At 47.8% G+C, this 284,464-nt stretch overlaps 9 protein-coding genes across 19 annotated transcripts; 2 read left to right on the top strand and 7 right to left on the bottom strand.

Moving 5' to 3' along the window:
- Positions 1 to 29,259: 29,259 nt before the first annotated feature.
- On the top strand, positions 29,260 to 31,555 carry CDK5R2 (cyclin dependent kinase 5 regulatory subunit 2). Its single transcript, XM_005889705.3, has one exon. The coding sequence runs from the start codon at positions 29,445 to 29,447 to the stop codon at positions 30,564 to 30,566; it is 1,122 nt and encodes a 373-aa protein (XP_005889767.2). The 5' UTR covers positions 29,260 to 29,444; the 3' UTR covers positions 30,567 to 31,555.
- Positions 31,556 to 55,437: 23,882 nt separating this feature from the next.
- On the bottom strand, positions 55,438 to 59,304 carry FEV (FEV transcription factor, ETS family member). Its single transcript, XM_070380108.1, has 3 exons — positions 59,086 to 59,304; positions 58,268 to 58,342; positions 55,438 to 56,024 (listed from the first exon to the last, which is right to left on the bottom strand). Exons 1-3 carry the CDS (start codon positions 59,135 to 59,137, stop codon positions 55,438 to 55,440), a joined length of 714 nt encoding a protein of 237 aa, XP_070236209.1. The 5' UTR covers positions 59,138 to 59,304.
- Positions 59,305 to 64,096: 4,792 nt separating this feature from the next.
- CRYBA2 (crystallin beta A2) lies at positions 64,097 to 67,065 on the bottom strand. Its single transcript, XM_005889669.2, has 4 exons — positions 66,905 to 67,065; positions 65,951 to 66,092; positions 64,721 to 64,863; positions 64,097 to 64,244 (listed from the first exon to the last, which is right to left on the bottom strand). The coding sequence occupies exons 1-4, from the start codon at positions 67,063 to 67,065 to the stop codon at positions 64,097 to 64,099; spliced, it is 594 nt and encodes a 197-aa protein (XP_005889731.2).
- A 10,430-nt stretch (positions 67,066 to 77,495) lies between these two features.
- Positions 77,496 to 119,133, bottom strand: CFAP65 (cilia and flagella associated protein 65). 7 transcript variants are annotated; one of them, XM_070386589.1, is made up of 36 exons: positions 119,041 to 119,133; positions 118,224 to 118,390; positions 115,454 to 115,500; positions 114,903 to 115,134; positions 112,474 to 112,658; positions 105,781 to 105,883; positions 105,113 to 105,279; positions 104,721 to 104,920; positions 104,288 to 104,433; positions 103,609 to 103,831; positions 102,947 to 103,212; positions 102,340 to 102,540; positions 101,749 to 102,108; positions 99,015 to 99,152; positions 97,111 to 97,356; positions 96,303 to 96,527; positions 95,273 to 95,431; positions 94,880 to 95,030; positions 94,293 to 94,421; positions 92,681 to 92,894; positions 92,238 to 92,366; positions 87,764 to 87,940; positions 87,407 to 87,473; positions 87,149 to 87,259; positions 85,051 to 85,212; positions 84,827 to 84,949; positions 84,564 to 84,722; positions 83,150 to 83,293; positions 82,594 to 82,707; positions 82,308 to 82,415; positions 80,675 to 80,719; positions 80,236 to 80,438; positions 79,637 to 79,762; positions 78,614 to 79,111; positions 77,796 to 77,933; positions 77,496 to 77,682 (listed from the first exon to the last, which is right to left on the bottom strand). In XM_070386589.1, the coding sequence occupies exons 4-36, from the start codon at positions 115,035 to 115,037 to the stop codon at positions 77,550 to 77,552; spliced, it is 5,685 nt and encodes a 1,894-aa protein (XP_070242690.1). In that variant the 5' UTR covers positions 115,038 to 115,134; positions 115,454 to 115,500; positions 118,224 to 118,390; positions 119,041 to 119,133; the 3' UTR covers positions 77,496 to 77,549. The 7 variants fall into 7 exon arrangements, 6 of the variants coding, with proteins under 6 accessions (XP_070242690.1, XP_070242682.1, XP_070242699.1 ...); XM_070386581.1 differs by having other exon boundaries at positions 118,966 to 119,115; XM_070386598.1 differs by lacking the exon at positions 85,051 to 85,212 and having other exon boundaries at positions 84,827 to 85,018; positions 118,966 to 119,115.
- A 12,337-nt stretch (positions 119,134 to 131,470) lies between these two features.
- Positions 131,471 to 137,884, bottom strand: IHH (Indian hedgehog signaling molecule). Its single transcript, XM_005889670.3, has 3 exons — positions 137,209 to 137,884; positions 134,627 to 134,888; positions 131,471 to 132,901 (listed from the first exon to the last, which is right to left on the bottom strand). The coding sequence occupies exons 1-3, from the start codon at positions 137,524 to 137,526 to the stop codon at positions 132,243 to 132,245; spliced, it is 1,239 nt and encodes a 412-aa protein (XP_005889732.2). The 5' UTR covers positions 137,527 to 137,884; the 3' UTR covers positions 131,471 to 132,242.
- Positions 137,885 to 142,585: 4,701 nt separating this feature from the next.
- Positions 142,586 to 243,073, bottom strand: NHEJ1 (non-homologous end joining factor 1). 2 transcript variants are annotated; one of them, XM_005889671.3, is made up of 8 exons: positions 242,970 to 243,073; positions 239,552 to 239,728; positions 238,413 to 238,625; positions 230,845 to 230,983; positions 229,858 to 229,916; positions 153,117 to 153,234; positions 152,202 to 152,320; positions 142,586 to 151,460 (listed from the first exon to the last, which is right to left on the bottom strand). In XM_005889671.3, the coding sequence occupies exons 2-8, from the start codon at positions 239,726 to 239,728 to the stop codon at positions 151,386 to 151,388; spliced, it is 900 nt and encodes a 299-aa protein (XP_005889733.2). In that variant the 5' UTR covers positions 242,970 to 243,073; the 3' UTR covers positions 142,586 to 151,385. The 2 variants fall into 2 exon arrangements, with proteins under 2 accessions (XP_005889733.2, XP_070242661.1); XM_070386560.1 differs by having other exon boundaries at positions 238,482 to 238,625.
- Positions 243,074 to 244,026: 953 nt separating this feature from the next.
- Positions 244,027 to 250,461, bottom strand: SLC23A3 (solute carrier family 23 member 3). Of its 3 annotated transcripts, none has more exons than XM_005889672.2 (12): positions 250,297 to 250,461; positions 250,025 to 250,182; positions 249,799 to 249,920; positions 249,565 to 249,638; positions 249,029 to 249,210; positions 248,587 to 248,710; positions 248,326 to 248,440; positions 247,298 to 247,551; positions 246,693 to 246,798; positions 246,225 to 246,392; positions 244,861 to 244,956; positions 244,027 to 244,766 (listed from the first exon to the last, which is right to left on the bottom strand). In XM_005889672.2, exons 1-12 carry the CDS (start codon positions 250,459 to 250,461, stop codon positions 244,480 to 244,482), a joined length of 1,851 nt encoding a protein of 616 aa, XP_005889734.1. In that variant the 3' UTR covers positions 244,027 to 244,479. The 3 variants fall into 3 exon arrangements, with proteins under 3 accessions (XP_005889734.1, XP_070236191.1, XP_070236201.1); XM_070380090.1 differs by having other exon boundaries at positions 249,823 to 249,920; XM_070380100.1 differs by lacking the exon at positions 247,298 to 247,551 and having other exon boundaries at positions 248,326 to 248,371; positions 248,587 to 248,679; positions 249,823 to 249,920.
- A 1,958-nt stretch (positions 250,462 to 252,419) lies between these two features.
- CNPPD1 (cyclin Pas1/PHO80 domain containing 1) lies at positions 252,420 to 256,928 on the bottom strand. Its single transcript, XM_005889673.3, has 8 exons — positions 256,642 to 256,928; positions 256,079 to 256,187; positions 255,450 to 255,531; positions 255,167 to 255,287; positions 254,953 to 255,081; positions 254,319 to 254,380; positions 253,837 to 253,954; positions 252,420 to 253,620 (listed from the first exon to the last, which is right to left on the bottom strand). The coding sequence occupies exons 1-8, from the start codon at positions 256,708 to 256,710 to the stop codon at positions 253,075 to 253,077; spliced, it is 1,236 nt and encodes a 411-aa protein (XP_005889735.1). The 5' UTR covers positions 256,711 to 256,928; the 3' UTR covers positions 252,420 to 253,074.
- Positions 256,929 to 257,879: 951 nt separating this feature from the next.
- Positions 257,880 to 263,405, top strand: RETREG2 (reticulophagy regulator family member 2). Of its 2 annotated transcripts, XM_070386531.1 has the most exons (9): positions 257,880 to 258,467; positions 258,748 to 258,854; positions 259,632 to 259,662; positions 260,024 to 260,159; positions 260,569 to 260,653; positions 260,942 to 261,085; positions 261,241 to 261,335; positions 261,508 to 261,643; positions 261,898 to 263,405. In XM_070386531.1, exons 1-9 carry the CDS (start codon positions 258,199 to 258,201, stop codon positions 262,518 to 262,520), a joined length of 1,626 nt encoding a protein of 541 aa, XP_070242632.1. In that variant the 5' UTR covers positions 257,880 to 258,198; the 3' UTR covers positions 262,521 to 263,405. The 2 variants fall into 2 exon arrangements, with proteins under 2 accessions (XP_070242632.1, XP_070242639.1); XM_070386538.1 differs by lacking the exons at positions 257,880 to 258,467; positions 258,748 to 258,854 and having other exon boundaries at positions 259,645 to 259,662; positions 260,112 to 260,159.
- Positions 263,406 to 284,464: the final 21,059 nt, after the last annotated feature.

The raw sequence follows: 284,464 nt of genomic DNA, 5'->3' as shown, positions 1-284,464 counted from the left end.
GTTCAATGTCACACAACAAGAAAGTGTCTAGATTTTCATGAGTCAGCGTGAACCCAAAACTTTTCACTGAGCTACACTCTCCTATAGGAGTCTAGGGATAGGAGGACTGTTCACAAATTGTTTCATCGCAGTAACGGTTAAGAGGCTTTAGAGCTGGAGTCAGGCTTGTCTGGGTTCGAATTTTGGTCTCACCCTTTTTCTGTGACCTTCCGCAGGTTCCTTCATTTTTGAGCCTGTTTCCCTATTTGTGTAATGAGCTTAAAAAAACACGTTCCAGTGAACGCCTAGAACAGGCAGTCATTAATATTTTTGCAAAACTCGACCAGGGCCACAATCAGGCATGGGTACGGAGTGGGAAGGCGAGTCCCTGCCGCTCAGCTCCTAATCTAAACCATTTGGACCTGGTGGACTTAAGCCGGTGAGCATTTATAGCCCCATCGGCGGTCGTAGAAAACGGGTCGGGTAAAGAGCCTACGTGCCAAAAGACACCCTAAAGGGTTAGCTCCTGCAGATTCCAGAGCGCGACTCTCCCGCTCCGCTCCGCAGGCCAGAAGATGCAATATCGCGAGACCTGACGGGATCCAACGGGTTTCCAGGCCGGAAGTGGGGGGCGGGCCAGAGGGGGCGCGCTCCTTTTGAAACATGCGGAAGGGGCGTGTGGGCTGGAGGTCGCTGTCCCTTCTGCGAATCGGTCGAGCAACGGTGGAGTGGGCAGCTGGGTCAACGGAGACCTAAATATGGGGTTAGGTCGGGAGCGGTCACAGCTTCATTCATTGGGCAGCTACCAGGGCTTGCCACGCGCTGTGAGGCACTGTGTCGAAGCCCCTCCTTGCCTCCCCAGAGCTTTGCTCTGTCCGCTCCACACCAACCTCCAAGCGTAAATAAAGTTCCCTCCCTTTGGCTCAGCCTTTTAAGGAGCCTTTGTGACCGCGGAGGGTGGTTTGCTCTGACACTAACCAAACTTCACCTTCTGGAGGGCCACTTGCCCAGGTCCCGTTTGTGGCCATGGTATGGATCTTAGCAACGTGTTCACACGATCATGTTTTTATAAACTTAGCAAAACTGGCGGTATCAGTATTTTAATCCACATCTGTTAAGACAACTGCCTCTTTCCACTGGGACTTTCCGGTCTGGGAGCATTGAAGTAGCCAGGGGCATCTTGGGGAGTTTTTACGTAGGTCTTCTCTTGACTAGGGCTTGATTGTGTCTACTTGGGCTGCCTTTGGGTTCTGGGTTGTACAGAGTCCCGATGAGAGGCTCAGTAAAGATAAAAGGGAAACAGTTGCCTTTCTAAAGTGCCTCCAAATGTCGGATGGTGGCAGCCTCCTCCCTCCACCCCTCCCATCAACGAAAGAAGGACAGCGTGTGGTGAAAGAGAACCATCAGAAGAACTGCAGCCATGGGTCCTCTCTCTGTGTCAGGGTAAGTGTGGTATCCTTGAACAGAAACAGAAGCTGGTGAACCGGCTGTGAGTGAATATGCATGCAAACATGTCTTTTATTGTTTCTCAAGCCAAGTATATTTTTGATCTGTTTCCCTGGAGACCGGAATAGGAAGAAGCTTTACTAAGTGGAGTATAATTTTGCCGACTCCACTTCCTTTCCAGTTCTCCAAGTTAGTCATCCTGTCTATTCACCTGAACTCGTTTTATCCAAGGTTACTTAACTTCTTTGTTGCTAAATTTAACTTTTCTCTCCTAATCCTAACTGACTCTCCTTTGCTACCAATGCTCTTTTCAAATGTAAGTCCTATCCACCTCTACTTAAAATCTTTCAGTGGCTCCCCTTTGCTTTTAGAATTAATACTCAAATCTCCAGCCAGCATGGTCAGACCCAGATCTCTCCAGATTCATTCCATTGATCTTTTACTTCTCCAATGGGCCATGCGTGTTTCCATGGTACAAAGGTTTTGCACGTTTTCCTTCACCCATTTTTATATATGCCTCAGTTTATCTGTTAACACCACAAAAACTTGGGACAATAAATTTTTGCTACTAACGCACTCAGTTTATGATAATTTGTTACAGCAGCTCTAGAAAACTAATATACTCACCAACACTTGTTATTTTCCATTTTTAAAAAATTTCTTAAATATAATTGGAGGCTAATTACAATATTGTATTGGTTTTGCCATACATTGACATGAATCTGCCACGGGTGTACATGTGTTCCCCATCCTGAACCCGCCTCCCACCTCCTTCCCCATCCCATCTTTCTGGGTCATCCCAGTTATTTTCCACTTTTAAAATGATCATTATAGCCATCCTTTTGGGTGTGAAGTGGTATCTCATAGTTTTGGATTGCATTTCTTTAATGCAGGTGATTTTGAACTTTCACATGCTTATTAGCCATTTTTATATCTTCCTTGGATCCTCTGTTCATTTTTCAATTGGTCTTTTATTATCAAGTTTTAGAAGTTTTTTTTATAAATCTAGAAAGAAGTCCTTTATCCTTTATGTGTGTGTGTTAGTCGCTCAGTTGTGTCCAACTCTTTGCAACCCCATGGACTGTAACTCGACAGTCTCTTCTATCTATGAGATTTTCCAGGCAAGAATACTGGAGTGGGTTGCCATTCCCTTCTCCAGGGAATCTTCCTGACCCAAGGATCGAACCTGGGTCTCCTGCATTACAGGCATATTCTTTCCTGTCTGAGCCACTGGGGAAGCCCTTTTATCCTTCATACATTTTGCAAACATTTTCTCCTCTGCTCAGGTGGTCTTTTCCCTTTCTTGATAGTATTCTTTGAAGCATGAAAGTTTTACTTATCCAATTTACCTATTTTTTCTTTTGTTGCAGTGTTTTTGGTGTTTTATCTAGTGCCCTTCTATCTTGACCTGGTTCAAATGTTCCTCGCACAAGGAAGACAGCATTCCTCTGATGCATGCTCTCACAAAACCATTTTTGTAATTACAGATTTATTAGAGAGATTTATTCAATTGTCTTTCCCTCTAGATGATAAACTCCAGAAGAGTTTATCCATTGTGTCCCCAGCAGAGTGCCTGCTATATAGCAGGTGCTCAGAGTTGTTGAATGAATAAATGTGGACTTGACTCAATGGACCATTCCCTGTGTGAAACACTCTTCGTGTGGTCTTGATAACGTTCACTCTTCTGCTTCTCCTACTTCCCGGCTGCTCCTCGGGCTGTTCCACTGGTTCCTCTTCCTTTACTTTTCCTGTGGTCATAGGCCCTTTTCTCTTCTCACTCTCTGTACTCTCTTTGCCTCTTGCCAGGACTTTAATTGCATACTTAAAGCTGCTGCTAAGTCGCCTCAGTCGTGTCCGACTCTGTGCGACCCCAGAGATGGCAGCCCACCAGGCTCCCCCGTCCCTGGGATTCTCCAGGCACGAACACTGGAATGGGTTGCCATTTCCTTCTCCAGTGCATGAAAGTGGAAAGTGAAAGTGAAGTTGCTCAGTTGTGTCTGACTCCTAGTGACCCCCCCAGGACTGCAGCTACCAGCCTACCAGGCTCCTCCATCCATGGGATTTTCCAGGCAAGAGTACTGGAGTGGGGTGCCATTGCCTTCTCCGATACTTAAAGCTAATGACACTCAACTGTTTCCTACCTAGATGGTTCTCCTCAACTGCAGACCACTGAAAAAACTGTATGTTTTTTGTTAAGTGGAACGTTCTATAAATGGCAATTAGGTCAAGTTGGTTGATAATGTTGTTCTTGCCTTCTGTGTTCTTATGATTTTCTGTCAGCACATTCTATAAATTATTGACAAAGGAATATTGAAATCTGAATATAATTGTTGATTACTCCTTGCAGTTCTATCAGTTTTTGCACTGTGAATCTTGGAGCTCTGTTTTTAGGAGCATAAACACTTCAGATTGTTATGCTCCTTTGATGAATTGACCTTTTTATCATTATAAATTATCCTCTTTATTGTTGGTTATATTTTTTCTCTGAAATCTACTTTGATATTATTATAGTCACTCTGGCTTTCTTTTAGTACCAGCATGGTATGTCTTTTTCTATCCTTTTGCTTTTACCTAGTTATGTCTTTATATTTAAAGTATATTTAAAAGAAATCATTTGTCTGACTGAGCCATATCTTAGTTGTGGTACGCAGCATCTTCAATCTTCATTGCGGCATGTGGGATCTTTTAGTTTTGACAGGCAAGTTCTTAGTTGCAGATGGCATGCGAGATCTGGTTCCCTGATCAAGCCTGGGCCCCCTGCTTTGGGAGCACAGAGTCTTAGCTGCTGGACCACCAGGGAAGTTCCTAAAGTGTATTTATTTCACTTATCCTTATTCCTTCTCCAGTGTTCTTCCTTTCTTTATGTAGATCCATTTCCTTTTCTCTAAAGAACTTCTAACATTTCTTGCAAGGCAGATCTATTGGCAACAAATTCCTTCAGTTTTTTGTTTGTCTGAGAGAGTCTGTTTCTCCTCCACTTTTGGAGAATAATTTTGCAGGCTACAGAATTCTAGGTTGGTAGTTTTTTCTCTCAACACTTTAAATATTTCAGTCCACTTTGCTCTTGCTTGCATGGTTTCTGAGAAGTTGGATGTAATTCTTGTCTTTGCTCCTCTATAAGTAAGGTGTTTTCCCGTCTGGTTTCTTTCAGTATTTTTTCTTTATCTTTGACTTCTATAGCTGTAAAATATTAGTAGTGTAGTGAATCTAGTCCCAGACCTTCCACCTTCACAATAATTAATTCAAAATGAATCACAGACTGTTTTTTGTTTCTTTTTATCTTTTTCTTGCCTTCTTTTAAGATGTATACTACAAACTGTAATATCACCATCTACATGTGGCAAGAAGGTCAGTATTTTATAAGAAACCAAGAGTTATAGCTAATTCTTAGGTAACCTGGGACATAACTTAAGAACTAGGTGATTTAGGACCTTAAGTAAAATTGTGACTGGGTCATGTTATCATGCCCACAACATCAGAAGTGCTTCAGTTCCCTGCCATCATGGGGACTCAGCTTCTCTCTTTCCTTGATTTTCCTACTCTTCCTGCTAGCAGTCAACCCCTTCAGTCTCTTCTCTGAATATCATTTGTTTGTTCATTGATTTTGCTTACTCATGGCTTCTGCTTCTTTGTGGCCTCAAAACCTCTGCAACCTGCCCCCTCTTTTTTGTGTTCACTCAATTTCACAACCTATTATCACCTTCTTCATCTCAGTTTCAGCTGTACAAGAGAGTGAATCTGATTGATTCATTTAGGCATGGTCAATTCTCTTGGCAACGCTCTTGTGCCAGGTCACATCATGGTCATCATTCATTTATTTGCCTATTTAACAAATATGCAAAGGGCATTGGCTCACATTCAGGTAATCTATCATAAGGTAGGCGCCCAATCCTGGGCTAATAGCTGTGGTTGGAGTAGAGTGGAGGATGAGGTCATAAAGCGGTAACAGCATGGATATCTACCAATATATTTAAGAAACTGTCTTAGGAAGGGGTTGTGGTCACACCAAGCATTCTGAGCATTCTAACTGGTCTAAGCCTTGACCAGTTCAGGAAACAAATTCCAGCAAGACTTTTGGCAGAAATCATTGAAAGTAATTCCAAATTAAGACCCCTGGTTCCAGGTGTGGTGGCATTTGCCTATAGTCCCAGCTACTCTGGAGGCTGAGGCTGGAGGATCGTTTAAGCCCAGGAGTTCTGGGCTGTAGTGCGCTATGCTGATCAGGTGTCTGCACTAAGTTTGGCATCAATATGGTGACCTCCCGGGAGTGCAGGATCAACAGGTTGCCTAAGGAGGGGTGACCAGCCCAAGTTCAGCACCCTCATGCTGAGAGAGTGGTATTTTACATAACGGTGAATAAAAGTGTCTTTTGAGATATAAGTACTGAAGGTGACAGAGTTAATTTGGGGGATGGGAAGCAGAGGTCATTTAATGTGAAACTGAAGAGTTGATTCATATTCTGGCCTGATGAATAGTTGTCCCATCTTTGCTGCAGGAGTGCTTTTAAGGTTAAGATTCCCTAAGAAATTCTGTGCCCTAAAACCATTAGAGACATCTTGATCTGGAAGACCATCTGAGGAAAGAAGCTTAGAATGTTTGATTTTGAACATGGATTAACTACATAGTTCAAAAATTTTAATAAACTGATCCACATAGTAACTGTTGAATTGATCCTCCTGGAATAATATCAGCCAAAAATGGGAATTTGACATTGGCATCTTCTTTCCTATTAACAGATTCAGCTTGCTGCCTTACTCCCCACTCTGTTCCTCCCTTCCTCCCTCCCTTCCTCTTTCAAAATGTTTTTTGTTTTTCAAGGAATTAAAAAGTACATCATATTATTAAGAAATTAAGAAATATATCAATCACTTAAATATATTACATGAATATGTATAGTTTAAAGATTAATCATCCAATGAATTTTCATAAGCACACTATTTAGGTTAAGAAACAATATTTTATGAGGATTCCATAATGCTCCCTGGAGGCCCTTCCACAATTATATCCCCCACCCTCCTCCACAGAGATAACCTCTGCCTGACTTCTATGTGAGTTATCTTCAAGTCTCTAGGATTATCCTTACAATTCCTAATACCTAATATTCCTCTACCATACATTGTTTTGCTTCATAAAACAGTAACATGCACAAAACTAGTTTAGTAGGTCAGTGTACAGTTCCTCTTTAGATGCAGGCCCCCAGGAGAAGGTGAAATGATGGTCTCTGGATCAGAGGTAACCTCACGTTCCCTGAAAATTTACAAGGCAAAAGCACAAGTGAGTCTATGGGAAATAGGACTCATCAAAACTGGCCTCCATGGCAGAGTGAAGTGTCAGCCAAATACAGGACATCAGGCAGGGATGTGATCAGGAAGAGTGGGTGGCTGAGTATTTTGTGATGTGAAGTTCCCGTGGCCTACTTCCAACTCCTGGGAATGGTTCAGAGCAAAACATTTCTGTGAGAGTGAAATAAATATCTTCACATAATGCAGACAGGAGGGCATCAAGGGAAGAGCAGGAACTTCATTCACCATGGTCAAGACAAGCTTTCTGGTGATGCTTCAAACACCAGAACCAGCTAAAGATTTATGGTCAACCAGAAGGGCTGTGGGAATGAGCCCCTCAAAAAGAAGAGATGATGTTGATGGTAATGATGGTAACTGAATGCTTACTGTGAGACCCACATGGAGCTAAGCAGTGTCCACAATTGTCTCATTTAATCTTCATAACAATCCAGAGAGGTAGATATTAATATAATTCTTGTTGTCCAAATGAAGAGATTGAGCCTCTGAGAGTTTTTTAATTAAAAAACTGGCCCAGCATCACACAGCTGGTAAATTGCTTCACAGGTTTTCCAGGGATCAGGGCCACATTATCTGCTGGGAGAGGGATGAAGAGACTAGCACAGGTGGTGAGCTGATGGGAGCATGCTTGGGCTTGTGGCAATAATAATAAAATTAAGGGAATTTCCTGGTAGCCCAGAATTTAGACTCTGTGCTTTCACTGCGAAGGGCCTGGGTTCAATCCCTGGTCAGGGAACTAAGATCCTACAAACCACACTGCCAAAGGAAAAAAAGGCAGCATTTACTGCATGTGCACTAAGTACCTGACCCAGTGCTAAGCGCTTTGCTGCTGCTGCTGTTGCTGCTGCTAAGTCGCTTCAGTCGTGTCCGACTCTGGGCGACCCCATAGACGGCAGCCCACTAGGCTCCTCTGTCCCTGGGATTCTCCAGGCAACAACACTGGAGTGGGTTGCCATTTCCTCCTCCAATGCATGAAAGTGAAAAGTGAAAGGGAAGTCGCTCAGTCGTGCCCAACTCTTAGCAACCCCTTAGACTGCAGCCCACCAGGCTCCTCTGCCCATGGGATTTTCCAGGCAAGAGTACTGGAGTGGGATGCCATTGCCTTCTCTGGCTAAGCACTTTACATGCATTAATTTGAGGTGAAATAAAACCCAAATACACAGAACTGGCACATGAGGGACCAAGCTTGAGGCTTTTGAAAGAGTTAGAAGTACCCCTCTAGCCACATCAAACGGGCAAAAAAATAAATAAATAAAATTCTAGTTATACTGTAGATGTTTCTTCTGATCAGAGATATCTATTTATTCAAAATTTATTTATGAAGTGCCTCTTGTCTCCCAGGTATTGTTTTAGGCACTGAGAACATAGCAGAGAACAGAACAGGCTCAAGGAGAAAAGGGAAGTTCAGAAACATATAAAGAAATATTCAGAAGCGTCTGTATTTTTGACCCTCTGATCAATGCCACCAGAAAAGGAAAAAAGAAAAAGACTGTTACATTTGCTACTGGTGCTACTAAATTGTGTCTTTGCCTAATTTGATTTCAGCAAGGCTTTACTGTGAACCACTAATGTGCCAGGTACCATGTGTGGAGGCACTGGCCCAAAGATGAAGATGAGGTTTCTTTCCTTGAGAAGTGGAGTGTGGGAGACAGACAGGTAATTGGATAATTATATTATTGATGATTTGTGCTATGATTGGGGTATGAACAGAATTCCGTAGGAGTAGATAAGAGTGACTGATCCTGCCTGAGGGTGTCAGCTAATGTTTAACCGAAGAGAGGACATGTTAACTGGGTCTAAGGGAGGATAGGAGATGGCCAGATGGAGATGGAGAGAAAAGACATCTAGGGAGGAGTTGTTTGTGGATAGAGTGACAGAGGGACTGGTGCTGAGTTCTGAAACATGGCCTGCACATGGACAGTCTGGATCCCTTAGACAATGGTGGGATGGGTTAGTCCACAGGGTTAATGATTTATTGAAAAGAGGATTGAGGCTTGTTAAATGACTGAGTTGATAAACAACCCACTGACTGTTTCTCTATGCAGAAACCATTCAGGCATCCATCATAGTTTCTCCACTTTGTGTTTAAGCTGAAGTATCAAAAACACTTAAAGCACTGCCGTTCATATTTGGGGAGGGCAGTGTAAATTGGTATGGCCCACATGAAAAGCAGATTTGCACTATCTGTAAAATTACAAATGGTATATATGTCTTATGACCAAGCAGTTTCCTTTCTAGGACTATATCTTCAGATGCACTCACTCACACATGGAATAACTTATGCATCACATTACTGTTTCAGTTCAGTTCAATTCATTCACTCAGTCGTGTCCAACTCTTTGCAACCCCATGAACTGCAGCACGCCAGGCTTCCTTGTCCATCACCAACTCCTGGAGCTTACTCAAACTCATGTCCATTGAGTCAGTGATGCCATCCAACCATCTCATCCTTTGTTGTCCCCTTCTCCTCCTGCCTTCAATCTTTCCCAGCATCAGGGTCTTTTAAATGAGTCAGTTCCTCTCAGCAAGTGGCCAAAGTATTGGGAGTTTCAGCTTCAGCATCAGTCCTTCCAATGAATATTCAGGACTGATTTCCTTTAGGATCCAAGGTTGGATCTCCTTGCTGTCCAAGGGACTCTCAAGAGTCTTCTCCAACACCACAGTTCAAAAGCATCAATTCTTCTGCACTCAGCTTTCTTTATAGTCCAACTCTCACATCCATACATGATGACTGGAAAAACCATAGCTTTGACTAGATGGACCTTTGTTAACAAAGTAATGTCTCTGCTTTTTAATATGCTGTCTAGGTTGGTCATAACTTTTCTTCCAAGGAGCAAGTGTCTTTTAATTTCATGACTTCAGTCACCATCTGCAGTGATTTTGGAGCCCCCCAAAAAAGTCTATCACTGTTTCCATTGTTTCTCCATCTATTTGCCATGAAGTGATGGGACCAGATGCCACGGCCTCAGTTTTCTGAATGTTGAGTTTTAAGCCCACTTTTTCACTCTCCTCTTTCACTTTCATCAAGAGGCTCTTTAGTTCTTCTTCACTTTTGGCATAAGGGTAGTGTCATCTGCATATCTAAGGTTATTGATATTTCTCCCAGCAATCTTGATTCCAGCTTGTGCTTCATCCAGCCCAACGTTTCTGATGATGTACTCTGCATATAAGTTAAATAAGTATTACTGTTAACATTCAGAAAATGAAGATCATGGCATCCGGTCCCATCACTTCATGGGAAATAGATGGGGAAACAGTGGAAACAGTGTCAGACTTTATTTTTCTGGGCTCCAAAATCACTGCAGATGGTGATTGCAGCCATGAAATTAAAAGACGCTTACTCCTTGGAAGGAAAGTTATGACCAACCTAGATAGCATATTGAAAAGCAGAGACATTACTTTGCCAACAAAGGTTCGTCTAGTCAAGGCTATGGTTTTTCCTGTGGTCATGTATGGATGTGAGAGTTGGACTGGGAAGAAGGCTGAGCGCTGGAAAATTGATGCTTTTGAACTGTGGTGTTGGAGAAGACTCTTGAGAGCCCCTTGGACTGCAAGGAGATCCAACCAGTCCATTCAGAAGGAGATCAGCCCTGGGATTTCTTTGGAAGGAATGATGCTAAAGCTTAAACTCCAGTACTTTGGCCACCTCATGCGAAGTGCTGACTCATTGGAAAAGACTCTGATGCTGGGAGGGACTGGGGACAAGAGGAGAAGGGGACGACAGAGGATGAGATGGCTGGATGGCATCACTGACTCGATGGATATGAGTTTGAGTGAACTCTGGGAGTTGGTGATGGACAGGGAGGCCTGGCGTGCTGCGATTCATGGGGTCGCAAAGTCGGAGACGACTGAGCTACTGATCTGATCTGAAAGCAAAAGACTGGATACAAATTAAATGTTCATCAATAGGGGATTGGTTAAATAAAGTATGGTATCTCTTTAAGATGGGTTACTAGTCAGTTTAAAAAGAAAACAAAGCATAAGGTAGTTCTTTATAGTATTGTTTGGAATGATACACTGTTGAAGGAAAAAGCAAAAAGCAGGCCATTTGTATAAATTGGGGATGGAGAGAATTCAAGTCTTCCGTGGAATGTTCCAACAAAGAACCCTGGGCTGCCCTGTCTCCAGGCTCCTTGTGATATGTAATAAGAAAGGTCAGCTGAGAAGGAGTCTTCTGTGACTTGTAGCCAAAAGCATCCAGTTACAACTCTGAGGTCTGTAGAGATCTTTATGTTTGGACCAGGAATAATGCAGAAGAGTGAAATCTTTGATTTGCAGAAACTCTCCAGTTGACTCAATTTTAACTCCAATGGGCGTCCCCAAGTGCTTTCTCCCTCTGGGTATGCTGAGCTCTGGATCTCTGGGCAGCCAGTCCCTCACATGATGCAGATGTGGGGCTTCTGTGTAGAGATGCAATCTGGCAGAATTCAACCTGCCTTCTTTTAAAAGACAACCTCATCAAAACAAAAATGCTGAATGCCTGAAAGAATGTGTGTGCAGTCAGGGGCAAGAGGGTAGTGCACTGGATGCTAAAATCAAACCTTATAATGTGGAATTTAGACAAGCCAGTCTCTGCCTGCAGAGTTCAGTTCAGTTCAGTTGCTCAGTCATGTTCGGCTCTTTGCAACCCCATGGACTACAGCACGCCAGGCCTCGCTGTCCATCACCAACTCCTGGAGTTTACCCAAACTCATGCCCATTGAGTCGGTGGTGCCATCCAACCATTTTGCCTGCCAAAGGATCCAGATAATCCTGCCTTGCCACAGTGACTGTAGAGCTGAGAAGTCTCTGGACCAAGCCATGTGATCTGAGAACTTGTCCACATAGCTGAAAGTGTCCTGTCAGTGTCATTCAGACAGTTTCAAGGACTCACTGTCACTCACTCATCTATTCTTTCAAGAAAATTATTTGTCCCCTGCACTCTATTAGGTGCTAGAGATACAACAGTGAGCAGAACTGAACTGGCCTTGCCTTTATTGACTTCCTGTCTGGAGGAGGAGATGGCCATTAGTTGAATATTATCCAATAGGTATACAATGGTAACTGAGCAAAGTATGGTAAAGGAAGTGTTCATGGTGGATAAGAGTGGTTAAGAAAGATACTTGTATTGAATAGGATCAGGGAAGGCCTACCTGAGGAAATGATACTTGAGCTGATATCTGAAGAATGAGTGAGAAAATTAGGTGATGTGGGAGAAAAGTGTTCCAGCAGAACAAATAGTTCCTGCAAAGTCCCTGGGATTGGGGGTAGAATAGAACACTCAAAGAATTGGAAGAAGGCTAGTGTGGTTAGAGGGCAGAGGTGGGGTGGGGGTTGCTGGGAGGCGAGACTAAAGACTGGAAAGGCAAAACCAAGAGACATATTTTTGTAAGAGCCAAGAGCTTTTGTAAGAGCCATTTGTGGTATAGAGTATTGGTTGTTCTTCAATATCCTTTTCCCCCTCTATTCTTTCAGTGTTTAAATCCTAGAGTTTTGGCTACCCATTTAAAAGATAACTTTCCATACTCACTTGCATATGGATTTGTCCATGTGACCAAGTTCTGATCAGCAGGTTGTGAGCAAAGGACAGGCTTCCATTTCCTCCTATTTCTTTCTCATCGGCTGAAATCTTCTCGCTGGGCTGGAGGAGTCATTCTAGACCTTGAGATGGAAGCCATATGCTGAGGATGGCAAAGCAGGAAAACAGAGAGAAACTAGATCCCCATCATCATGAAGCATCCATTGCAGCCCCAGGCTGTTAAACTCAGACTATATGTGACATGTTGATAAATTTCTGGTGCTTCCCTCGTGGCTCAGATGGTCAAGCATCTGTCTGCAATGCTGGAGACCCAGGTTCCATCCCTGGGTCAGGAAGATCCCCTGGAGAAGGAAATGGCAACCCACTCCAGTACTCTTGCATGGAAACTCCCATGGACAGAGGAGCCTGGTAGGCTACAGTCCATGGGGCACAAAGAGACACGACTGGGTGACTTTACTTACTTACTGATAAATTTCTAACCTGTTTAAACTATATATATATATAGTCTTTATCATGAAAGTTACACCTGTATTCTTAGTTACTGTTACAGACTGAATATTTGTGTCCCCTCAAAGTTCATATGGTGAAATCCTAACCCCAATGGTATTAGAAGGCAGGGCCTTTGAGAGGTGATTAGGTCATGAGGGTGGAGCTCCCATGAATGGGATTAGTGTCTTTATGAAAGAGGCTCCAGAGAGCTCTCTTGCCCCTCCTGCCATGTGAGGACACAGTGAGAACACATCTGTGAGCCAGGAGGGGAGCTCTCACCAGACACTGAACCTGCTAGCACTTTGGTCTTGGACTGCCCAACCTCCAGAACTGTGAGAAATAAATTTTTGTTATTCAAGCCACCAGCCTATGGGACTTTTGTTATGGGAGCCTGGAAGGACTAAGACAGTGACACACCACTGAAGTGTTCTTTGTGACAGAATCAGATTTCTGTCTTGAAGTGATCACTCTGGCTGCTGAGTGGAAGGCAAAAGCAGAACTACTGGAGCCCCTGTCAAGGAGGATGGTGTCTTGGACCTGCAGAATAGCTATGACGATTGTACTGGAGTCTATTAGAACACCTTTCACCTGGTGTAGTGGAAAGAGCATAGACCCTGCTCTCAGGGAGCAGGGTTCTGCTCCTGGATCCACTCCTTTGTCGCTATGACGTTGGGCAAGTTACTTAGCATCTCTGAGTCTCATCTATAAATACAAATTGAGGTTCTCTGTAGGGTAGGGGCTATACGGTTAATTTTAAGGTGGCTTTCAGGTTAATTTTAAGGTTGCTTGAATTGCAACATCAGCTCTTCCCTGGGTCAGCAGCCTGCTGTCTTACCCCCCAGAGACTTTGGACTTGCCAGCCTCCATAATAAATCTTTCCTTAAGATGAATGTGCCAATCCTTTAAGATAAATCCCCCCTCTAAACTGTCTATCTACACACCATATTAGTTTTGTTTCTCTGAAGAACTCTGACTAATAAAGGGTAAAGTTTCTATCAATTTATAATATACATAACAGTGAGTGCACAATTATGAAGGGCACAGATCGCTGATTTTGTACAGAGTGAACACACTCAACCACTATCCACAAGAAGATATAAAACATTGGAATTCCATGAAGGTAGCTGTGTCAAAGGCATAGTGTTTCACTCTAAATCCCTACATAAAAACAGATATAACAATCAGCAAAACTACAATCCCATGGATAACATTTACAACAAAATTAGATGGCAAGATATCCCCCACGAAACCCAAAATATAAGTGGGTGAGGACAAGGCACCAAGACCCAGAATTGGCACGTGTGCAGAAGCAAGCAGAGGAAGCAGTGAGCTTCTGATGAACCTAAGAATAGGAGGGACATAAAGATAACTGATAGGTGCTGGTGGGTCAGTTTATAGCAGAAACTGGAAGGGGTTTTACCTAATCCAGCAGTGAGTGCTGCAGCAGCAGCAAGCAGTCTCCAGGAAGGTTTGATATAAATGAGCACTCTAGCCCTAGTGAACTCTCAAGATGGGCCGGCCATCAGGGCTCTCTGCCAGGACAGGAGCCCACGCTAAGAAGAAAGTACTTGGAGAAGAATCAAAACTGGGCAGGATAGGTACAACAAAGATAAAGACAAGACAAGGCTCAGACAAGAATGGGGAGGGGAGCAGAGCCAAGAAACCTTAGAAAGCATGCTGCCACATTTTTTATTACTACATGAGAATAGCAGAAAAGGGAACTCTGAACTTAGGAGATGCACTCTGACTGGAGTCGGATACAGCTGAGCTCACACACACACACACATACACACACACACTGAGCACATCCTAGTATAGGCCTTATGGTGAATATATATATATTGTACTGTAAAGTGTTTTCGACAGTGCTTCTATCAATCTGGGGGCTTCCCTGGTGGTTCAGTGATAACCAATTCACCTGCTAAGCAGGAGACATGGATTCAATCCTTGGGTTGGGAATATCCCCTGGAGAAGGAAATGGCAACTACTCCAGTATTCTTGCCTGGGAATTCCCGTGGACAGAGGAACCTGGTGGGCTACAATCCATGGAGTCGTAGAGTCAGACATGACTTAGCAACTAAGCAACAACAGCCTATCAATGTATACTCGTTACCAGTGTGCAAGAGTTCTTGTTGCTCATATTCTTACCCACACTTGCTCTTTTCTGTCTGTTTTCATTTTAGCCATTTTGATGGACTATAGTGAAATCTCACTGTGGTTTTAATTTACATTTTTCCTGGTGTCTAATGAGGTTTGGCACTTTTTCAAAAGCTTAATGGCCATTTAGAGTTCCCATTTATAAAACACCTGTTCAAGTCTTTTACCCATTTAAAAAATTGAGTTGTCTCTCTTTTCCTTATTGATTTATTCATTTTTATGATTCTGAGATTCATCTTATATTCTATAACCAGTCCTTTGGCAGATATATATTGGTTTAGCCAAAAAGTTTGTTTGGGTTTCCGATAGATATTATGGACATTATGGAAAACCCAAACAAACTTTTTGGCTAACTCAGTATTTCTTCTTCCATTTTCTGGGTTTCCTTTTTTATTCTCTCAATGATGACTTTTGATAAATATAAGTTCTCAATTTTAGTGTAGTCCAGTTTATCAATTTTTTTCATTTGGTTAGTTATTTTAAATTTTATGTCCTGTTTACAAAATCTTTGTGTACTCCAAGTCATGGAAATATTTTGTTACGTTATCATCAAGAAGCTGTATTCAGTCTATGGTCCATTTAGAATTGATTTTTGTGTATAGAATTTATTTTTGTGTATAAAATTTATTTTTGTTTATAGAATTGATTTTTGTGTATAGTGTGAGGTAGAGATTAATTGTCTGGCACCTTTTATTGGGAAAAAAAATTATCCTTTCCCCTGGGTATTAGAACTTTATCATAAATCAAGTAACCATAAATTTAGGGGTCTGTTCATGGAGTTTGCTCCGTTTGTCTATCCAATATCATGCTGTTTTAGATATTATAGATTTATAATAAGTTTGGATATCTGGTTATTGGGTAAATAAACCTTCCAACTTCTTTTTCTTCAATACTGTCTTTACTCTTTTGGCTCTTTGATTTCCATATAAATTTTAGAGTCAGCCTATCAATTTCCATTGAAACATCTACTGGGGATTTGATTGGGATTGCATTTAATCTTTTGACAAATCTGGGAGAAGTAGACACACTATTGAGTTTTACGATCCATTAGTATATATTTTTCTCTTTATTTAGGTTTTCTTTTTTTTACTATTGTTTCCTAGTTTTGCATGTAGAATCTTGAATATTTTTCATTAGATTTATTTCTTGATATTTGATGCTTTTTTGATGTATGATAAATGACATCACTTTAAAAATTTCAATTCTAATTGAAATTATATATAGAAATACAATTGATTTTAAAATATTGACCCTTATATCTGGTGACCTTGATGAACTCTTTTGTTAGTTTCATACATTCTTTTTTCTTCATGTACAGTCTTGTAATCTCTAAATAAAGTTTTCTTTCCATCTTTATACCTTTTATTCCTTTTCAGCTCAGATCTCCAGTATAATGTTGAATAGAAGTAATAATAGAGACATTCTTGTCTTGGTTTTAGTATCAGGAGGAAATCTTTTAGTATTTCACTAGTAATTATAATATCTGATGTGGTGGGGGTCCTGCACAGGTGTGTGATTCTTTGAGGAGAACATCTTGATAAAGAGAATGACCTAGCCTGGGGCATTGGAGCCTGAATGGGGTAAGGATCTTGCAGTAGAAGGGTGGTACAGTACGGGGCTTCAGAGCCCAGGAAGACTAAGGAGGGCATGTTAGGCAGCCTGGTGTGGTGTGTTGGTGCCCCAATAAGGGGAGGCAAAGGTCTACATGTGGTGAGAGGTATTAGACACCGAAGGATAAGGAGAACTTTTACGTAAGGGATGGCCTGGCACAGGGTATCAGAACCCTAGTTCAGATAGAAAGACATTTATGGAAGATTTGCAGAGGAAGGGAAGTGGAGGTTATAGGAGATTGATAATATACAAAGGGTTGAATACAATCAGGACATATGTTGAGGAAAGTGGGATACAGATTTCTTACTGTTAGAGAAGTTATAAATATGAAAAGAGGTACAACTAGAATGAATGCTACAGCTATACATGAAAATGCCTGCAGATTACAAAACTATAGCCCACTGTATGGGTTGAATGGCTCCCCACCTCTGCCTCCCCCTCCCCAAAGTTATATCCATATTCTAACCTATAGAACCTACAAATACGACCTTATTTGATAAAAGGGCCTTTGTTTATATAATTAAGTTATGGATCTCAAGATGAAATCATCCTGTGTTTTGAATGGGCCCTAAATCTAATGGCAGGTGTCCTTCTAAGAGAAAGGCAGTGGCTCCTGCATTATAGGCAGACTTGAGAGACACAGAGGAGAAGGTGATATGAAGATAGAGGCAGAGACTGGAGTGATATGTCTACTAGCAATGGAGCTCCAAGGATTGACACAGTCATCAGAAGCTTAGGAGAAAGGCATGGGATGGATTCTGCCTCAGAGCCTTCAAAAGGAACAAAACCTGCCAACACCTGGATTCTGGACTATGAGAGAAATTCTTAATTATTTCAGGCCACCACGTTTGTGGTAATTTGTTACAGTGACCCCAGAAAACTAATACAGCCACTAAGTCCAAATGAAATATTATCCCAATTTTATCTTGACCCCAGGAACTGTCATAGCATTTCAACACCCTCTGCATAAGGAAACAGGTAACAAAGGGGGAGTTGGAATGGAAACAGCATCTTAACCAATTTTGGTTAAAATACCAGTTCTTCAAATTTTGGAAAAATCATAAAACTCTGAATACATGAATAGGGCCCCTCCCAGGACATTGGAAGGGGTCTGGCCAAGTGAGAGTCCCTGAAGCTTACAAATGATAAGTTTTACAGGTGGGAGGCACAGTGCAGTGTTATAAAGCCAAGCACTAAGTCAGATGGCCTGGGTTCAAATTCTAGTTCAGAACTACCTGGCTTTTGACTTCAAACAAGTTACTTAAGCTTTCTGTGTCCCAATTTCTTCCTCTGTAAAATATAAATGATAAAAACACTATTTACCTCATGGGGTTATTAACATGGTTAAGTGACATGATACATATAAGTTGCATAATACATGTAACACACATAGAACATGACATACCCCATGGTAAGTACTCAATACACATTAGCCATTTTATGATTTACTGGGCCAGCCAGTGTTCTAGGCATTGGGGTATAAAGACAAATGAGAAATGGTCCTTGCCTTCAAGAAGCTCATTTTAGAGGGGAAATAGAATATAAAATGATCATAATACATTTGCTCAATTGGGATCTATATATGTAGTAGGAGACTAAGGAAATATATGAAAAGATAAACACCAAATCTAGAACACTGGTTATTTCATTGGGCAGTTAGTGATAGAGAAAAGAAGGCTATTGGGTAGAAGATGAGGAAATGGAACTATAGGCAATATTTTATTATTTAAACCAGGTTTGTTGTTTTGGCTTCTCTGGTGGCTCAGCAGTAAAGAATCCGCCTGCAGTGCAGGAGCTGCTGGAGACACGAGTTTGATCCATGGATCAAGAAGATCCCCTGGTTGGTTGCATGGCATCCCAACTCCAGTATTCTTGCCTGGAAAATCCCATGGACAGAGGAGCCTGGCAGGCTATTGTCATAGGGTTGCAAAGAGTCAGACAAGACTGAAGCAACATAGCACACATGCACACACTTATTGTTTTACTTTTTATAACTTTTTGTATTTTTCACTTATTGCATAGCAATTTTAAAGATTCCCAACCCTCAATCATAGCCTAGAAACAGTAGAGGTGCTAGACACTGAGGGGCTCTTTGGGCTTGGACAATGAGTTCTCCCACAGGTCTGTGCTGGAGACCTTCTTCTGTTTTCTGGACATATTGTGCAACCTTTGGGAGGAGGATGGAGTCCCCATAACAACTGAGATTGAATTTCCCTCCACCCCAACAGAATCAGACTAGGAGTCGGATTTAATTTAACATCCTGGAATGTGAAGTCAAGTGGGCCTTAGAAAGCATCACTATGAACAAAGCTAGTGGAGGTGATGGAATTCCAGTTGAGCTATTCCAAATCCTGAAAGATGATGCTGTGAAAGTGCTGCACTCAATATGCTAGCAAATTTGGAAAACTCAGCAGTGGCCATAGGACTGGAAAAGATCAGTTTTCATTCCAATCCCAAAGAAAGGCAATGCCAAAGAATGCTCAAACTACCGCACAATTGGACTCATCCCCCACACTAGTAAAATAATGCTTAAAATTCTCCAAGCCAGGCTTCAGCAATATGTGAACCGTGAACTTCCTGATGTTCAAGCTGGTTTTAGAAAAGGCAGAGGAACCAGAGATCAAATTGCCAACATCCGCTGGATCATGGAAAAATCAAGAGAGTTCCAGAAAAACTTCTATTTCTGCTTTATTGACTATGCCAAAGCCTTTGACTGTGTGGATCACAATAAACTGTGGAAAATTCTTCAAGAGATGGGAATACCAGACCACCTGATCTGCCTCTTGAGAAATTTGTATGCAGGTCAGGAAGCAACAGTTAGAACTGGACATGTAATAACAAACTGGTTCCAAATAGGAAAAGGAGTACGTCAAGGCTGTATATTGTCACCCTGTTTATTTAACTTATATGCTGGACTGGAAGAAACACAAGCTGGAATCAAGATTGCTGGGAGAGATCTCAATAACCTCAGATATGCAGATGACACCACCCTTATGGCAGAAAGTGAAGAGGAACTAAAAAGCCTCGATGAAAGTGAAAGTGGAGAGTGAAAAAGTTGGCTTAAAGCTCAACATTCAGAAAACGAAGATCATGGCATCTGGTCCCATCACTTCATGGGAAATAGATGGGGAAACAGTGGAAACAGTGTCAGACTTTATTTTGGGGGGCTCCAAAATCACTGCAGATGGTGACTGCAGCCATGAAATTAAAAGACGCTTACTCCTTGGAAGGAAAGTTATGACTAACCTAGATAGCATATTCAAAAGCAGAGACAATACTTTCCAACAAAGATCCATCTAGTCAAGGCTATGGTTTTTCCTGTGGTCACGTATGGATGTGAGAGTTGGACTGGGAAGAAGGCTGAGCGCCGAAGAATTGATGCTTTTGAGCTGTGGTGTTGGAGAAGACTCTTGAGAGTCCCTTGGACTGCAAGGAGATCCAACCAGTCCATTCTGAAGGAGATCAGCCCTGGGATTTCTTTGGAAGGGATGATGCTAAAGCTGAAACTCCAGTACTTTGGCCACCTCATGGGAAGAGTTGACTCATTGGAAAAGACTCTGATGCTGGGAGGGATTGGGGGCAAGAGGAGAAGGGGACGACAGAGGATGAGATGGCTGGATGGCATCACTGACTCGATGGACATGAGTTTGAGTGAACTCTGGGAGTTGATGATGGACAGGGAGGCCTGGCGTGCTGCGATTCATGGGGTTGCAAAGAGTCGGACACGACTCAGCGACTGATCTGATCTGACAAAGGAAAAAAAAAAAAAGAAACAAAATGTCTTGTTCATCAATTTGTGTTGAGTGAATGAATGGAAAGATGAATTCTGAATGGACGCTGAGGTAGTCACACAATCACTATCAAGACTGTGTATTTGGATCATAGTGTAGGATAGGAAAATATTGTCCTATTGCAGAATAATCCAGAAGCTACTTGAAAGTAAGCAGCCTCAGAGTTAAGAGAGAGAGATGAACCATGTTGTAACCCCAAATTGTGGTTTTGTTGGGGCCCCGGCCATTCTCCTGAGAGAGCTCCCCAAGGGCAGGCCTGACAGAAGTCCTGGAAGAGAACCCTGGGGCAGCTTTAAAGCTCAAACCTACCCCTACCCTGCTCCTCAGAGACATTGTGCTAATGGCCCTGGTGATAACAAATGGTTCTGTGTGGCCACAGCTGCCTCTTACACTGGTTGGGGGCAAACTTGATTCAGAAGCATGATGGAGGGTAAAGCATCAAGTTTCCTATTTAGCAGGAAGCTGATATCCAAGGAATGCAACCTGGCAGCTGCCCAGAAAGAAGACTTGACAATTGTGCAGGCTGTGGGGAAATGGCTTTCTTGTCCCAAGGCTTTTACTTTGAGGGTTACTGGGATTCAATGAACACCAATCACGAGCTACAGTTTGCACAAGGAGGTTTGAGAAATTCAGCAGGAAATAAGCCTTGGGGTCAGGAGCCAGGTTGTGGTCTACAGTGTTTCATCCAGATTCAGTCCTTCGCTGACAACCAGATGCGAGAGACCATCCCCTTCAGTCATCAAGACCCAACACGTACTTCTCTGAAGTTAGCAACAAATGTCCAGAAGGAAAATTTCTAGGCAGGAAATTCTATTTATTGGAACTTTTTTCCTTTGCAAATATTAAATTTGCTACTCAAATTACTTTAAGATTAGAAGTGGGAAGGAGGGGTATTTATTGGGTCATAGACTTGCATTAGGTCCAGCTGGATCCAGGGGCTAAAATTACATGAGGAATCTGTCCCTCCATATGTTGCCTCTGTTTTCATGGGTATTAGTTCAGATGACCTCTCTCCATGTAAGGGCAAGAGATTCACCAACATCTCAATGCTTAGCAGCCTCAGAGGAAGAAAAACATCTGATTCTCAGTAGTTCTAGTAAAACTCCAAGAACTGAATCATCTCATTCTTAATAGTTCTAGTAAAACTCCAAGAACTGCATCTTGTTAAGATTGGCTTTGGTTGTCAGCCCATCTCTGATCCATTGTGACTGGGGAGGTAGATGGTCAGATACATAACTATTAACGCGGCTGTTGGAAGTATCAGGTGAGATCTTGCCTAAGGATGTGCTTTGTAAGCTGTAAAGCACAGTATTCAGCACAGGTCTGGCCATTAGGTATATGGAAAAGACATGCCCATTGCCCCATGCAAACCACATGAATTGAGAGTGGGGGAGAATTAATTTCCCAAAAGCAAGTTAGGGTATTCTTACTGCAGGGAGGCTGGATGCTCTTCTGGCAGCAAGAGCAGTGGTGCTTAACAGAAGAAACAGGTGAGACCCAGCCATCTCCCCAAGTTTTCCTCTTTCTCTTAAGACCACCCAAAGAAATTATGATTCCATGGGTCTGAGATAGGTCCCAGAAATTATATTTTTACAAAGTTCCTTCAGATGACTCTGCTAGGCAGAGTAGTTTAGAAGCTACCAGTTAACCTAGCAGACAACCTCCTTACACTTCTCCGCTGCCTTTTTGTTCATTTGCTCAGTCATGTCTGACTCTGTGACCCCATAGACTGTAGCCCACCAGGCTTCTCTGTCCATGGGATTCTCTAGGCAAGAATTCTGGAGTGGATTGCCATTTTCCACTCCCTACTCCAAATCAGAAGTGAGTATGGGACTTCCCTGGTGGTACAGTGGATAAGAGTCCACTGCCAATGCAGGGGACACAGATCTGATCCCTGGTCCAGGGAGATTCCACATTCCATGAATCATCTATACCCCTGCGCCACAACTACTGAGCCCGCTGTCTGGAGTCCTCAAGCCACAACTACTGAAGCCCATGAGCCTAGAGCCTGTGCTTTACAATAAGAGAAGCCACCACAATGAAAAGCCTGCGCACTGCAACTAGAGAACCACCCCCACTCCCTGCAACTAGAGAAAGCCCATGCGCAGCAACAAAACCCCAGTGCAACCAAAAATAAAAAAGTATTTTTAAAAAAGTGAGTGTGTGTGCAGCTCTAGGTGATAAAATCAGGATTGATTTTTTACTTAAAGGAAATAAAAATAAAGGGTTGATCTTATATTTTGAGACCACAGAGATGAAAGCGTAAATTAACGAATCTGTTACAAACCCCATCCCCCCTCAGCCCCTAATTCTGGACAAATAGGAGGTAAACCAAAGTGGCTCCTCTCCAGTGCTGAGTCTTAAGCAGGTCCACCAGGGCTCCTCCCACAAGCATTTACTCACTAACCCTCATTGCTCAGAGGGTAGTGAGCAGGCAGTGGCTGAGGCCTGGCTCTGCCTTGGGAAAGGTGCTTAGCATTTATCACAGCTTGAGGGCAGAGAGGAAAGGCCGTGGACTGGAGGGGACACAATACCAGATGGAGGAACAGGACCTCAGTTAAAAATTGATTTTATCCCCCTGCCAGTGGTTGCTTAGCTGCGAGACTTCAGGATAAACTGGAGTTAGTTTAGCTGCAAAGGTAGAAGGGGGATGGGCAGGGTTGGTCAAGTGGTCCAGTCTCATTCTCTGTAACTCACCAGAGGACATGGATCAACTTACTACTATTTATTATTATTTTCATCTCTCTGTAATTTCTGTTGTATATTCTTTGAAGGCCAGAGGTCACCCCCACCCCAATTCTGTTTCCTATTCCCAGCCCCTAACCCAGTACTTTCTAGCAGACAGTTTCTCAAATAGTATTTGCTATCATGGATTTTATAATTTTGCAGAACATTTTCTAAAAACTCTTGAAAAGAAGATCTGACCCTCCATGGAGTCTCTGGAGCTTTGTAGAAACAGCAGGGTGTGAGATGAGTAGCCAGAGAATGCCCTCTGAAAAGTGCAGTCAGAATGCAGGACCAGCATGGTGCTGGGCACATGGCAGGCACACACAGCTTCACAAAATTAATGAGGCCCACAGTGGACCGGAGAAGGGGCCAGTGCGTGATATGCTGGCAGGTCTTTGTGACCTCAGGAATCAAATCAAATAACCCCCCACCCAGGAACAGTCTGAGTTGCAATAGCTGCCAGCATAATGGCCCAGAAGAAAGGATAGCTCTAAATTCAGGTCTCAAAAGCCAAACAAAAAGAAATGATAGTACAGCCCCTGCCCTTTAATGAAAGATGTTCTAATGAGAGAAGAAAAAGTGCTAGTGGTACAGGTCAGACAAACTGTTCCTGCCCTGTAAAAACAATGACAGGATAATTCTGTAATAACTTACATTTTGTAACACCAAGCACCATGCACATATAATATACAAGCATTGTGGAGCATTGTGAGATTAAATAAAATCTTACAGCAACGCTATGATGGTCCACCATTACAGGCCTCAGAAGAATTAAGAAACTTGCCCAAGGGCCCTCAGCTCATAAGTGGAGGGGCTAGGCTTGAATCCAGACCTGCATGACTCTAAAACTCATGTATGAACACCCACACTGTCTTTTTTTTTTTTTAAGGTGACAAATATTTTCAGTGCTATTTGTGAATGAATCAGATCTCTTCCTGGCCCCTCCCTCTGCTAACAAAGGAGTCTGGGACAGTGAGCTCCTTGTTCAGTCCTAAAGAAGGACTGTAACCCAGGGCTCAGCCTCTCTCAGGAGGCAGCCCCTGAACTCCAGGTTGAATTTAAGTCAAGATTAGAAAGGCTCTTGTGATCATGAGTTTAGGGATTTGAACATCCCTAGAGTTTAGGGATCAAGTTCCATGCAGGGGATGACAGAGGATGAGATGGTCAGATGGCATCATAGACTCAGTGGACATGAGTTTGAGCAGACTCTGAGAGATAGTGAAGGACAGGGAAGCCTGGCAGTCTATGTGGCTACAAAAGGTCAGATACGACTGAGCAACTGAACAACAGGGGTTGTTGGGGCAGATGAAAGTGGGGCAGAGGCAAAGATTGTGTGGGAACCCAGGGAATATCTGAGCTAGAGTTCTCAAAGCCTCTTTTCTTTCCCTGAGAGTCTCCAAGACAGAGTTTTCAAACCTCCCTGGGCTCAAGCCAGGGCAGAGAGAACCCCTCTCCCATCCCAGGGCACCAAGATGGGAAGGTAGGACTCCCAGAGTGGAATCAAGATAGAGGACAGAGACAGGGAAGGAGACAGACAGCTACATGAAGACCCAGTCACAGCAGCAGCTTTCCTGCAGCCACCTGCCTGGTTGAGATGGAAACGCTGATTCCAGCTCCAGCCCCCAGACAGGCTAAGAATATCCCAGAAAAGCAACAGCCACCACCCCCACCCTTCTTGATCTGCTCCTGCATCTGGAGTGCTATGCTGGGCTCCAGCAGGGCAGGGAAGAGACAGAGATGCTTGTGACTGGGGTTGGGGGGTGAAAGAGAGGAAGCAAAAAATGGGCTTGGTGGAGGCAGGAGAAGATGAACTGAGAAATAAAGCTATTGAGAGATGCATATATATATATATATAAAATATATATACACACACACACACACACACACACACACATATATACATATATTGCTGGGAGGATTGGGTAGAGAGAACTGTTTTTAGGGGGCAACAAAGGGAGATGAAAGCAGGAGCCAGAGAGCCGGGGAGAGAAGGTCCAAGTATGAAGAAGTATGAGGATGTGAGAGGGCTGGCATCAGTAACCTAAAGGGTAGACCAAGGCTTTATTAAGGGAGCAGAGCTTAGAGCAAGGAAAAAGAGCCCCAGCCTCACCCTTGTCCTCCCCTGACCCTTAATCCTGGGCCTTCCAGCCTCTCAGCCTTGGTCTCTTCTCTTCCTATCCTGGAGCACCACTTCCGCAACTGTGCTATCAACCCTATTTTCTTTTCTATAAGTTTTATTTGGGCTCCTCAATTAAGTCCTCCTAGCAAGGGATCTGCTGAAAAGTGAAAGGCATGAGAACATGGGGTTTCCCTCTTGGCAGCTAGCAGCACCTCCTTTGTTAAGTCCATCTCTTCTCTCTGCTCCATCTCTTTCTACACTCCCCATTGTTGCCTGGGAGGAGGCAGGGTTTCTACTCCCTCCACAGCCTCCCCACTCCAGCTCCCCTGGGGTAAGGTCCTCTGGGGAGGGAGGGAGGGCTGGTGCATATGCTCTCCCTTTGCACACCTCAGGAGCCGAGGCCTTCGGGTGGGAGGACTGAATCAGGGTAGGGGGGCAGCCGGATCCAGGCATTCAGATGTCCAGGCTGAGTCTCTTCTCTGGCTGTTTTAAGAACCTACATTGTCATCAGCCCCTTTGTAGGGGCCTCTTGGAGACATGGAATGCAATGACCTTGAGTTCCAGGACCTCCTGCCTTGATGTTTACTAGGGAGACCCTGGAAGTTGGCCATCTTGGCATCCTGTCCTTTGTTGCACCATCTTTCGGGCTCCCCTCCCCTAAAGCTTGGAGGGACCTAGGAACGTTTACATTGCTGAGAGCCTGCGCACCCCTCCCCTTCATCTCCTGGGTAGAACTGCAGAAGGGCAGGCCTCACATAGATGCTGTGCACACAAGCCTGAGCCCATCAGGCAGAAACATAGAGAACCAGACAGGACTGGAGCTAGAAAGTGAAACAGATTCACAGGGCAGGTTTTATTTAGAAACAGATTCGTAGAGCTAGAAGAGGCTTTAAGAACCATTTTTAAGTTCAATCACAAGATATTATCTTCCTCCTTCAGTGTTTTTTTTTTCACCTGATAATAAAAACATGTAGAATTCCTGCATTGTAGTATGAAGGGAGAGCTGAAATGACTTCCCGAACTCATACAATTAATAAGCTGTGGAATAAAACTCCTGACAGAGGCTGAGATGGTTGGATGGCATCACCAACCTGATGGACATGAGTTTGAGCAAGCTCCGGAAATTGGTGATTGACAGGGAAGCCTGGTGTGCAGTCCATGGAGTCACAGAGTCGGACACTACTGAGCAACTGAGCTGAATTGAACTGAAAACCCCTGCATCCTAGACTATGACTTATCAGATAAAAAGATAAAAAGCAGCCAAAGGGCAGAAGAGTTTGAACAGCATTGCCTTTGGATGTTCCCTTAAAGATGGGGCTCATTTAGGGAATTCCCTGGTGGTCCACTGTCTTTCCATAAAGCACACCTTCTCAGAATGTCTTTCCAGTTTCACTGTGGTTATCCTCCTTGGCCTCCACCCTGTAGAGACATAAACTCCCTCTTTCCTCCCTTAATAGTGCAAGCTTTTTTGGTAACAGAAATGCCGTCACTCTTTATAGATTTGCTTTTATTATTTTGTCTTCTTGTCCTTTAAAATTCCATCCATATTCTTCTTGCACATCTTGGACTGAGAACTCAGAGCCCAGCCCTTAACCGAGTTGTTATGTAGCAGCTGCTGCTGGCAGGGGAAGAGGTTAGAAAGATTGATGTTAGGAAGGGCGTCAGGTCCCTCCCAGTCAGTCCGTAAAAGCTTCTTGGAGGAGATGGAATTTCAAGAGCTTGACAAAGGCAGATTGGTGGTCTGAGGGAGGGTCCTGGCCCAGTGATAGGAACTCAGAGATTCAAGAGGGATGACCAGACTAGGAGGGTGGTGATCATGTGAGCCCAAGAGAGGGGGTTTGAGGCAGGGCAAGATGAAGATGAGAAGGGGAAATAAGATGTTTTAAGGCACCTGAAGCAGAGGAGGGAACTCTCAATTCTAAAAGGACAGCAGGTCACTTCTGGGCTTGGAATGGGGATCCCGTAGTGGTGACATCTGTAGGGGCTGCATAGACTCTTGTCCTGAATGACACCAGCAGCAGGCCTTACCTCAGTGAGGGACTCCTGGGAGCAGAGGATCCACGTGCCATTCAGATCCACGTGCCTGGTGTTTCTGCTGGTGCAACTCAGTCTCTATGGGGCCTGTCCTTAACTACTGGTGAACTGACTGTTCCTTGGGTGTCAGATAAAGGCTGACTCAGAAAGCCTTGTAGGAGGAAGTAGGACCAATTACAGAAACTGAAAAGAGGGAACATTTTTCAGTAACTATGGGGAGAATGAGACGTTGTGCAGGTCAGCTTGAGCTGTGAGAGAACAAAGATCAGATCTAAGGGAACAGGAGAGACCCCACTGAGAAAGTACAATTGAGTGCTGAGTCAGGGAAGGGTACAAGTTGGCCTGTGTAAGGTGGTGTATGGTAGGGAGTCAACACAGCTAGACCACAGGCCCCCACAGGGGTGGGGTGGGGGCGGGCCTGTGGGATAGCTGAGAAAAGCTGGTGCCTCTGTTGGCAGCCCAAGGGGATTCTAAAATAGCCTCTATGCAATGAACTAGGTATACACGTGCATACACACAAGCCCTGACAGCAGTGGATCCTTGGAGCTGGGTTGGTGGTCTCTGAGGAGCATAGAGGTGACTCTGGGGCCAAGTCTGAGAATTCTGCTGAATCCATGTGTGTGTTCTCTTTGCACGCCCCATCAACTGTAGCCCACCAGGCTCCTCTGTCCATGGGATTTTCCAGGCAAGAATACTGGAGTGGGTAGACATTTCCTTCTCCAGGGGATCTTACTGACCCGGGATTAAACCCAGGTCTCCTGCATTGCAGGCATATTCTTTACTATCTGACCCACCAGGGATAGGCGAAGGCTTCTCTCCTCCATGAAACCCATACCTACCTCCAAAGTCCACTTAAGAAGCCAGAAGACTCCTGTGCTGGGGAGCCAGAGAGCAGGCCAGGAGAAGGGTGGACACAGTCCTTCAAGGCAGATGGAACAGCCCCAAACCAGCTGGGCTCCAGACCTGCAGGTAAGGCCTAGAGAATACCAAATCCAGGACAAAGGCCTTATGGGTGCCGAGGAGAGGACAGACAGACCCAGAGAGAAATGGGCAGGACCTAGCCTAATAGCCTGGAGCTGGGAATGGGGTCAGCTAGGACCTGAATGGCAGGGAGTATGTGACAATAAAAACCCATCTCAGCCTGGACCCAGGACTGGCCATGGTGGGACCAACCCTCTGCACAGAAGGCCGGTCTGCTATCTGAGTCTGGACAGACCAATTTCCAAACTTTCCCCAGGGACCAATCACCCATCATCCACCCAAGTGTGAAATCAGGGGATTGGAGGGGAGAGGGGCAAAGAGCACAAGAGCAGTCGCTCAGGGACCAGAGCTCAGGGCCTCTTATCACAGACTCAGCAGCAGAGAATCAGGTCGGCAAACCGTGGCTTCGGCGACAAATCTCAGCGTCTTACCACCCCTAGAGTAAAGGCCTCTAAGGAAGCGGGTCGCGACCTTCAGGCAGACGGGGCCCAGCCAACACCTCATCACAGGCAGAGCAAGAATATACCTGCTGCAGTCTTCCCTGGTGGCCACATGGGGAAAGGGAGGGGAGGAGAGTTAAGAGGGAATCCACCGACTGCTAGATTGGAGGAGCTGGTGCAGTGCGACCCAGCTGGGGCCTGGGCGCCTTGATGAAGACACTTGCCTTGCCTTGATGAAGCAGCTGCCCACACTGCCTACCGCCCCCTCCTCCCCCCCAGCACATAATCAAAAGGGGAGGGAGGGTGTTCCATGGCATCTCTGCTATCGCGAACCAGTGCATCAAAACAAGTTGATTCAGGGCCCTAGGACCTGCAGGGGTAGGTGGGAGCAGCCTCCCACACCCACCCACCCACCGGTTCTGACCCTGAGGAGGTCCTCGAACCAGCCACCTCCTCCTCCTCTCGCCTTTCTTGTGAAGGGACTGGACCAGAGACCGAGGCATGGGGATGGGCGGGACTTGAGATTGGTATGAGAGATTCTATTGGTCAGCGCAGCTGCCGGTTAGGAGGGCAGCTTGGGCAAGGATTGGCTGCGTGAGACGGGGCGTGGCGCGGCGAAGACTGGGCCCAAGGGGTGGGGCTGACGCTGCAGCTGGCGCAGCTCAGACCCGGAGCAGCCGGCGCAGAAAAGCCAAAGCAGCCGCGTTCTACTGCCCGTTCCCGCGCCCGGGCCGGGGCTGGGCCCCCACCGCCGGGTCCCCGGGGGCTGCAGCAGAGGCGGCGGCGGCGCGGCGGGCAGGGGCACCGCCCGCAGTTCCCGCCGGGGCCCGGGCGCCGGCCCCGCTCTGCAGGATGGGCACGGTGCTGTCTCTTTCACCCGCCTCCTCGGCCAAGGGCCGGAGGCCCGGCGGGCTGCCCGAGGAGAAGAAGAAGGCGCCGCCCGCGGGAGACGAGGCGCTGGGGGGCTACGGGGCGCCGCCAGCGGGCAAGGGCGGCAAAGGCGAGAGCCGGCTCAAACGGCCGTCCGTGCTCATCTCCGCGCTCACCTGGAAGCGCCTTGTGGCCGCGTCCGCCAAAAAGAAGAAAGGCAGCAAGAAGGTGACGCCCAAGCCAGCGTCCACCGGCCCCGACCCCCTGGTCCAGCAACGCAACCGCGAGAACCTTCTCCGCAAAGGTCGGGATCCCCCCGACGGCGGCGGCGCCGCCAAGCCCCTGGCGGTGCCCGTGCCCACTGTGCCCGCGGCCGCCGCCACCTGCGAGCCGCCGTCGGGGAGCAGCGCCGGCGTTCCGCCGCCAGGCTCGGGCGGAGGGAAGCCGCCGCCGCCGCCGCCCCCAGCCCCGCAGGCGGCGGCGCCGGTCCCTGGTGGCTCGCCGCGGCGGGTCATCGTGCAGGCTTCAACCGGCGAGCTGCTGCGCTGCCTGGGCGACTTCGTGTGCCGGCGCTGCTACCGTCTCAAGGAGCTGAGCCCAGGCGAGCTGGTGGGCTGGTTCCGCGGAGTGGACCGCTCGCTGCTGCTGCAGGGCTGGCAAGATCAGGCCTTCATTACGCCCGCCAACCTGGTGTTCGTGTACCTGCTGTGCCGCGAGTCGCTGCGCGGGGACGAGCTGGCGTCGGCCGCCGAGCTGCAGGCCGCCTTCCTCACCTGCCTCTACCTCGCCTACTCCTACATGGGCAACGAGATCTCCTACCCGCTCAAGCCCTTCCTCGTGGAGCCCGACAAGGAGCGCTTCTGGCAACGCTGCCTGCGCCTCATCCAGCGGCTCAGCCCGCAGATGCTGCGGCTCAACGCCGACCCCCACTTCTTCACGCAGGTCTTCCAAGACCTCAAGAACGAGGGCGAGGCCTCCGCCAGCGCCGGGGGTCCACCCAACGGGGGCGCGCCCGCGGCCCCCTCCACCTCCTCCTCCTCCTCGGCCGCCAGGGACAGCTGCGCGACTGGAGCCAAGCACTGGACTATGAACTTGGACCGCTAGGGATAACCCAGGGCCGCGCCCGCCCCCCGCCCCAGCCCCTTACACACACTCGGAGCCCCCGGGACCATCAAGCCGCCGCCGCTGCTACCGCCGCTCCGCGCCGTGGCCGGAGGAGGAGCCGCCCCTGCCCCGCAGGGGAAGGTGGAGGCCAGGATGCCAGAGGCCTCGGCGTTTGGATTTGCTGGGCGCAGGGTGGGGGTGGGGGATGAGCGCGGGAGAGGAACCCCCAACCTCACCCTTTCTATCTGTCTGCGCCCTCATATCTCCAATTCTGCCCGGGTCACCCCCTTCCCTTCTCTGTGTAAGTCCGTCTCCCTTGGACTTGTCCATTTCTTCATCTCCTTCCTGTATCTTCACCTTCCCTCCTTACTTCATCTTTTGCCTTCCCACCTTCCTCCTTGCAGTTCCACTTTCCATTCCTTGGGTGTGTGTTTCCGTCTCCATCTTACCCACTACCTGACTCTCTCTCATTGCCCCGTTTCTCTTTCTGCACCTCTGTCCCCATTTCCCCTTCTTCTCTTTTCCTCGCTCCTGGCATGTGTCACCATCTTCCCCCTCCCATCTGCCTTCCCCCCTCTCCGCCTGTGTTAGCTTGCATTTCTCTCTTCGACTGCGACCCCGTATTCTCCTCCCCAGACCTAAGGAAACATGGATTCTTGATTGGGATCGGCTGAGGTACAGCAAAAATTGCAGCCCCGGGAGCCCAGATAACCACCAGGGTCCTTCGCCCCATCCCCACCACCTCTCCCCACCTTTTCTAACGTGTTGCATGCCGGGAGTTGGGGGCAGGGGGATGCCAGCTTCAGGAGGCTGAGGTTTGGGAGCAAAAATCAACCTAGGAGGTCACCCCGGCGGTGGCGGCGGCGCCTCAGCAGAAGGGTGAGAGGAGACAGAATACTCTTCTTACTCTGAGGGAGGAGCACCCCTCTTCCTTGCCCTTAGGTGTTTTTGTCCCCCCCACTCCCCAGGTTTAATTTATTTGGTTGTTTCCGGAGGGAGGGGGGAGGGGCGGGGTGGGCCCGGAACTGTCTGAGGTGCTGATCTGAGGCCGGACCAGAATTCTCCTGGGAGGGTACCAGGGACTGGGTTGGGCCTGGTGCCGTGTCCAAGGTGCCAATGATGCGGGCCGACGGTGCGGGCCGCATTGTCTGTCTGTCCGTCTGTCCGGGAGAGAACTATAAAGCGCTGGAAGCGCCTGCAGATGTTTTTGCGCCAGCTTTTTTTGGGGCCTTGGGAGGGAGGGAGCAGGAGTGGAACTATCACAGGCAGGGCACTCGGGCCCCCATGGGCCTAGTGGGGAGGGTCGAGTCCCTGAGAACGGCTACTGTTTCTGTCACCCCTCCCCCCACTGACTTCCATCTTACAGAGAGCAAAGTGAGGGAGCCAAAGGATGAGGCCTGGTGGTAAGGCTGAATTTCTGCCCCACCCCGTCCCCCCACCCCACCCCCCCGCCACCTCTGCCTTCATTTTTTCTGACCACCTGCGCATTAACGCCCAGGCCATTTAGGGGATAAGTGATGAGGACAGCGGAAGTTGCTCTCCTTTTACAGAGTGGCTCATTGAGGCAGCATCAGTTAGTTATTGTTGTTGTTTTCTCTCTTTCCTCTGCCTCTCCCTGCCATTCATTCTGTCAAGAGTTCAGTCAGGCCTGACTAAGTCTGTCTTCACCACTCTCAGGTGGGGCCCGAATGCCACACTTAGCCCCGTACTCTTTCCCCTACCCATGGGTCTGCTTCAAGACTGTTTCAGCCACATGCCTACCCAGGGCAGCTTTGGGAGGTCCATCCCTGCTTGAGATTCAGACCTAGCCCTTAATCGCCAGGGAGGCTAGTACCCAGGCAGCCTGGAAGACAGGAGCCATTCTTTGGGGTTGAAGGAGGAAAAGTAAGCTATTTAGCCTGAGATTCCTCTTTGGTCCCCATTGCCTTCTTAACCACTTAGCTAAGCGCCCCATTCAGTTTTTCATCGGCCCGAGGAGGCCCTGGCTGCAGTGGAGCGCAGGCGTCTGTGACCCTGATCTCCACGGAGACCTCCGAAGCATTCGGAGAGAGAAGAGGGAGAAGCCCACCTAGAAAGGCCCTGGTTCGCTGTCCGTGGTACTGACGGGGCGCACTCGACAAGGGTGAGGGAGGGCACGCAGGAGTAGGAGGAGCTGCAGACGGCCTCAGTTAGGTTTTCCGGATAATTTGGGAGTAGATGTGATCCTTTCTGGTGGTAAGTCACAGGAGTCTGGCCCAAGAACTCAGGAAGACTGTCCTCATAGGAAGACAGATCTCAACTCTTCCCCGGACTCTGCCCAGCTCCCTCTCAACCGGCCAGTAGCCGGAAATCCCCAGTCTAGATTTGTGAATCGAGTTCCCGGAGGGAGGTGGGGAGAGCTGGTGGAAGGAAAGGCGGGAGCAGTTGCCCATTGGCTGGAATTTGGCGCAGTCAGCGCGGTGCCGTCATCTCTCTAGGTATGGAAGGAGAGAGGGAGGAGCACTTGGGTCACCCCGCGGCTGTCGCCATAGTAACCAGACTGAACAGGCGGGGCAGGGGAGGAGGGTGCCCTTTCCACTCTCTCCTCTCTGGCGGGGAGGTTGTAGAGAACAATCCTGGTCCCTCTTATTTGGAACTAGTTATCGAGACTATTTGAGTGGGATTTCTGTGTTAGAAGAGCCCAATGGGGATGGAAAAGAGGCTCCTACAGAGACCCTCAAACATCCTTGGGGAGGGGGCTCTAGATTCTGCCCCTGAACGCATAGACACAGCACCCTTCTATTACTACACTCCTATGAGCACTGGAACACACACACATACAGGTGGGCGACAGCGCGCTTGCCTCCAAGTACCTGTGGTCTGGCATTTGGAGACCTAGAATGAGAAAAAAGCCTTAGGGCCTGGTGACAAATTAAATCTCACTTTCCTTGCCACGCCCCAGGCATGAGACATTGCCATAATCCGATTAAGTAGTGAGGGACTGGAGGAGGATCAGCATGAATACAGGGAAGAATTAGCCTCCTGGGTCAAACTTGGTCAGATTCCTGTTTTCTCAGGGAGAAGGTGGTCATTAAGAGAAGGACTCGGAGCAGTCTTTTGAGAAGGCAAAGTGAGAAGGGAGTAAATGCAGAAACAGAGTGACGTGCCTTCTCTTGATTGCCCAGAAGTGAACCTCTGGGAAAATAAGTCCAGGCTTAGGACAGAGGTGGTGAAGAGGGCCCAGAGGTCTAGAGAGTCCTGCAGGAATGAGGGAGGGGTGGGCTGAGGAAAGAATGGAGATGGAGGATAGGAGACAGAAACCCAGATGGAGCCATGACTCAGCACTTATGCTCAGCAAAGGTTGGAGGGCGGGGTGATTTTTACAGGACAGGGGCAACAGAGAGGGGAGGGGAGGGGAGTAGGAAGAAAATGGGTAGATAAACTGTGATCTCACCATTTGCATGATACATGCTGATACATACATTGTTATACAACACATTTGAACACAGAAGCAGGTACATAGGCATTTAAACTGATAAAGTCTCATTCAATCATAACATAAACACATCTCCACTTTCCTTCCCTGCTTCCTGGAGCAGAGGACGTTCTGTTCTGAGAGCTATGCTTGCCTCTCCCTGGAATACCGTGGTACTTAATGGAAAAGGAGAAACACAAAAAAAAATCACAGGTGTGTGTGTGTGTGTGTGTGTGTGTGTGTGTGTGGTGGTTGTCATGGTAACTGCTTTGCCTGCCAGGCAGGGTGCCCAGCAACCAGAGCATCTGGCAGTATCCAAAGGGACATCCTGTGGCCTCTACCCTCTGGGACTCTGCCACAGGCACCAGATGGGCATCTCCAGAAGATTTCTACTACAGAGGCTGCCAAAGCAGCCCCTTTGACCATGCCACCATGACCAGGGACATCTGGTAGCCAGGCCTGGGGGCCTGGCCTTCTTCATATGTCCCACTTTAAGTGCAACTCCTGACCCCTTTATACAACATAAACAGCACTTGCCATGAGTGGCCTCAAGACAACAGAGGTTAAACTTTAAAGACCTTTTTAAGACTATTACCAGGACTTTCCTGGTGGTCCGGTGGCTAAGACTCCAAGCTCCCAGGGCAGCTGGCCCAGGGTTTGATCGCTGGTCAGGGAACTAGATCCCACATGCCACAACTAAGGCCTGGCACAGTCAAACAAATAAATTATACACACACACACACACACACACACCATTACCTTCCCTTTCAGCATCTTGTCAGACATCCAAGAAGATCATCTATACTCACACAGGTTAGGTGTGTAACTAAGGCATACCAAAAATGTTTTAGTTCAGTGTGATTAAAGATTGGGTATAAGACAGGTAAACTGCAGAGCACAGTCTCAGGATTCAAGTTCCTTTGACCTGAGTTTAATATTTTGATAAGGTTTTTAGAAGCAATCTCTCTTTTACACTTGCAGACTGGCTGTCTGACTTTGTACTCTAGCACCCCACTTTCCTTTTTTTCCTAGGCATTCAGGTTTAACCTCTTAGTTTCTGGCTTAAAATTCTCCCAACTGATTTTGGGCTTCCAGGGGATTTCTTTTCCCCTGGATTCTAATTCTTTAGCAGACAGCTGCTCTCTAGATCTCTCTCTACTTGGTGACATTGCCCACCATAGTTACTCCCCTTTTACAAGTTTCCCCTGCCCCATTTCTTCACCTCCTTTGATCATAATCTCCTGTGACTGATATTTGGCTTCAAGACCATACATCATAAAATTAGTCTCTCTGCATGCATTTTTATATATGACAATCTAAAAGGAAGGAGGGATGATGATAAACAATATAAATATGAAAGGGGATATTTATAACCTTTCTACATTTTACACCTTTTTAAAAAATTTACATATTATCCCAGAAAACCACAGGACATCAAGAAAAGCATAAGAAATAAGACTAATGATGGAAGGCTTGCCCTACTATATATTAAAATTTACTAAAGAGCTAAGGTTGCTAAAGCATAAGGCACTGATGTAGGAACAGATGTATCATTAGAACAGAATAGATAATCCCAAACTAAACTCCAGCAGAGGTGGGAATTTAATAGATGATAAAGGCACCATTTCAGATCCATTGGGAAAAAAGATAGATTAGTCAATAAATGCTTTCAGGACAACTGGATAGTCATTTATAAGAAGAAAAAAGATCAATCCTTTCTCATTCTTAGCCCCCAAATAAGTTCCAAATTGATGAAAACATTTTTAAAAAATTATAAAAGCCTTAGAAGAGAGAACAATTTGAAGGTATCTATTAGAAATTCAGATGCATATATTTTCTACTCTGGAATTCCAGTTTCTAATATTGACCCTAGAGAAGTACTTAAATGTACAAAGAGACATGATAAAGATTTGTTTATTGTATTACTGTTTAGAGAGAGAAACTGAACTCAACCTAAATATCCACCAGTAGGTTAGAAATTTAAAATGCTTTGATATAATATTCAGTTTAAAAGGATGGACTGGACTGTACATACCAATGTGAAAGATCTCCAAAACATGTAGTGTCATTAAAAGTTGCATAGCAATATACATAGTACCATATAATTTATGCAAAAGCAAAACAAACTAATTTCTGTGTGTATGTGTGTGTATAATAGAAGCTTAAGAAAGATACAGATCACTCTTATTAAGTGACTTCTGGGAAGGAACTGGGATTGATGTTGTCTAAGGGACTTTTGCCTTATCTATGGAGTTTAATTTTTGCAACAACAATGTATTAGTATATTGTTTGCATAATAAGAAAATAGTAATATGTGATAGTAATCTAATATTAAATAAAATACTTGAATAAAATATGTGCTTATAATTATTGCATCTTGGGTTGGGTCAGTTCAATTCAGTTCAGTCGCTCAGTCGTGTCCGACTCTTTGCGACCCCATGAACCGCAGCATGCCAGGCCTCCCTGTCCACCACCAACTCCCGTAGTTTAACCAAACGCATGGCCATTGAGTCGGTGATGCCATCCTACCATCTCATCCTCTGTCGTCCCCTTCTCCTCCTGCCCACAATCTTTCCCAGCATTAGTGTCTTTTCAAACGAGTCAACTCTTTGGATCAGGTGGCCAAAGTATTGGAGTTTCAGCTTCAACATCAGTCCTTCCAGCGAACACCCAGGACTGATCTCCTTTAGAATGGACTGGTTGGGCGCTCTAGGGCTGCGCCGCCGTCTGCTTGCCCGCAGCTGCGCGGGCCCAGGCGCCCAGACGGCTGCCTGTGGGGCCCAGCGCGCCGGGGCCTTCATTAGTTCGCCCCGCGTGCGGAGAAGCTAAAATCTTAAAAAAAAAAAAAAAAAAAAGAATGGACTGGTTGGATTTCCTTGCAGTCCAGGGGACTCTCAAGAGTCTTCTCCAACACCACAGTTCAAAAGCATCAATTCTTTGGCACTCAGCTTTCTTTATCGTCCAACTCTCACACCCATACATGACTACTGGAAAAATCATAGCCTTGACTAGACAGGCCTTTATCGACAAAGTAATGTCTCTGCTTTTTAATATGCTGTCTAGGTTAGTCATAGCTTTCCTTCCAAGGAGTAAGCGTCTTTTAATTTCATGGCTGCAATCACCATCTGCAGTGATTTTGGAGCCCCCCAAAATAAAGTCAGCCACTATTTCCACTGTTTTCCCATCTATTTGCCATGAAGTGATGGGACCAGATGCCATGATCTTAGTGTTCTGAATGTTGAGCTTTAAGCCAACTTTTTCACTCTCCTCTTTCACTTTCATCAAAAGGCTCTTTAGTTCTTCTTCACTTTCTGCCATGAGGGTGATGTCATCTGTGTATCTGAGGTTATTGATATTTCTCCCAGCAATCTTGATTCCAGCTTGTGCTTCTTCCAGCCCCACGTTTCTCATGATTGGGTTGGGTAGAGAACATCTTTTTATACATGGAGAAATCTTAAAGAAAAAGATTGATTCCACTTAAGTTGAATGTTAGAGATACAGAGAAAAAGAACAGCCATAAACAAGATTGAAAAACAAGTGACAATCTGAGAGAACATAATTGCAACACAATATATTTTTAATAGAAAGATAGTTAAAACTGTGAAGAGGTAATTCACACAAAATATAGATAATCAATAAGCACACACAAAAAAGATACTTGAATTCACTATTAACTAAAGAAACTCAAGTCAAAACAGTAGTGGGATATTGCATCACTGACAAAGATCATAAAAGTAGAAAATCCCACCATGACAAAAAAAATGGGGAAATGTGCACTTCCTTGCACTATTGTCACCATATACATTAGTCCAGTATTTTTGGAGAGCTACTTGGCTGTGGATCAAAATGTGGAAGGCAGTATACTTATTGTCCCAACTACTGCATTTCCAGAAATTTGCCCTAAGGTGATAAGTGGAAAAAGACATGATACAAAGATACTTATCATAACATTGTTTATAAAAATAAAAAATTGGATGCATCAGTAGGAGACGAAGTAAACTGTGACAAATCAATATTCATTGGGATATTATAAACCATTAAAAATGGTACATTAATCTGTATTAGAAATGACCATGACAAAGTGAAAATAGCAGGTTGAAAACAGTATAATGTGGTCCCATTTGTGTAAGAGAGAGAGACAGATCTTTAAACAGCTGTTCTTTTCCTATCATTCAGATCCTCCACTTAACAGCTACCTCTTCCTGCATGAATTCATCTCAATCTGCCCCATAGTCACCCCTCATCACATACCTCAGATTGATTTCTTCATGACATTTTTTCCTGCCTGGTAATTTTTTGTTACTTGTTTTGTATCCTGTCAATAAATGGCCTTTTTCGCTGCTAGATTCCTGGCACCTGGCAGTAGGCAATCAATTGTTATTGTTCAGTCTCTCAGTCGTGTCTGACTTTGCGACCCCATGGACTGCAGCATGCTAGGCTTCCCTGTCTTTCACCATCTCCCGGAGTTTGCTCAAACTCATGTCCATTGAGTCGGTGATGCCACCCAACCATCTCATCCTCTGTTGCCCCCTTCTCTTCCTGCCCTCAATCAACAGATATATACTGAATCTGTGCGTATGTGTATGTGCAGCAATGCCAAGTTTTAGAATGTTTTTGTCTGTTTAGTCACTCAGTTGTGTCTGACTCTTTTTGACCCTGTCCATGGGATTCTCCAGGCAGGAATATTAAAGTGGGTTGCCATTTCCTCCTCCAGGGGATCTTCCCGACCCAGGGATTAAACCTGTGTCTCCTACATTACAGGCAGATTTTTTTACTCACTGAGCCATTGGGGAAGCCTAAAATTTTAATAGTTGTTCTCAATAAGTGGGAGGATTTTAAAAGACCAGTTTTACTTTCTTCTTTATACTTTTCTGAGCTTTTTAGTTAATTACAACAAACTAAACTATTGTTATTACCTAAAAATGAAGAAAAATTATAAAGAAAAAGAGATAGAAGATAAATGAAAGGAAGGAAGGAAATGGGAAAAAAAAGTGACACTCCTTTTCCAGTGTCTGGAAAAGGAGAAGCGCATATCTACAGCCCTGCCCACCTCCTCTTCCACATGTCTCCAAAGTCACTTCACTCCCTTCCTCCTCTTCAAGCTATTTCCAGATCCCTAGGATTTAAGAATGTCCCTTGCTGGACAAGAGAAGTAAGACCCCCATCTATCCCAGCAGGCATGGGTGTGTGTACATGCACAACACATGTGTGGTACAAGCACACACAGCATGGGCATGCACACGTGCACACTCTTACAAGGATCCATCCAAGGCCATTTAAAGAACATTTCTCTATCTTTCACGTAAGTGCTGAGGAACACCCATTGTTACTTATACGAACATTAAAGCTAGGGAAAATATTCCTCTTCACGTTAGCTTCTTCCTATGTTTTCTTTAAACAGTGAGAATTAGTGCAGCACCTGACAGTGGATCATCTCACACGCTAGCAAAGTCATGCTCAAAATTCTCCAGGCTTCAACAGTACATGAACCGAGAACTCCCAGATGTTCAAGCTGGATTCAGCAAAGGCAGAGGAACCAGAGATCAAAGTGCCAGCATCCGTTGAATCATAGAAAAAGCAAGAGAATTCCAGAAAAACATCTAATTCTGCTTCATTGACTACGCTAAAGCCTTTGACTGTGTGGATCACAACAAACTGTGGAAAATTCTTCAAGAGATGGGAATAGCTGACCGCCTGACCTGCCTCCTGAGTAATCTGTATGCAGGTCAAGAAGCAACAGTTAGAACCAGACATGGCAAATCAAAACCACAATGAGGTACCATTTCACGCCAGTCAGAATGGCTGCGATCCAAAAGTTTACAAGCAATAAATGCTGGAGAGGGTGTGGAGAAAAGGGAACCCTCTTACACTGTTGGTGGGAATGCAAACTAGTACAGCCACTATGGAGAACAGTGTGGAGACTCCTTAAAAAACTGGAAAAAGAACTGCCATATGACCCAGCAATCCCACTGCTGGGCATACACATGGAGGAAACCAGAATGGAAAGAGACACGTGTACCCCAATGTTCATCGCAGCACTGTTTATAATAGTCAGGACATGGAAGCAACCTAGATGTCCATCAGCAGATGAATGGATAAGAAAGCTGTGGTACATATACATAATGGAGTATTACTCAGCCATTAAAAAGAATACATTTGAATCAGTTCTAATGAGATGGATGAAACTGGAGCCTATTATACAGAGTGAAGTAAGCCAGAAAGAAAAACACCAATACAGTATGCTAACGCATATATATGGAATTTAGAAAGATGGTAACGACAACCCTGTATGCAAGACAGCAAAAGAGACACAGATGTATAGAACAGTCTTTTGGACTTTGTGGGAGAAGGAGAGGGTGGGATGATTTGGGAGAATGGCATTAAAACATGTATAATATCATATAAGAAACGAATCGCCAGTCCAGGTTCGAAGCAGGATACAGGAAGCCTGGGGCTGGTGCACTGGGATGACCCAGAGGGATGGTATGGGGAGGGAGGTGGGAGGGGTGTTCAGGATGGGGAACACGTGTACACCCGTGGCAGATATATGTTGATGTATGGCAAAGCCAATACAATATTGTAAAGTAAAAAAAATAATAATAAAGTTTAAAAAATAAATAAATAAAAAAAGAACCAGACATGGAAAAATGAACTGGTTCCAAAATGGGAAAGGAATACCTCAAAGCTGTATACTGTCACCCTGCTTATTTAACTTATATGCAGAGTACATCATGAGAAATATTGACTGGATGAAGCACAACCTGGAATCAACATTGCCGGGAGAAATATCAATAACCTCAGATACGCAGATGACACCACCTTTATGGTAGAAAGTGAAGAGAAACTAAAGAGCCTCCTGATGAAAGCAAAGGAGGAGAGTGGAAAAGTTGGCTTAAAACTCAACATTCAGAAAACTAAGATCATGGCATCTGGTCCCATCATTCGGCAAATAGATGGGGAAACAATGGAAACAATGACAGACTTAATTTACTTGGGCTCCCAAATCACTGCAGATGGTGACTGAAACCGTGAAATTAAAAGACACTCACTCCTTGGAAGAAAAGCTATGACCAACCTAAACAGCATATTAAAAAGCAGAGACATTACTTTGCCAACAAAGGTCCATCTAGTCCAAGCTATGATTTTTCCAGTAGTCATGTATGGGTGTGAGAGTTGGACCATAAAGAAAGCTGAGCACTGAAGAATTGATGCTTTTGAACTGTAAAGTTGAAGAAGACTCTTGAGGGTCCCTTGGACTGCAAGGAGATCAAACCAGTCCATCCTAAAGGAAATCAGTCCTGAATATTCATTGGAAGGACTGATGCTGAAGCTGAAGCTCCAGTGCCTTGGCCACTTGATGTGAAGACCTGACTCATTGGAAAAGACCCTAATGCTGGGAAAGATTGAAGGCAGGAGGAGAAGGGGACGACAGAGGATGCAATGGTTGGATGGCATCACCAACTCGGTGGATATGAGTCTGAGAAGCTGCGGGAGTTGGTGATAGAGAAGCCTGGCATGCTGCAGTCCATGGGGTTGCAGAGTCAGACACAACTGAGCGACTGAACTGAAATGAACTGACAGTAGATCTCAATAAATAGTAAATGGCTAAATGAACAAAAATAGTGACAGTTTCCATGTTTTGCTTTGGTTGTCAACAAGTATGCAATTAAATATATATCTTTAGAACACAACTGTGGTAACTAACTCCTCCCAGATGTTTAATATTCCTCTTCTCTTTTTGAATGTTCTTGTTTTATGCTGGATTTGGAGATTAGGATTTGTTCTGTTTTTGAATTTTATTCTGGTATTTTTATAGTATGTTTTATAGTGTCTTTATTTCATTAATTTATTTTGGAATTTATTTTTGTATGTAGTGAGAAGGAGAAAGTGAAAGTGAAGTCGCTCAGTTGTGTCCGACTCTTTGCAACCCCGTAGACTGTAGCCCACCGGACTTCTCTGTCCATGGGATTCTCCAGGCAAGAATACTGGAGTGGATTGCCATCTCCTTCTCCAGGGGATCTTCCCAACCCAGGGATCGAACCTAGGTCTCCTGCATTGCAGGCAGATGCTTTAACCTCTGAGCCACCAGGAGAGAGAACTATTTTCCCCAAACGAATAACAGGTTGCACCAACTTTTGAACAGTCTTCCTTTTCTTCCAGTGTATTCCATCTCTATCTTTTATGAAATTTTCACAAGTCCATGGGTCTGTTTTCAAGACTCTCCTGGGTTCCACTGGTCTATGTGACTTCTACTGTGCCAAACCACACCTCTAATAAAATAACGGTAGTTTTGTGGTATGCTCCTTGTTCTTTTGCCAAAACTGTCTTGGCTATTCTTTTTAAAAAATATTTATTTATTTTTGGCTGTGTCAGGTCTTCATTGCATCATGCAGGCTTCTTTCTAACTGTGTCTTGTGGGCTTTCTAGTTGAGGCACTGGGCTCAGTAGCTACAGCGTGCAGGCCTACTTAACCCAAAGAATGTGGGATCATAGTTCCCCAGCCAGGGGTTGAACCCACATTCCCTGCATTGGAAGGCAGATTCTTAACCACTGGACCAGCAGGGAAGTCCCCCAAACACATCATCCAGAAGAACTTTAGAGCCAAACCTGTCAGTTTCCATAAAATCCCTTTGGAAAAAAAATCCTGGGACTTCGATTGAGACTTAACAGTTTATAGATGAATTTGGACAGATCTGACATATTGTAATAATGAGTCATTCCACCCAGGAACATGCTAAGTATTCTATGTATTCAGGTCTTCTTTTATATTCCTTAGTGAAGATTTATAGTTTTATTTTTCCATTTGGATATTTCTCATGTATTTCACTAGGTTTACCTGGGAATGTATTTTTATTGCTCTTGTCAATCTGTCATTCCCAATTCTTTTCCTTATTTCTACACAGTATGGAAAAGCAGAAGTTTTTGTGTATTAACCTTGTATCTTACTGGATATACTATTTTCATTAGTTCAAATTGATTTCCAGTTGAGTCTCTTAGATTTTCTAGGGAAGCAATCATATTGTCTGCAAACTAGGACATTTTGAAATCTTCCTATCTAATATTTGCATATAGCAGATAACTTTTCTTGTCTTATTGTGTTGCCTAGGACTTCCAGTAGAATGTTCAGTAGTAGCAATGATGACAAGGTTAGAAGGGGTAAAAAAGACACCACTGCCTTGTCCCAGACTTATGGGAATGCTTCTCATATTTCACCAATTGTTTTTTTGTCTTTTAGAACTGAATATTCTGTCTGTTAGAACTGAATATTCTGCTATATAGTAAGTCTTCTCAAATCATTTTTTTGGAAGTTGATAAATAGCTGGGAAAAGAAGAGAAGTGAAAAGCAAAGGAGAAAAGGAAAGATATAAGCATCTGAATGCAGAGTTCCAAAGAAGAGCAAGAAGAGATAAGAAAGCCTTCCTCAGCGATCAATGCAAAGAAATAGAGGAAAAACAACAGAATGGGAAAGACTAGAGATCTCTTCAAGAAAATTAGAGATACCAGGGGAACATTTCATGCAAAGATGGGCTCGATAAAGGACAGAAATGGTATGGACCTAACAGAAGCAGAAGATACTAAGAAGAGGTGGCAAGAATACACCAAAGAACTGTACAAAAAAATCTTCACGACCAAGATAATCACGATGGTATGATTACTCACCTAGAGCCAGACATCCTGGAATGTGAAGTCAAGTGGGCCTTAGAAAGCATCACTATGAGCAAAGCTAGTGGAGGTGATGGAATTCCAGTCGAGCTATTTCAAATCCTGAAAGATGATGCTGTGAAAGTGCTGCACTCAATATGCCAGCAAATTTGGAAAACTCAGCAGTGGCCACAGGACTGGAAAAGGTCAGTTTTCATTCCAATCCCAAAGAAAGGCAATGCCAAAGAATGCTCAAACTACACAATTGCACTCATCTCACACGTTAGTAAAGTAACGCTCAAAATTCTCCAAGCCAGGCTCCAGCAATATGTGAACTGTGAACTTCCAGATGTTCAAGCTGGTTTTAGAAAAGGCAGAGGAACCAGAGATCAAATTGCCAACATCTGCTGGATCATGGAAAAAGCAAGAGAGTTCCAGAAAAACATCTATTTCTGCTTTATTGACTATGCCAAAGCCTTTGACTATGTGGATCATAATAAACTGCGGAAAATTCTTCAAGAAATGGGAATACCAGACCACTTGACCTGCCTCTTGAGAAACCTATATGCAGGTCAGGAAGTAACAGTTAGAACTGGACATGGAACAACAGACTGGTTCCAAATAGGAAAAGGAGTACATCAAGGCTATATATTGTCACCCTGTTTATTTAACTTATATGCAGAGTACATCATGAGAAACGCTGGGCTGGATGAAGCACAAGCTGGAATCAAGATTGCTGGGAGAAATATCAATAACTTCAGATATGCAGATGACACCACCCTTATGGCAGAAAGTGAAGAGGAACTAAAAAGCCTCTTGATGAAAGTGAAAGAGGAGAGTGAAAAAGTTGGCTTAAAGCTCAACATTCAGAAAATGAAGATCATGGCATCTGGTCCCATCACTTCATGGGAAATAGATGGGGAAACAGTGGAAACAGTGTCAGACTTTATTTTTGGGGGCTCCAAAATCACTGCAGATGGTGATTGCAGCCATGAAATTAAAAGAAGAAAAGTTATAACCAACCTAGATAGCATATTGAAAAACAGAGACATTACTTTGCCAACAAAGGTCCGTCTAGTCAAGGCTATGGTTTTTCCAATGGTCATGTATGGATGTGAGAGTTGGACTGTGAAGAAAGCTGAGCACCGAGGAATTGATGCTTTTGAACTGTGGTGTTGGAGAAGACTCTTGAGAGTCCGTTGGACTGCAAGGAGTCTGTTGGACTCCAACCAGTCCATTTTAAAGGAGATCAACCCTGGGTGTTCTTTGGAAGGAATGATGCTAAAGCTGAAACTCCAATACTTTGGCCACCTCATGGGAAGAGTTGACTCATTGGAAAAGACTCTGATGCTGGGAGGGATTGGGGGCAGGAGGAGAAGGGGATGACAGAGGATGAGATGGCTGGATGGCATCACCGACTTGATGGACGTGAGTTTGAGTGAACTCCGGAAGTTGGTGATGGACAGGGAGGCCTGACGTGCTACAATTCGTGGGGTTGCTAAGAGTCAGACATGACTGAGCAACTGAACTGAACTGAAAGCTTTAATCAAAATAATTTTTCAAATTGCCTGTTCCTTGTGGAACACCAACTGAGCCGTGATCCTGGGCAGGTACAAGTTGGGGACGGAGGATAAAGTGGCTGAATGCTCCTCTGGAACTGCTTTTTCCCTCCTGACATTTGAAAGCAGTGTTATATGATGTACAGAACAAAAGACTAGGAGCCAGAGGTTTGAGTGCCTACTCTACATTTACTAAAAGTTGATCTAAGGCAGTTATTCAACCTCTCTGAATGTCAGTATTCTCATCTATCAGATGGAAACAAGAAACTCAGATTTGTGATATCTTATCAAATTGCTATAAGAATGAAAATATTACTGTTTTTGGAGTAACAACCATTGCTATGGTAGTCAGCACTATTAATACATTTTGACAGAGGGATCAAGGGACCAACAGGGTCCAGAAGGGGACCCTGAGCTGCTCTGACCAGCTCTGCTAGCCCCCGAGGCATCAGGGAGCCCCAGAGGCCTGGGCCTCCCATGAGCAATCTGTGACCTGGGTGATATGTGTTTACTCCTTGCTGCCAGGCCCCGGCCCCAGTGGGACCCATATGTCTCTCTCCAGAATGCAAGCCAGGGGACTTGCTACAGCTGCTGGTGTGTAGATGCCTGTGCCAGCCTGGCCCAGCCCAGCAGCATTCCTGAGTCTAGGCATTTGGTCCAGGAGACCAGGCCTCTCGTGGGACCCTGCACTCCAAGGATGCCCCCTGCCGCAGCAGAGAACAGCTGGGCCTGCCTCCTCTACTCACCTGCTTTCTGATGAAGGGTGGGGAAAGATGCTCATTGGGGGCACCTCAGGACACTTGGCATGAAGAATCCTCAAACTGTGAGGACACAGAATAGCAGGCATAACAGTGGTGCCAATGCTTGTACTAACATCCATGCTGCGATATGTAGTAGAAATGTGCTGAGATTTGCAGCAAATCTGGGCCCTGCTGTTTCCTCATGGGGGGACCTTCAGACTTTCCCCCCACATCTGTCATATGGGAATTGAAGAGACTGTTGTATCTGGTGAAATCATATATATGGATGTCCTTTGTTAACTGTAAGGCACAGTACACATATAAAATGGTCCTGAATCTAGCCCTTTTGGCACATGGTTACAGACATGGCCAGTGGACCGACATGTGTACAGGATGGATCCTAGAACTCGTCTCTCTGTCTCTCCTTGTCAACGGTAGAAAACACGGGGAATGAACTGAAGAACTGGAAAGGTGATCATAGAAACAGAGAATGAAGCCCAGAGGTTATCAGAGCCTGGGACCCTTCCCCGGTTTCCCCATTCATCTCCCCAGCTAATGTCACCCCAGATTCTCTATGTTGCAGAATGGAAGAAGATAGCCCTGCCTGGAGCTTCCCTGACAACTTCCTGCTGTGTTGCTAAGCAACCTGGCCTCCTCTCCCAGAAAAAGGAACCCAGGATCTGGCCTTCCTGCCTCCCTCAGCTACTTCCTCCTCCCCCAACCTCACAGAAGAAGCTTCTCTGACTCATGGAAGAAATTGGGTGCAGTGTTGTGGGGACTAGACTGGGGGAGGTGGTTTGAGACCCCAGTGCAGGGGGCTCTTCTGGGCTGGTCAGTGCTGGGGTATGGTAGTTATGGAATGGTCCTCAGTGCTGGGATCTTTAGGCAAATGCTCTGCCCATGGCAGCAAACCAACAAGGTGGATATAACCAGTGTTTCCATTTTACAGATGAGTCCACTGAGGCTCAGAGAGAGCAAGTAGCCCTCTCTTTCCCACAGGGGATAGGCAGAAGTTGCGTCTGAATCCATGTCCTCCTGGACTCCCTCTACTCCATCATGCCATGCGAGATAAATGCAAGGGTCACATTGGCCACAGATTTCCAAAATGTATTTCTCAGAGACTCACAGACTTAGAAAATGAACTCATGGTTTCTGGGGGAAAGGGATATTTAAGGACTTTGGCAAGGTCATGTACATATACGACTATTTTTAAAATGGATAACCAGCAAAAAGTTACTGTATAGCACATTGAACCCTGCTCAATGTTACGTGCCAGCCTGAATGGGAGGGGGGTTTAGGGGAGAATGGATACATGTATATGTATCCCTTCACTGTTCACCTGAAATTATCACAACATTGTTAATCGACTATACCCCAATACAAAATGTTTTTGGTGTTAAAAAATAAAACAAAAATAAAATGTATTTCCCACTCTGTAATCTGTCTGGGACCAAGGTGAGTACTGAAATTCGGAACCTAGCCTAGGATTGGGCTGAGATTTGGGGAAATTGTCCTGCCACTTCCTGGGCTTCTCAGAATCTGCTCATTTTTCCATGAGAAAGGATCAGGGGAATAAGAGATGGGGAAGGAAGTGAAAACTGGGCTGCTTGGGCTTGAATCATCTTGCTACCATTTAGCAGCATGGTGACTGCAAGCAATTTATCTAATATTTTGTGTCTCGAATTTTCCTCATCTATAGAATGGGAATAATACTAAACCCAACTCCAAAGGGTTGTGAGGACCGAATGAATGTAAAGCTCTTTAAATAATGCCTGACACAGAGATGTTCAATAAGTATTAGCCTTTATTATTATTACTTCTAGGACACCTTAGCATATAAAGCTCTTTCACATCCCTAGTGGTTAAGAGAACTCACAGCCTCTGAAATCAGACTGGGTTCAGATTTTGTTCTGCCCTTTCTCACCATGTGACTTCAGATTTAACCCCTCAGTGGGCTTCCCTGGCAGCTCAGACAGCAAAGAATCTGCCTGCAATGCAAGAGACTCGAGTTCAGTCCCTGGGTCAGGAAGATCCCCTGGAGAAGGGGTTGGCTACCCACTCCAGTATTCTTGCCTGGAGAATTCCATGGACAGAGGAGCCTGGGGGGCCACAGTCCATGCAGTGGCAAAGAGTTGGACACGACTAAGTGACTAACACACACATACTCTGTGCCTCAGTTTTCATATCATAAAATGGGGGAAATCATAATCTCTCTTTCAGAGGATTGTTGTAAGGATTAAATGTGATTTAAATATTAGTTGTGGTAATGTTAGTTGCTGTAACAAGAAAACCTCCAAATTAAAAGTAACAGACCAATATATGAGTGATTTCTCTCCATGTGATGTTTAAGGGGCTGGGATCCCTTCATAACGGAGTTCTGCTGACTCCTAGGAACTAGCGGTCCCCTAGTGCACCACAGGAGGTACAAAGGGAGTAAGAGAAGACGGAGAGGGCACACCCACCTCTAAATGCCTTGGCCTGGGCACAAGATACACTGCCATTGTTGTTCATATTCTGTTGGCTAAAACAAGGCATGTCACTCTCACCAAGATGCAAGGAGGGCTGGAAAGTTAGTCGCTGGTTGGGTGAGGACACTGAGTCGACCCGACCTTTCAGCTCCACTGCCTGAAGTGAGGAGCACGCAGCTTAGGCTGCAGGGAGGGGTAGAGCTGCCTGTGTCTGCCACACTGAGAGAACTATTAGGATATTATCAAATGTGTCATTAAGTGCAAGAAATATGTTAAGTGCTATTATTAATATTATTTTTATTTAATCCACATACTAACCATGGGAAATAAACATTACTATCGCCCATATTTTAAAGGAGAAAGCTAAGTCTCTGAATGGTGTGGATCTGTGGTCTTACCTGTGGTCTTTCCTTTGCCCTGGCCACACTTTGCCAGGTGGGGATGGTTATCTCCACTTTCAGGTGAGGAAAATGAGGCTTTGAGAAGTTGAGTGACTGGCTCAACACATGACCCCATAGCTCAAGTCCTCACCCATCACACCAGCTCTTCTCTCACCGGGCCTTCCTGGAAAGCCTCTTCCTCGTGTGGAGGTGACCTGCAGCCTGCCCAGATCAGGTGTACTCCATCCACTTATCTAGTCATAGCAGGTGAATTCCCAGGAGGCTTCCCAGTGGGAAGTCACACAGCCGGGAACTAGCTGAGACCCTGTCATCTTAAGTTCAGTACGTTGTCCAGTTGCCCCATAAAGAAACGGAGGATGCACTGAGTATAGAAGGCTGACCCGTGTGATGGTTATGGCCATATAACCATTCAAGAGATGGGTTCTTGGTGAAGCTCACCGGGTGGGTGACTGGCCTCAAAAAGTAGGTGTAGCCACTCAAGTTCCTTCCCAGGGTATATGGAAGGCATCTGATTGGGACTGGAGAGGAAGAGCCAGTGCTTTCTTTGTTTGGAGTTGTTTGTTTTTTTTTTAAACACTGATATGTGTACAAAGTTTCTTACATGATCATTTATTCTTTCAACCCTATGAGGGAGGGTCTGTTATTTTCATATCCATTTTGCGGATAGAGTAATTGAGGCACAAAGAAGTAAGTAACAAAGCTAGTAAGTGACACAGCCAGCACTTGAAGCTAGGAAGCCCAGCCTCAGAGCCCTTGCCACTTAACTACTATGCTATGTCACCTTTTGTTTACAAAGAAAGGAAAAGAGGAGATAGCAAAGAAAATGCAGTGGGAGAGAAGTCTTAGAAACAGAACAAATCTCAGTCAGTGGGACATTGGGCCATTGGACTCCCAATCTGCCATCCCAGGACGGAGGAGTGTCAGGGGAAATTTAACTGACAAACGGATATAGGAATTGCCACCAAAGTCAAGTTGTAGTCAGACCCTAGCCCCACCCCACAATACAGTGATCCACTCAAAGGTTGTAGAAACACAAGGAAGTGAAGGCTTACAAAAGACAATGGGGCAACCAAGCAGTCTGATGTGTTTTTTTAATCAGACCAAGGCCCTCACTAACCAAAGACATTCATAAGACAAGTCATCAACTTGTCCATTATAACTGATCATCTTCTGATTGTTTCAGTCATGTCCAACTCTTTGTGATCCTATGGACTGTAGCCTTCCAGGTTCCTCTGTCCATGAGGTTTTTCCAGGCAAGAATACTGGAGTGGGTTGCCATGCCCTTCTCCAGGGGATCTTCCTGACTCAGGGATCAAACCCACATCTCTTGTGTCTCCTGCATTGGCAGGCGGGTTTTTTACCATTAGTGCCCACTGGGAAGCCTCCTGGGAATTCACCTGCTATGACTAGATAAGTGGATGGAGTACACCTGATCTCGGCAGGCTGCAGGTCACCTCCACACGAGGAAGAGGCTTTCCAGGAAGGCCCAGTGAGAGAAGAGCTGGTGTGATGGGTGAGGACTTGAGCTATGGGGTCACGTGTTGAGCCAGTCACTCAACTTCTCAAAGCCTCATTTTCCTCACCTGAAAGTGGAGATAACCATCCCCACCTGGCAAGGTGTGGCCAGGGCAAAGGAAAGACCACAGGTAAAGTATTAGCATAGGGCAGAGCATGGCACAGAGTCAGGTTCAGTGAATGGCAGACACATATTTTATTATCAGCAGTTCTACTTGCTGTGAATTATAGGAAAGATTAAGGAACAGGTTGAAGTGAAGAGCATTTGAAAGATACTTTAAAGGGAATATGAAGGAATGAAAGCCAGAAAAGTACATCACAGCAACCCATTTTGGTGTCTGCCTGTGATCACATGGGCTGATGTACGAGAAGGTGCTCTGTAAGCCTCAGCGCCCTGGGTGGCATCTCTGTGGCTGTGCAGATCTAGAGCACGTGGCTATGGATGTCCTCACACGGCATGCTATTTGGATTTCTGATTCTATCTGCAAGTGAAGGCAAGTGGAGCTTGGTCACAAGGAACACACGTCAGTGGAGAAGACACGGGTCTGTGTAATCCTGAGAGGATGGGGGAGTGATCCCACAACACGGTGACCAAGGCCACCTGGAACTGTGGAGAAGCCACTCAGAGCACTGGGAGAAGGCCTGGTGAGGAACCTGGCCTGGGACAAGCCCTGAGACTTTGGCCAAGTTTCTCAACATCTTAGGCTTTGGTTAACTTATCCTCCGAGTGGATAAAGCCATCCCTGCCCCGCTGTCTTCCTCCCTGACCCTGGACAGAATCAATAAATCAATGGATGTGAAAGTGCTTTGTAAACTCTGTCATGCAAGTGCATGGCAGGGGCTGGGGTGGTGAGTGAGTCATATTTTGACCAGTTACATGAGTGAAGAGAGAGAGAAAAGGCAGACCTTCAGGGAATGAAAGAGGGGCTGCACCCTGGACTGGGAGAGAGAAGCAATGGTGGGATCAATACCTTGGAGAGCCAAAGGCCAAGGGGTTAAGGGTCAGTAAGGACAGGCCTGGGTCGTCAGGAAGCTGAGTATGGTAAGAGTGTGGCTCCATCAGGGCTTGGGTGGAACGGAATCAATCCAAGACCACAGTAAATGGAATCCCAGAAGAATTATCTGAGGGTTAAATAGTAAGTCAGTTGCCAATCTAGGACCAGAACTCGGGTTTTCTAATGCCCAATCCCAAGCTTCCCAAACTGGCTTGTGTGAAGGAAAGAATAGAGGGGCAGGGTGAGCTCTAAGGATGTGATGTCATAGGCAAGAAAAAGTGAAAGTGAAAGTCACTCAGTTGTGTCCAACTCTTTGCGACCCCATGGACTGTAGCCCGCCCAGGCTCCTCTGTCCATGGGATTCTCCAGGCCAGAATACTGGGTGGGTAACCATTCTTTCTCCAGGGGATCTTCCCACCCAGGGATCAAACCCAGGTCTCTCACACTGCAGGCAGATTCTTTACCATCGGAGCCACAGAGAAGGCCATAGGTAAGAAAACCGTCTAACACTTCCCCTGGCTTCCCAATGATGCCCAAATCCCTCTTTTACCAACTCACTCACAGGACTTTGAATCTCAAAGTCAGCTAACCCACCTCCCCTCTCAACCTTCTAAGGAAGGTTAGTAGTCCAGTGACAAAGCACTCCTCATCAAGGTCCATGGCAGAAGGTTCTTCATGAGATCAAGTTGACATATCTGCCTCACTGTAGCTTTCCACCACATGTCCCAGTACATGCATCTGGGTGCTCTGCCACAAGAAAGCTCTCTGAATAATTGAGGACAGCTTCTGTGCCTCATTCCTTACTGTGATTTCCCAGACCATGTTTCCCACGGTTGGTTTTCCAGCATTCTTCCTTCTTCACTTGGTGGGTCCACTATTCTATCTGTCCTCCATTTGATCTTCTCCTGAAAGTGTTATCTATTAATAACACCGTGTACAACATGCTGGGGGCACAATCATTTTTTTTAATTTATTTTTTGACTGTGCTGAATCTTAGTTGCTGCATGTGGGCTTTCTCTAGTTGCAGCGTGCAGAGGCTACTCTCTGGTTGTGGTGTATGAGCTGCTCGTTGCCGTGGTTTCTCTTGTTGTGGAGCACAGGCTCTGTGGCACATGGGCTTCAGCAATTGTGGCCTGTGGGCTCGAGAGCACAGGTTCAGTAGTCGTGACGCAGGATCTTAGTTGCTCCTAGGCACGTGGAATCTTCCTGGACCAGGGATGGAACCCATGTCCCTTGCATTGGCAGGTGGATTCTTAACCACTGGAACATCAGGGAAGTCCTGGTGGCACAATCATTACAGCAAGTGGATCATTTCCTTCATTCTAGGGTGTCCATAGCTGCATCAATGCATCCTCAGATCACAGTGGTTCTTCTTCATTTAGCTTACAGTCTTCCATGTAACATTGTAATAAGACACTGCTCATTTACACATAGGCTCTACTGAGCCCCACCCTTTCATATCTCACACTCTGGCCTTTAGAGATCTAAGAAGAGGATCTCACACTCCTTGCCAGGAAATTTCACTTTTTTACCTTCAACCCACAATTCTTAGCAGCCCAGATCTTTCTGGAACCTGGTTCTGTCTCCCCTGTGTATTCTTTTCCCCCCAGCTTCTACTCTCTGCAGAGAGGCCCTCTGCCTCTCCCCCAAAGTCACTGAGCTCCTCACCAGGCTAGACTCCTCCCCTGGCCATCTGCTGCCTGAAATACATGATCCCACCCATCCACCTCATGAGGTCTGCAGAGCATAGCAACATGGAACGTGCTGATGCCAGAATGTTAAGGGACTAAGTGTGTGTTAGTTGCTCAATCGTGTCCGACTCTTTGCAACCCCATGGATCATAGCCTGCCAGGCTCCTCTGTCCATGGAGCTTTCCAGGCAAGAATACTGGAGCCAGTTGCCATTTCCTTCTCCAGAAAGGGACTAAAGCAGGCACCATTCAATTCCAAAGGGCGTAGAGAAAAAGGAAGGTGATTATGACAAAGGGTTATAAACAGTGACCTCTGTGTAATGAGACTGTAGGTGACTTTTCCCCGTGCTTCATTACATATTTCATTCAACTAGTATTTAATGGAGGCCTTGTTGTCTATTTTTCAAATTTTCTATGCTGAGTGTGTTATTTAGAAAACCAGAAAAAAATAAAGTGAAGATGAAAAGAAATACTCTTTCCCTAGATGGACCTCGATTTCATTCCCTTTGGGAAGGGGCATTCAGGCTCTCCCTGCACTTATTAATAATTGACCTGCATTTCCTGCCCACAGGGCACAGGGAACTCTCCTCAGCTGCCTTGTGGGAGCCCAGGCAGTCTCCAGGCAACAAGTGAGGAACCTTTGGTCCAGGAGGGATATGGCCCCTGGGAAAGAAACACCAGGACCGCGGAGAAGGGCTTGTCCTTTGTGTTGCTTCCGTCTAAGGGAACGCATTTAAGGCAGCTGTCCTGCCTACACGTTTTGTAAAAGGCCTGAAGAAAGCCTAAGAGCTGTGGACTCCGGTGGGCACAGTACTCAGAAAAGCCTCAGGTGGTGAATAAAATGGCCCAGCCAGGAGGACCATCCACTTGATCCACTTCTCAGGTTTCTCGAGGTGAGACCTGGGATGCAGGGCTCCTTTGCCCTCCTCTCTGAAAGCCAAATTTGGCTTCCCAGGTGGCACTAGTGGTAAAGAACCCGCCTGCCAATGCAGGAGTCATAAAGGACGAGGGTTCGATCCCTGGGTCGGGAAGATCCCCTGGAGGAGGACATGGAAACCCACTCCAGTGTTGTTGCCTGGAGAATCCCCTGGACAGAGGAGCCTGGCGGGCTACAGCCCATAGGGTCGCAAAGAGTCGACGCGACTGAAGCGGCTGAGCACGCACGCACGCATGTCGGATCCTCAGCTTAGCTGCAAAACCCGGCTCTGGCTTGTCTTCCTCAGACCAGCAGAGGGCGCGCGCCACCCGCGAGAAGGAGGTTTGCAGCCGCAAGCCCAGAGGGGAGAGGCCGGCGCAGAGAGGGAGGTTCCCCTCTGAAAAAGAATGCAGATCCAGAGAAAAAGAGAACGTTGGAGATGCTGCCGGCGGGCTGGGGAGGGGGGTGGTGAGTGGGAGTGAGAAAACAAGTCTAAGTGAGGGTAGGAGAGGGAGGAGAGGGGAGGTGGGGAAGGGGATGAAATGGTGACTGAGGGATGGTTGAGATGATGTGAAGACGACAAGATAAGTTGGGGTGGAGGTTGGGATGAGGGAAGGAACTTGTGGAAGGACGGGTGCGATGAGGGTAGGTGGGATGCCAGGGCGCGTTGGGAGAAGTCAGGATGGGGTAAGGTGAGAAGGGGCAAGCGGAAGGCCTGGCAAGGCAGGCGGAGGAGGGGTCGGGCAAGGGAGGAGGGGGGCTGCTGCTGGAACCCACTCACTAGGAGCTCTGCACTTCCCTCCAGTAGCACCCAAGCCTGCCGGCCCTCATTCTCTGGAGCTTTTCCTTGCCAGGCCTTTCTGCGCACGCCTGAGCTGGGCGTCTGGTTACCTTTCTGCCCCTACCCCTGCCCCTATCCGCCCCCCCCCCCAAGTTTCTGGGGCAGCTACGAACAGAGAGAGGAGGCAGCGGGGAGCTTCGGAGCTTTAATAGGTCTGGAAGGGAATAGAAACACACCGCAGTACTGCGGGAGGGTTGGGGGTGGGGAGGAAGGGGGCCTGGAAGCTACCTAGAAGTGTGTGAGGTGCCGGGAGAGGAGAAGGTGGACTGAGCTGGGCATCGAGGGGCCGGGGGTGGTGGTGGGGGGGTTGGGCATGAGAAAAGATTTGGAATTCGAGAGAGGGGTCATATCGAAGGGGCTTCCAGGAGCCAGAGGGAAGCACAGACGGAGGGGAGGGAAAATCCGGAGAGACGCAGGGACCTGGAGTCTAGAAGGTTAGAAGTGGGGGCACAGTCACCCTCCCTCGGGGGCTGAGGGACGAGGCGGGGGCAAATCCCGTGGTAAAGGAAGACTGAGGCGACGTCAGTCCCTTCCCCCCGGGGCTGGGTGCAGCGGGTGGAATTAAATCTGAGCTGGAAAGAACGGAGGGGAGGCCCCGGCCCCCTCTCCCGTATGTGGGTGGAATTGAGCGAGGCTCCCGGAGGCTGGGAGAGGCCCCCGGGGCGCCCGGTCTAGTGGTAATGGCCCCCCAGATGCGAGGCCGCGGCCACCGCGCCGAAAGGCCCGGGCGGGGGCTGCAAGCCCGGGCTAGGGTAGAGCGCAGCGGTGGCGGCGGCCGTGGCGGCGGGGCCCGGGCCCGGCCAGTAGGAGAAGCCGGCGGGCGCGACGCCGGCCGAAGCGGCCATGAGGTTGAGTTTGGAGAGGCCAGGGAAGGGCAGCGGGGCCAGGCCGGCCGGCAGCTTGTAGAGCGCGCCGTCCTGGGCGGCCGCGGCCGCGGCGGCGGCGGCGGCGGCGGCGTGGGCGTGAGCGGGGGGCGGCTGGCAGGCCTGCGCCAGGCCCTGGAAGTCGAAGCGGTAGGCGTAGCGCTTGCCGTGCACCTTGCTCATGATGTTCTTGTCGTAGTAATAGCGCAGCGCGCGGCTCAGCTTGTCGTAGTTCATGTTGGGCTTGCTCTTGCGCTCGCCCCAGCGCCGCGCCACCTCGTCCGGGTCGGTGAGTTTGAACTCGCCGTGGCCGCCCTCCCAGGCGATGCAGCCGGCGTTGGCGCGGTCAGCCAGCAGCTCCAGCAGAAACTGCCATAACTGGATCTGGCCGCTGCCTGTGGGGAAGGGGGCGGTCAACCACAGGCGGAATGAGGGAGGCGAGCGGCGGGGAAGAGGTGGGGTGTGAGAACCCACCACTCACCCCCCTCCCCCGCAAGTCGGATGTGGGGATCGGTGTCAGGGAGGAAAAGGGCACGTCCAGCTGAGTGGCTGACCAGGGAGGAGATGGTCAGTAAAGCCGTCCCTAGGCAGTACCGCGCTTTCGCACAATGGAAACACAACCCCAGGGCGCACAGCTTTGTAAGAATTAGGGAGTGAAGGGAGAGCATCACTTGTTCCATGTGGGGGCAGCGGTACTCCAAGGCACAGGGCTTTTGGAGGTAAGTGAAGGCGGAATGTCAGACCCTCGGCCTGAGAGCCCTTACTCGGTGCAGAGCCTGCACAACCGCTCGGGGTAGCCTACATAGGCGGTTAGCTGGCCACATCCTGCTGGACCACGTCCAGAGATCCAAAGGGAAGAAGTCGGCCTGCAGCAGGATCACTCGGCCCAAGAGACAAGGCATACACTTGGACCCTCTGCCTGAAGTGAAGAAGAGGTGATGTCTGGCTTCCTTGCCATACCATGTCAGACTGGGATGGGGACAGTGGCTCCCTAAGTGTGAGAGGAACGGCAGCCTCTAAAGTCTCCCACCCTTGCCAGCATCTGGTGCTGGGGCTACTCCAGTTCAGCCTTTTTTTTTTTCTGAAACAGGCAGGATTCCCAGCGTACCAAGGTGTCACAGTTCCCTGGGGACATGATACACAGCTCTCAAGAGAGGAGACCCAGACGCTTCTGTGCTTGGCTCCCTGCCTCTGCCCCATCTTTGGCCAATCTCCAGGCCCTTCTGCCCTGTCCAGATTTTCAGGGTTGCTAGAAAGGGCCAGGAGGTTTTCCCAGATAAGTGGGTAGTGAGAACTCCTGTTTCTCTGTCTTGGAGCCTCAGTCAGACAAGCAGAGAAAAATCTTGATAGAATTAACCACCCCTCCCCACCAGCCCACCCCCACCCACCCCAGTCCTTGCACCTACCGGCACATATACATACACACAGTTTTAGAATAAAATGGATTTTCCTTGAAGTTGTCTGGTTATTGTTTTAAATTGAGCCTGGTGAAGCTCTCTTCTTTTTTCAGTGACTTCCTCAGAACCCAGATGCTGCCCTCCACATAATTTCGACCCCAATCCTTCCACACCAGCTCTGGGAGGGGCTCCCTGGCTCCAGGTCAGGAGGACTGAATTTTAAGGTCAGAAGCATGGCAAGGGGTGGGGGAAATGTGCATCTGGTACTGAGAGGTGTAGAGGCTTGGAAACTCATTCCGGCTGGGTGTTGTGTTCCCTTTTAGATAAAGCAGTCGCTGGCCTTGTTTTTCTGGTCATGGTAATTATTGGTCACTTGATAAGATCTAGGGTACCAACTGTGGGGCTTCCCCTGGTAAAGAATCTGCCTGCAATGCAGGAGACACAGGAGATTCACCTTCAGTCTCTGGTTCGGGAAGATCCCCTGGAGAAGAAAATGGCAACCCACTCCACTAATTCATGCCTGGAAAATCCCATGGACAGACGAGCCTGGCGGGCTATAGTCCAAAGGGTCACAAAGAGTCGGACATGACTGAGTGACTACGCACAGGGTACCAACTGGGCAGGGACCAGTGGGGAGGCTTTACCTGGTAGGTCAGCCAGGTCCTGCTGCCAACATGGCAAAGCCAAGGGTAATTTAGCGACCAGCCAAGGGCGGATGGCGGAAGCTGGAAATCAACTGAAATGGCCTAGAGGACTTGGCTCACAGAGCCCGGCTGGCCAGGCCAGTGAGGCAGGTGGGCGCTGGCCCTGGTGCTAATGGTGACTCAGCCTGGAGTGGCCTGAGAGTACTTCTCCGGGGTCACCTTGCTGGGTGGTGTCAAGCCTTGTGCTCCTGCTGCCAGTAGGGAAAGGACACCAAGCACCAGAGCAGGAGAGAAATATTCCCAGCTGAAAAGGGGTGGGGCGGGGTGGGGTGGGGGCGGCAGGATCTTCTCAGCCTGCCCTGGCCTGCAGAGTCAACACTGGGTCTCAGAAGGTACCAGAGCCAAAGGCCAAATGAATGTTCACCACCATCCCCGCCAGTCTCCCCACAACCAGGCCCGGAGCCGCCGTTTCCCAAAGCCCAGCGTTCCACATCGCTCCCAACCGCCGTTGGGGTGACAGTGGCGCCTGTCGGTATGCGGTGCGTGCCCCGGGACCCCATCCTCGACTCTGCCCGTACACTCCGGCGGCCAGCTCACCTTTCTGTACCGCTGGGCTCAGCGGTCCCCAACCCGGGCTCTTTCCTTCCTTGAAGAGACCGTCTCCGACGGGATCTGTGGCAGCAAGAGAGAAGAGTCAAGCGGATCCAGGCGGAGGTTGCCGACTTGACCGAAAGACCCCGAGGCCAAGGCTCAAGGAGGAAGAGGGGCGTGCCATGGTTCCCGGGCGAGAGGCTGGGGGCCCTATCCGTCCGGCTCCTCCTCCCGGAGCCTGGCCCCGGCGCGCGCCGCGCGGAGCCCCTCCATAACGCCCAAGTCAGGAAACGCGTCCAGGAAAAAGGAAATCCGCTTTCCGAACGGGCCGGCGGGAGCCTTATAAAGCCGAGCGGGGTTTGCGCCAGCCGATCTGGAGCGCGCAGAGCCCACCGGAGAGGAGAGGACGCCTGGAAGGCTGGGCTGGTGGGAACGCTCGGAGCTCGGAGGTGAGGAGCCACGAGGGCGCTAGGGCCACGCCCGGCTGACCACAGCCTCCCAACACTGCACTCACACTCAGTCCCTTGCTACACTGAAGACCCCTGCTCCCCTACCAGGCTCTTTCAGCCCCCGGAGCCGGAGCTCCTGGCTTTCCAGGCTCTCAGTGTGCTCACTTCAAGTCCTCTAGACCTCACACTTAAACCTCAAAGCGCTCCACCTGCTTTTAAGGTTTCCTGATGCCCTAGCTGGCTCAGTTCTGCCAGCGATCCGAGTCTCTGGACCGCGCCCCCTTCCCTTGGACCCCAGCATCCCCGTCCCAAGCCCTAACCCAGATTTCCCGCCCCGGGTCCCGGTGCCTCCAGCCCCCAGCTGGTCCCTGGTACCTGGCAGGTACATGTTGATCAGCAGGGGCTGGGAGGCGCCGCTCTGTCTCATCGCCGCCAGGAACTGGGTGGTGGGAGGTGGGGGGGGGGAATGGGAGAGGGGGGGATCGCGTCAGGCTTTGAGCTCTGGGGCACAGATCCCCGCCCGAGGCGACCGAGGTGACAAGGAGAAGAAGGCGGCGCTGGGTCCAGCAGGACCGGGCGGGAGGGGGCTGCCCGAGTGTGGCGGGGGATGTGGGGTGCGGGGGAGGGGGGGTCCTGGAGCGACGCTCCCAGCTACCAGGCTGTTCGGAACCCTCCGGCCCCCAGCGCGGGCAGGGGCCGCAATTTCCGTTTTAATTAAAGAGCTGCCGCCTCGGCCCCCCCGGACCCCGCCCCCGCCCCTCTTATCGCCCCATCGCAATAAAGTCTCCGACGTGCAGCGCGGCAGCCAAGCGCACCAGGCAGCCCCCCGCACCCCGCAACCCGGGAGACGCGCGGGGGATGGGCCTGGGCCTGGCGCTCTGATAGGGGTCAGGAGCCCATTTCTTTTCCGCCTCCCTGACTCTGAGCAAACAGCAACGGGGTGGACTACCCCGGCCCCACCTCGGACCCCCGGGGCCACAACGCGGGGAGGAGGAGGCTCACTCCTCTTCATCCATTCCCCCCACCTCACTGCTCCACTCTCCTCCCCTTCCTCCCCCCACCCCTACCCGGGTTCCCGTCTCCAGGCTGCGTTATCTGCATCTTCACTTTTAAATTTCCGCTTCCCTCCCTCTCGCCTGTCTCTGCGCTCCGGGTCGGCAGCCGTTGCTCTCTTTATCTGCCCCCCTCCATCCTCGCTTCTTCTGCCTCCTCCTCCTCCACTCTCTGCTCTTCCCTAAAGACCCGATCTCCTTCACTGATTCCCTCTTGTTTCCCCAGGTTTCCTGTCTTTCCAGGGCTCCCAGGCCCCTGGGCCATCACTGGGGTGTCTCCCTTACAACTTTTAGTGGGTTGCCTTCCTCTCCTTTTCTAAGTCTTTCCTTCTTTCACTTAGTCTCTCCTCCTCCTCCTCTCCCCATCTCCCCTTCTGTCTCCTCTCTACCTCTTTCCCTTCCTTTTCTCATTGATTTGTTCCCACTAATTTATGGCATATGGTAGACTCGTGATCTTCCTTCCATTCCCACCCACCATAACCACTTCTCTCCTATCTCTGCCCATCTCTTGTCATCCCAGCTTAACCATCTACCCTAACAACTACTCTTGATTATCCCTGAACTAGGCTACAATTGACACCTTGCTCTAGCAGAAGAGGAGTGAAAACAGGTGTACTGTACAAGGCCCCCAACCGGGGGAAAGTGGAAGTAAATCCACTCTGGGAAAGGGACAAAGGCGGGTATGTGGTTCCAGGTGGTGGCCTGGAGTCTCTGGGTACAGGTGAGGCTTCCTGGCTCTGGAGAAGTGCATCTGGAGGGATGCTGGCTGAAAATGAGGCTCTGGGTCCGGAGCACCACCTGCAGCCATACAGCACCTGGTGACTCCAGGCAGAACTGGTAAACGCAAAGCCTTTCTTTCCCACTGCTTGACTTGAGGAGACAGGAGGCCTGGACTTCAGGGCACTTGGATTGGAGCGAGCAGGTTACCAGTAAGATCCCTGGTCCTGGGGTGCCTGACTGAGAATGGCTGGGAAGTCCAGCTTGAGGTGGGGACCTGCGCATTCTTTACTTGCTGTGACTGCTGGGTTGTTCCTCCTTCCTGGTGGAGGGTACAAAAATCAGAAGGAGCCAAGGAGGAGTGTGGGAGGAAATGGGGGAATCCCAGGACCCTAGAGGATCCTCAAGGGATATGGATGGAGGCTTCAGGATGTGGAGGTGGAATCCTGTGGGGAAAAGATGAGCAGTTGGGATGCTGGCTGGGGACAAAATTCAGGGCTTCGAAGGAGCAGAGCGTCTTGAGGGTGGGGCCAAAGTCTTACTCCCTCTCCTTCAAGCCTTCTGTGACTTCCCCAGATAGAATATGAGAAGCAGGAGACGAGCGTTGCAAGAGTGGGGAGGCAGAAAGTTTCACTCATTTAATGGTCTCAGCAGAAAGCTGAGGGCGAAAGGAGAGGCACTTAGAGTGGGGGTCTGTCCAGACATCCCAGGTCCGAGCTGGTGAAGAACCAACACCTCAGGCTCTGCTTCACCTCCCTGAGGACTGAGGGGCTGAAGGCATGGGTGGGCTCTCGGAAGACTTTGTGAGGGAGTGATGGGTGAGCCCCGACCTCATGTGGATCTTGGCTGCATCCCTAGAAATGAGATGACTTTTTCCATCCCCTTTGACCTTTAGCTGAGTGCAACCAATGAGCAGGTCTAGGCAGCTTCCACCATCACCTCCCACCTGACAGGGTGTGGGTTCCACCGGGTTCTGCACATCCCATCAGCCTGCCCAGAACAGGAGGATGGGAAGGTGGTTCCCTGGTGGCTTTGTGGGTAAAGAATCTGCCTGCAATGCAAGAGACTCGGCAGACATGGATCCCTGCGAGATGCAAGTTCAATCCTTGGATCAGGAAGATCCCTAAAGAATGAAATGGCAATCCACTCCACTCTTTTTGCCTGGAAAATTTCATGGACAGAGGAGCCTGGCAGGCTGCAGTCCAAAGGGTCTCAAAGAGTTGGACATGACTGAACGACTAAGCACGCAAGATGAAAACACCCAGGCCCAGCCTGGCATCTGTGCCTCCTTCTCTTTAGTTGCTGGTGTGGAGAGCAGAGTTGGACCCCAGGGTCTAAGAAAACCTAGAAGGTCCATCCATGCTGGCAACGGCTGCAACAAATATTAGCTCCCCCGACTCCTTCATTGTACAGGTGGGGACACTGAGACCTAGAGACAGGGTGCACCCTGATCAGCGTCACACTGCGTTCCCGAAGGCATCTTGCTGGGTGTTTTTGGTAACCATGGACCTTCCTGGAGGGAGGGCAGTTCAGCTGATGGAGGACCCCAGATCTCCCTTTGCCCATTGCCTGCCCCAAAGCAGGTGGTGGGGGAGATGACTTGCTGGGCCCTGAGGCCAGTTTGCCTGGGTCTGGGCTCAACTCTTCCATTTTCTAGTTTGTGTGGTTTTGGAGAAAATTACATCACCTCTGTACCTTAGTCTCTTCATCTGTTAGATAGGGATTAGAATACAAACTATACAGAATTATTAGGCTTATATAACATGCTGAGTGCTCAGATAAAGCTGCATATATGTAGCTGTTACTGTTACCAACCCTCGAGGTAATAGGTCACAGGTAGGAGCCTGTGACCATGCAGGAACCCCAGACTCCTCTGGAGGCCACAGAGGTTTGGGGCTCTGCTGAGGCCTGAGGCTTTTGACCACAGCTCAGATCAGCCTCCACTTAACAGCCTGGATTTGGGGTCAGAAGCCCTGTGTTCAGGTCCTGGCTTTGTCACCAATTAAATAGATAACCTCATCCATTTAAGGCTTCTCCTTCTCTGAGGAGTTCCAGTTTCTGCATTGGTGAAATTGGTGAAGAATGGAAACTGTTAGGAGGATTAAATGCAAGAAGGGCCATGGACTCTCAAACCCATCCAGGTATAAAGCAGAATTCATACTCTATCTAGAACTCTGTCCTTGGTCCTCTGACCCAACCTTGAGATCCATGGGGGAAGGCAGGGCCTATGGTAACTGTCCTAGTGCTTTTCTGAATCACAAGCATTTTCAGGGGGTTCTCCTTGAATCCTCACAATCCTTGTCCTGTGAGAGAGACAAGGCAGGAATCTGCAGCTCCAGTTTCCAAGTGAGGGAATTGAGGCTCGGGTATGTTATGTGGCTGGGTCCCAGGTGTTCTGACTTCTGGTCCGGGGAGTCTTCCCAAGGGAGCTGATGCCTAACTTTGCCCAGCTGGGCCCCTGAAACTGCCCAGGTCCAAGTCTGAGTTTTCTTCAACATTGCCTTGACTCTCCCAGACAGAGGCAATGATCTGGGCCAACCCTCCCTGTGGCTATATCCACTAGGGGCTTGAAAACTCAAGCATCCCTGAGGGACAGGATGAAGGGCATCCCAAGGGTCTTGAATATCCTGCCTATATGGGGCTGAGATGATCATAAACTGGGTCAAAGAGGGAACTAGGAAGAAGCTATACTAGTGCCATGGACTCTAATGGCTGCTACCACACTCAGCCCCCAAAACATGGCTATGAGCTTCTACCACCTACCCCAGAACGCAGGCCCGCTGTGGTCAGTGACTTGGGGGTGGTCTCTCCAGCTCACGGGTCTTCTGAAGAGTGGGAAGGAAGAATGAGGAGGGAGTTGTTTGAGACAGCCGAGAGGCAAGGTATGAAGATGTTTTGTAAAATGCTTGAGTTCACTACCACATGAAGGATTGCTATTCAAAGGGTCTGAGGCTCAGCTTAGAGATAGGATGTCTCCCCTAGAAGGCAGTGGGACCTCCCACCAATTACCCCTCTCACACCCTTGCTCTGTCTGGCGGAGATTCTACATAACTGGGAAATGGGTGCAAGTTTCCCTCAGGCTGGATAGGGAGCCAGGATGAAGAGAAAGGCTGGAAATGCCTGTGAGGTGTGGGGGTTAGAGAGGAGCCCAAAGGGGCTCCTGCACAGAGTTAAGGACGCCCTGCCCTGTATGATGGTGCCTGGCCCAGGGGGGCTGTGTGAAGGTTGAAATTCAGCTACGAGCCCTGCCATGGCATCGTGTGCACTCAAACCAGGGGATGGCAAAGGTGCTATCTGGGCTAGCAGGACCCCCTGGTCCAAGCTGATAGGTCTCTATCATGGAGAGGTGTGGGGCTGGCTGTATTTAACAAGTTCCTCAGGATGGTTAACAGCAGTTTCATCTCAGCCCCATCTCAGCCACTTAGATCCTAAGCCAGTGTAGGCTCCATAGTCAAGGATCCTGGAGCCCAAAGGAAAGGTTAGGCTGGCAGAGAAAGACTCTTAGAAAGATGAGGGTGAAGATCACAAAGCAAGGCACCGAGAAGGAGGCAAGAGGGGCAGGCAGGTTCAGGAGCCTTTATTGAGGGTCCTCAGGGGAGGCGCTGGGGCTGTGAAACTTAGTGCTGGACTCTCCGGATGGACTGCAGCTGCCCGGTGTGGGCCTGCGTGCCGAATTCGCTGTAGTTATGGAACTCCCCACTGTGGTGGTCCCGCTCCAACACATACTGGTAGCCCCGGTAGCCCGGATACTGGTAGGCCACCCACCTAGATGAGTGAAGGCACAGGGGTGATAAGTAGGCTCTGCCCCCACCCCCAGTGATGTCTCCATTGCCGGTCCTCCTTTCTCAGCTCCCAATTCCCACCTCCAAAATCATGGCTTCAGTTTTCCCTACATGGTCTCTCCCTGCCCTGTCTACTGCTCCAGGTCTTCCTAACATCTTCCTCCTCTCATCGCCTATTCCCACCCTCCATTGCCTCCTCACTCAGGTTTTCAATTCCTTCCTCTACCCCACACTGCTCCCCTGACTCCTATTCCCCTATTACCTGCCCCCGCCTTCCCCATCTTCTCCATCATCTCACTTCCCCTTGCCTCTAAGTCTCCCACGACCTCACTCCTCCAATCCCCCATCCCCCAACATGTATGTTCATTGTGTCTCTTAGCACTGTCACCTTTCCTCACCCTCCTCCCTGGTCCCCATTGCCTCCCTGCTTTACTCCCCTGTTGCAGGCCCAGGACTCACGCTCCAGAGCTGACTTTGAGGGAACCCACATCCTTGCTGGCCCAGCCCATGGAAGGCAGGGATGGGTAGTCATCATTGAGTTCAAACTTGCAGCCCTGGAAGTTTTCCCCCTCAAACAGTGTCACACGACTGTCACTGTGGTTCTGAGGAACGAGAAGGGGAAGTGGACAGGTCAGACCCTCCAAAGAGGTGCTAATGGATACATTCTCAGCCCCACTCCTCCAGTCCTCCTGCCCAACACAAGCAGTGAAGACAGTGTCTACAAGCACACCCAGAGTTCACTCCATCAGCTCCATATCAGTCTGAGAAGCTGGGGTGCTCAGAAGTCCCAAGCCTGGTCCCTTCTATGGCTTTGGATTGGGGTGGTGAGACTAGAAGGGGGATTTCCAGAGACCCTTCCAGGTCAAAAATAAAGAATCTTGTGACATGGACCTGTTTTGCCGGAGGAAAATTAGAGGTCCTAAGAGAAATCTGGCCCACTATGCAAGACAGTTTCCCAAAGGTCTCATTGACTATCCACTCCCCTGCCCAGGACCCTGGGCATAGCCACTCATAGGGTAGGACCCAGCAAAGAGTGATGGCAGAATCATCAGTGTTTGTTGAGTCTGGGCTCCCCTTGTCCCAGGACCTTCTCCCTGCAGGACTCCTTGGCTTCCTGGAATGGAGAACCTGGCCTGAGTCAGTACCTGCTCTCTGTCCTCCACCCCACAGCCCCAGATCCTCCCCTCCAGTATATTTGATTCACTAACAACCCTTTCCCCCCCTCCCCGAAACATACACACCCAGACCATCCCTTTTCCAACCTTGATCCCTGATTGAGTTCTAGTCTTGTCTGCATGTTAAGTTTTGTGAGCAGAGGTAAACCACTTTGCCCTTCGAGCCCCATTTCCACACCAATGTATAAGGTTAACAACAGTTACCCCGACCTCACAGGGCTGTGTGAAAACAAAAGCGCTCGCTGATGAGTATGGAGGACTGGAAGTGAGAAATGGAGCTCAAGACCTTCACGGTTGTGGCGCTGTCCATGGTGCTGATTTCTGACGCCTGGTTTAGCCCACATTTTAAACTTTTGGAGAACTCTCTGGTTCTGAGAAGTAATGCCGCTACTACCCGTCTAGGAGTTGTGTTTACACACCCCTGTACACTGAGTGGATGGTCTTTCCCAGGTGCTGTGGTGGAGCCAGGACCTGGAGCTAGGCTGCAGGGGAGGAGGGGGAGGGCTGTGCTTACCGCGCAGAGCACTGGCCGGAAGGAGAGCAGCTGGTCGCTGTGGTGGCCGGCACTGCCGCTCCAGGCACTCCAGCGAGGATAGTCACCCTTCTCTAGAATGAACTGCTGTCCTTGGAAGTCAGGGTACTCAAAGGCCACCCAACTGGGGGAAGATAAGGGAAGCTGGGAGGCCTCTGCTCCAGCCTCATTCATTCCTCTCTCCCCAACCCCCACCCTCCAGCCTCACACCCCCTTGCTTGCTAGGAAAACCAATCTTTTCCTCCACCCCAGGCCCTTCCCTTGACACTCTCATCCCAAGGCAACCCAGTCCCTCTAGAGGCTAGAAACCCAAAGCCGGCTGCTATCTGGGGCTGGAGGGGTCCAGGATTCCAGCTCAGGGCTCCCAGGCTGGAAAGAATTTTCCAGTCTATGAGAATCACTCGAACAAACATGTCTACCTCAAGGATAGGTCCCCGCAAATGTAGGTGTAGGGAGCCCCTAACCTGTGGTAGCAACCTGTGATAGCAACAAACTGTAATAGCTCTGGGACCTCAGCTTTCCCGAGGGCCGTCTCTAGGAAGCCAGGGTGGGGGGAGTGGAAGGGACTTGGCTTTTTGTTGTTGTTGTTGTTAAAAGAAGCTTAGAGACATCTAACTTTGGAGAGGACAAAACTATGCTGTGAACTAACCCCTTCAGGGCTCAAGCTGGCCTCACGGAGTCCTGCCAAGGGTTGCTTCTTGCCTTTATCCCTTTGGCTCGCACGAGGATACAGTCTGTCTCGTGATTTGTCTTGGGGCTGGTGGGGAGTTTTGAGGACACCTAGGGTTTTTCCATCTTGGTGGGTCTCTCTCAGGCAGGGTTTCTCTACAGTCTGGGGAATGGAGGGCTGGGAGTCAAGGTCCCAGTTTCGGAGCTTGGGCCAGGGGAGCCTGGCGCCTCTCAACCCAGCCCAACCATGCCGGGGGCATCACTCACGCGCCATTTTCCACCTTGACCGAGCGCACCCGGCGCAGGCCTCCGCGCTCGCCGATGTTGGCGCAGTCACTCAGCAGCCTGCAGCGGCGGCCCTGGAAGTCCTCCTCATCCCAGAGCGTGAGGCTGGCGGGCGCGGGACCCTGCGCCGGGGCGCTGCTCATGGCGCTGTGGACAAGGACGGGACAAGGCGCTCAGCGTCCCCAGGGCCCCCTCCCGGCCCAGACCCGCCCGATCCCGGTGGGAGGTGAAGGACCCGCGGTTTGGACCCGAGCTGCTAGCAGCTCTTTCCCATCTCGCCCTCCCCGCCCAAATAGACCCCGCCCCAGCTCCGAATATTCACCAGGTAGGTGGGCGAGCGCGGTACCGACGGAAATGGAGAGGCTGCGCGAGGGCTGGGCGTGCGGGGCTTTATACCAGGCCTCGCCCCCTCCCCGCACCCTCTCCCGCCCGGGTAGGGGGAGCTGAGTCAGCGGGCAGGCTGAGGTCAGCTCTGGTGTCCCCGGGCGTGGGGGTGGGGCCGAGGCCTTTCCCGCAGCCGCTGACCTGGCCCCAGCCCTCGGGGATGACAATAGAAAGTGCTGAGACACACGTCCGGGGCCCGCCACAGCCGAGGCTGACTCCGCTTTTTCTTTCTGGGGGGCCTGAGCCAGGCAAGGCGCACCCTCACTGGCCCAGATCCTCAGGGATAGAGGTGCCAGGCCACCCTGTGACCATCCCGCTAAAACCGCGCTATCCCGACTCGAGATGCTGAAGCTCTTCCCAGCGTCTAAACTCCACCTTTTCTTCAGCCCTAGGTCGAGGCTTCTCTTTGGGGCGACGCTAGGGAGGAAGTAGACAAGTCTCTTCACAAGCGACCTTCCTACGAAGCTCAGTCCTCTTTTCCCTGGAAGGTGGGCCATCGCGGCCCTGCTCCTCTCAAGCTCGAGTTCCCAGACTCCGCGCCAGAGCTCCCAGAGTTTTCTTGAAGAATGGTGCTGACAAGAGACGATGACCAAGACTCGCCGCAAGACGGCGGACAAGAGACGATGACCAAGACTCGCCGCAAGACGGCGCTGAGCGAAGGGAATGAAGCACCCGGGGGAAGGCACGGATTTACAAAGCGTTGAGGGAGTGGCGGTCGTTTGAACGCTGTTTGGCATTACCTTTCTTTGGGATTGGAATGCAAACTGACTTTTTGCACTCCTGTGACCACTGATGAGTTTTCCAAATTTGCTGGCATATTGAGTACAGCACTTTAACAGCATCATCTTTTAGGATTTGAAATAGCTCAGCTGGAATTCCATCACGATCTCCACGAGCTTTGTTCCTAGTGATGCTGCCTGCTTAGTGATGCGCTGTAGTAGGTAGGTAAAAACGCTTTCGACTGATGCGCGGCTGTAACTGCGACGCGGCCTGCCACCAGGCAGAGCTCCTGGGTCTGGGACCCCCGGCCTCAACTTCAGCCTGAGAGCTAGCAGCTGATTATTGAGCGCCTAGGTCACACCCTCCGCTCAGAGCTTTTACGTGAGTGATCTCAACTAATTATCGCACCTATCTGTTGAGGCAGACGCTGCTGTTGGCTGACGTTTCACAGAAGATCCTGCGGTCCAGAGGGTAACACCTGGACGCAGTCCGGGAGGTGTCACAACTGAGAAGTGGCCCAGCTGAAGTGTGACCCTGGGGTTTCCGTTTTGACTACAGATCTTAGGCTCTTGATTTCCCACGTGGCGCAGTGGTAAAGAATCCACCGGCCAATGCAGGAGACACAAGAGATGGGGTAGGATCCCTATGATGGGAAGATCGCCTGGAGTAGGAAATAGCAACTCACTCCAGTATTCTTGTCTGGAGAATCCCATGGAGAGAGGAACCTGGCGGGCTACAGTCTGAGGGGTCACAAAGAGTCCGACTCCAGGGAGTAGGCACGACTCGGCCTCCTAGGCTCTTAACCCCAAACCCACTGCATTGTGGGAGGGGGGGCAGGGGAAAGGTAGGGTCTGGGGAGGGAGAAATTTAAGGGGAAAGGCTTGGAACCCCCAAGGCAAGTTCCAGGAAAGAAATTTCCTTACAACTTGCAGCAGAATTTCCTAACCATCATGGCTGTCGAGCCACAAACGTTTCTGGCAAAATTGTATTTTCCTTAATGAAGGGGGTATGCCAGAAGAAGTGTAGGGATGAGAAAGAAGGGAACTAATACTTCGTTTTGCTCATGAACCAAGTGCTTCCCTTATAGGCTCAAAAGTCCAACATGGTAAGTTTGGATGAACTTACTATGTGGAAATGTGGAAGAGGCTCCCAGAGGCACAGGGCCTTTTCCAAATCCACACAGCTAGCCAGTGTTAGAGCATGATAAGACTGGAGTGCTTTGCCACCCAACTTCTGGTGACTAAAGGGGCTCACAGGCCAGATGCAGATGCTACAGATTCAGAAGTCAAACCACACTGTCTTCCACGCTTTCTCAAAACTGCCATCCTCACTCCAGCCTCAGAGCCTCTGCATTGGCGGTTCCTGTTACCTGGAGTGTCTTAGTCACAAGGTCTTGGCATGGTGCTGGCTCCTTTTTCATCACCTGGGTCATGCTGTGCCTGACATTTACTGTCCTTCACATCACCCTATTTTCTTTATAGCATTTATTATTCTGTAAAGTTGTCTTTTTCATCTTCTGTGGATGACTGTACGGAGTGTTTCCTTTTGTACTAGAGTGTAAGCTCCATTTAAAGGGGCAGGGGCAGGGTCTGTGTAACTCTTGTTTTCAGTTGTTTCTCTCCATCCTAGCACAGTCCAGGACACATAGAAGTTGCTCAATAAAATGTCTCAAATGAGTGAGTGGACAGGGTGCTCAGGTTGGGCCAAAGGTCCCCGGGGAAAGTTGTGTAGAGGAAATGCTGCCGTGAATTGGGGGTGATCTTTCACCCATCCTGCCAACCTCCTCAGTCTTGAAATTCTGGCATGCTGAGAACAGGCATGGGGGTATTGGGGTCCCCCTTGAGTCTCTCTTTTCACTGTTGAGAAATTGCTGTCCAGGATCCCGATGTGTGTGAAGGTGAAGGCCAAAAGCACAAGGCCCTAAAACACAGGGGGTAAAGTCCAGCTTGGAAGTTTTGGAATCAGAGCAGGGACAACCCCAATTTGATTGCAGGTGAGGTCAGAACCACGCCCAGTCCCCTGACTCCCTGTGCTAGAGGGGGTGTGGTCAAATAGGGTATACTTTTCCCAAGCCAAGAAAAGGGGAAACGCACAATATCTAAAGAGGCAAGAAACAGTCCTAGACTCTTCGTCTCCAAGCACTCCAAGCACTCCAAGCACTTGGTCTCGGTTTCACAAGTGGGGCTGTCGCAATGGTGACACGCGAGGGATCGAAAGAATCTCTCTTCTACATTCTCTGTTCCTCCCCGGTCTCTATCCAGCAAGTCTGGACTCGGCCACCAGGGGGGGCGCGCGGGCCGCGCTGGGTGGAACGCCCGCGCAAAGGCCAGAGCCGCGCGGGCAATGGAAGTGGGAGTTGATGGGAGGCTGAGGTCTGGAGGCGCGGGAGGCGAGTGCGTCAGGCTGTGCGTCTGCGCTGGTCAGTGACGCGGACGGTGAGTGCTAGTCCCGAGGGTGCGGGGGTGTTTGTCAGAGGCCAGTCACTGTGTGTTCAGGAGCTGGGGCTGGGAGGGCAATTTCCAGTCCAGGTGTTGGTGGGATCACCATATTCCACAGGAGATGTGTGGTGTGTGTGTGTGTATCTGTGTGTGTCCAAAGGCTTGAGGGGAGATAACACAGTTGAGATCCAAGTTAGAATTCCAGCTGGAATTTGCGATGGAGACCTGTGTGTGAGAATAGTCATGGCTTATCTCCTAGTCCTAAAATCTAGTCTTGGCTCTGCACTAAGTGGCTGTGAGGCACTAGCTGGCCTCTTCCCTCCTCTGCCTCAGTTCTCTCATCAGGAAAATGGTGTATAGGTCCCACCACCGATACACTATAGTCAATGGCTTTCAGTTCTACCTGTCCTCACCGGTTTTCTCAGAAATGGGCATAGCTACCAACACTGCCCATAGCCATTTGCCTGGATTTCTAGACCTCTCTCAGGCTCCTCACGTCCCTCCAGACCCCTCTCTGGTTCTGGTGGTCCTCATAGTCATCAAGAAAGGGAAGAATGAACCCCTGAGGGAAAAGCGTTGTCGGGCAGCCCTGCCCGGAGTGCTAGAATGGGGCTCTGGGATCCTTGTCCCTTTCTGGTACTGGGGACCCCCTTCCTGCTTCCTTCCTCCACCAGCTGATCCATCTCCAGCCTCCCAAGCCTCCCCCACCCACTCCTCTCTAGCCCCTTCCGCACCCCGCCCCCCAGCAGCTGGTCCTGTTTGTTTTCCCAGATCAGTTGTGCTCAGGGCTTCCTGAAGGATGGATGCACAGGTGGCTTTGTTTGCCAGCTCAGCACCGTCACCCCTACCTCCTCCACATCCACAGCCTCTCATGGGGAAGGGGTGGAGGAGGGAGTTAGGTAGACAAAAAAAAAAAAAAAAGAAAGTGTCCTCAGGTCTACACATCCAAGAGACCTCAAGATCTCATCAGGATCTCATTACCTAAAGAGAACTTGCCACCCTATCCAGTCCTTCGTCTCATATAGGGACCTTTGGTCCCACAAAGAAATCCTCCGGATTCCTCCTCTCCGTGATTCTACTAAAGCACTCATCTCAGAAGCACCCTAAGATCCCACAGAGCAGCCCTAAGACTCAGTCCTGTATCTTCAGTGAGGTCCTGGATCCCACTCAGATGCCCATCCCATACAGGGAAATGTAGATCTGACGAAGAAACCCTCAAATGCAACCCTGGACTCTCACTGAGGTCTCCATCCCAGGTAAAGGTGCTGAGAATCCCTGGAGAAGTGACACCCTCCTCACATAGGGCCCCATCCCTTGAACAGCCCCACTTCACAGTACTGCTGGGCAGCTGAGAGGGCCCCTGCCCGGTGGCCAATGTCCTCGAGTCTGCCTGCTCCCACCCCTTTCCTTCATTTCACTGGCAAATCAGCCAGGGCTTTGGTGACTGCAGATGCAAATTCTGTGAATGGTGCCTTCCCCCACCCTGTCCTGTCACCAGCCCCTCCTTTGCAGCCCTGCTCCTCCACTCCCCACCCCCACCCAAGATCGGGAGGGAGCAGGGAACAGGCAATGAGCACCTTCCCCGGGGCTGTGAGGGCTAGTCTCCTGGGAGACAGAGATAACACGGGTGAGAGACCAGCGCAGCTCAGGCTGGGTCTGACAGCTGGGCCTGAAAGAGGTGGGTCCGGAAGGGGTGAGAGCCCCTCCCACACAGACTCCTCATCCCGTCCCTCAGTCAGCAGAGCGCCTCTTCTCTAGCCCTCAGAGGGATGGGAGAACTGGCCCCATCCAGGGAGGTGGGGGCAGCTTTCACCACCACCCACTCACCCAGAAGCAGAACCGCGGGGCTTGCAGGGAGAGGGCACACACGTGCACACATTCACACAGACGGATCCCACATGCGTCCCATGTGGACGGTCTCTCCTAGGCTCAACAGTCATGCTCATTTACAGGCAGACAGCAGACTTTTGTTCGCTCCTTTATTCCTTAAATATTTAGTCAAATGTACGGTGTTTCAGCCACCGTGCTGGGTGCCTCCTAGACCTTCATTGTGCATACCACCCACTCCACGGTCATCAGAGTCACCCCGTCACGATCATACAGACACTGGAGGGTTAAGAGTGTGGGCAGTGTCCTGGGTTCAAATCCAAGCTCCCCTGCTAATAAGCTGGATGAACTTGTACTTCTCAAATTTTCCCTTTAAAATTGTGAAGATTTAAATGCGTGTAAAACCCAGCACTGACCCACATCAAATAAATGTTCACTGTTCCCGTTGTGGTGGCTGTGGTTATAACTGTCTTTGCTGTCCTGTTGCTCCCCTCCCATGCCCCCTGCTCCTGGGGGTGGGCTGGGTTGTGGGGAGGAGTCAGGGCAGTGAGCCTAGCTGCATCCCCCCTCTGCATCCCATATATGTCCCCCCATCCAATACATGCCCTGTGGAAGGCAGCCTGGCTCTCAGAATGGGGAGCCTTCCTGCTTCACCCTATTAGAGCCACTCTAATGATGAGCTCAGTGAGGGGAGGGTGGGGGATATACCTATTTCTTTTGTTTTGCTCAGTCCTCTGCTCTCCAGATGGAACCAGAGACCTGACTTGTGGTCCCAGCGCTTTTCCTGGCTCCATATGTGGTCTTGGGTGGGTCACTTCCTCTTTTGGGGCCACAGTTTTGTACCTGAAAACTAAGCTAACTGCTGATCCTGGAGGGGCCTCCCAACCCTTACTCCTGTGATCCTGTGATGCCTCAGGAAGACTCCCTTCCCTCCTCCCCCAGCCTCTGCCTGCCCCTCCATTCCCCACCCTTTACACACACCTGGCCTAGCCAGAATGAGGGGGCGAGTTGCCACTGTTGTCATGGGGACTAATCTCCGAGAAGGTCAGTGAGGCTCTGGTTCTGCCTTGGCCCGATTGGGGATTAGCGCTTGTGTACAACACCCCCCCAACCCAGAGCCTCCACTCTGGGTCCCCACACTTCACACAGACCCTGGGCGGCCTCCACACCCAGAAGTTCCAAGGCTGGGCAGAACCCACACCTGGGCAGTGGGGCCAGGGGCAGCTGCCGCAGCTGTCTATCCAGTGGTGGCCAAGAGAGAAAGGGGGAGGGATAAAGTCAGACCCACACCCCTCACTCCTCACTGTGGCCTGAGCTTTGCCCTTCTTCACTTTCTGCCCTTTACTGGGGCAATACGGGTGTCCCTGAGAGAGGAGTGTCACCTCCCCCCCAGCCCTGGATCACAGTTGCAGCTCAGGTAGAAGTCACCTCTTTCTCCTTTGCTGTGGGTAGCATCTCCCCATCCCAATGACAGCTTGGGATGGAGGCTGTTTTCATATAGCTCCCCTTCCTACACACACACACACACACACACACACACACACACACACACACACACACGGTAGCTTCCATCCCTGGTTACCCTGACCTCTGACCCAACATCTTCAAATACCTCCATCTCTCTGGAGTGTACATCCCTTGTTATCTCACATTGCCTCTTTGTGTCTCTGGCCTCTCTCCAGCTCTCACTTTCACAAGTCTGGGGTTGGGGTTGGTGGTGGTGGATACAGCCTCTCTGGACTCTGAAATCTTCCACACCCACTGGGCTGCACCCACGGTCTGTCCCTCAGTGCTCCTGCTTGGATTCCCCCATGTCTTGCGCATCCTTCTCCCCTCTCCCTTTCTCATCGGTGATTTCCCAGTTCCCCCTACAGCCGCACTCCAAGTGCTCTTTCCTTTTTTCCACTTCCTCCATTACCTGTCCCCTCCCCCGCCCAGGGTGCTGACAGGGATGACAGGAAGCAGGCTCCGGCTTTGAGCAGGCAGGGGGAGGGGTGCTCCCCCTGCTTCGAACACCAGCTGCTAAGCACCCCCTCCCAAGCCCAGCACCTGCAGGTCTGCCTGGCGCCTGGAGACTCCACCCCTGGGCCGGCAGGGGAGGAGGGACCAGGAGGAGAGGCCAGATCCCGGCCACATCCAGGAAATGCGGGTCTTGGGGGGATGGGGAGGTGGAGGTCTGCGGACACCGTCCCCCCTCCCTGGAAGCAGGGGAAGAGTCAGTGGCTCTCTGTCACAGGGGCAGACCCCAGTCCACTGGTGAAACACTGTATGTTGTGGGGGGGCAGGGTTCACTCCAAGGGGAGACCTTTCTGTCTTGCAGCCCTAGGGCCTGGAATCCCAGGAAGGGGGGCAGAGCTCTGAGCCACTTCCATGATTGGGGGAGGGGAGAGGATGCCCACAAAGACAGAGGGAAGATGTGCCAGGGCCAGACCAGGCCCCTGACAGGCAGATCAATCAGTGCCAGGCAAGGAGCAGAGGGCTGGGCCCAGGACAGAAGCCTGGTTAGGGAGGCTGGGATAGGAGCCATGCACACCCAGCCCGGGACCCATGCATGGGCCTCCCCCCACCCTCTTGCCCCAGGGTTGCTGCACGTAGACCCAGCCTGCAGTCCGCCCTCTCCCCAGCCCTGCCTGGGATCTGTCAGCACCATCTCATCCCCTCCCCCTCCCTTTCTCTGTGCCAAGACTCAGCAGAGCCTGTGGCACCTGCGGGTAGTTGGGTGAGGGGTGGCAGTGAAGTGGAGGGAAGGTAGAGGGGGAAAGCCAGCACCCCCAGGAACCTCCAAATTGGAATGGGAAGAGACCAGCGACTCCTGACCCTCATTCCCATCCCCCTGGGGGCTTCCTCGGCCTAGATGTGTGGGGGTGCGGTCCCTCCTCAGGATGTCTCCTCACCCTTAGGAGAAATTGGGGAGCTCCTTACTGTTGTCCAAGGAACCTTCCTTCCACCCCTGACCTACAACTAGCCCCTCTCTCTAGGGCTGACTTAGCATTGACATCAGTTCTGGGAGAATGGAACGGGAGACACCAGGAATCAAGGACAGGGACTCAACTGACCCCAAGCCTGAGTTCTAGGTTCTCCAAGCAGGAGGCGGGGGTCTAGCGCAATTTTAGCCTTTCTCCCTCCTGTCAGATCTTAACACTCTGAGTCACTGAAAAGGGGGCGGCCTGTCCTAGGTTTGGGTTGTAGCTAATGACCCTCGAACTCCCACCTAATCTGAGGGCCACTTAGACCCACCCCACACCCAGCTGACTGAAACAAGAGACCTTGTGATTATCAAGTCTGGGAGAGACGGTCAGCTTCAGGGCCTGGGACCCCCAGCAGGCAAGGGCTACCAGACCCTGTGTTTGTCCTTCTCAAGCAATCTGTTCGGAGGTGGGGATACTGCAAGACGGGCCAAGGAGATGACAGGGAGTGAACCCTCAGAATGTCAGCACCAAAGAGATGAGGAGGAACTGAACTTGGTCCAATGTAACCCTAGCTCCCTCAACCCAGATTTTCCACACCTCATAGCTGTTGCTCCAACTCCTCGCGAGCCTCCAACTGCCCAGGTCAAGGGGCTCAAAATCATTGCTGAAAGCCCAGAAACCAGAACATGGGGGCTGGTGGGCTCCACACGAGAGGCCAGACTAACCCCCCTCTCCTTGTGCAAGTGGGAAAATCCGAGGAGAAGCCGGGAAATGACTTGCCCAAGACCACAGAAGTCGCTGGGACAGAGCCAGACTAGAAACCCGGGTTTCCACCTCCGGAAGAACGCCTAAGCTGGCCCCCAGACCCCCTACGCCACCCGGTGGAGCTGGCTCTGCCGGCCCGCATTATCCGGAATCGAAGCGGGCAGCCCTTGAGCAGCGGGCCGGACAGGGCAGGGCGGGCGGGGCCGGATGGGAGCCGGATGTCCCTGGGGAGCGGCGCACAGCCTCTCCGACCCGTATGGCGGCGGCGGCGACAGGTGCCTGCGTGGCGATCGGCCCGGGCCCCCGGGCAGGTGCTGAGAGGCCGCCCCTGCCTCACGCGAGCCGAACGAACAAAACGCTCAGGTCCGGTTTGTGCGAGGGGCTCGTCGCGGGGCGGGAGCGGCGGGTCCGGGACCTGGCTGTGGCCCTCGGCGGTCTCCTGGTCCTGGTCTTCTGCGAGCGCCGTGCTGTCCCGCGCCCGATAGCCGCCCTCACCTGCGCTCATCTGCGGCTGACACGTCGGCGGCCGCTGCAGGTGCGCACCTGGTCCGCCCCTCCCTTCCTGGCCACCCTCCACCCGGCCGGGCCCTGCTTGGCTTGGTCCCCAGCGCACGCCGCGGAGCTTGTGCGGGAGCCCCGGCTCAGCGCGCTTTATACGGCCTACTCAGTCCCCGCCCCTAGACACACACGCGCGCGCGCGCGCACACACACACACACACACACACACACACTCACACCTGTCCTGGCGCCCGTTTGCTCGGGGCAAATATTGACTCAGAGGAGGCGGAGCGCCCCCTCACCCCTCTCCCCGCCCTCACCCAGGCTTCGGGGCCGGAGCTCCTCCGAGGCCTTGGCGGTGGGGGTGGAGGGGGGTGTCGGGGACCTGGGCGCCTCTGGAACAACACCAGATGTCACTTTTCCACCCACCTGCCTCGGGGAGGGGGTGGGGAGGAGCCGAGGACAGAGGCTACCAGGCGGAGGTTAGGGGGAGCGGGAGGTTGGGTGTCCTAAGGAAACTGGGGCATCCCCTGGCCTGGGGGATTCGGATTCATATTTAATAGGGTCTGTGGCCCGCGGCCTAGCGATGCGCTCCGTCCCCGTCCCAGCGTCAAATTCTTGACCTTCCTCGACGTGCCTCGATTTCCCTTCCTCTCAACCTCCGCAGAGCCCCGGGAGCCCGGCAGATGCTGAGTAAAAGCTAGCAGTGGAAGGGCCGAACCTCGGAGTAGGTGCGGCGGGGAAAGGGAAGAGATGGCCCCTTTTGCTCCGCGGCCACCTGCTGTGCAGACCAGGCCACCCGGCTCTACTAGGGCAAAAGCCAGCCAGAAACCACCTGGAGCGCCCTCCACTGGCCAAACCTCAGAACTCTCGCCCAGCTGCCTAGTGGAGAGGAGAGACTCAACCTCCCAGCTCCAACGAGTCAGTGCGGTCCACCTTGGCCGCTTCCACCGTCTGTGCCTCTCAGACTGCGCGCGAGTTCTTGTCGTTTACGAGGAAATAAAGTGAAGGCAGATGTGTGTGTGTGTCGGGGGGGGGGAGCTAGATGCTTTACTGGGGGGTGATGGAGAAAAGGCAGGGAGGAATCTACAGATGCAAGTCGGAGGAGGTGGGCGCTTGCGTCTGCAAACAGTCGGTGGGGGGCGGTTCAAACGAGCCGGGCATCTCCACTTGCTGCGGCCCCGGGGCCGCTGCTGGCAGCGACTCGGGACTCAGAATCCTGGAATACAGAAAGCCCCAGGTAGGGGAAGTGGAGGAGAAGTTTCCCGGCGCCCCTGCCCTCCCGTGCTACCCCTCGCGCCCTCCGGCGGCCGCTGGCCCCGGCGCCCCCACCTGGGAACGCTGAGCGGCGGCAGGGCGATGATGCGTGGTCGCGAGGTGAGCACCACCTCCCCGCGGCTCGCCTCCACCAGGATGTTCTGGATCATGTTCTCCAGCAGCGCCTCCTGCAGGATAGCGAAAGCCGGGAGCCTGCGCGGCGGGAAGCCGGAGCGCCGGGGTCAGCGCAGCCACCGACTTGCGCTGGGCTTCTCCACTGGCCTCCTCTGTGCTGTACCGTTTGCCCCGAGCTTTAGGTGGATTCTCACTTAACTCCCCGCCCTCTCAACACTACGAAACATTCTTGTTCCAATTTTACAGACGTTCAAACCATGACTCAAAGAGACCAAGGTGCTAAATGTCATGCTGTTGGTACCGGAGAGGGATTCGAACTCGGACAATCCGGGTTCCCATCCCAGGACCAGGGTTGGGGAAAGGTACTGAGCGATGAGACCGCACAGAAGGAGCTCCTAGGGAATCCCACCGTGGACAGAAAGCTACAGAGCAACCCTGGGAAACGGCAGTGCAATAAGAGGTGGTACTTTGCTCCTGGCTCTAGAAAATCACTTAAGTGGCTTTGACGACTATAATCACCCTGCTGGAAGTGGTGTGATGGTAAATGTTAATAGTCTGCTCTTGGAGAAGAAAAATTAAAGCTCAGATCGCCATTCTGTACATAGCGCCCCCTGAGGCCTTAAGCTTCCAGCAGCGCTGTCAATGAACCCGGAGTTGGAAAGAGAAGCTGACACAGGTAGCGGCCCACACCACTGCCTCCTATGACCCTTCTGCACTCAGCCCCCTCTCCAAACCTTCACCTGGGCCTGGCTGCTCACCGGCTGATGGCCTCCTTCTCATCCTGCTCTTGCCTCTCCTTCAGTAAGGCCTTCATCTGCTGCTGCCACTGCCATTTCAGGGACTCCTGGGATGTGGGCTGCAGCATGGGCTTCACCTCTGTCCAGGGCAACTTCTCCCCCTTGTCTTCCCCCTCCTGCTCTCGCAGCTCTTCCTCACCCATCTCCTCCTCCTCTTCCGTCTCCTCCTCCTCCTCTTCCTCCTCCTCCAGCTCCTCCTCTTCTTCCTCCTCCTTCTCCTCCTCTTCTTCCTGCTCCTTACTCCCCAGCCTCCGTTTGTCCTCCTCCTCCTCCTCCTCCTTCTCTTTGCTGAACTCCGAGCTCTTGGAGGACTGAGACGGGGCTGGCACCACGTGCAGGCTGCTGTTGTGGGCCACGAACCTGGCCGACTGCTCATTCCAGAACTGGCAGAAGTAAGGCATTTGTTCCACCAGGTTTTGTCCCACAGCCTCATGGAAGAGCTTGTCTTCCAGCAGGCCCCTGGGTGGGCAGAGGAGGAGGAGGAGGTCTTCACTGAGAGGCCTTGCAGCCCCCTGCGGGGGACTCTGGTTTCAGGGTTCCGCGAGGGGTGGTTCTTGACTACTGTGGCCACAAACAGGTGCTGGTGGGGGGCTGATCAGTTGCTCTTCCTGATGTTCCTTCTTTAGAAAAAGGCACCTCTGGTCCCCCTCCCCCTCGGATTCTTAAAGGTGATCATTATATGATAGTGGAAGAGCCAGGAGGTCAGAGGTACCCAGGTGAGGGTGGGAGCCCTGGAAAACAGTGGCCCTGCTCCAGATCCCATCTACCAGCCGCAACAAGGCAGAACTTGGGACCCAGCCCTGAGGATCCCTCCAGCCAGGTCACCCTCCAGAAGGGCCTGGAGCAACCCGTGGAAGGATCTTGTGAAGAAGTTCTATCTTTGGGGAAAAGAAGGGCTGCGACTTGCAGGGCTTTGGGTGGACCCAGAGTTGACCGAACTCACGAGGGAGACAGAGGGGTGAGGGTTTTGGGGAGGGTGCTCACCTGATGATGGCGGAGAGGCAGTCAATCAGAAGCTGCTTCTCCTGCTTGGAGACAGAGGCCCACTTGTCAGGGGATTCTTCCTCACCAGCCTCCGACGCCACCTTGGGGCACCTCTTTGGCAGCTCCCTGGGGGGCAGGCCATAGCATTCTGAGTGGCCTGGGCAAGCCCCCATGCTGGGGTCAGGGGCATGAGCAGTGATGGTGGCTGCCCGGTCATGAGGACATAGGTGAGCTTGCAGCAGCCTCTAGTCTTAACCCAAACATAGTGCTGCTGCATTTTGGGAATCAAGTCCAACTCTCAGAGTCAGCACAGGACTTGGAGATGCTCCAAGGTGGAAAGAGAAGGGAGGAGGGGAGGCAGGGAGGCCTAGGTGGGTTCCCCAGGGGGACTCTGGCTCTCTGCCCCTCCTTGTAAGGGCCTGACAGTAGTGGGGGCATCTCGGAGCCAGCAGGGCCCCAGTAGTCCCGCTGATGGCTACACATGCTCCAGGCCCTCAGCAAGGGTTAGGTCTGGGTAGTCCCTTTTCTGGAGTGTGTGGGGGAGGGGCGGTGCAGACAGCAGAGAAAGGAGACCCCTCCCTCCCTCCCTGAGAGTTCACCAGTGCAAGAAGTGGCGGGGAAAGTCAGAGAAGTAGTTGGCCAGGAAGTAGTCGGTGGCATGGGCACGGGCAGTGAGGCCTAGGCAGAGCATGCCTGGCGACGGCGGCTGGGGGCATGGCCAGAATGTCTCCTCCTTTGCCATTCTGAGGTTCCAGCTGGTCGGCCGGTTGAGATCCTGCTGGTTCTTGATGGGAGGCAGCGTCTTTGGAAAAGGGGAGGCACGGACGACAGGGGCTGGGGACTGCACTCCCATCACTGATGGGTGCTTAGTCCTCCAACCAGGCCTTTGGCGACACCTCTGGCATTTCATCCCCACCCATCAGTACTTTCATCCCTCCCTTCCAGGAGGCTGGACTGGGGGGTGGAGGTATCTCTGGGGACCAAGAAAGGATCCTTTCAAGACATCCCAAGGAGATGGGCCTGGGCTTACGTCCTCACCTTGTACTTTCTCGCAGGCTCACAAGCTGTACAATATGCCCTTTTCTGTGGAAGCAAAGAGACCCTTGCTTAGGATGCAAGAGGCCTAGAGGGATTCCCCTCGTCCTGCCCTTCCTGCTGACCCACAGAGGGCCTGAAGTCAGCGCCACCACCTGCTGCCCTCTTGGTCCTGCACAACTCCCAGCCACACCCTCTTCCAGAACATTCCAGGGAAGTGCTGCCTACAGACAAGGAAAATCTGGCTACCTAGCTAAAGGGAAGGAAAGGAGATGCCACCAAACAGTGCAGGCTGCTCCAACAGCACTTGTCCCTGGTGCCCAAGAACGCTGTGGTTTAGTGGGATGAGGAAACAGCCTCCCATATTAAGCCTTAATTCTCCATGGGAGAAATCCCTTCTCCCAAAGCCCTCAAAACATGATTTGCCTTCAGAGCTGGACCAGAGCCTCAGAGGGGAGCAGTGCTTCCCTGGGGGTTCAGTGTGGAGGACACAGGGGTGATCAAGGTGCAAGAGTGCCACCATAGGGAGGAGGAAGCAAGGCGGACACGTTGACTCATTTATTACCAGCCCCCCTGCATAAATACTAACATTAGCCCATATTGAGTGGAGGCTTTCTGGGTACCAGGCACTGTTGTAGGTAATCTACAAGCATCAACTCATTTAATCCTCCCACCAATGCCACAAAGTGGATCGTTTGTGTTTTAAAAGTTTTAAAACTTCTCTTTTTAACCTTTTTTGTTTGTTTGTTTTTGGCCACCCTGCGCAGCTTGTGGGATCTCACTTTCCCAACCAGAGACTGAACCTGGGCCATGGCAGTGAAAGCCCAGAATCCTAACCATGAGTCCACCAGGGAATTCCCTTTCTAAAACTTCTTAATATGGAAAATTTCAAAGGTATACACAAGTGGACTTTCCTGGTGGTCCAGTGGCTAAGACTTCATGCTCTCAATGTAGAGGGCCCGGGTTCAATACCTGGTCAGGGAACTAAACCCCAAATGCCACAACTAAATATCCCATGTGCCACAATGGAGATCAAAGATCTCATGTGCTAGCACTAAGACCAGGTGCAGCCCAATAAATAAATAAAAATACGTATTATTAAAAAGTATACAGAAGTGCTGAGAATGCTACAAAGAGTTCTCCATTACCTCCAACCCAGCTTCAACAATTAGCAGTTTATGGCAATCTTCTCATCTAGACTACCTTGAAGCCAATCTCAGATGTCATATGACTCCCATTATATAGTTGAGGGAACTAAAGAGGTTAAATAACTTGGCTAAGATGCGTCGAAGCTGGAAAACTAAGCCAGACACTTGTTTCCAGAGCCTCCATCTGAAAACACTACGCCACCTTCCCTTCCACCAGAAGGTGAGCTCTGCCTGTTTCCTCCTGGATCCCCAGTGGCCACCCAGTAGCTACTCATTAAATACAGGCTACATGAGGGAGGGAGTGGTCAGCCAGCTTTCTGTATCCACAGTTTCTTGGGAGGGGCTATGCTTAGTCTAATAAAAGAAATCTCATCTCTTACGTCAGGCTGGTCAGCTTTTAGGACCACCTCGGATCACCACCTCTGTCCCCTATGGCAAGGCTAATCAGAAGGCTCTGTGGTGTTCAGAGCCCACTCTGCCCTCCTCACCTTCACTTTCCTATCTGTGATGGTGAACTCTACTTCCTGCCGCAGCTTCTCGTCTTTCCACTCCTGCAGTTCCTTACGATACTGCCTCAGGGGTTCCTGCTGGTATACCTGTGGCTCAGGAAAAGGAGAGAGAAGACAAGGTCTGGAGGGCCTTGCCTTGGGCCTGTGCTGTGGTTGGCCCTTGGAAGAGGGGCCTTGGGGGAAATCTGGGGATCTCACAAACCACTGCACCCCCTCAAGATGGGAGCTGTGTGCCATCCCAGCTTCTCTCTGAGGGTGGTCCTACCTTGCATACCAGGTCCATGCTATAGAAGCTGGCGTGCACTGAGGCCTTCAGGGTCACCATGAATGGGACTGTCTCCTCGGGAGCCACCTTTCCTTTCATAGGACTCACAGACACCTGTTTATATTTGGGGAAGGAGTCTCTCTGGAGCTTCACAGGGATGGGATGGGACAAGATGGGATAGCACAGGATGGGATGGGGTGGGATGAAGTGGGATGGGATGGGGTGGAGTGGGGTGTGAGGGGATGGAGTGGGGATGGGATGGAGTAGGATGGAGTGGAATGAGATGGACTGGGATGGGATGGGATGGAGTGGAATGGGATGGAGTAGAGTGGGATGGGATGGGATGGAGTAGGGTTGAATGGGATGGAGTAGAAAGGACTGTGGATGGGATGGAGTGGAGTGAGATGGGATGGGATGGAGTGAGATGGAGTGGAATGGGGTGGGATGGGATGGAGTAGTGTGGGATGGGATGGAGTGGAATGGGATGGGGTGGAATGGGATAAATCTAGAGGCCCTCTGAAGGTTCTGGTTTCCTGCAAACACAGGGAACTCTCACCTCCCCAAAGTCTAGAGGCTTCAGCTGCCAGGCAAAGACAATTGTCTCGTTCTTGGAGATGTTGTTAAGGAACAGCAGGCGGCTGCACTTGCTCTGCACAGGAATGTTTCCCAGAGAGATATGTGACTGGGACAGGAAGACATTCTGTTGGTGGAGACAACACAACAGCAACTTTGGGAGGTGAAGAAATACTAAGCCTAGCCACCAGTACCGGAGAAGGCAATGGCACCCGACTCTAGCACTCCTGCCTGGAGAATTCCAGGGACGGGGGAGTCTCTGGGGTTGAACAGAGTCGGACACGACTGAAGCAACTTAGCAGCAGCCACCAGTACCAGTCACAGTGCTTTCAATGGGCCAGGTACCACTGTCGGCAACTGACAGGCATTTAATTCTCAGGGGCCCAAGGATACAGGCACCACTATTGTCCCCACTTTACAGATGTTCAGAGAGTATAAATAATTTTCCAAAGATCTCTAGGATAAACCCAGACAGTATCACTCTAAAGCCTATGGTTTTGACCATTAAAAACAGGCTTGAAAGGACTCAGAAATCAGAATTTGCTTAGAAAAAGCAGGAGCAAGGCCAATATAATTTGAGTCTCTGAAGGGTAGTTGTGGACTACTAGGTGGTCAGCTGTTGGCATCTTCACCAGGCACAGAGCAGAAATTGTGTGGTAGGGGTGTCTGGAAAGAGCGAGGCCATGGAAGGGGCATTTTCTTGGTCTAGACCCTGAGTGCCTCCAGAGCTGAGACTCTGTCTGGCACTTTTCTGTATCCCCAAAACTGTGTCCTCCATGGTACTCACCCTTCAGTAAGAGTCCAAATAGGGGGGAAGGGGAAGAGTAGACAGGCAGATGTATTGGTGGATAGTGACTGGACGAGTGCATGGATGGTTGGATGGATGGATAGGTGGATACGGGGATGAGTAAATGGGCATGTGGGTCAGTGGGGAAACACATGGATGGTGGATGGATGAATGTGGCAGGCCTCGAAACAGTGAGAAGTGTGTGAACTAAAGGCAGTGTTACTGACCCTAGGTATCTTTCAGCAAAATCCATCTAGTTCCAAGGGAGAGGCTGTTCTATATGAAGATAATATCTCAGCCCTAGAATAGGCTTCTTTCTACCCCTCCCAGTGCCCCCCAAATGCCCCGAGGTGAGGGTGGATAGGGGCCCCACAGCAGGTGGAGCGCCTTGAGCAGGAACACCTGTGAGCACTAGGTGGCAGGGTGAGCCTCTCATGGACCGGTGCCACACCCTAAATATGGAGGAGGGTTGGTTCCAGACTTCACCTCTGTATCCCTTTCCTTTTTCAACTCTGTCATTTCCTTCTCAGCCTCCTCGTCCGCTGCGCTAGCCTCCCAGGCCCTCAAGCTCCCCCTAGGCCTCAGGCCTTCCCAGCTCCCTTTGCCTTACCTGTCCAGGTACCATCAGCCTTGAGTGGATGGCGTTGTTGTCCCACAAGGAGAGGTTGTGGAATGGGGCCGCGTCCCCCAGGACGTGGGGGTCATAGCCCACTCCCTGGAAGCGGATGACGGCTGAGTTCCATCCCAGGATGTGTATGGGCACATCCACCTGGGAGGTTAGGAAGGGGGGTGCAGGCCCTGGTTAGAGCAAGGCCTGCTGGGAGGGGGCCACCTCCAAACCCCCGCCCTGTGTGAGCTGGGGCTTCTGCTCACCGTGTAGGTCTTAGCCTCAATAGGCGAGAAGATCCAGAAGACCCGGGCAGTTGTGCCTGGCTGGATCTCCCCTTTGGGGTTGAGGCAGCAGAAGATGGGGTGATCAAAATTTTTTTCCTGAACCTGCGACAGGATGTTGGTCTGGATCTCATATGTTACGGGCACCGAGCCACCATTATACAACTCATAAATCTGCAGGGGGAGGAATTGAGGAATCTTCACACCTGCTCAAGGCCACCACGCAGGGAGCCTGGGATTCTGTGTTCACTGTGGGAGGGTGGGTTGATATCCATGATGTCACCCTTACAGTCCCAGAGTTCCCCTAAAAAACTTCTGATTTCTCTTCTGGCTGGATCACCCAAGAAGTATACAACTGTATTTTCAGCCTGTAACATTTTAGTATAATATGTAATCTTTATATTATTTGCTCTCAAGGTACCTAAGTCAAGTGTGCTGGTGCTAAGTCACTTCAGTCATGTCCGACTCTGTGCGACCCCATAGACAGCAGCCCACCAGGCTCCCCTGTCCCTGGGATTCTCCAGGCAAGAACACTGGAGTGGGTTGCCATTTCCTTCTCCAATGCATGAAAGTGAAAAGTGAAAGTGAAGTCGCTCAGTTGCATCCAACCCTCAGCATAAGGGGACACTCATGCCTGTGTCCATACTGCTGGAATTTAGGGAAACGTCCATGCACTCACCATCCGGACCCTTCCTGGTTTTCTAGGCTCTCATTCTAATTACCTGGGAGGCTGCCACTTTCCACCTCTGCCATTAGAGGCAGTTGTGCTTAAAGGCAGAAAAGGGAGCAGAAGGAAGGTATGAGGTCCCCCAAGACTAACCCTGAAGTTGGGGAGTCACAGAACGTCCTGCCTGAAACCAGAGGTCTTCTGGTCCAAGACTCCATGTTAGAGATGAGAGAAAGACAGTGAGAATAAAGAGTTAATCTGGATTAGGTTCAACCCCCTCATCTTTCTCAGCACCCACTCCTGAATGTGCTTTTTTTTCCTGTATGGACTGCTGTCTGAGATTCAGACCTGGTATCTTCTATTTGATGACTCCTCCTTGTTGTTTCATAGGCATCTTACATTTGGCCAAGACCAAACTCTTTACAACCTATTCCTCCCCCTAGTGTATTTCACTTCAGCAAATGGCACCTACATATTCCCAGGAGTTCAAAGTAGGAATCCAATACATTTTCCTCCATCCCCTTCTCTTACTTTCCAGATCTAATCCTCAGCAAGTCCCAGTGATTCTGTCTTCAAAATGTAGATTAAATCTGTTCATTCACTCTGTTTCTGCTGCCTTCTTACAGGTTCCGGCCACCATCTGTTATCATCTTATGAATGAAAGGAGATGCTTGACTGCAGTTGTGGCTTGGTTGGAGGTACAAGTTGGTCTTCTCCTTTGTCCATTTTCCACTGTGTTCAGTGTCACAGCGGAGTGGTCTGGTCTCTCTGGAAAGCTCTCCAGGAAGCATGTGAGTCTTTGCTTGTCTTTTTAAGGGTCTGGGCTTCTGGGTGAGGCTTCTGGGAAGCCAGTGGGTAGAGGGGTTGTATAAGGAAGTGAGCAGAGCCTGGGACCATGAGAACCTCTATCGGGTCTAGGAAGCCCTTTTAATTTGCTCCAGGCTGAGTGGCTGGAGGCCCCTGCCCAGAAACACAAGGGATTCTAAATGATTAGAAATTTCAGAGCTGTGAAATGTTTGGAAAAATTCTGTATCTCCCTCTGGGAGATTTCCAGTGTACATTTTCAGAACGAAGGACCCTGGTTCCCTCCAATTAATAAAGACAATTCTGTAGCTTCATGAGGATTCACTTTCTAGCATTTCAGCCTCCGGAAAGATGCCCTTTTTGGAGCAGTGATTTTCAAGACGTGACCGTCAATAAGCAGGTGTACTGAAACCAGTTTATCAGGTCATGTCCAGCATTTAAAAAGTAGAACAGAATAAAAAAGAAAACATCAGAGCACTCAGCATGTAGTGGTGTACGTACTGATTTGTGATACTTTTGTTTCAGTTACATGTGTATGTATGAACTGCGTTTTCCAAAATATACCATGGTTCATGGTCAAGTTTGAAGAGCCCTGTGTTAGAGGAAGGAACCCCCTGCTTTTGCACGGGAATGGGGCCTGGCAAAGGGCTTAGCACCAGTGCCTAGAAGCTGAAGCCTCTTGCCTTGGGTCTCTCCCAGTTGCCCAATCTTGAGGTTCAACCCCACCTCTTTGAGTGAGGACAGAGGCCTTGTCATCCTGTCATGGGCTGATGCAGACACACAGAGAACAACACTTAAGCATCCTGGTGACCAGGACAACGCAGACCACTGACCTGCCTTGGGGGCAATGTGTCGCCAATGGGGACAGGGATGAACTGATGGCTGGTGGAGGTGAAGTGCACATACTTCTGCTCCAGCTTCACCGTCACACCTATGAAATTGAGCTGGAAATAGAAAGCCCATGAGTAGCATCCTTCCCTGGGAGGAACTGAAGTACCCAGTGGAGAGATGTGGACCCCAGTTCCCTGGGGAACGGCACTCCCTGTGCCGCTCTCTAGGCTTTCCAGGACAGGACAAGGGCAGGACCTCACCAGGATCTCCCGGCCATGGGACACCTTGAAGAGCACCGGGAGGCGATCAGTGCCGATGAACAGATGGCTGGAAGGGAGGAGACAGTCCAGGATGACTTACTGAACCTTGGTGTGGGTGGAAGAACGAAGGGTCATGGCACGCTTGTGGCTTTGGGCTGGCTATGCGGAAATCCCTGAGCTGGGATGAGGCAAGAGGAAAATTAAACCTCCCCTGCAGGTGGAAAGGCAACACCTTCTCAGGGTGGTGGCCACTCAGGGTACCCTGGAGTCACACAGTGTAAGGTCAGGCTCCTCCAGGAGTTGGGGGAATGGAGGTCTTCAGGACCGGAAGAGCGGGGTGAGCGGTGGGGGCAGCACCTGTATTTGAGCTCCACTATCTGCTCTTGCCCGGGACTCAGGCTCCCAGCCTTGGGACTGATGGAGAAGATGCAATTGTCCTGTGCGCGCATCTGGTGCAGCTCGGTGCAGTCAAACTCTGCCTTCTCTGCCCAGAGCTCCACGTCAATCTGCTGGTCACTCGGGAAGAGGAAGGCCCTGGGGGAGGGGTGCAAAACAGAAGGGGTGGAGGAGCCTCTCGGTCAGACCAGAGGCAGGAGCTCTGAGCCCCAGCTGGGATGCATGGAGGCCTCCTCTATTCCCTCCCTCTCTTCTCCCCCATTAGGCAAGCTGTCCCATGCAAGGCTGAGCAAACACTGAGGTTGTGGATTCTCATTTCATAATGGTCCACAAACCTAGGAACAGAAGCAGTGACTAAATGGAGAATGGAAATTGGGGCTCCCATTGTGGGTACCAGGGGTCAAGGGGCTGCTTGTATATGTGGCCACTTCGAGCTTGGCAGTGACCCTGGAGGGGTCTGTGTGACAAAGCTCTTAGGAAGGGCCATTTGAGGCACCTAGAAATGTCAGCAGCACCAACCAGGGGGCCCCAGGAAGACTGGCACTTTTGAGTCCAAAGCAAGGCTGGGCATAGAATCAGTGCCTCTGTGATGCTAGCTGCTCCAGTAAAGCAGATATTGCATTCTAAAGGGTGCCCAAATAAGTGACAAAGGGGTTCCAAGATCACAATCTGAAAAGAAGGCTCCATCCACTCTCAGAGGGATGAACTGGCCTCAAACTGGGCAGAGTATATGAACAGGGAATAGCCAGAAGTAGGGGAAAATGGGCATCACACCTGAAAAGACTCAAGAAGAGTCTCAGGAAAATGCAAATAAAAATTCTCTCAAATAAATCTTAAGTATTTTCACATCTGAATCGTGAAAAATGGTTACATTCAATGCTGGTAAATTTAGGAAGGACAGACATCCTCAAATACAGGGAGAGAAGGAATTGCTCCCACCTTTTGTTGCAGGAATTTTGATAGCATCTTTTAGAATAGAAAGTGCATAGAGTAGAAAATGCCCTTTGACTGAGAAATTCTATTTGGGGGAATTAACTTGCAGGGATAAAAATGTTAGCACGCACGCACACACACACACAAGGATGTTTATTACCACTTTGTTAGTGATGGCAAAAACAACATTAAAAAGCACTGGGAACAACTGGTGTCATCTGAAAGGAGTGGTTTAAAAATGTAAAGGCTTCCTTGACAGTCCAGTGGTTAAGACTCCACACGTCCAGTCCAAGGGACACAGGTTCAATCCTGGGTCGAGGAGCTAAGAGCCCACATGCCATGTGGCATGCTCAAACAATTTAAAAATTAACAAAACAAAATAGACATAAGGTCCATTCATATTACAGGATATTATGCAACTATTAAAATGAATGAGTTACACCTCTATATACTGATCTTTATTGATCTAAAAATGAATGTTAAAAAAAAAATGAATGTTACTGACATAAGGCTGAGTGACAATGTTATTGTTATAATGCTGAACATAGAGTAATACATGTAACATCATGCCGTTATTGTAATAAAAAATGAAAGAGCAACTGTGTCCATGTGCCCCTGCCTTGTACCAGTGCTGAGAGTGGAAGCACATGCCAAGCCCACCGGGGCCGACTGGAGAGGGAGCCGGCGGGGTGGGGGTGGGGGTTCTTACTTTTCTTCCATCACCCTTGTGTCGTTGGACGTGTTACCGGACTTGGTACTTGCTTCTGTCGTTTTATCTGCAGGATATTGATCTGCAGTAAAACTGGCGACCTTGCTACTTCAGGTTTGCTCAGAGTTTCCCTCTTGGCTCTCACCCCAACTCCGCCCAAATAATCCCTGCCCGTCCTCTGGTGTGGGCCCCCAACTTGGGACTGTGGAAACCTGCCAGCCTATCCCCCTGCCTCGAACCGCTAATCCTCCTCAGAAGGAGAAGAATTACACGCCCACCAGAGGACTCCAAGGCCCTGTCCACATCCTTATCAGCGTTACAGCCACGCTGTGCTTTTTGCTTTTACCCATGTCTGCACCAGGCCCCTGTCTAGAAGGCTCTCTGAAGGCTCTCTGCCTCTGCTCCCTGGCCTACAGGTCTAGCTTTCTCCAGGAAGCATTTCTGAGGTGCGCACACCCTCCCACCACTTCTAAATCCGAGGGAAGTAGCTCTTGACGCTGCACAAGGGTCTTTCGCAGCATGTCACTCACCATGCACCACAAGGCCGGTCTGCCCACCAGGAGGGCAGGGCCTAGGCTCGTCAGCTTTTCTATTCTGAGCTCCGGGCCTGAGGCCTGCACCAGGGAAGCCCCAGTCCACGTTTGGCCAATGGCTTAATGAATGAATTAGGGAACAAACGACGTTAATTTGTGCCCCTGACACCTGTGACAGATCACCCTTTAAACGCACGGCCCAACGTCTCCCTGGGCCAAGCGCAAAGGCAGCAGAGGAGGCTTGGTGGGGGCATGGCAGCAGCATGGCTCCCAGCTCCCCCTCAATGCTCCCCCCAAACCCACTTGGGGTTCTCTGTCCTGCCTGCTGCTGCCTCCAGGCCAAGTCCACACTCCCCGTTTTTTACTGATCTTGGCAGGAATAAAACCTTCAGTCTGTTCCTTATGAGTTTAGCAGGACTCGGCTAGAACTTTCAAAAATAGCCCTCTAAGAAACTGAAAGGAAACACAACAACGCAAAAAGCCAAAGAGAGTCAAGTGTTCTTAGGAAGGTTCCCTGCGTTTGGAATCTAGGAAGAAGCACGGACTGCCTTCCTGAACCTCAGACGATCCCCTGATGGACGGGCCTGGCTCAGTGGGCACTCTGCCTGGCTTTCCTCCTGCCCTATTTCCAGCCACCTGGACCCTCTCCACTGAGAGTGAGAGCTGGCGTGCTCCTGCACAAACAGTCCACCAAAATACACTGCTCCACACCAGGACACCAGCCAAGGCCGCTTCTCCTGCCCCTACTCCTGAGCCCTGCAGGGCCTTGGCTCCTGGCCACTCAGACAGCTCAGTGGATGGCTGACGCAGCGCTCCAGGCAGGCCCCGGGCCTTCCCCACCAGGCCACAGCCTGCCAAGCTTCCCAGTCACTCAGGGCCAGGAGCCCTTAGTTACTCACAGTCTCGACCCTTCTCAGACAGAAGCTGCTTAATGAACCGGCTCCCCCTCCTCCACCACAGGGAGGGACAGGACAACCCAGAGAGTAAGGGGAGGCCGCTGCACCGGGGCCAGTACAGCCTCCCCCCAGTCTCACCCACATGCACCCCAAGGCTCTTGAGATCACAGATGCATATGTCCACTCTCATCTACCCACTGCCACGCCCAGGCTGGGCCCCTGGCTCTCTTCCCACCCCTCCCAAGCCTGACCCGGCCGGGGACACTTCTTTCTCACCTCCGTCTAGCCAAGCAAAGTTGGAAGTCATCAAAAGGAAGTTTACTGGGAAATGAAGGCGCGTGGCAGAGGCAGGAGGAAAGAAAGAAACGGCGCTGGCACGGAGACAGGATGCTAACTGGGCACCAGTTCGGGGCCCCCATGGGAGTTAAGCCAAGCACAGGAGGGGCCCAGCGTGGCGGACTCCGGTCTCCAGACTCCGGACTCTGGGCCCCATGTGACCGGGAAGCGCAGCTGTTCTGTCCAGCCCCGACTCTTCCTGCAGCCCCACGTGGCTTTGCTCAGCTCAGCCATCTCCCTGACACGCTATGGCAGCAGAGCCTGCCAGAGACCCTCAACTCGCCCCATGCAGGCCTGGCCCCCACTGGCCTGGGGCTCTGTCAGGGCTGCCCGAGCATTTATCTAGCTCAAAGATCAGGGTACCCTGTAGCTTCTTGCTGACTAACCTGTGTAGGTGGGGGCTCTAGACCTGGACAGATCTGGGTGGGAACTGGCTCTGCCTCTAACGGCTGAGAGCTCTTGGCTGAGTCCTTAGCCTCCCATCTGTGAGACAGTCAGTGGAGGAGGATTTTTTCACAGGGTTGGTGTGAGACTCGGAGAAGAGGGTCCGAGTGGCCAGCTGTGGCACATGAGTGGTGGCTACTTCTCACTCGCTAAGCTATGACGATGCCCCTGCCAGTCTCAGCAGTAAAGAATCTGCCTGCCAATGCAGGAGATGGGGATTCCGTCCCTGGGTGGGGAAGATCGCCTGGAGAAGGAAATGGCAACTCACTCTAGTACAGTTGTCTGGGAAATCCCATGGACAGAGGAACCTGGCAGGCTACAGGCCATGGGATTGCAAAGGAGTCGGACACGACTTAGTGACTAAACAACTGCCAGTCTCCATCAGGGTGAGTCTACCACTTCTGAGCCTATGGACGCGACTCAGCCAGATCTGATGTCCTGTTGGGCGACCCTAGTCCCACCCTGGCGTCTACATCCAATCGATGCGCGGGGTCGGGGGCGCACTTCATGGACACCAGGCGGCCAGGGCTACAACCAACAAGAGAACACCTCCAGCCCCCGTCCCCCAGCACCCCACTCCGTACCAGTCCAGGGGCACCATGCCGCTGTTCTTCAGGGCCAGGAGCACCACGGAGGGCGGGGCATCTATCGGTGCCGCCCCAAAATTGAAACTGAGCTTCAGAGCGGTGAAGACAGGGGGGATCTGGCTGGTGCTGTGTGGAGCAGAGAAATGGTCTGGGACAGGGTTGAGGACAGGCTGGAATCCTTCCAGGGGTGGCTGGCTTGGCACCCGTCTCCCCACAGTGGGGAACTGGAGAATCTGGGATTCAGGCACAGGGGTGGGTCAGCATTTGAGACCTCAAGTCAATCTCAGCCTTCTCCAGGCCCCACCAAGGATGGGCAGACATTGGTGGGGGGCAGATAGGGAGCCCCTTCTTGGACAGGGCCTGGTGCTGGGGGCATGAGTGGAACATTGCTCCAAGAACATTCCCAGACAGGCTCTGCCTGTCCCCCAGGCCCACCTCACCTGTGCCGGGTGGGCACCTTGTAGGTGAGTTCCCAGGATGTGGGGTCACGCTCCAAGTAGCTGTTGAGCAGGTCCAGGGAGAAGAGGTGCCACAGTTGCTTCCGGGTAATGCCCTCGGCGCTGCCCATGGAGCAGATATCCAGGATGGAGAGGAGGGGGTACACGGCCGTCAGGGACACGTGACACAGCTCCTGTTTCTCCCCAGCCTTGTTATCTGTGGGGGTATGGGAGAGAGGGGTGGGCTCACCTCCCAGCTCCCCTGGCAAGGGGAGTATACACTGTGGGTGCAGGGGTCCCAGGCAATCTGCCCCAGGACCCCAGTCAGGAGCAGACTCCAGGGACGCTTCCAGCAACAGCAAACCTTATCTGATACTTTCTACGTGAACCAAGCACTGTCCTAAGCGCTTGGCAAACACCACTGTATTTAATGTGCATTATTCATTTTCAAACTTACTAATGGCTTTATTGAGATATAATCTATATACCATAAAATTAACCATTTAAAAACATTTTTAGGGGGGACTTCCCTGGCGGTCCAGTGGTTAAGGCTCTGTGCTTCAACTGCAGGGGGCACCGGTTCGATTCCTGGTCAGGGAAATAGGAACTTACATGCCATGCAGTGCAGCCAAAAAATTAAAAAGAATTTTTTGGTTGCCTCATGTGGCATGTGGGGTCTTAGTTCCCCGACCAGGGATCGAACTGGGTGCCCCCTGCAGTGGAAATGCAAAGCTTTAACCACTGACCACCAGGGAAGTCCCCAAAATTAACCCTTTCAACACACACAATTCAGTGATTTTTTTTTTCGTATATTCACAGAGTTGCACAATCGTCATCACTGATTTTAGAACAGTTTCAGTCCTCCCAAAACAAACCCAGTACTAAGTAGATGTCACTCTCCATTCACCCCTCTCCCCACCCCTGGCAACCACTCATCTACTTTCTGTCTCTAGATTTTCCTATTTTGGGTATTTCACATAAACAGAATCATACAATGTGTGGCTTTTGGTGACCACCACCTTTCACTTGGCATAATGTTTTCGAGGTTTGCCCATGTGGTAACATGTGTCTGTGCTTTATTATTTTTCGCCAGTGCACCATTATTATCCCCATTTTACTGATGTGGAAACTGAGGCATAGGGAAGTTAAACAATTTTGCTGAGGTTATATGGCTAATAAGTGCTGGGGCCAGGATCCAATTCCAGGGAGCCCACACTCTCAGCCACTCACTCTCCTGTGCTCCCCTGACTGTACTGTCCTGGACTCCCACCAAGTGGCCCTGGGGCAGGCTGCTAACAACCTCGTTTTATGAGGGAGGAAGCTGAGACCCAAGGCAGCTGAGGAGTTACCTGAGATCCCTCAATAGGTAAACTCAGTGCCCAGCTCTTCACACCGAGTCCCCCACAGCTCAGGCACGCACATGTGGACACCCACATAGACAGATGTGGTTGGTATGAGGCATGTACACTAGACACCCAAAAGCACATCCTAGCATGTTCTCATCCATCCTGCCAGCTCTGTCTGGACCCTCGGCATCCTCCCACCCCAAGTCCTGCACACACAGCCCTCCGCCTTTCCTCCCTGGCCCTGACATCCCTGCAGATGGCCCAGGTACCTCTGTGGGAGATGAGAGCATAACTGATGGTCCAGGAGTACTGGGACCGGTGTTTGGGACAGGCAGTCAGGCAGATGGCGTCCTGGGACCGGGGCGGCATGCTCCCCTCTGTGCGGTCCAGCTGCAGAGCTGCTCAGGGGTGGCCGTCAGGGGCGGCCGGGTGGGGTCAGGAGCAGAGGAGGCCCCCAGTGCAGCCTAGAGAGGCCCGGCCTTTCCTCTCACCCAGTCCCAGACACTCTCCTCTGGGCCAGCAGAGCTCTGGTTAGAGAGCAGGCTCTGAGCCAGGAAATGGGGAGCAGAGAGCTTCCTCCAGACCAAGACAGTGGGGACCAGTCTTGGGGTCACTGGCACCTGCTAAGCACTTTGCTCCACCCAGCTGCCCTGGGAGGTAGGCACCACCAGTAGCCCCATTTTACAGATGAGGGAACTGAAGCTCAGAGAGGACAATCACCCTCCAACCCCACACATCTAGCAAGTGGAAGCACCCAGTTTCAAGCCCTGTCCCCAAACCATGGTCCGGTTAACCAGTGTTAACCCGTGCCCCTCACTCCTGCCCCGGGGGCCCAGTCCTGCCCAGGCCTGAGTACCAAGGGGACCATTCTCGACAGCCGTGGGGTCGCTCTGTTCCAGGAAGAGGCGGTAGTGGAGGGTGCAGTCGCCATCGTTCAGGAGCACCAGCATCCTGCTCTGCTTGCCATTCACCAGCATGTTCCCAAAGTCCAGCTCCTTTTCCTGTGCCTGAGGGCCAGAGTCAGCCAGCCCGGGGTGGGGGATCCCCCAGGCCCACAGCCCCATCTGTTGCCCCCCACTCCAGCCTCAGAGGGTCCCCAAAGAGCAGATCCAGCAGGGAGAGCCAGGGGGCCAGAAGACTGCCATCCCCTGCCTTCATGGGGTCAGGTACTCCGGGGCCTTCCCTCCCATCTGGGCCCTGCCCCTCCTCCCTTTCTCTTCCCCGCACCCACCAGGGTCCTCCCACTCACGGACAGGCTGCTGGTGATGCCCATGCCCACCAGCCGGAGCATGTAGTGGGTAGTGGCGGAGGGCTTGGTGTTTGGGGGCAGGCCGGCTTCCCAGACCCACATCCCCACTCGGAACAGGTACTTGGTCTCCTCCAGGGGGCTGAAGGTCCAGGTCAGCGTCTGGGGTCACAGACATTATCCCTACGTGGGGGTCTCTGGGAACCCCCGCCCAGCTCTTGGACGTCTGAGGTCTCACTGCAGAACATCAAGCTATACAAAACCTTTCCTTACACACACTGTGTACTCTGTCATCTCCTTCGGGCCTTCAACCACTTATCCCCAGAGGTAAGTGGTATTATTTTAGTGTCTCATTGTCTGATGAGAAACTGGAGATGCAGAGAAGCGGGGTAACTCCCCCAAGGTCACACAGCTGACGAGGGCACTTGGTGGGAGCTGGGGATGTGAACTCTTGAGGCTGGACTCCAGAGTTTGTGTGGTCACTCGCCTTACAGAGTACTACCCCTGGGCTCTAACAGACGTCGTGTGTTGGTGGTTCTCGGCTCAAGCTTGGCCTCCTAGACTAGAAGACCCTAAACCAGGGCTGGGGCTCTGCTAGTTTGGGTCTCACCTGTGCCCTGCTCCAAGGATCTACCACTTTGACCTCCAGAAGCTCCCTTCCTCACTCCTTAATGATAGCCACCCATTAGCCCCAAATCCAGCTGCTCTGCACCACCTCCAGCTTTGGGAGACCGAGGACGGAGGATGGACTTGCCCCTGGGCACTGACATCAGAAACCCGGGTTTAAGTCCCAACTCTGCACCTCTTAATTCACAGTCTTAGTAAATGGTTTTCCCCCAACGCAAGTCTCAATTCTTCTTTGTAAAACGGGGGTGAAGATGATGGTAACAGTCATACCTATGCATAAAGCTGAAAAAAATGACTGTGGCTTAGATGGAGGAGTGAGCCTGGCTCCAGAGAGACGTGAGTAAGAGATGATGGGAAGATGAGGATGATGGGTATCCTTCCCTCCCGCCCTTGGCAGGGCACTCACAAGGCTCTCATTGGGCTGGATAATCCCTCTGGCGGGCTGGACAGCCAGCATCTTTCGGTGCTGCTGGGAGACCCTCCACTCAAATTCCAGAGGCAGACGGGAGGGGTTTCGGAAGGTGAAGAGGCTGGTGGAGGAGCAGCCCACCCAGGTGGGCTTGAAAAAGACGCTTTTACAGGTGTCCAGCTTCAGCTGCAGCGGCTCCTCGCGGCTCTGCATGGTCACCTCCTGGGGCCAGTGAAGGGAGGATAGTGCCCTGACATCACCCTGCGGCCCTGGCTCCCCCAAAGATCACAGGTGGGCAGCTTTGCTCCCTAGGAGAGAGCAGCAAAAGGTGCCCCACCCTGGGCCCTGGGTATGGGCAGGTTCTGTCAAAGGCAGAGTACGTAGGTAGTGACTGAACAGGAGATGGTTCTCGAAAAGACGTCAGGGACCGAAAAAGGATGTACAGACCATTTCATTGGCCAGACGTAAGTCTAAAAACCTCAGACCCTTTCCCTGGCCTGGCCCCAAACACCCTTCTACCATCTGTAGTCATGAGTCTTGGGCTGCCCTCACTCCTTCCTTGGGGACCTTTGCACCCCTTTCTGTTGCTCCGGATCCTATAAGTGGACAGGCAGGGTCCTGGGGAGAGCCGTTCCCAGACATGGCCCAGGGATCCTCTCCCTGCCGTGCCACTGCCTGGACAGGGAGCAGCCCCTGAGCTATTTTAGGGGAGCTTTAAAGGCCAGTCCCAGGATGCGGCTTTGAAAAGGGAAGCCCCAGACTCTGGCCCCCTCCCAAGGATCCAGTCCCCACCCCCACTGCCTACCTTGAGATACTGGGGGCAGGAATTGAACTGCAGGTAGAAAACGTGCTGCTTCCAGGAGCTGCCTTTAGGGTAGGTATAGGTGAGGAGGATCTTGTGGGCCCCAGGGCCCAGGAGGCCTGAGCGGGGCCGCAGGGAGATGTCCAAGCTGCTTTTGGGGCTCAGGCTGTAGGTGAGCAGCATGGAGCCTTTGTTGACAAGGAGCAGGCTGCGGTAGGAGGGTTCACTGGGGGACACTGCAGGAAAGAGCTGAGGTGCAAGAGAGGAGGGGCCCCGGCTCAGATCTGCACGCCCTCCCCAGCCCCACCCCACACGCACACTCCAGGTGGTCTGTGTGGGCATGGGTGAAGCAGTCTCTCAGGAGGCCCAAGATGCCCTTGCACAACCTGGTCAGTACCCTGGGGGCATGGAATGGAGGGACACAGCTTGGGCCCGCCAAAATGCTTCTGATCTCCAGAGACCTCCAGGGAAGGAGATGGAGCGGCCACAGGGACTGGCTCCAGGAAACTGAGGACCCTGGACCCCACCACCGCAAGTTTCTTTCATCTGTTGTTCTTCAGTTGCTCAGCTGTGTCCGACTCTTTGGAACCCCATAGACTGTAGCCCTCCAGGCTCCTCTGTCCAGGGGATTTACCAGGCAAGAATACTGGAGTGGGTTGCCATTTCCTCCTCCAGGGGATCTTCCTGACCCAGGGATCAAACCCATATCTCCTTCTTGGCAGGCAGATTCTTTACTGCCTCAGCCACCGGGCTCTGAAAGTGCCCACAAATCATCTTTTGGAGATCCCCATTTCATAGAAGTGGGTGCAGAAGCTCTGGGGTAAGCAGCCCCTTCTAGATTATTCTCAGGCAGGCAGCCTTGGTAGCGGAGAGAGGGGAGCCCCACTCTGGCAAAGGGAAAGCCCCAGCAGTCCCAAACATCCCTCAGGCATCTAGGGTGTAGCCAGCAGAGGCAAAGAGCTGGGTTGGCTACCAAATGCGTAGCCAAAATCACTGGCCCGGGGGGCCCCCTCCAGCTGGGACAAAGAGCACAGGTGCACGAGGTGGGGGCGAGGGGTATGTGGGCAACATGGGTCCAGAATTCTGCTGGATTTCAGTAAAGGCCACAGACTGTCAGGAACCAGCCAAGGGAAAGGGGCGGGGGCTGGGGGTGGTCAGTGAGTGAGGAGACCCCAGGGAAGTCAGGAGGGCTGTGGGAAGGCGTGCCCTTGAGCAGCAGTGTAACAGTTAGGGGGCAAGATCACCCCCAAACACACAGCACAAAAATAATGTCTTTCCAGCAAGCGTGAGACAGGAGGGTGGAGCAGCTGAATGAAAAGACTGACGATGGCAACAGAAGCTGGGAAGAGGCATCGAAGGGGAAACCAGAACTGCCACTTGGCCATCTGGCTCCAGAGTCTGTGTTTCTCAACCTTATGTCATCCTGGGGCTCAGGTCAGACAGGGCCTCCAAGGGCCCTGCTGGAGAGACCTGGGAATGATGACTCCCTCAGGACAGGGTTAAGCTGAAGGGCCAGGCTTGAGACACTTGCTGGCTGGCTGATTCCTGAGGGCAGGGGCTTGTGGCCTGGGAGGTCCTATTCCCAGCAGGCACTCAGTTAACATGCAAACAGAGGAGCTGGAGACTTTAAGGCTGAGCCTGAGAGGGCCAGGGAACTATTTCAGATGGAGCAGGCCAGAGCCAGTGGTCCAAGCCCCAGACTCTTCACAGTGCCACTGCAGTGGTCCAGGAGACAGTCCTTCAGGATGGGTGCAGGGGTGCAGAGCCCCAGGGGCTGATGGTGGGGAGGTTGGGACGGCCAGGGAGAGCACTGAAGTGCTTCTGAGGCCACCAGAGATGGGAGAGGGATCTGACGGCAGAGCCAAGCCCTCTGTCCCACCTCCTGCTGCGGCTGGGGCCACGCTCACCTTGGGGGCGTGCAGGGTGTACTGAGGGATGTGGTGCTCCAAGCCAGGGCAGTAACTGTGGCCTTGCGCCCGGAGCGTCAAGCACCAGGACGGGCACACAGTGCAGTCCTCTTCGATGTTGTTGTAGCTTCGCAGGACCTGTGGGACAACCATACCCATGACCGCAGTGTCTGACCTGGTGGGGCACCCCAGCCTACCCCCTGTACTGCAGGAACCCTACATGGGGCCCAGGGGGACGGGGCCCCCTGGGAAGACAGTGGGGGAACCACAGCCATAGCAGCCCTTCCTGCTGTGCGCCAGGCCCCGCACTCAACACGCAGCACCAAGCAGTCAGCAGACACGCTCTCTAATCCTCCCAGCAGGACGAGGGTGGGGCTGGGAAGTGAAAGCAGCATTCATCCTGCAGGAATGTGCCCAGAGAGCACTGGCCAATAGAAACAGAATGCAAGCCGCAAGTGCGAGCCGCAAACATCGTTTTAAATGTTCTAGTAGCCACATCGACAAGGCAAAACATGTAAAATTTATTTCAACAGTATATTTTATTTAACTGAGTAGATCCAAAATTGTATTGTTTCAACATTACTTATGTATGTGTGTGTGTGTGTATATATATATATATATATATATATATATATATATATACACATGCTGCTGCTGCTGCTAAGTCACTTCAGTCGTGTCCGACTCTATGCGACCACAGACATGGCAGCCCACCAGGCTCCCCTGTCCCTGGGATTCTCCAGGCAAGAACACTGGAGTGGGTTGCCATTTCCTTCTCCAATGCATGAAAGTGAAAAGTGAAAGTGAAGTCACTCAGTCGTGTCTGACTCTTAGCGACCCCATGGACTGTAGCCCACCAGGCTCCTCTGTCCATGGGATTTTCCAGGCAAGAGAACTGGAGTGGGGTGCCATTGCCTTCTCCGATATATACACACACATATACAAATCCCATGGACAAAGGAGCATGGTGGGCTACAGTCCTGGGGTCTCAAAGAGTCCAACATATATATGTGTGTGCATGCTTAGTCACTCAGTCGTGTTGGACTCTTTGAGACCCCAGGACTGTAGCCCACCATGCTCCTTTGTCCATGGGATTTTTCAGGCAAGAATACTAGAGTGGGTTGCCATTTCCTCCTTCAGGGCAATCTTTCTGACTCAGGGAATGAACCCACCTCTCTACGTCTCCTACACTGGCAGGCAGGTTCTTTACCACTAGCAGCGCTTTGGAAGCCCATATATATCTGTGTGTGTATGTATTCTTGTTCAGTTGCTCAGTCATGTCCAACTTTTTTCAACCCCCTAGACTGTAGCACTCTAGGTCTTCCTGCCCCTCACCATCTCCCGAAGTTTGCCCAAGTTCATTGCATTGGTGATGCCATCATATACATATATATATATACATACATATATGTTTATGATGCATATAGACGATGGCATTGGGCTTCCCAGGTGGCTCAGTGTGTAAAGAATCCACCTGCAATGCAGGAGAAGCAGGCAGATGTGAGTTCAATCCCTGGGTTGGGAAGATCCCCTGGAGGAGAGCATGGCAACCCACCAGGATTCTCGCCTGGAGAATCCCGTGGAGAGAGGAGCCTGGTGGAATACAGTCCATGGGGTCAGAAAGAGTCAGACACAACTGAAGTGACTGAGCACGCATGCACGCACATGATGGCATCACCATATACAGTGCATATATACATGAGGCAGGAGGCATTTTGCATACTTTCTGTGCTAAGTCCTAGAAATCAGTGTGTCTCTTCCCTTTACAGCGTGTCTGTTTGGACTAGACACAGTTCAAGTGCTCAGTGGCCACACGTGGCTAGTGGTTGGCATATCGGACAGCTTATGACTGCAAGATGTAGCCTAAAAGTCTGATGAGCTCAGCCAAGCCAGATGTCCACAGCCTCATTCCTACAAACTTTTGAGTTTCTGCACAGCCAAGATATTAGAACAGAGGCAACTAAAGACTCAGCTTTGGAAAAACTTCTCAAAGGTTTGGATATGCTCCCAAGTTTATAGATGAAAAGACAGCTCAGGGGTCTATACATTAAGGGAGGAGCCCAAGGTCACAGAGCTGGTAAGGGACTCTGATCTTGACTGCACAGCTCTGCTCTTCCCTGAGCCCCAGCACTCGCCCACTGGGCAAGAACAGCAAGGTGGGCAGAGCAGAGAAGGAGGGAAAGGGGAGGACGGATTGGAAATGTGAAGGGAGCGACATGTCCGGGGCTGAGAGGCTGGACTGACCACCTGGTCAAGGGAAGATGGACAAGAAGCCCCTTCCTACATGCACGTAATTACTGGGTGCCCCAGGGTCTGTCCCCCCGGGGCCTAGTTCCTGCCCTCAGCTCTTCCAGAAGGACCAGTTCCTACCTCAAGGACTAGCGAGAGGTCAGAAGCCCCCCAGCCAGGAGGCCCAGGAAACTACGTGCACCAGAATTTCCCAAAGGGCTTGAGCCCCAGAGTTCTCCCTCCAGAGAGGGTGGGAGGCACACGAGAGGGAGACATAATCAGCTGGGCCAAGAAGCCTCTCAGCCAAGGCAGGCCATGAACCTGGGAGAAAGACAGACCACCAAGGCCAAAGTCCAGCCAAGGGGACAAGGAAAGGAGGGAGCAGAGCCCGGCACAGAGAGGACGGGTCCTACCTCACCCCCTCCTCCCCTCCGACCCCGCACCCTGCCGTTCAGGCTCCAGGGCAGAGAATCCACCTTCCCCTGTCCTGTCTGCCCACACACACCTTATAGACGGCAAAGGCTTCAAGCTCCACGGCATACAGGCAGTTGGGGTGAGGCGGCTGGAAGTGCAGGCGCAGGGCTGTGGACTTGAGAGGGGGAACATCGCAGGTGTTTGGGGTCACCCAGAAGGGGCAGTCAGCCCTGCGCGTCCAGGCCACGGTGATCTTGCCGTTGGTGTGGTTCATCAGGCACAGGGGGATGGGGCTGGGGTCCTTGGGCCTGGGGCAGGCACCGAAATCCACCTCGACGGGCTCAATGCTGACGGGCGGGGGAAAGATGGCCACGTCATTGGTGCCGTCGAAGAAGTACTCAGTCATCGGGGGGATGAGGGGATACTGCGAGGCCGGTATGTCCTCCGAGTCCTGCGTGGGGAGAGACGGGTGGGTGGGGATCGGTTCTCCGGCCGCTGCCCCTCATCTCTGTGCCCCTTTCTGGAAAAGGCTACGAGAGCTCCGCACATGTCACACCCCCTGACTACGAACGATGCCCAAGGCACTGCGGAGCACGGGACTGCCCAAGGATTGCTAGAGAAGCGGGGGCGTGAACCTGGGAGGGTGGACGGCCCCCTGGGGTCCCAGAGGGACACATCGAACCTCGATGGGGAGCATCAGGGCACCGTTCTTATCCTGCTCCAGCTTCCTCTCCCTCAGCATGATGCCCAGGATGTCGGGCGGGTACAGCGTCAGGCCCCGTGCCAGGTGCGTGCGGTACCATGTGAGATGCTGAGGTCGGAGGATGGCTGGCTTGGTGCTCTCCGAGTGGCATGTCCCAATCAGGTCCAGGAACAGTGGGTCCTACAACATTGTGTCTGTGTGAGGCTAGATTTCAGCCTCCACTCGCCACCCTGGCCAGAGACCGGCTTCGTCAGGGCACAGTGAGTACCACCTGGTCCGGGGGCCTGGGTGGGGTTGTCACCTCAAGGCTCTCTGCCCTGCACGTGCTGTGTGGGGTGAGGGCCAAAGTCCCGGGCTGGCAGCAGTGAGAGCAAGACTGGCCTGCCCACCTGGCTCAAAGCGAGCCTCTGCATGCCCCTAGCCAACCTCTGGCTCCGAAAGCCAGTCTGGGGGCCCTGGAGGAGAAAATCCTGCAAGTTCCAGAAAACAGGTGACTGAGCACCAAGCCCTGTCCTCACGACTGGGCCTCGGATTGGCCCCTCCATCTCCTAGGGGAGCCCGGCCTCGCCCCTCCCCAACAGCTCACCTGGTGGTGGATGAGACAGGCCACCCGCCGCCAGTAGATGATGGGTTGAGTGGGCTGGAAGACACAGCACAGGGTCATGCGGGCCTTGCCCACCAGGGTCCCAAAGGCAGGTCTGATGCTGAAGACGCTCTCCTGACAGTCGATGTCAAAGTGGAAGCAGGCCGTGCAGTCCGACTTGTTCTCCATCCACAGGGACTGCTCTGAGCGGGTCCCGAGGTTGACCCAGCTGAAGTCGACGCAGTGGTGCTGCAGCGACAGGGCAGGACCTGGGTGGAGGAGGCGGGGGTGGGGGGGTCGCTGTGAGTGGGCCTGGCCACCTGGGTGGTCTCCAAGGGTCCCACGGATGGGAGGTGGTGCTGCCTGGAGACAGAAGATTGGATTGGAAAGGCTTGGCGCCCCAGCGGCCTGCGGCCTGCGCAGACCACCAGGTTGGGTAGTACAGGGGCAGCGGTTGGGGGTCGGGGGTTGGGAGTCGGGAGTGAATATGGGAACAGTATCTCCAGGTGACCTTAACTGATTCCTAGCTGAGCCCACCAGGGGGCAGCAGACACCCAGGCTGAGGGTAAGGAGGCCCCAGGCGTCTAGCAGCAGATGCTTGTCAGTTGTAAGCAGGGGCTGCTCCTGTCTCTGGAGGCAGTGCAGTGACCTGGGACTGCCAGTACCTCTAGAGAAACCAACGACTTTGAGCAGGGTCTGGGAGGCACAGCCAGAGGGCACGATGGACAAGTAGTCCATGGTCCTGACGTCCAAGGTCTCAGGGCGGAAGAACACCGACACGAATTTCTTCTCTCCGGGGGCCACGATGCCATGGGCCGTGGGGCACGAGAAGGCCTGGTCTTTGACCAGCATGTCTGGGGCCACTTCGATCCTGAAGGGGGCGCTCACCTGCGGGGCCAGGAAGGGTCCGGTTACAGGGTGAGGTGGTCCGTCATCACTAAGGTGCCCAGCTGAAGCCCTGCCTCTGCCTCAGTCACCAGCTTGATTGTGGAGCAAGGCTGCCTTGGCCCAGAGGAGGGAAGGGGCTGAGCCTTGTGCCCTGCACTGGGACTGCCCAGAGTGGGTACCTCTGCCTTGTCCCAAAGGTACCACGAAGGCTAGCAGTGGTCCTGGCATCAGGACACCTGAGGGCTGCTCTTGGGGTTGTTCTGGGGGGAAGTCAAGGGATAGTCCAGCCCAGCCCCCAGCTGTGATGATGGGGGGACCCCTGCTGACATGAGTGTATCAACAGGCATAGGTATGCAAGGCTTGCAACATTCTGTACAGGGGTGGGTATTAGGCGCACCCGGGGCTGTGGTCCCTGAGCCCTGCCCCCACTTCCCTCCACGGGCACAGGACACATACTGCCGACGGGTTATACAGCTTGATCTGCCTCTCGGCGGTGCAGCCCACAGCAACAGAGCCAAAGTGCAGCACTTTCTGGAAGCCTTCGGCATCCTGGTCCTCCGGGCGCCTCTGCTTTATGCTCACCAGCAGCTGGGCGCATTTGGCTGGGCAGAGAGTGGACACCCTTGGGGAGAAACCCACCAGGGCCTCTGTGGCCCCAAACTGAATAGCCCCTTCAAGGAAGACATGGGTCCCCAGGGGAACACTGGTCTGCGGCACCAAGGGAAACAAAGAGATGACAAAGCCTGTGGGGCTCGGCGAAGGGCGGGAGGCTGATGGAGGTCCCCTGGGGGCCAGGCCAGGGCGGGGGTGGGGGGAGCATACTGGAGGCTTTGTTTCCCAGGGAGGTGCAGCGGAGGGCTCTGGGGATGGGTGAGAGGTCGGGCCTCACCCACAGCCTGCAGCTGGATGCTGCTCTTCTGCTTGCTGCCCTCCCCATACCAGCACGTGGCCTGGGCTTCATAGATGACAGCCATTGGGGGCTGGAAGGTCACCTTGACCCGGCAGGCCTGGCCTGGTTCCAGCAGCCCCATGGGCGGCAGCATCTGGAATGGGCTGGGGGACTCCCAGGTGAAGAAGGTAGGCAGGTCCCTGGGGGTGGGGCGCAGGGGAGGGGGGATGCAGATCAGAGCCACTTTGCCCCCTCTGACCACTGCCCCTGCTTCAGAAAGGTGGAGATGCCCCCTTTACTCCCACACCCCACATGCCGGTCTCTCCTGCTCCCAGGAATCCTCCTCCCAGTTGTCGCGCTTCCCACCTCCAAGCCTCAGCCTCTGCCCTCACCCCACATTTTCCAGGCAGAACCAGGCCTCAGCCATGTCCCCCATGGCGCACATGGGCAACTGCAGGGACGGTGGGCAGATCAGACTGTGGCAGGGCAGGGTGGCTCTCAGGTCCACACAGAACATCCCCTCTGCTTTCTCAAGCCACAGCTGGTCCACGTACTCCTTCTGCGGTGTGTGGGGGCAGCAGTGGGGAGAGGCAGAGGCAGTGACTGATCAGTGGTACCCGGGTGGTACCCACCTCACCCTGGCCCTGGCCATCCCCCCAACATAACCGTGGAGGGCTGGGCTGGGCCACGGCCCTCCTCCATCTCAGTCTCTGAAGACAAGGTCAGTTCCTTGAGCTCTAGCGCCATCTTGGTCTCAGAGATATGGGGCAAAGTTTTGGGAGAATATTTTGAGAGCAGGAAGAAGCCAAGGAATACAGGGCTTTCTGACGGCCGACAGAGTAGCACCACTTTCCCTGCTGCCCCACCCTCCCCACCCCACACATCCAACTGGAAGCCCCTTCTGTCTAATGAGTTTTGGCTCCAAGTGGTAGGGTGTGGGTGTGGATGTGGGTGTGGTGGTTGGGTTTCGGGCGCTCCTCACTCCTCTGGCCTGGCCCCCTGCTCCGAGGTCACTGTGCCCATGTCCCTCCCTGCCCTTCACTCGCCACGCAGGCCTTACCTTCTCCAGAGGGCGGAAGATGACGGGGAGTGAGAGGGTTAGGCCTGGGCTCAGGAAGATGGGCTGGGGGACGACCGTGAAGAAGAACTTGGTTTTGGGGGGCCTGTGGGAGGGAGCCAAGGAATAAACACTTCGGGATCAGAAAACTAGAAGAGGCAGAAGGATTAGGGGAGACCCTGGTAAGCTAAGCAGCTGGTGGGACTGTGGAAGGGGAAACACAGGGGTTATGCCCCAGTAGCAATTGTCTCTTGCATGCCACCCCTTTTTTCACAAACCTTCACTCCAGGATGTCAGAGCGCTGAAGGGAAAGATATAGCAGTGGACTTCCCTGGTGGTCCAGCGGTTAAGGAGCCACCTGCCAATGCGGGGGACGCGGGTTCCATCCCTGGCCTGGGGAGATCCCACATGCTGTGGGGCAACGAAGGCCACGCACCACAACTGCTGAGCCCACGCTCTGCAGCGAGAGAGGCCGCTTCGAGGGAAGCCCGCGCACCACAATAGAGTGACGCCTGCTCGCCACAACCGGAGAAAGGCCCTCGCAGCAACAAAGACCCAGCACAGCCAAAAGTGCATAAATAAATAAACAGAATTACTTAAAAAAAGAGACAAAGACAATACTGCCAAAAACTCTATACCAGTAAGTTCAGATAAAATAAACACATTTCTAGGAATGTATAATTGACCAAAAGTGACTCAAGAATTATACATTTTGTGGCCACCCTAACCTAAAATTATCCAAAAAATTGAATAAATAGTCAAAGAATCATGCCACAAAGAAAAGACCAGGCCAGATGGCTTCGCAGCAAGTAGTATGGAGCACTTGATAATTCTAGCCTTGTCTTCCCAACAACAGAGAACAAGGAAACCCTCCCCAAAATACTCTGTGAGTCTATCATAATGTTGTTATCAAAACCTGACAGTTATGAGAAGAAAGGAAAATTACAGGCCAGTACCAGCCATAAACAAAATATTGGCAAAAACAATTTAGCAATGAGTATAGAAAGAACACTCAATCATGAACAAGCGGGGCTTATTCTAGGAATACACCACTGGTTTAACATCAAAAAAAAAAAAGCGGGGATGGATTTTCCTGATGATCCAGTGGTTGGTAATCTTCCTGCCAATGCAGGGGACGTGGGTTCAATCCCTGGTTTGGGAAGATTCCACATGCCTCAGGGCAGCTAAGCCTGTGGGCCACAATGACTGAATCCTCTGCGCCCCAGAGCCCGCACACTGCAACCAGAGGAGCCTCCCGCTCACAGAAAGTGCATGCGCAGCAACAAAGACCCAGCACAGCCAAAAAAGAATTAATTAACTTCTTTAAAAATCAGGGGATTTCTCTGGCAGTTCAGTGGTTAACACTCCAAATTTCCACTGCAGGGGGTGCAGGTTAGATCCCACATGCCCTGTGGTACAGTCAAAAAAAAAGAAAATTAAAAATCATTTAATGTAATTCACTGTATTCACAAATTAAGAGAGAAAAAAACAAATGACCATCTCAATAAAGAAAAACATTAAATCAACTTCAACATATGTTTATGACAAAAACTCTCAGCAACCTAGGAATAGAAGGGAACTTCCTTAACCTGATAAAGTCTAAAAAAAGAAGAAAAAAAAACAACTCCAGGAAACATGCAAATTAATGGTGAAACACTGGAATCTTTCACGTTGAGATCATGAGCAAAACAAGGATGCCTTCTAGAACCACTTCTGTTCAGCACTTTCCTTTTCAATAGTGCAGGAAGGAAAGACAAAGAAAAGATACAGGATTGGAAAGGAAGGGAAAAAATGCCATTTTCATTTAAGATATGAACATGTACACGGAAAACAGAATTAACAAACACATCATTAGAATTAACGAGAAAGTTTGTCAAGGTTGCTGGGCACAACTGTGTGGACAAAACATCTATATTTTTAAAAAATGACTTTCTAAAAAACCAGCAATAAGTAGAAGAATAAAACAACTTTAAAAGATATCATATTCAGCATCATTAAAAATTTAAAACACTTAGGTATAAATCTAACTAAAGATGTGTAAGACATCTATGGAGAAAATGTTACATTTTATTGAAAGATATGAAAGAAGACCTAAAGAAATATAAAGAGGCACCATGTTCATGAAAGACTCAATTTGTGTTGATTCTCCCCAAACTGATCTATGTGTGTATGCCCGTGTGCTCAGTCACTTCAGTCATGTCCAGCTCTTTGACCCTATAGACTGTAGGCTCCTCTTGTCCATGGGATTCTCCAGGCAAGAATACTGGAGTGGGTTGCCAATGCCCTCCTCCAGGGGATCTTCCCAACCCAGGAATCAAACCTGTGTCTCTTGTGTCTCCTGCATTGCAGGCGGACTCTTTACCCCACTGAGCCACCTGGAAAGCCTAAATTGATCTATATGTTCAACTAAATCCTAAACAAAATCTTAAAAAATTGTCTGCTGCTGCTGCTGTTAAGTCGCTTCAGTCGTGTCCGACTCTGTGTGACCCCATAGATGGCAGCCCACCAGGGTCCCCTGTCCCTGGGATTCTCCAGGCAAGAACACTGGAGTGGTTTGCCATTTCCTTCTCCAAATGCATGAAAGCGAAAAGTGAAAGTGAAGTCCCTCAGTCATGTCCAACTCTTAGCGACCCCATGGACTGAAGCCTACCAGGCTCCTCTGCCCATGGGATTTTCCAGGCAAGAGTACTGGAGTGGGTTGCCATTGCCTTCTCCAAAAAGTTGTCTACTTGTATGTATTTAAGTTGATTTGAAGATATTTATGAAAGTTAAAAGGTCCAATGAGAGCCAAGACAATCTTGAGTAAGAATGAAGTTGGAGGACTTACTGCTGCTGCTGCTAAGTCGCTTCAGTCGTGTCTGACTCTGTGCAACCCCATGGACTGCAGCCTACCAGGTTCCTCTGTCCATGGGATTTTCCAGGCAAGAGTACTGGAGTGGTTGCCATTGCCTTCTCCTATAACTGCATAGTGATATACCAATTCAACTTACTGCTATGGGGGAAAGACACCATTTAATGAGACATGAAGACAAAGCACAAACCCGACTAAGGGGACACACGCTGTGGACCACAGCACGGCTATGACCAGAGCAAGTGGGGGACGGGGGAGGGGAGATGGATGGGTAAACTACAGCCTCAGGGGCTGGGGCGGGGGGCGGTCTGGATTGACGACGACTAAGAAGACAACAGGATGAGACAGGAAATCAAAACCAATGATGAAACACACCGTCAGAGAACTCCAACAGCAAGGAAAACATACAGAACTGTTCTTCTACAAATATTTGGAAAGAAATCAAGCATGAAACCACAGAGAAATCGTCAAAAGATTTTAAATATCAACTAATTGGCCAATGATGCGAATTATAAAAACAGTGTGTCAAAAGACCACAAAATGGACTAGTTACCACTTCACAGGCCGCTAAAATGATTCACAGTTAATTTAATTATAAGCTGACTAACAATGCAGCTTACACTACAAGATAATTAAGACTTATAAGCTTTAATAATCAATTCAGGATGATATTTATTGGTCCAGTGAGAGACGAATACAGCAAGGGAACAAAACAGGGTTCAGAAATGGTTCCTACATGTATGGACACTTGATAAACATCAGTGGTAGGGAGATCATAAGGCAAAGTATCAAATTTTCAATAAATGGTGCTGGGACAACTGGACATTGATTTGAGGGGAAAAAAGTCATTGGATCCCTACTTTGAACCATTCACAAAAATCAATTCCATGTAGATAAAAGACAAATATGAAAGGCAAAATTATAATGTCTTTAGAAGATACTATAGGAGAAAATCTTCATGAACTAGATAAGGGTAGAGAAGAACTTGCAAATATCTACCATAAAAGAAAATATATTGGTACATTCGATTCCTTTGAAATTAAGAATGCCTTTTCTTCAAAATACATGATAGAAGAAAAGACAAATCACAAGGTGGGAGAAGATATTCACAGCACATAACTGATAAAGAATTAGTATCTTTAATAAGAACATTTATTAAAAAAAGACAATCTACAAAGAACATGTAAAGATAGGTAACAGGTACATGAAAAGATGCTCAACATTGCTAATTATTAGAGAAATGCAAATCATAACAATGAGATATCACCTTGCACTATTATCAAGAAATCTACAAATAAACGTTGGCGAGGATGTGGAGAAAAGGGGACCCTGGTATACTATTGGTGGGAATGTTAATTGGTCTGCCATCCTGGAAAACAGTATGGAGGTTCCAAAAAAACTAAAACTAGGACTACCATATGATCTAGCGATTCCACTCCTCTGCATATGTCCAGAAAAGAAAAAAAGAAAAATACTAATTGGAAAAGATACATGTACCCCAATGTTCATAGCAGCACTATTTACAATAGCCAAGATACTGGAGCACCCCAAGCGACCATCAACAGACCATCAACCATCAATGGGTCAAGAAGATGTGGCATACACACATACACACACACACACTCACAATGGAATATTACCCAGCCACAAAAAATAATGAAATCCATAACATGGGTGGACCTAGAGAATATTATGATTAGTGAAGTAAGTCAGACAAAGACATATACTACATGATATCACTTGTATGTGAAATCTAAAACAAACCAATGTTTATAGCAAAGCAGAAACAGACTCAAAGATTCAGAAAACAAAGTAGTTGCTACCAGTGGGGAGAGGGAAGTGGGAAGGGGCAAGATGAAGATAGGAGTATGGGGTTAAGAGAAACAAACTACCAAATTTAAAATAGATAAGCAGGACTTCCCTGGTGACATAGTGGATAAGAATCTGCCTGCCAATGCAGGGGACACAGGTTCCATCCCTGCTCTGGAAAGATTCCACATGCCGAGGAGCAGCTAAGCCCCTGTGCCACAACTACTGAGTCCTCACTCGAGAATCCTTGAGCTGCAACTACTGCGCCCACGTGCCTAGAGCCTGCACTCCACAGCAAGAGAAGCCACTGCAATGAGAATCCCAAGCACTGCAACTAAGAGCAGACCCCGCTCGACGCAACTAGAGAAAGCCCATGCAAAGCAACAAAGACCCAGCACAGCCAAAAATAGAATAAATAAACAAACCTAAACTTAAAATAATAAAATAAAATAGTTAGGCAACAAGGATATCCTGCATAGCACAGGAAATGATAGCCATTATCTTGTAATAACTTTTAAGGGAGTATAATCTATAAAAGTACTGAATCATTATGCTATACAGATGAAATTAAAATAATATTGCAAATCAGCTACATTTTAATTCTTTTTGAAAAACGAAAAAAGATAATCTAACAGAAAAATGGACACAGACTTAAACAGGAATTTCACAAATGAAATGGCCAATAACACAGGAAAAAAACACTTAATTGTAATAGTAATCAGAGAAATGAAAATTAAACCTACAACAAATTAGCATTATTGGCAAAAAATTTAAGTCTAAACAATACCAATTGTTGGTGAAGTTAAAGAGGAATGGGAATACTCACATGTGGCTGGTGGGAATATAAATGGATATAAGTACTTTGGAAACGAGTTTGGCAAACATGTACAAACATCTGTGAGAAGCAAACGTGTACATGTTCTAAGTCACAGTAGTTCTATCCCTTTGTATCTACCCTAGAAAAACTTGAACTTGTGCAATAGCTGAACAATGTTGATAACAGTCTCAAACTTGAAACAACCAAAACGCCCCTCAGCAGAAGAATGCATAAGCACACAGAAGCATACGTTGAACTATTACTCTGTGATGAAAAAGGATAAACTACGCATGCGTGTGGACGAGTCTTATGAACATAACTGAGCTATGACCAACCTAGACGGCATACTAAAAAGCAGAGACATCACTTTGCCAACAAAGCTCCATAGAGTCAAAGCTGTGGATTTTCCAGTAGTCATGCATGGATGTGAGAGTTGGACCATAAAGAAGGCTGAGCGCTGAAGAACTGATGCTTCTGAACTGTGGTGCTGGAGAAAACTCTTGAGAGTCCCTTGGACAGCAAGGAGATCAAACCAGTTAATCCTAAAGATTTCAATCCTGAATATTCATTGGAAGGACTGACGTTAAAGCTGAAGCTCCAATACTTTGGCCACCTGATGTGAAGAGCTGAATCACTGGAAAAGACCCTGATGGGGGAAAGATTGAAGACAGGAGGAGAAGGGGGTGACAGAGAATGAGGTGGTTGGAAGGCATCATCAACTCAACGGACATGAGTTTGAGCATTTGTGAGACAGTGAAGGATGGGGAAGCCTGGCATGCTGCAGTCCATGGGGTTGCAAAGAATCAGACATGACTTAGTGACTGAACAACAACAACAACAAAAGTGTATCGTGTTATCCCACTTACATAAAGTTCATAAGAAGGTAAACAAACTATAGCATTTAGGGAGGCAAACGTAAGTGGCAAACCCTTTGGAGAAAAACAAGAAAATCATTCTCATGAAAGTCAGAACAGTGGTTACCTTTACCAGTAGGGAAGGTGTTCCAAGGCTGGGGGGACACATGATGAGAGAAGGTGAGTTTCAGACACTGTTATTACTCCATTAATTAACCTGGTCACACGGGTCCCACTTTCAACAACTGTTCAAACTATACATGTCCTACACACTCTTTTGGTTTTGTATGACTTATTTTTTAAAGTGGATGCTTTAGGGGGTTCAGGGCTCAGGGACTTAAGTCTCTGATCCCTCATACTGGTACCTGTATTTTATCTTCTGGATTTTCAAGGAGAGATTTTTCAGAACCAGGTTTTTGGTGATCTCCTTCCCCAACACCCAGCCTTTCCACTGTAGCTCCTCAGCCACCTCAATGTCCCAGATGACCCTCTTCTTCACTTTGTCCTGCTTCTTTGGGAAGCACAACTGAGCGTCCATGGAGCTGGCAGGCTGTCCGGTTGGCAGGGAGAAAGGAGAGAAGAATTCAAAGACCCAGAGAATCGGCTAGGATCGCCCCACCTCCAGAAGGTAATGAATTATATCTCTTCTTGCCCCATGGGGGATGGTCTGGAGAGAGAAGGTGAGAGGCAGGGAGGCCCTGGAGTCTGATATTACCTCTTCTGAGGTCATTCGAATGGTTTTCCAACTAGATTCACTGAGATACTGCCCCTGAAGCTGTCCCTGGACCGCTCTATCAACCCCTTAGCCCAGCACACTCAGCAGCCTTAGCTGGCCTGTTCTGTCCCCCGTGTGCCCTCAGACACTGCTCTATTCAGATGCTGCCTTCTCAACCTCCCCATCCTACCCCTTCTCTACAGAAGCCTGTAGAGAACTTCTCTAAGACGTCCCTCACTGGAACTTCTCCAGGGCACAGGGATATTCCACCATTCCCTCTCCCATCCCTCACCTAGCTGGTGGAGCAAAGGACAGAGCCAACTTGCCTGGGGACAACCCACACCCGATGCCTTGGCTTTGAGGCCTCTCCAAGCACTGCTCCTAAGGATGCTAGAGGTTTACTGTACCAACACTCCCTGTCTATAACAGCAAATCTTTTCACCGGCTGATCCCTAACTCTTAACTATCTGAGGAGGGAGGGGAATGGACAACTTCTGGGGCAGCGAGATGGAGGGAGGAGGAACCAGGTGTCTCTTCCTACCATTCATTGCAGTGAATGTACATTCACTGCCATTTTCCTTTAGCTTTGACCAAGGGTTGTTTTTATATCATTATATAAGGGGGGCCTGGTGTGCCGCAGTCCATGGGGATATGACTTAACGGCTCAGCAACAACAGAGGATAAATGTATGTGTTTAAAAGATATGTGCTTCACTACCTATGATGCGCCAGACACTGTAGAGGTTAGTGCCAGGCCTATAATAGTGAACGAGACCATCGAATCCTTTCTCTCTTGGAGCTTACATCTGTTTCAAAATATACAGAATGTCAGATGGCCCGAACTGCCCACGGAGGAAAGGTGACATGGGTGGCCGAGGGTCATTTATTATAAACATCAGTTGATGCATCGATCAGAGTCCAACCAGAAAAACAGAAGCCCCTCTGGGTGTTTAAAATAAGGATTCAATGCACAAGGAGGGGCTAGTGAAGTAACCTCAAAGTTAACAACATCAAGAAGCTGCCACCAGGGACTTCCCCGGTGGTCCAGTGGTTGAGAATCAGCCTGCCAAAGCGGTGGGCATGGGTTTGATCCCTGGTCTACGAAGATCCCACATGTCGAGGAGCAGCTAAGCCCGGGTGCCGGAGCAGCTAAGCCCGGGTGCCGCAGCTACTAAGCCCGTGCACCTAGAACGTGGGCTCCACAATAAGAGAAACCACTGCAGTGAGAAGCCCATGCACCACAACGAAGAGTAGCCCCCTGCTCACTGCAACTAGAGAAAGCCCACGTGCAGCAACAAAGACCCAGCACAGCCAAAAAGAAATAAACTAATTAATATAATTTTAAAAAGAAGGTGCCGCTGTACACAAGTTAGGGGAAGAGGTGGGGGTCTCAGAACCCAGAGCACTGTCTGGTGCCGATGGGAGTCACAGCGAGATGCCGACCGAGACACTGTCAAAAGCAGGGAGGGAAGAAGAGACGTACCTGGGCTTCTCCCCTCCTCCCACCTTTTAGTCTCAGCCAGCTCAGAGCAGAGTGGGGAAGGGCAGTGAATGAATCTGTGTGCAAACTGGCCTGGAACGCCACAGATGCAGGGGAGAGATGACCATGGTCCACAGGGAGGCGAATGCAACCACCATCACATTTAAGGCAACCCAAGAACTCCCACATGACAGACACGTGCTGCACAAAACGCAGTCAGACCCCTACGTTACCTCCCTAGATGAGCACTGGCCACCCTGACCCGGTGCTGTCACACAGAAAGAACCCTGAGAGCTGCAAAAATGCAAACAACATCCACCCACTGGACAAATGCAAGGCCCTAGGTAGGCATCAAGATCAGAAGAGCTTTTCGAAGGAAGAGAGAACTACAGGCTACTCTTATCAGCCGCAAACTCCCATCTCCCCAACATTCTTCTCTCCACCGTCATGCTCACAGCTGCCACCGCTCCAGCTGGCCTGGGGCTCCGTGTATGTAGCATCTAGTAATGGGGTTGGGACAGGAGAGAGGGGTACTCCCAGATTCTGACCCTTGCTGCCCTGCTGCCCATCCACCCCACTTGGCCCCACAGGCGTCCTCACAAAGGCACTGGCGTTGCTGCTGCTGTAGGCACTCATGGCCATGCTGCTGCCAGTGATGGTGGGAAAGGCCACCGTGCTGGCACTCAGGCATGATCCGGAGTTCATGGTGCAGTCCCCGCTGTCCCTAGTCCTCATGAGGAGGCTGAGGGCTGCTTCAATGAGCACTGGGTGCCGGGAACACAAGTCCGAAGGAAGCTCTCTGGCTAAGCCAAGAGTTCCTGCCAGTTGGGAGCTGGAAAGAGACCAGAAAGGAGACAGGAGGGGCATGAGAAAGAGACGTCAATGGAGAAGACTCACCATGGACACTGTGATCATGGAGGAGTTGCCTGCTTCCGAGCTCTGGCAACAGGTGTGAAGTGGCACGTGAGAAACGAGCCTGAATACAAGACCCAGGGCTTCGTCTGGGAGCCTAGAGGCTCACCATTCAGGAAAGGCCATTTGGAAAAGGGAACTGGGGATGAGGCCCATGCAGCACTGCCCTCCACAGCCACACGTGGCATTTCTCAGTAAGCTCCCAGTGCGTGTCACTGAAGCATATGCATTGCTTTTACCTGGCTTTTACTCTCTACTTGTTGCCTCTGAACATGGCTGGCCTCCTCTGAGAAGAGAAATAAGGAACAAAGAAAAGGCAAATGAGACTGAAGGCTTCTTGGGCTTCTGAGTTTTCTCTTATCAGTACACAACCTGTTTAGTTCAGTCGCTCAGTCATGTCCGACTCTTTGCGACTCCATGAATTGCAGCACGCAGGCCTCCCTGTCCATCACCAACTGCCGGAGTTCACTCAAACTCATGTCCTTTGAGTTGGTGATGCCATCCAACCGTCTCACTCTCTGTTGCCCCCTTCTCCTCCTGCCCTCAATCTTTCCCAGCATCAGGGTCTTTTCAAATGAGTCAGCTCTTTGCATTACGTGGCCGAAGTATTGGAATTTCAGCTTCAATATCAGTCCTTCCAATAAACACCCAGGACTGATCTCCTTTAGGATGGACTGGTTGGATCTCCTTGCAGTCCAAGGGACTTTCAAGAGTCTTTTCCAACACCACAGTTAAAAAGCATCAATTCTTCGGCACTCAGCTTTCTTCACAGTCCAACTCTCACATCCATACATGACTACTGGAAAAACCATAGCCTTGACTAGACGGACTTTTGTTGGCAAAGTAATGTCTCTGCTTTTAATCCAGGTTTAAAGGAAGCCTTCAATGAAATGAGCCAAAGCCTTTGACTGTGTGGATCACAATAAACTGTGGAAAATTCTCAAAGGGATGGGAATACCAGACCACCTGACCTGCCTCTTGAGGAACCTATATGCAGGTCAGGAAGCAACAGTTAGAACTAGACATGGAACAACAGACTGGTTCCAAATAGGAAAAGGAGTATGTCAAGGCTATATATTGTCACCCTGCTTTATTTAACTTCTATGCAGAGTACATCATGAGAAACGCTGGGCTGGAAGAAGCACAAGCTGGAATCAAGATTGCCGGGAGAAATATCAATAACCTCAGATATGCAGATGACACCACCCTTATGGCAGAAAGTGAAGAGGAACTAAAAAGCCTCTTATGAAAGTGAAAGAGGAGAGTGAAAAAGTTGGCTTAAAGCTCAACATTCAGAAAACTAAGATCGTGGCATCTGGTCCCATCCCTTCATGGGAAATAGATGGGGAAACAGTGGAAACAGTGTCAGACTTTATTTTTCTGGGCTCCAAAATCACTGCAAATGGTGACTGAAGCCATGAAATTAAAAAATGCTTACTCCTTGGAAGAAAAGGTATGACCAACCTAGACAGCATATTGAAAAGCAGAAACATTACTTTGCCAACAAAGGTCCGTCTATCTAGTCAAGGCTATGGTTTTTCCAGTGGTCATTTATGGATGTGAGAGTTGGACTGTGAAGAAGGCTGAGCGCCGAAGAACTGATGCTTTTGAACTGTGGTGTTGGAGAAGACTCTTGAGAGTCCCTTGGACTGCGAGGAGATCCAACCAGTCCATTCTGAAGGAGATCGGCCCTGGGACTTCTTTGGAAGGAATGATGCTAATGCTGAAACTCCAGTACTTTGGCCACCTCATGCGAAGATTTGACTCATTGGAAAAGACTCTGATGCTGGGAGGGATTGGGGCAGGAGGAGAAGGGGACGACAGAGGATGAGATGGCTGGATGGCATCACTGACTCGATGGACATGAGTCTGAGTGAACTCTGGGAGTTGGTGATGGACAGGGAGGCCTGGCATGCTACGATTCATGGGGTCACAAAGAGTTGGACACGACTGAGCGACTGAACTGAACTGAACTCACTGAAATGATGATTCAATCCAAGGATAAATGAATCAACCTCTAAAGCAGAGGGATCCAGTCATAGGCTGTGTCTAGAAATTATATACAAATGTTATAGGCAAATTATATGCAAATTTCATGGGTATGGGCATGTGCTCTTTTCTAGGGAGAGTGTCCACAGCTTTCAACAAATGCTCAAAAGGGTGCTTGGCCCTGCTTTGGACACACAAGGGTCCCAAACTGGCTCTGGCTCCATCTCAAATCCCCCTTCCTTCTGCACATACACCCTGGTGTGGCTACCATATTTGAAAGCATTAATGTACTCCTTTTTTGAACATATGTGCATATTTAAGATTACTCAGTATCTTCCCCCACCTCTTTGAATAACAATTTCAAAAATAATAACAACTTCTAAGAAAACTTACTGAGAACTTATTATGTGCCAAGCAGTGTTGTAAGTCCTTACATGTATTTTAATCCTTATAACAATTTATGATTAGATGTGAGTCATCTTTTATTTCGCCTGAAATTATTTATTTTCAAGTCTGGGGTTCAGCCCCTTATTATAACATAGTTTGCTTTAGGAAACAATTGTATGGTCACCCTTTAGAAATTTCCACACTTCCATCAGACACTCTCCCATACCCTTCTCACCATTCATCCAGACCAAAATATTCTGTTGATGTACTTTTTTCCTAATTGGCAACAAGTTCAAACCTTCTAGGGGCTTTGCTGGTGGCTCAGTGGTAAAGAATCTGCCTGCCAAGAAGGAGATGTGGGTTCAATCCCTGGGTTGGGAAGAACTCCTGGAAAAGGAAATGGCAACCCACTCCAGTATTCTTGCCTGGGAAGTCTCATGGACAGAGGAGCCTGGTGGGCTACAGTCCGTGGGGTCACGAAAGAGTCAGACATAACAGAGCAACTAAACAATAGCAACCAAACCCTCCGAAGGGGACTATCTTACATTCACTCACTCATTCATTCACAAGGCATTTACTGAATGCCTGCTATGTACCAGTGCTAGGCCCAGACAGGACAGGTAAGGCTCCTACCTTCAATTGGAAGTGAACATTCAGATGGAATCAAAGAGATGCAAGCTGGTGAGACAGGGAGGAAGGCCCCATTACTTTTCTGCTGTTGGATGGCTTTGTAGTACTTCCCTGGCTCAGTAATGGCTGTAACCATAGGGCATTCTACAAACAGCCTCTGCCTCTGGACTCTGGAAAAAAAAATCTCTGGTCAACATTTGTAGAAAAAAAAGAGAGATAACAGGGTAGAAAGCTGGTCCAGACCAGGGCTTAGGGCTTAGGGAAGTGAGCACTGGTCCTGGAGCAAGAAAAGGGTTCCAGCATCTGCTCTGATTCATTTGAAATGGGCAAGTTTCTCCATCTCCTCAAGCCTCAGTCTCCTCACCTGTAAAATGAAGGTTATCCTATTTCACAAAATTGACTTTAAGTTTGAAAGAAACAGAGAATTTGAAAAAGCCCTAGGCAAACCTATGTTACTATAACTAACAATGATAATTTCCACAGTAGCATGTGCTACTCTTCCAAAGACTGCAATCATTGCAAGGACACTGGGCAAGGGAGGTGTTGTTTTTCGTCTCTTTTCTATATCTTGAGAACCTTAAAAAAAAATCATCAGCTTCCTTTATTTGCCTAATTTCCAACCTAAAAATTCCTAAGATGACCAGTGTAAAAAGTGGCGGGTTGCCAAGAAGAAATAAAATATACTTAGAGCGGTTTCACTATCCTCTAAGAGATCTCCAGGCTGATCTCACCCAAGTCTTAGTACCTCAGGGCTCTCCGACGGACACTGAGGGGACCCCGTCACGACTTCCCAAAGGAGACGGTCTCCTAAGACAGATACCTTCCCTGGCCACTCGTGCAGCTCGCCGGGTCGCTGGGACCAACGCTCAGAACTCACACCGCCGCCATGTTGTCGTTTCTATAGATACAAGACGCACGAGTCACGGCGTCTCCTGGTTTCCCAGGGCAACGACGGCTACCCGGATGAGTCATGGATCAGAGAAAGCGAAGACCCCGCCCAACTTGAACGTTCACCCTTGTTTTTTATTCTCCAACTTCCCGGCTGGCTGTAACTGTCTTCTACCAGTTGCAACACAGTTGTTGGGACGTCCCCGATCACGAGCAAATTCGGAGGAGGGTAATCCAAGGACTTGTCGGAGCAGTGGGAGTCGTTTCTGTTCTTTTGTGATACCCCTTGGTGATAGAGTCAGAATCTCTCCGGGAACTTCGTTATGTGATTACAATTGTTAACTTAAAAGCAGTAGTTATTTCTTACTTGCATTGCAAATGAATTCTTTTTGCAGGTGGAAGGGAATGTCTCCTAAGCATTTTCTCCTGGCATTTCCTCCAGCCCAGCGCAAAGCTAACGCTTTTGAAGGGATCTGAAGGTGGATGTTTGAAGAAGGCATTATTTCACATAATATGGATTTTTGGAAGCCCACTGGTTCATTTGTTCGTTTGTCCTTTGCAGGGAAGAGTCTCATTTGGTGAAGACTCCTTAGGTGGTTGAAGCTGAAAATCTGAGATCATTTATGGGCAATTAAAGATGCTTCACTACCCAGGACAGTGCTGGAGGCTGGGTGTTAGAGGGAGAGACTCTAGGGGTAAACCCAGAAAATAAACTCTTATTTTGGGAAAGTTGGAGTTTAAAGGTAAAAGATACACTAAGATGACAATGCTGCCTTAATTGGCCTGGGAGATCACATGGCCAGAGGCTGAAAGGAAGGGTCAGGCCAGGAGCCCATTACGTTATGCCAGCACAATTAGGTCTGGAGTTTTCTTGGGATCAAGGAATGTGGAACTCGGTGAGCTTTTCACTGGTTTTAACATTATTCTCAGAATAGGAAACCTGCACTTTGGACATTACCACTTCTATGTTGTTTGTGGTTTCTATAATGATTTCCTTTTTGTTTTCCTTTAAGCTCTTTTTGAAATGGTCAGCCTGACTCAGCTGAACCTGAAGAACAGAGAAAGGGACCTGTTTGTCTATTCTTAGGCCAGAAAAAAATAAGGAGCAGTAACTCTGGAGGCAAGGCTCGGTGGTAGCCTCAGAAATCCCAGCGAGAAAACCCTAAGGAGACTAGAGCTAGAAAAGCTTATTCTAGGAGCCACACACCCTTGTGCCTCTTCACTGAAGAAGTGTCCCTCCAGAGCTGGTCTGTCCAGTCAGTGGTGGCTTCTGGGCTTGGGACAGTGAGAGGGAATTCTTGGTTGGTCCCTTATGGGCTCTACTTCTACAAGGTTCTGCCTGCCTCCTGGGAGCTCTGCTGATGAGTGACCTTGACCGGCATGGTGGACTCCCAGGGAAAGGCCCAAGCTGGACTTAGCTCCAAGAAGCAAACAGCATGGAAAGGGGTGTGGCAATGGATGAAACTGAGAAGGGGAGAGGAAGCTGAGCTTGCCTCAGAAGTCCCTCATTTCAGGATCCCAGAACCTGTGGGGAACAATGGGTGCTGGGTCCTGGGGACCATCTCCTTCGTGGACTCAAGAAAGACGACAGGGTGGGCGCTGTTTTGTTCAAGGCTGTGAACAAGGGTAGGTGATGATTCAGTATCTGGATGAAGACCAGGATGTGGAAGAAAAGGAGGAAGGAGGATGGGAGGACTCCAATCCTCCTGGCTAGAAGCCAAGGGTGATAAAGATAAAGCACATTCGGTGATTTGGGCTTCAGCACACACAAAAATAGCTTTTCTAAGCTTTTTCCCCCAATATCCCTCCCGTGAAATACAGAAGACTTCAGGCTGAGAAATCAGACAGATCTGAGATAAATTCATCAGGCAGACTGACTGCCACTTACTGGCTGTGTGACCTTGGGCAGGTCCCATGACCTCTCTGAGCCTTATCTTTTACCCTGGGGATAATTATCAAAAGGCCCACATAGGGACTGAGTGGTCAGTTATGTAAAGTATTTGATGCATACTTTGTCAACAAAGATAGACACACACACACACATACACACACACACTGGAAGGTCACTTGCTAAGTGGGTGTGTGCTCAGTTGCTCAGTTGTGCCCAACTCTTTGCAACCCTATGGACTGTAGCCCACCAGACTCCTCTGTCCATGGAATTCTCCAGGCAAGAATACTGGAGTGGGTTGCCATTTCCTCCTCCAGGGATCTTCCCAACCCAGGGGTCAAACCTGCATCTCCTGTGTTTCCTGCTTTGGCAGACAGGTTCTTTACCACTGAGCCACTAGGGCTTCCCCGCTAAGTGGAAGGTCCCTATATTTTGCTACTCAGCTTTCTGTGCATCCTCACCTCCTCGCATCTCCCAGTCTCTCTGCTGCACACAGGAGAGGTCAAAAGTGTTTTCTCCTCTCCACATCCTCCTCTTTTGTTTCTCCAAGAAGGAGGCTGCCTGTGGCTCTAGGGTGGAGAAAGACAAAAAGACATGCCAGGATGATCTACTATCCAGTTGGCAAAGCACCCAGCTCCAGTACATGAAGAGCCCTCTCCCACTTTTCTTCACCTACAACTCCGACTCAGTTTCCAGTGTTGCTTCTGAAATCAGAAGATGTATTTACGTTTGGGGAAGGAAGTGAAGTGGTAGGTCCTCCCACAGAAGCTCCTGACCTCCAAAATTAGTAGGGTAAATCTTATAAGCCCAGCCTGAGAGGTGAAGAGAAGACTATGGATAAGGGGGCATCTAGGAGCAGGCATGGAGCATTCTCTGCATTAAGCTGTCAGTTCAGTTCAGTCGCTCAGTCGTGTCTGACTCTTTGCAACCCTGTGGACTGCAGCACGCCAAGCCTCCCTGTCCATCACCAACTCCCCAAGTTCACCCAAACCCATGTTCATCGAGTTGGTGATGCCATCCAGCCATCTCATCCTCTGTCATCCCCTTCTCCTCCTGCCCCCAATCCTTCCCAGGATTAGGGTCTTTTCCAATGAGCCAACTCTTTGCATGAGGTGGCCAAAGTATTGGAGTTTCAGCTTCAACATCAGTCTTTCCAGTGAACACCCAGGACTGATCTCCTTTAGGATGGACTGGTTGGATCTCCTCGCAGTCCAAGGGACTCTCAAGAGTCTTCTCCAACACCACAGTTCAAAAACATCAGTTCTTCAGGGCTCAGCTTTCTTCACAGTCCAACTCTCACATCCATACATGACCATTGGAAAAACCATAGCCTTGACTAGACAGACCTTTGTTGGCAAAGTAATGTCTCTGCTTTTCAATATGCTATCTAGGTTGGTCATAACTTTCCTTCCAAGGAGTAAGCATCTTTTAATTTCATGGCTGCAATCACCATCTGCAGTGAGTTTGGAGCCCCCAAAAATAAAGTCTGACACTGTTTCCACTGTTTCCCCATCTATTTCCCATGAAGTGATGGGACCAGATGTCATGATCTTTGTTTTCTGAATGTTGAGCTTTAAGCCATCTTTTTCACTCTCCACTTTCACTTTCATCAAGAGGCTTTTTAGTTCCTCTTCACTTAAGCTGCCATGGCCCTCTAAAGTTGCTGGGTGTGGAGAGAGATTGATGACACCCCCCAGCCTGAAAGGGCTTCCAGGATACAACATTGTCTGGGGCTGGGGAAGACTGCAATACAATTCAAAGGAAAGAGCTCCATTCTGCCTGGGACCCCTATAGGGTTTTCTAACTCTCCTGTGCCAACCCAAAGAACCTGTTCAACTTGCTCCCTCATTGTCCGCTGCTGCTGCCACTGCTGCTAAGTTGCTTCAGTCGTGTCCGACTCTGTGCGACCCCATACCAAGTGGTAAATAGGCATAAGGCCAACAGTAGGGGGGATGGAGGGAAAAGGACATGAGGCTTAATCCCAGAAGACTAAGTTCAAGTCCTGATTCTACCATTTAAGAACTGAACAATTTGAGGCAAATGGTTAAACATGTCAGAGCCTCACTTTCCCCATCTGTAAAAGGGGGCAAACAGGGGCAGTATTCAAAATACAATTGGTACAGTATGCATACTTACCTATGAGAATGGATACCAGGGAGCCTTAAAGCCAGAGCTGGGTCCTGAGAGCCCATACTGTGCCAGCCTTAACCTTTCAGGTGTTAGGTTGTGAGATGTGGAGAGCAGCCACAGTAGTGGAGAACTCAGTCAGTGACTATCCGCTAACTAGTAACAAAGTGGGTCTCTCCCAGGTGGCTCAGTGGTAAAGAATCTGCCTGCCAATGCAAGAGCCTCAGGAGACTCGGGTTCGATCCCTGGGTTGGGAAGATCCCCTGGAGAAGGAAATGGCAACCCAGTCTAGCATTCTAACCTGGAGAATCCCAGGGACAGAGGAGCCTGGGTGGGCTACAGTCCATGGTGTGACAAAGAGTTGGACACGACTGAGGGCACCCACTAACAGTACTTCCAGATTTTAACAACCAGTAGAGCTACACAGGATAATACTGGTGTATTGGCTGCAAGTGAGACCTGAGGATAAATCCTACCTTACCAGCTACTGTATATGTGGTTATTTATTTTAAGCCAAAGCTTGGAGTCTCTCTCTCATTCCTCCTTGTTGGTACCTACCACCATGTCTGACTGCTCTCTCCCTCTAGTCTGAGCAGGCTCCTTTTCTGCACTATCTCCCAGCTGTCTTCCTCAGCACCATCTCCTATAGGCTGCCCAGCTCCACGTCCTTCTGGCCAGAACCATGGACAGCTCCATCCTAGGCCATCCCCTTCCTCCTGCCTCCTCTCTCCTCTTCCCCCACCCACACCAGTGCAGAACCCTAAGGCATGATTTGAATGCAGATCATAGCTGAGAAGACAGTACAGTGGAGTGGTTCAGAGCAGGCTCTGGAGTTAATCAGACTGGATTTAAACCCCAACTCCATCAGCCCTCAGCTGTCTTATTCCTTCATTTCTGTAAGATCCAGCCTCCTCTTCCATAAACAGCAAGAACTTCTAACAGCTGCCTCAAAGGTCATGAGGTTTAAGTGTGATAAAAGGTTTACAGAATTTAGCACAGAGCCTGACTCATTATATGTTTTGAATAAATGAAGAACACCATTATTCTGTGACTTTCCACCCTATTTAATTCCTCAAACCCTTTTCCAATCCCTATCTGGCTAGAGCCCTCTCTCAAGTAAAGATGTTATAGCATGACCACCAATTTAGTGTTAACTGGCTTCCTTTGGTTGTGGAAGTTGACTTGGACTTAGAGATGGTAAGGAAGCCTACATTTTTTGGTCCATGAGATTCTCTTTTATTAGTTTTTTTTTAATTAAAAAAATTTTGAGTTAATTTTAGATGTGCACAAGAATACTGCAGGTGGTTCTCTAAAACCTTTCATCCAGCGTCCTCCTAGGTTAACCTCTTACATGACCATAGGACACTTATCAAAAAGAAGAAATTAACATTGATATAATAATACAATTAAGAAAAGTATAGAATTTATTTGGGTTTCACAAGTTCATCCAGTAATGTCCTTTTCCTGTTTCAGTATGCAATCCAGGATCCCACCTTCGGCATTTCCTGAATCTTTCCTTGTCTTTATGATCTTGATTCTTTTGAAGAGTACAGTCAATTATTTTGTAGAATATTCCTCAATCTGGGTTCGTTTCTTATGATTAGAGTAAGATGTGCATTGTTGGGAAGCATAACAGAGTTATAAGCCCTTTTCAGCGCATAATATCAGAGGGTACACCTTGTCGACATGTATTACTGATGATGAGCTTGATCACTTGACTAGAGTGGTGTCTGCTAGGATTCTCTACCATAAACTGCACTTTCCTCCTCTTTATTAGATTCTGAACACACCTATCTTTTGCCTCTCTAGAATTAAGCGTTCAGAACCAAGAAACCTATCCATCTATACTCTTTCAAGCACTCCATGGAGAAATACCATTCCCTATGACCTGCCTGTTCACCTTCCTCTGAGTTTTACACACACACACACACACACCTTTACTTACTTATTTATCTTTGGCAATGCCATGCAGCTTGTGGAATCTTAGTACTCTGACCAGGGATGGAACTCAGGCCCTCAACAGTGAAAGGGCAGAGTTCTAACCACCTAAAATGCAGAGACCACCAGGGAATGCCCAGAGTAGCTTTCTTACATTGGGCATTCAGAGGCATATGTTAAAAACCAGATGCAGACACAGAGGGAGTTGATGAGGGTAACAGTGCACTTCTCAGTTCATTTTCATGGACCTTCTTGTCAAGGCCCTGTAAGCATCCAACCATCCATGGGAACGTCCAGCCCCTCTCTCAGGTCTGGCCCCAAACTTTGAGCACTTTCTTCAGCATCTAACATTTGGGTTTTTAAAACTTCTAGTAGCCTTCCTTTTAACTGTGTATAACTCCTTGCTACCCACTAGCCCACATGCGGAAACTCCTTTCCTTCCAGAGGCTCTCCACTCCTCCAAGTTTGCTGTCACCAGAGACCCTGCTACCAGAGTAGGTATGGAGCATTCTTTCAACCAGTTGAGTGTGGAGATGAGCTTATCCAGCCCTTCCCTTTGTCTCTATCTGCTCCAACTTTATCCCGTCAGTGTGTCTTCTCACACTGCCCCTTTAGAAGATGAAGAAGCACCACCCCTCTCCCAGCCTCATGCACACTTCATTTTTTAAAAAGCTGTCATGTAAAAGTGTATTAAAGGCTTTGGAAAGCCTCCAAAATTGTCCTCACCAAATCCCATCTCCTCTTTGCATTTTGTTCTGGTTACCATTGCTGTGTAAGAAAGCACACCAAGATTCCAAACAACCGTTTTATTTTGCTTGTGATATTGTGGGTTGGGAATTCAGGACAGGCTTGGCCAGGCAGTTCTCAATTGGACTCTCCCATGCCATTGCAGTTAGGAGTTGGCCAGGGCTGCAGCCTCCTAAAGGCTCCACTGGACTGGACATCCAGGATGGTGCACTCACACAGCTGACAATTGATACTGGCTGTTGGCTGGGAGCTCAGCTAGGCGAGGGCTGAGAACACCTATCCATAGCCTTCCCAACTTGGCAAGTTCAGGGTAGATCCAGACAGAAGCTATATGGTCTTTCCTAACTTAGTCTCAGGCCAGATTCAAGGGGAGAGGACTGTCAAATAATTCATGGACATATTTTAAACATTGCCACTTGCATCAAAATGAGATCCTCTCCATGGGGTTGCAAAGAGTTGGACACAACTGAACAACTAACACACACACACACACACACACACACACAGAGCATCTAGAGTGTTGTTTTTCCAGGACCACCCTCCTGGAGATTCTTGGCCACCCCTAGCCCCATCAGATCTTTTAGATGAAGGCTGGGAGTGCATTCCTCTCCTTCTGGGGTGGGTAACTCGTCAGTTCCTATCTTTCTCAGTTTGCTGCTGCAGGGGATCTGAATTCTGCTCTGGAATGTGCTGTGTGACCTTAGGAAAGTAACTTCACCTCTCTGGGCTTTTGTTTCTTCTCTGCCAGAAAAGAACTGAGAATAACCTCACTTCACATAATGTTAGGGTTTTAAAAGATAATATAAAGAACAGAGGCATCCCTAGTGGCTCAGAGGGTAAAGAGTCTGACTGCAATGCAGGAGATCCAGGTTCGGCCCCTGGGGTGGTTGGCAACCCACTCCAGTATTCTTCCCTTGAGAATCCCATGGACAGGGGACCCTGGTGGGCTGTACAGTCCATGGGATCGAAAGAGTTGGACATGACTGAGCAACTTCACTTTCACTTTCATAAAGAGCAGAGCTAGCAATTGATGCTCCTGATTGTGGAAGAAATAACTGCGGGCAAGTCATTTTCCCTCTGGGACATTTCATTTATTTCTCTCTGAAATGGGAGGTAATTCCCTTATCCTGCTTATGCATGCATATGAGAGGGGTCTTGAATGGACTGCAGGAGGAGGCCAGCCCAGAGGTTGAGGTTCCCCAACTCTGGTGTGGGTGGGAAGGTCCCTGCATCTAGGCCCTTCTGGGGCAGAAGAGATGTGCGTGCATGTGTGCGTGCGAGGCAGCCTGGGTGTGGCTTGAGGCTTGCAGGGTGGGGCCGTTATCTGTCCCACCTGGCCTTATCAGATCTGGGCTGGCCGAAGCTTGGCCCAATGGAACAAAGAGGCTTTGAGAACTAGGCTGGGGTGTGGGATGTGGGCCCAAGCTCCAGGAGGCTTGCTGTACCCAGGGGGCAGAGGGCATGGGTTGGAAGAGCTGCTGCCACCAATACCTGCCAAAATGTTTTCCTGTGGCAGGGACACCTTCTCAGGTGGGCAGCAGAGCCTGTGCTCCACACTGAGGGCCTCCATTCCTTCTTTGGGGTGTTTTCTGCTTCAGCACTTCTCACCAGGCCTTCACCTCTGCCCCTTTTATGGGGTGCAGTGTTTCTCCTCCCCTACTTCCATTCCCCTCCTGGCACCTTTAAGCCCCAGTCACACTGGCTCCTAGTCCTTGAGCATGCCCTACACTTCTCCTCCACACACCCTGCTCCCAATGATCCATCCACCTCTTCTTGCCCAAATCATTTATGCCAAGCCCCAAGCCACTTCCAGGAAGTCTCCAGACATTGCACATCCCATCCTTACCCCTGTTTATTTCTCCCCACTTCTTCTTGTGTGATGCTGTAGGAACTTCTCTCCAAATTGTCACCACTGGCAGAACCTGTCTGAGCCTGGCAGAGACTCAGTCCAGTTGGGGCCAGAGTTGAAGGTTGTACAAGTTGTACACTGCACAAGGACTGGGCAGGCAAGGGGGCGGGGCCTGAAATCCAGACATTCTGTGAGCTCAGTGCCCTTGGTGTGAGACTTTCTCCTAGACAGACTTCCTGGTGCCAGGCCAGAAGTGTTGCCTTTTCTAGTTGGATCTCCTGAAGGGGCATTTTACTAAGATTTTTCATGGTGGCTCAGACAGTAAAGAATCTGCCTGCAATGCAGGACACCCAGGTTTGATCCCTGAGTTGGGAAGATCCCCTGGAGAAAGGAATGGCTCCCCACTCCAGTATTCTTATCTGGAGAATTCCATGTACAGAGGAGCCTGGCAGACAATACTCCATGGGTTGCAAACAGTCAGTCACTACTGAGTGACTAACACTTTACTTTTTCACTCACCTATTTCCACTTCCTATCCTGGGGCTGCAAGTGCTAACAGCAGGCCTGGTCGCCTAAAGGATTGTTGCATTGGCTCAGCCTTTTCCAACACATCTCCGCTCACTGTCAGAAGCCATTCCGCAGGCAGCCCCTACAGGCAAAAGTTGGGGGAGAGCAATGACCACTGTGGATGCAATGGCCTTCAGGGCTGAGCTTAGGCCTGTGAAGAACAGCAGGCGTGGGACCAGTAGCTCCCTGGGTCTGGGCGGTATGGTTGACCTTCCTCTGGGCCTCAGCATCTTAAGGAGGATAAGCAAGCTGGTTCTGGTGGGAGGAACTGGACTATCGCACTGCAGAAGTTAAGGATAACTTTCCAGGCTGACTCTACTCATCCAGCTGGTACCATCACCACAGTTCTGGGTCAGGATTCCCTGAAAAACTGTGGGGCCTCACCTCTATCCCAAGGTTGGTCTTTCCAGGGTCTGGATTCAAAGTGCTTTTCTGAATCTCTGCAGCCATCTCTGAAGATAAGTGTATTTCCTGAGGAAGCTCTTTTAGAACAGAAGGTCTAGGGACCCCAAATGGCTCTGTGTCTACAGGACAAAGTGTCCCCAGGCCCCATAAGAGGGGCAGGTAGGCCTCCCATAAGGGAGAGCCTCAATCTCTCTTTCACTCTCTCCCCCACCCCATGCAAAATTTCTGTAAAAGACAGAATGTGCAAATGAATGGACCAGAGCCTCCTGACCTTGACCTTTTGTTTCTCACTGCAAATGTGTTCATAGATGTTCTGGTTCCTGTGACCTGGTCTGTGAGTGTCTTCCACAAAGCGACATGTAGTCCACTCCAAGTGGCCTGACAAAGTAGATTTCCAGTCCTGAAATGCTGAGCATGCCTTCTGGAAAGGACCCAAGTTTACCAAAGGAAAAGCCTCTGGTGAGAATAGTGGACCTGTGAACCAGATCAGTTCAGTTCAGTCAGTCATTGTGTCCAACTCTTCTCGACCCAATGGACTGCAGCATGCCAGGCCTCCCTGCCCATCACCAACTCCCAGAGTTTACTCAAACTCATGTCCACTGAGTCGGTGATACCATCCAACCATCTCATACTCTGTCATCCCCTTCTCCTCCCCACTTCAATCTTTCCCAGCATCAGGGTCTTTTCTAATGAGTCAGTTCTTCGCATCAGGTGGCCAAAGTATTGGACTTTCAGCTTCAGCATCAGTCCTTCCAGTGAATATTCAGGACTAATTTCCTTTAGGATGGACTGGTTGGATCTCTTTGCAGTCCAAGGGACTCTCAAGAGTCTTCTCCAACACCACAGTTCAAAAGCATTAATCCTTTGGTGCTCAACTTTCTCTATAGTCCAACTCTCACATCCATACATGACTACTGGAAAAACCATAGCTTTGACTAGATGGACCTTTGTTGGCAAAGTAATGTCTCTGCTTTTTAATATGCTGTCTAGGTTGGTCATAACTTTTCTTCCAAGAAGGGAATGGCAAATCACTTCAGTATTCTTGCCTTGAGAACCCCATGAACAGTATGAAAAGGCAAGCCAGACGCCTGGGTTCAAATCCTGCTTCTGTCATTTGCTGCATCATCTTGGGCAAGTTACTTAAGCTCGCTGTACCTCTGTGTTCTCATCTGGAAAATGGTAAGAATATAGTATATACTGGGCTTCCCAGGTGGTGATAGTTGTAAAGAACTCTTCTGCCAGTGCGGGAGACATAACAGATGAGGGTTCAATCCTTGGGTCAGGAAGATCCCCTGGAGGTGGGCATGGCAACTCACTCCAGTATTCCTGCCTGGAGAATCCCATGGACAAAAGATTACTGTATCCCTGGTAGGCTACAGTTCATAGGGTCGCAAAGAGTCAGACATGACTAAAGCTACTTAGCATGCATGCATAATATATACCACATAGGGTTGTTATGAAAATGAAGCGGGTGCTACATGTAAAGCACTTAGAACAATGTTTGGCAATGGTTAGTCTTCACGAAATGATTAGCAGTTGTCATTACAGCCTGTGGGAGCCTCTTCCTCTCAGATGACAGTCTCCAGAGCAATGAAGTTTTCTCTAGAGTATTCCTCCATGGAAGTGGGGATGGTAAGGTAAGAGTCAGGGCAATCATCCCCCCACCACTTTCTGACAGAAATCTCTATCAGAGGCTAGAACCTGCCCAGGGGTGTGCTTTCACAACTAGCTCTCCACAGTCAGCGGAGCCCTAACTTGGTAGCATATGCCAATTTCTATGGTGTAAATATTCCCACTATGGCCTATTTCAACTGCTTCAGAGTATTCCTGAATATTTAACAATTTTATCGATGGACATGGGAATCTCAGCTGGTCTATAATGAGTACAGAAAAACTTGCTGTGGGATGCAGAGACCAAGAAAAAATGAAGACAGGGGTCATCCTGTTTTGGCAATAAACTGGTGTCCTTCTGACTAAGCAATGTTTCTCAAAGTGTAAGCTATGGACTATCTGCCATATTTGGAGTATTTGTAAAAATAAGTTCCTAGGCCTCAATCTGGATCTTCTTCGTTTTTTTTTTTTTTTTTTTTTTTTTTTTTTTTGCTGAGCTGGGTCTTCGTTGTGGCACATGGGCTTTCTCAAGTTTGGTGTGCACCATGGTGGCTTCTCTTGTTGCAGAGCATGGGCTCTAGAAGCTCAGGGTTCAGTAACTGTGGCTCACAGGCTTAGTCACCCTGAGGCATCTGGAATCTTCCTGAATTAGGGATCGAACTCGTGTCCCCTGCATTGGCAGGCAGAGTCTTAATCTACTGGATCACAAGGGACATCCTGATCTGGATCTGTTAAAGAAGAATCCTAGAAGTGGGACCACAAATCAGGATTCAGGCCCTGAGAAAGACCAGAATCAGCAGGGAAGGCACCTTAACTAGGGCCAGGCAAGGCCTCTGCACGCTGACCCCAAAGTTCGCCTAAACACAGTTAGACCAGAGAAAGAACTGATCTAACAATTCCATGATAACTTTACTTATCTAGAAACATCTCCTTGTTTCTGAGTAAAGGGGCTTTCCCTACTTATTCTGGTCTTTCTAGGGGCGTGAGTCTCTAACTTTTCACTGTGGATCATGAAGAGATTCTGTAGAATTCACATCTGCCTTGCAGCCCATTCTGAACAGCCCTCTGTTGCGACTTGGCAGACCTACTGGATGAGAAAGGGCCTGCAAAGAGGGTGGGAGCGCTGAAGGTTTTGTCTTTGGAGGAAGGTGCACACAGCCCTGGATGGCCCCACCCACGGTTCTAGGCTAACAGTGTATCAGCCCTACTTGGTGTCCTGGACTCCAGGGCTCTAACAACTTAAATAATTTTTATTACAAAAGGAAGAAAAGACCAAAACATCCCCAAATTTTCCCATGGGCTTCCCCCTCGGTGCCAATAAATAAGGTGGGGGAGACTGACCGGAGGAGGGGGTAGGGGTCATGGTTCAGCAGAAATGGGAATGTATAGCCTGGGCAGAGGCTGGGCAGGACATCCAGCCCACTGCCCCTGTCCTGGGCACTGTGATCACATTGGCTGGAACACACAGCTCTGTGTACTGACAGCAACAGTCTCCATATGTGTCCCGAGGAGTGTGGCCAGAGAGGAAGGTCATGCCTCAGGATGGCCAGGCTGGCTGCCCTATCCTGCAGCCTGCTCAGTTCTGGGCAGCATTGAGTCCAGCCAGCTCCCTGCCAGCTCCCAGGGAATCTAGCAGCATCAACTGAGGTGCAAGCCCACCCAAGAGGGGCCTAAGATGGATAGAATGGGCCCTCCCCACTGGGGGAGGCAGGAATGAAAAATCGTAGTGAGGGCTGGCTGGGTTGGGACCCACTGGCCTCAAGGATAGAAGGAGAGACCACTCCCCCATCGCCAGCTCAGCTTGCAGCTTTGTCACTACACCAAGATGGGGCTGGGGGACACTGGCATCGTCCAGTACAAGTCTCAATGATGTATCTTTGTGGTGGAGGAGATGGTGGGAACCAGTGTCCCCACTCAGGTCCCTTCCAAGGCCAATGCCCTCCTGGTGGGGAGGCCTTTGGACCCATGTGGGCAGTTCTGGGAGGGCAGTAGAAGGATCCTTTCAGCTCCCTGCCCCGGCCACGCCCAGCGAGTGGAAGCTGCCCTCTTCCAGCAAGAGACGTCCCAGGCGGTAGAGCAGCTGGGGGTACCAGTGCACACCCTCCCCTGGGGTCCAGCTGCCCCACGCCAAGCTGTGAAACAGTCGCAGGGGCCAGAAGGCCAACTGAGCCAGGTGGTGGTCAGCCACAGCCGCAAAGCAAGAGGCCACCACATCCTCCACCACCAGTGTCCCATGCCTCGTTAATGGGGCGTAGGCCCCCAGGGCCACGTGCGTGGAGACAGCTGCCACTCTGGCAGGCTGCAAGCCTGGCACCCCAGCCACCAGCACATACTGGCCAGGCTGCACTTGGCTGGCAAACGTGGCTCGGAAGTGGGCAGCTGGCTCAGTGTGATTGTTGGCTGTGAAGAGGAGGTGGGCGGGTGTGAGTGCCAGGCGGCGCGGGGGATCCTGGGTCTCGATGACCTGGAAGGCCCTCAGCCTGTCCGGCTCACGATCGAGGAAAATGAGCACGTCGCTGAAGGTGGGGTTCCCATCCTCCCCCATGGCCAGCACTCGGTCTCCGGGCCTCACAGCTGACAAGGCCACACGTGCCCCGCTCTCCAGGCGCACCTGGGCTCCAGCAGGGAAGCAGCCACCTGTCTTGGCTGCGGCTGAGTGCTCTGTGGGAAGAAGGGACATGAAGGCATTACTGGGTGGAGTTTGGATTCCCAGTCACTGCAGTCCTCCCCAGCACAGCCAGAGGTGCCCCTTGCTCCCAGGCTGCTCCCCCATCACCATGTCGTGTTCCCTGCCCCCCACTTTCTCTGCAGCTTTGAACCCACCCCCAGCCCGCAGTATGATCTGCCTTCCTCCCTAGTCTAATGCTTTGCTCATGAGAGGAGCATATTGAGGCTCCAAGCCCAGGGAGCATGAGGGAAAGGGTCCTTCGGAAGCCCAGGTGAAGCCCTCCCCCCGCCGCTCCCAATCCTGATAAGACTGAAGCAGTCAGAGAGGCTGAGGGTCAGCTGGGTCAGGAAGTGGCCAGCTGTGACTTGACACCCCAAAGCTGCAGCCTCGAGAAGGTAAGTCACTTCATGCTTCTGGGGTCTGGATGTCCCATTATTTCTCACCCATTTTTCAGATGCTCCCCCCAAATTGTCCTCTTGGACTGACATCCCAAGTTCTATGCCAGAACTGGCCCTTGGCATCTATATACCAATAGAGAGGAGGGCCAGTCAGTGGCAAGAACACAGACTCCTGGGGAAACTCAGAGTGAATGGCCAGGCCAGGGTGTAGCTCAGTGGCCAGGATGAAATCACCATCTTCAGTTCATGTGCTGGGTCCTTGTATAGGGACAGGACACAATGGCATCAGTGGGTGGGATGCAAGATACTATTTGGGAGTCAGTAGTAATGCAGGGAAGTGACCCCTCTGGGAGCTGGCATCGGGCCTGTGTTTGCAAGTGAGGGGTCGATGTGACTTGAAGTAAATATAGTTGACAGGGAAGTGCAGAGGGGAAAGGTCCGGATGGGGTCACCACTGTGAGCCTGGTGGAATGAGGAACAAAAGAGAGCCTGGTCTCAATGTGCCAGGTCTGTGAGTGTGATCGCTGCATGGGGCCAGCATGGAAGGCTGAGCCTGCAGTCAGGGGACCCCGCAGGCAGTCCACACAGGAACCATGTAAAGCATCCATGACCGGGTTCAGTGCACGTGGCAGGGATGCAGACAAGATTCGAGGGAGGGGGCGAGGTTCCAGTGCCTGCCAATTCTGATCAACAAAGCGGCCAATATGGGAAAATCCACTTTATTAAGTCCATTCTGTTTATTCTTGCCCTCACGGCTGTCCTTGCCCCCCAAAGTCCAGCTTCAGGGCCCCGGGGAAGAGGTCGGGGACGCCTGCGCCCCTTGAGAGGAGCAGACATAGTGCCTTAAAAGGCCTGACCTGCAGCCAGGCTGTGCGTTCTGAACCTCTGGGCTCCTGGCTCCCAGTCAGTCATGCTGATGTCTGGGCACAGCCTGGCCCCTGGCCCCACCCCCACCTCCCAGTTCTGCACCACTCTGTATGGGGAGGCCGTCTCTCTGTCAGCCTGGCTTTCTCCATCTGGCCAGCTTGCTCTGTCTTGCACCATTTGCAGCAGGCTCTGGACTGTGGACCGCCTGGTCAGCACCCAGCATCGCTGGGACAGGACCCTGTCTCCCTAGGCTCCTGCCATGACACTATTAGGCACGGGTGGAGCAGGTGGTCAAGAGCAGCAGGGGGGAGCGCCGCTGACGTCCTGGTCCCCGAGGTCCCCGCCTCCATCCCTGGGCGGGCCTCTTCACCTTCTTGGCTCCCGCTGGCCCAGCGCCGCCTGCCCACGCCCTGCGGCCCCGGCCCCGGGCCCAGTCCCCCGGCAGCGGCTCACCGGACTTGACGGAGCAATGCACGTGGGCCTTGGACTCGTAATACACCCAGTCGAAGCCGGCCTCCACTGCCAAGCGCGCTAGCAGTCCGTACTTATTGCGGTCGCGGTCCGACGTGGTGATGTCCACCGCGCGGCCTTCGTAATGCAGCGACTCCTCCGAGTGGTGACCGTCCTCGTCCCAGCCCTCGGTCACCCGTAGCTTCACTCCGGGCCACTGGTTCATCACCGAGATAGCCAGCGAGTTCAGGCGGTCCTTGCAGCGCTGCGGGAGGGGAGGGGACAGAGTTGGGGGAGGGGCTGGCCCGTGTGCAGGTGAGCGCGCAGCCCCGCCCCTTACTCTCCTACCGCACTCGCTGGAGCTTGGAAACCGGGGAGGGTACTCTGTCCTTCTCTCTTAGGAACAGAGAACCCTAAAGTGCTTCCTTCCATTCTAGCATCCCCTGACCCCACCGGGATCTGGACCGCGCAGTGGCGCCACAAATCTGGAAGGCGCGTCCATCCGCTCACCCGTGGGGGCCTGTCTCTAAACTCTCTCTCTCTCTTCTTGGAGTTACTGCACCTTTTGAGCGCCGGGCCCTTCTGTCTCACCAGGAGACCAGCGGGGGATCGCCTGCTGCCTGGAAGGTAAACGACGTACCGGAGCTGACTTGCCTGAGGCCGGCCTGCTAGGCGTGCAAGGCTCGAGGTGCCCAGTAGGTGTCACCGTAGCCCCAGGGCTGAGGCCCGCGAAGCGGCCTGGGCGCGGCAGGTGCGGAGCGCCTCGGCAGCCTGGGGGGTGTGTTGGAGGGGAATCCCAAGCCTGCCGGGATTCCTCGGCGCCAAGAGGCATTCCCGCTGGGACCCTCACGATCCCAAACCGGCCACGCCCGCTCCCGGGAAGCGGCAGCCCGGGAACCAGAGCTGGTAATCGGCTAGCGCCTGACCCGGCCAGATGGAGGACCACGTGGCTTGTCTCCCGCTGCGAGGGGTGGGCTCTGGGTTGATAAAGGCCAAGCAGCGTTCTCCCTGTGTCAAGAGCACTCAGCACCCCTGCGCCGCCCCTATCTGGGAAAGGACCCGAGAAACAGAGCGTTTAACCTCGGGGTGCCCACTTCATGCTCCGCCTCCCATGAAGTGGAAGACGAACCGCGCTGCGGGGAGGACGGTAGAGACAATCGTCTGCGCTGGCTCTCTTCGTACCTGGAGCCTGAGGAACCCCGCAGCTGACTGAGGAGAGGAGCCTGGGAAGAGGGGTCCTCCCACAGTCCTTGACTCTGAGGTGCCAGGAGCTGCCAGGTGTGGGCAGCCCACCTCTCAACCTACTCCACCCCTCAGAGCCGAGGGTCCCCACAGACCCTTGGACTCGGTCTCCCAGGAGCCAACAGCGGCTAAAACCCAAGGCCCCGTCGGTCCTCCTAGGCTGCAGTCTAGCTGGGGCGCTCACTGCCCCCAGAGGGAGCTCCGCGTGCTCCTGGCCGCCAGGCTTCTAGCCACCCACCTATGTCTGTCCCGCGGCCCCTGCTCCCCGCCCCTCTTCCCCCACCCCACCCCTCCCCTACTCGGGTCCAGAGCCCGGGCACGCGCTGTCAATGATTGCCCAGTCCGTGGCCCGGATCCTTATCTGCATTCCTCGGCGCACGGCCCGGCCCAGCCACCAGTCAACCTTCGCCCGACACCGCGGGCCAGCCCCAGCGCCTGGGCGCGTGCTGCGGGCCGTGGTCTAACTGCCCTCCCCAAAGCATCTAGAAAGCAGGCTGCATACGTGCAGTGGAAGCCCACCGAGGAAGGGGACCTAGGTCCCCTTCCCTCGAACTCGGCCTCAAGGAAGAAAGTGTGCTCCCCGTCCCGCCACCCCCACCCTTCCCCCAGGTCCTTGGGTTGAGCGCGCCTCCTGTTCGGAGCACTTAGGACTAGCCGGCACCCCAGCCCCTCTCTTTCAATCTATCCACAGTACCAAACCCAGGGATTCCCCCAAGTTCGGTCCCAGAGCCCGGCTGCCCGGCACCCCTACCCTTCAACTGCAGCTGCGCCGCTCGGCTCTGGGGACAGACACGTGGGCTCCCCTGCAAGATCCCTTCCCTACCTCAGCCTCCTGGCTCTACCATTGCCCGCTGTTCCTTTAACCCAGACCCCGGAGCGGGCCGAGCAGCGAACCGAGAGCGCGCGGGGAGGAAAGGCCAGTGGGACCCTCCACGCCCGGAGCTTCGCCTCTCGGGTTGCCGAATCGCCTCGACATGAAAGGGGCGCAGCCATGCGGAAGGTTAGGCCAGAGGGACTGGTGCATCTTGCAGGCGCGGGAGGCAGTCGGGTAGAGGTACCTCCAGGTGCCGCGTCTGACCTGAGCTGCCAGCACTCCAGGGCCGAAGGGGCCACCGCCAACCCGCTGGGCTGTGGCGCTTGGCAGAGGGGAACTCTTCTCACCGCCTCCAGCGGGCTCGGGGAATGCCAGCACTCCGCCGGGACCCCAGCCGGCCCATCTTGCCGAGAGGGGCAGGTGCCAGGGGGCGTGCCAGCCAGTCAAGGAAAGGTGCCAGGGGGCGGGTAGGGCCGGGCAGGTGGCGGTGCTTCGGCGGCGGCGCCCTGCGAGGGCGGGTCGCGCTCACCTGGGTCATGAGGCGGTCGGCGCCGGTGTTCTCCTCGTCCTTGAAGATGATGTCTGGATTGTAGTTGGGGGTGAGCTCCTTGAAGCGCTCGGAGCTGCGCGCGATCTTGCCTTCATAGCGGCCGCTGGCGCCCAGGGTCTTCTCGGGCACGTTGGGGCTGAACTGCTTATACGCGAGCGGCACGAGCTTGCGCGGCGGCCGCCGGCGGCTGCCCACCACCCGGCCCGGCCCGCAGCCCCGCGCCGCCGGCACCAGCAGCAGCAGCAGCAGCAGGAGCAGGCAGAACCGCAGGCGGGGCCGGAGCCGGGCGGGAGACATGGCCGGGGAGCCCCGAGGAGCGGCGGGCGAGGACGCCTGGTGGGCTGATGGGTGGACGAGTAGACCGGAGCGCTGCGGGGGCTCAGGCGTCCGGGTGGCTCCTGGGGGCTCCAGGTGGGGGCGCCATGGGCTGCGCGGCGCGGCGCACGGCCGGCGGGACTCAGGTGCGGGGCGGGGGCCCGTGGCCCTGGCTGGTGGCGACGCGCTGTCCCCCTCGGCGCCTCGACTCTGAGCTGCCCGGCTCGCCGGCCGCCAATAAATAGGCCGGCCCGTTTGTTTTGGCAACGCGGCGGCGGCGGGGGGCGGCGGGCGGCGGGGCTGCGGGCCGCCGGGCTGGGCTGGGCTGGCCGGGCCGGCCGGCTGGCGGGCCCCGCGGTTAGCACCCCGGCCCCGCGGTCAGGCGGCTGGGGCGGAGCGGGAGCTGCTGCCGTCTGCGGCGCAGCCCGGGGCCGAGTGAGAGGGGAAATGGAAGAGATCCGGGCTCGGGCCCCGCGCAGACCGCACCCTACCCATGTCCCTGCCTCCTGCGCGCTCGACAGCAAACCTGCGGCAAGGGCAGCGCAGCCTCCTCCCCCTCGGGCGGGCGGCCCCGGCACTAGCCAGCCCTCGTTCCGCTCGCTCCTCCGTCGTGCGTCTGCCCGCCCCTGCCCTCTGCGCCCCCCGCACTGCCTGAGTGTGCTCTCCCCGCCCGGACGCGCCCCACCCGGCCTTGGCCTCGCCTCTGGGCTCCCCGCGGCTCCGGGGTGCCCCGCCAGGCGCAAACCTCCAGTACAGGAGCTGCCGCCCCCACGGAGACCGCAACCCACGGCGCGGCCGGACGCGAGGGGTGGGGGACAGTGGCCGGACCGCATAGCCGCCTACGGTGTCCCCTGCGGGGAAGTAAACCCAAAAGGCAGGAGGCCGCTGGTAACCTGGTGCCCCACCCTGGCCCGGGGAGGCGCGCCCTCTCAGCTTGGTGGAGCTGAATTCTGTATCAACCCGGTGCGAAGCTGGGAGTGGGGCATCCAGCCTCATGACGAGTCAGATGGAGGACGAGGTGGACGTGAAAACATTGCTGAAAGGAGCAAAGTGAAGTTGCGGAGGCATAGGCCAAGGTGTAGAGAACAGCATCCTAAATAGTGACATCAACGGAATAAGGAATCCTGACTGGCTGCCGCCGGCACAAGGGAGCTGCTAAATAATTACTCTCTTGGTTCTGTTTCACAAATGAAAAAGAACAGAGAATGAGTGATGGCAGCTAGAGATGTAAGCATGGATAGTGTGTGTATCTTAATAGGATATTCAGGAAGGCTGAATGAATTAGGATTCATTCTGTTAAAACGAGAAAAGGCAAGTGTGTTAAAAAACAAACACCACTACAACAAATTACCTGATTTGGTTGCAATATTTTCTACAAATTTAATAGAGATAGAAATAAAAGGGTGAGAAAAGTTTAAAAATTCTCATTTCAAGAATATTAATACTGCTTATGTGTTTGATAAATGGAAGCTTTTAGATATTATTATACAAGCATTCTGCTTGCATTATCTAATTTAAATCTACAATTCCAAATGCGTTAGTATCCTCCCCATTTTACAAATGAAGATTTTGCAGTTCTAAGAAGAAAAGCAACTTGCTCCTGGCAGAAGGATTCAAACCCCAGTCCCACTCCAGCAGGACTTGCACCAGCTGACCCCAGAGCCCCAGTGCCCACCCAGCAGACTGGCTCTCTGGGCAGCACTCACTCACCCAGTTCAGTCTGAGTTTGGGACGTTGGTAGCTTTTCACAGATATACTCACATTTTCTCTTAATCAATTTTGTAAATACAAATTCAGAATCGGAAGGGACTCAAAACAGAATGTTTAATCCAAGCCCTTCGTAATATAGAAGAGGAAACTGAGGCCCACAGGAGGGGTATTTAGGATGGCTCCACCAGGGTGATGGGGGTCGTTTCCTTGGCTTCCCTTGGCTTCCCTTGGCTTGTGCCTCCTCCCCACACCCTGTGCTCGCCCTTCTATTTGCATTCAGATTCCGTGTCACAGATTACTTGCCAGTGACAGGTTACTCTAACATTGCTTCTTTTCTTTGAAAGCCTTCAAAATGCTTTAACATGTGAGTTCCCGGGTTCAAGAACCCAGCCCCCCAATCCTGTTCAGATTTCTGGGGTGCACTACTCAGCCAGGTCGGTACCTTTCCCAATCCAGACAAACAGGGGCTAATCCCATAGGTTTCCATGGTTGCCTATCCTAGATCACCTATCCTTGATCAAACTACATTCAGTTCAGTTCAGTTCAGTTCAGTCGCTCAGTCGTGTCCAACTCTTTGCAACCCCATGAATCGCAGCACGCCAGGCCTCCCTGTCCATCACTAACTCCCGGAGTTCACTCAGACTCACGTCCATCGAGTCAGTGATGCCATCCAGCCATCTCAGCACCACATAAATAATTCCTATGTGACACTGATCAGATCTTACCCAGGGATCTGTATTCAACAGGATCACAGCTTAAGAGAAGAAATGAGAGGAATGGCAGCATTAATAAGTGGTTATAAGGTAGAACCTCTAAGAGAAGCTTAAAGAAACTTTTTCACTTGGAGAAAAGAAGATTGAAACTGAATTTAACAACTCTTCAAGACCATGCATATGGGATAATAAGCAGGATAATGGCCCTAATCTCTAAGGGCAGAAAACGTTTAGGAAAGGAGTTGAATTTTCATTAGAGATGAAGGGAGAAAGATCTAATTTAGGGCAAAACTTCTCTTAAAAATTGTTATAAAACACCTGATTCCTAGTACTTATCCACGGGAAATACATAGGAATGCTCATATATGTGTGTACAAGACAGTGGTGGGGCTTAGGGCCACCCCGTTAGGGAATCATCTACCCGGTGCAAGCTAGTATAATAGGCCCAAAAGGACAGAAAATGCAAACAGACAAATAGAAAGACAGTTGTTGTCCTCAAGGTATTTACTATTCAACCTCAAAGGTAAATCATGAAAATAAAAGGCAATCAAAGCCATGAATGCCACTCATAAACAAGGACAGAATAATGCATTCTAAATTAGATAGGTTAATAGATAAGATGAACTTGATCTAGAAGAATATGGAATTAAGAAACGACTGGTCTAGGGTTAGACCTCTTGGAAGAAATCAGGGTTTTTTTTTAATTTAATTAATTAATTTATGGCTATAATGGATCTTTGTTGCTGGCCCAGGCTTTCTCTAGTTGCAGCACTTGGGTTCTCACTAGTTGCATCTCCAGGGCTCTAGGGCGAAGGGACTCAGTAGTTGTGGCACATGGGCTGAGTTGCCCCTGCAGCATGTGGAATCCTCCCGGACCAGGGATAGAACCCACGTCCTCAGCACTAGCAGGTGGATTCTTAACCAGTGGACCACCAGGGAAATCCAGAAATCAGTTTTGAAGGAGAGGAAGGAATGACTGAAAGGAATGAAGAGGACATTCAGGGAAGGGCAGTGGCTCTTGTGATCATGAAGAGCCAAGTTGGATGACCTAGTAAAAGGGGGGGAGCCCGAATATTATCTGATGTGATCTCCTCGCTCAAACCTTATGATGTATACACAACCATCTTCATTTTATGAATGAGGAGCTGAGGTTCAGAGTTTGTGAGGGAGCTGGAAGGGCAGGAGTTGGAATCCAGGCCTGCTTGCATGCATGTGTGCATGCTCAGTCGTGTCCAACTCTTTCCAACCGCATGGGCTGTAGCCCACCAGGCTCCTCTGTCCATGGGATTTTCCACAAGAATGCTGGAGCAGATTGCCATTTTCTCCTCCAGGGGCTCTTCCTGACCCTGGGACCAAACCCATGTCTCCTGCATTGCAGGTAGATTCTTTACCGCTGAGCCATCAGGGAAGACTCCATAATAATCCAGCTTCTTGGTGAGTAATTCTTAAGGCAAGCATGCTGGGCTGTTAACCTCTGTTCAAGTCAATGGTTTTTCTCTCTAAATTCAGGAGACTCTTGTTATCTTCATCTTGGGCTTTTAGGCTTCATACTTCTCTTTGACTAATCATTTCCCCAACTGGTTGGCATCAGCCTGACTCCTATGGTTGATTTTTTGAAGAGGTTAGCAACTCCACCAAATTTCACCCATATGCAGGAAGGAAAGAAGCATGCCTGTCTTTCAAGCTTCTGATCAGGGCAGGACACATTTGGAGATTCAATTAGAGCCACTCAAAACTAACAATGCTATGAATACTGGCCATTGATTAAAAATGGGAATGTCAAGTTACCTTTGCCCTAACAATAAGCTCATTACAAGGCACTTCAGAGAAATTCAAGCTCTAAAGACCTTGCTTTGATGACTTTGACAGGGTAGGAAAAAGTAGCAGAATTAGTTACAAAGAGTATTTTCCCTTCAAGTCAGAGACTAAAGGCTGTGGGAAACTTTTATAAACAGAAAGACCTTTGCAGACAGAAAGACACACATATATAAATATATTTCTGAATATGGATAATAACATGTTTACTGATTAATGAGCTTTATTTCCATCCCAGTGTCTCTATTTGGAAGAAATTAGTTGCTTAAAGAGACTCTTGGAATATACTAGTTCAGTGAATGTTCAGTAAAGGGGGCAGGGTTCTACTCTTAATACTCAAGCAACACTCCTGACACACCTGTCAGCTTTCTGTATTAGTTCACTCACACTCAGCTGTCTCTCTTGGTCAAGATAGCACCCTAGGGATGCCTGACATATAGCCAAGGGTCGATAGCCAAAGAAAGAAAGAAGGTATACAGCCACTTGCATTTTAATAACTTGTATTCTTAGTTTCTGCAAAATGACAAATTCATTCTGTTATGGTTATAGCTAACAAAATGGTATTTAACTCCCACTCTCACCTTATGACTGGGTTTCCTTGATGGGCTCAGAGGTAAAGAATCTGCCTGTAATGAAAGAAACTCCAGAAGATTCGGGTTTGATCCCTGGGTTGGAAAGATTCCCCAGGAGGAAGATGGTGGAGGAAATGGCAACCCACTCCAATTTTCTTGCTTGGGGAATTTCATGGACAGAGGGTCCTGGTGGGCTAGAGTCCATGGGGTCACAAAAGAGTCAGACACATCTGAGCATACACACATATGTGTACTTTTATTTAGTACACATTCAGTACTCATTTTCCAATTTCCTCGCCTTGGTTGCCCCAAACAAAAATGATTACATTCATTGATATCCACAGATTTATAAAACCACTTCAAGATACTGCTGATGTGGAGGTGGGGGTGTGTGTGTGGGGATGGGTGAGTGTGATAATCCTTCATATATTGACTCAACAAGTGTTTCTGAGAACCTACTAAATGCCAGACACTGTGTCAAGTACTCAAGATGTGAGAAAAAAAAAAAAAGATTCCTGTCCTTATGGAGCTTTATTCTAGTTGGGAGGCACCAGGGGGACAAAAATAAATACAGAAATGAACAAAATATGACTATATATAAAACAAACAAACAACAAGGTCCTATTGCATAGCACCAGGAACTATATTAAATATCTTGTAATAACCTATAGTGGAAAAGAATATGAAAAAAATCACTTTTCTGTACACCAGAAACGAACACAACATTATAAGCCAATTATACCTCAATAAAAATAAATAAATAAAAGTTAAAAAATATATATATAATGTGTTAGAAAGGAATAAGGACTATGAACACAAAACCTGAAACAGGGTGAAAGGTTGCGAATACAGCCAGCCTGTGGGCAGCCATCCAAGGTCAGGAGGCAGGTGACACTGTTAAGCAGGGTAGTCAGTGGAGGACTCATTGAAAAGGTGTGATTTAAGCCCAGACCTGAAGGGGGTGAGGATTTCAAGCAGATACCTAAGGGAAGAGAATTTCTGGCAGAGAGAAATGCAAAGAACTAAAGCCCTCAGGTGTTTGCATATTAGAGAAATAACAAGGAGACCAGTATGATCAAAGATGAAGCAAGCTGGTGAATTCCCCAGTGGTACAATATTTAGGACTCAGCGCTGTCACTGCTGAGGACTTGAGTTCCATCCTGGTCAAGGAACTAAGATCCCATAAGCTATGTGGCATGCTGTACCTCCCCGCCCCCCAAAAAAGAAGCAAGGGGGCAATGGAGTGAATAAGGTTGACTTTCTGATCACAAGGGTGTTTTTCAAACATTTTACGAAGCTCAGAGTGAAGATAACTGACCCTTTAAAAGAATTTATGTCATGTAACTATAGACACAAGATAATTAAGTAAAAGGAGTGATAAAACAGGATTTATCCATAAATTTAAAAAATTTTAAAAAGAGAAACATAGTCATGGCTGTTACTTTCTACCACACACTCTTGAAAAACTTCGGCGGGAAAAAAACTGTGCTTTAAATATCATCTTTGGCCTGCAGACTTCTTGAGAGCAGAAGATAAGTCTTTGTGGCAAAATACAGCACATAGCGTAGTACCCCCATTGCTGACTGTGCTGGTGAATGAGCATTCAAATATATGTGAGTTAATACACATCTAAGTATTCCTGTTTCTCGTTGAATATGGGTTTTTGTATCTCATTCCCAACACAGTTCCAACAAACCCATGCCATGCCTTTGAATTCCTTTGCAGTGATCTGGAATGTTCCTGTTGGACTTTCTCATTTTGCAATTCAAGTCTCTGTGCAGTATAACCAACTTGGTTCCTTACATATCCCTTCCTGGCCAGGAGTACAGCATTCTTTAGAGATTCCACGGGGGCTCTTTCTTCACATTGAATTCTTCCCACTAGTTACCCAAGCTTCTTAATGGTTGAAATGTTTTCTGTCATATTTAAATGATTTTGATATCAGTTTCATACCTGCTTCCATTCCATTTGATGACTACCATGAAGGTATTTTTGAGATTCCTACCCAGAAGCATACACATCTTTTAGATTCTCAGTCCCAGGAGGTATTTTCCAGATGTCTTTCTGGTGGGAAACTCAGCTCCCACCTGTTGTCCCTGCTTTAAAATGGCTTTGATAAATGACCTACAGGAGCCATGCTTGCCCCTGAATCATCACATAGCACCCCAGGTGGGAAAAATCAAGCTTCTCTGCTGTTGCTCCATCCCTGCCCTATGTGAAGAGACTGCACGCTCCGTCGCTTCAGTGGTGTCCAACTCTTTGCACCCCTATGGACTATAGCCTGCCAGGCTCCTCTGTCCATGGGATTCTCCAGGCAATGAGGATTGAACCCATGTCTTCTGCATTGCAGGCAGATTCTTTACCCACCTGGGAAGCCTATATGAAGAAATTAAGTACAGGCACAGTTCTGCTATTTCATTCTTCAAGTCCTAAGAACATATGTACATTTTGACCGTTCAACAGTCTGCGGTGTGGAACTGGGGCCTCACTCTACTTCACTGGTGACACCTCCGAAAGCAGCGTGGTGGCACCTTGTGCCCAGTGCATCCTGGGTGCATGAGAGCCAAGTACCAACTCAAAGTTGGCCACTTCACAAGCTGGGTGTCCTAGAACCTACAAGAGGAACGTCCTCTGCCTTGTCCTGAACGTAGCACCATGTTCATTTGTGCCCTTTAGCACAGCCAGACATTGCATCTTTTTCTTTTTTTCAAAATGCCATTGTACAGCTCACCTATTTCCTGTCTTGCTATTCTAATTATATAAATTACCCTGCCACAGTTAACTCATACTTATTAAAGAGCTACATAATGGACATTACTACTACTAGAAAACCACTCAAGTTGGGATATCAGTACCACCTTCATACACAACCACAGTATAACTTATATTGCTCTTTTATCAGGTTACTAATGAAACAGAAATGTTTATTACCAGCTCTCTCTCCCCCAACCAGTGCCTTTCTATTCCCTATATGCGACCTACGACCAACTGGCATTTCTTTGTGCCCTGGAAGCGCCAGGCAGCAGTAACAGATGAAATCGGCAGTCTTTTCTTCTCATCTGGCAGGAGTCTTTTTTCTGTCTTGAGTAAAGGCTCTCTTTACCACCCAGGATTCCTAGCAGTACTGTTCTTAACCCCAGAACACACATCCAGACCCTGCTGGGGGGTGGGGGGTTTCCCCACAAGTAGAAACTCATTTCACCACCCCCTCCTCACTCTTCAAGGCCTGGAGGTGGGGCAGCAGGGAGGCAGGATGGAGTGCCAGTCAAGAGGATTACCCTTCCCCTACTCCATCCTCTCTTCTCCTGTCACCCATTTCTGACCGGCTGTCGATCCTATCAGGGGTCCATAAAGCCAGGAGGACTCTGGCCCAGGAGAGGGGGGTAGGGGTTAGGCAAACAGGCCAGGGAGGCAGCTGGTTGAAATTTAACCACAATATTCTTGGTCTCTATTGTTTTGAGTGAGGCCCAATATTTCCACAGCAGGATTATGGGATCTGATTAACCACGTTAGACAACAATGCTGAGCTGGGATGGGCTTCCCCTTCCAGCTGCCAATATGAAAAAGTAAATACAACACCCAGGTTTCCGAAGGGACTCCCAGCAGCCCCCCAGACCTTACTCCCCAGTTCTGACCCCAAAGTGAGGTGGGGGGTAGGAAGAGTGTGACACTGCATACTCCCCTAAACCCTGGCCCCCGGCCCAGCAGGACGAGTAACCTGGCACAGTATGCCCAGGTGAGTCAATGGCTGTGCGCTCCCCACACCCTGCAGTTCTTCCAGCGCTTCTTCCGGGTTCCCCTAGGCTGGCCCAGATTCTCAGGAACCCATGAGAGTTAGGTGCTGAGAGGCTAGCACTCACGCAGAGGGTCCAGAAGTGTAGAAAGCACACAAAATCAGTTGGATTCCAGGACAGAGAGACTGAGAGCAGGTAGGATTCCACAGCTAAGAGGCTGAGCCTTTTCTAGAATGTTTTGGTGCTACCTCATGACTTCCCAAGAGACAGGGTAGAAAAGAGACCTCAGAATTGAGGGAAAGCATTGAGGCCACCATAAACAAAGTCTCAGGAGACAGTATTCCTTGATGGGTCTGGGCTGGGAGACAGAGGATACTACTTCACACCCTCCCCTCTCTGAATGTTTCCCCTCAGGGTGGGATCTTCTGAAGCTCTGTCCAAGAGAACCTGGAAGAAAGTTAGAGCATTAAGAAGCCCTTGACAAGAATACCTGTGGCAACTCATAGGAGGGCACCGCAGCTGGGGAAAACCCTCCCTCCACAATGTGGGCTCCCTTAATCTGGCATTTCTCTGCATCTAAGTGCCTAGCAGAATCCACTACAATTCTACAAGTCCCTGCATTTACTCATGTTGGTAACAGGGACTAGGAAGCAAAGGTCTTGAGCTCTGAGTCTGGTGGCTTCCTTGTAGAAAGTCACTTGCTCCTTTTGAACTATTTCTTCTTCAGGAAAATTAAAAGACAGAAAAATACTTCTGGGTAGAGCTCAGAAAAGCATATCATGATTGCATGAAAACCCAGTTAACAAAAAGCGGCACCCTTTAGTAGTGTAATACCAGCACAGTGCTATTTTTTGAGTTAGCATTAAAAACTGACCCTGTTCTCAAACTTATACTCTTGAGTATAACCCAGTGTAAGGATGGAAACAAAAAGCCCATAGGAAATGTGTATATAAATGCTGATTATGTTAATAGCACAGTGAGGAGGTGGCAAGAACAGATAAAATGAGCGTACCACGTCACGAGGAAGGTTAATTAAGAGGATTTTAGGTTTCCCCAATACTCTGTGGAGCAAATCCCCTTAGCTTTGTAAATAGGAGGAAATGAAGGACAGAATAATTGAGAAGAAGGAAATGCCCCTGATGACAATGTCAAGTGTTAGTTGCTCAGTCATGTCCAACTCATTGTGATCCCATGGACTGTAGCCCGCCAGGGTCCTCTACCCATGGGATTCTCCAGGCAAGAATACTGTCAAGAACGAGACCAAATCTAGGTGGCACGGCCTTTCCCATTCCCATTCCCACCACCTCTGTAGAGAATGAGACCCAGGCTCCTGCTTATCTCCCAGCCGACCAGGGAGGAGGAGGTCAGGAGGTTTATGTGAACAGGAAGGCAAGAAAAGGGAGTTCAAATGGACCACAGGACAAAATTTAAAAAGCATTGTGCTGAATGTTCAGGAGACTTGAGCATCTCTTCCTCCCCCAAGTGCTCCTTGAAGGTGAACCACATCAGACCTGTGGAAGGATACAGTCCAAGAGGAACAGATTCTTTCCAGTCCAGAGTACAGGAGCTCAGATCTCACTCTCTGCCACCTTACACCCTAGGGACTCTGGGATTCAGTGGGCAGAGACTAGAAGCTCCTTCCTTCCTTTTCCCTAACTTTACTACCCTATGGAGACCCTTCTTTGATTTGGAGGTCCACCTTATACCCTAGGGACTCCGGGATTCAGTGGGCAGAGACTAGAAGCTCCTACTTCCCTTTTCCCTAACTTTACTACCCTTTGGAGACCCTCTTTGATCTGGAGGTTGGTTGAACGGTGACAGAACAGAGAATGACCCTCGTGGGGTTTTCCGGGTTCTGGCTTGGGCTCTGCCTTTGGTGGGCTGCTGGGGAAGCCCTCAGTGAAGCCGGAGGGGAGGAGGTGCTGCCCAGCTGCAGTGCTAAGGGATGAAGATTTGTCTTCCAGCAAAGAGCTGGTTTGCCTGGGCTGACTGTGGGGGAGGGGTGAACCACCAGCAAGGCCAAGAAGGCCTTGCAGCCTAGGTGGCGCTATTTCTCTACTTTTTAGCTCAAGTTCCTGCAGGAACTTCCTCGAGGTCCCTAGTCCTGCTCCTGGTTTGCTGGCTTGCTGCTGTAAACCACCTTATATTATTTTTTTTTCTAAAAATACTCCAAAGCAATTGAAAGAGTCCCTTCTCCCACCAGCCAGCCCTGGCCCCAGCCCCGGCCCCGGGGAGCGGGCGGGTAGGCGGGGAGGTGGGCCACTGCTTTATTAAACACAGGGAAAACTAATATTTACGGAATAAAATTTATGGAGCAGCCACGAGAATTCGACCCTTTTATGTGCATGCGGAGTGGGGGTTGGGCCAGGCTGGGGGCCTCAGGGAGGGGCCCAAGCCAGGGGGCAGGGCTGGAATACAGCCTGGCTAGGCCAATTTGTCAAGGCAGGGGTTTCCCTGGAGTTGCCCTGGGATGAAAGATTTTCAAACACCACCCCTTGCTTTGGGGGGCAAGGGCTTCAGGGCAAGAATGCCCGAGGCAGAGCCGCGGGGAGCAATGTTTCTCCTAAGGATGTGCCTTTGGGCAATAGTCCCATGGGGGCAGCAAGCTTTGGGGATACAAAGGGCAGTGGGCAGGGAAGTCATTAGGCATATTCTCATTTAACCTTTTAAAAAAGTTACACATTCTTTTGAGAATATGAAAAAAAAATGCTCTTAGGATTTTATTTATAATTTTAGGGGATTCACAAGCCCCTGATCCCCACTCTGATTAAAAAATGCCTTCTCTTGAGACTGTGCTTTTAGGGCAGAGGGATTACCTAGTGTGAAGAACCCTTATTTTCTTCCAGTTTGCTGGGGAAGTCTCTCCATTTTCCATGTGGTCTCATACCTTGAAATCTGTCTATCTATACTATGCCAAGGGAAACTAAACAACAAAGTGAGTCATCTGATAGATTGTTTTTACATAGTTCCCTATGTACTTCAATGACAGTCACCACCAGGGCACAGACGGGGGCACTGGCCTAGAGGTAAAGAAACTTATCAGCAGCAACTGGGAATGAGCCATGGTGGAGCTCTCAGACTCTGCCAGCAGGTGAAGGCCTGGGGTAAGTCCTGGAGTCTGCCAAGGCTCCTCTCTTGAAGAGCTAATATGCTTAGTCGCTCAGTCAGGTCCACTCTTTGCAATCCCATGGACTGTGGCCTGCCAGTCACCTCTGTCCATGGGATTTTTTTTTCCCCCCCAGGCAAGAATACTGGAGTGGGTTGCCATTTCCTACTCTAAGGGATCCTCCCAACCGAGGAATCGAACCTGCGTCTTCTGCCATGCAGGCAGATTCTTTACCACTGAGCCATTGGGAAAGCCCTGAAGAGCTAACTGGGAGTGGTAAGAATATCCTCTTAAAAACAGGCAGGGTCATGGGAAAAGAATGGTCACAGCTGAAGACAGAAAAGAATGACTTTACATCCTTCCTGGAAAATGTTTTCAGTGAGGTATATAATAATGCAGTTCAGAACTCAGCAGTCTGGGCTCAAATTCTGGCTGCTACTTATTAGCTGTGTGACCTCTCATAGGGGGGTTTCCCAGGTGGCACAAATTCAAAAGAACCCACCTGCCAATGCAGGAGAAAAGAGAGACACAGGTTGGATCCCTGGGTTGGGAAGATCCCCTGGAGAAGGAAATAGCAACCCACTCCAGTATTCTTGCCTGGGAACTTATGGACAGAGGAGCCTGGCAGGCCACAGTCTATGCGGTCACAAGAGTCAGACACACACACTAAACCACCACTGCCACTTAGCAGAGTGGCTGGTACTCATGAACTGCTCAGTAGATGGTAACTGTTTGTTGCTGTTATTATAATCATCATTACTTTCTTATTACTTGGATGGTCCTCTTCCTCCCAAGACTTGACCTGGGGACAGAAACTCCAGTCCTATGTGCTTCTCTCTCAGTGCCAAGAGAGACCATGTGACTGAGGAGCCTTTGACCATCATAAGCAAATAAACCAGAAAAGGCCTCTGTGGGTTCTGCCCCGACCCCTTCCTCTACCTAACAGCTCCCAGTGAACGTCTGAGTTCTACTCTCCTTCCTGTCTCTCCAAGGTAAAGATTCAGATGGTATTACCCATAGAGGAAAACCTAGTAGAAGGCCAAGGAGCTTTACGAATGCTGGTCTGTTAAATCCTTTTTTTGGCTGAGCCATGCAGCTTGTGGAATCTTAGTTCCCTGACCAGGGATTGAACCTGGGGTTGTGGCAGTAAAAGCACGTAGTCCTAACCACTGAACCACCAGGGAAGTTCCAAATTTTGCTAGATTTGTCCAAAAAATTGACCTTATAACTGAGAAAGTCTATTTCATACAGGCTTTATATCTTTTCCTGCTAAGCACTATTCATTCTATAAGTCAATTCTGTTGGTCCCAGAGAACTGTGGCCATTTCCTATTCCCACTCATCCTATCTTTTCTAGTTCTTCTATTTACTCTGCCATCTGAAGTGAAGGATGGGAGAGCAAAATTCTTTTTTCTCCCACTCCAGGAAACTAACTTGGCCCTAGGGCTCACAGTTCTTTGTCATTTCAATCCCATGTTGTGCTTTAACCTGTTGTCTATGCCTCAGAAACAGATTAAAAAATACCCCATATCAAGCTGGACCAAGAAGCACAGAAGCCATAGGGCACAAGACTATGGAAAGAGGTTTCAAGATCAGTGCTCCCCAATGGAGGCTTAGCACAAGCCACAGAAGAGAAGCATAAAAAGAATCCTGAAGGATTGGACAAGGGCCTTGACTTCATCCAGAGACATCAGTGGGCTGGGATCCAGTAATGGGTTGGTTATATGTTCCACAGGTAAGCAATCTCAAAAGCAGGAGTGTGAGCGCTTTTTATTCTGTGCTAGAGAAAACAGTGTCTCTGAGGAGCATCTGGGAGTAGCTAAGGACTCTAGAAAGACAGGCAAGACTTCCTTAGTATGTTGTGCCTTTTTGCTGACCTGCCCCATATACCTAAAATCCATGGTAGATCCTAAGTCTAGAGAACCTTCCCTAAAAGAAAGGAGGGTGTGGGATTCCCAGAAACTGTCTTCCACTCAGACAAGGAAGGCCAGTGCCCAATGGATTGGAGCCAGGATTCCCTTGTTAACAGTAGCCATGCCTGTCAACATGAGCTTCAGTTATCTGGCCCTTACGGTGGAGTCTCTGACTGTATAACTCTGTGTCAAAGATGCTGCAGCCACAGGAGCTCCTTCCAAGGTAACACTAGGAAACTACTCTCCGAGTCCATCCTCAGCAGTTGAGATGGTGACAAGTTAACTGAAAAGCCCCCTTAGCTTCTTCCTCTTGACTTTCAACAGCTGAGGTTTCTGCATAGGGCCTGAAGAGACCTAGAAAAAAAAAGGAATCCAAGTTAATAGCGGTTTTGAACAGTTGCACTTCGGTTAGGAAAAGAATTTCCTTGCTCCCATGGCTCTGGCTAAGAAGGGGGTTTTGATGTCCATGTCAGGCTGTGAATGCGATGGAAGAGTCTATGCAGGAGAGGCACGCCGCATCCCTTTTCCCCTAGGGAAAAACTTTATAGACCATCACTGGAAGTGCAATAAGGCTGAAAGGGAGCCAAGGTCCATCATTCAGAACTGCAGAGAGACGACAGCAAGGGAACATGGAAAAGACCATGACTCTCCATCTAGAAATCCACAATCCACAATGGACGCCAGGTCACAAATATCCCCCCATGTTGGGTTAAGGCAGGGTCAACTAGGTGACAATTCCAGGGACCACCAGCTTGGGAGCTATGGATGCAGATTCTCCCAACTCTTTTTTTTTTTTTTTATTCGTTTATCTGGCCGTGCAAGGTCTTAGTTGCGGCACACGGGGTCTTCAGTCTTCACTGCGGCACAGAGGATCTTTAGCTGCAGCCTGTGGAATCTTTTAGTTACAGTGAGTGGGGTCTTCAGTTGCAGCATGCAAACTCTTAGCCGCAGCATGTAGGATCTAGTTATCTGATCAGGGATCTAACCTGGGCCCCCTGCATTAGGAGTGAGAAGTCTTAGCCACTGGCCCACCAGGAAATTCCCCAGACACTCTCAACTCCTGAAATGCTATCTAGGAAGCTGCTCATGACTTACTGTGGGCTCTGTCTCAGGTCCGGGGAGGGATGGTGTTGAGGAGACGGGCTCTTCTAGCTGGTTCAAAAGTTGGTTATCAGTTCCCTGTGAGAAAGCACTGCTTGAGGTGTGGGGATCTCCTGAAACCAGAAAGATCAAAGGAAGATAGTGCTAAATGCCTTCTTCTTACCAGGAAGGCATTAGCATTTACAAAGCATTCTGATAAAGGCCTGGCCTTGGTTGTTGTGGTTGTTTAGTCACTAAGTCATGTCTAACTCTTTGCAACCCCGTGGACTGTAGCATCCCAGGCCCTTCTGTCCAAGCCTTGGTACTAGAATGTAAACAGACACAAATTCACTTCCAATTAACTTTGGAAAGCTGTTTCTACTGTGAATATTCCCCAGGCCAATTGTAACCAAGTAGGACAAGAGTCTCTGTGACTCAAAACAGCTAACTGTTCTCCGTACTGCCTGTCACATCTCAGGTAAGGGGATTAACTTTTTTTCCTGGTTCTCTAATTCTCCATTGGGTGGCATCACTGATTCAATGGGCATGAACTTGGGCAAACTCCAGGAGATGGTGAGGGACAGGGAAGCCCGGTATGCTGCAGTCCATGACGTTGCGTGTGAAGAGTTGGACACAACTTGGTGACTGAACAACAACAAAATTCTCCTAGGCATGTAGACTAGTCCTAATAAAACTTTCTATAGTGATAGAATGAATACTTGTGATCTGTGTTGTTCAACCTGGTAGCCACTGGTCATATGTGGCTACTGAGCACCTGAAATGTACAAATGAGATGAGCTTTTCATTTTATTTAATTTTTATTTATTTAAATGTAAATGGTCACTATTGCCTAGAGCTACCATAATGGACAGCACAAACCTAGACCCTAACTCTAACCCCAGGGAGACCAACACCTCTAGAGCTACGTACCAGTGTCATGATGCTTCTGTCCCACCTGGATCGTTTGTCTGGCAACTGCCATATACATACTCTGCAGATTTGTGACGAAGGGTCTTCCATCACCAACACTGCATGCCTCTGGTAGTTTCTACAGGGGAGAGGAGATGCTATCATGGGTTACATGGGATTGCTAGGGAAAAACTCGATATCCCACTGGCATTAACCCCAAAAGAGTTTATATACAAAAGTTAGATCCAATATGGGGCTCCCCTAGTGGCTCAGTTCAGTTCAGTCACTCAGTCCTGTCTGACTCTTTGTAACCCCAGGGCCTGCAGCACGCCATGCTTCCCTGTCCATCACCAACTCCCGGAGCTTGCTCAAACTCATGTCCATCAAATTGGTGATGCCATCCAACCATCTCATCCTCTGTCGTCCCCTTCTCCTTCTGCCTTCAATCTTTCCCAGCATCAGGGTCTTTGCTAATAAGTAAGTTCTTCGAATCAGGTAGCCAAAGTATTGGAGTTTCAGCATCAGCATCAGTCCTTTCAATGAACATTCAGGACTGATTTCCTTTAGGATTGACTGGTTTGATCCCCTTGCAGTCCAAGGGACTCTCAAGAGTCTTCTCCAACACCACAGTTCAAAAGCATCAATTCTTCGGTGCTCAGCTTTCTTTATAGTCCGACTTTCACATCCACACATGACTACTGGAAAAACCATAGCTTTGACTAGATGGAAACTGTCAGCAAAGCAATGTCTCTGCTTTTTAATATGCTATCTAGGTTGGTTATAGCTCAGATGGTAAAGCTATGGCTTAGATGGTAAAGAATCCTCCTGCAATGCAGGAGACCAGAATTCGATCCCTGGGTCAGGAAGACCCCCTGGAGAAGGGAATGGTTACCCACTCTTCTATTCTTGCCTGCAGAATTCCACAGACAGAGGAACTTGCTGGGCTACAGTCCATGGGGTTGCGAAGAGTCGGAAATGACTGAACAACTAACACACTAGATCCAATACAGACATACATAGCCAAACCCGTTGGGACTGATATAAAGACCTCTTGGGAGGTCATCTCTTCTGAAAGGCAACTCCAAACGAATATTTTTATTTCTCTCAATACTTACATCTGTTATGCCTCCCCATGAATACCTCATAGGTTTGTAGATTCTCGCCTCCAAAAGGATAACCTTTTAGAGAACGTTCTTAGAAAATCACACTCTTTAAATTATCCCTGAGTTGTAGATTACTATATTATTTATTTATCTGGCTGCATCTGGTCTTAGTTGTCATGTGGGATCTCCCATTGTAGTGCATAGACTCTCTAGTTGTGGCGCATACCGGCTCAGCAATTGCAGTGCACAGCCTTAACTGCTGCATGCCATGTAAGATCTTAGTTCCCTGACCAGGGATGGAACCCCCATCCTCTGCATTGCAAGGAAGATTGTTAATCACTGGACCACCAAGGAAGTTCCCAGACTACTATTTTAATCAAATTTACTCTGAAACTTCTACACTGGAGAGAAAAAAGAATGAAATCAAGGAAAAGGGAAAGAGAGCAAAATGGAAATGACAGACTGAAAGACAGGAATAAATGATGGATAATGATGTTCAGTCAGAGGAGATGGGAGAAACAAAGTTTACAAAGTTGGGAGGCTTGCCTGCCATTTTACATTACTTATGCAATCCCATTGTGCTTTACTATAATCAGTGAACTCCCCATAGGGGTGATATTTCCCCCAGGGAGGAGCAAATTTGCTTTTGGTGGGAGGGATAAAAAAATCATACTCTTTTCATGTAATGGCACAGATACACAAACAGTACATGAACAGAGTTCTGGTATACCCACGGTATTACCATTCTCTTAGGGGAGATAATTAGGGGGAAATGTCTTAAAAGGTTCCTCTGGAAGTTGATAATGAAAAAAAGTTGAGAAACCCTGCCATAATCACACCATATTTATCTGTTTCCTTCACTATGGAAGGAACTCTGAGTTTACATTCACAGCAAAATGTTTTGCCTAGTTCAAGTTTCATACACTTGGCTGAACTGAATTTAAGTAATGGCTGAAAACTGAAGAAAGTACAATCAAAATGAGATGAAAGAGTATGGTGTCCAGTGGACCTAAACCTGGCTGTACTTTAGGATCTGGGAAAAGGCCCAGAGCCACTTCATCTGTCCTTGTGCATGCACATTGTCATGGTTCCCAGTCAGGTTAGCAGGTCTCAAAGGAAAGCCATGCCAGCAGCTCACATGGCAATAAACCCGAGAATCTTGGATTGCCCACATCTCACATCGAGGGCACTTCTGTTGTGCTATAAAAGCATGCATTTCTGCAAACCCACGGTGGGAGAAGGATGGAAGAGAGAGTGGGAGAAGCAGTGAAGTAGTTGCTGAACCATGGTCAAGATTACACAGCTCTTTCCCCCAAGCATGGTGGTAGCTGAAAAACTGGTTGATTCCAGGAAAGATTTCTACTCCATAGATTTCTATTCCAACCCAACCTGCAAAACACTGTGTCAGTCTTGACCTTTCACTGGAAACCACAGACAGTGAATCAGGAGCTGCATGCAGACGCTGCTTCCAGCAGCGATCACACTCAGAGTGTAACGTCCTCTTCAGCAGCATTCCCTAAGGAATGAACTGAAATAGGTCACGGACCTCTGCCTCACCTCATTTTCGTTCCTAAGTTCAGCTCTCCAACCCCCAAGCCATCTGCTCCAGCAGAAATCCTCTATCCCATGGCCAGAGAGCCCTGACAGCAGAGAGACAAACAGGTGTTCTCTGTCCTCACATCTCATGTCTCTGGGATGTCCCTTCATGCTGCGCAGGAAGCATGGCCTCTCTTAGAGTCACCCACACATGGCTGGGTGGGCACTGTGCTGTCTGTACAAAAAAGCCAGCCGGAATCTAGGTAGTCCATGGGGGCATCTTCTCCTGCCCTTTCTACAGAACTAAACAGACTCATACAATTTCCAGAGTGACCTTTAACCAATGCATGTATTTAGTCTCAAAAGAAAGTGCAAGAAATAAAAGGCCATTCAAGCTATTGCTGTCCTGGAACTAAGTCCAAATCCAGAACCTGTATCTTAGCCCTTCCTCCAACCTTCCCCTTCTCAGAGAGATCTGATCCTGCAGCTTCTGCCAAAGGTCATCCCATCTGAGTATCCCTTCTCAGAAAAGCACTAGGAAGAGAACACATATTTACTATGTGCTAGACACTGTTCTAGGGCTTCCCTGGTGGCTCAGCTGGTCAAGAATCTGTCTGTAACGCAGGAGACCCTGGTTCAATCCCTGGGTTGGGAAGATCCCCTGGAGAAGGATATGGCAACCTACTCCAGTTTTCTTGCCTGGAGAATCCCTACAGACAGAGGAGCCTGGCGGGCTACAGTCCCTGGTGTCACAAAGAGTTGGACACGACTGAGCGACTAAGCGCAGCACAGACACTGTTCTAAGTGTTTAAATGTTCAATCCATTTTGTCTTATTCACTGCTATCTCCCTGGCACCTAGAACAATCTGGCTCACAGGAGTGGCTCAGTAACCATGTGTGAATGAATGGACATGGTAGGCATGAGGATGACCCTACCCTGCTGAGAAGTTACTCAGTCACAGCTAGTAACTGGTGGGACAGGATTAGAATCCAGACCATGAGGCTTCAGGGCCCTCACATATAACAACTACCCTAGGGACCTCTCTGAAGCATAGAATTTCAGTCCAATGGACAATACAACCTTCCCTAGGATTACAGGCCCTTATTCCTGGCATCACAGATCATCTGTATATATTCCCTTCCAGCTCAGAAACAAGATCCCTTGGGGGACAAGGAAAAGAAAAAAGCGAGCAGATAACAAGGAGGCAACTGGCCCTACCTGGAACCCTCAGAAGGCTGAAGGGTCACACCCATAATCCTGTTCTATCTGTTCCCCATCATCAAGGATTCCTTGGGCATCATTCTCAGAATATTCGAGGGAAGAGTTGGTGAGGCCTGAGCCTGGGAAGGAGAAACATTATTTCCCTGGGCAGGACAATGGTAGGGGTGAGCTGGGGCAAGCAGCAGAGATCAAAGGGAGAAGCTGGAGTCAGGACTAAGAAAAGCAAACAGCGGTGCCTCCTGCTATAGTACACTTGAGCCAGGAGCAAGGTGTACCAGCCACAAGCGGGTCACTGCCCAGAATGGAGAGGGGAAGAAGAGCCAGGTCAGTCTACTGTATAATGTGTTCATCTGATTAATCCAGAATCAATCCTACTTGGCAAAAAGGCTACTTAGATTCTATCATGAGCCAGTTACTACAGGACTGGGGGAGGGGAAGTGGATGCAGTCCTTCCTGCCTCAGAACAGGACAGAGTTAGTACAAAGATAAATAAGTCAGAAGCCCTGCCTCCAAGAGTTTACAGTCACACATAGGAAATAGGACGATTCAGGTATCCCCCACTTTTTGTAAATTTGCTTTCTGCCACTTTGCTTTTGGCTTCCCCAGTGGCTCCACTGTTCTTGCCTGGAGAATCCCAGGGACGGGGGAGCCTGGTGGGCTGCTGTCTACGGGGTCGCACAGAGTCGGACACGACTGAAGTGACTCAGCGGTAGTAGCAGTGGCTCAGAGGTAAAGAGTCCACCTGCAAGGCAGGAGACATGGAGACCCAGGTTCCATCCCTGGGTTGGGACGATCCCCTGGAGGAGGAAATGGCAACTCACTCCAGTTTTCTTAGGAAATCCCATGGACAGAGGAGCCTGATGGGCTACAGTCCATAGGGTCGCAAAGAGCTGGACATGATTCAGCAACTAAACAACAACTTTGCTTTTAGGAAAAGCCTACATTAGTATCTGTTTTTGCTAACTAGAAGAAATCCAAAAAAGATTTTCACTTTTATGAAGAAAGGTAAGTACTTCTTCACTTTACACTATTTCAGTTTATGAAAGTTTCATAGGAATGCTCTCACTTTCAGATAGAAGGAAACTGTATGTGTTTTTTTTTTTTTTTTCTTTCAGGCATTATGCTATAAGGGAGCTATAAACAAAGAGCAATAAGAACCAGCGAAGAAGAAAGGGACAAAGTCTCACTGAGAGTCCTGCAAAACACTTCAGAGGTGATGGAGTTAAGCCTTTGCAAGGTTAGACTTTGCAGTGGAAGTCTTTGAGGCACAAAGGTGTGAAAAGATAGGCCAGGTGGGCATGTGCTCAGTCATTCCGTTGTGTCCGACTCTTTGCGACCCCATGGACTGTAGCCCACCAGGCTCCTCTGTCCATGGGATTCTCCAGGCAAGAATACTGGAGGAGGTTGCCATTTCCCACTCCAGAGGATCTTCCCAACCTGGGAAGATCTGTGTCTTGGATCTGTGTCTCTTGCATCTCTTGCATTGGCAGGTGGATTCTTTACCATCTGAGCCACCAGGGAAGCCCATACATAGGTGGGAATATCTGATGGGAAATGAGACTGGACAGCTAATTCATAACCACCAAACTGCAAAGGACTTTATTTTCTGAATTAAGGATATGCCCATAGGAATTCCTTTTGTTTCATAAAGTGGATTTCTCTGCTCTACAACTACTTGCCGAGGCTTCCCTGACTTCGAACTGTTACTGATACAGGGTAATATAGTATTGCAGATGTCACGTTGAGTAATCAGGCGTTTCCTCTAGGTTTGCATTTCTAGGTTTTCTGCTACACTAGAACCTCTTCTCTACTTCCTGCTAGTACTATGACTAAGAGCCACATCACACTCTAGTCCCAAGAGCTCTGTCACTCTCTTACCTCCAGCCCACCAGGACTTTGGCCCCTGCTTTATGGCCATATCAAAAGCGTTAGGAAAACCAAAGTCACAGAAATCACAAAGGGCATTTGATCGTCCCTTCTTGTCCCTCTGGCGGCTCCTCTTCGTTGCTAGGCCCCAAACTTCCCTCCTGTTTAACAATAACTCCCACCTTCACTGAGTCTAAAACTCACTCCCAGTGGTCTGGAAATTCTAAGACTCCCTCCTACCCCCTGACCCCAACAGGATGTTGGCGCCATCCCAGTTACCACTTACAATTAGAAACAAAAGGTTTGATCCGACCCTCAGACCTCATCCCCATTTCATCCACTTTTTCCTCTGAGGCTGCTTCAGGAAAAAAAAAAAAACAACAACATTTAGAAGTCTGGGTCAGGAAAGGCTGGACCTTGAGACACTGCTCACTCTACTCTATATGGACCCACAGGTGAAGTAGACAGGCTTATAAGACAGAGGAGAAAGAGGAAAGGAGCAAACTGGAGCTCCCAGGACCAGCTGAGTAGGTCCTTGGTTCTGGCACAGCCCCAAGATCTGACACTGCCTGTCTCAGTATCATAACTTCCAGGGCAGGGCCCCAAACATGTGACTTCCCAAGGGTAAAAATCCTCTTCTCCCTCTTGTACAAACTTCCCTCCCTAGGGGGCCCAAGTCAGGTTAGGAAAGCATGGTGTGTGTGTTCCATCATGACTCTGCAACCCCATGGACTATAGCCCCAGGCTCTTCTGTCCATGGAATCTTCTAGGTAAGAACACTGGAGCGGGTTGCCATTTCCTATTAATTGCATCATTAGCTCCTCATAGGGGTAAGAGCACACTGGAAAACCATTCTAAGGTCTCAATTTACTCAAAAACCATTCTAAGGTCTCAATTTAAGGTCACCAAAATAAATAGAAAGGAATAAGAAAACTGGTTTAGGAAGAGAACTCCAAGAAGAAAGACTCTTTAGAACAGAATTCTTGCTTCCTCATCCATTCATTTGGCAAATATTTACTGGTTATCTACAGTATTTGGGATTATGTAGATGCTGGGGATACAGTACATTGAACAAAAGAAATAAAAATCCCTTGTCCTCCTGAAGTTTACATTCTAGAGAGGGGAGAGTAACAGTAAATATAACTAATTAAAACATATAAAGAGGAGAATGAAAAAACTGGAATGATACTCAACATTAAAAAAACTAAGATCATGGCATCCAATCCTATCTCTTCATGGCAAATAGAAGGGGGAAAAGTGGAAGCAGTGGCAGATTTTATTTTTTTGGGCTCCAAAATCACTGCAGATGGTGACTGCAGCCATGAAATTAAAAGATGCTTGCTCCTTGCAAGAAAAGCTATGACAAACCTAGACAGCATAGTAAAAGGCAGAGATATCACTTTGCCAACAAAGGTCCTTATAGTCAAAGCTATAGTTTGTCCAATAGACATGCACAGATGCGAGAGGTGGACCATAAAGAAGGCTGAGTGCTGAAGAATTGATGCTTTCAAATTGTGGTACTGGAGAAGACTTGAGGGCCCCTTGGACTGCAAGGAGATCAAACCAGTCAATCATAAAGGAGATCAACCCTGAATATTCATTGGAAGGACTGATGCTAAAGCTAAAATTCCAATACTTTGGTCACCTGATGCGAAGAACTGACTTGCTGGGAAAGACTGAAGGCAAAAGGGGAAGCAGGTGGCAGATGATAAGATGGTTGGGTGGCATCACTGACTCAATGAACATCAAACTGAACAAACTCCAGGTTCAGAGGAGCCTGGTGTGCTACAGTCCATGGGGTTGCAATGAGTCGGACACAACTTAGCAACTGAACAACAAGCAACAATTAAAACATATACTCTTAGAGTAATGAAAATAAAAATAAACAAATGGGACCTAGTTAAATGTAAAAGCTTTCGCACAGCAAAGGAAAACATAAACAAGATGAAAAGACAATAATTGCAAATGAAGCAACTGACAAAGGATTAATTTCCAAAATATACAAGCAGCTCATGCAGCTCAAAATCTGAAAAACAAACAATCCAATCAAAAAATGGGCAGAAGACCTAAACAGACATTTCTTCAAAGAAGGCATACAGATGGCTAGTAAACACATGAAAAAATGTTTAACATCACTTATTATTAGAGAAACACAAATCAAAACTACAATGAGGTATCACCTCACACTAGTCAGAATAGCCACCATCAAAAAAATCTACTAACAATAAATGCTGGAGAGGATGTGCAGAAAAGGGAACCCTCTTGCACAGTTGGTGGGAATGTAAATTGATACAGCCACTATGGAGAACAGTATGGAGAGTTCTTAAAAAAATTAGGTATAAAAAATACCATGTAGGTTTGTGTGTGTGTGTATGCTCAGTCACATCCAACTCTTTGTGATCCCATGGGCTATAACCCACCAGCCTCTTCTGTCCCTGGAATTTTCCAGGCAAGAATACTGGAGCAGGTTGCCATTTTCTGTATGACCCAGAAATCCTACTACTGGGCATATACCCAGAGAAAACCATAATTCTAAAAGACACATGTACCCCAGTACTCATTGAAGTGCCATTTACAATAGCCAGGACATGGAAGCAACCTAGATGTCTATCGACAGATGAATAGATAATGGTACATACATACAATGGGATATTACTCAGCTATGAAAAGGAATGAATTTGAGTCAGTTCTAGTGAGGTGGATGAACCTAGAGCCTAATATACAGAGTGAGTAAGTCAGAAAGAGAAAAACAAATATTGTATATTAACTCATATATGGAATCTAGGAAGACGGTACTGATGAAGCTATTTGTGGGACAGCAATAGAGACACAGACATACAGAACAGACTTGTGGACACAGTAGGGGATGGAGAGGGTGGGACAAATGGAGAAAACAGCAGATTCAGATGGAAACTTATACATTACCATGTGTAAAACAGATAGCCAGTGGGAATCTGCTGTATGATAGTGTTCTGTGACACCTAGAGAGGTGGGATCAGGTGGAGAGTGGGAAGGAGGTTCAAGAGGGAGGGGACATACGTATACCTATGGCTGATTCATGTTGATGTATGGCAGAAACCAATACAACAGTATAAAGCAACTATCCTCCAACTAAAACTAAATTAAAAAAAACTCTAGGGACGTCCCTGGTGGTCCAGTGACTTAAGGCTCTGCCCTCTGAATGCAGGGGGCCTGGGTTTGATCCCTGGTCAAGGAACTACTAATAGCTCCTACATGCCACAACCAAGATCCAGCGCAGCCAAATAAATTTTAAAAACAACATACACTCTATCAGATGGCGTCAGCACCACAGAGGAAAATAAATCAGCACAGGCAATATGGGGTCGGGGCAGGAACGTGTTGCAATTTTAAACAGTGGTCAAAGAGGGCCTCACTGTGAGGTGACACTATAAAGACGTAGGGGAAGTAAGAGAATGCTCCATATGGCTCTCTAGACCTGGTGACCAGATTCCTCCCAGTTTGCCTGGTCAGCCTCAGTTTGCGTTTACTGTAATTTATCAGTAGAGCTCCTTTTCTCTCTTACGAGTGTCCCAATTTGAATGATAAATTAGGTGGTCCCCCTATTATCAGAGGAAGAGCATGGCAGGTATGTGGACACATGTTTGTGTGAAATCATAAGATAATACAGCATATGATCTTTTATTCTGTAAGATGGGAAGCCACTGGAGGTTATAAAGAAGAGAGTAAAACGATCTGACATACATTTTTAAAAGATCACTTTGAGTGCAGAAAGACAAGTGAGCAGATCTATTAGGAGGCTGTTGCACTAACCAAGTGGGAGATGACGGTATCTTGGGCCTGGGTGGCAACAGTGGATCTGATCAGATTCTGGATATATTGAAAGTACAGCTGTACATTGTCACCCTGCTTGTTTAAACTTCTATGTAGAGTACATCATGCAAAAATGCTGGGTTGGATGAAGCACAAGCTGGAATCAACATTGCTGGGAGAAATATCAATAACCTCAGATATGCAGATGACACCATCCTTATGGCAGAAAAGAGCCTCTTGATGAAAGTGAAAGAGGAGAGTGAAAAAGTTGGCTTAAAACTCAACATTCAGAAAACTAAGATCATAGCATCTGGTCCCATCACTTCATGGCAAATAGATGGGGAAATAATGGAAACAGTGATAGACTTTATTTTTGGGGCTCCAAAATCACTGCAGATGGTAACTGCAGCCATGAAATTAAAAGACGCTTGCTCCTTGGAAGAAAAGCTTGGAAGAAAAGACCAACCTAGAGAGCATATTAAAAAGCAAAGACACTACTTTGCAAAGATCCATCTAGCCAAAGCTATGGTTTTTCTAGTAGTCATGTATGGATATGAGAGTTGGACCATAAAGAGAGCTGAGCGCTGAAGAATTGATGCTTTTGAACTGTGGTGTTGAAGAAGACTCTTGAGAGTCCCATGGACTGCAAGGAGATCCAACCAGTCAATCCTAAAGGAAATCAGTCCTGAATATTCATTGGAAGGACTGATGCTGAAGCTCCAATACTTTGGGTATCTGATGCAAAGAACTGACTCATTGGAAAAGATCCTGCTGCTGAGAAAAAATGAAGTCAGGAGAAAAAGGGGATGACAGAGGATGAGATGGTTGGATGGCATCACTGACTCAATGGACATGGGTTTGAGCAAACTCCAGGAGATGGTGATGGACAGGGAAGCTGGGCGTGCTGCAGTCCATGGGGTTGCTGCAGTCCATCGGCATGACTGAGTGACTGAACTGGATGAATGGCTGATAGGATTCAGTGATGGATTGGGTATATAGAATGTGAGAGGAATCAAGGATAAGTCTATTCCAGGACATAAGGCAGAGGCTACAGAGTGATGATCCAGAAACCTAAAATAAAATCAGAGATAACCTGAAATGGCCCCTGGATCAGTAGCACAGACACAGTGTGGATAATAAAAGGGGGAGACTGAGTAAGAAAGGTGAACCCAATGACCAATGCAAGTATCAGAAAGTTTAAAAAGAAGAAGCCCAAAGTGGCTTCTCATTCAAAGAAGAAGAAGCAAAACTATTAGGAATTAGGACAAAAAAACTCTCTAAAAGAAAAGAGAAGTAAAAACAAGATTTAAGTTCTGGCTTTAGAGCCCCAAAGACTCAGATTTGTACCTAAGTTCTTCTATTTGTTGGCTGTGACATTTTGGGCAAGTTGTATTTAATCAATGTCTTATCTTGAGAGAGAAACAGATGGAGGGATGGGTAGATATGGGGGCTGGGAAGGGAGGACTGAGACAGACAACATCTACATCACAGAATTTGTGAAAGGATTAAAGGAGAGAGTAGAATAAATTGCCAAGAAATGCTGTCCTCTTCCTTTGCAGGACAAAGGAAGCTCAAGAAATGCCCTAATGCTCTAGGACATAGAGCAGCCAGCGTCTCACCCAGTTATGAACCTCTCCCCAATGCATTCCAAAATATATGATCTTCCAACAATTCAGTGACTAGTCAAAGCTTAGGTCATGGGGATACAGCTAGGTCAGTAACCTAGCTCGTAACCTCTGGGGAGCTCATCATCCACTATCACCACATAAGCCCAATCCTCAGTCTCTAGTAAGGGACCAAGGTTCTGGCTTTAAACCCTGGCCTTGCCAGGTAGCAGCTATATTATTAACCTCTTTTAGCCTCTGTCTCCTCACCAGAACAATGAGGAGACCAGTATCCACTTTTATGAGGCTGTTAGAAGGACTGCATGAGATAACACATGTAAGGGTTGCCTGCTCCTTGTAAATGATGTCTCCTGACCTCCCCCCAAATGCTCTCATTGCCTCTCAAAGATCCCCCTTACTCTCCCAATATACAGGACCTACCCACAAGGCTAGGTTTCACTTCCATTCTCCTTACCCTCTTTTATGGGGAGGTGGTGAGTATAAGAGTATAGAATAAAGCTTCCTACTTCAGAAGTACACAAAGCACAGTTTACTCTCTGAAAAATTTTAGCTAAAGTATTCTACATGGCCCAACCTGTCCAACAACGGTTCCACCAGGAACCTTTTCTCACCATTGTTTCCTGCTCCCTAGTGAGGCCTGGGCAAGAGGCTCTGCTATGGTGTTTCCATTGTGAAGCAATGTACACTCACAAAAGGCTATTTGGAAAGTAGAAAAACATGATCTGCAGATAGGTCATCCAAATATGGGGTTTTTTAAAAATATTTTTTTAATTTATTTATGTTTGACTGCACTGGGTCTTTGATGCTGAGTGGGCTTTCTCTAATTGTGGCGAGGAGGTGCTACTCTGTTGCAGTGCGTGGGCTTCCCATTGCAGTGGCTTCTCTTACTGCAGAGCACAGGCTCTAGGTGCATGGCTTCAGTAGCTGCAGCACAAAGGCTCAGCAGCTGTGGCTTTCGGGCCCTAAAGCTTGGGCTCAGTAGTTGTGGCCCACAGGCTTAGTTGCTCCCCCGCACTGTTGAATCTTCCTGGACCAGGGATCGAACCCATGTTCCCTGCATTGGCAGGAGGATTCCACTGCACCACCAGGGAAGTTCCAGTAGTCATATATATATATATTTTTTTAGTCATATGTTTTTGATGGGATTAATCTCACAGTTTCTTCAGAGTTTGAGGGAAAAAAAAAAAAAAAACAGTAATAGGGCAGAGAAAAGAGAAGTGGTGGTGATGTCTAGGTTTTTATTTTTCACTTTTTTTGGTGGCACTGTGTGGCATGTGGGATCTTGGTTCCCTGACCAGGGATTGAGCCTCTGCCCCCTGAATTGGAAGCATAGAGTTTTAACCACTGGACCACTGGGTAAGTCCCATTTAAAAAAAAAAAAAATTTTATTAATGTCCAGGTTTCTAAAAGACAACCAGCTCAATCTCTGTTCGCCTCCCTTGAAACGTTTCCACAGCAGCTCACTTGGATGCAGTGTTTCAGGCAATTCCTAGCCCAAGGGGTCCCTGTGTGTGTTGACCCTCACAGAATACCCCTCTGAATTCCCTCAGTTCAGTGATCACAAACCTTGGTGACTTGGGAGAGATCCGGCACACTAAGGATACAAGGCAAGCTGCCCTTGAGATCGTCTGTGAAGTTGTTGAGACAGCTGACCTGCTCCTGTGTTTGGTCTGGTCTGGCTTTGTTGGGTCTGGGTCGCACAAGGCCCACCCTGACCACCATGCCCCACCAAGACTGACCTCGCCAGGCTCTCCTGTCGGCCTCTGGCTCCTGTGCACCCACCCCCACAGCACAGGGCTTTGCTAAGGAAAAAACACAAATAGGCCTGAACCTAATCTTCTGTTTGAGACCTTACACATTCATTATAGCTCACCTCTGTCCTCCCTACCTTTACAACTAGGTGGGAGAATGGACACATGCGTACACTCACCCATCCAAGCATGGATATAGTCCAGTCAAATCTACGTCACTATCTTATGTGGCCCGCTCTTCAAAATGGGGTCATTTTGTGCCTCACTCTCCCTCACGGAGCTGGAAATGCAACTGAGATAAAATAGGTACAGAATTCAAAACAGTTTAAGATAAAGTCTAGATTTTTCTGGTTTTGCTTAAGGAAGGCCTAGGTATCTCCCTGAACTGCACAGTCAGAAGAGAAGGGAGATGGAAAGCAAGACTATAAAGAGAGGTCCAAACAGAAAGCTTGAATTTTATTAGTAAGATTAACATTTGGGAATGCTTTAAGTGTACTAGGCACTAGGCAAAACAGTAAAAAAAAATTTTTTACTGTGGTAAAAGTCACATACTATAAAATATACTATTTTAACCATATTTAACTATACAAATCAGTGGCACTAAGTACACTCACACTGTTGTATAACTCTCATTTATGTATAACATACATGTATACATACAAATATATAACATACATTTCGTGAAATTTTTATCTTCCTAAACAGAAACTCTGTCAGAAACTCTGTCCCCATTAAACAATGACTCCCCATTCCACCCCCCAACCCCACCGCCCCCACCCCGTCTCCTCCCAGGCATCTACCAGTGTACCTTCTGACTCTATGAATTTGACTATTCCAGGTACCTAGTATAAGTGGAATTAAATAATACTTGTCCGCACCTAATGTATATTGGGATGCCTTTTCAAAGTTAATACATGTCCTACAAAGCATTTTAATGTGTTATTTTAATTAATCTTCACAGTAAACCTATTAAGTAATCTGTTAATCTAATAATCAGTCTCATTAATTTATACAGGAAAAAAGAAAGGCTCAGAGAGGTTATGAAACTTGACCAACGCCACAGCTAGAGAGTAGCAGGATGGGGCAGCAAAAGGCCCAGGAAGCTGAACCTCAGAACATACACACACTTGCACCATTCCACTATGTGGCTTCTTAAAAATCACCCCTGGAAGAGGATCCCACATACCTTGGAGCAACTAGGCCCGTGTGCAACAACCATTGAGCCTGGGAGCCCTAGAGCCCACGGTCTTCAAGAAGAGAGCCCTCCCCAGTGAGAGGCCTACACGCTGCAACTAGAGAGCAGCTCCCGTTTGTCAAAACTAGAGAAAAGCCTTCGCAGCAATGAAGACCCAGCACACCCAAAAATGAATAAATAAAATAATATTTTTAAAAAATCACCCCCAGAAATAGCCATGTGTCCCTCCCATCCCCCACCTGCCATTCCCCAGGAGGAGCTTGGTCCCCCCTGGTTCTGAAACTCATAGTACTAAAATGTACCTCTTTTGCCTTCTTTCTTAAATCTCCAAATAGCCCAAGAGACTGACAGAGGGGAAAGACAAAACACCCTCCAAAGAAGAAACACCTTACTTATTAACTCCTTGACTGTCCTCTAATGGGACTAGAAAATCAGAGAAATGAATCTCTGGTACGGGGAGGCTCTCAACTCTAAATCTCCTTTTCAAATAAGTACAGCCCCTCAAAGTCATAGCAGGAAGGCCCCTCAGCTCTGCCCCCAAAAGAAAAATAATGGTAAAGGGAGTGGAAGTGAAGGTGGGGGCAGGGGCCGCTGCTCTCATAAGAGCCCTTTGTGGTGGTGCCTCTGAAAGGAGGTTTTGCTAGACAAGGTGGAACTTCTCAAGGTGACAAGCAAATGGTACAGCCTAAGCGGTGACCCTTTGCTCGCTCCATAACCACCCCCTCCCCTCTGGAGAGCCGGAGCCTAAACTGTCCCTGAAGCCCCACCCAGCCCCAGCACAAACCCCGGCTTTCTAACTAACAAGCAGCAAAGGGGCTGGAGTAGGGGGGGACGTGAGTGGTTTCCTGGGGGGAGGAATCCTCAGAGCCCCTCAGAAAATGCAGCAGCAACTCTCATTCCTTCTCTCTCTACTCCCACTCCTTCTCCAGGAAGAACAAGCAGCTCCTGTCAGCTCTGGCTCGGGGCGGGGGCACCGACCCGCCTCTCCAGGACAACCAGTCTGAAGGATAGTTTAGCCCCCCTCTCAAGTCAGCCGCCTCACCATCCTTTCTCCAAATGGAAATGAAATGAGGAGGTGAGAACCAAAAAGAAAAAAGCATCAGGCCTAATGACAGAAAGAAAATCACAGCCATACAGCAGGCATCTGACTGAAGTGCGTGACCCTTGCACTGTGCCCCCAGCACCCCGCAGGAGCACATATTTCATTTTCCCCCTGTTTTAGCGGGGAAGAGAGGACAGTCAGCTGGGTCTGCAGGGCACAGAGGTGATTTAGAGGACCTGGTAGTTAGTATCATCTGTAGGACCTCTACCACCAGAGGGATTCTCTTTCACTCCCCATTACATGCTTGACAGCTGGGAACACAGATCACGGCGGCTGTGATCTCAGGGCCTCCCCACCCCCACCCCGCCCATCCTCTGCACCTCCTGAAATCTTCCTCTACAGGGTGATGAACCGTCCCATAACACACACACACACACGCGCGCACACACACATGCGTGCTCATGATAAGGGCCTGACCTTCATGACCTTAGGTAGGCAAAGATTTCTTAACAGGACATAAATCATAAGAAAAGATTGATAAATTGAACTATATCAAAGTTAGGAACTTCTGTTCATCAGAAGATACAATTTAGAGAGTAAAAAAGCAAGCTCTCAAGCGGGAGAAGATATTTGTAAGACATATAATCAACAAAGTACTGACTCATTTTCAGAATATTTGAAGAACTCTGAGAAATTAATTGGAAAAAGTCAAATAACCCAACAGAAAATTGACAAAAGGCTTGGTCATAGCTAAATGATCCATAATGACATAAAAATGTTCAGAACCTCATTAGTTACTGGGGGAGTTAAAAAGCCACAATAGGATACCACTACACATGCACTATAAATGGCTAAAAGGAAAAGGCAGATAATACGAGTGTTGGCAAGGATGTGGTACAAACCAGAACTCTTATATATTGTGTGTGTGCGTATAAATTAATGTAGTCACTTTGGAAAACTGCTTGGCGGTATCTATGAAATCTAAATATATGCGTAACTATGAAGCATCCAGGGCTTCCCAGTTAGTTCAGTTGGTAAAGAATCAGTCTCACCAATGCAGGAGACCCAGGTTTAATCCTTGGGTGGGGACAATCCCCTGGAGAAGGAAATGGCAACCCACTCCAGTATTCTTGCCTGGAAAATCCCATGGACAAAGGAGCCTGGTGGGCTATAGTCCATGGGGTCACCAAGAGTCAGACATGACTTAGTGACGGATGAATAAATTGTGGTACAGTCTTACAATAAAATACAAAAATGAAAATTAACAAAGTACTATCAACATGGATGAATTTCAAAAAAATTTTGTTGAGTGAAAGAAGTCAGACACAAAAGAGTATAGACCATATAATTCCACAAACAGACAAAATTAACCAATCGTATTAGAAGTCAGGACAGTGACCCTTTGGAGACAGTAGGTACTGAGTACCAGGAATTTTCTAGTTCCTGATTTGGGTGCTGGTTACACAACTATGTTCATGCTGTAATTCTTCAAGCTCTTTGTTTACGACAGAGGCTCTTTTCTATACGCATCTTATGCTTTTATTTTAAAAGTTTACTAATAGGAGAAAAACAATTTGGCAACTCCCCTGAAAGTTAAATAATAGAGTTACTATATGACCGAGCAATTGCACTCCTAGGTATATACCCAAGAGAATTGAAAATGTATGTTCATACAAAACTTATACACAAATGTTCATAGCAGCTTTATTCATAACAACCCCAAAGTGGAAAACAACCCAACTGTCCATGGATGAATAAACTGATGTGGTATATCCAACTGATGAATGAATAAACAAATGTGGTATATCCATATAAAGGGATATTATTCTGCCATAAAAAGGAATAAAGTAGATACTTGCTTCAATAGATGCACCTTGAAAACAATGCTAAGTGAGAGAAGTCAGACACAGAAGACCATATATTGTATGATTCCATTTGTATGAAACATTTAGGAGAGGTGACTCCAAACAGAGATAGAAAGTAGATTAGTGTTTTCCAAGAATGAGGCAGTAGGGAATGGAAAATGACTGTAAGTGGGTACACTGTTTCTTTTGGGGGGGGTGATAAAAAGGTCCTGGAGGTAGATAGCAGTTGTAGTTATACAGTCTTATGATTATTGTAAAAGCACAGAATTATACATTTTCATTGTATATATTTTTGGTAAATATTATGGTATGTGAACCATACCCCAATTTTTCAAAACAAAACTGTTATTTTTATTTTTTAGAAAAGATAAAGTCTCGGGGAGGGAGGAGGGCGGAGGGTTCAGGATGGGGAACACAGGTATACCTGTGGCGGATTCATTTCGATATTTGGCAAAACTAATACAATATTGTAAAGTTTAAAAATAAAATAAAATTAAAAAAAAAAAGAAAAGATAAAGTCTCTATTCTCCCACTCTCCTCTGTCTATTCTCTGTTACTTCTTTCAGGAATAGACTCTCAGCCTCCCAACAGGCAGGCCTGGACAACTGTCAAAGGATTTTTTTTTTTTTTTTCTCTTTCAAAAGACTTTAACAGTAGATTCTTGCCTAGTGGCCAAGTGACTGGCATTAGCACCAAATGGGGACAGAGGATGGGCTCTAGAGTCACGTAGGCTTAGCCTTGGGAAATAAGCCCACCACTTACATATTTTTGGCTAAGTGTCTTTATATTTTTTTAAGATTTTTTTCTTTAATGGGGACCATTTTTCAAGTCTTTACTGAATTTGTTCCAATGTTGTTTGTCTTGTGTTTTGCTTTTTTTGCCCACAAGGCATGTGGACCTTGGTTCTCCCACGAGGGATCGAATCCACACCCCTTGCACTGGAAGGCAAAGTCTTAACCACTGGACCTCCAGGGAAGTCCCCTTTTCCATGATTTTGGATAAGTGTCTTAATCTCTTTGAGCCTCAATTTTCTTTCTATAAAATGAGTAGAATAATTCCTATCAATCAGGGTTGTTGCAAGGATTGTTAAATGAGATCATGTATGTAACATATTAATTCCACTCACCTGAAGTTCTAAGCAACCTCAGCTACTTGAATACAACCAACATGAAAAGTGAAAGTGAAGTCGCTCAGTCGTGTTCAATTCTTTGAGACCCCGTGGACTGTAGCCTACCAGGCTCCTCCATCCATGGGATTCTCCAGGCAAGAATACTGGAGTGGGTTGTCATTTCCTTCTCCAGGGGATCTTCCCAACCCAGGGATCAAACCCAGGTCTCCCGCATTGCAGGCAGACGCTCTACCCTCTGAGACACCAGGGAAGCCAGGAGCACTTCAATTTGGCAAAACACTCAGATCCCAAGTCCATCACTTTATCTTTCTAAGCTTTAATTTCTCCAACTTCAGAATGGGAATAAGAATACTGCCTGCATTTTAGAGTAATTTTGAGGATTAAATGAAGTAATGTATGTGAAGTGCTCACCAACACTTTGCACATAGAAAAGTGTTAGTCACTCAGTCATACCCAATCCTCTGCGACCCCATGGACTGTAGCCCACTAGGCTTCTCTGTCCATAAAATTCTCCAGGCAAGAATACTGGAGTGGGTTGCCACTCCCTTCTCCAGGGGACTTTGCTGACCCAGGGATTGAACCCGGGTCTCTCACATTGCAGGGGGATTCTTTACCATCTGAGCTACCAGGGAAGCCCAGAAAGTACTCACTAAATATTAACTGTTATTATTAAGTCATTAAACAAAAAAACTGTTGACTGTGCCAGATAGTATGCTGTGTCCTAAGGATAAGAAAGAGTTCTCTGCCTTCAAGGAGCTCATAGTCTGGTTGGGGAGTCAGTCACATAAACAAATAATTGTTCTCATTGCTGGGCACACACTGGAGTCTTTGACTGCCAGTCAGAAACACTAGGTCTGAGGCATTATAAAATCAAGCTGGATATGTGAAGAACGGGGGTAGAGTGGGGGCAGTGGTGAACAGACTAACCATGAATCAACAGTAGACCCCTTCTTTTTTCTACAAACAGCCTACAAGAATCTAGATAAACAGGCAGGCAGACTTTGACTTCCTTCTAAGCATTAATACCAACCAGGCAGGGGCTTATGGGCATCTCCTATGTATCTATCTCCCCTACTCTTCAAGTGGCTGGTTCTTTCTCATCTTTAAGATCTCAGTTTAATGGCACCTCTCCTGGCACCCTTACCTAAAGTATTTGTTCTTAGAGCACTCTATTCTTTTTCCTCAAAACAGTCATAATAAATTTCAATTATTTGTTTACTTGTTTCCTATCTCTCCCAGTAGATTGTAAACTCCTAGAGTTCAGGTTCATTCAGCAAATATTCACTGAGGACCTCTATGTGCCAGGCTCTGAAGTACGCACTGGGAATTCAGCTTGGGGATAGAGACATGGCTGCTGCCCTCATAGAGCTTATAGTCTATATTTGCTGCAGAGCTTTGGGATGGACGTTTATCCCAATCCTGGCTGAGAACCTCTTCAGACTAGCCCAGTCAGGAATGAGTCCTGGGCTGCCAGTCTCTCACTGAGTCCAGAAACAAGAGGCTGCAACTCTAGGGACATCTTATCCTTTTGCAGTCCCAGATTCCCATGCTCACAGCCCAGCTGAGGTTAAGTGAAGCCAAACAACACAACCTCAGAGCCATTCCAGCAAATTCTCTCCTTGTAAAGCTACTCCTATCAGCATTTGGGACTAGGGGATCAGGGTCACAACCATCTCCTGCTATTAAAGGATTGAGACCATGTATGTGTATGTATGTGTTTGCATACACACCTTGTTCATTTAATAAAGAATCTGAAGCAGATTTTAAAATAATTCTTTCCATTTTATTATCTCCCAGTCCTGGAAAACAGTGTTCCCTTGGCCTATTCCCAGAGAATTTGCTGCTGACTCTATTAACTAAAGCCTCGTGGAGCATCCCTTGCTCACGCTCAGGCTGGCTTTTGCAAGAAGCCACCTTGGGATGGTCAGGTTTAATGTTAAAGAAGCTCAGACTACTGGAAGCAGGCATAGTGAGAATCTTGGAGCACTGAATTTGAAAAGTGCTGAGGACTCTAGTTATTCCTTCTCTGTAGGACTTAAAAGGAGACTCTCACCTCCCTATCCCTACCTCCCACTGCACCCCACCCCAGACATATATCCTTTGCCAGAACTGACTGTTCTTGCTTTTAGAATGCTTACATGTACATCTTTATTAACACATTAAATTATAAGCTCTCACAGTGGATCAAATAGCCACCAGAATTTCAAACAGTGATGAGCATAAACTATATTTCACAATATCTGTAAACTATAAAATGATCTGTGATTTCTTTTGGTCACAAAGTCACAAAAACTGCTAATGACATGGTGATTTTCTGCATATATTTGTTTAGTTTTTTAATTGAAATACAGTTCATTTACAATAATTGTGCTAGTTTCAGGTTACAGCAAAGTGATCAGATATAGATAGATAGATATTCAGATTATTTTCCACTGTAGGTTAAGATATTTAATATAGTTCCATGTGCTATACAGTAAATCCTTATTGTTTATCTATTTTATGTATAGTAGTTTGTAACTGTTAATCTCATACTCCTAATTTACCCCTCCTACCCTCTGTTTCTCCTTTGATAGCCCGTAAATTTGTCTTCTATCTTTGAGTCTGTTTCTGTTTTGTATATGAAAAGTAAAAGTGGCTCAGTCAAGTCTGACTCTTTGCGACCCCGCGGACTGCAGCCTGCCAGGCTCCTCTGCCCATGGAATTCTCCAGGCCAGAATACTGGAGTGGGTAGTTGTTCCCTTCTCCAGGGGATCTTCCCAACCCAGGAATCGAACTCAGGTCTCCTGCAATGCAGGCGGATTCTTTACCATCTGAGCCACCAGGGAAGATTCTATACGTAAGTGATACATGATGTTTGTCTTTTTTGTGTGTGGCTAATATTGCAATATATATGTATGTGTGTGTGTGTATATATATGATGTTTTCTTAAACCAATGATCTGTTGATAGGCACTTAGGTTGTTTCCATGCCTTGGCTATTGTAAATAATGCTGCTATGAACAGTGGGGTGCATATATCTTCTTGAATTACATTTTTCCTCTTTTTGGAATATATGCCCAGGAGTGGGATTGCTGGGTCATATGGTAGCTTTATTTTTAGTTTTTCTAGGGAATCTCCATACTGTTTTCCACAATGCTGCTGCTGCTGCTAAATCGCTTCAGTCATGTCCGACTCTGTTTTCCACAATAGCTGCACCTATTTACATTCCCACTAACAGTGTAGAAGGGTTCCCTTTTCCCAACACCCTCTCCAATATTTATCATTTGTAGGCTTTTTGATGATAACCATTCTAACCTTGCTTACGTTTATAATAGAAAGAAATGCTAAATTTCAGTTACAGGTTAATGAAAATAAAGATGCAACTTTCCTCCTATCCAATTCACAGAACTCTGAATCCTAAGCATGAATTCTCAAAGGATTCATGGACCAGGGTGAAAAACTTCTGCTATAAAGATTCTCATTGGGTAACAGTGCTTGCTTACTTATCAACAGAAAGACCACGCAGACCTAGTCAGAGGAACAAGGCAAGCCAAAGCCACATGTCAGTCAATAACTTTTAGGATCGGAAACAAACCAGGCAGCAGGTCACTGTGAGGTGCAGAGATGGGAGGATCTGGAGATCTCGGGGAAAGACACTGCCTTTCCGGTTTCTGTGAAAGTTTCTGTGTCGTCGTTGTTGCTGTTCACTCAGTCATGTCCGACTCTCTGAGACCCCATGCACTGTGGCATGGAGGCTTCCCTGTCCTTCACCATCTCCCGAAGCTTGCTCAAACTCACGTCCATTGAGTCAGTGATGCCATCCAACCATCTCATCCTGAAATTAGGTACTGACACATCTTCTTGTGCCTTTTCACTAAATTTCCTTTTTACTTAAACTAATTGAGGGAATTTTTTTCTTTACAATTAACTACTGAGATAATCCTTTAAACAAATGAGTGTACCGAACCATGTTTATAATACATTGTGTTTATTTGTATACATTAACATCCTACTGGATTATGAATTCCTTTAGAGCCCAGAGTATGTATAACCTTAATTCTGTAAAGCCCATGGCTGCTAATGTACACAAACCCACTATAGCAGATACTGACAATATCAAAGCCTCTGAGGAGGAGGGAAACATGCCTTTCTTCTTCCTATGTGGCTAAACCTGGCAGGCAAACCTGGGCAGTTTACAGAGTGAGCTCGTAGGAGCCTGATGAAATGGATTAGGATGACCAATCACCAAAGACGTTTTGGTATCATCTGAATCATTGTAGAGCTCTAGGTTTAGGGAGGGCAAAAGCAAGAAAAAGGTATAAATGGCCAGAAGAAGAAACCAAAGTTGTCAGAAGGCCTCTTAGAAGATGTATCTTTAAGCGATATTCCATTTTATTGAGGGGGAAAACTGAGGGGGATAAGTTGTGTCCTGAACAACTTTCCTATTACAAAAGCAATGCTGATGGTCAACACTTAACTCCCCCTGGACAGATGTAGGCCTGGGGCCACTTCTGTGGAGAAGAGAACAGAATGACCTCCAAGGCGTCTCCCATTGCTCTTCCCACTGTTTTTCATCCCACTGGGGGAAAAGAGGAAAGGAGAAGTGCAGGGACAAGGGACTGAATGTTACTGTCAATTGTTTAAAAATTCAGATGGTATTTGTTTTATTATCCTTTATATACCTCTCAAGGGGCTTCCCTAGTAGCTCAGCTGGTAAAGAATCCACCTGCAGTGCAGGAGACCCTGGTTCGTTGGGTTGGGAAGGGATAGGTTACCCTTTCCAGTACTCTTGGGCTTCCCTGGTGGCTCAGATGGTAAAGAACCTGCCTGCAATGTGGGGGACCTGGGTGCGATCCCTGGGTTGGCAAGCTCCCTTGGAGGAGGGCATGGAAACCCACTCCTGTATTCTTGCCTGAAGAATCCCCATGGACAGAGGAGCCTGGAGGGCTATAGTCCAAGGAGGCAAAAAGAGTCGTACACGACTGAGCAACTAACAGCACAGCATACCTTATATATATCATATATTTTCTAATAACATTTTATAGTAAGAGTATTGAAAAGATAGTGAAAACCAAATCAAATCAAATATCCAAATGAAAAAGTAAAAAATACTTAACATAACACTGCATCAAAGTCCAAGCATAGTAAACCCATTGGGAGACATGTTCTTCAGACTTGTACCAGTGCCTGGCACCCCTGGACTCTAAGTTTCAAGATGGGCACAGATTCCAAGAAGTCTGAGGTTCTAAGAAAAAAATTCTGGATTCAAAGTCATTTTCCAGAAAATCAAGAGGCCTAGGAAGCCTCAGGGTTAGAAAGCTGAAGTGCTAGCAGGTTAATTGCTAGCCCTCAGTTTCTTGCTACCAGTTCAGCTCACAACAAAATACTCACAACAGGGCACTTGCCTAATGCATGGCTGGGGTGGTGATGGAGGGTGTGACCCAAAGTTGTCCAATGATGACTCTGCAATCCAGTGTCTGGGGAAAACTAAGCAGGCCTAACGAGGATTAAAGAGATATCAGTAAAAGATGGAATACTGGGAAAAAAGCAGAGGTTAAAAGATGCACTTCAATCAGACCACAACTCAGGAGTGTGGTCATGCTATGGTGGAGTCGAGGGTGATGGTGGGAGAAGGGGGCTGAAAAAAGAGAGAAGAATGACTCTATGGGGGGATCAAGGCAGGCTTGATTAGGAGGGAATTTTCCTAAATGGATATAATCAGGCTTGAGGCTAAAAGCTGTTTCCTGAGGCTTTCTAGTCCCTCAGCCTGGGGTTTTTGCACTCCTTGTCTGCTTTCCCGGGTGTAGACCAGGGACTCATTTCTAGGTACAGTACATCTCATACTCCTTAGGATACAGATTTCATTGAGGAGGAGAGAAAGCCCTAGTTACCTTATTAAGCGTTTCCTAACTGATACACTCTCCACTTCCTTGCAGGAAGCCATTATCTTGTGGGTTTAAGGTTCCCACTGAGTTTGCTAAACCCTTACCCTCAGGTTCACTTAGGAGGCGAGAATAGACAGCCCTGACACCAGGCTGACCCAAGGGAATAGAACAGCTACTTCAGGGTTCATCTCCAGGTGAGGGGATGAAGGAAGGACCAAATCTAAGCTCTGGTTACAGGGCAGTGGGAACACCTGCCGATCATAAAACATTATCTGTCAAGGTTTTGGCCCTCCAACCCACAGAAACACAGGAAGAGGGTAGGAGAGGAATTTTATTCCTTCTGATACCCACCCCAGAGAATAACAATCCCCATCCCCCACTCCATCCCAAAGGCCACCAACCACAGTAAAGAGCACCAAAGGGAGGGTCTAAAAGAAAAGATTGACCAAGGGTTGTGAAAGGCTGTACTAGTCCCTTTCTAGAAAGGAAAGGTGGGCAGTGGATATGAGACAAAAGCTAAGGAAACACTTGGCCAAATCAGCTTTCTTCCTTCCCCACTTCCACTGAGTTTAGTTCCAGAGTGGCTTTTTAAGACTTGTGGGAGCACAAAGCAGAGGAAATATTCAATTCGAACAGGTTGAGTTTGAGAGGTCTATTAGACATTTAAGTGGAAATGTTGAATGAGCAATTGGAAACACAGGCGGGGGGTTTAAGAAAATCCAGGCTGGAGATACACATGTAAAGATGGTGTTTAAAGCCATGAGATGGAATGCAATCGCCAATAAGAGTGAATGTGGGTAGAGAAGAGGACCAAGGACTGAGCCCCAGAGAGAGTGCAGAAGAGAAGGAATCAGCAAAGGAGGTGTGAGGAAGTAACCAAGAAGCTGAAGATAAAGCCAAGAAAGGGCACAGCTCTGGAAGCTAACGGAAGACAGTGTGTCGAGAAGGACTGCATGACCAACTATATCAAACACTTCCTGTAGATCAAAAAAGATAAGGACCTAGAACTCACTATTGGATTTTGCAAGGAGACAGTCAGCAATGACCTTTGCAAGAACAGCTTCAGTAGAGGGGGAAGTCAAAACCCCACTGAAATGGTTTTAAGAGAGAACAAGAGAGAGATTGAACATCATGAAAACAGATAGCTCTTGAAAGGAGTTTTGCAGCAAAGGGGGCAAAGAAGTACAAGAGTAACTTCTGGGTAAAGCAGGATATCAAAGGAAGGATTTTTAAGATAGGAAAAATAGGGCTTCCCTTTCCTTCTAAGATAGGAAAAATATCAAAAGAAGGATTTTAAAGATCGGAAAAAACTAGAAAAATCCTATCTTAAAGGAGTTTTAAGATAGGAAAAATAGGTGGCTCAGTGGTAAAGAATCTGCCTGCCAATGCCACAGACACAGGGTCAATCCCTGGTCCAGGCAGATACCACCTGCTGTGCAGCAACTAAGCCCATGTGCCACAACGATTGAGTCTGTGTTCTAGAACTTGGGAGCCACAACTATTGAGCCCATGCTCTGCAACAAGAGAAGCCACCATAATGAGAAGCCTGTGCTCCGCAACTAGAGAAAAGCCAGCACAGCAACAAAGCCCCAGCACAGTCAAAAATAAATAAAATTTTAAAATATGGAAAAAATAATAGCACATTTGTACACTAATATGATAAACTTATACAAGGCAAAAAGTTAGAGAGGGAAGAATTACTGGAGCAATTTCCTTATTAGATGACATGGCATCTAACTGCACAAATAGAGGAATTGTTTTTGGATAGGAAGATGGCTAAGTTATCTATGCAAACAAGCAGAAAGGCAGTGGATGAGGATATATATGTTAGTAGTAAGTAGAAGACGTAAGTCTGTTACAGTTCACTTTTTGTTGATTCTTCCCCCAACCCCAACCCCCAGCAAATCAGAAAGCAAACTTAAGGTGATAGGGACTTAAGCAAAGAGAAAAAGGCATGAAACAGTCATTTAGAATGATGGGAGAGTGAATGAATTAGGGAAGTATGACTGCCTGGCAGTATTAAGAGTGCATCTGAAGTTCTTGGTCAAGAATCTAAATTGAGGAAATTCCCTGGTGGTCCAGTGGTTAAGAATCTGCCTTCCAATGCCGGGGACATAGGTTCAATCCCTGGCCAGGGAATGAGGATCCCATATGCTGCTGGGTGACTAAGCCTGAGCACCACAACAACTGAGCCCATCCAGCCAAAAGTAAGAAAAAAAAAAATTAAACTGAAATTAGTTTGGCATGCTTTTTTTTTTTTTTCTCCTGACTATACTTGGCTGCACATGCAGGTATGAAAAAGTAGAAAAGTTGGGTTTAACTGTATACAACACTTGAGATGGGCAATAGAATCAAAAGTGCATATAAGGAAGTGGTTATAATGATTGACCATAGAAACTGGGTAAGGAAAGGAAGCAGGACATCAAAGGGGTCAGGACAATGAAAGGAGGGTTAAGATCAATGGACTGGAGGTCTCTGTGGAATTAAAGGAATGTTGAGTCAAGGTAGAGCGAGAGAGCCAGAATGATAAGAAAAGGAAATGGTTAGAAAGTAGGATGTATAAAATTGAGATTACGGAGAGGTTGCGATTACTGGCTGATGACAAAGTCCACAGTAGATCCTAAGGTAACTTCTAAGCAGTGGCACTACTGACACTTTGGGTTAGACATGTTTTGTCATGGGGGCCATATCCTGTGCACTCTAGGATGCTGAGCAATGTTTCTGGATGCTGCACACTACGCTAGATGCCAGCAGCACCCACACCACAAATGGTAACAACCAAAAATGTCTCCAGATGTTGCCAAATGTTCCCTGAGGGCAAAAGTCTCCCCTGGTTGAGAACCAGTGCTCTAGAGTATGTCCACAGCAATCAGGGAACGAGAGAGAGCAGAAGTCAAGATAATTTGCAGAGTTCCAAAGAATAGCAAGAAGAGATGAGAAAGCCTTCCTCAGTGATCAATGCAAAGAAATAGAGGAAAACAACAGAATGGGAAAGACTAGAGATCTCTTCAAGAAAATTAGAGATACCAAGGGAGCATTGCATGCAAACATGGGCTTGATAAAGGACAGAAATGGTATGGACCTAACAGAAGCAGAAGATATTAAGAGGAGGTGGCAAGAATACACAGAAGAACTGTACAAAAAAGATCTTCACGACCCAGATAATTACGATGGTGGGATCACTGACCTAGAGCCAGACATCCTGGAATGTGAAGTCAAGTGGGCCTTAGAAAGCATCACTACGAACAAAGCTAGTGGAGGTGATGGAATTCCAGTTGAGCTCCTTCAAATCCTGAAAGATGATGCTGTGAAAGTGCTGCACTCAATATGCCAGTACATTTGGAAAACTCAGCAGTGGCCACAGGACTGGAAAAGGTCAGTTTTCATTCCAATCCCAAAGAAAGGCAATGCCAAAGAATGCTCAAACTACCGCACAATTGCACTCATCTCACATGCTAGTAAAGTAATGCTCTAAATTCTGCAAGCCAGGCTTCAGCAATACGTGAACCGTGAACTTCCAGATGTTCAAGATGGTTTTAGAAAAGGCAGAGGAACCAGAGATCAAATTGCCAACATCTGCTGGATCATGGAAAAAGCAAGAGAGTTCCAGAAAAACATCTATTTCTGCTTTATTGACTATGCCAAAGCCTTTGACTGTGTGGATCACAATGAACTGTGGAAAATTCTTCAAGAGATGGGAATACCAGACCACCTGACCTGCCTCTTGAGAAACCTATATGCAGGTCAGGAAGCAACAGTTAGAACTAGACATGGAACAACAGACTGGTTCCAAATAGGAAAAGGAGTATGTCAAGGCTGTATATTGTCAGCCTGCTTATTTAACTTCTATGCAGAGCACATCATGAGAAACGCTGGGCTGGAAGAAGCACAAGCTGGAATCAAGATTGCCGGGAGAAATATCAATAACCTCAGATATGCAGATGACACCACCCTTATGGCAGAAAGTGAAGAGGAACTAAAAAGCCTCTTGATGAAAGTGAAAGTGGAGAGTGAAAAAGTTGGCTTAAAGCTCAACATTCAGAAAACAAAGATCATGGCATCCGGTCCCATCACTTCATGGGAACTAGATGGGGAAACAGTGGAAACAGTGTCAGATTTTATTTTTTTTGTCTCCAAAATCACTGCAGATGGTGACTGCAGCCATGAAATTAAAAGACGCTTACTCCTTAGAAGGAAAGTTATGACCAACCTAGATAGCATATTCAAAAGCAGAGACATTACTTTGCCAACAAAGGTCCGTCTAGTCAAGGCTATGGTTTTTCCTGTGGTCATGTATGGATGTGAGAGTTGGACTGTGAAGAAGGCTGAGCACCGAAGAATTGATGCTTTTGAACTGTGGTGTTGGAGAAGACTCTTGAGAGTCCCTTGGACTCTAAGGAGATCCAATCAGTCCATTCTGAAGGAGATCAGCCCTGGGATTTCTTTGGAAGGAATGATGCTAAAGCTGAAACTCCAGTACTTTGGCCACCTCATGCGAACAGTTGACTCACTGGAAAAGACTCTGATGCTGGGAGGGATTGGGGGCAGGAGGAGAAGGGGATGACAGAGGATGAGATGGCTGGATGGCATCACTGACTCAATGGACGTGAGTCTGTGTGAATCCCAGGAGTTGGCGATGGACAGGGAGGCCTGGGGTGCTGCGATTCATGGGGTCGCAAAGAGTCGGACACGACTGAGTGACTGAAGTGAACTGAACTGAACTGAGAGAAAGTGATGGTGAGTCAGGAGCTAAAGTCCTCAAGAAATGAACTGGGATGACTCAGAGTCAGTGTGTCACAACAACAATGAAGAATGGATGATACAATCTGATGACATGAGAGTCAAAGCCAGGCTTTTTAGGGAAGAGGAGGGAGAACGGTCAGAAAGCAGTGATTAGAAGAACCAAGGACACGTATCCCCCATCTTCATGTGTGTGTCTGTTAGTTGCTCATTCGTGTCTGACTCTTTGGGACCCCATGGACTATAGCCCACCACGTTCCTCTGTCCATGGGATCCTCCAAAGCAAGAATACTGGAATGGGTTGCCAGTCCCTTCTCCAGGGGATGTTCCTGACCCAGGCATTGAACCCAGGTCTCCCACATTGTAGGCAGATTCTTTACCGTCTGAGCCACCAGAGAAGCCACTCTGCAGTAAGAGGACTATGGGAGAATAGCCACCATGTGAGAGGGGTGGAAAAAAGAATCCTCAGGGGAAAGCCAGGTTTCTGAGCAGGAAGGAGAAAGAAATGCCCAGATAAGAGACTGATGATAAGGAAGAGTCTGCTGTGTTGTATTGTTAATCCTAGAAGGCACAGTGGAAGCATTCAGAATTGTGGAAAGGTGGGAAAAAAGGACAGAATAGGGAAATGCAAGATGTGCTCCTCAAACTGGAAGGAAGAATCCAGTGGGAGGTCCACTAAGGGGAGTGGTGGTGTAGAGGACACAAATCTTCAGAACAAAGAAGAAGGAAGGCTTCTGTTATTTTGTTAGCAGACTAGAACTAGCCTAGAGCAAAAGGATAAATTTCTGCAACAGTTTTAATATTAGGAAGTCAACCAACCAGATGCATATCTCTGAGGAGATGAAAAGGGGGTTTTCAAGGGTCCAGGAGCTAAGAAGGGTGAAAGTGATGTAAGGTTAGTCCAGATAGGTCTAAAGAGGTAAGTAGAATTCTTAGGGCCGATTAGGAAAGTGCTTTCCTCATTAGAAGATCAGAAATTAGGGTGATCTATGAGGGCCAGAGGGGCTCTAAAGCTTACACTCTGGAAGAGAATTAGAATGTAAATTCCCAGAGGGACTGAGAATTACCCCCACAACACACCCACCCAACCAGACAAGACTGAGGAAAGGAACAAGGACCAGTGAACCCTGAAAGCTAAAGTGATTTGACTAAGAAAAAAAAGGCAAAGAACTCTCTCAGGATAAGGAATTGGTGCTGGGTAAACTCATCAATTTACTTTTTCTTCCTTTTAAAAAAATTACAAAGAAACATATTGACAATATCTAAGTTCTACACTAAACACTTAAATTTAAATGCTACAGAAGTACAGAAGTAAAAGACTCTCTCTCTTTACCTCCAATCCATTCCTCAGAGGCAATCACGGTGAACAGCTTTGTGTATATTCTCCCAGAATATGTTTATATTCTTATATAAACATACACAGAGATGATTTTCCCCCTAAAATGGGATTTTATGTTTTTTCCTTTGGTCACTTAACAGTATATCATGGCCACCTTTTCAAGGTATAGAAAGGTCTACCTCATTCTTTTTAATGACTTCCTTGTATTACATTGAATGGATAAGCCATAATTTTCTCATATCTGCATAACAATAGGCATTTAAACTGTTTCCAATTTTCCCTGTTACAAATAAGGCTCCTTTGAATATACTTGTGCACATCTTTGCATGTTAACTCTGCAGATTACATTCCTACCTGCTCGATTAAAAACTGTCCTGCCAAAATAATGTATCAAGTTACCTTCCCACTAAAATTGTGTCAGGAAAGCCCAATTCCCCACACTCCTGCCAAAGTTATAATAATCAATCTTAATTTTTGTCAGCTGATAAAAGAAGATCTCATTCTTGATTTAATGTGAACTCTTTTTGTTTTGTTTTTCTGTTTATGCGGGGAAGGATATTTCAGTTTAAGGATAATGGGAACCAATTTCAAATTCATTTATACACATAAACATTGAACCAACAGGATACCATCCTTATTAAATATACTGATTCCTAAATGGGAAGAAATATGAGAATAGTCTACACATAAGCAATATTTCTGAGTGTTTATTACATGCCTAGACACTATGAAAAGTACCTAAGTATATTATCTTATTGAGCTCTTACAACTCCATGGAGTACATTAATATGCCCATGTTAAAAATAACATGGAAAAATAAACTGAAGGCAGATAGGTTAAGTATTTTCTTAAAGTCACATAGCTAATAACTGAGTAGAACCATGTTTTGGACCCAAACCACCTGAACTCTGGAGCCCCTATTCAGAAAAATTAAGTAACTTGCTCAACCAAAATTATATGGCCAGTAAATGGTACAGTCAACCCCGACTGTCAAACCCAGACCTGTCTAACTCGCAGAGCACACATACGTAAGGTATTTGTTTAGTAGAACTTGCATTATTTATATGAATAATGTAGTGATGGTGTGGGAAAGAATTTATTCCTAACCGAATGTGTTTTTTGTTTTTTCGATTCTGGTTTTGGTATTTTGGGTTCTGTTTTGTCTAAGGTTTTTTTGTTTTGTTTTAAGTGAAATTGCCTTGGCTGAACTAAATGCAGAACCACTGCATCCCATGATACCAGGGCATCATACCTTATTTGTGTAGTATACAACCCACAGGGCTGAATGTGGTGGCCCCAGGACCAGACACCAACTAACTAAAAGTGAAAGTGAAAGTCACTCAGTTGTGTCCAGCTATTTGGAACCCCATGGACTATACAGTTAATGGAATCCTCCAGGCCAGAATACTGGAGTAGGTAGCCTTTCGCTTCTCCAGGGGATCTTCCCAACCCTGGTTTTGAACCCAGGTCTCCCACATTGCAGGCAGATTCAATACTAGCTGAGCCACAAAGGAAGCCCAATTGACTAAAGACAAGGGGATATTTCTCCCACAATTAGGCCAAAAGAGCCAAGGGAAACAAAGTGTCCCCTAGTGGCTGAGAATGGTGTTAACAACTGCAAAATCTAGCTAGAGAAGTCCAGAACTGCTGAACAAGGGTAGTTGCTATAGTGAAATCGAGACATGAAAACTAATTGCTGCTCTCTGCCTAGAAGTGTCCGTTTTTAAGAGCATGCAAGACATATCAAGACTACTCTTTAGACAATCAGTGGTTCTATAGGAAACAAAGTGGAAGAGACAATAAACCTCACCCACATCTTGGGTCTCAAGAGTAAGATACCTACAGAGTAAATGAAAAAAGGAAAGGATTTACCTTTTAAAATTTTAGAATTTACCAAACTAGAGAAGGTGGTAGAGAAGGCGGGGAGAGTTCAGGATGGGGAATACATGTACACTCATGGCTGATTCATGTCAATGTATGGCAAAAACCACTACAATATTGTAAAGTAATTAGTCTCCAATTAAAATAAATAAATTTAAAAAAAGAGAGAGAGAAGGCAGGGAGATATACATAAATAGACTCAAGACTAGATAATCAGTCCTGGAAACTTCTTAGTAATCTTATAAAAGGCGCCCCTCCTCCGCCCAAAAAAAAAAACTAGAAAATTGGGAGAACCTTGAAAATGTTCTCAAGAGGAAAAATGATGCTAAAAGAAACCCAGATGTGGTGAATGTAAAATGAATGGAATTTTGGATTCATTCCTGCTGTCAGCCTCTCTTAGAATTGAGGCAAAGGCAATTGCAGACTTGGGAAGAAAGGCTTAACTTGACCAAATTAAAATGGCCTAAAGCCATGAAAAGACCATGGGTAAAACAGAAACATACATCAGTGGGCAGAATATGGGCCCGGAGAATCAGTACAGTAACTGAAAGAAACGGAGAAGATTCAGCCAAGGTAACTATGATTATACTATCAATCATCTGCTTGACTGAGAAGGGGATATTCTAGGTAATCGCATTTTCTAGTTTAATATTTACTATTTGTTACATATACAGATTATCAATTTTCAAAGAATTTGAAAGTATATTTTAAGATAAAAATAACACTAAAATAAAGACATCTTATCACTTTCTAATGACATGGTGGTGGTGGTGGTTTATCTGCTAAGTCGTGTCAGACTCTTGAGACCCATGAACTGTAGCCTGACAGGCTCCTCTGTTCATGGGATTCTCCAGGCAAAAATATTTGAGTTGGTTATCATTTCCTTCTCCAGAGGATCTTCCCGACCCAGGGATTGAACCTGGGTCTCCTGTATTGCAGGCAGTCTCCTGTATTACAGAAGGATTCTTTACCAGAGAAGCCCCTCTAAAGACACCCTCTAATGGGTGTTTATCAAAAGTATCAGTCATCATTACTGTCTAAGGATTGTGCAGAATCTGGTCCCTGTTACTGATATATCATAACTCTAGCTAAAAAGAAATAACATAGAAAGACGTAGGTGACACCAAATAGATTACAAAGTCCATAGAGTTGAAAGACACGATCTTTCTCAGTTCAAAGAACTTAGCACAGTAGGAAGCATGAGGAATGATATAGCAGTGGGACAGAGAAAAAAAGACCACATTCATTTAGACAACTCATCAAACTATCAGTTCTCTGGGAGCTAGGACTTTGTTTTGGTCATTGCTCTGTCACTGCCACTAGAACAGTGACTGGCACACAGCTGGCACTAACAAATATCTAAAGAAGGAATAGGTGCTGTTCTGGTTAATATGTCCTTTTCCCATCCTCTCAAAAAATATTTCTGGGAACAAAGAATGAATGTTGTTCACTCTGTCTAATATCCCTTTCCACATTCTTTACTTAGGGAAGTTCTTATCCTTTAAGGTCCAGCTCAAATTTTTCTCTTTTTCAAAGTCTTCCCTGATCCTCTCCTGCTGCCCACAATTCCACCTCCTTCAAAGAGCCAAAATCAAACCTACTTTATGCTTTCCTTCCAAAGCTCATTACTTAGACCCACATTTGCTCTCATGTCATTCTGCATTACATTATAGTTCAGTATATACATGTCTGGGACCCTTCTAATGGATTATAAGCTCCTTGAGGGCCAAGTTCTGGATTCAGTTACTCTTGAACTCCCATCTTCTAACATAATACCTTGTAAATAGTCATTACTTAAATGTCTGCTAAGTTTAATAAAACAGAATTACGTTCTTGGTGTCTAATAAGAAGAAAGCATATAATAGGTGCTCAATAAATGTTTGTTACATGAAGAACAAAACTAAGTTCCTGGCCTCAAATCCCAGGGTTGGGAGGCATCATGCCTTGGGGTTAGAGAAATGGTCTCTTTCTTGCCTGGTTCATGTGGCGAGTATTGGGCATTCTGGCACCAAAACTGTGGAAATAAGTTTGGGGGAGCTCTAGAAAGAGCCACGTAACTGACTTGGGGTGGGAGAGGAAAGAATGAAAAAGGAATGATTAGGGGCTTAAGCCAGGCAGACGGCCTCAGTGACGCCTGAGACTGGACACGATAACCTGCTGCTGACTTTGGGAGAGTGTAAACACCCAAGAGGGGAGGGATTGTTTAGCCTGGTCCAAAGAGCTAAAAGTAGGAGAAAGGATGAAACAAAGGATTGAAGATCAAAGCCCTGGGACAGGAAAGCTAACCAGGAGAAGCACTGGTCTCCTTGGACGGACAAAACAATGTCACATACATTTCCACAGATATCAACAAGTGTTATTATCCTCATCTTCAGGCATACAGGTCTACAAACAGATGGATTGCTGAAACTAGAAGAACTGAAACCTAATACAAAGAGCCTATGCTTGGAACAGAAAGTCCTTTTACCCTTATGCAAAATATAGCCCCATACTCAGGATTATATTAAAGCAGTGTCCAAAAAAACCATTGCTTCAGACTATACCCATAAGTAAAAGCTCCTCCAAAAGAAAATAAAAGAAGAAACAGTAGAAAGAAAGAGAATCAACAGGACTGGAATCCTGTGGTTCAGAAAAACACATACAATCTTCTATCCATGCTCTAAATCGCTGTTTTCCATTTTACACTAACAAAGTCACCTCTCAAAGTGCAGTTTGCTGAAAACAGATTCATTGCTTCCTGTTTCAATCCCTTCCAAGTCTGCCTGCTAGCTTCCCAGGAAAGTGGTAGTGGGCTTCAATGCCGCCTACAACATTCATAGTAAGTGCAGTGAGTGGTAGAAATAGAGAAGATAGGGCTTCCTGCTTCAAAGAACTTGTAATCTACTTGAAGAGACAAAATATAAATATGTGAATATAGCAAGAAAATAGCTTCAAGGAAACATATGATATATGCAAATGAAGAAGAGATATACATTCTGGAGAAGAAAAATAGAAATGGACTGACTGAAATCAATATATGGGTTTATAAAAGCTAGAAGAAACCTTAGGGGGTATTTTATTAAAATTGCTCATTGACAGGTGTATTAAACAGAAGCCCAGGGAACTTAAATATTTGTTAGTTCAAGTGACAAATGAGTGGAAGAACTGGAATTCAAGTCAAAGTAACACTAATGTTCACTGCAGCATTAAATACAGGAGCCAAGTTAAGGAAGCAACTTAAGTGTCAACAGATGAATGAATAAAGAATATATACATATACATATACATATATGTACATACACATACATAATGGAATATTATATATATGTTATATATAATATAATAGGATATTATACACACACACATATATATTTATATACACAATGGAATGTTATTCAGCCACAAAAAATAAAATCTTGCCATTTGTGACAACATGGTTGAATCTAGACAGTATTATGCTAAGTGAAATAAGTCAGACAAAGACATACACTATATGATCTCACCTATATGTGGAATTTAAAAAGTAAAACAAATAAAGCAAAATGAAAACAGACTTATAAACACAGAGGACAAATGGGTGGCTGCTTGAGGAGAGATGGGTAAGGGGGGGGCAAAGTAGGTGAAGGGGATTAAGAAGTACAAAATAAAATGTTTTATAAAATGTTATAAAATAAATAAGCCATAGGGATGTCATCTATAGCATAAGGAGTATGGTCAATGATACCGTAATAACTTTATATGAGGACAAATGGTTCCTAGACTTAAATGGTGATCATTTCATAATGTATACAAATGTCACGCCACACTTGAAACTAACAAAACACTGTATATCAACCATATTGCAATAATTGGAAAAAAAAAAAAAGTATTCTGCCTTCAAATCCAGGGCACATGACAAGAACTCAAGCAGAGAAGCAAGAATTAGCAATGCCTGTAAGGAGGAAGGTGAGTAGACTGGCTTGGCTGTGACAGAGGGTTTGTTTCATAGAGTCCTGAGAACTAAGAAGCCCCCCTCTATTCCAAAATAATCTGGGTGGCTCCATGTGAGACCACTTCTCTCCCTCTTCAGGAATGCTCACCATGCTTTAGGGAGCTCTGCGTTTCCCATACTACGTGTCCTGCTCTGAGATCTTATCTTCTGGCAGTCACCATTTTTAGTCCCAGATGCCTACAAGTCTAAGGACCCCCAAAGCACCAAGATACATACATGGCAAAACTAACCAAGAAGCTACTCCACATATGAACTTCTGGTTCTGCTCACAGTCCCGCCCTCCTCCTTTGCCCCCACTAACACTGAGGAAACCAGATGTACAAATAGTTAACAGAGGGGAAAAAAAAAAAATCCCACCCAGACCACTTGAAACGCGGCTAGTCTGGCTGGGCTTCGAGTCCGCTCAGCTACTGCTCCATGCCTGCTATTTATAGCCTCTGGGTGCCCAGCCCAGCTTCCAGGTCACTAATTGTGGCCCAGCCCTGAGCCAACCCCCACACCTCCTCCCCCGCCCAGGGAACAAGAAGCAAACCCAGCTTTGTCCAGCCCAGGAAGAATAGCCTGGAGTGAGATCTGAATCCAAGACCCTATTTTATAGGTTTTGTGGAAGGTATCAAAACTGTTCCAAGGAGTCTGCCCGCCTACTGCATATCTTGGGGAGCTGAGCTATCCCTTCCTTCTACACCAGTATCCTTTCCTGAATTCTTTAAGATCATCCAAAAATGAATCCTGAGTTCAGGCTAATCCATTCAGATACTAGGGAGATACAGGTTTTAGCTATCAAGGACATTAGCCAACAGGCCATAAAGAGTATGTCTCTTGAGTAAGTGTCCAAGCATTTGTGGATTGCTATGCTTGCCCCTTCTTGGGGTCTATCTGTTAGATGATCTACCCATTTGTTTGTATTACTACCCCACAACAAGACAAGTACCTGGGTACTTTTTAGTTTTATTAGAGTTCCATCTATAAACAATCCCTTCTGATTCCAAGATGCTATTACTTGAGTATTATTCTATCCTATGGCTTTTCCCCTAGGAATTCAGATGATTCTGAGGTGGGCAATGACCATTTTTGGATATATGAAGCTTTGTGAAGTTACCCTGAGTGGAAAAAGGTTTTTGTTTCATTGTTTTGCTTTTTTAAAAAATAAAGGCATACAGATTAACTGCAAAAAGACTTGGCAAAAAGACTCAGTGAAGCTTTCTGTGTTAGGTCTATATCCATGCTACATTGAGGCAACCAAAATGGGCCACATTCTCAACTATCAAGTATACCTGACCATTGTCAATGATGTTCATATTCAGAGCAAAGGATTACAACTAGAGGTGAAGGAAGAGGTAAGGGGCTTAGAATTAATGTGAGACATCTCCTTCCTTTCCTGGTTCTCCAGTGCCTAAACTTTGGTTGCTCTTCTTCTCAGACCGCCCAACAAGCTCCCAATCCTCTATGTCCCTCAACTGATACTGCCCAAGACTATACAGTCCAATGTCAGTCTTCCCCTTTTCACTTTGGGGTTCACTTGGGCCTCTGGATAATATGCCAGAGATTCTGGTTATTGGAGCCAGAACCAGAATGCTGCTGCTATGTTATCTCATCATCACCCACAAATACCAATTCCCAGCCCCAAATGGCCCCAAATCTTTCCTCCCAAGACCACAAGGGGAAAAAAGTTTCCAAATTAAAAAACTAAAACTGGCAACAAAGGTGCCCCATGGCAGTAACCTTTAAAACTGGCCATTAAAGTTTATAAGTCAGACGGGCACCAACGTGAACGATCAAGAAGAGAAAAACAGCCCCCTCCCTTGGGGACCTGGAGCCACAGCCTTCCCCCTAAAGCCACAGAGCTGATGTCACATGAAGTGCCTGCTGCCGTCAAGGGCCCTCTGTGTCCTGACTGCAACCACTCACGATGTAGGCAGCCTCTGTGTGCTGGAGGTGGGTGGGTGTCTGGCTGAGAATAAAGGAAAAGGGAGGGGAAAGGGGCACAGAATGGGGGTATATAGGAGGTAGGGAAAGGTGGGAAGGAAGAGAAAAACAGCAAACAACAAATCTCCTATCACGAGGGCTGTCTGCAACACCCAGGCCAAGAGGGGGCACGGCTGTCAGCCTGCCTAGGACAGTGGTTCTCGACCTTTTTTCCCAACCAACACACATGAGCCATACCAAATATTTTCATCGGCAACTATAGGTCATCATGCAATGACTCTTAACCATCCTGGGGTTGGTGGGGCACATAATGGAATTTTTTCGGTAAGGGTATGAAAAGGCCTCCAAGCATTCTCCTCACCTCCCCTATGGGTTATGTACCCCCTGGGAAGAATCATCAGTTTACAGAAATTACTCCTTCCCTCCTCCTCCATCCTTCCATGTATTCAACAAATACACATGCCAGGCATTGTTCTAGGGGCACTGGTCAGATGGCAATGAACACACAAATGAGATCCCTGCCCTCACTGAGAATCCATGCTTCCACAGGGGAGGAAAACAACATAATAAAAAAAGTAAGAAGTAAAATCTGGGGTATGTTGTGCATGCTAAGTCGCTTCAGTCGTGTCCAACTCTCTGCAACCCTATGGACCATAGTCCACCAGGCTCCTCTGTCCATGGGACTTTCCAGGCAAGAATACTGGAGAGGGTTGCCATGCCCTTCTCCATGGGATCTTCCCAACCCAGGGACTGAATCTGGGCCTCCTGCATTGTAGGCAGATTCTTTACCATCTGAGCCACCAGGGTATGTTGGGTAATGATAATTGCTAAGGAAAAAGAGCAGGGAAAGGGAACAGAAGGTACTGGTAGGGGTGGGAGTGAAATTTTAGATAGGGTGGCCAGAAAGTCCTCAACCAGAAGGCACAGGGAAAAGGCCTGGAGGAAGTGGAGGAACCAGCTAGGCAGGTATCTGGGGAAAGAGCATTCTCAGAAGAGGGACCAGCAAGTACGAAGGTCCTAAGGTGGGGCACATGTCTGGGATGTCCAAGGAACGGTAAGGAGGTGGCCACTGAGGCTGAAGCCCACATTCCACTGATCACAAGCAGGAAAAAAAAATGTAAATACATTAGTGAAAGGGGACTCAGGTAGTTAGGTAAGATGAACTTAGTATTAAAATGTTTCTCTTTATTTAAACAGTTCAGAGTTCTTTTAAATAAAATCTCACCCATTAACACAAAATCCTTCCAAGGAACAAAGGTCATTATCGCCTTAACTAAGGACTAGAGCGGGAAATGGCTAGCTCAAGAATTAATTGTTAAATTATTTTAAAGCTAGAAAGTAGAATAGAATTTACTCTTGATACCCAAGCTGATGCTCTATTATTCAGGAAGTCATAGCATATTAAAAACTGGAGGACTTCCCTGGTGGTCCAGTGGTTAAGAATCTGCCTGCCAATGCAGGGGACACGGGTTAGATCCCTGGTCCAGGAAGATTCCATATGCTGTGGGGCACAATGACTGAAGCCCACTTACCTAGAGCCCACCCTCTGCAACAAGAGAAGCCACTGCAATGAGAAGCCCACCCACTGCAACTAGAGTGTAGCAGCCCCTGCTCGCTGCAACTAGAGAAAGCCCACAACAGCAACGAAAACCCAGCACAGCCAAAAAAACATAATTTTTTTAAAAACTTAAAAAAATAACCTGGAGAAGCCTTAAGAGATTATCTTACACATTCCCCTCACCTTATGCAAGAAGCAACTACCAAAATTAGAATCCAGGGTTCTTGCATGAGGGTTAATACTCCTTAGAAAGCAAAGGAGGGGGATGGTACAGATTTTAAAAGAAGGGACCGTTTCTCTCAAATCTCACATTTCTAGAATTTTTCCTGCAGAGGAAGGTGACATCCTAATGATGATATTAGGATTACTGAAGGCTCAATAGTGTTCTCTGTCCCCTGACCCCCTAGAAAAAAGTTTGTTATCTCCACATGAGAGGCTCATTGCGCTTTATCTAGCTGCCTTCAGTTCAAGTGTCCTTGGTGAGACAGAGCCTGGCTGAGCCAGTGGGCTGCAGGTCTGAAGACCAGACCAAGTCTACAGTGTGGATACAGATAAACACACACACACAGACGCACACAGTCGGGGGGAATGAAGGAAAAGGAAAGCACACACAACACAACACACCAGGGCAGCTGCAGAAAACAACTGCTTGTTAAGTTAAAATTAAACTCTGCACAAATATTGACCTTTGGAGGGGACAGAAACTGGTCCCATATTTACCAGTTTTATAAATGGGACTGACCACAGCTGCCCCACGCGCTTGGCCGGCGTGATGGCAGGATGGGGCGAGGCCACGCTTTGGGGGTGGGGGATGAATGAGAGGGGCAGGAGACATTTTAAACACTCTCTTAAACGTAGTTACTACTGGTAGGTCAAAGTTCCCAAAAGCCTTAAAAGAGGAATTTCTAGGAAAGCAAATAAAACCGTCTCTGAAAGTGGGGGGTCAGAGAAGTAGGGATAGAGAGGGGAAAGGAAGTATCAGGAAGGAAAAACTGCTAAAAATAGTGAGAAGTAGAACAGAGATTGAAACTGAATGGAGAAAACACTGGGGAGCTTATCCTTTTGAACCCTGGCCCTTAGACAAACCAAGAGTCATAAGGTAGAAGACCAGGTGACCAACTTAACCCAGTGGAACAACCTAAATGGACTTGGATTGAGTCTTGGCTCCGCTGCTCACTTGCTATGTAACCTTGGGACATTTGGGGACCCCAGCTTCCTCATCTATAAAATAGGGGTGGTAATATAAAAACATTGCCCTAATTTGTGAATTATACGAAGCCCACAACCAAAAGACAATGTGAGTGTAAGCACTTTGCCAACTATAAATACCACACAGATATCAATCATAATTTTTATTCATTCTATTCCAGCTAACTGTGCAGCTTTATGCTCAAACTAGCCAATAAACTGCAGTCTCTAAGAGCAAAGTCAGGGGTCAGAAGGGAGAGCCTAAGCTTCTTCTGGACTTGTTTAAAAGCCTCCTAAAGGCATATACCTACAGGCTTCCCAGGTGGCTCAGTGGTAAAGAATCTGCATGCCAATGCAAGAGATGTAACAGACTTGAATTCCCTGGGTCGGGAAGGTCCCCTGGAGGAGGAAATGGAAACCCACTCCACTATTCTTGCCTGGAGAATTCTATGGACAGAGGAGCCTGATGGGCTACAGTCCATGGGGTCTCAAAGAGTCAGACATGACTGAGCAACTAACACAACAACAAAGGCACATACCCAATTCTTCCCTTGCTACAGAATGACAAGGAGGTCAGCTTGCTGAAATAGCCCCCCAAAGCCACACTCTCAGCTGCAAAGCATCTAGATAAGCAAGAGGAGAAAGGACTCATCAATATTATTTCCCTGAAAGCTGATCTCTGACAAACTAAGGTTTTTCAGGAACAAACATCACAGATGCAGGGTAACTTAGTTCTGTTTCAAACCTCTGATGTGTTTTTTACACTTTTCTTTACACTTGTGACTTTCATGACCAATGCTGCTGCTGCTGCTAAGTCACTTCAGTTGTGTCCAACTCTGTGCGACCCCACAGATGGCAGCCCACCAGGCTCCCCTGTCCCTGGGATTCTCCAGGCAAGAACACTGGAGTGGGTTGCAATTTCCTTCTCCAGTGCATGAAAGTGAAAAGTGAAAGTGAAGTCTCTCAGTCGTGTCCGACTCCTAGCGACCCCATGGACTGCAGCCTACCAGGCTCCTCCGTCTGTGGGATTTTCCAGGCAAGAGTACTGGAGTAGGTTGCCATTGCCTTCTCCGTCATGACCAATAAGAATACACAAAAAATTCCTGGATCCAATCTCTACATAAGGCATGACAACACCTTCCCCTCTAGTTGTGCCACCAAGAATCAGAACTCTGAAAGTATTTCAACTTTGAACAATACATGAATAGATTTTGCTGAAATTAATCACCAGTTTTATAGACAGCTCCTGTGCCTTTATGTAGCACACTATTTGTACTGTTTACACTCCACGCCTTAAAAGCATGGAGCAAACCAGTATCTATCACTTACGGCAAGTGAGAAAGGCAGTGATAAAATGGAAGTCCTTTACCTCCTCTGTGCTAAGCAAACACGTCACTGGTATCTTTCGACTCTGCTTCTCTTGTTCAATGTTTTACCTTAATATATTACAGTTTATATTGTTAAACGAGTGTCATAAAACATAAACAATGTACAGCACAACCATGTCAGCAATTCAGGAGGAATTTCCAACGCTGCAGTCTCTGTGGTCACAGGACAGGAAGATGACTTGCATTTGGTAGACCAAACACGTGCTAAGGCAGAGACTCCAAACAAATTGGGGAGGGGGAGACAGGAAAGAAAAGAAGAGAGTGGGGAAGTTACACTCCTTGTGGGGAATCAGTTTCCCTGGATTGTGACCCAAGAAGTGATTTTAAAATGGAATCATTGTGAATTTCTGTAACACTCTGGATTTACCCTTCTGCAGGGACAAAGAGAATGCCCCCAGGTCCAGCCACTCAGGGTCTCTAAGAGCTTGTGTTATTCTTTTGTCAAAAAGAGTCCTTTCTTTACTCCAGCCCCATCCTTTCCATAAGCAAAGGATTCCCCCCTGGAAGTTTTAGTTCCATCTTCTGTGAACACAGAAGAATCTAGGCTAGCTAAACTAGCAGATCTTCTTTGTAGGGGCTTAAGATTCCTTACCTGTTAAGCTATAGCCAGAAATGATATCATTTTCAAGAATTCTCTAGTTCCAGAAAAAGGGAACTAGGCGTTACCATAATTACGAGTGTCACCCATTTAATACTCCAAAAAATCCATCTTCACTCTAAGTGCCAGTGTTCCCAGGAGAAGCCTGAACAGAACGTGCCAGTCTGTCACGCTTCAAGATCCTCCTGCCTCAATGTTCTCATCCAGAGTAAAACCAGTGCTTCAGACACAGGGGGTGTCTTGGCTCAGAACATGGTGCAGGAGCTGAAAACAAGATCTTCAAAAGCAAACTGTTCTTAAGGGAAATTCACAGCTAAGTAAATCTCCAAGAAAATAATAAAGGTCACAGTGGGACAAATGATTATTATCCAGCAATTAGAAGTGACATGTCCAGAGGAAGACAAGTACATGATATCACTTCTATGTGGAACCTAAAAAAAAAGGGTACAAATGAACTTATCTTTTTTATATTCTTTAGGTACAAAACAGAAATAGGGTGACAGATATACAAAACAAACTTAAGGTTGTTGTTCAGTCATTGTGTCTGACTCTTTGTGACCACATGGACTGTAGCACACCAGGCTTCCCGGTCCTTCACTATATCCCAGAGTTTGCTTAAACTCATGTCCATTGAGTCAGTGATACCATCCAATCATATCATCCTCTGTCGTCCCCTTCTCTTCCTGCCTTCAATCTTTCCCAGCATGAGGGTCTTTTCTAATGGAGTCGGCTCTTTGCATCAGGGTGGCCAAAGAATTGGAGCTTCAACTTCAGCATCGGTCCTTCCAATGAATATTCAGGGTTGATTTCCTTTAGGATTGACTAGTCTGATCTCCTTGCTGTCCAAGGGACTCTCAAGAGTCTTCTCCAGCACCACAATTCAAAAGCATCAGTTCTTCAGTGCTCAGCCTTCTTTATGGTCCAAAAACCAGGGGATAAGAGGAGGGCAGGGATAAATTGGGAGATTCAGCTGACATACACACACTACTATATATAAAATACATAACTAATAAGAACCTACTACATAGCACAAGGAACTCTACTCAGTACTCTGTAAACAGTATATAGAGTATACCCTATATACTCTAAAAAAAGACTGGATATATGTATAACTGATTCACTGTGCTGTACACCTGAAACTAACACAACATTGTAAATCAACTACACTCCAAAAAACTTTTTTTTAAAACTGACATGTTCAGAGATGCTTGATGATAGGGTCTCTTAACCCTACCCACAGCACAGCATCATCTGTAAGAACCTCTAGATCCCCTCCCAGACTAAATTCAGGCTGTCCAAATTCAACAGAATGCAGCCCCACTGAGGACATGCAGTTGAACACTGGTTGTTTCCATGATCTTCTGCTCTCTCCTAGCCAAACTGGGAGACTGACTTCTCAGGGCAGTCCCGCAGCAGATCATGTTCAGTTCAGTTCATTTCTGTTGCTCGGTGGTGTCCGACTCTTTGCGACCCCAAGGACTGCAGCATGCCAGGCTACCCTGTCCATCACCAGCTCCCAGAGCTTGCTCAAACTCATTTATCAGGGCAGATCATGTATCAGGGCTGATTTCCACTGAGAAGGCCTTCACCTGACTAAGCCAGCAAAATGTCTTTCTGGGAGCCTTCAGGACAGAAGGGCACTTTTAATATCAAAGATGACAGCTCTAAAAATGTTCCGAGGGCTGTAAGAGGTAATGCTTATTCAGGCCTAAGAATTACAGATGAAGCTAGGGTTCCCAGAAACACTCTGATGTAGCCCAACAGTAAGGACAAGCAGGGGACTCTCACACAGGGCCTAGATAAGGCTGGGAGCAAAGAGAAAGCACAAAGAAGGGACTCACAGACCTGGAGAGCATTTCCATACACAAGTGCATATCTCTTCCCTATCTGAGGCTCAGACACTGCAGGAGTTTTTGACTGGGTAAGAACTATGTCTGTAACCCAGAAACAACTAAATTTCAAGCACATGAGGAAAGATCCTTCCCCCTGTAATCTCTGAAGCCCCTAGAGAAGTAAATAAGGAAACACTGCTCCTGGGTACCAGTGAGGGCTGCCCACTCACCAGCCCTAGGAAATGTCTGAACAGAGTCTTATTCAAGCCAAGGGAAAGCGCTGTTAAAATACACAAAACTCCTTTGACTAATGTGAGAGGGGGAAAGAGCCTCTATAATTAACAGAAACTGTCACAGGCATTGGGGGCTCCGACGTGTTCAACGCAAACCACTTGAAAAGACTCGGTCTTCTAGGAGAAGGCTGGGGTTTGTGAGTGGGGATCCAACAGGCTGGGGACAGCTTTTCCAAAAGAATCCACCATATTAAAAAGAAGAAGAAGGAAAAAGGAGAAGAAAAAAAACTGGGGGTGGGGAGCGGGGGGCGGGGGGAGGAGAAAAGAAAAACCCAAACCTCAGCTGAATATTTTTCCACCACTGGAACTAAAAAGCTGAACAGAAGAAGAAAAGTCCAAATACAACCAGTTTTCAATCAGGGCCTAATTAGAAAGAAAAGTGGCAGTGCTATTATTACAGATCTGGGGAGGAAGAAATGCAGTCAATGACTTTCGTTTGGGCTGAGCCATCCACTTGAAAGCTGTGATGATTAGAGGGACAATTTATGCTGAGAGATGCTGAGGGGGAAGAGAGCAATGCAAGAAGGGGCTGACTGCTCATGCCAATCAGGAGCCAAAGCACATTTATTGATCACTTGCAATTTGTAAAGCATCACATGAAGGGCTGTACAAATAAAGAGGAAGGAATAAAGAAGAATAAAGATCGTAACAGATGTAGCTCTGACCTGAAGAGGCTTCTAAACACTACCCCTGCATAAGCACCTACCTCCTAACCCTCAGCCACTATATACACATGCACACGTCTTCAGAGAAAATTTAACCTTGACTTCTTTCACACACAAAGTCCACTCTGACTGCTCATGTGGCCTGACTCTGCATTGCTCCCAGCTCCCTCCTCATTTCCATACATGAGACACAGAGACTCCATGAGGAAAAGAGGCCATCATCCAATGTAATTCCTGAAAGAAGCAATCTGGATTTGCCTGAGCCCTCAAAAGAAGCCTGTCAAGGTCTACACCCTGGGTCAGACAGGCCAAGATCTTACATCAAGATGGGTAACCTCACAAGAGCTGAAAGTGTATTTTCTGCTTTCTTTACGATCCTAAAGGAATCAGGTCCATTTTCTAGGTAAAAGTCATAACACATGAGAACAAGCAGAAGGGAACTCGGGATGGGCACCCTGATACACACATGGCTATAGAAAGGAAAGCGGCAGCCAGTTCCATTCCGTATTTGCAATAGAACAAAGCAGTTTGATTGGTGGAAGCATGAAGGACTTTCTTCCCTTGCTCTGGGGTACCCTCTTCTTTGTTGATTTAGCTCAGGCAACTTGGAGGAGGGACAGGAAGGGCTACGCAAACATGTCACAGCCTGCAGTGAATAGGGCCAACAGAAAGGAGAGGCAAAGAACAGAGCTGAGAGGAGAGGAAAAGAGGAGAGGCCTCTCTTCCCATCCCACAACCTGGGCTCCATCCAACACAAAGTTAATTCCTAACCTCGGCTCACCACCCTGCCCACTGCTTGCATGATTTATCCCCCTATCTGCCTGCATCGCCTTTACAAGCCTCCCAGCCCTGCACACCATTATAAAAGCTGTCTGTGCTGCTGGCTCGACCTGGCCTGGCCCAGGCTCCTGCCACTGTAACCCTTCCCCACCCCTACATTTTACAAGCCTTCCGCCATCATGGAAATCTGAAATCCCACGAAAGAACAGTAAACATCGCAGGGAAAAGAAAATACCTAGCCAGGCCACTCTGGACAGCAGAGTCACAAATGGACCGATGTCTCCAAGCCAGAGGAGAAGGCCCGGCGGCAACAACGGTACAGTGCGCTGCCTGCTTGCCTGAACTCAGCTGGATAATAACAAAGAGATGCACACACAGATGGGCCAGTCCTTCATGGGCACAGCCAAGCGTCCCGGTGCCCTGGGAATTCCCAGGCTGGAAGAATCAGCCAGAATGTCAGGGAAGCTCACAAGTAAACACAGGTGTCAGGTTCAGAGAACCACGTGGAAATGTGAAGTTTTAAATAACGGAAAGAGACTAAACATTTTTCAGACCACAGACTAAGTCAGGAGCAGCTCTGTCACCTGCTTATATGGGCTCCTTAGGGAGGCAGCACGTTGCAGCGGAAAGAGCATGGGTTCAGATTTAGCTGACTTGCTTTGAAAGCTGGCTTCATCCCTTATTTATTAGCTAAGTGACTTCAGGAAGCTTATACTCTCTGAATCTCAGTTTCACTCTCTATACCATGAGAAATACCAACTCATAAAAAGGTGGTGAAGAGTCCTAACAAGGTTTATAGGCAGAGGGCCCAGCACTCAGAGGTACCCCCCAAAATGGTACCTATTATGATTCCTGGGGATGTTAGACATCCTAAAATGGGGGGAGGGTCTATTGCTTCCTCATGCAAATTTTAGCCTGCTTAACAAGTTTCCCCTTTGTTCTAAGAAAACTTTCTCTTTCTAAACCAGATTCCACCAGTTCATCTCCTGGCCAGAGAATGAGCCAAAAGGGAGGCCCCTGGAGGAGCATCTTCCCTACCCACTGGGTTGAGTACCCTTTTCATCACTCTGAACTCATATGACCCAGGTCTGCCTCTGATCCTCACACTAGGCCCCCATTGGCTCCTCTGGCCCCAGTTCATAAGGCTCTTCTTCTTCCTTTTTCACATGCCTCAAGAGAACCTGCCAGCAGCTGCTAGATTCCATTCTGTTCGAGAATGCCCACCTGCCCTATTACAGCAGAGTCTAAGCCAGATGTCAGGGTTCACACCTTCCCCAGCTAACTGAGTGGAGAAAGTGGACACTCAAGAATTCTCCATGAGTCTCTTGAGTTCCAAAACGCTTTGCCAATGAGGCTGAGTGCTCCCCAGAGCTCTGTTATTCACTTGGGGGTAGGCAGTAGGGACACAGAGGGGGAGGGCGAGGGAGGGCAGGGAGAGAAGAGAGCCTTGATTCAGGGGCCAGACTGAGTCCGCCACAGGCCAGGCCCCGCTGAGGTTTCTCGGGTGAAACACGCCTCTGTGATGGCTGTGCCTGTGAAGCGCATGGAAATGCCCATAAAGCCGTATCAAACCCTGCGCAGAGAAGGACAGGGATATATATAGAACCAGGAACCAAAGGGCCCACAGGGGATTCAGGCGGACAGCTCCGCCCAGCCCTTAAGCCCGCCCCGGGGAAGCAGGGAGGCCCAAGGAACAAGCTCAAGGAATGAAGGTTGGAGACAGCCCGGCGGGTGTGCGCAGGGAGTGGGGAAGGCAAGGGGCACTGGGGACAATGATGGAAGAGAGCTGGCGACGGGGCTGTGGGAATTGGTCAGGGCCGGGGAGCCGTGCCTGCTCCAGCACCTGGACGCCAAGGAGCCGGCCTCTGAGTTCTGGCAGATCCCGAGGTGACTCGTAACACTCGCTTTGGTGTCCCATGGTCTGGACAGTGTCCTGCAGCCTTCTCAGAACCAAAGAGCCTCTCATGAAATAGCTTTCCCTGTCCTTTCTCCACCCTCTGGGCAGTACCTCCAGTTTAAATTCGTCTGGGAGCCAGTGTTCCCCAGTCACCACTCCCTGCCTCTCAGAGAAACTGGGGTCGAAAAAAAAAAAGACATCTACCCATGAGGAAAGTGTCCCGAAACAAGAAAGGTATCCTAAGATGGACATCTGTCAAAAGATAGAATGAAATTCACAGAAAGGAAAAAATAGAGGATCACAGAATGAGGCAAGAGCCTTAGGAACCAGGGCATCTGGCAGCATCGGGCCCTGAAGGAGACCCAGTCTCGTCAGGGACAGAAAGTTAATGGGCTCCTCCACTCTTGGGTTTGCTGGGAACCCCCTCTCCTCACCAGTCCTCTGGCTGAAGTAGGACAGTGGAGGTCCAGACCCTGGGTGAGGGGGAGGGAGCAGACACGGAGTCCGCAAGGATTTCTTACCTGAGCAACAACCAAGGTAACCAGCCCCCATCCCTGTCCCTGAGAGAACCCTCTCCACCTCGAGTGTTCCCCAAGCCAGTGCCAGAAGTAGGACAATGTTTTGGCGCCACCTGCTGTCTTTTTCCTGACAGCTGCGTACACTACATCCTAAAACTGGATGGACCTCAAATTCACCTTCTTTAATTCATCACAAGCCCTAAAGGAATGGAATCCAAACAATGGACAACTTCAGGACTCCACGCTTCTCCTGGTTCCCTTGGACCAACATCGTAGGAACTCCAGTTAGCCAGAACCATCTTACTGGGTTCTGAGTTCCAGTCTTAACAGCCATGGGTCTCTGAAGTTCCTTCTCCAAGAGTCTTGCTGATGTGAGAACTGTGAACACTCAACAAGCCCTTACTCTAGTCAATAAGTTCTATATAGTTTTAAAATATTTCTGTATCATACTGGTTTTCTTGGTTTTGGTAGAAATTCTAATTTTGCACCAAGATGACATGATCCTTTGTCATCCAACAGCAGAATGAAAGCAGTGTCACCAACAAGCAATGACTTAGATACTTCGCATTGCTCCACCATTCCTGTGGTCCTCACTATGGTCTGGGCAAACATTCTAATAAGCAACATGCTCATTGAGCAGTCAGTTCATCTTACAAATATAAACATTTGTTCATCCATTTAACAAATATTTCTGTAGCACCTAGGAGGCACAAGTTGGAGGTACAGTGGTGAATAAGACATACAAGCACCCAGTTCTCAAGGACCCTTCATTTTAGCATCATTTATTTGATTCTTTAAGGTAGTCTAGCAATTTCTCACCCATCTTAAAGAATATCTGGGTGAATAGCAAAGATCAAGACAAAAATGTAAACAGACTTTGTAAACAGAATGAAGAAATATAAGAAGATATAAGGAGAAAGATACACAGAGTGGGACAATGAATGTGTACAGAAAGAGAACTGTTAATATTATTCCTTCCTCATATTCATTATGAAGAAGAGTTTTTTTCCTAAAACCCATTAATGGACCTAACTCTAGGAACTGCATGCCAGCTTCCAAGGTCAGCTTCCTCAGACCTCAAGAAGGATTTAGTAGGTCTTTAGTAGAAAGTATGGAGGGCTGCCTGGGATTGACAGCTTAAATTATATGCAAGTATTTCCCCAAATGTCACCACAGGAAATATGTGGGGCTCCATAAAAAGTATTGTCATCTTGTAGAAGAGGAAGAAGCTTCTGCGGGGCTGTAGCACAAGCCAGCAAATCGAGGGGAATAGAGTTAATCATAGAATCTTAGGGTTAGCCATACCCTCTCCTATTGCTTTCTAAGCAGGGCTAGATGACACCTGTTGTTAGGGAAACAGTCTTAAAGAATTCTAGCAGGGTAGTTTCCAAAGTTTCCCTGGTAACATTCTAGTCAGGTGAAAAATTGTTCTTTCTACTTCAACTATATCCTTATTGCTATAATGCAAGTTCATCCTTTCTTGTAATATAATTTTGAAATGCCGAAAAGCACATCCTACAGGCACTGATTTTTCATATGTAAAAGAATGAGCTATGACTCAATCTACTTCTTAATTAATCCTATTTTCCTTGGATTTTTTAAAATTCTATTTCCACCACTCTTACTACTGTTCTGATTTTCCTATGGGCACTAAGGCTCTGTGCATCTTTCAAACATGACACCAAAATCCTGTAATAGAAGGGTGGCCTCAGGCTCTCCTCCTCTTCTTTTAATTACATAATTTGGAATTCTGTTCATGTTTTTAAATAACCAAACTATGCCAAAAATTACGTTGCAGTCGGGAACTCTTACTAGTTAAATCTGAAAGAAAAAAAGGGGGGAAATTTTCTCACCTAGGAAGTACAAGGATACTTTATAGAGAAAAGAAGTTCTATTGAATAAGATACTGGAATAGCCAAAGCATCCGACAAAAGGTGTAGCAGGCAAGGCTGGTAAGCAGGGCGCCCAGGGCGAGCATTTAGAGGGGCTTTACGCCTCGTTGAGGGTTATTAAAGGAACCACAGGAAATTCTACTTTCCTTTCCTTTCAAGAGCTCCCAGGGAATCCTTCACTAATTTTCCCACAGAGAATGACTTCCTCATTTGTCCTAGCTCAGTGTTTTGTGTGTAATCTCCAGAAGAGCACTCTCACTTTGGATTCGTGTACACCTAACCATCTCCCCTTCTCTTTGACGTGCTTCTTGGAGCAGGAATCATGTCAGTTATTGCTGTATCCCTAGCACTCACTAAATATTCACCACTGCTAGTTTCCTACCCCCCAAAGCACCTCGTGCAAGAGCCTAAACCCAGCAGCACTCGACACACTGGGACAAGGACAAGGGCAGGAACAGCAGCCATCCAGCACAACTCCCCTGAGTCGTCAGACCAGTTCAGGATATTGGCATGAAAACTCCTTTTTCTCTTGGCCCAGACATTTACTCTTAAGATTTGCCTCCTCCTCAACAGACTCCAGGAAATAGGGTTAGTTTTAACTTCTAGAAACTCTAATCATTCTTGTTTTCTCCAAGCTAAGGGCCCGAAGGAAGGCTGCAGATACCTCATGAATATGGATGAGCCTCTGCGGTCACATGAATATTAACAACACCCTGTGGCTTTCGGGAACAGCAGCCCAGCTAGAAGGTCTAATATTAACCTTGGCTAGCCCCAAAAGGTGGGCAGAGCATATGCCCATACGACTCCATGCGGAGTAAAGACTGAATGGCAGAGTCTGGTTGGGGGTTGGCCCCTATGCAAACACTGGGCACAGGGGCAGTTAAGAAAGGACTAAACACTGTGCCCACGTCCCTGGCACTGAAAGCACTGCCAGCTGCTATCCAGGCAGAAATCCCAGTTCACAAACTCTGCAGAAGTAAGGATGCAGAAAGCTCAAGTCATCCTCAATGCAAAGAACAGGTAGGGATACCCTTACCTAGTTCAAGAGCCACCGTAGAGGGCTAGGGAAGGTTCAAAGTCAGATTTCGTTGGACAAAAACCAGAATCAAACAATCAGGCTCGAAAAAAAAAAAAATAATAATAATCAGGCTCATTTAGACAACAAAATACAGTTAGCAGGTCACACATTAACAGTAATGAAAGACCTGCAGGCTGCAGAATTTCCAGCCCACATCTTCCGTGAAAAAGCGGATATAGAGACCAGTGACTTGGGCTTAAGGGCAAAGATGTTCTAACACCAAAGGAGCAAGAGATAGAGAGACTGGGTTCTTTCAGCACCTACAGATTCTGAACCCAGGAGACACCAGAAAGAATGATGAGTGTTATTAAAAATAAAGGAGAAGTACCCTGAATCAGAGTCAACCAAAGAAACCCATATACTCCTGGCTCTGGGTCTAAGTTCAAAACCTACTGCCAAGATTTCCCTGGTAGTCCAGGGATGAAGAACTACCTTGCCAATGAGTGGACACAGGGTTTGATCCCTGGTCCAGGAAGATCCCACATGCTGCAGAGCAACTAAGCCCGTGAGCCACAACTACTTACGCCTGCGTGCCCTAGAGACTATGCTCTGCAACAAGACAAGCTACTGCAATGAGAAAGCCCTCACACAGCAATGAAGACCTAGTGCAGCCAAAAATAAATAAGTTATTCATGTTGATGTACGGCAGAAACCAACACAATATTGTAAAGTAATTATCCTCCAATTAAAAAATAAATAAATTCCAAAAAAAAAAAAAAAAGCCTACTTCTATGGCACATGACAATACTACTGAAAGGCAGGTTAAGTGCCCCATGCAGGGAATTAATGCTAATCACTGGATTCTTGCTGAACTCACACCCCAAAACAGACTTTGTTTAAAACTAGAAAACACCTCTTTACTCCTCTTGCCTGATCCTACTTAAGGCCTTGACCCCTTAGTTCTGTCTGCAAATCTGACCCAGCCCCCTTTACACACACATGCAGAAGAACAGAGAGGCCTGTGGGCCGAGCCCCAGCTGAGGTGGTGAGAGGCCACACCTAGGAAGAGGGTGGCGGCTGCTCACGGAGCTGTGTTCTGTCACACAATTACCATATTATGCAGCTCTAATAAAAGAAATACTTGAAGTTTTACTAGTGCCATATAATAAAGTATTTATAGAATCCGGGGGGTAGGGGTAGGCAGAGGTAGAGGTGGGGAGGGAAAAAGGAGGAATCAGAATTGTTCGCGAGAGCCCTGGCGACAACAACCCCCAGCATTCATCGTGTAGCACTCGACTTCAAAGCGTCAGCCTGGGCTATCAGGCTGGCTCTCACTGGCCCAAATCAGTGTGGCTCCCCATCCACTGCTTCTCCTGAATAGTCTGTCTCTAACTTCTTCCTTGTTTAACAAAGAAAGAGATGAGAAACTGAAAGGAACAGGAAGAAGAAGAAGGAATGTCAGCAACACTGGAGGCCTGAAAATGTTGGGGACCGGAGGACAGGGGACGGCAGTCAAAGAATGAATGGAATGTGAGCTTTAAAAGGCTAAACTTCTAGTCTCACCATCCAACATATCTGACAGCTTTGAAATTTGCCCAAACAGGGTTTTCCATCATTGCACTGGCCCCTCTGCACACCTCTCACACTCCCCATTCCGACCATACACTTCACTTGTAGCCACCACGAGCAAGCGCAGTGTGCTCCACACCTACAACAACCACAGTGTCTCCCACACCTCCCCTTCTCCTGCATGGTCCCCAGAGAAACAGCATCTCACACACAACAGACTCACCACAGCACACTCCTCCCCACGAGCACTCACTGGCTGCCTGGATTTCCCAGGCATCTTCCCAACTTAAGGCACATCATAGATAAAAAAGGTTTTCTGAGTCTACCACCCTCTTTAACATTTCAAAATTTTCTATTACCCAGAAAATCTCCCCAAAGAGAGCACAGTGAGGGCTGTGGCATTATTACAGAGGAGACTATAAACAGAACAAATATAGAGCTGCTTTATTACAAGGCAGTGTGGGGTTGGTGGCTGGCTGATTACAGGGACACTCCCCGGAGCTCTCTGCAGTCCCAGACCTCAATAAAGCCCAGACTAGAGTCGCTTTTCAACTGAGGGGCAATTGGATTCGGGGGGCCCCTAGAATCTCTTCAGATTCCAATCCAGGATATGAACCTGCCTTGGTGGAAGATAAGGAGGAAGAGCAAATATAGTCTAAGAACAACCATGCTTGGCAAAGAGCCACCAGGCCATCTTCTCCAAGGCAAACACAATTAGTAATGCTTTGGGTTTCTGGAAATCAACAGATATCAAACTTCGGATTTAAAAAAAAAACTATAAAAATCAAGAGCAAATTGATTTAGAATCTCCACACGTCAGAGATGATGCAGGGGGACGAGACAGAATGGATTCGAAGACAGAAAGAGAAGCAGTGCAGCTTGAGTGACTAAACCAACCCGTATTACGCATAAAATCATAGAAGGAAAGGGTGGGAAATCCACAAGGCCTCTCCTCTGGGCTCGGGCACACGGCGTCCCTTCCGGGGTGACTCACAGTGGGCTCACCTTCACCCCTGCTTCATGTGGTAAGGGCCTCTTTATAAGGAGACATACCCGCGGAGCCTTCTCCTCCTCCATCGCTGCAAGCCAGGGGAATTGCGTCACTGACCTCCACACACACTCACTCCCTCCTCTTTCCAGCCGGCCACCACACAAGGGATCTTGTCTTGTGGTCCCCGCGATCCTTTCATCTAGGCTCCAAACCCACTGTCACCTTGGCCCTGAATCACTCCCCAGGAGACACTGGGAAAACATTGCCGGACAAAGAGCGTCTGGGTCCTGCATGGCTAGAATTCACTGATCCCTGCTGGCCAGAGAAGCCAGCCGTGCTCTTCCCAACCCAACAGCTAGGGTGCAGGGATAATTCTGAAACCTGGCCTTGTGGCCAGCTCTGCCTACAGACGAGGTTTCCACTGATTTGGGTGATACCAATTCCCTCCAGCTCCCAAGAGCTGAAGGATAAAAAAGGACCAAGGGGCAGCCTGAATGGTTCCAGCTCTGCCTTACTTGTTCAGTGGTTGAGAAATTGTTAGAGCTGGAAGAGGGTGAGCAAGAAAGTATCCCACCCCATTCTCTTCTCATCCCACTCAGCCATCCTATTCCCAGGGTAGCCCCAAGGAAAACATTTTGGCAGCTGAAAATGTCAGTGTTTCTTAGATCCCTCTCCAGATAGAGAGATTCCCCTCTAGAGAGAGGATTCGCCTCTGTGTCTCAGGTCACGTCCACATCCTATGGTCCTAACATTTTTCCTTGACCTTCTGTGTGATAATGCTCGGGTTTGGGGCTTGGCCGCTTTTCTATCATTTCGGACCAGTGTTTCAGTGGGCATATATAAGGGGAGTCACAGGAATGCTTTTTACTCTTTGAGTATCCTCTCTTCTCAAATATATTTCATTAGAACAGAGTCTCTGAGACAGTGTGAGATAGTGGAAAAGCTCTGTCCTAGAAAGTCAAAGGATGAGGTCTGGCTTCAACTGCAATGACCTGTGGACACAAGGTCATTAAATTTCTCTGAGCCAATCCATCATATTTCCTTATCCTGAAGTGGCCAGAGGGGCGTGAAAACAAAATTTTTATACGTAAGTTTGTTCTCTCTTTTTATAGCCTTTTAAAAAATCTGAGTAGGTGATCAATATATTTACGTTGAATTTTCCTCAATGAAACCTGCTTATTTCACCAGATAGTTATGAGAATCAAATTAAATAAAAAAGGCAAAAATTCTCTCCAAAATACATAGTACCAAAAAATTTGCTGAGTACTTAAAATGGACCAGACAGATTAAACAAGACTGATACTATCCCTGCCCTTGGGGAACTTACCATGTAGTAGAAGGAGCCAGAAAAACTAGTACTTACAGTGCAGTGTTGATAGGGCCTATGATAGAACAAATAAAGTCACACATAAGAAGGGCAATAGAGAATTCCCTGGCAGTCCAGTGGTTGGGACTCCATGCTTCCACTGCTGGGGGCCCGGGTTGGATCCCTGGTCAGGGAACTAAGATCCTACAAGCCACACAGTAGCCTTAAAAAAAAGGGGTGACAACTAAGTTTTGCTCCCTGGTGACTCAGCGGGTAAAGAATCCGTCTGTAATGCAGGAGACCCTGGTTCGATTCCTGGGTTGGGAAGATCCGCTGGAGAAGGCATAGGCTACCCACTCCAGTATTCTTGGGCTTCCCTGGTGGCTCAGATGGTAAAGAATCCGTGTGCAATATGGGAGACCCAGGTTCAATCCCTGGGTTGGGAAGATCCCCTGGAGAAGGGGATGGCTACCCACTCCAGTATTCTGTCCTGGAGAATTCCATGGACTGTGTAGTCCATAGGGTTGCAAAGAGTTGGTCGGACATGACTGAGCGACTTTCACTTTTCAACCTGAGCTCAGAGGGCCAGGGAAAATTTCCTGGCAGAAGTGACATCCCCTCTGAAACCCAAACAATGAACAGCAGTCATCCAGATGAGAAGGCTTTGCTGCTGATTGGCAGGGCACTTCCAGGAGGAAGAGCACATGCCCAGGACTAGAGACAAGACAACAATGAGCTCGAGGAGCTGACCATAGTTCACTGGACTGAAGTGAAGATTGGGGATGGGTTTAGGGGTACAGATTTGGAAGTGTAGATTTGGGGGTGAGTGTGGCCTAGCATAAGGAAAGCTGAGCACCAAAGAATTGATGCTTTTGAACTGTGGTGTTGGAGAAGACTCTTGAGAGTCCCTTGGACTGCAAGGAGATCAAACCAGTCAATCCTGAAGATCAGTCCTGGATGTTCATTGGAAGGGCTGATGCTGAAGCTCCAATACTTTGGCCACTTGATGCGAAGAACTGACTCATTAGAAAAGACCTGGACGCTGGGAAAGATTGAGGGCAGTTGGAGAAGGGGGCAACAGGGAATGAAATGGTTGGATGGCATCACCAACTTGATGGACACAAGTCTGAGCAAACTCCGGGAGTTGGTGATGGACAGGGAAGCCTGGCGTGCTGCAGTTCATGGGGTTGCAAAGAGTCAGACACGACTGAGCGACTGAACTGAACTGTGGCCTAGCAAAAGAGTGGGAGAGGCAGGCAGAGGCCAGATCATTACAGGCCTTCATGGTTTCACTAAGGAGCTTGGACTTTATCCTAAGGTCAATAGTGAGCGACCGATTAATTTTCAGCAGGCACACGTGACCAGATTTACTTTAATCAGGAGCTTCCATCTGGTTTGTTGTCCTTTCTTGAGTATCGTCCCTGCCCAGCCCCCACTCTCCAATGAGGACTGTCGGGTCACCCAGCCAAGAGTTCACATTTCTAACCCAAGGCCCATTTCTTATCTCTTACTCGAATTCCACCAAGTTTGCCAATATTTACTTTCTCCTCAATCCTAGATCTTTCAACCTCTAGAAACAATTTGGGGGCCTCCTAACAGAAGACTAAGATAATACTGCCCAGACACATGATCAATCTGTATAAGAAAGACCTTATATCTGGATGATAATGACAGACTAGCAAATGAAGTGTATGGAAAACATCCCCTCCTTTTCTTTCTTTACCTCATTAAGTCACATAGAGCCACAGTTTAAGGCTTAGGATCAATACCCTAAGGGGAAAGCATCATGGCCATTAACTTTATCTCCTGGCCTTAGCATTTAACCTTAGGATAGCAGAACCTTGGCACTGGGAAAGAAACCTTTAATCCTCCAGTCCAGCCTTCCACCTGAGTATCACTGGCAATTGAAATCAGATTATTTCTTACTGCCTGAAATTTCCTTCAGAATTTATTTTTATGTTCATCCCCCACTGGACAGGTCTAGGGTAGGACCTCTATGTCCAGTAGAGAACGGCTGTAACTCACTAGGTCTTCTGGTTCTAGAATAATGCTATTCAAAGTGTTATCACTAAACTGGTCCTGGTCCATGGACTCCTTGTTACCACACACAGGCTAAGTACAAAAGTTAAGTGTAAGCATTTGGAAGTCTGTATAGAACCTGATATTGCCATGACAGCCAAACACAAGTTCAGAGGACTCACCTCAGTGAACAGGGTATAAAACGGTTCGAGCACTGCTGATCTGGTCATGTGTGGCATGTGCTGCAGTGAGTTATGCACAGTAAGACCAGGTTACTTTGAAAAGCACCATTCTAGAAGGTTTCACGGGAAGAGAAGAGGAGAGGTCTGGAGGTAGGAGGACCAGCTCTTTCCCCTCTTCTGGTTACAATAAAGAGTGAATCTGCTGTGGAGGATGAGGAACAGGAAGCTGCTCCCCCTAGGCCACTGGCTGTGTGGGGTGAAGAGGAGGGCAGGAGTTGGCGGCCAGGTTATCAGGCAATAACAAACTCAGCATCCAAGCACGCGACTTCCAGCAATGCAAGGAGCTTCCTTTGTTTTGGGAAAACAAGGGCTGCAAGAAGCCTCTCCTTGACACGTTCTTGCCCGGCTTCGGGAGGAGCCCAACCACCCATAACACACAAACAGGACAGTCCTGGCCAGTGAGAGACAAGCCGGTACCCTGACCACAACCCCTGTTTGCTTTTCCTTTTCCACCACTTCCTCAGTTGGAGGGCCACTGTGGGGCCATAGGGAGCTGCCAGCCTAGGTCACTACTCAAGAACTTCACCCCCCATGACCCAGTACGTTCTCCATACAGCTCTTCCTATGCCTTTTCTACAGTCTACTTTCTCTTCCCAATATGGTACTTTTGGTCTGAGACCAAGGAAATACTTCTGGGGAGTGGTAGGTAAAGCTAGGCCTCAGAGCACCATTCCAACAAAGCCCATGGTATGCTCTGGCCAACGATGCTAGCTTAACTCTAAAATCAAGAAGATTAGCACCTCTCCAAGGGCCCAAGAAGAACGATATCTGAGGTTTCAACAACTTATTCTCAACATGTATTTTTAAGTTATCTGAAGAGTCAATTATATTAGAGTCTCGGCTTCAAGAACCCAGTTATCACCAAGACTAACGTATATAAAACAGTGCACCACTTCATGACACGGAATGTTGTTAAAACTAAACTTCTAGCTGCCAGCTAGGGAGCAAGGACCAAAGACCCAAACAAACATCTGACAGCACCTGCTAGTCTAGCTCTCAGGGTATAAACAGAGTAAGAGTGTCAACCTCCCAGACTCACAGGAGACTGTCTTCTAAGACCAGAGACTTCGGGACATTTTCTCCAAGAGCACTCTGAAGTAGGGCTGGCAAGTCCTACTTATGACTTTATGAGGATCCATCAAGAGCCTGGGGGACCAGGAAAGCTTCCTCCCTTTCTGATTCATCAAGGGAGCTTACTCTTTACCCTGATGGCTCAAGAGTCCAAGTTTCTATGAAGACTTATTTGTCCAGTAAGAGGAGGGGTGTGGGGGCGGGACTCCCCCCCCCACTCCAAGCCTCCTTCATGCCAAAGAAGGAGGAAACAGAATAAGCAAAATAAAATTCATAAAGCGAAGCAGTAATTATGGTGTGGTCAACAAGAGGCTATCCTCAAGCCCATCATTATGTGGCTAAATTTAACGCCCCGCGCGGCCAGGGGAGCCGTGCGCCCGGGGCACCGTGTGTCCACACAGACGCCAGCTCTGCCACCTTCACCCGCTCAACAGCCGCCAGGCCTGCCAGAAAGCAGGTCACAATTTTTTTTATAGTCTGTTTACCAAGATGCTGTTTTTACTGCGAGGTTTCTCTCATTTTATCTCTTTTTCCCTTTTCCCCAAACAGACTGGCCTGTATTTTCTGTCCTGGGTTTTTTTTTTTTTTCTTTCTCCCTCTCTCAGTACTATTTTCAGAACTCTAATTTTATATGGTATGTCCCTTTTTTTTTTTTTTTTGGTAAATATTTGCCATGACTAAGCCAGGCACATCCAGTTTAAAAGGCTCCATCCCACAAAACATCGGGTCTTTAATGATATGCATCTCATTAGCTTTCCCCATGAAAGGGGGTATAGAAAAAAAAAAAAAGCAACTTACAGACTCTCTCACTTTTTATATCTAGAGAGACCTATATTTATATATGAGGACAAGCTTGAAACTGACATTCCGAGCCTCAATACGAGGTTAGTACAATGGCCATTTGATTCAGTAGAGAGAGGCTATGGGGTCTATGTGTCAGCTGATTGCTAGTTGAGCCAGGCGGTTCTGACCAGATCAGTACAGAACCAATCCTCGAACTCTGAGGTATCAGGGTTCGATAGTTCAGGGGAACAAAACTCCAGGAAGTCCTCTGACACTAAATTTCCTAAAACAGGCATGAGAGGACACAGCGAGACAATGGGGCACCAATATTTTCCCCATCCCCTGGTGCGTGAAGTCAAAGAAAGGAAAGCTACAAGTTAAGGGAGTGCTGAGAGAGACCCCCTTCCAGTTAGCATTTCATACCTGCCATTCACCATCCAAAGAGCTTCTCCAGCTGGGCAAAGCCTCAAAACTGATGGGAGGATTTCTTACTGTACATGTTAGGTTCAATGAAAGGGGCCACGTGTCCATCTATCGCACTGAGCAAAAGGCAGAGCGTTCAATAAGCATTCTCTGAGGACTGATCTATGGTGCATTTAAAATCACCCTGATACTCCAAGAGAGAGTTAGAGGAGCCCCTGAGATTGAGGGCTTTCAATAAGAAGTGTCGAGGCAGGGAAAGAGATATACAGTTTGAGAGACCCTGAATGGCTGCTAAAGCAGCATCTTGTGGGAGTCTATACTTTGAAGGCATCACCAAAGGTCCAGAGTCTCTAACTTGGTCTTCACTGGTTAATTTAGGGATAAACAGACTCCAGAGGATTGACTGATACTAACTAAAATCACAAGAGACCAATTTAGAAATTAAAATGCCAATTTATTAGTTTATAAGGTAGGGGCTATAACCATTCTAGTGGCTGATACACCTTGTGCTGATTTTTCCTGAGAAGATAGATAAAAACCGAGAGCCCTCCTTACTAAACACACAAAAAAAGGCAAAAACAACAAATGACTTAATGGAATAGTTCATATACACTGCAGAAAAAGCTGGCCATTCATCCTTATTCTACACTAGCATTGCTGCCGCACTGGGGTAGACAAATTAATCAACTGTCACTCCCTGGTTTTTCTCTTCCTGCATTCTATACAATGAGGCAGTTCTTGGGGCAGTTCTCTAGCCATGGCCACTTCCCCATCTTGTAATTAAGTTATGAGATAGTTAGGAGTCTCCCTCTGCTCGTAGATGGGTCTCAGTCTTGCCTAGTGCCCACATGAAGTCCTAGGTGAAGCTGTGTAATATGTAGCAAGGCAATGGGACACGATGGAAGAATACTGGGTGGCAAGCTCAGAGCGCTGGGTCCTGGTGCCAATCTACCACCGGTTTCCCAGTACATTCTTTTATCTTTGCAAGCTCTAATTTCCTTATGAGTAAAACAAAGAGCCTTGATATATCCTTAGATTGATAAAGCCCCTTCCAGCTCTTAAAATTCTACAGCTCTAATCTTCTCAACAAGGTATCTAAGACACCATGATTTCCTTCTTAAGGTACTTGCCTGGGCCCTTGAGATTTGTAACCTCATCTCAGAATCAATACATTTACAAACAGATGGGTGGGTTCCTTCTGTAAATAGCTAATCTCACCCATGTTATATTGATTATTATTATCTCAGTATCAGAGATGACCCCAACCTGGGGGGATATTCTGCTTGAAACTAGCATCTCGTTAGGTACCCACTAAATTCAGCAGTTTCACTCTGCTCTTTCCCCAGCTGCTAGGCACTGCAGAGAACTAAATGCTAAGATGCTCATTGACTATTTCTTCTTTTTATTATTATTATTTATTTATTTGGCTGTGCTGGGTCTTAGTTGCAGCATGTGGGATCTAGTTCCCTGATCAGGGATCAAACCCAAGGCCCCTGCATTGGGAACACAGAGTCTTAGCCACTGGACCACCAGGGAAGCAGCAGCAGCATCCTTGTCTCAAAACCTCCTCTTCATTCCTAGCCTCACTTACACCAAGCTGGAAGGATTTCGTTGGAGTAAAAGATTCAAAGCAGCATTAGAACTGCTCAGCCTTCAAGTTTAAGAGTTAAGAGACGCCAAAGAGTTTGAAGAAAAAGTGAAAGTGAAAGTTGCTCAGTAGTGTCTGACACTTTGTGACCACATGGACTATACAGTCCATAGAATTCTCCAGGCCAGAATACTGGAGTGGGTAGCCTTTCCCTTCTCCAGGGGATCTTCCCAACCCAGGGATAGGACCCAGGTCTCCCACATTGTGGGCAGATTCTTTACCAACTGAGCCACAAGGGCAGCCCAAGAATACTGCAGTGGGTAGCCTATCCCTTCTTTAGCAGATCTTCCTGACCGGGCCGGGGTCTCCTGTATTGCAGGCAGATTCTTTACCAACTGAACTATGAGGGAAGCCCGTTAGAGTTTCTGCAGGACTCCCTCAAACCACCATATCCAGGGAGAGCTTCTCAGATTGCGTAACTGAATAAAGTCCCTAGACATGTCTTTCCTTCAACAGCCTGCTGCTGCTGTTGCTAAGTTGCTTCAGTTGTGTCCAACTCTGTGTGACCCCATAGACGGCAGCCCACCAAGCTCCCCTGTCCCTGGGATTCTCCAGGCAAGAACACTGGAGTGGGTTGCCATTTCCTTCTCCAATGCATGAAAGTGAAAAGTGAAGTGAAGTTGCTCAGTCGTGTCCGACTCTTAGCGACCCCATGGACTGTGCCATACAAAATCCCTCTGAACTTTTAGCTCAAGATTTCCCTCTTCCAGAAATACCTTACCCAAACTAGCCTGGTATGAAACCCAGATGCCACCCAAATGAATCTATTGCTCCTCTCAGACAACACATATTTTATGTATTTAGAATATTCTTTGCATATGTGTAAATATGCCTAATCTCTCAAAAGTCCAACTTTCAAGGACAGAGACCATGTTTTAACTTTTCAGTATGACTCCATGTTGTTTAATATTTTCACTGGTGCTTAAAAAGTACTGTCCACATAGAGCTTAAATTTCCAAATTAAAAAACAACAACAACAAACAAACAGACCAAAGATCTCCCATACAGAATGAAAAAAATGCTTTCTGGGACTCTGGGGCAATTTCCCCTTGACAGTTTTATTATAGGAGATAGCAAGGACACCCACGAATCCTGCCGTCTGTGCCCTAAACACTGGACAGGTGAGCTGCCAACCGACAGACCTCAGTCTCACTCCCATGCTTCAGTTCAGTTCAGTTCGGTCGCTCAGTCATAGCCGACCCTTTGCGACCCCATGGACTGCAGCATGCCAGGCCTCCCTGTCTTATGTTTCACTGTGGCTCACTATCCAAAGGAGGTTTCACCCACAAGCAAAAGCCATCATAAGGGAACATGGGTATAAGGCTGAAGTTATAAAGTCAATAGATCAGGCAAAGCTTAAAGGTAAGTCATTTGATACTTTTGTTTTTTCTCTTCATTTCTATGACCAGAGACATTGAACAACGGGAGAAACTTCTCCAATGCCAAGACCTCTGAGCTACAAGCATTCATTATTTTGGACCTCCTACTACTGGGCACTGCTGTAGACTCAGAAGGGAAACAAAATGAGCAAGACAGTTTTGCTCTTGAAGGAGTTTATCACCCAAAAGGGGCAAGAAGTATAGAAATTCTCATATACAAGGCCAAACTGAGACGTGGCACAGGAAAGATACAAAGCATTGTGGGAGCTCAGACGAGGGAGAGTATAGCTTATACTTTGACTTCTGTCCGTTTCACTATTTCTGGCATTACAGAAACATCATAGAACCATCTGATGCTCTTTTTAAGTTAGGAGAATTAAATGCCCTTGGAAAGAACTGCAAAATTCCTAGATGAAAAGGCTATGTCTCCTGGGGAAAGAAGATGGAAATAGGCAGAAATCAAATCCTCAATCTTCAAAATGTCACCTGTGCCTTCACTCCACCTGCAAATCCCAGAGCAAGGCCTAGCCCCTCGCTCTGTCCACTCCGCAGGTCCATTTTCACACCACCAGCATAAATGTCTCCTTCTCCAGGGGCTTATCCTTTGTTTTCAAACACATATGTGTTTTCCCATCTTAAAAAGGGAGGTTGTTGGACCACTTCTAGCTCTCCAGCTAGCTCTCATTACCTTCTCACTGTGAAACTTCCCAGTGAAAGTTCTATATTCACCGTCTCCATCATATCAATCAACCCTTCTTTAGCTGCCTAGAATCTGCTGATGTTGCCCAAGATCCCGAACAGCATGATAATCTTCCTTGGGCAGTCAGTCTGGCCTCTCTCCTGTGCGTAGCACAGTGGATCACCTCCCCAGTGATAGGAAGAGCAAGGGATTTGAAAAAAAAAAAAACAAATTCCATGACCTGAAGTGACCTGCAGCAAATTACTTAGCCTTTGAGCCTCTGCTTCTTTAAAATGAGGATAATATCACCAACCTCATGGGTTTGTTGTAAGGATTAAAAGTTATACCTTAGCTAAAGCACCTATCACTGTGTCTAGCACAGGCAGTATGTATTAGATAACTGCTAGTTCCCCTTCCTTAGCTAATTTACTCCTCTACCCAGATTCCCTTCCTATCTCACCCACATTTCCTTCACTGGCTCCTGCGACCTTCCAATTACGTTTGTTCCCCAAATTGAGAAAGATTGTTCTCAATCACTGGACTTTTGTTCTTTTCTCCATGCTGTTCCTAGTAAAAGATGCTTCCATTCTAATGCCTTCAAATGCTGCTCCTTTGTAGAATATTCCCAAATCTATTTCTTTTATCAACCTAAGCTTCAACTCTATTTCTTTTTTTTTTTAATTTAAATTTTATTTTATTTTTAAACTTTACAGTATTGTATTAGTTTTGCCAAATATCAAAATGAATCCACCACAGGTATACATGTGTTCCCCATCCTGAACCCTCCTCCCTCCTCCCTCCCCATACCATCCTTCTGGGTCATCCCAGTGCACTAGCCCCAAGCATCCAGTATCGTGCATCGAACCTGGACTGGCATCTCGTTTCATACATGATATTTTACATGTTTCAATGCCATTCTCCCAAATCTTCCCACCCTCTCCCTCTCCCACAGAGTCCTTAAGACTGTTTTAACTCTTTTCCTGAACATTTCCACTTCTATGTTTTATAATCAATTTAAATTCAACATGTATTAAAAAAAGATCCTCATCTCATGTTATTTTAATTAACTCTGATTATATATAAGGCATTGACTATTTTTTCAACAAGCTAAGGCTTATGTTAAGTGGTCATACTGAAATGAATGGACTTTTATGAAACTGTTCCTCTACAAGGGGATGAGGGGGGAGACTCAACTGTGTGAATTATGGTGAGATGTTCCAGAGGTGTGTGAAGCTTTTATTGTACGTGTGAATGTTCAGGCATGTCTAGCTCTTTGAAACCCCATGGACTGTAGCCCACCAGGCTCCTCTGTCCATGAGACTCTCCAGGCAAAAATACAGGAGTGGGTTGCCATGCCCTCTTCCAGGGGATCTTCCCATCCCAGGGATCGAACCCATGTCTTTGCATTGGCAGGCAGGTTCTTTACCACTAGTACCATCTGGGAAGCCCATGAAGCTTATAGGTTAGGCCTAAAAAGACTTAATATTTGCCAGAAATAAGGCATCAATGATCATTGCCTCATGACTCAATTCTGAACTAAGTGGGTTTCTCAGACCAGAGTTAAAACCAAATGGATTTGGTGAAGCTAAACAGAAAAAAAAAAAAGTGGTTTTCATTTTAGAAGAGTGGGTAACTTCCTTTGAATGAAGCAAGATGCCCAACCCGGGCAGCGGTGTTTGTTATACTGTGTCAGCCAGTCTGGGTCTAGATGTATCTAGATGTGCACCATCTAGTTTCCCACAGGCCCCTACAAACCCTGCTGTCTTTTATCCAGTCTGACACACATGTTTCTATACTATACCTATCCCATGCAGTCATCTGGGTTTGAGTGTGTTAGGATAAGAGAGGGCTTCCCGTGTGGCTCACATGGTAAAGAATCTACCTGCAATGTGGGAGATCTGGATTCGATCCCTGGGTTAGGAAGATCCCCTGGAGAAGGGAATGGCAACCCACTCCAGTGTTCTGGCCTGGAGAATTCCATGGACAGAGGAGCCTGGTGGGCTACAGTCCATGGGGTTGCAAAGAGTCGGACACTACTGAGTGACCACACTTTCACTCAGGATAAGAGAATTTAAATGTGACAGAGCCCTTCACTATTGGGATTCCCAGAATCAGAGAGCCTATCTTCTAGAAATGAGTAATTTTAACCCATTGTATTTTCTATATCAATTTCCTTTTAGTTTTTTCCTCAGATTTTTGGTGTTTTTTTTCATATTTTTAATACATTTCCTTTTGAAAGTATAAGCCCTTACAAAACTTTGTAAAAGAAAAATAAACAAAGAGGCCTTTCTATATATTCTTGGGACAAAAAGAAGTGGTGAGCCCTGCTATCAGGGCTCGATGGTGACTACAGGAATCCCAATGAGAAAACCCCAAAGAAAAGGCAAAATTCAGAAGAAATATGGCTGAGAAACATGTGCAGCCATCCCTGCCTCCCTGGAGATTTTAATTCCAGACCTCAAATACTGGTGGACTTGTGTTTTAAATAAGGAAAGCCATTCCTTTATAGGCCCAAGATTAGATTTAATTGAGCCCCACCCATGATTTTTCCAGTCTGTCAATGGCACCACTATTCCTCAGATCACATAGGCAAAGCACTGACAGCCTAATCTTCCTAAAAGATCACTTTCATATGTCACTTATACAGTCAAAACTTCCCATGGTTTCCCAGTCTATAACAGTAGTTAACTGCAAGCAGGAAGCGCCCCATCTCCCTCCTAGGAGACGCGCCCCTATTTGAACATCACTACATGTAATGACAGATGTTAATAACTGGACTGAAATGGGTAAATAAATGGATTACAGGCAGAAAAGAAATACAAAATATTTACCACTAGCACAAAGCATCAATCTTCCAGGGCAGCATCTAAGCCCCCTGCTCCACAACTCAAGTACTACCTTACTAACTTTATTTTCTACTGATCCTCACCCACTCTTGTTAATTTACATCCTTTGTCTATGTGTTTCCCACCTAAAATGTCTTTCACATAGTTCCCTAGGAAAATCTGAAAAAAAAACACAAAAAACCTAAAGTCCAATTCAAGTCCTATCTCTTATAGGAAGCTTTTTCCCATCAGTCCACTACTGTGGCCCCTATAACCACTCTTTAAGCACAGTGAGCTCTTTGATGGCAACATTATCATTTATGCTCATAGAACCTAGCATAGTACACATGCACAATACTGACTACTACAAGGATGAACTAGCTGCAAGGATCAGAGAACTGACACACGCAATCATAGGGAGGATGTGCTCATGCATCTAGACTTGCCCTTCTTCATGATGCCCATGAAGGAGACTGAAAAAAACATCCTCTGAATGCTATGTCTTCGTCTCCACACTGAAAGGCAGAAACACGGCAGAGGAGCAGCCCTTCCAACATTGGAAGCAGAGCCCAGAGAGAGGAAAGACTGAAGAAGGAAGAAACTTAATAACTTGCTTTGGGCTCTATGACTAATGTTCCTTCCAGGATTTTGTCAGGTTCTTATTCATTTGGTTTTTGAGATATTTAGTTTCTTAACTGGCTCTTAAAAAAGAGGTTCTAGGATCTCTCAATGGGCTTCCCTGGTGGCTCAGATGGTAAAGAATCTGCCAACAATGCAGTAGACCTGAGTTTAATCCCTGGGTTGGAAAGATCCCTTGGAGAAGGAAATGGCAACCCTCCAGTATTCTTGCCTGGAGGATGCCATGGACAGAGGAGCCTAGCGGGCTACAGTCCATGGGGTTGCAAACAGTTGGACATGACTGAGTGACTAACACACACACACACACACACACACACACACAGAGGATCTCTCAATAATGAAAGATTCAAATTGGGACTATGTCCCAGTAAACTAAGTGTCAAAGAAACAAGGCAGGTACTAGAATGGGAATCTGACAGTGGTCCTCTCCTTAAGCTATTCATCTGTTCATAGCAGTACTGTCTAAGTCTCAGGCTACCAAAAGGTGATGGTCTCATGGTTTACTATTCATAAGAGTAAAAACAAGGAAAAGTGAGAAGATATGATTTCTTCACCCATTAACAAATACTGCCTGAGTGCCTACCATGTGCGGAAGCACTGTTCTAGGTACTTTGGATAAACCAGTGCACAAAATACACATCCGTGTCCTCACTGAGTTTAAACACTCTGGCAGGGGGAAGACAGGCCATAAACCATAAGCATAATAAAATAAAGTTGATGTTAATACGGAATATAAGTGCTATGGTGAAAAAATAAAAAGTAGAGCATGGTGAAGTGAAATGGGAGTGCCAGGTGCAGAAGGGTGGGGGTGTGGCTTACAATCTTAAATAGTATAATCAGGGTAAACCCACTGAGAAGGTGATACATGAACAAAGGCATGACTGTACTCCATGTAGATATGTCTACACATTTTTTGACATGCTTCCCCTTCAAGAAAAAACCAAACACACATGAAAGTGTTACTTGCTCAGTTGTGTCTGACTCTTTGCGACCCCATAGCCTGTAGCCTGCCAGGCTCCTCTGTCCATGGAATTATCCAGGTAAGAATACTGGAGTGGGTAGCCATTTCCTTCTCCAGGGATCTTCCTGACCCAGGGATCTAACCCACGTCTCCCACATTGCAGGCAGATTCTTTACCATCTGAGCCACCAGGGAAGTCTCCTCCCCTTCAATTACCCTTCCCTGGAGTGTGACCTGGACTTGGTGACTGACTTCTAAGGAAAAGAATATAGCAAGATGGTGTCAAGATGGGGGTGTCACTTCTGAGATTAAGTTATAAAAAGACTTCAGCTGCCTTCTTGGTCTTGGTCTCTCAGTCTGCCTCTCTGATTACTGGCTCTGGAAAGGCCAGAGCCGTGTCATGTGGGTGGCCTTATGGATAGGCCATGTGGCAATGAAATGGCACCTCCTGCCAAGAGTCACATGGGAGAGCTTGGAAATGAATTCTCCAGCCCCTTCTGATAACGGCCTTTCCAGCTGAGATCCTGACTTGTGGTTTCAGAAGAAACTCTTGAGTCCAGAATCACCTAGCCAGTCACTTCTTGATTCCCAACCTTCAAAACTGTGTGAGAGGATAAATATTTGTTGTTTTAAGCCACGATGTTCTGGAGTAATTTGTTATACAGCAATAGATAACTAATACAGGCAGAAAAGAAGGGAGGGTTTTGGCTGTTACAAATACCTGAAGAAAGAGCATTCCAGACAGAGGGAATAGGAATATAAAGGCCTAAAGGAGGTGATGCTCAAAATGTAGAAAAACAGCAACAAGTTCAGTGTAGCTTCAGTGAAGTGATGGGGGGAGAGAAGGAAGAGAGGTCTAGATCATGTAGGGTTTTGCAGACCGCCATCAGGTCTTTGGGTTTTCCTCCATAAATAAAATATGAAGCCAGCTTTGAACAGAAGAGTATCATGATGGGATCTGGTTTTAATAAGATCATTTTGTTGGTAATAAGCCCAGAAGAGAGAAGTGGCAACAGGGACACTAATAAAGAGTTTCATGTAAAACTTCAGGTAAGAGATGCTGGTGATTCAGACAAGAGTAGTAGCAGCAGAGGTGAAATTACAGATATGATTTGAAGGTAAAGCCACGAGGATATAGGATGGAAAAGGACAGATTTCACTCCAAGGATGACTCCAAGGTTTTTGGCTCTAGGAAGTGAATGGATGAAGCTTCCATCAACATGTGCTGTGATAGATATGCTAAGTCACTTCAATCATTTCTGACTCTTTGCAACCCTATGAATTGTCCTCTGTCCATGGGATTCTCTAGGCAAGAATACTGGAATGGGTTGCCTGCCCTTCTCTAGGGGAGCTTCCCAACCCAGGGATCAAACCCACGTCTCTTATTGTCTCCTGCATTGGCAGGCATGTTCTTTACCACTAGCGCCACCTGGGAAGCCCTTTCCATCAACATGAGAAGGGGGTTTTAGAAAAGCAAATTTGAGGGTTAGGATTAGGAGTCCAGTTTTGGACATGTTAAAGGTGAGATTCTATTAGACCTCCATGTGAAAATGAGCAGAAGAGAGAGAGCAGGCAGTCTGGAGTTGGGGGTCAGGTCTAGAATGAAGACTAAATTTGAGATTCATCAATGCAATGATATTTAAAGACATGCAACTAGATGAGATCACTAAAGGAGTGAAAAAAAGATCAGAGCATCAAGGATTGAGTCCTAGCGCACTCCAACATCAAGAGGTGAGGGAAAAGAACCAGAAAAAGAGTCTAGAAGGAACAAGTGAGACAGAAAAAACAGGAGAGTATTATGCTGTGGAAGCCATGTTACGAAAGTATACTAAGGAAAAGGAATTGACGAGCATTATAAAGGAAAAACCTAAATAAGAAAAGATCAGCCAACTCAATTGTCCTCTGCCTCCCTACCCTTCTTTTTCATTTCCACATCCTCCCTGTTGACAAATTTTACAGCAGTGGTAAGTACAGGGGGCTGTGGGACTTCCTTGGCGGTCCAGTGGTTAAGACTTGCACTTCCACTGCAAGGGGCGTAGGTTCAATCCCTGGTTGGAAAACTAAGATCCCACATGCCACGTGGTATAGTCAAAAAGAAAAAGTACAAGGGGCTGTAGGGATAACAGGGTAGTATACTTATGCCTAGAGAAAGGAGAGCAGACTGAGAGAGGGAAAAGTTGTCATGGGAGACTCAAGAAAAGGATGACACCAGTGCGGAGCTGGCAAAGCTGAAAAGAGATTGCCATGAGCATAAGAAACAAGAGACTACCAGGCTAATGGATCATGAGATGTATGGACAGGAAGCTGTCAATACTTGAACATGGTGCTACCGGGGAAAGACATAAGGTCAGGCGGAAGGTCATGATGAGGTCAGCAGGACCACATCATGAACCGTCTTGTGTGGCAGCAAGGAGTTTGAACTTTCCCTGGTGGCTCAGACAGTAAAGAAACTACCTGCAATGCAGGAGACCCACATTTGGTCCCTGGGTCAGGAAGATTCCCCTGGAGAAGGGAGTGGCAACCCACTCCAGTATTCTTGCCTGGAGAATCCCATGGACAGAGGAGCCTGGTGGGATATAGTCCATGGGGTTGCAAAGATTCAGACACGACTGAGGGACTAACACTTTCACTTTCTGCAGGCAATTGGGAACCAGTTAAGGACTTTAAGCAGGAGAGTGACATCATCAGGTTTCTGTTTCAAAGAGACTCCTCTGACATAACTTCCAGTCCAATTGGAGGGAAATAAGTACTAACTGGGAGACAAATTAGGAAGCTGTGACACGGTCAAACCAAAAATGGGGCAGACGATGGCTAATCTTAGGCAATGGAAGTTGGAATAGAGAAGAAGAGTAGATTCAAAAAAGGGTTAACAAGGACTTCCCTGTTGGTCCAGTGGTTTAGAGTCCACTTGACAACGCACGGGACACAGGTTTGACCCCTGGTCCAGGAAGATTCCACATGGCACAGAGCAACTAAGTTCGTGTGCCACAACTACTGAGCCTGTGCTCTAGGGCCCAGAAACTGCAACTGCTGAGCCCACAGGACACACCTACGGAAGGCTGCTTGCCCTAGAGCCCTATGCTCTGCAACAAGAGAAGATACCATGATGAGAAGCCTGAGCACCACAACCAGAGAGAAGCCCCCACTGCCACAACTAGAGAAAGCCTGTGCACAGCAAGAAGGCCCCAGGGCAACCAAAATAAAGAAATTAAAAAAAAATGTTTAAGGGGTTAACAAGTTAGGCTCTGCAAGTAGGGACAAAGAGAAGAGGGGATAACTCCCAAGTTTCTAGCTTAGAAAACTAAACAGATAGCTGTACAGTTCCTCAAGATAAGGAATATAGAAGAGAACTGGGTTTGGGGGAGTAGATGATTACTTTTGTACACGTTTAGGGTATTGCCTGTGGGACATCCAAGTGGAAATGTCAAAGATGCAGAAATATGAGCCTGAAACCTAATGGAGATAGAAAACCAGTACTCAGCGGTGTGCTAGCAATAGCTGGAGCTAGGGTCTGGATGAGATCACCAGAGAGAGAGTGAAGGGTGGGAGGATGGAGGGTTACCAGCCCCGGGGAACACCAGCATGTGAGGGCCAGTGAAAGGATGGAGAGCCAGCCAAGGAAACCAAGTATAAGTTGTCTGTGAACTTAACAGAAGAGCAGTTTTCAGTTAAAGACTCCCCATCTTCCCCAAGCATCTTTGACATAAGCTCCAGCTTCATAAGAGCAGCCATGAAGATCTTCAGAGCTTGAGGTCTCTGCTCTAGAATCAGGCTGAAACCAGGCAAGGGATGAAAATACTACCTAAAGCTAGATAGGACACAGAGGACATGGCTGCATTCAGGATGCTGAGTCAAATCAATGTGAATTATAGCTGTAGAACTAGAACTATATAAAAGAAATTGGTCACATGGAACGCTGCTCAATGTTATGTGGCAACTGGGATGGGAGGGGAGTCTGGGGGAGAACGGATACATCTATGTGTATGGCTGAGTCCCTTTGCTGTTCACCTGAAACTGTCACAACATTGTTAACCAGCTATACCCCAATACAAAATAAAAAGTTTATTATCGAGCATGGTAGAAAAGCCTTTGTATACATATTTATAAATTACATGTGCAATATATATATTATAGAAAACATGAATGTTTGCCTAACTAAAAAAACTTATGACATTTGATTCTACTTGTTTGACTTAGTATGAATAGAATGGTAGATTTCTACTTTAAAAACCAGATATGCAACAAGCAACAAAGGTTTACTGTATAGCTCAGAGAGCTATATTCAATATCTTGTAATAACCTACAATGGAAAATAATTTCAAAAATAATATATGTGTATATGTATAACTTGGGGAAGGCAATGGCACCCCACTCCAGTACTCTTGCCTGGAAAATCCCATGGACCGAGGAGCCTGGTGGGCTGCAGTCCATGGGGTCGCTAGGAGTTGGACACGACTGAGCGACTTCACTTTGACTTTTCACTTTCATGCATTGGAGGAGGAAATGGCAACCCACTCCAGTGTTCTTGCCTGGAGAATCCCAGGGACGGGGGAGCCTGGTGGGCTGCCGTCTATGGGGTCGCACGGAGTCGGACACGACTGAAGCGACTTAGCAGCAGCAGCATATGTATAACTGAATCTCCTTGCTGTGCACCTGAAACACTGTAAGTCAACTCTACTTCAATAAAATATATACGTTAAGAAAAAAATTTTTTAAGAAGTGGAAAAAAATAAAAAGTAAAAAAAAAAAGAAATTGGTTAAGGTATTACATGGAACAGATTATAAGTCTGACAAGGCATTCAGAAAGCAGTCATGGGAGTAACTGCTATGCTGAATATTCTCCACTGAAGACAGAGAAGAACTGCAAAATCTCTATCTCTGAGAAGGCTCCACTCCCCGAGGAAGCCGACTTCACACAACTGCCCAGGTTTCAGAGTCCGGGGCTGATTCCCAGCCAGGGGTTGCCAGCTGCAGAGGGCGGGGCTCTATTTTGGGCTGCCTGCTGTCCCTGAGCCGGCCGCCTCTGGTTTGAGCAGCAGGCAGCCCCAGTGACTCACACACCCATGCAAACCGCCTGTGGCTCGTGGCATGGCCTCGGAATGCCAGCCTTAGGCCAGCTCCCTCCTCACCCCATTACACTGGGATAAATAAATAAAGAGCACGCCAGCAGCCGCACGGCCTGATGGCAACCAGATGAAGAGAGGGAGGCACGGACAGGGCCAGGAGAAGGAACTCCCTCCAGTGGACCCTGCTGAGCGAAGGCCATGGCAGCCCACTCATCCTAAACTTCCTCAACACCGTTCCAACTGGCGTGTAGTCGCAGCCCCCAGATCCTTGACGGGTCTACCATTCCTAAAGGGGCCTCTCAGCCCCTTGTCCTAGGAAATGCTCAACGTGGGGATGTTGCCCTCTGTGAGAACAGGGCCAGCCCTGACTTGAATGGGCATTGCCAGGATTCCTCCTCTAGTTAGGTCACCATCAACTGGCCCCTTTGGGCTCCCTGGAAATGAAGATCAGGCTCTTAAGGGAAGAGGAAAAACAAAAGGTCTAAATATGGAGAGGTAACCCCTGTTCAATCCTTAAATATTTTTCCTGGACTTAGTGTCCTAGAAACCTCCCATCCACTGCCCCCTGCGCCCTATCTTGATGGCCTCTTGCCTAGCAACTGTCCCAGTGAGAACCAGGAAAACAGACCCCAGGCACTGACCGCTCAGCCCTCTGACATCGGCCCTGGCCCTCTGCACCTTCATCCCGAGCTCTCTGTCCCTGGTTTGTTTATCTTCCTATGTTGCTTATTTTGATGGCACATCCTTTCAGCTCAGTCTTGGGTGACCCTATGACCCTTCTGTGTCCTGTTTGTAGGACCCCAGGCAAGCAGAGTTGCTGAAAAGATGCAGTGGCCATAAGAAATGCTGCAGTCCTGGAAAGAAATCTTTCAGTTCTAGCAGCTCTGTAGGACATTCTGAGGACAGTGCCGTGATCCCAGAGGTCACAAGAATTCTACATTATCCCAGCCCTTGACTCTCCTCTAATTTGTGTGTACGACCAGTAAAAGCAGCAAAACAAAATAGGGATAATCCTAGACTATGAGTCAAGAAGTATGGATGGTCCTAAACCTACAGCTACCACCATATGACCTTAGGCAAGTCACTTAACCTTTCTGAGGCACAATTTCTTTTATTTTATTTATCTATTTAATTGGCTGTGACAGGTCTTAATTGCAACATGCTCCATGGCACAAGGGATCTTTGTTCCCCAACCAGAGATTAAACCTGCATCCCCTGCATTGCGAGGCAGATTCTTAACCACTGGAGCACCAGGAAAGTCCCTGAGGCCCAATTTCTTAAGCTATGAAATGAAAAGCTACTATCTATCTCTCAGATATTTTCCAGATATAATAAAACTCTACAAGTCTATGCAGTTTGGATGTGATCCACCCAGAACCTACAGGACCAGTATTCTTGAAGCAGTTGGTTCGAAAACACCAATCTCCTTCCTGGGCTAAGACCTGTTTTCTACATGCTTTCTCATTCAGTTCCACAGTACTCCCCCCACCCCAATAGTGTGAAATGAGCCTCCAACTTTACAAATGAGAAAATAGAGGCTCTGAGAGAAGTGATTTATCAAAGCCACAAAGTAAATCAGAAGAAAAACTGAAGATCCCAAATAAGAGTCTAACAAGCAACACTGGATCCACAGCCCACACAGCCACAATTTTCATAAAATCCCTTTAGCATAGGTTTATCAACATATTTATCCACAAACTCATTGAGAACCTATTACTTCCAGGCACTATGTTTGATGCTGGGAACATGGAAACACATTCAACATGGTTCTTGCCCTCAAAGAGTCCATGAAAGTGAAAGTGAAGTCGCTCAGTCGTGTCCGACTCTTTGCGACCCCATGGACTATAGCCTACCAGACTCCTCTATCCATGGGATTTTCCAGGCAAGAATACTGGAGTGGGTTGTCATTTCCTTCTCCAGGGGATCTTCCCAACTCAGGGATCGAACCCCGGGTCTCCCGCATTGCAGGCAGACGCTTTACCATCTGAGCCACCAGGGAAGCCCTTCAAAGAGTCCATAGCTCAGTGGAAAAAGACATACTCTTGCAAGCATACAAACAGCATCATTATAAAGCTATAACTGCTAAAAAACAGAGGCATGAACCCAGGCACTATCATCTCAGGAAAGCAGGATTATCTTTATAAGACAGTCTGTAAAGGTCTCCCAAAGAAGCTGAAGCTGACACTCAAAAGATTAATAGACGTTCACAAGGTAGAAAAGACCAGGGCATTGGGCATTCTAGATAAAGGAACAATGTGTGCAGAGACACAAAGGCAAGAGAAAACAGCATTTTTGGCAATTCAAACCCATTCTATATGGCTGACGCATAAAATATACAGAAAAAAAAATGCTGAGAAACCAAGCTGAATAGGAATGCAGGCACTAGATAGGAAGGCACCTCCTTGATGAGCTAAGAATAAGCCTAACATTGTTTGACTAAGGGGCTGAGGCATGGAACAAGCATGTCATACCAGCCTACATTAACCTCCTTAATACATAAACCTATAGACAGGAGAAGCTATCTGAAAGAAAAATGGCCTAGGATCTCTCTCTGTCCCAAGTTTTGGTTTAATGGTCTCTCTTTCCCCATGAATACCTAAAACCTGTTCTGCTTCAAAACTGAGCAATGCAGCTCTCCTCCTCCAGAATTACAACCACTTTAGTAGAGGGACTGAGGGCTCCGTTCACGTTTGGTTCTCACTGTTAAGACCTCAAGCATCATGCAGCTACTGCTCAGTCAATAGACAGAGGCAGGACAGAAGGATCTGAATCAAGAACACCTGCCTGTTGCCCAGCCCTGTGAAAAGCACGAATTTCAGGTTCAAAAGAAGTATGAGTCACAGTCCCTGCCCACAAGGAGCTGACAAATTAGCCTAGAAGACAAGACAGAAAATTGAATAATCCATACATATGATAAATACTATAACAGCATTATTTACTTACACAATAAAGTACCAACCTGGGTAACGTGTATAATTAGAAAATAGTGCAATAATACTAGGGTACTAACGGTACAACCAACAGCTCCCAGAAGAGTTAGAGAAAAAGATCAATATTGACTGGTACTATCAAAGGTCACTATTATTAATATTCCCCCTGCTTGGCATTTAATAGATGTTTCTTTTGGCCAAGCTCAATCCTTAGAAGGGAAACCTAGGAAGGAGCTTCTGACAGGCCACAATTATCTTCTCCCCATTCATTCCCTTGCCAGTCCCCTTGCATAAACACTGTGATTTTCCACAGCCTACTGCGCCCACAAGACCGTCCCCAAATGGTAGCCCTGTGCTTTTCACCATCCCCTACTGCAGGATGTACAAGGGGACAAGGAATAATGACTAGCCCCCCGCTCCACAATCCAGACCTGGGATCAAATCTCAACAAGCAAAAACTTAGCAACTGGTCAACCAAGCCTTCCAAGAGAATACCAAATAAAATGCCTAGGTACTGCAGCAGAGATGTTTTACAAATGTTAATCAGCCCGCTTCTACCTTTTACATCTTTCCCCCTACTTCTCCCCAGTGTCTCCATCTTAAGCTTTTCAGACTTTCTATAGGTGACTTTTCTAGAAAATAGATTTTTCAATCATGCAATCAAACCCAATACCCAAAATGCAAGTCACTACTTAGGCACCTGGAAAGAGGAAGTAAAGTGAAGGCTGCACTAAGAGAAAGGAAATAACGAACACTTTACCTCTACCATAAATCGTTCCAAGAAGGAACTCTCTTCAAATGGCTCTGTCTTCAACCGATCTGTAACAAGAGGGGAGAAAGAAAGGAAATATGAGTCTTAGAACATGCTCCCTACCTATGAGATGGAAAGGGAACAGAGCCCAGGACTTCTTGGGGAAAAGGATAAAGATGCAACATCCCGAGACACCAAGTGGGAGAAGAGCACAAGCAGGAGGAGGACAGGATGATTAGCCATGACAACAGGTTCAGCGGCAGCACGTGCTCTCGAAGGTCTTCCCACCACAAAGACAGGCTGGATTGAATTTTTAATCTGAAGTTGGAGCTATGCAACCTTCTAAAGTCCCAAGTCATGTTTGCCCTCATGCAATTTTGTACAGCTGTTGGCCCCTTTCCAGAATCTTTCCTGGCCATTGCCTAGGGCATGTTTGACTCAGTTACAGCATCTCTTAGACACCTGGGCCCCAGCCAGATACTTGAAGCAAAAGAAGTGTCATCTAATCTCCAATTCCTGGTTAGCACCCAGCACCCAGGGAAGCACCTCCCTCATACAAATGAGTCTCCCCCTTTCTGAAGGCCCTTCAACCACTCCCCAGCCAACTCCCAAAAAATGTCCTGGGCTTCCCTGGTGGCTCAGTAGTAAAGAATCTGCCTGTCAATGCAGGAGACACAGGTTTGATCCCTGATCTGGGAATATCCCACATGACACAGAACAACTAAGCCCATGCGCCACAACTACTGAGTCTGCACTCCAGAGCCCAGGAGCTGCAATTACTAAAGCCCGTGTGCCCTAGAGCCTGTGCTCCTCAACAAGAAGCCACTGCAATGAAAAGTACATGCACCACAACTAGAGAATAGCCCCCACTCGCCGCAGCTAGTGAGTAGCCCACACAGCAACAAAGATCCAGCACAGCCAAAAATAAATAAATAAAATTATTTAAAACAAACAAATGAAAAACCCCACATGATGTCTAAAAGAATGTCCTCTCACCTCGGCTGAGTGTAGCCCCACTCTCCTGGTAGTCCTGGATCTCTAGATCTTTCATATGAAGCAACGTTGTTAGGTCCCTCACCTGGCACTGCAATGCCAGACTCATGCCCATCAGAGGACGAATCAAATGTTGGGAGACCTTCCATGGAAGAGATACTAATTAGTCAACAGATACACATTAAGTATTCCCTAATGCTGTATAAGGTATTAGGAAAAATACTAAAAAAACAAATGTTTGCACAGGAATTTATATTTTTATAAGCATGCAACATGTTTACATGAATGTAAACACAGATACAATAACTTAATAAGTATGTGAAAGAGGTCCAGGGATTTTCTTTGTGGCACAGATAAGAGAATGGGAAGAATAAAGGATAGCACACATGAACAGATAACCTCAAGTCACGATGTAAAGAGAAGGCTGTGATACAGGTGATAAGAGGTAAGTGTGGACTCAACTCTCAGCAAAAATTTAGAGACAAAAGCAGAAGATCCAGGTAACCTTCAAGAAAGTGGGTCCAGCTAGAACAGAGTATGCTGGCTGGAGTGTAACAGAAGACAAACAACAGCAGAAAGTAGAGAACTTTGAAAGTCAAATCAGACCCAGACACTATGATCAGTTCAGTTCAGTCACGTCCAACTCTTTGCAACCCATGGACTGCAGCATGCCAGGCTTCCCTGTTCATCATCAACTCCCAGAGCTTGCTCAAGCTCATGTCCATTGAGTTGGTGATGCCATCCATCCATCTTATCCTCTGTCGTCCCCTTCTCCTCCTTCCTTCAATCTTTCCCAGCATCAGGGTCAGTTCTTCAGATTGGGTGGCCAAAGTATTGGAGTTTCAGCTTCAGCATCAGTCCTTCCAATGAATATTCAGGACTGATTTCCTTTAAGATTAACTGGTTTGATCTTCTTGCAATCCAAGGGACTCTCAAGAGTCTTCTCCAACACCACAGTTCAAAAGCATCAATTCTTTGGCCCTCAGCTTTCTTTAGAGTCCAGCTCTCACATCCACACATGACTACTGGAAAAACCATAGCTTTGACTAGACAAACCTTTGTCAGCAAAGTAATGTCTCTGCTTTTTAATATGCTGTCTAGGTTGGTCATAGCTTTTCTTTCAAGGAGCAAACATCTTTTAATTTCATGGCTGCAGTCACCATCTGCAGTGATTTTGGATCCCAAGAAAATAAGGTCTATTGCTATTTCCATTGTTTCCCCATCTATTTGTCATGAAGTGATGGGACTGGATGCCATGATCTTAGATTTTTGAATGTTCAGGGCTGATAACAGCCCACAATGAGGCCAGAGTTTCAATCTGTCCCCACAAATGCAGCAAAGTCTAAGATCACTGTTGTAACTGAAGTAAGCCAGTCACCAAAAGACCAGCCTAGGAAGGAATAAGCCAGCCTTCCACACGGCTTGCTCTTAACCAGAGGTAAAGAAGGATGCAAGCATGGCCATATGGCAATGCAGCTAGGGTGATACTTATATGATAATGCATAGTTGTATAGAGTAACTATTCCATTCACCCACACATGGTGAATGTGTAGGTGACATTTTTTTGACAGCCAGTAAAAAAAAATAGCTAAATTCGATCATTTATTCCTGGGAAGTATCATGAAAGTTCCTTTCCTTTCCCTCAAGGAGAATTGTTTCTTTTAAGAGGCACTAAGAAGAAATGCCCTAAATCAGAGGTCAGCAAATTTTTTCTGTAAGGGCAAGATGGTCAATATTTTCAGCTCTGTGGCCCATACAGTCCCTGCCACAATACTCAACTCAGCTGTTGTAGCAAGAAAACCGCCATAGAAAACATGCACTAAATGGGGGTGGCTGGGTTCCAATATAACTTTACAAAAACAAGCAGCATGCCAGGTTTGGCCTGCTGACCACATATGCCAATCCCTGCCCTAGACCTGAACAGGAGAACTTTTAGACAAGAAAGTCCACACAGGCTTGAAATGAAGAAAAGGTACTGAAGTGGCCAATAAGATGTACAAGCCAGACTCATTTGGACCAGGATCAGAAGTCTGAATTCTTCAGACTCTTCTGTGTGTATTTCCATTAATTTTCTAGTAAAACTTATTACTAAAGGCTTCAAGCTTATTACAGCTCAAACTGAGAGGAAGAGATCTTTCACTACAGACAGATTATAAGAGAAGACACTGGGTGTGTGATACTGTGGGGGAAGTTAGGGGTTAATGGCAACAAGCTTTTATATCAGCACCAGGACCCAAGAAATGCAGGGGTAACAGTGTAGCGTGGGAGGCCAGTAGTCAAGTCCAGCCATAGAGACCGGTCCCTGCTTTCTGTCACACACCACACCCCAACCAAGTACTATCTCCCAGCTCAGTCCTTAGTATGAACTTAAACCTCCAGGCAGTACTGTTCAGAGCGTGGCAGAAGTCCTGCTTTTGGAAAATGTATCTGTTCCAGACTCAACCCTCTTTCCTAGGAACTGTTTTAAGTTTGGACCTTTTCAAAGGAAACCAGGAGGAAAAATAGGTGAATACTTATCTGAAAGCAAGTCAGTGGTTGGTGGGCTGACTTGAAAATAACTGCCACTGCTAACTGAGCAGCGTCACCATCTATTTGGTAGCAGCACTCAAATAACAGAAACTCCTAAAGTTAATAATCAACCTTTCTCTGGGGGTTACTTTCACAGCAATTCCTTTGAGTGGTAGTAAATAAAACAGAATGAAACATGATGAGAAACAGCTTTTAATCAATGCCATGTCTAATTAAATGTGGTGATTATTTCAATTATTGATAGGACTTCAATGTCTACATAGCATTTTTAAAAAGCTTTTTATCATTGAGTATTTCAGCTTCTGAAATAATTTCACAGAGTTGGGTTACACCACTCTGAATCATTGGGGTGTAACTCATTTCGACATTAGCTGAACCCTGTCTTAGATCAATTAATTAGAATAAGACATTGTGGCTGAAGCAATAGATTTCAAAGCAAATTCACAGACACTACAAGGAAAAACGCTGAAGCACTGTAAGAGGCCAGGGACGCTCCTTTCCCTTCATCTACGGACAGCAACATATGGAAAGATGCAGTTCAATAAGTCAATTCAATAAATACCTACCGGGTGTCGAATATGTGCTCTGACCCTGCGAGGCCTCTGCCCTTACAGAGCTCCCAACAGCTAAGGAAGTCAGGAAGTGTGGTGGATATAGAAGCAGGAGTTGCCAATCTTGTCTAGAGGAAAAGCTATTTATAATTTTCCCCAACGTCTTCAGATTTCCCATAGAAATGTTCAAGAGTCAGAAGAGCAGGACAGCAGTTATCAATCCCAAGATGAAACACAGCATGCTTGAATTTAATGAAAAAGGCAGTAGACTGGGAATCAGATTAACACGCTACCCCGGTTCTAACTACACCTGGATGTGAAAATGACTTCATCCCCAAGTACTCTCATGGTCTCTGTCTTTTTTAAAAAGAAAAATTATGGAATTGGAATATTTGCTCTCGTAGGTCCACTTTAATGCCAAGTAATATGACACATATTCTCTTATCTAATCCTCACAACTCTGTAGTAAGGTCATGATTGGTATCTTCATTTTACAGATGAAGAGACTGAGTCTCATAAAAATTTAGTAACTTATCCAAGCTGATACAAGTAGTCAAAGTGGTGGAGTTAAGTTACAAGTTCAGGTCTGCTGGTTCCAAACCCTGTGCTCCTTCCACTAAAAAAAAAAAAAAAACCTTTGGATGTGACTCCTGGGAATCATAAAATTGCCAAAAAGGTGACAAATTTGAAACTCAAAATATGGAATATCAAGAATTACATTAGGGCTTCCCTGGTGGCTCAGTGGTAAAGAATCCACCTGCCAATTCAGGAGAGATGGGTTCGATCCCTGATCCAGGAAGATCCTGGATACCTTGGAGCAACTAAGCCCACGTGCCACAACTACTAAGCCTGTGCTCTAGAGCCCATGAGCCACAACTACTGAAGCCATAATGCTCTAGAGCAAGTGTTCCGCAATAAGAAAAGCCACCACTAAGAGAAGCCCGTGCACCGCAACTGGAGAGTAGCCCCCGCTCACTGCAGCTACAGAAAAGCTGGCACAGCGACAAAGACCCAGCACAGCCAAAACAAAGAAAATTATTTACAAAAAAGAATTACACTGGGAATAAAGATAACAACAACAAAAAAGAATTAGATAATAGAAAGACTGAACAGTGGGAAGGAGTGGGTGATGAAGAGAGGTTGGCCAGAAGTGGAAATGGGCTCTGTGTTAGAAAGCTTTATATATCCCATAATATCTTGCAGAGATAGGAAAACTATTATCAACACGTTACTAATGTGAATACACCATGTGGTAGAGGAGGTGGGGACACTCCCTGTATAAAGAGGGAAGCTCTCACTCCCTTGTATGATGAGGAGGAGTTATACTGCATAATCTCTCCAGAAAACAAGACGGCATTATGTTAGCGATTTATTAAAGATGCAAATATTCCTTGATTCAGTTATTCCACTTCTAGGAATTTACTCACACATTTACACATAGAAAAAGTAAATACAAGGGTGTTTATTACATATAACAACGAAAGAATGGAAACAGTTTAAGCGTCTACTGGCAGCAGATCAACTAAATACATGTTGATATATTCATTCATCAAAATGCTATGTGGCCATTAAAAAAATATTAAGGCAGGTCTTCTAAATGTATTACTGTGAATGATTTCCAAGTTCTAAAACTAAGTGAAAAAAGCAAGGTACTGGACACTGTGAACAGCATGTTAACATTTGTGAAAATACATACATATCCAAAGATCTGATTCTGACTGTATGAGTATATTCATATACATACATATATTCATATATAAATGTATAGATACATACACACAAACATATATGTAGCTTTCCTTAAGAATTCACAAGAATGTGACAGAAGTAGTTGTTTTAGAAAAGAAAAATGAAGGACTGGGAAGGGAATAGAAAGTAGACCGACTTCTTAACGACATACCCTTAAATGCCATTTGAAGTGTTTGCCTTTGGCATGAGTTACTCATTCAAAAAGAATTAAATAAGAACTATGACAAGAATGAGTAACAAACAAAAATTATGACTGTGTGACCTCACAGACACATACAAGCCTGAAATAGAATCCACCTACATCCTCGCCTATGTCCACTGGTTCTAAATTTTCCCCTATAAAGCTTTCTCAGGTACAGGGGTTTCCCTGAGATGGCATTCTTCTTCTTTGAATAATATATCTTGAAGCATAATTATTAATAAATTGTTCTCCCCATGGCCAACCAAGACTCATTCGACTCTAAATACTGCTGCCTCTTTTTAAACTGCCGCTCTCCAACTAGAGAAATTTGCCTAGGAGAGCTAAGTGTTCTTAACATACTACTTTCCATTATATTATCACGACAGAGGATGAGATGGCTGGATGGCATCACTGACTCAATGGACATGAGTCTCAGTGAACTCCGGGAGTTGGTGATGGACAGGGAGGCCTGGCGTGCTGCGATTCATGGGGTCGCAAAGAGTAGGACATGACTGAGCAACTGATCTGATCTGATCTGATACAAGTATCCTTTACTGTATTCTTTTGAAAGGAATAACTATTAGAGCTCATAAGCTTCCAACAAGAACTGCCTCTCCAGTCTCACTTGTCTGAATTTCCAGGGCTGTGTGATACAAAATAAGAGTAGCTATTGGGAGGGCTTCCCCAAGGCTGCTCAAATGTTTTGGTGCCACAACAAGCATTATTGAGGGAACAGTGCCCCCTGGTGTTACTTAGAAAAAGGTACAGGGGTTTTAAACAAAAACAAATTCTATCTAAAGCAAGGTGGAAATTTTCATAAACTTAAATAAAATCAACAAATGTGAGTGATGATTACCTGCTAAGCATTGCCAATGAGCCTTAAAAATACAGAAGTTAATGTGCAATGGTTCTCCAAACACTCAAGTCTAGTTTGGGTCAAAAATACCAGATCAAAAACACAACAGTTTATTGAAAAGCACTTTGTCCCATCACCCTATTGATGCCACAGCATCACAGCACCCCTGGGAGACTAAAGAAGGAAGGTAGGAAATGATGCCCACTTGTCTTCAGTTCTCTTTGCTGATAAAACTACAACCTTCAAATACCCACAGAAGATCCTGTCTTCTAATGTTGAAACAAGCTCTGTTTATATAGGATAGAAAGACTACCAGAAGTAATTCCTGCAAACTAGTTCTTCACTCTCAACTAACTAATCACTAATAAAAACTCTTGGGGAGACTTCCCTGGCCGTTCAGTGGTTAAGACTCCATGCTGCCAATGTACGGGCCATAGGTTCAATCCCTGGTCGGGGAACTAAGAACCCACATGCTCCACAGTGCAGTCAAAAGATAAAAATAAATAAAAGCTCTTGGGACCTAGAGAGCTACAAGTGAGCAGAGGACATTATCTCCCAAGTCCCTGAAAATGGGTTCATGAATCAGACCTAGCTGGGAATCAAATTCTAGCTCATTCATTCATAAACTGGATGACTTTGGACAAATTACCTTGAATCTCAGCTTGCTACTCTGAAAAATGTCAATAATAATACTTACCTTGCAGAACAGTCGTGAGGATTAAAAGATAACGTTCAGAAAGGTACTCAGCACTGGCATATACCCTACCCTACTCCCAGAGTAATCTTAATAAATTACAAACTGGATCAGGTTAAACCCCTGCTTAAAGTTTTTCAATGAATCCCTGTTGCCTTTGGGATCAAATCCAAACTCATTAGAATCTTTCAAGATCTGGCCATTGTTTACCTCTTTTCTCACAACCTTCTGTAGTCATGAAGTTCCCCCACTTGCCCCACACTTATACACCTCCACTCCTCTCAAAATGCACTCTTGCCTAGAATGATTTTTTCATTTTCTCCAATTAGTTCCTACTCATCTTCAAAACTCAGCTCAGAAGATCTTTTCAAAAATGTTTTCCAGATTTCTAAATCATCCTGAGCTTATCTTGACCAACGTATATACCATCCTTTATCTTGCTTTCTGTCTGTCTTCTCATTAGATTATGAATCCAGGAATAGGCTCAAGTGAAGTGAAGTGAAGTCACTCGGTTGTGTCCGACTCTGCAACCCCATGGACTGTAGCCTACCAGGCTCCTCCATCCATGGGATCTTCCAGGCAAGAGTACTGGAGTGAGTTGCCATTTCCTTTTCCAGGGGATCTTCCCGACCCAGGGATCGAACCCAGGTCTCCCGCATTGTAGGCAGATGCTTTACTGTCTGAGCCACCAATAGGCTATATCATTTTAAATCTGAACACCCAACAATTAGCCCACAGTAGATGCTTAATAAATGTTCAATAAATCAAGTAATGACTAAAGATACCCAGTCAAGCATGTAGACCCAAACTCTGCTCCTTTTGTAAGGAAAGGAATACCAGTCAAGAAAACTTTATGCCTTCTTTCTAGTTAAGAAAAGTTTTCTAACTGGAGAAGAATTTCAAATGGGGTTTACAAAGAAAAAAAAGAGAGTACCAAAAGCTTCATATGAGAAGCTTTGAGAAGGAGCAGCTGGCACTCCTTTCCCTACCCCATGTTCAAACTGCACTTACCAGTGAAGGGCTAGCTAGGATGCAGTGGAAATTCCAATAGAATGGGAGGCCAGAAAGCTCACTCCGCACCTGTAGTATCAGTGCCTCTGCCACACGATCACAGGAGAATGTAGCCGTGCCAGGGCAAGAAGCATCCTTCAACAATGGGCGAAGCAGATCATCCAAATGACGAAGAAAAGCCTCGGGAGGAGCAGTCAGGCGCTTGTTCAGCTCCTTAAAAGACAGCAGGATTTGTACAGAGTGAGAAAGCTAAAGGAAACTGACTCCCTTGTACACACATGCTAAGTCACTTCAGTCGTGTCCAACTCTTTGTGACCCCACATATTGCAGCCCGCCAGGCTCCTCTGTCCATGGGATTTCCCAGGCAAGAGCACTGGAGTGGGTTGCCTTGCCTTCCTCCAGGGGGCCTTCCCAACTCAGGGATTGAACCCAAGTCTCTTACGTCTCCTGCACTGGCAGGCACGTTCTTTACCACTAGTGCCACCTGAGATTCCCTTATAGATAACTGCAAAGGAAAGCTCTGGTTAACAGGAAGACAGTGGGCAGGGGACTCCCCTGGTGGTCTAGTGGGCTAAGAATCTACCTTGCAATGCAGAGTATGCAGGTTCAATCCCTGGTTCAGGAATATCCTGAACCTTGAGGGGCAAGTGAGGGACCCATGCTGAGGGGCAACTGAGCCCGTGTGCAGAAACTGCTGAGCCCGTGCACTCTGGAGCCCACAAACCACAACTAGAGAGGTCCTCAAGCCAGAATGAAAGATCCTACATGTCACAACTAAGACCCGATACAGCCATGTAAATGAAGACATATTTTTAAAAGAGAAGATAGTAGGCAGAAGAGGAAGGTGAGGGAAAATAAAAACATCAGAACAGGAAAGAAGAAAACAATTTTGGCCTACTTCACAATTCTTCCTTCTACTAAATACACTACAGAAATATACCCACATCCACACCCATATGGAAAGATCCCAGGGTTAGAGGCGGAAATGCAGAACACTGGTGGCAATTGTTTTATCCTGATTTAAACTTCCTTGGTAACCTATAGGCCAACAAGCTGGGAGATGGTAATGCTCCCTGACCTTCACTAGGGAAGAAATTATGTCCCCTGCCACCCACAGCAGTACTTCTCTTCACACTTACCTTGGCTCGCTGGCTGATCACACTAGTGTCCACCTGTTCATGCCACACCTGTTGAAGATCTGAAACCAGCAAGGCATAGCCCTGCCTGGTGATATACGCCTTGGCCAGGAGGGAGTTCTCAGCAAGCTGTAACCATGCCCATGGCTGCATCAGCAGGCCTTGCTCCAGTTCCTCCATCTGCAGCAGAGTCTTAATTTAGCAAAATGCCTCCAGGGTCCTGCAAGTCTGACACCACTCAGACAGTTCTGTATCAAATATGCTTCATGAAAATCCTCAGAAAACAGAAGGAATGGATTTACTTTCTTCTACCTCTCCTCCACCCTCCTGGTATGTAATAAGCTGAGCATCAATCTTACTACCTCCTATCACTAAAAATCTATCTAGAATTTTGACAGCTTTTTCCTCATATTAAATTCCTAGAGGATGTAAAATATCTCCTTCTTCTATAGCATTTAAGGCTCAATAAAAGGGTAATAGAATTTCTGCTTTCCAATGGTAAAACAATGTGTAAACCCACACCATTCTTGTCGCAACTTTATCACATTCCTAATAAATATGTCAGTGCTACCCTTTCCCAGAATTTCTAAAAGAGAAGAAATTGTTCTTTTTTATAAAACATCATAAGTATCATAAGCAGGAAACTCGAATTATTTGATCAATATCTAAAAACAAAACTCTGGAAGCTCTCAGAATTTTAAATATATGTGTGTGTGTGTTCTGACTCTTTTCGACCCTATGGACTGACTGTATCCTGCCAGGCTCCTCTGTTCATGGGGATTCTCCAGGCAAGAATACTAGAGGTGTGTATATTCACTAAACATATATATATTCCCTAAATTACAGTATGCACATATATATATATATATACACTTATATGTCCCCTAAATACATTTTTCCCTAAATATAGATACATTCTCTAAGTCAGGGATTCTTAACCTAGAGTCAATGCATGTAAGTTCTCTGGAATTATACGCAAAATTTGTGCATACATCCATATACCCATTTGGAGGGAAGAGATTCATAGTTATGGTCAAATAAAGAGCTAATAACTTCATGTCCAGAAGCAAAGAGAAAAGCCCCAACTCCATTTCAAGAAGACCCTGAATGACTAAGAAGTCAATATAAGATACAGAACATAGCAAAGGTAGAGACCATGAAATAAGTCCACTTCCCTCATCGCCTACCTCCCCACCCAAGGCACTGCCATCAATGATATCATGCCCTGCTGAACATCCTGGAAGCCAACCTTTCCACTTCAATAACTAAATGTGTAGCCTTAACCAAACAGATGTTCAGTAACTATGGCTACTTTACAGGCAGTTTGATCATTTTTTCTGTGGGTTAAAAAAAAAAGTGATATACATATATGAAACGAATCGCCAGTCCAGGTTCGATGCATGATACTGGATGCTTGGGGCTGGTACACTGGGATGACCCAAAGGGACGGTACGGGGAAGGAGGAGGGAGGGGGGTTCAGGATGGGGAACACGTGTATACCTGTGGCAGATTCATGTTGATGTATGGCAAAACCAATACAATACTGTAAAGTAATTAACCTCCAATTAAAATAAATAAATTTATATTTTAGAAAAAAGAAAGTGATATAATGAAAGTCTATAAATACAAACTGAAGTTGGGGGAGGTAGATCTTTAAGAATATAAAGAAAACAATGAAAATCCTTGGATTTCATTAATATGGTTAACATGGCTCCGTTCTTCCAGTCATTTTCGTCTCAATCTAAGCCATTATTCTTCCAACCATAACCTAGTGCAGCCTTGTAACATAATTTGTACAGTCACTAGGCAGGTGAAATAGAAATGCATATATTGTGACTTTTATCTAAAAGCCTAAAAACCTTCTGTTTGGAGGACGGTATTTCAGTCACAGTTCCCCTGCTATTCCTACTCGGAGGAGATCTGGGAATGATGAAGCCAGTCCTCACCAGACCAGAGTCCCACTTTGCCGAAGATCACAAACCTCAAGTCTGTCACAAATAGCAAGTCGCCAAGCCATTCTTTCCTTTCTAGGCACTCCCCAGTGTGCACTCTCAGTCACCAAAATTGGGCTGATTATCTGAGCCTGTCACTTTAGAAAGCCTGGATGCTCAAGACCCCCACACTGGTATGGTGTTTTGTGGGCGGGGGAGGAGTTTAAAATGCAGCTGGGGGGGTCAACAAGCCCCCCCAAAAAGTTTGAGAAATTCAGCACCACACCTAGAGTAAGCTGCTCCCACCACACACGTCCAGTTCTGAGGCCTCCTATATCTCAGCTTTTTCTTACTTCCTTCTAGGATGACTTCACATTAACCAGATTCACCCGTTTTTTATTCTTTTCCTTCTAATAATTTTTTATTTAAGTATAGCTGATTTACAATATTATATTAGCTTCAAGTGTGGTGGCGGTGGTTTAGTCGCTAAGTCGTGTCCGACTCTTGCGACCCCAGGGTCTGTAGCCTGCCAGGCTCCTCTGTCCACGGGATTTTCCAGGCAAGATTACTGGAGTGGGTTGCCATTTCCTTCTCCAGGGGATCCTCCCGACCCAGGAATCGAACCCGGGTCCCCAGCATTGCAGGTAGATTCTTTACCTACTGATCTATGCTGCTGCTGCTAAGTCGCTTCAGTCGTGTTCGACTCTGTGCGACCCCAGAGACGGCAGCCCACCAGGCTCCCCCGTCCCTGGGATTCTCCAGGCAAGAACACTGGAGTGGGTTGCCATTTCCTTCTCCAATGCATGAAAGTGAAAAGTGAAGTCGCTCAGTTGTGTCACTGAGTTATGAGGGAAGTCAAATGTACACCTGTTACAATTACTGAATGAAGGGAGGGGAAGTGTGGAGGGCCAACAGCGGAGCGGGGTTGCCTAAGGCGGGTGGGCATGAACCCCTCTAGGCGCAGTTCCTCCGCCATCCTGCAGAGGGAAGCAGAACACCAACGACCGTCCGGGCTAGACCCCGCCCCGCCTCACCCCTCTGGGAGAGGGCGGACCCTCTCTCCCTTTACCACAGCCCCACCCCAGGAGCCCCGCCTGGTGGCAGCCAGTTTCCATTCGCCCTCGCTAGAAACGCCTTCCAGTCCGTGTTTCTATTTTTACAGAGCCGGCTGCGTGAGGCGCGGCTCCGAACTCCCCAAGGGGCAACAAGGCCAAAAACCCGCTGCTTCATCGCAGCAAGTTGCCGGGTAGGAGTACCTCCGCAAACCCCGCCCCGCGGCCGGGAGGCGAGCTGCGCACGCGCGGCCCCCGCCACCCCGCCCCCGCCGCCCATCCCCGGAGGCCTGGCCCAGAACCTTGGCCGCGCGGGTCCCTCCTGGCAGGACACTTGGGGGGAGGAGGCACTATTGCCAGGACCAGCCCGCAGGGCCCGAGAAGTCTCTCGCTGCCTGGCCTCGGCCCTGGCCCGGATTAGAGCTCGACCCCACCTACCGTGAGCGGCCGAGGGAGCTCTCACCCTCCCCGCGGCAGGCTGGCCCGCCCGCGCCAACGAAAAGGCCTAGAGTAGAAGCATTTCCCACCCCCACTACAGGGAGGTGGGGTCTTGGGACACTGGGGCGGAGCCCAGGCCTGATGTGGGCGGGGCATCTGGGCTCCAGGAGCTGATAAGTGGAGTGCTCGGAGCCGGAGGGCTACCGGGGCCCTGGTAGGGAAGTGGAAGGATAAGGACTCTCCTTAGAGTTGCCCTACGTCCCTGGTGACTCAGATAGTAAAGAATTCGCCTGCAATGCGGGAGACCAGGGTTGGGAAGATGCATTCCCTGGAGGAGGCATGGCAACCCACTCCTGTATCCTTGCCTGGAGAATCCCCACGGACAGAGGAGCCTGGCTGGATATAGTCCATAGGGTCGCAAAGAGTCGGACATGACTGAGCGACTAAGCTCAGCACAGCAGAGTTGCCCTGGCAGAGTAGAAAGAATGCCAGACGAAATGCAGGAAAGAGGACCACGAATTTGGATTTGTTGAAAAACCGAAAGTCAAATTTCCCTACCCTACGTGTCTTTTTTGTTTTGTTTTTAAATAAAATGAGGGGATTGAACGTCACTAGATAGTCTCTCTTGGGTCCCACCAGCACGCTGGTCGTTAAGAGATGAGTCTCCCAGGCATACTGTCCCTGGTCTGACCTTATCTTGTACCTTCCTGCCTCCTTTCTCCCTCCATCCACCACCATACTTATGCTCCATCACCAATCCAACTCATCTTGTACCTTGTGTAACTTACAGTTTTGCTCCATCTGGACACCCAAGTCTGAAAAATTCTCCTCATCCATGTTCCCCAACCCAAAGTCCTCTTGTTAAGACCAGCCCCAGTGCTGCTTCTATGTAAAGTCTTTCCCACTGTCCCCAATCAGAATTCATTGTTTCTTACTCTTTGCTCCCATAGCATTCTTTTAATCTTTATTGAAGACTGACTTCCATTTTGGATTTTAGTTAGTAATTACATGTTTTTTATTGTTGTTGTTTCTTTTTGATGCACCACCAAGCTTACAGGATCTTAGTAGTTCCCCACCAGGGATCGAATCCACACCACTTGCATTGGAAGCTCAGAGTCTTAACCACTGGACCGCCAGGGAAGTCCAGTAATTACATGTCTTTTTAAATCATAAGTATTAGAGAGGGGAGGGACCCTGTCTTATCCATATCTGTATTTCCAGGACCTTACACAGAGGAGATACTCAATAAATATCAGTTAAGTGAATGCTAGGGTTCGAGTATAGATCATTCACAGGCAAAATATCACTCATTCATTCACAGTCCCTGCTCTGGAACAGGCCTAACTAAGAAAAGAAAAGGCAAACACACCTATTGGGAAGTGAGACTTTGGGGGGGCCCATGTGAGACACACACATACATCCTCTCCCTAGGAGAAAGTGGAGCCTGCCATCTGATTCTCCAGCAAGCTGAAAGGTAGGACTAAACTAACCAGAGTAGGAATCCTAGTAATTACTGGGACTGTCCTCTGCTAGGCTGAGGGCACTGGTCCCCAAAGTCAGGCAACAAGTCAGCTGTCTCTCCAGGCTCAGAGGGCCCTCTTTCCTCATTCCCAGAGTCTTGGGGCAGCGGGCAGAGGCAACGGAGGGGTTGGGGAATGCAGGGACACAGGTTTTGGATGGAGAAAGGAAGCTCGTACTCTTGATCTGCCTTCTCCCTAGACTTCTGAGGCATCGGAGCCTCTCGGGCAGTAAAAGGAGGTGGCAGCCCTTGCCCTAGGCCTCGCTCAAGCCGTGTGCCTGCAAAAGACAAAGTGGTCAGGACATTGCCCAACCCAGGGAGTGATGACTTCCTGGCCACTCCCCAGTCTGCTGGGGCCTGGCCTCAACTTACCAGGGATGGTGTTCTCTAGGAGGAAGCCCAAGAGTCCCGCCAGGAAGATGGGCTCTGTGAGCAATGAGCGCAGTAGCACATCCAAAGGGCTCCAGCCTACAAGGGGTTGGGACCACGCAGGAGGGGGACTCTGACGCTATGCAAAACCAAGGGTCTAATACTTCCAACCTAAGCTTAAGTACTGGATGGAGGGCATATCTTTCTGAATTGTTCTATCTCTCCCTCCCCACTTTGTCCCTTTGCTCTCTATTTCCCACACCCAGACCCTTCCCACAGGACCCCTGCTTAACACCCTGTCTTCTGAGCATCCACGTACCCTCCAGATATGCTTTGATCATTCCAGGCTCCCTGTCTTTGCAAAGTTTGGTATTAAAATCCCCAACCTTATTTCCTACTTCTCACCTTCTATGCTCTAGCCTGAGTTCCTCAACCTTAGTACTACTGACATTTGGACCAGATAATTCTCTGTTTGAGAGAGGCTGTTCTGGGCACTATAGAATGTTTAACAGCATCTTTCTACCCACTAAATGCAAGTAACCTCTAAATGCAAGCAACCTCTCCCCTGCTTATAACAGCCAAAAATGTCTCCAGACACTGCTAAATGTTCTCTGTGGGCAAAACCATCCTCAGTTAAAATCACTGCTGTTTGCTAAGCTGAGCTAACAAACTAAGTTATTTGCCGCTCCTGGAGCATATGCTATGACTTCCTACTTCAGCATCTTTGTTTACTGTGGTTCCTCTGCCAGGAATGACCTTTTCACCAATTGCGTTTCAATCTTACCATCCTTCGAGACCAGCTCAGTGTTACTTTCTCCATAAAAGTTACAGGGATCATCTCCAACAGAAGCCATCTCTCTCACTGCAGAGCATCACAGCTCTTTATCTGAACCTTTCTAGTTACATTTCTACACATCTCATCTCTTTTATGCTATGCTAAATCACTTCAGTCGTGTCCAACTCTGTGTGACCTCATAGACGGCAGCCCACCAGGCTTCCCCATCCCTGGGATTCTCCAGGCAAGAACACTGGAGTGGGTTGCCATTTCCTTCTCCAATGCATGAAAGTGAAAAGAGAAAGTGAAGTCGCTCAGTCCTGTCCGACTCTTAGCGACCCCATGGACTGCAGCCTACCAGGCTCCTCCGTCCATGGGATTCATCTCTTTTACTAGACTGTAAATCTATACGTGCCTTTGTATCCCAAGGAAGCTAGCATGGTGTTCAGTAAATATTTGCTAAACAAATGGACAGACTATTTATCCCCAAGCTCAGAGAAGGGTGTGGGGCCTGGAGTCCAGAGAATCTCAAGCCTTGAGCCCTTGCTTGCCCACTGCCAGGCAACTCCTCTTTCCCTCCCCTTCCTCCCACCTGTTTTCAGTAGGACTGAAGCTTCCCGAAACCCCCTCGGCAGTAACAGGGCCATGAAGATGGAGAAGCCAACAATGAAGACATTCCGCCCAGAGTCAATGTCAGCCAAGTGGAAGCTGGAGAATCCAGTAGACAGAACCATGGCCTGGGTCACTCCCAGCACCCCACCTGTGTCGTACGGAAGTAATCGAAGAGGTTGGGAGAGGGCTGGCACAGCAGAGTACTTACTATAGGGCGGGGCAGGTTGTGATGGGCAGAGACCACCAAAAAGCCCAGAAGCCCAGTCAGGAGGCCAAGATGTGGCTGAGAAAATGCGGGCAGCTGCCACATACTCACAGCCATATACTAGGGAAGCTTCTCAGAAAGAAAGGGTGTCGACCACAAGCAACCAGTTGGGCCCTGCTGGGGGATCCTGGTTCAATACTAGTGCTGCTGAGACATCCGCTCACCAAGCACAGGCCCACTCACCAAGCACAGGCAGCGGGATAGTGGTGAGGAGCTGGGCTAGCCTCGGGGAGAGCCCCAGCGCCATGCAGAACAGCCCCACCAAGTGGGCCACTCGCCGAGGTCCAGCCTACGTGATGAAGAGACACTGGAATACACCTCTTCAACCACTCAAGCTTTGTGCTTGGCCAACCCCATCTCATCCTTTGGATCCCAACTCAAATGTTACTCTCCCAAGAAGCATCCTAAAGGGATCTCTCTTACTCAACCCCCTTCCCATCCCCTGCTTTGTTTTCTTAATAGCACTTATCATTTTTGGAAATTATCTTATTTGCTTTTCTCCTAACGTGTCCGCCTCTCTCTCTCTTGAACTACTCAAGAGAACAGGGACTTCATCTGACTCCTTTCTCTCTAGAACCTCAGCCCTGGTACAAACGCCTGAGGCACAGAAGGAGCTCAGTAGTGACTTAGTGTCTCCCTCACACTCCTAGTCCCCACCACTTCTAGGTACCTCTCTCAATGAGATGGCTGCTGTGAAGAGCCCGACAGAGGGCTGGGCACAGCAAGCCATCAGTTCCCCTCCCTCTCTTGCACCTCCGGTTCCTCTCCCCACACCCCTGTTCACATACCTGGAGAAGACCCACTGTGCCCACGTTGGGGAAGCTGGATGCAGTGCCCATGGGGCTTCCCAAAAGCCCAGCCAGCACACTGCCCAGTCCCTCCAGGCTCAGCCCTCGGCTACAGGCATGCGGAGGTGGAGAAGGCAAACGCAGCAGCTGGCCACAGAGGGCATAGCAGCCCAGGGAGCTGGTGGAGGCTGCCAAGGCCATGGAGATGCCTGCAGCCAGAGCCCTGGGTGTCAGCAAGGGCCAGTCCCACTCAGCTGGGGAGGGAGAAGGAGCCACTTTGGGGCCAGACTCAAGTCTGAAGCATCCCCCTGCCTGCAAAAGCCTGTGACACAAGAAGCCTAAAGGCCTCATTGTCTTTGAAGATAATGTCTTGGGACAAAACCATCAAACTCAGAGTAAAAACCCATCCCTTTACTGCGATCTACAAAGTCCCTTTGGTCTGACCCTTACCTCTTTCTCTAGCCTCATCTGCAACCACACTCTTCATCATTCCTTTCACTCCAGATACACTGGCCTTGTTTCAGGCCTTTGTACTTGCTGTGCTGCTGGCCACCACAGGGTCTTTGCGTATGCTGTTCTCTCCACCTAGAATGCTCTTGTCTCTTGCCTTTCCCTAATAAGCTCCTACTTCTCTCTCACATCTCAGCTCAGCGATCACTTCCTCAAGAATGCCTTTCTTGGGAAATCTCTGGTAGTCCAGTGGTTAGGGCTCCATCTCTCACTGCTGAGGGCCCAGGTTCGATCCCTGGACGGGGAACTAAGATCCCACAAGCTGTGTGGCATGGTCAAAAAGTAATATAAATAAATATAAATAAAAACCATTAAAAAAAGAATGCCTTTCCTAACCTCTCCAATAAAGTCAGATTTTTTCCCATTGTAAACCTTCATCATACAAGGTACATGTCCTTTGCTGTATTTACTACATGCAATTCTACATTCACTTAGGTAACTATTGAATTAGTATCTGTATTCCCTGACATATTATAAGCTTCCTGAATGCAGGCTCTGCATTCTAGGAGAAAGCCTACCTGGATGAGGCAGCCAAAACCATGGTGCCTTGGTGGGGGCAGACAACTCCCCGGGGATGATGCTGAGACCCAGAAGGGCAGAGACAATCCACACACAGGCCACTGGGATCAGCACCTGAGGGACAAGACTCAGAAAAGAACCCCTCCCCCAGAACCTTCCAACCTTCTTAAAGGGGTAAGCAACAACCAAGTAGGGGCCAAGTGAGCAATCCATGCCAGCCCTCCTAACTCCAACTGCCTCTCACCCAAACTCCCACATACCGAGAGGAGCCTGAAGGCCAAGATGTGAGTATGGGTTGAAGAGGTTGAAGCTGGCCTCCAGTGGCATGGGGGTAGCAGGCAGGAGCCCAGGTGCTGAGAACAGACCACCATGAGCACAATCAGCCTAGAAAAGGGAAGGGGCTTTAGGGGCAAGAGGAAGCTTGCCCCTGAGGCAAGGAGTGGAGATGGGAGGGGCAGAATACCACGAAAGGTTGTTCCAGAGAAGAATGCCCCCATGGAGAGGGCAGGAGGGCACCTTGGGGATCAGTGGGAGACAAGGTACAAGTCAAGGTGAACAAATGAATCCAGTAAAAGTCCTGGATTCCAAACCCACAAGTGTTATCCCTGCTGAGACGGCTGCTGGACTGGTAGAGTAGCAGCTCTCCCCTCCCCCTGCTCCCACACAACCCACTGGGCATCATGCCTCTTAGGACTTACGTACAGCGATGCCAGGCCCCAGTGAGTGGAGCAGAGCAGAGCTACTTCCCTGTAGACAGAGAGCCCTGCCACAACCAGGCTGGGGGCCAGCACTAGGGGCCCACAGCGGGGGAACAAGTGGCCAGGACCCCCCAACAGCCCCAGAATGGCCTGCAGCAGCCCAGAGACCACCACAGCCCCGGACACCTGGTGGAGAGGAGAAAAGGACAAAGAGAAAACATTCTCCTTTATCAAGATGACCTCAGCCTGGACTTCTTAACTAATTCCAGGGAGTTCGCTGGAATCCTCGTGGTTAGGATTCCAGGCTTTCACTTCCATGGACCAGGTTCAGTCCCTGGTTGGGGAATTGAGATCCCACAAGCTGCATGATGTGGCAAAAACAAAAAACAAAAACCAACAATTCCAGGAGAGGTTCCCCACCACCACCTCCTTCCCCTACAAAAACCTCACCTCAGTTCCTACAAAATGGAAACAAGAACCTCCCCAACCCCGGGAGCACTCTTAGTCCAGCCCTCCTCCTCCACATCCCCAAGCACGTACCTCTCGGATAGAAGTGTTCCAGAGCTCCAAGCCATGGCAGCCAGGCCCCCCACAGAGGCGCAGCACAAGGGAGGCTGGGAGAAGTTGGGGGCGTGGAGAGGAGAGATGGAAACAGGATGGAGACCCATCGCTCTACAGTTCTGGCTGGTGCCTGGCCCTTTCATCATTGCCCCATCTCAACCCTGCACCCAAGTCCACCTGTGTGCTCAGAGGAGCACCCAACTCCACCCTCGCCCTGTGCCCTTGCTCTGTGCTCACAGTTTCCAGGTGTCCGGAGAGCCAGAGGTAATTTCTGACTGGTCAGCACCAAGGCGGGGATAAGAAACTGTAAGGATGGAGCCTGGACAAGAGGCAGCCTGTAGGAACAGCAGGTCTGGTAACGTGGGGCAGTCACCAGCCTCCCTGAGCCTCGCCTCCCCGCTGGGACCCTGTCACCTTCTCTCCAGGGAATTCCTCTCACCTGCTGCCCATCCAAGTTTGCAGGGAGGTAGACACGCCACATGCAAAGAGGCTGGAAGCCAGGAGCTGGGCAGGGGAGAAAGAGAGTCCTCCTGCTGGGAGACTTTGAAGCAGGAGCAGGTGGGAGGTGCAGAGTAGAGAAGCCAACACCAAGATATGCTGCGGGTGATTAGGCAGAAATACGTATTTCCAGAGGGTTTCTCATGCCACCACACCTACACCCTTCAAACACCCTCTTCAGCCAACAGCGACCCAGGTACCTCTGCCTCCTACCTGCAGAGCCAGAAGACAGCTGAGGCCCCAAGGAGGAGGCCCACACAGAGAGGCCCAAGAGTCAGAGGAGGGATTTTGGACATCGGGTGGCCGTGGCAGGGTAGCCAGGGTGCCCTGGGAACCCACAGACTGGAGCTGTATGGCGTTGGGGGGTGACTGGCTCATGCTCCCTGCCTTCTGTCTCGTCCTGGCCACCCTGGGCCAGAGTTAAGTAGGGAGAGAGAGAGAGTAAGAGGTCAGAGTTTGTGTGAAGTTAGCTGCCTGGAGCAGGGAGGGGGCGGGAGTGTCAATGAAGCAGAGCGAAGAGATGAGGGATTTGGGGCAGGACGCAGCCCTTTCACCTTTGCCCAGCTCTTGTGCAAATTCCATCACCCATTAACCGGGGAACCAAGTTCCGAGTCCCTCCCCCTCCCAAGAATCTCCATCTGGGTCTCCTGTCCCAGGATAGGAGTGGTGGGGAGGAAACCCCCCCAGCATAGCCAGGGCAAGTTTGATAGACTGTACTGCCTCCTCACCACTGCCATTTGGAACCATCGCAATTACAGTAGTTCTCAAGCCTTGTACATCCTTCGTCATGTATGACAACTGTGATCACAACTCTGTATACAATGTCCTCATTGTAATATAAAGAAATCAAAGTGATTTATTTTTTAAATATTTATTTGGCTGCTCCAATCCTAACTGGGGGAAGCAGAATCCTCAATCCTTGCTGCAGCATGTGAGATCTTTAGTTGTGGCGTGCAAACTCTTAAGTTGTGGCATGTGGGATCCAGTTCCCCTGACCAGGGATGAAACCTGGGCCCCCCGCATCAGGAGGACGGAGTCCTAGCCCCGGGACCAGCAGGGAAGTCCTCAAAGTAATTTATAATGACTTATTTCACCGTGGGAAAGCTTGGGTCCAACTAAACTAGAAGACAATGAAGCAGCCCAGTGCCCACCCCTCAAGTGGAATTGCCACAGATGTGACAGCTACAATCCCAGCTGATACTGGTGCTTCCCTGATGACAGGTGTACCCCTGGCAGCGCTGCCATTCATGACCGATGTTCCAAAAGAGTGAACAAGTTCTTTGTAAAGTACTGAACAAAGCATAGATTTAATGTACACAGAGATGCATTCCTGGGAAACAGAGTCTTTCCAAATGGGCAAAATCTATTCTGTGTTTACATGCTTAGAGAAAATAAGTAGTTCCAGGCTCAGATAAACAGTCATACATGATATCCACCCAGTCATTCAAAAGTTGCTCGGGAATTCTTCATAAGGGAATTCTCGAGCCTTTCTGGATGTGTAGCTTCCCATATAGGCTAAGTGCCAGTACGTCCCATCCCTTCAAATTTTTGTCAACCAAAAAATGACCCATAAGTTTCCAAGATGCCCCCTAGGTGGCAGTACCACCCCTACTGTGTCTCTTCCTCTGTGGTACCAAATCATCTCGGTTCAGCTGGCTGCTCTTCTTCTTCCAGTGATAACCCAGCCTTGGTCTTCTCTTTGGTGGTGGTTTAGTCACTAAATTGTGTCTGACTCTTGTGACCCCATGGACTGTAGCCCACCAGGCTTCTCTGCCCATGGGATTTCCCAGGCAAGAATACTTGAGTGGGTTGTCATTTCCTTCTCCAGGGTATCCTCCCAATCCAGGGATTGAACCCGGGTCTCCTGCATCGCAGGCGGATTCCTTACCTGCTAAGCCACCACGGAAGCCCTTACGCTAATTACCACCATTTGTCAGCCCAGAAAGGAAGTCAGGAGACAAAGTGTCCTTGGGCTTGCCCTCAAGGAGCTCACGGGGCTCTGCTGGATATGCTCTCCATGAGATGGCCTTGGGATCCACAAAGATGGTGCTCACTCAGAACTTGTGACAGACAGGGCTACCCCTAGGCACCGCACAGTCACCATCTGTGCCCCACTGCACTAGAATCGAGGAGTGTTAGGGGCCCCAGGGTGCTGGGAGCAGGAACGAGGGAGCAGCTTGGTATGAGAACCTATGACCATCAAACAAGGACATTCTGGAATGGGGGTCAGAGAGAATGAGCAGCAGGACGGTAGGATCAGGGAGTAGGAGGCTGAGAAGGAAGATCTGGGGAGGAGAGTTCTTTGAGGGCTGCTGCAGAAGGAAGAGTCCAGGCCATGCAACTAAAACTGTTTATTGAAACCTTAGTTCTACAAAAGCGTGAAAAATCCAGATATAAAGCAGTGGCCAGAGAGGCCCGTGAAGAGAACACCCAGGAGAGGAACTGGAAGAGAGAAAAGCCCAGGAGCGGGGGACTAAGAAGAGAATGTTGGAAGACAAAAGGGCCGGGGTGAAGGTCCCAGAAGCCCCTGGTTCTTCTAGACTGGGCAGGGGTATGGGAGGCTTCCCCCCTCCCACTTCCCTCAGCAACTCCCATGGGTGGCCCTGTCAGTCCCTGCCTCTCCTACCTCAGGGACATCAAACAGACCCTGGTCAATGTTTCCTCCCTCCCTTGCCCAATCCTAGGAAACTCAAAAGCAAAAGTCTAGAAGAGCCCAGGGGACATGGAGAGACAGGAGCCTTGCCCCTGTCCACCTGTGACACGCCCCTGGTCACTGAGCTGAGGCTTTCCCTGGAACCACCACTGCCCTGGCCAGGCAATCAGCCACTGAGGGACAGAAGAGCAAGTGATCTTCAGTCCTTCTGCCACACGACCCCCTTAAGCTCCATCACCCAGGAGGACAGGAGACCAGCCAAGGAGCCAGATCAAGCTTTGCCCCTCCAGGCTCTCAGGGACTCCCAAATCCTCTTAACACATTCCTCAGAACCCTACCTAGCCTGGGAAAATGAAAGACTTCAGGCGGGCCAGTTCCATGATGCTGAAAAGGGAACATTGCTGGGGCTGTGGAAGCAGAGGGGGCATTGGGCTCCAAGGCCAGGGGGGAGCCAGGCCATGGGAGTGGGACCAAGGACTGGGGGGCCCCGTGGGGACAGTATGGTTGAGGTGGTGGCAGGCACGGCAGGTTGGGGAGTCCTTCTGGAGCTTCTGGCAAAGGGGGCAGTTGTGAAGAAGAATGGGGGGAGCAGGAGGGTCCGGAGGAGGCAATGGTGGGGGAGTCAGCGAGACTAGCAGACTGCCCCACAGTGAACGCAACACTACATTGCCTTCCAGGCAGCCGGAGACATTAGCAGGAGACGGCAGGCACTGTGGCATGGGAGAAGGTATGCAGGGTTCCAAAAGGCACCTGGAGGCCAGTCCAAGGTCTGGAGGGCCAGGCGGGGGGCTGCAGGACAGCCCTAAGGACTGGTGTATTACGGCCATCGATGCCACGGCGAGGGCCACGCTGCTCACATATGCCATAGCCAACAGGCAGGACAGCTGGGGGAGAGGGGTTAAGAAAGGTCAGTGCCCAAATCCCCTTCCTCTGAACCCTCTTCTAAATGTCTTTAACACACCCATCCCTTCTCTCTGGACATGTGGACTCAACTTAAGAGATCTCAGTCACCATCTACTTCCAACCCCATCTCCTGAGCCATTCTGTATTTGCTTGACATCAGCCAGCTCAAGCTCCGTCTGCTTCCTGACCTGCCTCACCTTTGCCAGCTGCTGACAGAGGGAGCCCAGCACCAGTTGCCAGGCAGGCTGCTCCAGCAGCACACACAGGTCTGTGTAGGTGTACCAGCCCCGCCGGCGCCCCTGCTGCTCAGCCACGCTGCAGGGATAGGAGAAAAGACAGAGAGGGTCTGCAATCTTCCTGCAGCTGGCCCACCGGCACCCTCATTCCCCCAGGGACCTACCAGGGAACACCGGGGAACTTGTTAAATGTACAGGCTCCTAGACTACCCGTTGATTCCAAAGATAAGGGTGAGACCAAGATCTGTATTTTAAATAAGCTTCTCCCACTTTTCCAAAGGTGATTACAAAGAGGAGAGCAGACTCGTTTCGGAACCATGACCTTGGGCAATTCTCTTTCTCCTTTTCTCCCTCCCCCCAGACCCTCACCTCTGTTTAGCTCCTATGGCTTAGGCCTCAGCCTCCAAATCCTCAAGTCCCTCTTCCCAATTCCTAGAACCTACCAGCCCTCCAGCCAGCTCAGCACCTCAAAGATTTCCCGAGGATCAGTGTAGAGCCGCCAATCCTGTGGATAAAGAGAAGAGCATCCAACCAGACTTGGACATGAGCCACAGTCAATTAATAACCAGACCCACAGCAGCAACTACAACCTCCACTACAGGTAACACGTGGCTCTTACCATGTGCCAGATACTGTTCCAAAAGCTTTTATGTATTAACTTATTTAATCACCACATATCTGGTTTCACATTGCACCCTCCAGTAAAAGCAAGGGGAAAAAAATAATCCTGGGAATGGTTCATGCCCATAGGGAGCCCAGAATCTAGGGAAAGGCAAAGTCTGGAAGCAAATACCCAGAGCCCAGTAAGATAAGCTCTGGCTCAGAGTGTACTCTGTGGGACCTGGAAGACTGACAATGGGAGATCTCCACTTCTGACTTCACCATGCCAGGAACCTCCAAAGACTGTGCTTATTCCAGAAAAGCTAGAGGGGAAGATGCTAATAAGGGAAGACATAAAGAAGACAAACAGAAAGATAAATGAAGAGACCACAAGAAGCTGGGAGATAAAAAACAAAGGATGAAAAGAACATAAAAGCAGGTCAGGAAAACAGAGCAAGAGAGAGAAGAGCTATTCACCATGGCACTCAGGAAGCCCCTCTCCAGGGCATTGAGAGTGGGCACGGCCACACCCCCAGCAGCTCCCCATTCATCATTGAAGACCTCTTCTTCCTCCCCTTCATCATAGAGGTACTTACTGGCCACCATCTGCAGAGGAACCAGAGGTGGTATCAGTAGAGCTCACACCTGGCTCCGGGCTTACCAGGGAGATAAAGGGAAGGGGGCATCTTACCATGGAGATCAGGAACAAGTCAGAGGATGACACATGCTGTAGGTAGTCTGGGTTTCTATGCCGGAGCCGCTCAATGTATACCAGAGCCAGCATCATAGCACACGGAGAGATGCAAGCCTCTCTGGGTATCAGAAAGCATTAGGAATTAAACGCAAGGATCTTTTGGTTCTTGTAACTTATGATGCTCATCCCTGTTTCTTTACAAGTTCTCTTTAGAGGTAACTGTTCCCCTCTCTCTAGAACCCAAACACTCTCACTCTGTATCTCTCAATTGTGGACTCACCGGGACACGTGGGCTACATATTTCTTCTGGAGCCGGCGAATAGGACTGGGGGCTGCCTTCTGGAGGAGTTCCACAGCAATATCTGCAGAGGCAGAAGGATAATAGAGTGAGCAAACAAATCCCCCACAGTGGTGCCCACTGCTATCAGCAGAAGACCCAGATCTACATTCTTTGAGGTCTTGGAGACAGGACCACAGTAACAAAGTGGAGACCCAGTTCTCCCACGCTGAAACAAAAGGCCTATTCCAAATTTGAATTCCAGCTCCTTCCAGCAGGAAGGCTTATTTCCCTGTCACCTGCAATTACCTAGGTGCGTCCTTCACTCTAGCTCATTTGAGAAGATAAATATGCCTTGTTGATGGGGGAAATATATGATAGATATACTTCGAAAATTAAAAGTTTCTAGTATATAGATCAAGAATAACATAAATTTGTAAGGCAGCAATATTTCCTACTCATTTGGATTTAAGGAAAAAATGAAATACAAACCTAGTCCTTACACCTGTCAAACATACTAGCTACCAAGAGGCAGTGTAGTTCACAGGGTACACCTAGAGTCACTTTGATGACAGCTGACAACCCCACTTTCAGGCTTCTCACTTGTCCGGTCGTACAAAATACTGTCTAACCTGCCACCGGGCTGGAGAGCTCCTCCAGGGTACAGTCAGTTTCCCAGTCCCAGCCATAGTAGAGTCTCCTTCGGATCCGGGCACTCAGCTTCTGGTGTCCTGGGAGGAACTGAAACAGGGCAGGAGGTGGGTGGAGGGTGAAGGGCAGGGAAGCGTATGCTGGAGGATCCTGGCTCCTGACTGGAAGGGGGCTACGGGGCGGTAGGCCTGCCTCAGGGCTGGTGGGGCCCGTGCCCCACCCAGCCCCGCATTCTCTGGATTGTTTGCTAGCGGCACTATGTCCACAGGGGGTGGAGTCCTTCTCACCGAGGGCTCCGGAGGAGAAGTTCTCCAAGAAGGGGCCGGGCTGGTTACCTCCTACCCCATTCCTGTACCCCGCGGCTTTCCCCATGGGCCCAAGGAGCCAGGGCCTCGAGTAGGCACGGGTCGAGCGGCTACCGCCTAATTCCCCAGCAGAGCCATCAGGCGAGCTCGCGGCCCCGCTCGGGCTCCGGTGGGGGGCGCGGAGGGAGCGCCCGCGGTCGCGGCTCCAAGCGCTGGGAGGCGGAGGGCCGCGTGCTCACCGTGAAGTCCTGGAAGCCGGTGAGGGAGAAGGTGCCTTCTTCGTCTAGCAGGAGCCCGGCCAGGTCCATCGCGGCGCCAGCCACTGCCTTACGATGGGAAGGGAACGAGTTCTAAAGGGGCCGCGGAGCCGTCCCTGCCCGCCTGCCCACCTGTCCGCCGGGCTCCCTCCCGCGGGCCACCGCCCTTGCCGGTGCAGCCCCCTCCCCTCGCGCCAGCCGGGGCAGGCGGGGCCGGGCAGCAGAGCCTCTTCCTGTTCCGCTCCGGGCGGGGCTCCCGGCTCCGGACTCGGGGCGTGGAGCTCCAAAGCCTGGGCGCCCACCTCACCGAGTAGAGTCCTGGCTTCGAGGCGCGTGCTGTGCCTTTGCGGCGCCGCGCGTCTGCCCGGTGTTTACAAGCCGCGGGGGCGTCGCGGGCGAAGTCAGCGCCGGGCACTTCCTGCTGCCAGCTGGGCCGAGCCGCCGGCTTCGACCGCTGGGAAGGAGCTGGGCTAGAATTCCTGATATCGCTGAGCCCCAGCGTGTCTGAGAAATCGGGACAATTCCTAGGGGACCGTGGCACACTTGAGGACGAGCGAGCCCGGCTGACCTTTTCGTGCCGGTGTAGATATAAATGTAAATAAAGACTCGGGACAGGGAGTTGCTCGCAATTGTTTTCTTTTAAAGGGGAGATGTATGCACACACAGAACAATATACATTTAAAAAATAAAGTCAGCAAGAGTACACAAATTTTAACTGGTGAATTGTGTACAAAGTAGCAAAGGCACTGATTTTTGGCTGTAACTTTTGTAGGATTATTGCCGAGATTAAATGTTGTTGAGGGAACACGTTAACAACATGCTTGTTACGTTGTAAGCCTCAATAAATGGTGTTAACGCCCCCGCCAAGAGTAAATAGCACCTAAACAGAGTTTTAGACTTCGAGACCCCAATATCTCGCTTAAGTATTTGAAGGAGTTCCGATGCGTGAAAGGAGGGAGAGTTTACAGAAAGTTGAGACGGAAACAACTTTTCTGTTTTTGAGTCGATCGAGTCACGCGCTGGTGTTTGTTTATTTGCTGAGGGGAAGGAACTGGGAGGACCAGTACGGCGAGGGTTGAGTAAAGGGACGGCCGCCGCCCTAACCAGAGCAGAAAGATCCCACGGGGTCATCTGGAAGCTGACTTCCTGCCACTTCGGGCCGCCTCACACCAGCAATCCAGGCCAGGACCGGCCTCCCTAGCCGCCCTGCCCACACAGTGGGAAGAAAATTGGCTGGGGTGGGCAAAAGCGGAGCTACAGCCCCTCTAGGAAGAGGGAGACACCGCCCAGCGCCGCCAAAACACACACCTGCGTAGGAGCAGGGTCACCGGCAACCCCCTGTGCGCAGGCGCCGGTCACCCTATCCCGGCGGTTAGGGCACATCACGTGCCGGGCTCGTCGCTCCGCCGTCACGTGACGCCCGTCCGCGGCCTGGGCGGCCCTCTCCGCGGTGTGCGCCCCCTTCCGCCTGACGCGCCCCAGGCGGCGGCCGCGCAGCCCTGGCTCCTCGCGGGCTCGGGCGGCGGCTGCGGCGGGGCTATGGCGAGTGGCGGTGTTGGTGGCAACACCGGCACTGGTGGGGGCCCGGGGCTGGGCCTGACCCTGGGCCTGGGCCTGGGCATGGGTGAGGCCACCGGCGAGGCGGAGGAGGAGGCGGCCACGGCCGAGGCGGTAGGACGCCTCGCCACGACGCTGTGGCTGCGGCTCCGCGGCTGGGAGGCGGTGTTGGCCGCAGCGCAGCGGCTGCTGGTGTGGGAGAAGCCGCTGCACAGCCTAGTCACGGCGGCCGCGCTCAACGGCCTCTTCTGGTAACGGCCGGGGAGGAGGGGGCGGGGCCGGGCAGCGCGGGAGAGCGGGGGCGGGCGAGCGCAGAGTACCATTCCCCTTTCTGGGGAAGACGCTTGTCCTGGAGGGCTGGTCCACCTCCTGGGGTTTAAAGATCGTTGTCAGCCTGGGTTGCCCCTTTCCTCTGTCTTCGGGTGTCGAATTCGGCCTGGAGGTTCCCATTCCCCCCATCAGTGGGCCTTTCGCGATGGGTGTAGGGGCCTCTCTCACTCACTCACCGCTGAGTGCCTGTTTCTCCCTAAGGTTGCTGTCTTCGTCCTCCCTACGGCCCTTCTTCCTACTCAGCATCTCACTTTTGGCTTATTTTCTGCTGGATTTGTGGCAGCCTCGCTTCCTCCCTGACATCTCTGGTGAGTGTGACTTGATTCATTCAGCAAGCCCCAGTGAGCACTTGTTTTGTGCCTGACCCACCCGGCTTGGGTTGAATGGTGAGACGCATGTACCGCAGGCCACCTGCCTCCCAAAGCATGACTGCTTACTTCCCCAGATGGGAAATAAATTTCCCCTTTCTCAAAATTCATGTTATTGTGTGGTTGTTCAGCCGCTAAATCGTGTCTGATTCTTATACATTGAGTGGTGATGCTATCTAACCATCCCATCCTCTGCCGTCCTCTTCTCCTCCTGACTTCATTCTTTATTGTATGTGGTAGTTGTAGTAAAGATTGTAGACTCCGCTTCCAGATTGCCTGGGTTCCATTGCCTGCTTCCCGTTTACCCTGTATGTGACCTTATAAAAGTCACTCTATCTCCAGTTTCATAAGGAGGAGGATATTCTTGAATTTGTGAATACACTTCATATGCTTATGGTAGGGCTTCACTATTCTTACCAGGGTTTTCTTGTCCACATGTTTACTTAATAGACAGTTTAGAGAACTGGGTGCCAGGTTGTGTGTGAGCTGTTTGGGGTGTATGTACATGTGAATGTGAATAAGATGGGGTTTCTATTGTTGAAAAGGGTAAAGCCTGAGGAAGGAGACATGCAAACAGCGTAACAATGTAATACTTCCTGCAAATGGCATTTGGAGAAAGCACTTTGGGACTGCAGAGGAAGGGCAACTGTTTCTGGCTTGGGGAGTGTTTCCCAGAGCTCTGCCCCTGAGTAACTTGTCTCTCTTCCCTCTCTATAGCATCATCCCCAGAGGAGCCACACTCTGACAGGTGAGTGCAGACCACCCCTTGAAGAACAGACAAATGTCCAAACCCTGTCTTGCTTTGGTGCCAGTGTCACCGCCATGGTGCAGAGCAATTTGGAGTTCCTGCAAGCACAGCCCCCAGGATAGTGAATGCACTGTAGCAAGTTTGCTCCCGGGTTCTTGTGTAGGTGTTTGTGTGCCTGCTGTTTTCAGGGCAAAGGGTTGGGAGCCCCGGGCTTTATTTCCCAGGAGCCATACAGCCTCCTTTTGGGAGGCAGGGTTGTCCACTTTCTTAGACTACAGAGCTCATGGGCATTCTCAGAGGGATTTGAGTGCCTAGGAAGCTGGTGTCTGAGGCCTCCAGGGGTCATATCATGTCTCCCCAGTGAGGGTGCGGGGTCAGGAGCCCGGCCGCACCTGCTCAGTGTGCCCGAGTTGTGCAGATACCTGGCTGAGAGCTGGCTCACCTTCCAGATTCATCTGCAGGAGCTGCTGCAGTACAAGAGGCAGAATCCAGCTCAGGTAACCTCCCCCTCATCACACAACAGTGCTCTACCCTGTGGAGAAATGGAGGTGGGGATGGGGAAGGAGTGACTCGCACTCCTTGACTGGAGACGAAGGATATGGCCTGGGGCCTTCTTGAGGCAAAACTTACTGCTAGTAGCCTGATACAAGAGGCAGAGTAAGCTTTTGGTGTCCTGACACTATTTCTTGCCAAGAGAGACCAAGTTTGAATTATAGGTGTTTGGCTATGTCAGTTGCAAACTTCCTAAATCAGTGATCCTGGGAATCTTCTTGACTAAACTGGATCAGTGCGTTCTTAGAGGACATACCCTTCCTTCCACCAGTGGAGCAATAATAACTCTTTCCCCGGATAAGTGGAACGCATACCTCAGTCCCCTGTTCTTAGACCCTGTGCTCTTCTCTGCAGTTCTGTGCTCGTGTCTGCTCTGGCTGTGCTGTGCTGGCTGTGCTGGGACACTATGTGCCAGGGATTATGATTTCCTACATTGTCTGTGAGTAGCATCTGGCCCCTGCCCTTTCCAGAGCTCTTTCTTTGTCCTCTTTTCTTGGACTGACCCAAGGGGGGTTGTTGCACTCTCTTTGCCCATTTACCCATTTACAGAGATCTTCAGGCGGATGCTGTGGGATTAGTGGAAGGAGGGCAGTGGATGTGGGAAGAAGTTGGCACAGCCTCAGGAAGGGGCTTGGTCTCCTTCAGCCTTTCCTGTTTAGGCATCAGTTGAATGAGGGCTCTTAGGTAATAGGCATAGGGAGCTCTGAGTTGACTCTCTGACCCTCAGTGCTGAGTATCCTGCTATGGCCCCTGGTGGTGTATCATGAACTGATCCAGAGGATGTACACGCGCCTGGAGCCACTCCTCATGCAGCTGGACTACAGCATGAAGGCAGAAGCTGATGCCCTGCATCACAAACACGACAAGAGGAGTAAGGGGATCCCATGACCCAGGGGGGAAAGGCGGGGAGGACCTTGGTTTGAGGCTTGTGAAATGCCCTGGGATTTAGATACTCTCCAGAACTGTGGCTATGTTTGTCCCCCACCTCCGTTCCTGCTTGGTCACTGCCCTGCTGTTGTTCTCCAGAGCGGCAGGGGAAGAATGCACCACCCGGAGGTGATGAGCCACTGGCGGAGACAGAGAGTGAGAGCGAGGCAGAACTGGCTGGCTTCTCCCCGGTGGTGAGGTCCAGGGGTCCAGGGGCGATGGGCTGTCGAGTAGAAGGCTGGGGGAGAATCTGCTTTAGAGCAGCCACCTCTCAAGGGGATGGGAGTCAGTGGCAGGGCAGGGATGCTCCTGGAAATGGGCTCTCTCATCCCTTTGTCTGTTGCGTTCATCGTGGTTCCCTTGCAGGTGGATGTGAAGAAAACAGCACTGGCCTTGGCCATTACAGACTCAGAGCTGTCAGATGAGGAGGCTTCTATTTTGGAAAGCGGTGGCTTCTCTGTCTCCCGGGCAACCACTCCACAACTAACTGACGTGTCGGAGGGTATGGGAAGTCCTTTGTCCCTCCTAATCTTCCTGTTCCCTGTCGGGATGCTGGCTGTGCTCTCTGGTGGTTGCCCTCATAAATGTTTTCTTTGGGGAGCTCATCCCCTAGTTGTATACCAAGTTCCTGAAAGACCTTAACACCCAAGGCCTGGCCTAGTATCCTATGTCCTGAGTTCTCATACTTGAACTGAGTGGCCCGTTGCAGCTACTCAGAACAGCAGGCCCATTCCTGGCCCTTTGTTTTCTGCACAGATTTGGACCAGCAGAGCCTGCCAAGTGAACCAGAGGAGGCCCTGAGTCGGGAGCTAGGGGAGGGAGAGGAGACAGACCTGGCCCCTCCCGAAGATCTGCTGGGCCCCCCTCAGGCCCTCTCACGACAAGACCTGGACTTGGAGGAGGAAGAAGATGCGGCATCCAAGGAAGCCTTGCTTCAGCTCTCATCCCCCCTTCACTTTGTGAACACGCACTTCAATGGGGCAGGGTCTCCCACAGATGGAGTGATGCTCTCCCCTGGAGGACCAGTGGAGACACTGAGCCCGGAAGCAGTGAGTGGTGACCTCACCACTCCTCCCAGCACCCTGTTGCCCCTACTTGGCCTTGCCGAAAGTGACCCAGTCCCCTCCCCCTCCGTACTCCCATCTCTGCCCCAGGACTCACCCCAGCCCCTGCCTGCCCCTGAGGAAGAAGAGGCACTCACCACTGAGGACTTCGAGTTGCTCGATCAGGGGGAGCTGGAGCAGCTAAATGCAGAGCTGGGGTTGGGTCCAGAGACATGCCCAGAGCCCCCTGATGCTCCACCCCCTCCACCCCTAGGGCCCGACACCCCGTCTCTGGTACAGTCAGACCAGGAGGCTCAGGCCATGGCAGAGCCATAAGCCTGGGGGAAGGAGTTGCAGGCACAGTAGGGCCTCCTGGCTAAGGATGTCACTGTTGGCTCCTTTCCCTGCTATCCTGGGGAGGAGCAATATGTGGGGAAGCTGGCTATCAGATGGAGCCAGTCCACCCTCCACCTGCCTGCCTGCCTGCCTGCCTGCCGTCCCAGGCCTGGGACAGTACCTGGGATTTGTTTTAAGTTTGTAAATAATTTTACATTTGGGTTTAGTGGTTATGAACAGGGCTAGGGGAGTCCTTCCCACTTGCCTCCCCGCCTCATCTCTAGTCTCATTCCACAATGCCCCAAGCCCTGACGGTCTGTCCTTTTCTTTTTCCTCCTTTCCTCAGGGACCTGTGCTGCTCTGTCCTCGTGTCCCACTCGGTTGTTTAGTTCAGGCACTTTATCATTTTTCTTTCCTATCCCAGCCCCTCTCCGCTTTACTTCCCTGCTGTGTCCTGTCCTTAGCAGCTCAATCCCCACTCTTTACCAGCTCTTCCTCCCCAGCTGGCCCCAGCTAAGCTTTAGGGAGGCTCCCGTCTGGGAGGTACAGATGAAACCTGGGGTGGTGGGTCGGGTCAGTAGTTAATGCACTTAAGTCACTGTAGCCGTGGAACCTCCACTGCACCCTTGCCCTCGTTCATCCTGGCCCTTCCCTATACAGGATGAGAGCAGGGATCCCACAGCACATACGCCAGCGCTGTGGTAGTGAGCAGGACCTCTGTCTTGTGGGGTGAGGGGCTTTCTTATCTTAGGGAGGAGTAAGAAGATCTGTTTCTCTGGGCCATGGTCCAAGTGTGGTGGGACCCCCTACTAGGGTCAGAAAATGGACAGTAACATCTGTGCAGGTGTTGACTGGAAAAATAAAGTGTTGATGGTTAGAACTGCTGCTGCCTGCCTCACTGTGAGCTCTGTCTCCCTCTGTGCTCTGCCCCTACTGCCTTGTCCCCTATTTGCTCCTGGCTGTTAATTTACTTCGGTGCAAAACAAGGCCAGAAGCAAGAATTACCGTGACAGCTCTAACCTGCCCTTAGCCGAGTTCTCTGTGATATGCTTAGTAAGGTTTAGCATGTGCAAGTAAGTATGTGCAGGAGGAGACTGCTTCAGCTTCCCAGTCAGAAATTTGAGACCACTGTGCACCACAATAGTTGTTTTCTAGTGTTGTCCACAAGCTTAACACTTATTGTCAGAAGTCCTTACCTATCTATGTACTGACGGTTAACTCCCTCAGTCCTCATTTGTCTCTCCTGATAGAAGCAAACAAGCAGGACTTAGACCTGTATTAAAATTGATTCCAAGGGGCTTCCCTCATGATCCAGTGTTAAGAATCCTCCTGCCAATACAGGGGACACCGGTTTGACCCCTGGTCTAGGAAGATCCAACATGCTGCAGGGCAACTATGCCCATGTGCCAAAACTACTGAGCCCTTGATCTTCACCTACTGAACCCCTGCACCATAACTGCTGAAGCCCTCTCACCTAGAGCCTGTGCTCCACAACAAGAGAATCCTGTGCATCACATCACAACTAGAAAGGAGCCTCCACTTGCCACAACTAGAGAAAGCTCATGTGCAGCAACAAAGACCCAGGGCAGCCATCAATCAATAAAAGAATATTAAAAGAAAAAACTCCTGGCAGTCTGGTGGTTGAGACTACGCTTCCACTAGAGGAGGCGAGGCTTAGATCCCTAGTCATGGAACTAACATTCCACATGCCATAGAGCATGGTCAAAAAGAGACACAAGACTGATTGCAAGCCCAGGAACATGAAAGAAACAGTGTCTACACTAACAATGCAACATTCCCACTCAGCACTCCTCTAGGTGATCTATACTAACTTTTTCCATCAGGACCCTGACATAAGATACTGTTATTTTATGGAAGTTACCTTTCACAAAGCCATGGCCTTAGTTCACGATGGAGCCAGAATCCAAATCCAGGCAGTCTGGCTCCAGCAGTCACCCTATAATAGGGAGCCCCTGTCCATCAATAGGGCCCAGATGGGAAGATGCTCAAGGATGTAGGAATGATACAGGAGCAGTCTGCTTATCCCAGCTTCACAAAGACTGGTGTCAGCAGTCCTTGCTCTTTGGGGAAGAACAGCATTCAGAGGAGAGCCCAGAACTGGACAGATGGCTTTTTTCATGAGTTCACAGCCTTGGCCTCCATTCAGCTGGAAGCTGGATCTGGCAATGCTGCTTGGCTCCTTGAGGTTGACTTCTGTGCTGCATCTCTTCTAAGTGTGTGAGAATTTTTTCCTTCCATTCGCCTGAAAGGCTTTCAGGGATTCAAGGGTCCTCCCTGTCTTGCTGTTGGAGGAACATGAACTTGTAATCATCTAGAAATGTCTGAAGAGAATGGGCAAACAGTTCTAATCATCAAACAGACAATTCAGGAAAAAATAGAATTAATCCAAAAAACAATTGCTGCCATGGCCCCACCTTTATTTCCTTGTTTAACTTGCAGTTTGAAGACAGAGCCAGAAGCTTGTACTGCATCAGAACATGAACCAAATGTTTGGAGTTCCATGAGAGTCCATTCTTGACACTTGCCCTGGTCCGCTGGCTGTTAGATGTTTGTCTACAGTTTTTCATTACCAGGTGTTCTGGCCATTTCCTGCTTCATGATGAAAGGGACAAGAAGAAAGCTTTTCATATGAATGAAAGAAAAATTAAGCAGAAATATGAAACCTACAGTTAGGCTAAACAAAAACTAGAAGTACAGGCGGAAAGAAGGGTTCAGTCCAGTTCAGTCGCTCAGTCATGTCCGACTCTTTGCAACCCCATGAATCACAGCATGCCAGGCCTCCCTGTCCATCACCAACTCCCGGAGTTCACTCAAACTCATGTCCATCAAGTCGGTGATGCCATCCAGCCATCTCATCCTCTGTCATCCCCTTCTCCTGCCCCCAATCCCTCCCAGCATCAGGGGCTTTTCCAATGAGTCAACTCTTCGCATGAGGTGGCCAGAGTATTGGAGTTTCAGCTTCAGCATCAGTCCTTCCAATGAACACCTAGGACTGAGCTCCTTTAGGATGGACTGGTTGGATCTCCTTGCAGTCCAAGGGACTCACAAGAGTCTTCAACACCACAGTTCAAAAGCATCAATTCTTCAGCGCTCAGCTTTCTTCACAGTCCAACTCTCACATCCATACATGACCACAGGAAAAACCATAGCCTTGACTAGACGAACCTTTGTTGGCAAAGTAATGTCTCTGCTTTTCAATATGCTATCTAGGTTGGTCACAACTTTCCTTCCAAGGAGTAAGCATCTTTTACTCTCATGGCTGCAATCACCATCTGCAGTGATTTTGGAGCCCAAAAAAATAGTCTGACACTGTTCCACTGTTTCCCCATCTATTTGCCATGAAGTGATGGGACCAGATGCCATGATCTTAGTTTTCTGAATGTTGAGCTTTAAGCCAACTTTTTCACTTTCCTCTTTCACTTTCATCAAGAGGCTTTTTAGTTCCTCTTCACTTTCTGCCATAAGGGTGGTGTCATCTGCATATCTGAGGTTATTAATATTTCTCCCGGCAATCTTGATTCCAGCTTGTGCTTCTTCCAGTCCAGCGTTTCTCATGATGTACTCTGCATATAAGTTAAATAAGCAGGGTGACCATATACAGCCTTGACGTACTCCTTTTCCTATTTGGAACCAGTCTGTTGTTCCATGTCCAGTTTGAACTGTTGCTTCCTGACCTGCATACAGGTTTCTCAAGAGGCAGGTCAGGTGGTCTGGTATTCCCATCTCTTGAAGAATTTTCCACAGTTTATTGTGATCCACACAGTCAAAGGCTTTGGCATAGTCAATAAAGCAGAAATAGATGTTTTTCTGGAACTCTTGCTTTTTCGATGATCCAGCAGGTGTTGGCAATTTGATCTCTGATTCCTCTGCCTTTTCTAAAATCAACTTAAACATCTGGAAGTTCACGGTTCATGTATTGCTGAAGTCTGGCTTGGAGAATTTTGAGCATTACTTTACTAGCGTGTGAGATGAGTGCAATTGGGTGGTAGTTTGAGCATTCTTTGGCATTGCCTTTCTTTGGGATTGGAATGAAAACTGATTTTTCCAGTCCTGTGACCACTGCTGAGTTTTCCAAATGTACTGGCATATTGAGTGCAGCACTTTCACAGCATCATCTTTCAGGATTTGAAAGAGCTCAACTGGACTTCCATCACCTCCACTAGCTTTGCTCATAGTGATGCTTTCTAAGGCCCACTTGACTTCACATTCCAGGATGTCTGGCTCTAGGTGAGTGATCACGCCATCGTGATTATCTGGGTCATGAAGATCTTTTTTGTACAGTTCTTCTGTGTATTCTTGCCACCTCTTCTTAATATCTTCTGCTTCTGTTAGGTCCATACCATTTCTGTCCTTTATCGAGCCCATCTTTGCATGAAATGTTCCCTTGGTATCTCTAATTTTCTTGAAGAGATCTCTAGTCTTTCCCATTCTGTTGTTTTCCTCTATTTCTTTGCATTGATCACTGAAGAAGGCTGTCTTATCTCTCCTTGCTATTCTTTGGAACTCTAGTTCAGATGCTTATATCTTATCTTTTCTCCTTTGCTTTTCTCTTCTCTTCTTTTCACAGCTATTTGTAAGGCCTCCTCAGACAGCCATTTTGCTTTTTTGCATTTCTTTTCCATGGGGATGGTCTTGATCCCTGTCTCCTGTACAATGTTACGAACCTCCATCTATGGTTCATCAGGCTTAGTTACATGTTTATGTTTGCAGGGGAGGGCAGTGCACTTTATGTGTTCTAACAGCTAATAGTATAACATTGCTGCTCATAAACTTAATTTTAGGCTGTATTACTGGGAAGAATATAATACCTAAGGTGTACTGTGCACAAATTAGAATACATCCATAGGGTGCCTTGCTACGCTTGTGGACAAATTGACAAATTGAAGACTGCCCAGAAGAGAATCACCAGAAATAAACGCTGAAAATACCATCACATGGAGCAGATGGGGAATTGTGAAGGAACAGAGAATGTTTAAGCCAAGAAAGGAATGTAAAATTAAATCACTTCAGTGGCTATTACACTTTGCAGGGTTATCTGTAGGTCTTCTGAGTGTAGAAAATCTTTGAGAAGAGTTTGATTAATAATCGTGTAGGCAGGTCCATCGACAGATGAATGGATAAAGAAGTTGTGGTATCTACACACAGTGGAATTTTACTTGGTCATAAAAAGGAATGCATTTGAGTCAGTTCTAATGAGGTGGATGAATCTAGAACCTATTACACAGAGTGAAATGAATCAGAAAGGGAAAGATAAATATTCTAACACATATACACAGAATCTAGAAAAATGGTACTGAAGAATTTATTCACAGGGCAACAATGGAGAAACAGACATAGGAATAGACTTATGGACATGAGGGGAGGGGAGGAGAGGGTGAGATGTATGGAAAGAGTAACATGGAAACTTACATTACCATATGTAAAATACATAGCCAATGGGAATTTGCTGTACAGCTCAGGAAACTCAAACAGGGGCTCTGTATCAACCTAGAGGGGTGGGATGGGGAGGGAGTTTCAAAAAGGAGGGGCTATATGTATACCTATGGCTGATTCATGTTGAGGTTTGACAGAAAACAGCAAAATTCTGTAAAGCAATTATCCTTCAATAAAAAATAAATTAAAAAAAATAACCGTGTGAGCAGAATTTCTCTGTTCAAGGGATATTGCAAAACAGATTTAAATGATCTTTAGAAGTACAAAGATCAAGGACAGAGAGTGTAAGAATTTTCCATCATGCAAGGACAGTATATCACCATGTTATTTTGCTTTTAGTGTCTGAAGTCTCACGGACTTCCTCCTAATCCCTTAAGTTTTGGTTTTACACTGAGTCTATCCCTGGCTCACTTTTTCTTTGCACTCTACCCGGACAGTTTCACGTGTTCACCCATTTAGTTTCCACTCATATGCTGATGACTTCTAAATCTTAGCTCCTTTCACAGAACTTTTGACTAGGCATCTCCGTTTTAATGTCCCATGGGCAGTTCTGCTCAACATACCAAAAACTGAACACATGCTCTTTCCCCTCACCTTCCGCCCCCATCTTCCCTACACAGATAGGCTTTTTCTGTGTTTTTTATCATGCCTGTTTCCATCACTAACTCTAAAGACCTACTTCCTTCTCTCTCATCCCATACCCAGTCAATCCCGAGTTGCTGCTAAATTGATGTCCTAATTATTTCTTGATTCAGTCCCCACCATAGCCCTGATTCACACCCTCCACATCTCAACAGTTTCTCTGCCCAAACTCTTGTCTCCTACCAAAATTTATGCCCAACCATGTGACTAAATAATTAAAAAATACAAAATAGATGATCTTTCTGCTGTTTAATAGTAATTAAGGCTCTCCTACAAGGTATCATTCAAGCTTCCTAATACCGTTAAGAAGCCTTCTGAGATCTGCCCTGTCTTGCTCTTTACAGCACCAACCCCCAAAAGATTATCCTTTCCTCCACTCAGCTGCACTGCCCTCCTCCACCCCTGCTCTACACCCCCACCTCTCATTCCTCCACTTGCTAAACACTTGTCTTTTAAGATGTACTTCAGACCACACCCCACATTTGAAGGTTTCCCTCATGTCCCACATCATTCCCCCATAGCAGACCTGTATAATGCTTACTCAGTATACTGCTGTTTTTGCAAAAATCACACAGAATCTTCATATGAGCACAGTGTATGGCACATAGAGGTGTATGTGTATGTGGATAGATTGCTCCCATGATACTTGCTGTTGACAAGAGGCTTCAGTTCCTCATGATACTAACCTCTCCCTCATCATACTAACCTGGTTGCTTGGAGGCTTCCCTGGTAGCTCAACTGGTAAAGAATCCTCCTGCAATGCAGGAGATCCTGGTTTGATTCCTGGGTTGGGAAGACCCCCTGGAGAAGGGATAGGCTACCCACTCCAGTATTCATGGACAGAGGAGTAGGGCAGGCTATGTATGATCCATGGGGTCGCAAAGAGTCGGACATGACTGAGCGACTAACAGTAGCGCAGCACATGGTTGTTTGAGTGTCATGACAACACGATAGCTTCCTTTGCTAGAGCAAATGGTCCAGGAGAGCAAGAAGAGAGCCACAGTGCTTTTTATGACCTAGTGTCAAAAGTCATGCTTTATCACTTCTACCACACTATATACATTAGAAGCAAGTTACTGAGTCCAGCTCATGCTCTTTAAGGGAAAAGTAGGGAAAAAAATTGTGGACTTTTTTTTTTTGGGGGGGGGGTGGGCATGCTGATTGCAGGATCTTAGTTCCCTGACCATGGATTGAACCTAGGTCACAGCAGTGAAAGCACTGAGTCCTAACCACTGGACTCCCAGGGAATTCCCTTGTGGACATATTTTAAAACAGTTATACCAAACTGATCTGGAAATTATATTCAAGAATTTGGGCCAACAAGCTACACATTATAAAAATAAAGACAAATAAATGAACAAATTTGTAACAATATATTATACACAGGATATAAAAATATACATATGTTAAATTTATGTATCCTTTTTTTAATCGTCACCATCCTGCTTTACTGTACAAACCATCCACCCTACCCCCATTTTACAGATGAGGAAATTGAGGCATAGTGGTAAAATGGCTTGCCCAAAGTTGCATAGCTGGTTGTGATTAAAATACTGGTTTTTAGCATTTTGTTATTCTTACATATCTTCATATCTTAAAGTACCAAAATAGAATTTTAGTTGAGGTTGAAATACTCTTTCAACATTGGAAAAAGAAATCTGAATTCTGAATGATTTATAAATGAGGTATCAGTTCAGTTCAGTTCAGTCGCTCAGTTGTGTCTGCTGGCTCATCAAAAAAGCAAGAGAGTTCCAGAAAAACATCTATTTCTGCTTTATTGACTATGCCAAAGCCTTTGACTGTGTGGATCACAATAAACTGTGGAAAATTCTTCAAGACATGGGAATACCAGACCATCTGACCTGCCTCTTGAGAAACCTATATGCAGGTCAGGAAGCAACAGTTCGAACTGGACATGGAACAACAGACTGGTTCCAAATAGGAAAAGGAGTATGTCAAGGCTGTATATGGTCACCCTGCTTATTTAACTTCTATGCAGAGTACATCATGAGAAACGCTGGACTGAAAGAAGCACAAGCTGGAATCAAGATTGCTGGGAGAAATATCAATAACCTCAGATATGCAGAAATGAGGTATAGCCATGTTAAAATTTTCAACACACAAAGGTTTGTTTATAAAGCATTGTTGCCTCCCACAGACTTTAAGAGGAATCAAAAGATGTCAATTCTATTGCAAGAATAATTGTTCTAGTTCAAAGACACTTTAAACAAGTATATTAGGAACAAGAAACTGTCAAAATTAATATAGGGACTTTCCCATTGGTCCAGTGGCTAAGAATCTGCCTTCCAGGACTTCCTTGGTGGTTCAGTGGCTAAGACTGAGCTCCCAACACAGGGGCCCTGGGTTCCATTCCCAGCCAGGGAGCTAGATCCCACAGGTCGCAACTAAGAGTTCAAATGCTACAACTAAAGATCCCACGTACCGCAACTAAAGCCCTGGAGCAGCCAAATAAATAAGTAAAATTTAAAAAAAAGAAGAAGAATCTTTCTTCCAATGCAGGGGAAGCTAGTTCGATCCCTGATCTGAGAAATAAGATCCCATATGCCACAGACCAACTAAACCACAACTGGAGAAAAGCCCAAGAACCCCAACAAAGACCCAGTGCAGCCAAATTTTTTAAAATTAATATAGGTCCTCTGCATCAGAATCTCAATCTAGAGTCAATGAAATTGAAGAAGATGGATACAAATCAGAAATTTTCCACTTGAAACAAAACTATACTTTGCTAGAAATTAAAAATATATTTATATATATCCACCTGGTGGTGGTTTAGTCACTAAGTCATGTTCAACTCTTGCTGACCGCATGGACTGTAGCCTCCTAGGCTCCTCTGTCCATGGGATTCTCCAGGCAAGAATACTGGAGTGGGTTGCCATTTCCTTCTCCAGGGGATCTTCCTGACCCAGGGATCGAACCTGGGTCTCCTGCATTGCAGGTAGATTCTTTTACCAACTGAGCTATGAGGGAAGCCCTTATATCCACCTAGAGAAACAAAAATAACTCGAAGTTACCAAATGAGGTGAAATTATTTGAATGAGGAGAAGTTGGGGAACTATATTTGAAGTTAGATATATAACCATCTCTTCACATTCCTTTGAGAAATACAACACCAGAAAGAGCTTTTTTAAAGCAGCTAGAAAAATTGGTACCAAAAATACACTTACAATTTAACAGTGATATCTTAATATACTTCTTTAAGAGATCACTATTTTTAAAAAGAGCAAATAGGGAATTCCCTGATGGTCCAGTGGTTAGGATTCCATGCTTCCATGGGCTCAGGTTTGAGCCCTGGTCCAATGGCTAGATAGCATCACCAACTCAATGGACATGAGTTTGAGCAAACTCCAGGAGATAGTGAAGGACAGGGGAGCCTGGTGTGCTGCATCCCATGGGACTGCATAGAGTAAGACACAACTTAGCAACTGAACAACAAACAACCAGGAACTAAGATCCCACAAAACAGTTGACCAAATTAAAATAAAATAAAGATGTAAAAGTAAATTTCACTTAAAGAGCAAATAATTTTATTTCCAATTATTTATAATTATATTTTTACTTTTATTGGCATTTAGTTTTTTTACTCTAAAATAATACTTCATTAATTTTATATCCTAACAACCATATTAAAATATTAATGTATATTTAGCATTCGTGGTTTTTAAGCTTACATTTTTACATTTAGTTGTGTGTGTGTGTCTTTCAAAGATATCAATAAATTTTACTTTTTAAAATGCTTAGATGAAGGCTGGCGCGGGCCATGTAGGCTGGCGCGAGTCATGTAGGCTGGCGCGATTACACGCGCAAGATCCGGCAACACGTTCCCCGCGTTTGGTCCCGGTACCGAAGTTCTAAAAACCGTATTTTTCGCACGGGCAACCGTAAACTGACTACTGGGCAGGGAGGGGAGGGGAGGCGACGGGGCGCAACCACGCGGAAAACAGCTAATGAAGAGTTAATCTCATAGCCGGCTGAGCTTTAACTAATAAAGCGATCCAGAGAAAGAAAAAAATAAATAAATAAAATAAAATGCTTAACATTTGGCTTTAAAAGTAAATTATTGTTTTCTGTAAAATAAATACTGAAACACCGGTGAAGTCATTTTGCCAATCTGTCAACCTCTAACAGCTAGTGGTTATTGGCGCTGCAATTTGAACTCACTCAGAACTCCAGTTTTATACTTCATCTAAATCAGGCTTTATCAGTACTATTGACTATATGCACTACTGACATTTTGATCCAAATAATTCTTTGCTGGTGGTGTTAGAAGCTGTCCTGTTCATTGTCAAATGTTTAGCGGCATCCTACCTATTAGATGCCAGGAGCCCCTCTCCCTCACTATCCCCCTCCTCCTCTGCACATTGAACAACCACAGGGTAGAGACCTTAAGTTAGTCACCTCTATGCCCAGGGCCTTGTATAAAATCTGATAAGTCTTGGATTGAATCAAATACATGTAACCTGTAAAATCATATGAATTTGAACTATGTGCCTAAATTAAGAGTCTTCAATTAATCCATGGGAGAGCTAAGGCACTTCAGGACAAGTAACTGAATGTTATCACAAAGTTTGTTTTACTGTATCATATACCTGAGAAAGCAAGGCAAACCTCAATGAAGGGAGAGCCAGGCCCATCTTCGAATCTCCTGGGATCTGGTCATTTCCAATCAAAGAACGTCCACACCTGGTTATTTAAACAGTGATAGATATTTGAATAATACCTTGCTCCAAATCATGGCATTAGTTTTACACCTCGTGTTTTCCTTTGGGTTTCCCTGGTGGCTCAAGAAGCTGGCTGCAATGCAGGAGACCTGGGTTTGATCCCTGAGTCAGGAAGATCCTCTGGAGAAGGAAATGGCAGCCCATTCCAGTATTCTTGCCTGGAGAATTCTATGGACAGGAGAGCCTGACAGGGATTGATAAAAGCTCTTTCTGGTGTGGTACTACTCAAAAGAATGTGAAGAGATGGTTATAAATCTAACTTCAAATACAGTTTTGCAACTTTTTCTTGTTCAAATAGTTTCACCACATTTGGTAACTTTGAGATCTTTTTGTTTCTTTAGGTGGTTACATTTGTGATTTTTTTTTTTTTAATTTGTAGCAAGGTAAAGTTTTGTTTCAAGTGGAAAATTTCTGATTTGTATCCATCTTCTTCAATTTCATTGACTTTAGATTGAGATTCTGATGCAGAGGACCTATTTTAACTTTAAAAAATTTTTGGCTGCACTGGGTTTTCATTCGAGTGCTCAGGCTTTTCTCTAGTTTCAGCTCATGGCTTAGTTGCTCTGTGGCATGTGGGATCTTAGTTCCCAAGTCAGGGATCAAACCAGCTTCCCCTGCATTGGAAGGAGTATTTTTTAATATATTTAGTTTTATTTATTTATTTGGCCACTCCAGGGCTTTAGTTATGGTATGTGGGATCTTTAGTTGCAGCATTAGAACTCTTAGCTGTGGCCTGTGGGATCTAGCTCCCTGACCGGGAATGGAACCCAGGGCCCCTGTGTTGGGAGCTCAGAGTCTTAGCCACTGAACCACCAAGGAAGTCCTGGAAGGCAGATTCTTAACCACTGGACCACTGGGGAAGTCCCTATATTAATTTTGACGGTATCCTGTTCCTAATATACTTGTTTTAAAGTGTCTTTGCTCTAGAACAAAGACACTATTATTCTTGCAATGGAAGTTTATTTTGTCCATTGACATCTTTTGATTCCTCTTGAAGTCTGTGGGATGCCACAATGCAAAAAGTTTATAAACAAACTTTTTTGTGCTCAAAATTTTAATGTGGACAAAGGAGCCTGGCAGGCTATATAGTCTGTGGGGTCAGAAACAGTTGGACACAACTGAGCGACTAACACACTTCACTTGCACTGAAAGGGTGTTTGAATATTGATAACCCATGTAGAGATTTGGGATTTTCCACACTCTGAGAAAATCACCACTTGAGATCTTTTCAGTTACCGAGGAGGTTACAGAGTCGATGTGGGAGAGGCAGTGTTGTTTAATGAAAGAACATGGGACTCAAGGCTATGCCCAATCTTGGATTCAAAGTCCATCTCCATAAGCCAATGACTTCATCTCTCCCAATCTCAGTTTTCTTTATCTACAAAATGGGAATGCATAATATCCGCTTCAAAAGGTTTTCATGGGGATTTAAATAAACTAAGAGATGAGTAATCGTAGGACAGGACAGTCAGTAAATGGTTTTTGTTTCCCTTTCAGTATGCACTGTTTCTCTAAGAGTCAACAGTTATTGTTTAGTTACTAAGTCGTGTTTGACTCTTTGTGACCCTACGGACTGTAGCCTGCCAAGCTCCTCTGTTCACGGGATTTTCCAAGCAAGAATACTGGAGGAGAGTGCCATTTCCTTCTCCAGAGGATACTCCTGACCCACGTCTCCAGTGGCTCCTGCATTGCAGGCAGATTCTTTACCACTGAGCCACTGGGGAAGCTCACTAAAGAGTTAACTGAGGAGGAGGAAAACCACTAAAGAGAAAACTGTTAAATTAATATTCGAGTAGATTTGGGCCCAAGACATCCTTACTGACATCCTCACTTTGACCTTGTCTGCTTTAAACCTGCTGAAGCTGATATAGGAAGTGTCTGGCTGCGGCTCCACCTGCTGATTTGTAGAGGAGCCGATTCCTGCTGTGCCTGTGGGAGGCTGCAGCTCAGCTGAAGCACAAAGCTGCTTAGCAAGTCTGCGTGTGGTTTGTTGATCCACAAGACGAACGACTGAAGCAATGCTCAATTGCTAATTGATATCTTTTGACACAGCCTTTTCAATGTGGAAAGTGTAATTGGATTTCTCACTGTTCCTCCTTATTCTTTTATTCAGGACACAAGGAATCTACACCCTCACTATGTAGGGAGGTGGTGGCTTTGGTCTGTTCATCATCCTTTCAAATCTTGGGAAGCTCCTAGGCTGCTGATTGGCATGAATAGCTTAATCTGGACTATAACCCATCAGTCAGGAAAAGTGTGGCCTGAGAAAAAAGAAACTGTGAGGGCTTCATTCTCTCTTGTGGTCTCTGGGGGTCCCTGGCAGTTAAAACACTCTGGCTCATGCTCAAGACAGAGCCGCAAAGAATTTACTTTTAGGGTTCTCTAAGCTTTGGACTATCTGAGCATTCATGGAGTAGGAGAAGGGAGAGAGGCAGCATTTCTCTTTGTTTGTGAAGTGAAAGTTGCTCAGTCGTGTCTGACTCTTTGCGACCCCATGGACTATACAGTCCATGGAATTCTCCAAGTCAGAATATTGGAGTGGATAGCTGTTCCTTTCCAGGGGATCTTCCCAACCCAGGGATTGAACCCAGGTTTCCTGCATTGCAGGTGGATTCTTTACCAGCTGAGGTCTGTTCCAAATAAGGTTTCAAAAATTGAAAGCCAACAACTCTAAAGTCATGAGTGTAGAGGGGAAAAAAATGAATAAATAAAATTCTTAAAACCAAATGATTATATTTTAATATGAAAAAAAAAATTAGGCCTTCCCTGGTGGTTCTGATGGTAAAGAATCTGCCTGTAATGCAGGAGACCCAGGTCTGCTCCCTAGGTCAGAAAGATCCCCTGGAGAAGGAAATGGCTACTCACACCATTTTCTTGCCTGGAGAATTCCATGGACAGAGGAGCCTAGTGGGCTACAGTCCATGGAGTTGCAAAGAGTCACACTTGACTGAGCAACTAAATACTTTTGCTTTTGGTGGTCCAGTGGTTAAGAATTAGCCTGCCAATGCAGGGGACATTTGTTCGATCCCTGATCTGGGAGGCTCCCACATGCCATGGAGCAACTAAGCCTGTGTACTACAACTACTGAGCCCAGTTCTAGAGCCCGCTCTCTGCAACTAGAGAAAGCCCACACACACAAATGAAGACCCAGCACAGCCAAAAACAAGAAAATAAATAGATAAATAAATTTTTAAAATATTTAAAATCAGACAGCTAGGGCTTCTCTGGTGGCTCAGTGGTTAAGAATCTGCTTGTCAATGCAGGAAACATGGGTTCAATCCCTGATCTGGGAAGATCCCACATGTCACAGAACAATTAAAGCCCATATACCTCTACTATTGAGCCTGTGCTCTCGATCCCAGAGGAGCCGCGACTACTGAAGCCTCGACACCTAGAGCTTGTGCTCTGCAACAAGAGAAGTCACAGCAATGAGAAGCCCCTGCACTACAACTAGAGAGCTGCTACTCTCTCACCACCACTAGAGAAAAACTTTCACAACATAGCCAAAAACAAATAAATAAATATTTTCTTAAAAATCAGACAGCTATATATTAAAAGTATTTATAAAGCCCTGGCAGTAATTTAAAATTAAAAACAAGTGAACAAAAATAAATCAATAAAAATAAAAACAAGTAAACAGAATATGAATCCACAGAATATGATGTCACTGTATCAGGAGTCTTTCCAGAGCTGTGAGGGGAGGCTCTCTAAAGTTGATTGGGAAGTTCAATGATCATTCCACTGCTACCATCACAGCTACCTATATATGTTGCCAATACATGGCAAAAATTCCAACTTGGTGAGTCAAATGCTCATTTTTATTAAGATGAGCTGCCACAACAGGTGTATCACCAAGAGAGCTTTGGGTTGCAAAATGTAGAAAATGTTGCTAATAAGGACATTTACTCTCTTACATAACAAGAGGCCACATGTAATATCCCCAGGCTGGTTAATATATCAGTGACCCTGGAACTTTCCCATCTTTCTTCTCTAAATCTTCAACATGTTGGCTTGTCCTCTCTGCCTGGCTCCACTTATGGTCACAAAACAGCTGCCTGAGTGCTAGATGTCACAGTTAATGTCCAGAGCAGAAACAAATTTTCATCCAGATTGTATACACATATAAAGATTTCATTTAAATAATTAATGAGGGAGCTGATAAAGAATACAAAAAGTTAATTCTCTGAGTGTTTTCAGGTAAGAAATGTATACATATCAATAAATGAACAAAATTATTAGGATAGATACAGAACTGATTAACATTCCACAGGGCTAAAAAATAACACCTTTCAGGTTAATGTTTCTTCAAGGCTATACAAGAACAACACCTTATCAGTTTCTACAGGTTAACGTTACAGAAGCGTAAACTCTGTGCTTTCATTGGTAGTGGATTCTTAATCAAATATACCGTGACAACAGTTATATTCCCAAGAGTATCAGGTAAAGGTTAAGTTGGCTTATTAGGAAAACTCTAGAAGTATATTTTAAAAAGAACGATCAATTTTTTTCTTCTCTAAAGTTTGGGATAAATTTTTCTTCTAGACACAAATTGTTTTACATGCCTCAACAAAGGGGAAGTTTTGCTGGCTTAGAAAAGTTGCATTTATTTTTTTTTCTTTCTGCAAACTGATGGTTATCAGTTCAGTTCAGTTCAGTAGCTCAGTCCTGTCTGACTCTTTGCGACCCCATGAATTGCAGCATGTCAGGCCTCCCTGTCCATCACCAACTCCCGGAGTTCACTCAAACTCACATCCATCAAGTCGGTGATGCCATCCAGCCATCTCATCCTCTGTTGTCCCCTTCTCCTCCTGCCCCCAATCCCTCCCAGCATCAGGGGCTTTTCCAATGAGTCAACTCTTCGCGTAAGGTGGCCAAAGTACTGGAGTTTCAGCTTCAGCGTCAGTCCTTCCAATGAACACCTAGGACTGATCTCTTTTAGAATGGACTGGTTGGATCTCCTTGCAGTCCAAGGTACTCTCAAGAGTCTTCTCCAAGACCACAGTTCAAAAGCATCAATTCTGGGCTCAGCTTTCTTCACAGTCCAACTCTCACATCCATACATGACCACTGGAAAAACCATAGCCTTGACTAGATGGACATTTGTTGGCAAAGTAATGTCTCTGCTTTTCAATACGCTATCTAGGTTGGTCATAACTTTCCTTCCAAGAAGTAAGTGTCTTTTATCTCATGGCTGCAGTCACCATCTGCAGTGATTTTGGAGCCCCCAAAAATAAAGTTTGACACTGTTTCTACTGTTTCCCCATCTATTTGCCATGAAGTGATGGGACCAGATGCCATGATCTTAGTTTTCTGAATGTTGAGTTTTAAGCCAACTTTTTCACTCTCCACTTTCACTTTCATCAAGAGGCTTTTTAGTTCCTCTTCACTTTCTGCCATAAGGGTGGTGTCATCTGCATATCTGAGGTTATTGATATTTCTCCCAGCAATCTTGATTCCAGCTTGTGCTTCTTCCAGCCCAGCGTTTCTCATGATGTACTCTGCATATAAGTTAAATAAGCAGGGTGACCATATACAGCCTTGACATACTCCTTTTCCTATTTGGAACCAGTCTGTTGTTCCATGTCCAGTTCTAACTGTTGCTACCTGACCTGCATACAGGTTTCTCAAGAGGCAGGTCAGGTGGTCTGGTATTCTCATGTCTTGAAGAATTTTCCACAGTTTATTGTGATCCACACAGTCAAAGGCTTTGGCATAGTCAATAAAGCAGAAATAGATGTTTTTCTAGAACTCTCTTGCTTTTTTGATGATCCAGCGGATGTTGGCAATTTGATCTCTGGTTCCTCTGCCTTTTCTAAAACCAGCTTGAACATCAGGAAGTTCATGGTGCATGTATTGCTGAAGCCGGGCTTGGAGAATTTTGAGCATTACTTTACTAGCATGTGAGATAAGTGCAATTGTGTGGTAGTTTGAGCCTTCTTTGGCATTGCCTTTCTTTGGGATTGGAATGAAAACTGACCTTTTCCAGTCCTGTGGCCACTGCTGAGTTTTCCAAATGTACTGGCATATTGAGTGCAGCACTTTCACAGCATCATCTTTCAGGATTTGAAAGAGCTCAACTGGAATTCCATCACCTCCACTAGCTTTGCTTGTAGTGATGCTTTCTAAGGCCCACTTGACTTCATATTCCAGGATGTCTGGCTCTAGGTGAGTGATCACACCATCGTGATTATCTGGGTCATGAAGATCTTTTTTGTACAGTTCTTCTGTGTATTCTTGCCACCTCTTCTTAATATCTTCTGCTTCTGTTAGGTGCATACCATTTCTGTCCTTTATCGAGCCCATCTTTGCATGAAATGTTCCCTTGGTATCTCTAATTTTCTTGAAGAGATCTCTAGTCTTTCCCATTCTGTTGTTTTCCTCTATTTCTTTGCATTGATCGCTGAGGAAGGCTTTCTTATCTCTCCTTGCTATTCTTTGGAACTCTGCACTCAGATGCTTATGGGATGGTAGATGGAAATCAATGTAGTGTTTGGCAACTAAAATTTTTTAAAAATGAAATATAACAGAATTTCAAAGTATATCAAGCACAATAAGATCAAGTATTAGGTGTGTGTGTGTGTGTTAGGTTATAAAATGTAATTCTTATTGTGAGCAATGGTTTAAAAGTTTGAAAAATATTGACTTAGATCATTTAAGACTCCTCATGGGAGCAGGAAAGGGACCCATGTGAAACACAACTGCTTGGAAAATGATGATTAAAATCAGAGTTTTGTCCTCAAGGAGGGAACTGGGGAATGACTTTTTTGGTCAAGTAGCCTACAACTGAAGACTGACCAAGCACTGCTTGGTCTTGTTGTTCTCCTCCTCAAACCCCCTGAGCTGAGAGAAATGCCTTCTGGCTATTGTATACCTGTGTTTCACTATCTGCTTCATTATTTCAAGCTCAGGATGGCTCAAATATCATAAAAGTCACCCTTCCTCCCTCCCCTGCTTTTTTGACACTAGTTGTCTCCCAAATATCTGTTCCCCTTAACTGACATAATTGAAATTTTATCTGGGAACATGGCCACCCAGCTAAAGACTACCTTTCCCAGTCTCTCTGGAGCTAAGTATGATCATGTGACTAAGTGCTGGGCTATACTAAGGTCACAGAAATGATGTAGGCAAAATCAGTGTCATACCTTTAAATAGCGGGGGACGGGGTCCAGGGAGAGGATGGAGGAGATGCCTTCTTTTTCTTCTCCCTCATTCTGCTGCCTAGAGCAAGGACTCATTTGGGACCACGTAGACAAAGGCAACACCTTAGGGATGGTGATGCAACAAAATAGGAGGTGTCCAAGTCCCTGACAGGTGGTGTCAGACCAGCCAGCCCTGTATAATTACATAAGGAAGAAATTAAACTTCTTTATTCTTTATGCCACTATTTTTGAGTCCCTGTTATGGCAGCTTAACCTATATCCTAACCAATATGCTCTCTTTATACACTGTTAGCAGAAAACAGTACAAGTTTGAAGAGGTAAGGTACACAGACTTATTAAAGAGCAGAGACATTACTTTGCCAACAAAGGTCCATCTAGTCAAAGCTATGGATTTTCCAGTAGTCACATATGGACGATAAAGAAAGCTCACTGCCAAAGAATTGATGCTTTTGAACTGTGGTATTGGAGAAGACTCTTGAGAGTCCCTTGGACAGCAAGGAGATAAAATCAATCAATCCTAAAGGAAATCAGTCCTGAATATTCATTGGAGGAACTGATGCTGAAGCTGAAGCTCCAATACTTTGGCTACCTGATGCGAAGAGCTGACTCATTGGAAAAGACCCTGATGTTGGGAAAGATAGAAGGCAAGAAGAAAAGGGGATGACAGAGGATGAGATGGTTGGATGGCATAGCCAGCTCGATGGACATGAGTTTGAGCAAGCTCCGGGAGTTGGTGATGGACAGGGAAACCTGGCATGCTGCAGTCCATGGGGTCGCAAAAAGTCGGACACGAGTGAATGACTGAACTGAAGGTATACAGACATTTGACACATCTGATTTTAAGGTGTGTGGACTTTTTTTTATTTTTACTGCACTGGGCAGCATGTGGGATCTTAGTTCCCTGACCAAGGATCAAAACTGCACCCACTGCATTGGAAGCACAGTGTCTTAATTGCTGAACCACCAGGAAGTCTCTAGACTGTACATCATACTCTCACAGTGCTAATTTGTCTTCTTATCTGGGCTCCAAAACCCAGCAGGGTGAGGATTAGATAGAAAGTCAGAGGAAAAATAATTCATGCCCGTGACATGTGCTGCTTATTAATAGATTAAACCACATGTAATTGTTTTGGTAAAAAAAAAATTGTCAAGTCTTAGCAATTTCATAAGCTTGTATCTATCAGAACTGTCGCTGGATTTCACAGATTTGGAGTCTTGGAACTCACAAACAACAAGCTCTTCAACAACTGTCTTTTCTAAAGGGCCTAGGCTGAAAGTTGAATCCCCATGACAGGTGCATAGCCAGATCAAGAGTCTCCCACACATCAACAGCCTGACTTCATGGTATGACCAGAGAGTGTGATAGTGCCTTGAGAAATACTCTGAATCTAAGGAGATGGCAACCCACTCCAGTACTCTTGCCTAGAAAATCCCATGGACAGAGGAGCCTGGTGTCCATGGGGTCGCAAAGAGTCGGACACGACTGAGTGACTTCACTTTGACTTTGAAGGAGATAACTTATAACTATCTTAAAAGGGACAATGTTAAACTAATGCAATAATGGCAGTTAGCCATAGTTTTGTCGGGCAGTGTAGACTTTGGGAGGAGGCAAGAGTCAGGTAGTGATATGACTTAAAACCCTTGTGTAAGCTACAAGATCAGCCTCTTTTTATGGGACTGTGTTCCATCAGTCAGAGGATGGTAGATAACAATCCCTCCCTGTCCCTCAGTCAGTATGACAGTATGGTAGTATGGCAGATGGCAAGCCCATAGCTTATATGCTACAGATCCAATGGCTTTATGAATACTGATTCTTCTGGCCTTTATTTCAAATTCCCAGGAAGGAATCTGATTGTTCAAATATAGCAGATGCCCCTGGTGCCTTGCCTGCTTGGTGCACCTTGGACTTCAGATGTCACTGTGGACAGCTCCTATGAGTCCTGATGGCTTCCCACTTCCAAGCCAAGCCAGATTCAGAATTTCTGCCTCCAGGATTTCCCCCAAATCCCTCATACTTCAATAAGCTTGAATCAGCTTGCACATAGGTACAGGTTCACTGTGCCAGGTGAATATGGGGGAGCCATCATCTCCCAGAGAAACTTTCAACTTGAAGACAGGAGTCAGCCCATCCTTCTGTCTTTTAGAAGGATGATTCTTAGGCATATTTTATATGCCTTCTCCGAGGGTTCCCAGTGGAACTGGGAAACACAGTAGTAACCAGTTCAATAACTCTTCATTGGTTTTCCTTCCTTCCCTGTCTCCCTCTTCCCTACTCTCTTACTCTGGCTAGGATTACCTCCTATATGAATTATCTGCATCAAAATCCTTGCTTCAGGTTATGCTTTTGGGGAACACAAACTCAGATACCCAGTGTGGGTCAGATGACCACTCCCAGACCAATCATCTTTGGCAGAAACACTGCTGCCCAGAGCCTATCCCAGGGGTGAGGATGGATTTAAGAGGAAGCTGCCAGAATTTCCCTGAAAGACTTGATCTCAGTGTCAAGGGCTGGGGCTCAATTCCTTATTGGGGCACTAAGATCCTATAATCCGTGTGGTGTGGCCAAAAATTTTTTTTCTTTTTTATAATCATTTATTTATTTTTATTTTGGTTGTTGTGGGTCTTTGTTGCTTTGCATGGGCTTTCTCTAGTTGCAGCAAGTGGGGGCTACTGTTTGCTGCGGTGCAGAGGCTTCTCCTTGTGGTGGCTTCTCTTGTTGTGGAGCACGGGCTCTAGGCGAGGGCTCAGTAGTTGGGGCTCATGGGCTCTAGAGCATGGGCTCAGGAGTTATTGCGCTCAGAATTAGTTGCCCTGTGGCATGTGGAATCTTCCCAGAGGAGGGATTGAACCCATGTCCCCTGCACTGGCTGGCAGATTCTTATCTACTATGCCACCAGGAAAGTCCAAAGAGTTCTTTTTTTTTTTTAACCATTTTATCTTCTCAGTGATACACTGGAAAGCTACTTAAAGATTTTTGATGTGGACCATTCTTAAAATCTTTATTGAATTTGTTACAATATTGCTTCTGTTTTAAGTTTCGACTTTTATGGCCCCAAGACATGTGGGAGCTTAGCTTCGCGACCAGGGATTGAACCCACACCCTCTACATTAGAAGACAAAGCCTTAACCGCTGGATCACCAGGGAAGTCCTGAAAGTTACTTATTTTAAAATATCTGTCTCACATCTAAGTTCTATACTGAGCTTTCATTAATTCTAAGTATCATCCCCACCTAGTTCAGGCCATCATTATCTCTTGCTTCTATTATAGCAACAGCCTTCAGCCTAGCCTCCCTTCTACCAATCTGTTCTCCACTCTGAAGCCAGAGTGACTTTCCCAAAATACAAATCTGATCATATTACTCTCCTTCTTAAAGCTATCTATAGTTCATTTATTGTTCTTCAGTTCTTGTGACCCCAAGGACTGTAGCCCGCCAGGCTCCTCTGTCCATGGGATTTTCCAGGCAAGAATACTGGAGTGGGTTGCAATTTCCTTCTCCAGGGGATATTCCTGACCCAGGGATCGAACCTGAGTCTGCCATATTGCAGGCAGATTTTTTACCACTGAGTCACAAGGGAAGCAGATATTATGTTTATGTTAAAATTCTCAACAACTAATGTGGCCTCCATGATCTGAGGAGATTTTACCCCTGCTAACTCTCCAGCTTTATCTCCTGCCAAGCTGTTTCTTACACTCTAAGATCCTGATGTTATCAGCTTTTTAAAAGCTTTATCTAAAGGATCTTGTTCTCTCTTATCTCCAGGTCTTTGTCCCTGCTGATTCCTCTGCTTGAAATAGCACCTACTTCCACCTGCTTCCTTTCTCCCTTGGCCTTCACCTAGCCAACATCTACTTACCCTTCAGGTTTTGCCTTGTCAACTCCAGAATGGGTGTACCTGAAATGCACTGCCGTCTTGCCTAGTCCTTCCTAGTCTTTGCCTATGGCATCC

The sequence above is a fragment of the Bos mutus genome, chromosome 2 (assembly GCF_027580195.1).
Source record: "Bos mutus isolate GX-2022 chromosome 2, NWIPB_WYAK_1.1, whole genome shotgun sequence".
NCBI lineage: Eukaryota > Metazoa > Chordata > Mammalia > Artiodactyla > Bovidae > Bos > Bos mutus.
Note: the sequence above shows the minus strand (reverse complement) of the source record. Positions and strands in the feature narration are given on the sequence as shown.

Excerpts from the sequence above, each read along its gene's own strand:
- CDK5R2 (XM_005889705.3), top strand. The coding sequence starts at position 29,445 with ATGGGCACGGTGCTGTCTCTTTCACCCGCCTCCTCGGCCAAGGGCCGG.
- FEV (XM_070380108.1), bottom strand. The coding sequence starts at position 59,137 with ATGAGACAGAGCGGCGCCTCCCAGCCCCTGCTGATCAACATGTACCTG. Across the intron at positions 58,343-59,085 it reads GATCAACATGTACCTGCCAG|ATCCCGTCGGAGACGGTCTC; the intron begins GTACCAGGGACC and ends TTGCTGCCACAG. Across the intron at positions 56,025-58,267 it reads GAGCCCAGCGGTACAGAAAG|GCAGCGGCCAGATCCAGTTA; the intron begins GTGAGCTGGCCG and ends CCTTCCCCACAG.
- CRYBA2 (XM_005889669.2), bottom strand. The coding sequence starts at position 67,065 with ATGAGCAGCGCCCCGGCGCAGGGTCCCGCGCCCGCCAGCCTCACGCTC. Across the intron at positions 66,093-66,904 it reads GTCAAGGTGGAAAATGGCGC|TTGGGTGGCCTTTGAGTACC; the intron begins GTGAGTGATGCC and ends ATCTTCCCCCAG. Across the intron at positions 64,245-64,720 it reads CTCAAAGTCAGCTCTGGAGC|GTGGGTGGCCTACCAGTATC; the intron begins GTGAGTCCTGGG and ends TCACTCATCTAG.
- CFAP65 (XM_070386589.1), bottom strand. The coding sequence starts at position 115,037 with ATGAGGACTAGGGACAGCGGGGACTGCACCATGAACTCCGGATCATGC. Across the intron at positions 105,280-105,780 it reads TCTTCCGCCCTCTGGAGAAG|AAGGAGTACGTGGACCAGCT; the intron begins GTAAGGCCTGCG and ends CACACACCGCAG. Across the intron at positions 84,723-84,826 it reads TTGAGGCTAAGACCTACACG|GTGGATGTGCCCATACACAT; the intron begins GTGAGCAGAAGC and ends CTAACCTCCCAG.
- IHH (XM_005889670.3), bottom strand. The coding sequence starts at position 137,526 with ATGTCTCCCGCCCGGCTCCGGCCCCGCCTGCGGTTCTGCCTGCTCCTG. Across the intron at positions 134,889-137,208 it reads CCGACCGCCTCATGACCCAG|CGCTGCAAGGACCGCCTGAA; the intron begins GTGAGCGCGACC and ends CCCCTCCCGCAG. Across the intron at positions 132,902-134,626 it reads GCATTGCTCCGTCAAGTCCG|AGCACTCAGCCGCAGCCAAG; the intron begins GTGAGCCGCTGC and ends TTCTTCCCACAG.
- NHEJ1 (XM_005889671.3), bottom strand. The coding sequence starts at position 239,728 with ATGGAGGAACTGGAGCAAGGCCTGCTGATGCAGCCATGGGCATGGTTA. Across the intron at positions 229,917-230,844 it reads TGGGGCTACACTCAGCCGAG|ATCGGTTGAAGACAGAGCCA; the intron begins GTGAGAGGACAT and ends CTCTTGTTACAG. Across the intron at positions 152,321-153,116 it reads ACAGAAGCATCATGACACTG|GAGATCCCCACACCTCAAGC; the intron begins GTACGTAGCTCT and ends TTCTGGTTTCAG.
- SLC23A3 (XM_005889672.2), bottom strand. The coding sequence starts at position 250,461 with ATGAGCCAGTCACCCCCCAACGCCATACAGCTCCAGTCTGTGGGTTCC. Across the intron at positions 249,921-250,024 it reads CAAACTTGGATGGGCAGCAG|GCTGCCTCTTGTCCAGGCTC; the intron begins GTGAGAGGAATT and ends CTGTTCCTACAG. Across the intron at positions 247,552-248,325 it reads GTTTTGGCTGCCTCATCCAG|CTGAGTGGGACTGGCCCTTG; the intron begins GTAGGCTTTCTC and ends CTCCCTCCCCAG.
- CNPPD1 (XM_005889673.3), bottom strand. The coding sequence starts at position 256,710 with ATGGACCTGGCCGGGCTCCTGCTAGACGAAGAAGGCACCTTCTCCCTC. Across the intron at positions 255,082-255,166 it reads ACTTGTTCCTGATCTCCATG|ATGGTGGCCAGTAAGTACCT; the intron begins GTAAGATGCCCC and ends GTTCCTCTGCAG. Across the intron at positions 254,381-254,952 it reads GGGGCTTCCTGAGTGCCATG|GATTGGCGGCTCTACACTGA; the intron begins GTGAATAGCTCT and ends CTTTATCCACAG.
- RETREG2 (XM_070386531.1), top strand. The coding sequence starts at position 258,199 with ATGGCGAGTGGCGGTGTTGGTGGCAACACCGGCACTGGTGGGGGCCCG. Across the intron at positions 260,160-260,568 it reads AGAGGCAGAATCCAGCTCAG|TTCTGTGCTCGTGTCTGCTC; the intron begins GTAACCTCCCCC and ends TCTTCTCTGCAG. Across the intron at positions 261,644-261,897 it reads ACTAACTGACGTGTCGGAGG|ATTTGGACCAGCAGAGCCTG; the intron begins GTATGGGAAGTC and ends TTTTCTGCACAG.